Below are 288,358 nucleotides of genomic sequence, written 5' to 3' on the forward strand. Positions count from 1 at the left end.
TCTGCTCCAAATTCCTAATAAATCTGCAGTAAAATTTATTTTTTCTATTCTTTTTCAAATTATTTTGTCATTTAGATTATTACAGAATATTGAGCAGAGTTCCCTGTGCTATACAGTAGATCCTTGTTGGTTATCTATTTTAAATATAGCAATGTGTACATGTCAATTTCAAACTCCCAGTCTATCCCTCCCCCCACCTTCCTCCACTGATAACCAGAAGTTCATTCTCGAAGTCTGTGAGTCTTTTTCTCTTTTGTAGATAAATTCATTTGTATCACTTTTTTTTTTTTTAAAGATTCTGCATATAAATGAAAGCATATGACATCTTTCATGTGATTTGTCTTTCTCTGTCTGACTTACTTCACTTTTACTGTGGTGTGTGAGAGTGTGTGTATGTAATACTGCTAGATTTAGACTGGCTGGCAGAATGAAGTTATAAAAGTATCTGATGGCTTTCACAGAGCTCTAGGCCTCTGTGGAGATCCTCAGCAGACCTGGGAAGAGTGTAGCACCAGCACCACCTGCTTCCTCTATAATTAGTACAGGTCCCCTGTTAGTTTCTTTGATACAAAAAAAAAAAAAAAAAAAAAACTGTACCAAAATACTGTAAAAACTGGAACTCCTTTTACAACACGAAGAGAAAATTTCACTCTTAAGAGCTTTTGACTGAAAACAAGGAAGTAGATGATCTCCAAAGTCATTGCTGTAGAGTTACAGAAAAAATGTGAACACATTAAAGAAAGAAAGCAGAAGATACATCTGAGCTTTTGAATTTTCTAGCACTTTTGTTATTAGCAATAGTAAGGGAGAAACAGAGGGGGGCAGTGAACACTCAAGAGAGACAATCTAAAGTCTTAAAGAGGTGAAATTTATTTCTGTGACTTATTTATCCTGTGCCTCCATTCTTTGGACTCCCTTCTTGTCTAGTTGAAGCTTTGGCACTGCCTAGATCTTTCCATCTGCCTTCCTTTGCATCTTGTTATTCAACATGAAACTCGGGAGGCATAGCAGTATCAATAATCTGATAAACTGATCCAAGAAGGTAAGACTAAGCTGTCTGCTCTTCTTTTGACTGGAGTGTTTAATACGTTCTGTCCTAGGCTGTGTGCAAAGAGAGGGAACCGACTGTAATAACAACTTTGTATAACAGATGTTTCCTATAACTGACTCTTCAGATTAATCAATGGTCTTTGCAAACACATACTGTAAATACATACATTCCTCTATAAACACATACTTGGGGCACACTGACCACTCCAGAAACCCTGCTTTGATCAGCAGAGCTGTTTATTTACTGAAGATAAATTGTATTTGTCTGCCACCCTGTTTGTGTCAGATGTACTTGTTGTAATTACACAGATTAGTTAGAATGCTACATAAACTGATGAACTATTAATGTAATATACAAACAGTTATTTCTAGGAAGACACATTTGCATTATTTGAAAAAGAACTTTATTCATCCATTGCATGGAAATATTTGGGTCAAATTAGGTGTGAGGCAACTAATAATGATTGCAAGGAAAATTCATAAACATTTAACCACATTCTTCACTCAGTTTCACAAGTAACATTAGTGTATTAGTCCATTTAAAAGAAATATAAACTCAAAATTATTGGATGAAGCCTTGGGTGTGAATGTGGAAAACAACAATGAACTGCAATAATGAAACTGCGCAACTCAGATTGGGTCTTGAACCCACTGTCTTTTAATTGAAGTCACACACTGGTCTCAGGACTTAAGGAAGCTCAAGTTCTTTGTGTCTCATCACAGAAAGAATTCAGTGAGAGATAAAGTCATAGGTAAGAAGTAGATTTATTTAGAAAAATACACATTCCACAGACAGAATGTGGTCTGTCTCAAAAAGCAAGACAGACTTGGAAGAAACACACTCTGTAGACAGAGTGTGGGCCAGCTCAGAAGGTGAGCGGCCCCCAAATATGGGTGGTTACTTTTTATGGGCTGGATAATTTCATAGGCTAATGAGTTTTGGAGAAGAGGTAGGGATTTCCAGGAATTGGGCCACCACCCACTTTTTGGTCTTTCATTGTTAGCCTTGAAATTGTCACGGTGATGGGGGGTGTGTGTCATTTAGCACAGTGTAATATTACAATGAGTGTGTAATGAGTCTCAGTGGTCCACTGGAAGTAGAATCTCCTGCAATCTTGGACCTGGTTGGTTCTAACCAGTTTGTGTTGTATCCTCAATAGGTGTGTCAAACTTTTAAAAGCTGTGCTCTGCCTCTTCCCTTCTGTTTCAGTAAGAGGACACATACAAAAGAAGAAAAAAAGCCCTTAGTCTTGTATCAAGATATTGGTAAATGGATACATATTAATTTAAATAAAAAAAGTTTAGATTATGGATTTTAAGTAAGTCTACTCTCTATTATTTTTGAAACTGAACAGGACACTAGGGGTACCTCTTGGGTACAAATACTTTCCTTGTCTCATTTCTTGTTTGTAGGAAATAGTCTCTTTTAGCCTCTGAGAATTTTGCTGAGTTCCAAGGGGCAGATTCAAACAGCTTCTAATTAGGATAGTGAAGGGGTGCAAAAACAAAGGAGGAACAGTCAAGGAAAAAAAAAAGCAGAGTCCTGATTCCTTCTCAAGGAATATGCATAACACTATATCCTTGAATGTACCCAAAGTATATTTATAGGAACAGTATATCTTTTACTATATCCAAAGTATATCTATAGGAACTAATGCCTTTACCTGGGTGGAGGATAGTAATTACATGCTGAGACCCTAGACGGGCTGGAACCAGAAAATTGATGATTGAGATTTCTGGAACACCTCCCTGTTATTTCACCACCAACCAATCAGAAGAAAGTCATGTCCCATGCAGCTCTCACCTCAAAGTTTTCCTATACAAATTCTTCCCCTAAAACCATCAGAGTTCAGGTTTTTTGAGCACAAGCCACCCATGCTCCTTGCTTGACTTTGCAATAAACCTTTCTCTGCTCTAACCTCTGACATTTCAGTTTGTTTAGCCTCTCTGTGCGTCAGGTACACAAATTTGCCTTTGATAACAGATGCAACATTTGAGCGTTGTCTCCTAGCGAACCTGACCCCACAGTGTTGGAGGAGATGGGTAGCCAGGGAAGAAGGAACAAAGTTGCTCAGTGTCTGGAATGATTTTAGAAAGTCTTCTTTGACAGAGGGAGGGTATGAATTAAGCAGTCTTCACAATGGTCTGCATTTATTTCAACACTTCATTGTAGACAAATATTTCCTACATTTATCTTTTCTTCTTATATGAGTTTTTATTTGCCTCTCACTTGGCAAAATAAAGATATTTTTGAATTGTCAAACTGTTGGTTTTTATGAATGTAAATAGAGTTTTTTCCCCTTTAGTGTTCCCATCAATTTTGGTTTACTGTTGCGCAGAACATTTTCTCTGTTTTGGTCATTGAGGTGATAGTTCATCACTGTGTCTCACATTCACAATGAACAGAGAAATGGGATCCAGAAGTTTATTTCACTATACTCATAGTTATTTGGAAATTTTAAATTTCTTCACCTGGAAAATTTAATAAAAAATTTAGTGAAAAAGAATGTAGGAAGTATGTACTTAATGCTAACCACCAACTCCATTCAACTTGAATAGTTTCATTTCTTCAAAGTTTAGTCATAAGGCATCACTTTCAGTCTTTCTCTGATTAACACTGAAAAAAGAAACTGGTGCCGCTACTCCTTTCCCTCAACTTTCTAGGTAGATGTTTTGCAATTACAAGAAGTGTTTGTTTATGAAGTATTTAAGGGGTTGACTGTGATGCAAAGTAAGAATCCTTTATGAATGCTAGCAGACAGGAATCACTAAGACAATAATTGAGGGTGGAGAATCATGAGGGACTTTTATCAAAAGAAGAGTCTAAAGTTCTGAAAAGTGAGTGGAAAGAACTCCAGGCAGGAGAGAGAAATATAGCTCATAGTAGGAAAACTACCAGTGAAAAAGCAATTCCCTGATTGGTGACATTGCAATGAGGGAAGGGCAACTCTTAGCAGGCTTGCAAATAGCAATGACAGCCAAATTAGCATGTGCTGCACCAGGCTCACTTTCCTATATCATCTTCATTGTCATCAGCATGATCGTTGCTAGTATGTGCTAAGCACCTTATTTGATCTCATTTAATTTTTACAGCCTTATTTAGCAGGGGACTGGGACTTTGAGATGTTAAATAACCTTCCGGGACCACACTGCTATTTTTAGGAGAATGCAAATCTGTATGATTTCAAACCCATTCTCTTCAGTGCTATACTAATATGTCCTAAAGTACACAATTTAGAGATGTGGTATACCTTGGAATGAGCCAAACTCTAAAAGTTGGTTTAGACCTAGAAAGATTGTGAAAACCATCCCAGTAAGAGAAAACTGAATTCTATCTCAGAGAAATGGACTCCATAAGCTTCTTTGACTCCAATGCTAGACAGTCCTTTTGTACTGGGCAGAAACACTCTTTAATTGTCTCTCTGTTGCATTCCCATTGCCTCCTAAGTGCTCATGGTAATGGGGAGTAATCATCTGTTTATTGGTCAGTGTCCTTTAGTAAGTGAGAAGTTTCTGGAAAAAAAAACCACAAACTTGATGCCATGTTCATTTCCATAGCACCATCATAGTATCTGGTACACAACTGGTACTCAATAAACATTAACAAGAAAATGCATTGGTGAATATTTGTAGTTTTTGTGGTGGAGCAGGAGTCCCAGAATTGTATCCATGTGGAACTTCATTAGAAATCTTCTAGTTTAATTCCTTATGAAAAGTTCCTTGAGTAACGAAAGCTCTTGAACGTTAAGCTCATTCCTTCATGCAGTAGTTTAGGCTCATTTTCTTTTGTTGAAGTCAGTAAACATCAAGAATTGCTACTCATTGGTTTTCAGAGGAGCCTTCCCAAATATGAAGAAAGGACGCACAAATCTTAAATCCTTTGTATTTTTATTGCTGTGTCATCTGCATTAGGGCTTTCCTAGTGGCTTAGTGGTTAAAAAACCTACTGTCCAATGCAGGAGCCCCAGGAGATGCGGATTTGATCCCTGGGTCAGGAAGATCTCCTGGAGGAGGAAATGGCAATCCATCCCAGTATTCTTGTCTGGAGAATCCCATGGACAGAGGAGCCTGGTGGGCTACAGTCCACGGGGTCGCAAACAGTCGGACATGAGTGAGTGACTGAGCATGTGCACACACACATCTCCATTAGCTCTCTGAATGGTTTTTTAATGTCTCTACAAATCTTTCTGCCTGGATTAAGATCACAGAATGGGATTCGGAATGTCAGCAAATGCCCATTAGCACTGAGTCTCTTGAAAGTCCTTCCATATTTGCTATAATCTGAAAAAATACTCCTATATCTTCCATGAGGACAAATGCATATGTTGATATTATTTCAATGAAATAAATAGAAAAGAACAATTGTTCATTTTTTTTCAGGGAAAAACTGTTTTTTTATATGAAGATTTTAATATTAAAATAAATGGATTGACTTTGAGTTTAAAAAGAAATTTGTTAACCAACCCAATTCAGTATGCCCTCTCATTATTTCAATCAATAAAAGCAAGTCATAATCTTAAACATGTGTTTGCTCCTCTTTCTTTCTCTTTGGTCCCTTTCCTGCTTTTTTTTTTTTTTTGCAGATAACACACAATTAACTTATCTGATTGGCTACAACTATTCCTGCCTTGTTATCTTGCTATGAGTTACTAAGTAAGTTGCTACATTAAAAAAGCAAAATCTCAACCATTGCTGGCAGCATCTTGATTTACCAACACGGTTGCTGAACAACAACAAAAGGTGTTCAGGTAGGAAGTTTTAGAGACTTTAGGTTTTCCTGTTTACGTAGTTTAGACAACAGTTCTATCCTGACACATCGGCTTTTATTTTTGTGATGTACCAGCAGTTGATTTGAAGTAGTGGCATGCTATGAGCCTGAGTTCAAAGATATGGATTTGATCTTGTTTATCAAGCAATGAAAACAATAAAAATCCTGAGCCAATTTTGAGTTGAAATGAAAATGATTCTCCACACTTCACTTCTGCTTGGTTTTTGAAGCCCTTTATCTTGTAGACTTGTTACCTTTTCAGTTGTTAACCAGCATCTCTCTTAAGTCAGCAGCTTGGGCCAGAACCACGTTAATACCAAGTTTTGCTTACGGATACAAATTGTTCTTGAACAAACTGCGGGAACAAAGAGTTTGTTTAATCTGACACTCTGCTTGTGGTTTATAGGTGTTAGAAACATTTTCCCCAATAAGGGAACACCCAAAGTACATGTAAAAAACACTCTGGCAATTATATAATAAAAATGAATGGATAGATGATTTATCTGGGTAATTCTAGAATTTACAAACACTAGACCCTCCAAAAGCTTAAATCTAGTACCATTTTGAGTTGTATTTCCATGTGGCCTAAGTAGAGAATATTTTATGTGCTGCAGTGTTCCGGATCAAAATAGTGATATTCAGGCAATATCTGACATGATACTAAAAAAAAAACAAAAACAAAAAACACTGCCATGTAATTTGATCAAGTCCTGCAAGCAGCTTTTTAATACTTGGATTAAGTAAATTTGTTCTGCTATGAGTCATCCTTCCAGCAAGATGAATTAAACTGGTCAGTTAAAAGGAGGTAAGAGCTGTCTATAGGAGCAATTTGGTTCCTAAGGATAATTCTTAATGAATCATTAGGAGTACACAAGGAGGAAAAAAAAAAAAAACACAGAAAAGATTGACATCTGAATAGCCGAGTAGAAGAGGCTTTGATAGTAGCATTTTCTGTCATTTTGCTTCTGTCTGATTGAAGAGGCAATTCCATAATGATTTTAATCCACGTGCCCTGTAAGTGTTCCAGAGAAGCCTTACGTAATTGTAAAGAGGTCAGCCAGTGACGATAAGTGAAACGCACAGGTAAGACCCACTGCCATCAAAGTAGCTCAGGCCAGTATCCTGCTGATAAGCAGGAGCTCAGCTCTCACAACAAAAATCTATGTAATGTTTGAAAACAAGGAGGAATAAAATTAAAGTTATATAGCTCTTCTTCCACAGTGATGCAGCATGAGTTGTAATCCAGTCAATGAATTTGGGTAGAATGACCTGGCCAGTAAGGCTTCAAGCCAAGATGGAAAGAGAGAGACAACCATAGTCACAGAAAAATTACCTTCAAAGGAAAATATCTTTAGTGTAGCACCAAATACTTCAGAATGTTGGTCAATTATGTAAGCTAGAAGGATGTTTAATGAGGTGCTATCAATAAATAAAATATTTCCTAGGTTAATATTTTTAAAAGAAAAAACCAAAAATCCTGAGATGGTATAATTAAGAGAACCACTAATTTTACAAATATTTACAATTGCTTTAGAACAAAAAACATTCATATGTGAATTTGGAATTAATTATTGCAATTCACCAAATCTAGATGACATTATTTGGAAGGTTCATGCCAATTTCATAGATGTTAACTTGTGGGAAAAAAGTTAATCTTTTAAAAACTGTCCTTTGATTAGGAAGCACTTTTGTCCCCCCAGTTACTATAAATGTTTGTCTTTAATATTTGTGAACTATAGAATGGTACTGCTTAGAGAATATCATATTTCTTATTCTTGTCCTTAATTCAGAGAGGATGCCATATTAATTCATACAAATTACGATGTACCATGCCATGAAGTTGTAAGATAAGGGGCACTCAAGTTGTAAAAGCACATGACTCATATGCGCCAAATATTATGTCTTATTAAGAGTTGTCCCTCTCAGTCTGTGGATCACCCTATTGTCCCCTGAAATACTGTTGGGCTGCGTTTCCAGGAACTAGCAACAGGTCTAGAACTCCGAATTCTCAATTGACTTTAATGTTCTAAAGGTGATGGGGAAGAGTCAGAGTGGGACTTTGTCTCCCTGGTGCCTTCTTAATCTATCAAGGCTTAATGCTCTGTGAGAAGGAGTGGTCCCAGATACTTACCGCATGGGAGTAGTTCAGTATGTGGCTGGAAGGGAAAGTTATAATGAATCAGAGGCTATGGGTCTTCCAGTTGCCTTGCCGCTGGCCCCCATCATCTCATTCAGACAAGCGTGGGGACTCTTTGTTCACATGATGTTTCCCATGAATGGAGGGAAGGCCCCAAAGGTATGTGCCAAGGAAGACTAAATGTTTACCGATGGTAGGTATCTGAAGCCCTCAGAACATCAACTTTCGAAGACTTGCCTTAACAATCTGTAAGTAAACAGTATGCTACCCATCAGCACTACTGTGAGAACAGTTAATGCAGGTGACAAGGAAGACAATCTTAGTCCTAATCTTTTATTTCATGAAGGAAACTTCTCAGAAAAATAAGAAAGCAGATAGATGTTTTAGATGTCTGGATGTCTAGATGTCTTGGTACTTTTCAATTTGCTATAAAAATAAACATTTAGGGTGCTAATAACTGAATATATCAGATTACATATTTGTTTAGGTATAGTGGTTTTTTAATTAAAAAAAATGTTTTGCTTATTTTATTTTGGCTGGATTGAACCTTTGCTGCAGCATAGTCTCAGTAGTTGCTGCACATGGGCTTAGTTGCCCCAGGGCATGAGGGATCTTAGTTCGCTGACCAGGGATGGAACCCGTGTCTCTTGCATCAGAAGGTAGATTCTTAACCACTGGACCACCAGAGAAATCCAGGTTTAATGTTTTTGCCATTGAAATTAAATTAAAATGTGTTCTGCATTTTGGAAGGATGAAGGGACTAGAACTCTATATGTTGCTTCATTTCTGAAACGGTTAAAGCATTGCCCTGGATTCTAAAACCAGGACTGTGGCTTGGAAACAATCTTTGATATTATCTGAAAATCTTCAAAACAAAATGCAAGTGTGGCCGTATTTTTTTTTTTTTTTTTTCTAGCTGATCTGCCATATGCTTGTTTTAGGTGTCTGTCTGATCGCACTCAGATGTGGGTAAGTGGTGGGGAGGAAAAAATAATGTTTCTTAACTCTGAGGATAAAAAGACCTGAAATTAGATGCACTTCACATACTTTGGTAATCTGCCCCATATTCTGCGCCATGATGTGGGATATATATTGCTAATTCGGTGATTATTTCTTTCGGGGAAAACGAACTTTGAAAAAAGCACAGTTACAGATAAGTGACAACTTCTGTGCTCTATGAAGAGAACCTGATGATACTGCTTGGTGAAGATGTCAAGGGGATTTAATCAGTTATGGAGCCTACCCTTCAGAGCGATTGATTTTGGGAATCCCAAATCACATCATCTCTGGTCATTATTGACATATCAATCATCACTATGATGTTTTCTTTTTTTCTGCTGGAAGCAACCAAACTGGAAAGTACCATGTAAACATCAGCGAGCTAAGAAAAGCTTCTTGAACATTCATATGAAAGTCATTTTGAAGTAATTAAGACAAGAAGACCAAGTTCTAAGTATATCAGAGACTCCTATTTTATAATTTATTCCTTCTTAGCTAGAGCCTCAGAATGGCATTGTTGGGTTGAAGACTTCTAATACTCCTAATTTTAATAAATGCTGTCAGATCAATTTACAAAAAGTAATTCATGTTTCTTACCAGGATATATTAGAGTCAATATAATGTTTTAAATACTTGCTATTCAATGTGTGATCCAAGGACCAGCAGCCTTGGCATTACCTTAAAAGTTGTTAGAAGTGCAGAATCTTAGCCCTACTCAAGTCTGACTCAGTCAGAATCTGCATTGTATTAAGATCCCTGGGTGATTCACATATACTTGACTATTTGAAAATTTCCATTTTTAATCACTTGCAACCTGTGTTAAATTGACAGGGGTTGTATTGATGAAATATCTTCTCTGGAAGGAGAATTAAGAAATTGGTAACGGTAATTGACTCTTGGGTGGGACATTGTGGGACTGGCATAGAGAACTGAGATGGAAACTTGCTCATCACCATACAGTCTGATAAGCTTTGAACTTTTCCATGTGCATGTATTATCTAAATGAAGAATATTTAAGAACACCCTCTTACAAATTTAACGACTACTTTCCACCCACAAATCTCCAGGGACATGGTTGCCCAGTGGTTCCACGTTTATTCCTCACACACTCCTGCTGACTTTGTCATGTTAGTGGCCTCCAGTTTAACAGCATGATGGAAAAGAAAAACTTTCCAAGCCACACAACTTGCTTTTTGAGGATATGAAAATGTAATGATGTCAGCGGGGGTTTATCTGACAAGGGAAACCTCGACAGGGCAGACAGTGAGTCAGTGTCATGGGGGTACCTTTGAACTTTTTCTGTAACATCCCCATAGTCTGAACTGTGATCATCACCCCAGTGTTCATGTTGCAATAGTATACAATTCCCCCACAAGAGAAAATTGCACTTAAAGTGTTGTGACTGATTTAACTTCTTGAAATACAAGAATTCTTGGGTTTATTGTAAATCAGAGAGCTGGAAAGCTGGTTTGGAACATCTCAGTTTCAGAGTTCACACTGGATCTGCTGGCACCTGGATGCCTGCAGGTTTCAAGAAGAATGGGAGGCAGCTTCATCTTGGGAGGTTAGAAATGGACCATCCTCACTGCCCTCTTGGTGCCTGGAATCTTCTTGTGACAAGAATCCCCTTTTCCCTCAATGATCCATTGTATATAGTGCAATGTGTTTTTGGGAAATGTTTCATACAGGCTACAATGAAAATATATGGAAGTGTTAAACAGACTCTGAAGGTTAAAATAAATCAATCTTTTAAATCTAGTTTCTCCAGATTTTCTCACCTTGTGGGTCTAACTGGCTTTATAATAAGCATGGTAATTTAAAGTTCTCTGGCCCTTGAATACACCTACTCTCAGGACCACCAGCCTCCTAAAAAATGTTGCCCAGGTATTTTGGAGAACTTTTGGGAGGGTGGTGGTGGTTTTTACATATGCTCACAAGTAAACCAGGTGAGCCACCAAAAAGTATCCATTTCTTACTTTTCACTGACTTTGGCCCCTTCCTCTGAGCATCACCACTCTTTTCAGGAATTTCTTTCATTTTTTTTTTTGCAGACAGTAAGTCCAGAAGGCTTCCCTCATGGCTTAGTTGGTAAAGAATCTACCTGCAACGTAGGAGACCCCAATTCGATTGCTGGGTCAGGAAGATCCGCTGGAGAAGGGATAGGCTACCCACTCTAGTATTCTGGCCTGGAGAATTCAATGGACTATAGTCCATGGGGTCACAAAGAGTTGGACACAACTGAGTGACTTTCACTTTCACAGTAAGTCCCCTACATATGCACAAATTCTGTTCTGAGAGTGCATTCGTAAGTTCAATTTGTTTGTAAGTTCGACAAAGTTAGCCTGGGTACCCAACTAACACAATTGGCTATATAATTCTGTACTGTAATAAGTTTATAACATTTTTCACACAAACAATACATACATGGAAAACAAACACAAAAAATAAAACATTTTTAATCTTGGAGTATAGTACCTTTAAAAGTACAGTCATATAGTACAACAGTTGGCCTACAGGGACTGGCACACATGTTTGAATCTTTGAAAGTTTGCATCTTTGAAAGTTTGCAACTTGAAGGTTTGTAGGTAGGGAACTTACTGTATCTCCTTTCTCCTAGTGGGCATCTGTCTCCAGATGTATCTGGGACACTGGAGTCCTGGCAAGTGTGGGGAGTGGGAGGGGTTGAGGCTGCAGGGTTTTCTTCTGGATGGGAGCAAAGAACTTAGTCTTCTTTTGGTGTTATTCTCCCTTAGAGGCCCTGTGTCCCAGGGTTCTTGTGAAACAGCCCTTTTAGCTTGTCCTTACAGTTCCCTCTGTCTTGAGTTCATGGCCATTTCATTGTTATTGAACCTAGTTTCTCTAGCTCTTTCTATGTTCCAGGTACATTTTTGTCTTAGGATTTTATCTTCTGCCAATGGGTTTCTGCCTCCCAGAAACCCAAGTTTATGTTGGGGTTCCTGCTTTATCCTCAGTGGAAACTCTACGTTTCCTCATGAGAAACAATGGTTTATTACCAGGACCTTTCTGGGATTTGGCATCTAAATAAGAGGTTTCCATGGCCAAACAGATGCCACCTACTCCATTCTCTAGGAGCTTCTGGGATAGGGGGCCATCCAGCTGTTCAGTTCTGGGTTCCATGGGAAGGCCAGTTCTTCCTACTCTTCAGCCACTTCTCTTGCCCTCTCTAGCATGGAAGTGGCGATGTTCCATCCTGTGTGGGAGAGAACTGCCTCACTGCCTCACAGAGAAGCTCAGGGAGAAGAGATTGTGCTCCGTCCTCCGGGCCCATGGTGCTTCAGAGCTGCTGCTGTGTGTTCAGCTCAGTGGTGGGGATGTTTGGTGTTGGTGGGTGGATGCGTGGGTGCTGGGGTGGAGGTGAGGAACCAGAGGATGGGAGGAGAATGGGGGAGTACCTTTGCCCACAGCGCCCCTAAAATTCATAATGAGCTTTTCAAAGCATAAGTTTTATTTTTATACAGTATTATTTAATTTCCTCAAAGAGTGAAGGTGGTGGCAATAAAAGGGGACAGGCTGACATGGTGGGCATGGAGAATACATCTGACCCTGCTCTTCTGTCTTTGGGAATTTCTGTGAAAAGAAGGGGGTGCCTTACAAAGTGAGTCTGCAGCCAGTTTCAGGAGAGACCCACAAGCTGTGGTTTCCGGAACGACAGTGTGATCACAATTGATACCTGCATTGTAGTAATCACCACTTCAGTGGCCTTGCCTGTTCCTAGACATAGGGGGAGGGGTGGCGACAGGAAGCGGTATTGGTTCTTCCATCTAGATTTAGTCTTGCAGGTGAAGTTGAGAGTTAGGTAAGAGGTGCATGGCTAAACCACCCCCTAATCAAAAGAACTTGTGGGCAAATGCTGGGGAAGATGGCTGGAGGCTTTGTGTGCTTCCTCTCAGACCTGCCCTAGTTCACCACCTCCAGGTCTCGTCAAGGCTCAGCCTCATCTATCTCATGCATGTTTCTCTTCCACCGTTCCATGTCTAGCATGGATAGGAGATGCAGGCAATAAGAAGATGGGCTGCAGAGAGGGTTGTACCTCTGATCGCGGTCTAGCCCTGCATGCCTAGCTCAGGACTTGCAGAAGGACCAGCTGGAGAGCCTTGGTCACTTACTGTCTTCCTCCTTCAGATTATTTTATCTTTTCATCCACATGGTTGGAGTGTCCACACAAGCTGGGTGGGACTGTGTCAAGGCGGCTGTGTATGGTTGGGCAGTTTCTGCACTGTGAAAATGCAACCAGCTGAGAGAGAATGGGGCCTGGGCTCTATTAGCCCTGAACTAGGCCTGCCATGAAGCTGTGTCAGGCTGCAGGAAGGGATGTCTCCTGCATGGTGCCTGGTGGAGAGTCAGATGAAGGTGCTGTCACGAGTTAGTGGTGGCCCTGGGTGTAGGGTTTAATGGAAACTGTGAAGCGTTGAGTTTGGCAGCAACCTCCATTCTTGCTGCCACAACCAATCCTCTGATGCGCTTGAAGAGACTACCTCTAGGAATTCTGATGGTGGAAAGCTGAGGCCACGGACCACACACATGGCTCACGAGGGTAATCATTTAGCTTATACAAAATTGGCCCACACAATGTTTTAAACTATTTGAATTAACAGTCAATATTTATAATGCAAGAGATTTTGCATTCGGATTGGAATTCCTGCCTTCCCATGGCACAGCCAGGGGGCATGTGGTTGCAGGCAGTTAGGGTGTGACCATCCTCACCGTGCCCCGTGGGCTCTCCAGCACTGAGGATGAGACTTCACTGATGCTTATTATAGTACTTGTGCTCTGTTTCCTTGTAGTAGAATTAAGAGACAAGTGAAATCTACCCTGGGCTGTCTTTGAAAAGCGGGAACATTAAAGGTAGACTAAGAAGCCACTTTCAAAAAATTCTGTTGACATACTTTTTAGATACCTGCCAAGTCCCTCGGGCATTTGTGATTGCACCCTGCACTGTCATGTGAAATCATCTCATAAACACATAATAAAAGAATTGGAGAAGTTCCCCGAAAGCCCATGCTCCTTCACTGGGCTGTTACATTAAGCACCTAGGCCAACAGAAGCAGCTTGGCTTATCATGACTCCTCTTCAGTGGAGTTTAGGTTGGGAGGTGTGTTTGGGGGATTTACCTGTCGCTCTGATGGCAGTTGGATGGCATCACCGACCGGATGCACGTGAGTTTGAGCAAGCTCTGGGAGTTGCTGATGGACAGGGAAGCTTGGCATGCTGCAGTCCATGGAGTTGCAGAGTCAGACACAACTGAGTGACTGAACTGAGCTGACCCGTCCCTCTGCCCTCAGTGTTTGTCAGAATGGAGGGTTTTCACCCTCTTGCTGAGCTGCGGGGCTAGCTGATGAGTGGAACACACAAGTCCAGGTCAAGTGTCAGATAGAAAGATACTGTGGTCAGAAATATGGAATCTAAATGGTGGGGCGGGGAAGGACAGAGAAAATTCAAACACAGGCAAGACAAGCCAGGTGGCCACAAAAAAGTCAGGTATCTAGGTCAATGGTGTCAGATTTCATAAGCCAAGTCCCCTGATGGCCAAGTTCTGTTTGTAGGGAGGCGATGCTCAAAGGGCAGAGGGCTGAAGAGACCAGTTCTTAGCTGAGGGGACCACTGGGAATTTGACACCCGTGTTCATACCTTGTGTTGCCTCTACCCGACCCACACATGGCAGAAAAGTAGTGTGGTCCAAGGGTCAAGGGCAAAGACCCTGAAAACTGATTCCTTCCCTGCCAGGTAGGAATCCTAGCCTCTTAGCAATGCAAGTTCTGTGAGCTCCTTCCCCTCTTTGCCCTTTATTTCTCCTGTTTTATAATGAGGATAGGTACATATCTATTTTATAAGGTTACCTATAGAAGAGAATTGAGTTAATTCTTAGAAAGTGCTTAGAAGAGTGGCTGGCACATGTCAAATACCCAAGAAGTACTTATTACTACCAGCTTGCTGTCTTTCCCACCTACCTTAGGAAAATGCAATATTCAGAAACATGGTTATCAGCTTGGAGGAAGTCACGCTCTGAAAGAAATGAGAGCAGCGTATATTTAGAGTCACTCCATTCAGAAAGGAGATGTGAAGTTCTCCTGGAGAGTGAGAAGTTAGGAGATGGCTTCCTATTTGGGGCACTCTTCCTGCAGACACTTGTGCAAGGAGCCTGGTGGCAAAGCCTCTCCTTGATTTACAGGAGCTTTACCATGAAAGGGGCTCAAACGGTGGCGACATGGGTGGGAGAAGACTCAGCCCTCGCCCGCGGGAGGGCATGGCTCGGTTTGCCCTATGCAGAGCACAAGGATGCTGTGGTTTCAGCCTGGTTTGTGGGGGCACAGCCAGGTGAAGCTGCTTCAGACAGAGCTCAGTGTTGCTGTCTCCCTGCGGTTAGCATGAAGTGAGCAAAGACACAACTGCCTGTGCTTGGTGCTCAAGAGCTCGGGGTGCTGCTTTGAGCCCTGTGCGGCCCTTCTGGGGCTTTTAACTGTGGCCACAAGACGCTAGTGGCATCTTTTTCCAGATTTGTTTTGACGCTCACTCAAAAACAAGATTTCACTCTGTCCTTCTGACAAGAATCTGACAGGGAGTGTGCTTGTAGATTTGTTTAGCCTGGCGCAACAGACTCTCTGGTGATGCCTTGAGCAATGGAGGATGCTCTACGTCTATGCGGAGAAAACTTTGGAGGCAGAAGAAGCTGTTCCAACAGGCAATGTAAATTTGTTAGTAAGTCCAGTTTGCCAGCAAAGTAGAAGAGGAGACAGAATAAGGTGCAAAAGGTGTTGGATTTAGGAAGTCTTTTGTTTAGAGAAAAAAAAGGAGTAGGAATGGGGGAGGGGCCTGAAGGAGCCCAGATGGCGGGGGTTGCTGGGCTGATGTGCTTGGAGTTAGACTAGGCTCCCAGTGCTAAAAGGAGCTGACTGTAATAGAAGTCCTGGCTCTCATTAGTTTCCAGAGTCATTCGGCCTCTAGCAGATGTACCCTGATGTCAGGCAGCCTCCCTTCTCCAGAGCTGCAGGGGGCCACTTGAAGAGGAAAGTGAGCCTCCTTTTACACACACACACACACACACACACACACACAAATAATACTGAATACTGACAAGATGAAATAGGTTCTCTCCGCAGATCTAGAATATGGAGCATATAAGATTATAGGAGGGCTTCCTAGGTGGTGCAATGGTCCAGAATCCACCTGCCAATGCAGAAGGTCCAAGAGATGTGAATTCGATCCCTGGGTCTAGAAGATACCCTGGAGGAGGAAAATGGCAACCTAGTCAAGTATTTTTGCCTGGAGAGAGGAGCCTGGTGGGCTACTGTCCATGGGGTCGCCAAGAGTCAGACATGACTGAGCATGCATCCAAGCAAGATTATGGGAATATCTTTACTGTAAAAAGTTACTCTCCACTTGCTAGAATTTCTGTTAAAGGAGACATTCCTTGTCATTCATTAATCCGTTTCATATTTATTGAGTATCTAATATTTATTATCTCATATTAATAAGTATGAGAAATGTTGAGGGAAGCTGTGTAAAATTGAGTAGAAAAAGATGATAAGCATAGAGAGATAGAATCAGACTCTAAATAACATCCTAAGAAGTGTGGAATAACATCGCAGAGAAGGCGATGGCACCCCACTCCAGTACTCTTGCCTGGAAAATCCCATGTATGGAGGAGCCTGGTGGGCTGCAGTCCATGGGGTCGCTAAGAGTGGGACACGACTGAGCAACTTCACTTTCACTTTTCACTTTCATGCATTGGAGAAGGAAATGGCAACCCACTCCAGTGTTCTTGCCTGGAGAATCTCAGGGATGGGGGAGCCTGCTGGGCTGCCATCTATGGGGTCGCACAGAGTCGGACACGACTGAAGCAACTTAGCAAGCAAGTAAGGAGTCAGGGGGAAGGTTTTTCAGCAAAAATGAGATGTGCTTAAGTAAGGATTCAGGAAGATTATTTTGGGAATAATGTAGAGGCTGGTTTGAATGATGGAGGCTTTGGGAGAAGATATGAAAATAGGGGGTCAAATGAGTGCTATTTCTAGAGTCTAGAAGAATGATTTGGAGGGATTTTGAAATAGGGTGGTGAGTGGGCATTGAAAGGAAAGGAGAGATGTGAGAGATGTTTGTAAGAAGTGATAGGTAGCGGGAGGAGAATGAGTAGGGAAGGATGGAGCCCCAGTTCTGAGAATGGGAGTCATCCTTCTGGGAGATGGAAATTGGGGTAGTAGAGCTGAGGACCTGATTCAGTAGAAAGAGAATTGCAGTCAGGGTAGGTCAAAGGGGTCAAATTCTAAGTTCCTGTCACAGCCGTCAACTTCCCTGCTTCTTGGTGCCCTTCATCTGCCAACACTTCTTGTAATACGGAGCTTGTAGTTTCTCATTGTCAGCTGCAATCTGCCACTAGTATTGACCCATCCTGGGGACCACAGAAAAGCTACCTCAGCTGGACAGCTTTTCAAATAGTTTGGAGATGGCTCCTTTGTCCCTTACATTGGAAGCTTTTCTACTTAAGGCTAAAGCTATAGGGCTTTGAATTTCCTCCCTTCTGAGCATATGTATCAGTTCCTCTGCACAAATAAATGGTGCATGTATTCAAGTGTGTGGCTACAAACTCTACACAGAATTGCAGGTGAGGTCTAACCAGATCTGATCAGAGGAAAATCAGCATCTGCCTTCCTACCACTGATGCTCTGTGGACACCAGATTATTTGGGGGACTCATCACACAGCAAATTAGATTCAATTTACTTTGACTAAAAACCTTCTGCTTTTTATTTTTAAACACTGATAGGTCATACTTCCTCTATCTTGGGCTTGTGCAATTGGATGTTTGTACTCCAGTTGAGCAAACTAGGTAAGACAATGGCTTTGGGGGTTCTTACTGGGTTCCTAATCTATAATTTACAAGCTTGTGACTTTGGGAAAGTTATAGGATCTCTCTAGCTGTTATTTTCATTATGTATAAATGTCCATCTTAAGAGTACTTACTTCACAGTTATGAGACTAAGTAAGATATTGCCTGTAAAGCATTCATCACTGTGCCTGACTCACAGAAAATTTTCAATAATAATATTAGCCATTATTATCTATTGTTACCATTATTGATCTTCTAATTTTGTTATTGGCTCCTCTTTTTCTTATTAAACATGTATGTGTGTGGGTATGCTCAGTCACGTCCTACTCTTTGCAACTCTTTGGACTATAGCCTGCCGGGCTACTCTGTCCATGGGATTTTTCAGGCAAGGATACTGGAGTGGGTTGCCATGGCCTTCTCCAGGGGAGCTTCCTGACCCAGGGATCAAACTCACATCTCCTGTATTTTAGGCAGATTCTTCACCCACTGAGCCATCAAGGAAGCTTATAAGCATTATTTAACTCAAATTTCTTCAAACACTGTGCCAACCACAAGTATAATTCATATGAATTCTCTCTCTCTTTGATTTCTTTGTTGATGGTTTGTATCACAGAAGTGAGTAAGACAGACATGGTCAGTTTCTCCTGTATCTAACTAGTCCCAGTCCACTGAGGGAGAGGGAAAATGAATAATTCACGTTATGAATCTTCTGTGTTCACTAAACTCACTCCACCATCACACATTCACTTGTCATTCAGTCCTTATTTGTTTGCCTTGTTCCCAAGGATATCATGAAGATGTCACGGATAACCCTGTAAAATGCCACATTCTTATCCAGAGGAGAGCAACTAGGATAAGACTCAGATTCATCTCATAGGAGCGAGAGTTGGAGGACAGAGTATTATTTAGAGCCAAAAAAGAGGAGATAGTATAAATGTAGATACTGAAGAGGGTGACAGTTTGGTGGGTGAGTTGGATGAGGATGGAGAGAAGGTGGGCCTGGGTGGCATGAGCATCCAAGGAGGCCAGTCTTATGTTGGCAGGAAATGATCCTGGAAGTAGCTATTTCAGGCCATGCCAATACCTCCTTGACCTATAATTTGTAAGAAATGGTAGTCCCCTTTCATGTTTTTCCCATTAATTAATCTAAAATACCAATTTTTTGTAAAGAGAAGGGAATGGATCTTTGAAATAAGTGGACATGGACAGCTAGGCAAGAAAGAGGAAGCTATCCAATCAGGGGAAGAAAGAGAATAGAAACTATGGTTAAGTAGTGGACTTCCCCAGCTTCTCTGCCATCATTCATGTTAGATGTGTGGAAACCAATGGAAGTGGTGAAGGAGGCATTTTATGCTTCTACCATAGGTTAACAGTCATTCTGCTTCCTTTACCATCTTTTGCCCAGCTGATCCCTTCACTGAGATATCACTAGTGCAATATTTATTTTAGAAGAGAACAGCATCAGCCTCCCTTCCTTTTCATAGGAAATGCTATAACATTATTTTTTTAGACAGTTTTAAAATGGGTGATCCCTGGATTTTGTCATATAACTTACAGCAAAAGTGCAGTGATGTACATCAGAACCATTGTCTGGTAGAAAGGTTGGCTCAGCTGTTCATCATGGGACAGATGGCTTCTTAAAGGCTGGCTTTTCAAGACTGGTGTTTGGGTTGAATGTCCAGAGTCCTGAAATGGACAGCCTCCTTTGGGAGATTTAAAATCAAATGAACTCTTTAGTTTTGAATTAGATGAGGACTTGCAGGGGAGCACAGGTTCTATCATGGGAGAGGGCAGACGAAACACCAGGGCAGATGAAAAACCATGAGTTTCCAAGGAGGGAGAGTGAAGAGCCTTACTGCCTCAGGGTCCCGAGACCAGGACACATTATGTCACCTTTTAAGTGGACAATATCCTTGTACTATATGGTAGGATTACATTGGAAACCATCTTCTAACACCTTGACAACAGAATACAAGAGCATATGTTAGAGATGAATTTAATAGGGTTATGTGAAAATACCTGTACTTTATTTTTTTTTTTTTTAAATGTGGGCTCTGTTAAGATAAGTGAAAAGGTGATTAAAGCACATGAAACAAGGACTTAGAAGTTTTAGTTACTTGTAAATTTAAGTCATCAGTTTCTTTTGGTCATCACAGACTCCTGGCGTGTGTGTGTGTGTGTGTGTGTGTGTGTGTGAGTATGTGTGAGTGTGTGTGTGTGAGTATGAGTGTGAGTGTGTGTGTGTGTGTGTGTGTGCGCTCGCACATCCATACACAATGGGTTTGACACTCTGGGGTGGATTAAGAGGGATGCCATGGTGGTGTATCCAGAAGAGAGCAACCCAGATCAGAGACTTCAGAGACACCTCAGGAAAGCAATAGCTGGGGAACATGGTGACGTGGAAGGCAAAAGCGATACCAGATGGTTTGAAGATGGTTGGGCATTCACTAGAATTATGAGACCTGAAAGGCCCTCGGGGAGAAGAACTCCTGGAACATTCTGGCAGAATCCCATGCAGCCTCTGGTTTGAGTGTGGAGTTCCGCCCTTGCCTGCTCTGGAACCTGCACAATGAAAGAGCTCTGTTTACATTCATCTCTAGGTCATCTTCCTCCCCCAGGTCTGCTCAATCCTGATGATGATCGGAGTCTCACATGGCGGCAAATGCCAACCTGGGAGACCTTTGTGGGGGTTGCTCTCCCACTGTTTAGATGAGATAATGGGCCTCAGGAGGGGAATTCTGCCATTTCCTCCTTCACACTGTGCAAGAACATTATTACGGCAAGAAATTATAAGGAAATAAACAAGGAATTGCTACAGAGCCATTGTCTCTGCTTTTCATTTCTTTCCATTGCCATATAATGTTGCCTTGTCTAGTTCAATCTTTAATAAAAAGTGGATTAGTTGACTGCCTGCATCCTTGTCACAATATGTTATTTGTTTGAATCCTATTTGCGGATAGTCTTCCATTTCCTTCTCTAGAATAACTAGAACTACATATGAACCAACTAAATTGAAATTGTGAAATCTTTAGCTGGGTTTCCTCTCCACCTCCCAATCTTCTGTATCACCACCCCTACCCCCATAATCCTGAAGGCAAGGGTTCTGGGAATGGAACTGACAAGAAGCAGATTTAGGCAACGTGTCACTCTCCAGAAATAGAATACCATTCTCACTGGTAATTGAAATCGTCTTTGAATCACTCAGTTTTAGTGACCAGTCAAGATGTGATCTGCCTACACATTCTGCACAAGTGTATTCTAATGCAACTTAAAGTTGGCTATGCTTTTAGTCTTAGGTTCGGGAACATAGCAATAAAGAAAATTCACAACATCCCTGATTTCATGGAACTTAAACCTAGTGGAGTGATAGACAAACAAGAGTAAACATACAATTTATCAGTTGTTGATAAGCGCAATGGAAAAAAAAATTAAAGTGGGTTTGAGATGTATGGGGATGGTAGGTTATTTCTATTTTGTATTATGTGTTGAGGGAAGGCCTTACTGACAAAGTGTCATTTGAACAAAGGCCTGAAGGAAACTGGGACAAGCCATGAAGATATTTGGGAGAAAATCACTCCAGGCAGAGAGAAAAGCAAGTGCAAAGGCCCTGAGGTAGGCATGTGTCCTCTGTGTTCCAAAATAAACAATGCATACTTGTTGCTTATGAAGAGTGAGCTGCGGGGAGAATAGTGGGAAATGAGATCAGAGAGGCAGCAAGGGGTAAGATCCAGGTGAGGACCTGGATGAACCTCTGCACGACATGGGACTCTAATAGAAGGTTAGAGCAATGGGGTGACTTGAAGGCTCCCTCTCCTTGGCTTGGATATGTTGAGTCTGTGATGATGATAAGCAATCCAGGTGGTAATCAAGTCCACAGCAAACTTCTCTCTAGAAGTTTGGATTTCGGGGAAAGAAGATGGGAATAGAAATTTCAACTTTGGCCTCATAAAGTCTTGGAAAAGGATGAGTCTTCCAGGAATCGGCTGTGGATAGAGGAGGCTGAGTGCTGGGGCCTTCAACTCTTAGGGGCTGAATAGAAGAGGTGTGCGTGAGGTCCAGCAAAGATTCTCAGAAGAAGTAGCCAGTGAGGGGACCCAGAAGGGTTTCAAAGAGGCACAGCCACTGAAAAGAGCATTATTGTTCACTTTGTGGAAATATGGACGGACCTGGAGAAGGCAATGGCACCCCACTCCAGTACTCTTGCCTGGAAAATCCCATGGACGGAAGAGCCTGGTAGGCTCCAGTCCATGGGGTCGCTAAGAGTCAGACACGACTGAGCAACATCCCTTTCACTTTTCACTTTCTTGCATTGGAGAAGGAAATGGCGGCCCACTCCAGTGTTCTTGCCTGGAGAATCCCAGGGATGGGGGAGCCTAGTGGGCTGCCGTCTATGGGGTCGCACAGAGTCGGACACGACTGAAGTGACTTAGCAGCAGCAGCAGAGGTTGTCACACTGAGTGAAGTAAGTCAGACAGAGAAGGAGAAATACTGTATGACGTCTGTTATATGTGGAATCTAAAAGAAATGATACAAATGAACTTATTTACAAAACAGAAACGGGCTTGCAGACTTAGAGAACAGACTTATGGTTGCCAGAGGGGAAGGGATAGTTAGGGAGTTTGGGATGGACATGTACACACTGCTATGCTTAATGGATAACCAACATGGTCCTTCTGTATGGCACAGGGAACACTGCTCGATGTGGCAGCCTGGATAGGAGGGGACTTTGGGGGAGAATAGATACATGTGTGTGTGTGGCTGAGTCCCTTTGCTGTCCACCTGAAACTGTCACAACATTGTTAATGGCTATATATTAATAAAATAAAAAGCTAAAAAATACAACAAAACAAAATCACTTTCTTGAGATAAGTATCGCTGAATTAGATTCACTCATTTACACAAGTAAAGACTATCATTGTACATCAATCTCTACAAGACACATATTCTATTAATTAAGGACTATGCATAGACAACAGGATCGTGACTATACCAGCAGCTGAGACAACAGCCTTTTCTTTGACTGGTGAGACACACCTTGGGATTTTACGGAGCAAGAACTATTAATACAAACTGTATGAAGCCATGCTGCCCTGATTTGAGCTTTGGGAGAATTTTTAATGTATCTGCCTAGTGCAGATACTTCTCACAGGGACACATCATGACGTAAGTGCTTGTTTACTTTTGAAAATACTGTTTTGGTGTCTTCTGTTTTCAGAATCACTTCAGAATGCATTCCTTCTTACTTTGGATTTTGGCTCAGAAATTTAAGGTTTATTACAGAATATTCTTTGAATTAAGGAAGGAGGACTCCCTTTACAGTGTCCCTCATAGGCTGGTAGGGGCCATTTCTTCACTTACAATGACAATGTATACAACAAACACCATGTTTACATGGGTTGTTTGGAAGACTCATTGCCACTCCTGTGCCTTCATTTCTTTTCCTCTGTAAGTCTTGAAGGAGACCTCTCTTCATCACTTCCTTGTACATGCTCACTCCTTTGGAGAATTATCTTAACATCCTAAGAGAAGAGATTTAAAGAGAAGTTACAACTCTTAATAAATGAATTAGAAGTAATGATTATTAATAATATGGGCTTCAATACGTGGCAGGATTAAACAGTGAGTTTTTATTTTTTCCTTTGAGAAAATTGTTCTCTAGTGTGAATCCTGCCTTGCAACTTATTAATTTTGCCAATGGAAAGATATCAAAGATCTTAGAGACTTCATTTCCCCATCTAGTAAGATCTAATAATAGAGATGTCTTATTAGATTAATTAGATAACATTTGTAAAAGCAATTACACAGTTCTTGTTTAGTTGCTAAGTCATGTGTGACTCCTTTGTGACCCCCTGGACTGTAGCCCACCAGGCTCTTCTGTCCATGAAATTCTCCAGGCAAAAATACTGGAGTGGGTTGCCATTTCCTTCTCCGGCAATTACACAGAGTTTGGCACAAAACGGGCAAGGCAAAACATTATTTCCCTATTAATCAATAAAAAACAATATTCATCTTCTATTAAAGGAAAATTCTAATGCTAAATTAATCATGTTTACAGATTTGTAGACTTTTAGAACAGCAGATTATTTTGAGGCAGGGAATTATCCCGTTTTTTTTTTTTTTTAATATTAGGGATAGAATGATCTGTTTTTTGTCCACTTAAAATATCCAACTATGCTACATTTTAAATCACAGATGTTTATAAAATAAATTTAAGATATTATCACAATGTATTAATAGAAGGGGTTCAGTTCAGTTCAGTAGCTCAGTCGTGTCCGACTCTTTGCGACCCCATGAATCGCAGCATGCCAGGCATCCCTGTCCGTCACCAACTCCTGGAGTTCACTCAAACTCATGTCCATCGAGTCGATGATGCCACCCAGCCATCCCATCTTCTGTCGTCCCCTTCTCCTCCTGCCCCCAATCCCTCCCAGTATCAGGGTCTTTTCCAATGAGTCAACTCTTCGCATGAGGTGGCCAAAGTACTGGAGTTTCAGCTTTAGCATCAGTCTTTCCAAAGAACACCCAGGACTGATGGACTGGTTGGATCTCCTTGCAGTCCAAGGGACTCTCAAGAGTCTTCTCCAACACCACAGTTCAAAAGCATCAATTCTTTGGCGCTCAGCTTTCTTCACAGTCCAATTCTCACATCCATACATGACCACTGGAAAAACCACAGCCTTGACTAGATGGACCTTTGTTGGCAAAGTAATGTCTCTGTTTTTCAATATGCTATCTAGGTTGGTCATAACTTTCCTTCCAAGGAGTAAGTGTCTTTTAATTTCATGGCTGCAGTCATCATCTGTAGTGATTTTGGAGCCTAGAAAAATAAAGTCTGACACTGTTTCCACTGTTCCCCCATCTATTTCCCATGAAGTGATGGGACCAGATGCCATGATCTTAGTTTTCTGAATAGAAGGGGTACTAGCTAGCATAAGGCGAAAATGTAAAATTACATTTATTCAGTTTCCAGGTTTTTTTTTTTTTTTTAGGGGACTATTCAAGAATATAAGTTTCTTTACTTCAGAGCTGAGTTCCAAAAGTTTCTATTTGATTGTAGTCATTTTACTCATGAAAACATGAATTAGTTCGGCATCTGAACAGAGCCCTGCTGAGTGACACCCACATGGCTGTATCAGTCACTGCCAGGAAACATAGTGAATCATTTTCTTGAAGGAGCTTGTTCTTTAAAAATATAGATCTCCCACAGCTGAAGGGCAATCTTGGGCAAGTTAAGTGAAAAAGAACAGCTGCTTGCGATTGACCTTTCTCGTCCTACCCTCCACAGTACTTACTGACAGGTCTTCTTTGCAGAGAATATTATTTGTAACAGCTATTGCTGACTAGTGACTATTTACTTGGGGATTAAGGAATGAGTTGACCTGTGATTATTTGACACTCCATAGCATGGGGGAAAATTATAAGCTCTAGATATTTCAATCAGTCTTGGCTAGATTTATGGCTGAAATCAAGGGCCATAATTTTAAGTAACAGTGGAGAAAAGGCTGAGAGAGTCTAGAAATGTTTGGCATGGGTGCCTCGAAAATGCAAAGCGCTGAAGCAGCCATTGTATTTTGTTATAAACATAATAGAGGCGGTTGGAGTGTATCTTAAAGTCAGATACCTTGAAGACTGTGTCCCCTCCGGGTACATTTATATTTATAGGTCCTTTGCCCTCATGTACTCAGGTCCTGACTCATTTGTTTCTAAGAAATTCTCCTGTGACATTCTGACTTTAACACTGAAAGATTTATTTTTATCTCCTAGTGAATGGAACCCTTGATATTAAGGCTATCTGTTGGATGTACAGGTTTTGTTAAAAGAGACTCACATTTTATGCAGCATATGTGTGCATCACTAGAAACTACCTTTGGTGAGTTGGTGCAGAAAATCCAATGTCCACTTACACGCGTAAATCTACTTATTGGAGGAAATTGACTTTCTTCACTAACCACCCAGTGACGGTGTCCTCAATGATCTTATATTTAAGCAAAGCATTTTCTTAAGAATTTAGGAACCTTCCTTGAAAATAACCTCTCTATATAAAAATCTGTGAAAGAAGAAGTTAAATAAATGAGCTTGAGTTGAATAACTATAAAATCCAAAACAAAATATGGATCTTCTGAGTTGTATTTGACCACATGTGGATTCCTGGGACTTTGGTTTGGACCCCTTGTCATCATGACACTCTGCAGTGAAAGTCTCCTTTCTTTCCAGAGAGCAGACACCGAACTTGGCAGATGAAATGCCGGCTTTTAGTTCACCTGTGAATATTTTGCACGGGTCAGAATTATTTCTTATGCACTGCAACCACCAAGAGGCCGGCAGTAATAATAATAGTAATAAACATTACTCTGTAGTCTTAGTCACTCAGTTGTGTCTGATTCTTTGCCATCCCATGGGCTATAGCCTGCCAGGCTCCTCTGTCCATGGAATTCTCCAGGCAAGAATACTGGAGTGATCCAGGGGATCTTCCTGACCCAGGAATCAAACCAGGTCTCCTGCATTGCAGGCAGATTCTTTACCATCTGAGCCACCAGGGAAGCCCCTACTATGTAGTGAGGGCTTTCTGTCTACCAAGTACGGAGCTGAGCACTTTGTATGGCTTAAGTCATTTACTCTGTACAAGGACCTTGAGAGGCATGTTTGAGAATTAACCGTATTTTACAGAGAAACCAAGGCACCATGGGGTCACTTGCCCAAGGTCACACAGTAGCTATGAACCCAATCAACATGGCTCCTGAGTCTGCTCTCCTAACCACAAAGCCAGGCCACCTCTCCACAGGAGCAAAAAATAACACGTATCAAAATAATTACCCAAACTGGTCTTTTTCATATGTATTTTAAAATGTTTGCTAGTTCCAAACACGAATCTTGTAAACACAGGGCTGTTGGGTGACAACCTTTACTTCCCACTGTTTATAACAGCAAACAACATTTTAACCCGAAAAACCACACTCTAGTTTTTGCTCTACTTATCTTGAAAGATCTTCAAACAACATCACTGTGGTTAAAGTTCATTTTAAAAATGTGATCTATTTACTTGCACATGGATATCTGGAGCAAAAAAATTGATGACAGGATGAGAGTGTTAGTAACTAAGTCTTCAGAGATTTTTTTTCTTTTCCTTTCTTCCTTTTCTTTATTTGCTTAGTAAAAATGAGAATAGAGCATCTTACTGGAAAGGGAACCTCTTTCCTTTTCAAGCATCACATTTAGGTTTTTCAGGTCAAAGGCTCAATTCTCGTCGGAACGGTGCCCCGACTAGATTCTAGCAGGTGGTTCAATGTCCTCTCTTCAGATTCCAGGGTGGAGTGATGACAGGGAGGAGAGACGAAGGACCAGGACAGGGGAGGGTTGAAGAAGCTGACTTTGCAGAAGCACCCTGGCAATGAAGGAATGAACCACTGGACAGCTAGACAGACTGACAAGCTCTCTTTCTACTATTAGGGTGTCAGGTGACATTCATACTCTGAAGCTGGAGGTCAGAACAAGCTCCAGCTGTGGGGTGAGGGTGGGGGGAGGGAGGGCAGGTGCTCTCAACCCAAGGGGTCTGTGCACCAAGCAGGATTTGGGGAACGTGAAGAGATCTTTTTGGTCATCAGTGCATCAAGGTGCTCCCGGAATATAGTGAGCAGCAATTCAGAATGTCAGACGTTCTGCCATGCCAGAGTCGGTCCTGTGCTATTCAAAATGCCAGGAGTATTTCAGCTGGGGTGCACGCTGATAAAACTCCTTGCTAAATAAGAGAAATGCACAAAGTAATAAGAACCCTGCTGACTCCAGCTTTCCCTGAGGATCAGAATCCATCTTCAGGGGATTGATCTTCGAAGGCAGTCAGTCATCTATTGCCGGAGTTTTTTCTTCAGGAACGTGCCAGATAGAATCGTCTCTGCAAAAGTCAGTAATAGTTAGACATTCTGGCCAGAGTAAAAATGTTCCCCAAATCATCCTGACTTTGCAGGGAGTTCTTCTCCCATAATAGGAGGAAGTGATGGTGGAATCATTTTAGGGTCCTAGTTGTTGTTGGTAAGATAAGGTAAACCCTACTGCACATTATTCTAAGGAGCTGAAAATTATTTTGCTGGTTTAAAATGGGGGTTTTTTTTCCCTGAAATGTGGAACAGAATGTGTAGGATGAAATGCAGTCTAAAGAGATGGGCTTCTGGAACCCACCTCACATAGAATGGTGGTTGCTCAGATGACAGAAAAGGCAGGGATATCCCTCAATTGGCGGACTGCCCCCCATCCTGCCTGTGACAACCATGCACCCACTCACCCACCTCTCTCCACCTCTTTGTCTAGTTCTGATGTGTGCTGTTCCCACTAAATCCAGGGTGACACTGATTTATCCCATTCTCATCCTAAGTGGGGAAGAAAGCTGGTCTTTATGAGTGAAAGTAGGAGTGTAAGATGCTAAAAAGGAACCTGTGACATATGGGTTTCATTGTGAAGAGTAGACGTTTGTGGGATGTATGAGACAATTACTTGGAATATTGCCAACCACATATCCAAGTATTTTGGGCCTGTTTAAATAAAGAGACCCAAATAATTTTACAAAGAGGATGGTTAATTGTAAAGATATAATGATGTGATATTGTTAAGAGGGCTTCCCTGGTGGCTCAGTGGTAAAGAAACCATCTGCCAATGCAGGAGACACGTGGGTTCGATCCCTGGGTTGGGCAGATCCTCTGGGGAACCCACTCCAGTACTCATGTCTGGGAAATCCCACGGACAGAGGAGCCTGGTGGGCTACAGTCCATGGGGTCACAAAAGAGTAGGGCATGACTGAGCAACTAAGCAACAACAACAACGATGGTTAGAGATAAGGAAACATTTCAGTTCAGTTCAGTTGCTCAGTGGTGTCCAACTCTTTGCGACTCCATGGACTCCAGTACACCAGGCTTCCCTGTCCATCACCAACTCCCGGAGCTTGCTCAAACTCATGTCCATCAAGTCGGTGATGACATCCAACAATCTCATCCCCTGTCATCCTCTTCCTGCCTTCAATCTTTCCCAGCATGAGGATCTTTTCTGATGAGTCAGCTCTTCACATCAGGTGGCCAAAGTATTAGAGAATTCAGCTTTAGCATCAGTCCTTCCAATGAATATTCAGGACTGATTTCCTTTAGGACTGACTGGTTTGATCTCCTTGCAGTCCAAGGGACTCTCAAGAGTCTTCTCCAATACCACAGTTCAAAAGCATCAATTCTTCAGTGCTCAGCTTTAGATCACTTGCATCTTATCAAAGTGAAAGTGCTTTTATCAAAAACTCAGCTAACTCTCTGTAGTCCAATAAACCATTAGCAGAAGCCAAATATGGAGACTGCATGCTATTAAGTGTGTGAGGTTTCTGAGAAGGTTGTAGCAACCTGCCACATTCTGAAAGGTGGTCACCCCCAGCCTTCCGTAGCCCTAGCTGTTGGGGACCCGGCACTTGCCAGGTAGATGCACATTCAGCATGTGTGGTTGATGTGCGAGGTGATGGTGTGAGCTCTGAGCCCCAGCTCTTCCTCTCTTCCTTCCTTTATTCTGCTGTCTTGGTCCAGCCTCTCTGGGTTTGGTCCTCAATGTTCCTACCCTGAACAGTTTCTCTGATGGAACCCTTATCCCTTCTTTCAGAAACATGGTCACTGGATGAGTTACAGCAACAATGTGTACTGTGATGAGAGTTTGGTGAATAAATCAGCGCTTGGCTGGGGATCAGGGTCTCCTTTGTTCTCTTGCGCAGGGGGATTCTATTCCCCATGCTCTTCAATCATAGGCCAGGGTCATTCGATGGCTGGAATAATGCAGAACATGAATATAGCCACCCATCCAGCTTTTACTGCCATTTACCTCCAGCCTTCTGTGGTAGACTCAAGGCCTCAGAGTCCTGGTGGAGCAGCTCTATGGTATTATCCCTAATATTGGCAGGCCTATTGGTGGTACTAATCATATTACGCATATACTGGTAGTGCTAACATATCATGGTACCCGTGTACTGATAGTCACTTCTACTCTGCCTGAACTCACTGCCTTGCGGTATTGAGGGCTGGCCTTTTTGGCCTGATGCTGTTACCAGCTTAGCTTCCCGAGACCCTGGTCTAGCCTAGTCCAGCTTGTTCCCTCCTTCTCTTCCTCCACGCTTGTTTTATCCCACCAAGCCCTGAACCTGAATTCAACCACGTTAAGACAATCAAGAAAAACAGTAATGATGAACCTATTTACAGGGAAGAAATGGAGACGCAGACATAGAGAATGGACTTGCGGACACAGTGGGGGAAGGAGAGGGTGGGAGAAATTGAGAAAGTGGCATTGACATATGCATGTGTAGATATGTGTATCATGCGTAGAGTAGATAGCCAGTGGGAAGCTATTATATAACAGACAGCCCAGCCTGGTGCTGTCTGATGACTTAGAGGGGTGGGATGCGAGGGGGGAGGGAGGCTCACAAAGGAAGGGATATACATATATATATATATGCATATATATTTATATATTATATATATATAACAATGCAACATTTATAAAGCAATTATCCTCCAATAAAAATAAAATAAAATTATAATGACAATTTTAAAAAAGACTGTATTAGGATCTTTGGGTAATACTCACAGGGATCTTATAATCTGGATAACTTGAAATCAGGTCTTGAATAAAAGGATGCTTCAGAAGAATAGCAACTTCAATTGGCTCTAAGTTCTTGGAACCTAGGTCCTGAAACACTTTTATGAAGTTCTTAAAAAGAAAAAAAAAATAAGTTAATTAAATCTATGATCCTGATGATGCTAAAAATGATTTTATTTACTAAAGGAATCATCATAATTTCTACACGTTGAGACATTTCAGGAGAAATTCTATGACCATACACTCAAAATTGATGGAAATTTTCGTGGGTATAGGTTGTCTCTTTAATGAAAGAATCCAACCAACCTCTAAATAAATGTTCTCTAACTTTTGGTGGCTGGCAAATCTGTTAGCGTCCAGTACTTCATTTCCTCCTCGGAACACTTGGAGTAATGTTTGCATGGAAATCATTTCCGTATTTGCATTTTCAGGGATTTCTTCTTCCTTTTCCTCCCCATCCTCTTGTAATTCCCTTTCCTCACTCATAAAGTTGTCCTCAAGTTCAGGATATTCCTCAATGGGACTCATATCAGTAAAGGAAGAGGTCTGTGGAATTAAATAAAGAGAAGATGAAGTCTTTCCAGTAATAGAGATATTTAGAAAACACCAATTTCGTCCTGAACTTTTCATGCCTCGAGATGGTAATGCCTACTGGCATGCTGCAGTCCATGGGGTTGCAGAGAGCTGAACACGACTTAGCTACTGAGCAACAACCGCAGACTAGCTAAACAAAGTCTAAAGATAGAATTTGCTAGACAATAAGACAAGTCTTTCTTCCTTCTCCAACTCAGAAACAACAGCAAGAAGCAGCAAAAGTGGTTACCAACTGGGAAGGGTGGGGGAGGGTAAATTAGGAGTTTGTAATTAACATATACACATGAATATATCTATAAAATGGATAACCAATGTCCTACTGTATACTCAATACTTTGTAATAACCTATGAGGGAAGTGAATCTGAAAAATATATATGTATGTATAACTGAATCACTTTGCTGTATGCCTGAAATTAACACAGCATTGTAGATCAATTATACTTCAATAAAAAATAATAAAGTAAAAAGAATAAAAAGAAAAGAAGTAGAATATTCCGGCTGCACTGGAAATCATGTAAGAGTTTTAGACCAATTCTGCTGGTACTTGACAGAGGCCTTAGTGTGGGGTGAGTTTTATTTACTTTCATACATGCTTTTGCTTATCACTCTTTCAGATATACAGTGTGCACTTGTACTAAGTCCCCTCAGTCATGTTCCATTCTTGGTGACCCTATGGACTGCAGCCCACCAGGCTCCCCTGTCCATGGGCTTCTCCAGGCAAGAATACTGGGGTGAGCTGCCATTTCCTTCTCTAGGTGATCTCCATCCAGGGATAGAACCTGCATCTCTCCTGCAGGCAGGTTCTTTACCACTAATGCCACCTGGGAAGCCCCAGATACATTGTATTACTCAATAAAAGAATACTGAAATGAATTGTGTGACTTCTGTCAAACTTTTACACATGAATCTAGATTTTGGACAGGATTTGCTTTGGAAACTGCAGTCTAGAGGTTGTGGTGGGTTAATTTCTCAAGTTTGATAAATTCTGAGAAACTTTGGGGCCTTTGTTTGGATACTGGATGTTAAATTCAATGAGGCATTCAGAAAGTAAAATAGAAAACAGATTGAATACAGACAGATTGGGATTCATATTGCTGCTCTTTGAAACTTGGCCAAGAGCCATGAATTTAGATGCTGGCATTCTGAGCATGGGAAAGAGTAAATTGTTTCTGATATCAGAGAAGGCAATGGCACCCCACTCCAGTACTCTTGCTTGGAAAATCCCATGGACGGAGGAGCCTGTTAGGCTGCAGTCCATGGGGTCGCTAAGAGTGGGACACGACTGAGCAACTTCACTTTCACTTTTCACTTTCATGCATTGGAGAAGGGAATGGAAACCCACTCCAGTGTTCTTGCCTGGAGAATCCCAGGGACGGGGAGCCTGGTGGGCTGCCGTCTATGGGGTCGCACAGAGTCGGACACGACTGAAGTGACTTAGCATAGCATAGCATAGTTTCTTATGTATCAAAAGCCTGAAAAATATTGCCTACCTTTTGACCCAGTAATTACTGATCTAGGAACTGATTCTAAAGAAATATTCATGTGCACCAAGACTTTTGTATATGGATGTTCATTCTGTGTTACTTAACAGCAAAAATAGAAAACCTATGATTCCAACAACAGGGAATGATGATAGTATCGGTCTGTGATGGAATGCTGTGCTGCTGTGAGCATTTTAGCTTAGAATGATAGTGAAAATGACAGTGAGAAAACACTCATGGGATAAGTGCAAAAGGGAACAAAATACAAAAAATAAACACACCAGGGTCCTCATTTCCTTATATATCTAATACTTATTAATGAAAATGAAGAGAAACGGATAAAGAACTGACAGCAGTTACTACCTCTGATTGGTCAAACAGGTGACTACTTTTTACTTTATTTTGTACTTTTCAAGTTCTCTACAGTAGATTTGTATTTATAATATTTATTGTAATAAATGTGTGTGTGTGTTTCTAATGATGAGGTAATAGATATTCAATGATTTGCCATGAAAAAATGAGTGTTTTCAGAATGTTGACTGGCCCGATATCATAGAACACCTGAGGGCTGGTTCTCCTTTATTCTGAGGAAGGAAAAATGCTAATTTAGGCTTAAAATTAGAAGAGGGTGCCATTGCCTGTACATACTCAATTCAGTAGAAGCATTAAGTGCATAGATCATACAAGTTCTTTCCAAACAGCCACTGAAGCCCCATGTGTAAAAAGACTATACCAGGGCACAGAATTAAGCCTCTGGTCATTGTAAGCCCCTCTGAAGGATGTGTAGGGGTGGAGGGTGGTGCAATGGATATAGGTTGCATTTGGCCTAGTTCTGTGTGGTCACCTTGCTTTAGTTGAGTTTCTGTATCCTTTGCTAAATTAGAAATTTAATCTAATCTTGAAGTTCTTGGAACTGAACATATCTTTCTATCTACTCTTCCTTGTTTATCTGTCTACCTATCCAATTAGCTTCTTCTCCATTTTAAGCAACTGCAATATTGATTTACTTGGCAGAAATGTGAAACTGACTTTTTTGTCTCTACCTAGGAAGCTTGGGCGAAGTAGGCAATGGCACCCCACTCCAGCACTCTTGCTTGGAAAATCCCATGGATGGAGGAGCCTGGTAGGCTGCAGTCCATGGGGTCGCTAGGAGTCGGACACAACTGAGTGACTTCACTTTCACTTTTCACTTTCATGCATTGGAGTAAGAAATGGCAACCCACTCCAGTATTCTTGCCTGGAGAATCCCAGGGACGGGGAGCCTGGTGGGCTGCCGTCTATGGGGTCACACAGAGTTGGACACAACTGAAGCGACTTAGCAGCAGCAGCAGCAGCAGGAAGCTTGGGAATCATCACACTGGCTTCCCATCAATAATCCCCTGGAGAGACAGAACATTGAGTGTGGTGAAAAGAACAGTGTTGAGACATAGAATGTCTTGCTGATAGTATGAAGAATGAATGAATTTCTATTCAGACAGAAACTGTAGGTGAGCACATGATGAACTGGGATGGATGAGCAGGCGATACCAAAATTAAAGAGCAAGAACCTGGTCTCTCTTCATCATTTCTGGAACTAGAGAGGGCCCAAAGTCTCAAACCCTTGATATTGTCATCATGGGATAAATGGATTTTTTAAAATTTTAGCCAAAAAATAACAAATTAAACATCTGAATGAAGAATGTCATTCAAATGGCATTATGTCATTAGGTCTTATTAGGTCAGAGGATATTTTATAAGCATTTGCTAGTTTTGCTCTTTAAGGGGTTGGACAGAATAGATTTAGTGATTCGGTGGGAAGGGAGGGAGTGAAGGGAGGCCAAGATCAGAACCCAAGGAGCCAGCTCAGTCTCCTGGAGGGGCTGCCCGGTGTGCACGGGAGGAGGCGCTCTCCAACAGACTGCGATTGTGGATATGGATGGGTGAACAAAACCAGACATGCCGGTTTGGAGAAAAGCCAGGGCTTCTGAATGAGCAATTATTAGAGGCATCAAAACTCTGTGTGAGTCACATTATTGTCTAAGCAGCAGGCAGACTGTGGGGCTGGCAAGCACTTTGTCACACTCTCAGAGGCAGCCCTTGAGGACTCCCAGCAACATGTCCTTGGAATGGTGCCTGAGTGTGCATTTCTACCATTCAATCTGTTTAATTCCCCACATCTCAGAGGCAGAACAGAAGGTCAGTCCTCCAGACTAATGTCAACAAAGCATCAAAGAACAGAATGGGAGGATCATATAAGTTATTTGAACCCCAAGGCCTCAACCCACCTGTCAAGATGCTTTAACAAGACTCTCAAAACGTGGGCAGTTCAAGCTTCTAATTTACTAAATTACAATATCATAACCCTGAATCCCACAGGCCAGGATGAACAAACATCAACTTCTTTGATGTTTCACATTGACTAGTGCCTGCTCATGAGTGCTTGGCTCTCGAGCTTCTTTTAAACTACCCAAAGAAGCTGTGGATTTAAACAGGAGGTCTGTGCCACACTGAATAAACCAGCGTGTAAGGAAGAATACAGTGAGGAAGAATGAAACATCGGGGAGATTTCCAGTTGTTTATTTGGAAAGGAAAAATCGAGATCTGATTAAATGTCTTGGGAGTAAACACAGACCTGTTAACCTGTTAGAGGCATTGTTTCTGAGCAGGCTCATTTTAACTTCCTGGGATCAGGTTGCCCAGGAAACCAGAACACAGTCGGAAAGGGCACAGAGAGGCAGCAGGATAACTGGAGGCAGGATGGTGAGAGCTAGGAGGAGGCAAGAATCGGGGAGGCGGTGGCTCCTGTATGCCAAAAGCTCCTATGCTTCACTCCCAGCCAGGAGCAGGCTTGTGTGTGTGGCATGTGACAGACCTGCCCCCACCCTGGTTTCTTCGCTGCTGTGCAGTGGTTGTGGGAGAATTCTTGCACAGTGTCCTTGGACTTCAAAAGAGTTCTTAAGAGAAGTAACCCAGGGAGCTGCTTCCTGGGCGAGCTCCGGGGTCAAGGCCAGAAGGGATGCAGACTCTTACGGTGCTTGTGCTAGCTGGCCTGGGTGCTACCCATTCAGACAGCTGTCTGTTGCTATGGCAACCGTTCTAGCACAGGCTACCTTTTCCTGGTTTTTCTGGTGACTCAGTGTAGCCTCCGGGAGAAGGAAATGGCAACCCACTCCAGTATTCTTGCCTGGAGAATCCCAGAGACAGAGGAGCCTGGTGGGCTGCTGTCTATGGGGTCGCACAGAGTCGGACACGACTGACGAGACTTAGCAGCAGCAGTGCAGCCTCCGAATCTGCTATTACTTCTGCTACTTGAATGTCTGCTCTCCTCTTCTGCCTCAGAGACGGGAGTCCACCCCTTCCTTCTCTCTTCCTCTCTTTCTTCCCTTTTACCAACACTCATGGAGAACTTGTTATGTGCATTGCTGAGCACTTGCTACTTCAGAGGACGCAAAGAGGGGTAACAAGTTGTCTCCAGTGCACAGTAGAAATAACAGCAGTAGGAGTCACTAGATAAACCACCCCCTGCTTGCATTACTAGCCCTGCTTCCCTCCTGTGCTCCCTACAGTCTGTTCTATATGGGCATCCATTTTAAATGAATGACGCTGCTCCAGGGCCTTCTTATCTCATCTCTTGGCACAGCCAAAGCCAAGGTCCCTCCAGGGGCCTCAGAGTCCTCTCCTCATCACTGTCCTTTCCTGCTGCTCTCCTCCAGCTCAGTGCTCTGCAAGTGCTGACTTGCGGTTCTTTGGGATGCACCAGGCACGGCCCCACGTGAGGTCTTTTGCATCCACTGCAGTCTTCATTTAAATACTCTTCCTCCAGAGGTCTCTCTGCCTGGCTCTCTTGCTCACCTCTCTGGGCCTTTGCCTATAGGTCTTTGCACAGAGACACCTTCTGTGAAGGCCCTATTTAACACTGCAACTCCTTCCCAGACTCCTGCATTTTTCCCTATCTTCTTTTTCGTCTGTGGCATTCATCACCATTTGATTTAGCCTTCACTTTACTTGCTTTATCCCCAGGTCAAGGGTAGTTCCAAAGTCACCAAGGTGCTGGATAAGTAATTGAGTAAATGCCTGGGTGTGTGGCATGGTTCTGTCTTGCCAGAAGGGATCTGAATATAAATGGGGCCCAGGTGAGGGAGTGCTCAGTGTGTCGGGGGAGCTTCATGAATGAGCTGGTGTAGGAAATAGGCCTTGGATACTGGAGAGGCCTTGAGCCTTTCGAGATGAGCCGGCAGGTGCTCCAGGTGGAGGGAACAGCAAGAGCAAAGACACAGAGGGGGCAAAAAAAGAAGGCGCAGACCCCTCTTTGGATCAGTAAGGCCCCATGCTAATCTGTCTTTTATCCTGTGTTCCCTCCGTGTTCGGGCCATCATTCCCTCGTCCTCCCATTCTTTCTTGTATGGTGAAAGTGAAAGTGTTAGTCACCCAGTTGTGTCCTCTGTCCATGAGATCTTCCAGGCAAGAAGAGTGGGTAGCCATTTCCTTCTCCAGGGGACTTTCCTGACCTAGGAATTGAACCCAGGTCTCCTGCATTGCAGGGAAATTCTTTACAGTCTGAGCCACCAGGGAAGCCCTGTATGGGTATGGGCAACTGGACTTGTAACCCTTGCAGATCACAGGACTACACAAAGGGTATAATTTACAAAGCTAATAGTGAGCTAATTGTTCCACTCAATGAAATGTGTGTACTGAGCTCTATAGCAGTAATTCAGGTTCAGGAATGCAGGTTTGAGGATGCAGAACAAGACAGATGGCCCTTCCCTGACCACCGGGGGCCCAGAGCCCAGAATGGAAGCTGACCATGTAAAGCAGTTATCTGTGAGGGTTACTGTGAGGCGGGAAGCGCAGGGAGCTATGGGAACACAGGCAGGGTGCTGCCACCACTCCAAGTCAGGGAAGGTCTCCTAGAGGACAGACATTTCATAGAGATCTCAAGGTAGGTCATGATCCATGCCAGAGATGGGTGAAGGAGGCGCAATCCATACCGAAATGCAGAAACACCCCTGCGTGTGTGCGTGCTAAGTCATTTCAGTCGTGTCCAACTCTTTGCGACCCCATGGACTGTAGCCTGCCAGGCTCCTCTGTCTATGGGATTTCGCAGACAAAAATACTGGAGTGGCTTGCCATTTCCCCCTCCATGGGATCAACCCAGGGATCAAACCCGCAGCATCTCTGTCTCTTTTATTGGCAGGCAGGGTCTGTATCACTAGCGTCACCTGGGAAGCCCTGGGAAAGCGGCAAAAGCAGTTCCAAGTAAAGGCAGACGGCATCTGGCTTGTCATCCATGTGGGAAAATGTAAGCGGCCCTCCTATGGTCTAGGAAGACAGCATTCCCGAGTGGGAATAACAATAACTTGTTGCTGAGCTTTGCGTTGTTGAGTCAGTGTTAATGCTGCATTGACAGAGCACTGGGGTGAAAAGCCCTGAGCTGTCAGCTTCCTAGACAATAGTCCAGCCTCGCCCTGGTCCTGATAGAAGGGGAGGAGTTCCTCCTGGCCATCTGCCCAGGGCTGACATTTGGAGATGAGAGGGTCTATCTATGTCTTTTGGGATGTGAAAGCTATCACAGGAGCTTCCCATTTTTACTCAGAGAACCCAGCATATTTTTTGTATGAAAGGAAAAGAACTGCGGCTGGGATATCTGAGGAGTCTGGACGCATAGTATCCCTCTGCCCTCCGTATCCACAAAGAAGAACAGAGGAAAACGTTCCACCGTGAGGGCCACAGCTCCCCTCACAAGGTCTGATGCAGACTAAAAAGTCAGAGCAGTGGGTACCTCATAAATCAGTACCCTGTTCTGAGACTTTTCTATCCGCCCTGCCCCCCAACAAAGCCAGGGAATGTTAACCCTTTATAAATCTACGGTGGGATGTGAGGTTTTATTGGACATTAAGGCTTTCTGTCCTTGGAGGCAGGTGACACAAGGATTGCCTATGCACCTTAGGTGGCCAAGTTTGGGCCTGAAATCCTATCAAGTGTTACAAACCTGTGGTATATGTTCGAAGGTTGAACTTGTTACATAGAATTTCCACACGGTGTGACAAACAGCCTGGATGAATACCCAGTTCATTCTCATTTATCAGGATTAGCACTTCATGCAAAATAAAGACTGTCCCCGACAGAGCAATTTTGGTTCCACCGAGAAACTTTGAGCAAATTTTGGATTTTACTACCAAAGCATTTTTTTTGGAGTGTTGGCCCCAAGTTCTTAATCCAACTGAGTAAGGCCAAGTCTATCCAAGACCTAGTAAAGCAGTGTGTGAGGAAAAGTTCAGAATCTTCTGGGATCCCCTCCAGACCCCAGCACTAGTCCATTTCTGGAACACAATTACCTTTTCTGCAACAGGATGAGGCATTTCAATTGGCTGGAAGACGTGAGTCCCAATGGCTACGCTGAGGGCCCTGTAGACCCCTTCTGTACTGTCTGGATGGCAAGCAAAATAAAGCAGCATCTGCGTGTAGTCAAGCTGGGGTGGATCCTTCTCGCAGTTAGCAAACAACCTAAAGAAAAACTGTCACACAAAAAAGAATTTCAGCCAGAGAGAGAACGCAAACCATCGGGTAGAAAGTGGATGCATGAGCAATGAAGAATCTCTCCAGGGGTGTTGGAATAAGGTCATTTTCTGAGGACTGAATTACTAAAACTAACATGTAATGAATGGTATTAACTGAAAAGTAAGCTAAATATTAAAAAAAAAAAGTAGGGCTCTAAAAATTCTGATGTTCTAATGAGGTAGGTGAACCTGGAGCCTATTAGACAGAACGAAGTAAGTCAGAAAGAGGAAGACAATATCCATGTGTATGTGTATACACGTACATATATATATATATATATATATATATATATATATATATATATACAGGAGACACAGGAGATGAAGCTTTGATCCCTGGGTCAGGAAGATCCCCTGGAGTAGGAAATGGCAACCCACTCCACTATTCTTGCCTGGAGAATCCCATGGATAGAGGAGCCCTGTGAGCTACAGTACATGGGCTTGAAGAGACAGATAAGATGCGTGTGCTAATTAAAGTGGTGCATATTAGGTAGAAAAAGAGAGCAAGGACCCGTCTGTCCATCCTAGAGGAAGAGTGTGCTCGTCACTGAATACCAGCTTTTTCAGCAAGTCTCTCCCACAACCTGAATGACTGAGCTTCCAGTCAGTTCTAGACGCATTGTCTCATGCATTTGACAGCATGAAGAGTTGGTGCTTGGGGATCTAATATCATCCTCTGGGGCCCAGCAAAGCCCAGGCCAAACCTTGGGACATACAGGCCACACCTAAATACCTAGGGACTTCTGTTCCGGGAGGCGACTGGCTCTTCTCAAACATGTATGTTTAGTAACCTTTTAAAAATGTAGCCTCTAATTAAGTAGATGGTTCTGGATGTTTGTGGGAGACCCCCATTTCATTCCTGGGTCGGGAAGATACCCTGGAGAGAGGGTATACCCACTCCAGTATTCTTGGGCTTCCCTTGTGGCACAGCTGGGAAAGAATCTGCCTGCAATGTGGGAGACCTGGGTTTGACTCCTGGATTGGGAAGATCCTCTGGAGAAGGGAAAGGCTACCCACTCGAGTATTCTGGCCTGGGTTGCAAAGAGTTGGACACAACTGAGCGACTTTCACATTTTCTTTCTTTCTTTTCTGGATGCTTAGTAGATGGCCTAAGTTTCTTCATGTTTAGCAAGCTCCTGGGTGATTCCGAAACTGCTAGTTCTGACCTACATTTTGAGAAGCAAGTATCTAGATCTAGAGATAGCATGTCATTCTTTAAAAAAAGTTTTTTAATTGGAGTATAATTGCTTTACAACTTTGTGTTGTTTCTTCTGTACAATGTGAGTCAGCTGTATGCCCTCTCTCTTGAGCCTCCCTCTGACCCCTCCATCCCACTCCTCTAGGTCATCACAGAGCACCAAGCTGAGCTCCCTATACTACACAGCAGCTACCCACTAGCTATCTGTTTTACACATCATGTCATTCTTTATTACTAGCAATCCTTACAACTATTAGCAAATTCAATTAGACATCCATGACAAATTGGAAAAATAAATTCCTGATATTTGACAAATCTAATGCAAATTTAAATAAAAATAACTTTAATAGGAAAACACTAAAGTCTAAAGCATAGCACAAACTAAACTTCATAGCATAAAGTTATGCTATGAAGCAGAAAAGAATTTTTGAGGTCAATGGGCTCTGTAAGCTCAATCATTCAGTCCTACCTTAATCAAAAGTTCACTGAGTATTGCTGCAATCAGGCACAGAGCCAGGCTCAGATGGTCAAGCAGCCTTAGATTTTTCAAGAGTCATGATCCAGCTTTTGGGTTCCTTCAGGACCTTGTATTTATTTCCTCTTCCCACTTGTCACTGGAATTCCTCAGGGATTTCCAGCAGGACGTGGGGTAGAAGGGTGTTGACACCAATAGATAACCATGGCATTGTCCTTTCATGCTTATCTTCCATTTCTTTCATATGAATCCTTGACGTTTAGTATTATTTCCACTGAAATGCTCTTGAAAATGCTATGTAGGTGCAACACATTATTTCTATTAACAAAGAGGCTGAATATGATATATTGAAGGAAGATGTGAAAAAATAAAGTGAACTGATATGTGAACTCCTTCTCTAATTACACAGGCTTGATTTTAAATCAGTGAATGAGACATGTAAAAAAGGTAAGGCCTGCTATATTCTTAAGATCATTTAAAATGTTGTTATGGGAAGAATTCTAAGAAGGCTTTGAAGTTTCCCGCCCCCTGGAGTACATATATATATGTACATGTGAATACATATACATTGAATACATCAGGTCAGATCAGATCAGTCACTCAGTCGTGTCCGACTCTTTGTGACCCCATGAATCGCAGCACGCCAGGCCTCCCTGTCCATCACCAACTCCCGGAGTTCACTCAGACTCACGTCCATCGAGTCAGTGATGCCATCCAGCCATCTCATCCTCTGTTGTCCCCGCCTCCTCCTGCCCCCAATCCCTCCCAGCATCAGAGTCTTTTCCAATGAGTCAACTCTTCGCATGAGGTGGCCAAAGTACTGGAGTTTCAGCTTTAGCATATGTACATACATATGTACATACACATGAATACATAAGTACATTGAATACATATCTTGTATAACCCCTTCCCTTTGAGTGTGAGGGATTTTAAATTTGATGAGAAAGTCATTCCCAGGAGTAAAGGCAAGGAGATTCTGCAGACAATTAAGGTACTTAATCAATGGGTTTTGAGTTAATCAAAAGAGACCCCAAACTTGGGCCCTGATTTAATCATGTGAGGTGTTTTAAAAAGGACTGTTTTTAAGGAAGGTCTTAAGGCAGAGATTAGGGATTTGAAGCCAGTGAGATGCTCTCCTGTTGGTGAAGAAGCAAATCTCAAACTGTAAAAAGGCCATGTGGCAGGGAATAGGCAGCCTCTTGGAGTTGCAGTTCTCAGTCCTACAAGATAATTCTGCAGCAGCCAGTCCTGGAACCAATCAACCCTGTGTTTTGATGGTAGAACTACCTAGGCTTCCTAAAGGATTGGATGTGAGAGTTTGAAGAAAAAAAAAAGGAAAAGAACTGGGGATGACTCTAGGGTTTTGGGCTGACCAATAGAAAGGTCAGAATGTCCACTGACCAAGAGGGCGAGGGCTCTGGGTGAGGGCAGGGCAGCAGGGTGGGGAGATGGGGGTTCAGGGACGCAGACTCGGATGCGGGAAATTGGAAATGTCTGCTAGAACATCCAAGTGCAGAGGTCCAATAAGCAGCTCTGTTTAGGAGTCTCATGTTTGGGAGAGAGGTTTGGGGTTGAAATAGACTCTTGGGATTTGTCAGCAAATAGATAGTATTTCAAAACACAAGTCTGGCTTCAACAAACGATAACAGTCCAAGGTCCGCTACAGGGGGAAATGGAAGACTACTTCAGTATTTCTGAACCCCATAAACAGTAGGAAAAGGCAAAAGAAATGACACCAGAAAATGAACACCCCCGCCAGGTCGGTAGGTGTCCAACATGCTCCTGGGAAGAGAGGAGAAATAGCTTCAGAAAGAATGAAGAGGCTGGACCAAAGTGGAAATGACGCCCAGTTGTGGATGTGTTAGGTGGTGAAAAAAAAGTGATGCTCTAAAGTACGATATTGCATAGGAAACTGGAATGTCAGGTCAATTGTAAATTCCAAGGTAAACTGGAAGTGGTCAAACAGAGATGGCAAGAGTGAACATCGACATTTTAGGAGTCAGTGAACTAAAATGGATGGGAATGGATGGATTTAATTCAGATGATCATTATATATACTACTGTGGGCAAGAATCCCTTAGAAGAAATGGAGCTGCCCTCATAATCAACAAAAGAGTTCCTAATGTAGTACTTGGGTGCAATCTCAAAAATGACAGAATGATCTCGGTTCATTTCCAAGGCAAACCATTCAACATCACAGTAATCCAAGTCTATGCCCCAACCACTGATGCTGAAGAAGCTGAAGTTAACTGGATTCTATGAAGACCTATAAGACCTTCTAGAACTAACACCAAAAAAAGATGTCTTTTTTATCAGAGGGGATTGGAATACAAAAATAGAAAGTCAAGAGATACTTGGAGTAACAGGTAAGTTTGGCCTTGGAGTACAAAATGAAGTAGGCCAAAGGCTAACAGAGTTTTGCCAAAAGAATGCACTGGTCATAGCAAACACCCTCTTTCAACAACCCAAGAGACAGCTCTACACATGGACATCATCTGATGGGCAATACCAAAACCAGATTGATTACATTCTTTGTAGCTGAAGATGGAGAAGCTGTATACAGTCAGCAAAAACAAGATCTTGAGATCACTGTGGTGAGCCATCAACTTCAGTGAGATCATCAGCTTGTCATGTCGGAAGATGTGGAGAAGAGATTATGACCAAAAAATGTGTGAATCTGAGCATGATGAATTAAACTGCCTTTTCTCAGAATACTCCTGTAAATTTTTTACAACACTTGGTATTGTGTGGCCAGCTGGGAAGCCAGGACGTGGCTGAGCCTCATCAGTTATAAGGAAGTGCACTGTCACTGTGAGGAGACAATGATGTGACTGCAACACACACGTGTCTCAGGGATCCTTTTTTGGATGTAAAGAGACCTTTACATCCAGTGCCTGGGACTCATCAGAACTCATGGACAGTGACAATGACCTATCTCCAGGAGCCCTGCCAGTCCTGGATCATAGAGAATACAGGTGACAAGCAGGAGAGCTGGGTGTGGCCCTACACTTAAGCCCTCTTAAGAGCATGCAGAAGCCCTGGCAGGTGAAAGAACCTCCAGTTCAAGGTCCTACGGTGATTCCTGGCAGAATTGGAACATAGCCCAGGGTTCCTGACCCTTAGAGTTCCTATTTATGGGGTGTTTTCCCCCAATTTGGTCTTTACTATTCTAATAATGGCCAAAAAGTAAACTTATTATTTTGTTTTATGTTTTCCCTTTGTGCAACTTCTTTAGGATGTTAACCATTAAGGGTTGTTTCACCAGGTAGGGTTAGCATGGTTAGCTTCTGTTTAGTTGACACTTACATAGGGCCTACTGTGTGCTGATCACTGTTCTAAAAGGGCCACATATATGAACTCATGCTGTACAACAACCCCAGCAGCAAAGGATGAAAATAAAACCACGGCACAGAGAGGTTAGGTAACTCCATCAAGACCTCACAGCTTGTCAGCCATGGCATCTGTGCTTCTAGTCCCAGTTGAAGGGTGTTGAGATTTATGTAATGTTGAGCATCAAGTCTGTGGGACAGAGAGGCATGGAAAATTCCACTCCCTTCTGCCCTCTGGACACTACACACACACTCTCACACACATCTGTCAGCCATCCTTTGCCCCATTATTGTTCAGCTGCCAAGTCATGTGCGATTCTTTGCGACTCCATGGACTGCAGCATGTCAGGCTTCCTGTCCTTCACCAAGTTTGCTCAGACTCACTCTCCATTGAGTCAGTGATGCTCTTTAACCATCTCATCCTCTTTGCCACTTTTTCCTCCTGCCCACAATCTTTTCCAGCATCAGGGTCTTTTCTAATGAATCTTCCCCATAGAGCACATCTTTCTCAGACTTTGTGGTCCTGCCTCTACCCTCCCCCGCACACTTTGTTCCAGCAGTTTGGGCAGCAGCAGATGGGAGCCATACTCCTCCTTGGCACCCAGAGGCCTCTCTGGCTTCCCTGCCTTGCAGTCCTTAGGGCTGACCAGCATAGGCTGCCTCCTGCTTTCAGCAGCTCCATGAGCAACTGAAAGGCTCTGCTGTGATGGACATTTCTAACAACTTCTAGCAGAAAAGGAAAGTGCTTTGTACTTGACATCCTATTCAGACTACTGGCCTCTTCCCACGGAATGAAGAACCTATTTCTATATAGATATGCTTTCCAAAGCTTTACAGGAGAATTGAACTCAGTCCTCGGGTTATAAAACAATCAACAACAACCAAAACAAAAAGCTGCCCCACAACTGCCAGCCTCATGTTTTGAACTTTTTTGGTAACTGACCCCTTTCTTTCACCTGCTTTCCTGCTAGCATCTAGCAGAGATGCTTGAAATATGCATCCAATGGAAGAGAATTACTCATTTTCATGTTACAACAAGTTGTGCTCAATTTTGCATTGTAATTTTACACTAATGGCTGGCTGAATTGATTAATCAATAAACATAGCTTGCTGTCATGTCTAAATCTACCGTTCAATGTTTCTCATATCTTATCAAACTTCATTGTGTTGGATATAGTTTCATATTTTTAACATTTATACTGAAGTCAGAATAGTTTTCAGATTTTAAGATCTTATATACTATTGTGGCCTCAGGGATAGAAGTTAATGATAGAAGTTAACGGCCAAAGTGTTCATTTAGGATTTTCCATAACATGATATGAAAAGCCCAAATGAATTTTTTGGCCAACCCAATAATGATGATGATAGTTTTGATGATAATAATAATCTGATGGGTATGCAAACTCTTGGAATGTTACATGAGTTAGTCAAAATCAAAGAGAAATGAAAGAAGGCACATATGGGTAAAAGGCAGTTCTTATCCAAAGCTTTTACAATTGTAAGGACCTTTAGTGAAGAATATGCTCAGTAACAGCTGATTTGCTAGATGAGAAAAGTGAAGCCCAGAGAGCTTAAGGATATTGTCCAAGATCACACAGGGAGTTAACAGGAGGACTGTTTAAGATTTGACCCCTGCCTCCTCTCCAGACTTCTCTGTACTGCAGCCTCATACTCAGTTGCTTGGTCTTGTTTGACTCTTTGGGACCCCATGGACTGTAGCCCACCAGGCTCCTCTGTCCATGGAATTTTCCAGGCAAGAATACTGGAGTGGGTTGGGCATTTCCTTCTACAGGGGATCTTCCTGACCCAGTGATTGAACCCGAGTCTCTTGTGTCTCCTGCATTGGCAGGCAGATTCTTAGTCACTAGTGCCACCTGGATGAATATTAAACTCTACACTTTGGGAATACATTAAAGGAACAGGGGATGGGGATGGAGTCTAAGACTAATTACACAAGAAATTGATCAATGTTACTGTGATATGGTGCCACATACACATTTTAAAAAAGACCTCAGTAATTACCTCTATAAGATGCTCCTGCCTATTGAATGGCAGGGGTTCAAGAGGATTTTCTGGAATTTTGATATCTTCGTCTCCTGTAAACCACAGGCCAGCCTACACAAAAAACAAAAATAAGAATCATTAAAGTTATGCTGAGATATAATTGTTGCTTTCAGAGCCACAGAGGTTGAATTGATCTTTGCAAGATGTCTAGAGCAGAGGTCCACAAAGTAAGGTGCAGAAACCATGGGGGTGCTGAAGCAAATTCTAGAAATTCCATTCATGTGTATGAGATCTCATTCTTTTGTAATAATTTTTTAAAAAATTGATAATGTATAGAATGCATTAGTGCAGCAGTACACATGAATGATTTATAAATGAAAACCCACAGGCCAGGGCACCAGCTGCACTGTGACTATGCTGTAACTATTGGAGTGTGCAGTGAAGCTTGGAGGTCCTCACCCTGGATGTGGATGGCACAGCAGTATCATGGCTCAGACAATAAAGAATTCACCTGCAATCAGGAGACCTGGGTTCGATCCCTGGGTGGGGAAGATTCCCTGGAGGAGGGCATGGCAACCCACTCCAGTATTCTTGCCTGGAGAATCCTATGAACAGAGGAGCCCGGCAAGCTACAGTCCACGGGGTTGCAAAAAGTTGGACATGACTGAGCGACTAAGCACACTCTGCTGGTGTCTGTGTCCTCTGTCACACTGCACGTGTCCTGTCCATGTTTGTATATGTCTTGGAGCCTAGTGTCCTGCTGGGGCAGGTTGTTGGTGTTGGAAATCTTGGCTGAGTGACTGACTGACTCAAGAGCTCAAGGACCGATTTTGGAAAGACAGCACTTGTCCTCAGCCCATGTCTGACACTAATTACCAAATCCCTTGATTGCTGTCTGGGCATGCCTTGCCCCTCTCCCCCTTTCCCCCACCCCACTGCTCCCATGCTGGTGTAGAGCCCTGTTGCCTCCATCATGAGCTGCTCCAGCAGCCTTTGAGCTGTCTTCATTTCCAGTCTCTCTCTTTGTTTCAACTTAGACCATTCGACTATCAATTTTCCCTAAACATGATTCTTGTCATGTCAGCCTCTACTCAGAACCATTTCCTTTTCTTGCTGTTTTGCTCACATCATTCCTCCTCCAGGTGATTACCTGTCCACCAATGTCAACCTGCTTATCTCTCCAGACCCAGCTTAAATTACACCTCCTCAGAGAGGTCCTCTCATCTTTGTTCTCTCCTCTGAACTCCAGTTTGACTTGTTTATATCACACATTTGGGCATTCAGTATGTTTTGGGTTGCCTCATTCATATTTGCTATTGAACATCAGGTATTACTTCCTTGGGTTCAAAGAATGTGTCTTGCCAAGCTTCCATATGGCAAATACTTCCTTTTGTTTCTAGGTCTTGCTCCCTTGCTGTCTTCCACACTGACAACCTACCCTTGGCACTGCCTACTGCCAAGAACCATTGGCAGGTCTAATCTGACTCTGGCCTATGCTTTGTGCCTTCTTTCCTTCCGAGAATTACCTGTGCTGGGAGAGAAGGCTGGAGTGGTGCTGGGTAGCTTATAAGAGGATGCAGCCTCCAGAGGTGGAGACTGGGTTTTCATTTAGAACAGAAGAGTGCTGGGTGGGAGATTCTGGCCATGCATAAGCGTGTGAGGGAGAAGATCCAGGAGAAGCTAGGGTCCATCATGGGCTCAAGGTTTGAATGTAAGAGCTTTGCTTTGCCCAGTGGCTAAACTGTTGACAGTAAGTATCACTCCATGGGGGCTTCCCTGGTGGCTTAGATGGTAAAGGAACTGCCTGTAATGTGGGAGACCTGAGTTCAATCCCTGGGTCAGGAAGATCCCCTGGAGAAGGGCATGACAACCCACTTCAGTATTCTTGCTTGGAGAATTCCATGGACAGAGGAGCCTGGCGGGTTACAGTTCATGGGGTCAAAAAAAGTCAGACATGACTGAATAACTAACACTTTCGCCTTTACTTCACCACTCCATGGAGAATAGAGAGATGAGGAGCACAGTTAACATTCATGCTTTGGGACAGGATGGAGTGACAAAGCTCAGAATTACCTCCTGCCTAAAAAAATAAGAAAAATGAAATATATGTGTTTATATATATATATATATATATATATATATATATAACAATTATTTCAGACATTAAACAACAGGCAACACAGGATGGTGATTCCTGAAATAAGGAGAACAATGAGGAGCCCAACTATGGTTCAGTCTACAGAGCCAGGGGAGGCATCCAAATCGAACTGGGATGTCCTGCTGGGCTGAGAAGATAGACTTGGATTTGAGGGAAGGGCAGCTTCACTGGTAGCTCAGTTGGTAAAGAATCTGCCTGCAGTGTAGGAGACCTGGGTTCCATTCCTAGGTTGGGAAGATCCCCTGGAGAAGGAAATGGCAACCCATTCCAGTATTCTTGCCTGGAGAATTCCATGGGCACAGTAGCCTGGCAGGCTACAGTCCATGGGATTGCAGAGTCGGAGATGACTAGCCACTAACAACACTAACCACTATGATGACTATTAATAGAATTTTCAGGGAAAAACACTAGAGGTGCACAGAAAGAGAAGGTGAGCCCTAGAGATGTGCAGAAAGATCTCCTCAAGTCTTGGCTGAGAGCTGACTTGTGCAGATGTGTATGGAAAATACCAGAAGTGGGAGAAAGAATCACAGGAAGGGAGTAAGTTTAACAATTCCTAAAACTTACATAGGGCTGGGACTATATTACCACCAGGGAAAATGTGACCACCAGGCAGGGAAGGACCTTCTGATGCATAAGGTATTGAGTAGTGTCCCCAGGAGGATACTGCCTGAGTAGTGGGCCCAGAATGTTGTTATTTAGTGGTTCAGTTGTGTCTGACTCTTTTGTGACCCCATGGACTATATAGCCTGCCAGGCTACTCTGTTGATGGGATTCTCCAGGCAAGAATACTGGAGTGAGTAGCCATATCATCCTCCAGGGGATCTTCCCAACCCAGGGATCAAACCTGTGCCTCCTACATTGGCAGGCAGATTCTTTACTGCTGAGCCACCTGGGAAACCAGGGCCCAATTAGCCCTATGATAAAAGGCTGTTTTGGACCCACCCTTACCAATCTTAATGTAACCTTGAAAGGATAAAACTGATTGCACATAACATTATTGCATGCCCAATAATATTTAAAGGCATATAAAATTGGGTGCTCAGCCATATAAAATTTGTAACATGTGGCATTCCATACAAAGGCATTCAAAAAAGCCAGAAAATATAACCCATAGTCAGAAGAAACATCAATTAATAGGAACAAACACAGCAATACATAGATGATAGAATGAACAGACAAGGATGTTCATTTAGGTCTTCTAAATAAATATGCAGAGTACATCATAAGAAACGCTGGGCTGGAAGAAGCACAAGCTGGAATCAAGATCACGGGGAGAAATATCAATAACCTCAGATACGCAGATGACACCACCCTTATGGCAGAAAGTGAAGAGGAACTAAAAAGTCTCTTGATGAAGGTGAAAGAGGAGAGTGAAAAAGTTGGATTAAAGCTCAACATTCAGAAAACGAAGATCATGGCATCTGGTCCCATCTCTTCATGGGAAATAGATGGGGAAACAGTGTCAGACTTTATTTTGGGGGGATCCAAAATCACTGCAGATGGTGATTGCAAGCCATGAAATTAAAAGACGCTTGCTCCTTGGAAGAAAAGTTATGACCAACCTAGATAGCATATTCAAAAGCAGAGACATTATTTTGCCAACAAAGGTCCGTCTAGTCAAGGCTATGTTTTTCCTGTGGTCATGTATGGATGTGAGAGTTGGACTGTGAAGAAGGCTGAGCACCGAAGAATTGATGCCTTTGAACTGTGGTGTTGGAGAAGACTCTTGAGAGTCCCTTGGACTGCAAGGAGATCTAACCAGTCCATTCTGAAGATCAGCCCTGGGATTTCTTTGGAAGGAATGATGCTAAAGCTGAAACTCCAGTACTTTGGCCACCTCATGTGAAGAGCTGACTCATTGGAAAAGACTCTGATGCTGGGAGGGATTGGGGGCAGGAGGAGGCGGGGACAACAGAGGATGAGATGGCTGGACGGCATCACTGACTCGATGGATGTGAGTTGGGTGAACTCCGGGAGTTGGTGATGGACAGGGAGGCCTGGCGTGCTGCGATTCATGGGGTCGCAAAGAGTTGGACACGACTGAGTGACTGAACTGAAGTGAACTGAACTGAAATAAATTTCATTTGTTCAAGGAGATAGAGGGAAAAATTGCATATGATGAAGAGAGAAATGAAGGATATAAAAAAGATACAACTTAAACTTCAAGAAATAAAAGTATATTTCCAATGAAAACACACTGGATTGTATTAATCACAGATTTGGTGCTACAAAGGAAATGATCAGTGAATGGAAAAAATGGAGGAGTCGAATTGAATACAAAATAGAATTAGAGAGAAAATAATGAAAAAAATAAATAAAAGAATTCAGGATCAGCAACTTTGGGACACACATGTGATTGGATTTTGAAAATGGTAGTGGGGGGAGTATGAAAAAAAACTTCTGAAAAATTTCCAAATTTGACAAAAACTACAAACCCACAGATTCAAGAAGTTCAGTGAGCCCCAAACAAAATAAATGTGAAGAAAACCACACTGAGGGACACAATAATCAAATTGCTGAAAACCAGCAAGAAAGAGGAAATGTTAAAAGGATTCCTTTTCATCCCCAATTTCTCTACCATCAATTACGTATCCAGTTGTTTCAACACATAGGAATTTCCCCTGATTTTTAAAACCAAGAATTCATTCGGTCACATAAAAAAAAATATAATAGATGTATTTTAAAAATTAGGAAGCTGTTTCAAAGTATTTCACACAACAAGAGCGCCAGAGAAGAAAGAACCTAATTAGAGAACAACTTGTGCATGTTAAAAAGTTGCCCAAGAAAATTTTGCCGTGTGAAATGGTACACGTGAACTGTAGGGTTGGGTTTAAATTGATCAAGCAGGGTTTAGTCAACCACATCCTGCCCCGCTGGATAATCAGGGGATTTCTCCTTGAAATGTGGAAATGTCCCTTTGTACTCTCTTGCTAAAATATGGCCAAGGAATTTGAGGTTTACTTTTCCTTAGAATAAGTGCTGTGCTGTTTGGATCCTAGAACATCTGACTCATTAAACCTGTGATAACATGCATTCTTACTGAAAGAAGGTGAGTCGAGAGAGTTCGCCATCAAAGAATTCAGCGTGAGTGTGACTAGACACCCACACACGAGAGGCCAGCGTGTCACAGCTGCCTGAGGGCTGGGAGCAGAGGCAAGGCAGTTTCACGCTCGCGTGGCTCAGCCCAGGTACACAGTCAGAGCAGCTTCACAAACCCTGTGTCTCATTCCATTTTAGAAGCTGGGGAAGTCAACACATTCTCAGGTGGCAGTTGTGGTGAACGTGCAATTAGTCAAGAAAAGAAAAAAATAAAAAATAAAATAAAAAGCAGAGTAGAGAGTCTATCTCTCTCTCTTTTTTTCCCCCCAGGGAACTTCATTTCAGCAATGCAATTGTACTATTTTGCTATTCTAAGGTGACATTTTCCACAAATCATAACATATTGCTGAAGCAGCTGTTTTGGCAGTCCCATAAAAGAACTCTGTATTGCGGTGTGATCTGGCAAGTGCTGGGAATATGTAAGTCACATGGGGAATCAAGTAGGCCTCTCCAATGGCTTCTTTGTCGTGGGCTTTCTGAGGAGTGGGCACTGGGTAGGCCAGGGGCGAGGGAAGAGCTCAGAAATCAACTGCTCCCAGAACCCAGGTGGTGTTCTGATATGTGTATTTGAGTTTCTGTTTCATGCAGCAGTCAACTTTCTCTAAGAAATTCACACCTTTGGTGAAGGAGCTTTCTGGTTTTACTCAGCACTTGTTGGTACAAATTACCAACACCTATGTTCAACTCATGTTTATGCAAAAAGATGTTTAAATGGATATCCTGTGTTCACTGGCACATACTGCCAAGAGTGAAGGTTGGTACTTTCGTGACTGCGCGCTTGTTAAAATCCTAAGCCAACAAGTTTTGCTCTGCTGTTTGTGTTTTTACACAAAATCATCTTTAGAAGTTGTAAGTCCAGGTCCAGGACAGTGAAAGAATTCACAGATTGCTCTACTTGGGAAGTAAGTCAGCCCGGTCAGTTATGTGTCTTTGTTCATCAGCCTTGAAGAACCTCTTCAGTGTGCCAGTGCTGTCTCCGCTGGCTCAGCTGTCTGAGTGTGGGAATGTCAGGGTTGTCTATGAGCACGTCATCCATTAATTGAGGAAGAAAAGAGAAGCAGGAAGAGATGTGATCTTTCAGTGGTGAAATACACAGGAGATACAGGCACTGAGAGATTATCACCCTGATTCAAAATCAGCACCTTATGAACCTTTCGTGTCTACCAGCTTTGCGAAGTGGTGGGCACTAAGATAAATTTCTTTGCTGTTGTTCAGTTGCTCAGCCGTATCCCATTCTTTTGCAATCCCATAAACTGTAACCTGCTAGGCTCCTCTGTCCATGGGATTTCCAGGCAAGAATACTGGAGTGGGTTGCCATTTCCTTCTCCAGGGGATCTTCCTGATTCAGTGATTGAAGCCGGTGTCTCCTGCATTGGTAGGCAGATTCTTCGCCACTTTAGGGAAACCTTGAATTCCATTAGCAGACACAAATTAAGTCATTTACACCCTTCTTGGTTATGGTATTTCATTCTAACTCACTCTCTTCTTACTCAAACTTCTCAAAAGATGAATCGACTGTCTTATCGTCACTTCCTAAAGAACAATTTATTCCATCAATCCTCTGCAATCTAGATTCTGTACTCTCTTCAAATTGTTCTGGTGAGGGTCACAGTTATATCCTATCTGCAAATCCATTGGCCAGGTACCATGTTACTGGATTATCCATCACTTTACTCACTTCTCTCGGGTGATCTTATCCACTCATAACTTCAACATTTGCCTGACTTCTGCATCTGCCACATCAGGTGGGACATTTCTGCCTGCATTTCCCACAGGCATTTCAAAGTCAACTTGTCAAAAACCATCTCATCATTCAGCATGCTCATGATCAAAGGGGAAAAAAACCCAAAAACCTGCCCTTTCCCTGTCTGTGTTAGCTGTAACTGTTGTTGCGACTCGCAAAGTATTGGGTATTGGGCATTGGGCTGATTAAAATCTCTGCAGGCGAGTCTAATGAAAAGCCAAGGTTAAGAACTTGGGAAGAGGACAATGATGTTTGCTGTGATTTCTTTAAGAGCCCTTAGCTCTGCAAGCAGTTTGGACTTTTTCAGACCCTCCCTTTCCCAGGGGGTGAAGTGGGGGTAGGTGGGAGCAGACTTCTGCCTAGGACCTGGGCAGTGCCTGTGCTGCCTCTGGGAACCTAAACATGGGCCATAAGACCTGGCATGGTGAGATCAGGGAGTAATATACTTCTTAGGTCAAAAGTACTCTGATAGGATTAGTGCCGCCAGGGGCCAGGAGTGACCTGCTTATACTGTTCGTAAGTGACGGTGCCCAGCTGCTCCGCATCCAGGGCCTTGAACCTCTGCAGGGTCTCCAGAAGCTCCTCCTCCAGGGGGATGGGCCAAGGCAGCGCTACTACTAACAAGAATTTCCGCCAGTCCACGGACTCCGAGTTTGTTACCAACAAAGATGCTAACTCCTGCAACTAGAAGAAAACAGGAAATGCCATTGGGATATTTGTATGATTCTCTTGTGACATTCTACCTGCTTGCATTTCATAGTGACAGGTTCTGGCAAAGGAGGTAAAATTTTTAGCTTGGTTAATACGGTCAGAGCTGACTTGCTCCCTCAGGTCCTACGAAGCAATCCATGCAAGACAGAACCTAGAGAGTGTTTCCATTTTTGCTTCCTTGACATTTGTGGGTTTTGCTTACTGTTATACAAGGAACTGGATTTCCCAGGTGGCACTAGTGGTAAAGAAACCGCCTGCCAATACAGGAGACGCAAGAGATGTGGGTCTGATCCCTGGGTTGGGAAGATCCCCTGGAGGGCACGGCAACCCACTCCAGTATTCTTGCCTGGAGAATCCAATGGACAGAGGAGTCTCGAAGGCTGCAGTTCACGGGGTCACAAAGAGTCAGACACGATTGAAGTGACTTAGCACACACGTACGCACACAAGGAATTAATGTTTGTGACCATAGTACACTTCGTACCTTTCCAACAGAGGTGGAATAAAGATGATATGAATGTGGGAGGGTTCGACAGCTTGTAGGGAAATATTCTTTAACCGTCTTGTTTTCTTAAGGAGAAGAATATGATGAAAGCAAGCCTGAATCATCTACTGTTACTTGTTAGGATCACTCCATCTGGTAGTAATAGATACTAACTCATTGGCTGACCCTCACAGTCTGTAAAGTTTCACTGACTGTCAGCATCATCACTTGTTTTCAAATACTGTGCCTGAACATACTACATGTCTTAACTTGAAGTTCTTTCATTGGTTTATTCGAGTTTATTGGCTGCCTACAATGCGAGAGACCCGGGTTTGATTCCTGGATTGGGAAGATCCCCTGGAGAAGGCAATGGCAATCCACTCCAGTACTCTTGCCTGGAAAATCCCATGGATGGAGAAGCCTGGTAGGCTACAGTCCATGGGGTCACAAAGAGTCGGACACGACTGAGTGACTTCACTTTCTGCTAAATGTCAGATACCATGAATGGACTGGTTATTTTAAAACTATTGACTTATCAGTCAAAGAAGAGAATTCTCAAGGCTTGAAACCCAAACAAAATTGAAGCTTACTTCAGGTTGAGTGAGGTTCATCCAACTACTAGGAAAGTTGTTTGTTCCAAGGTTCAGGGTTACCAAATCCAGCAGAAGGTCAGCAAATGCTTTATTTCCTATTATACCTACAATACAAGGAGAAATATTTTTTGGTGTTATTATACGATCTGTTTCTTTTGCTAAAAATTGAATAAATAATGGATATTTGTATAATCATTTTATTCATTTTATTTAAAACTTCAACCTTTAGAGAAACATTAGACATTTTGAAAATACAAAAATATTAATCAATTTCCCGATCCTCTTTCATGGTTGTTTCTCGTCTAAGTCAACATGTCTTTTTTGGCTTAGTGATAACTCATTCCAGACTGGGTAAAATACTGAGACTTTATATTTTGGTTTGGAGTCTTCTTTGACCTTTTATTCAGAATAGGTTGAATTAAAAAATAGTTCATTATTCCTATTATTATTTATATTATTAAAATGAATACTATTATTATTTACAGTAATATTCCTGTTATTCCTGTTAGTTCCTAGTGTAGGCCACTAGAGTACAACACTTTGGCAAATATGGGATAAAGGTGTTTAAAACGCATGCATATCACCACTGTGATCAAAATAACACATTTATCCTCATTTTGCTTTCTTTAGATCAGAATATATTTGTTTGGGTTAAATTTAGGGATATTTGAATTACTAAATTACTGGGTTGAAAGTGCTAATTTAGTTATTTAATTGGCTCAAACATTCTGATATATTTTATAAAAGGTCACTAATATTTCGAAGGCTTTTGCTCTTAAACATGAATCTACTTTACTATGAGATATTTGTTTAGTCTGTTGCTTATTTCAAATTTCATGCACATGCATTAAAAAAGAAGTAGGAAAGCAAAAATAAGTGTATCTGCTTAAAATAATGTCTAACTCCCATAGCAGAGGTACCTTCTAGAGCCAGGAGACACTCCTACATGTATTAGGGTAACTGTCAGGTCCAGAGTATACAGCTATTCTTCTTTGTTTAGGAATAAAAAGAGTGAAATAGGTGTAGAGTCTCACATTTTTCTTCCTATATCTAAGTTTTTAGCATTTCTCAAGTCCAACATGAATTTTATTAATAATTTCCTCTAACCTTTGGGAAAATGTAGTAATCATTTTAAAATTTCAGTAGTTCATATAAAATACACAAGGTTCAGATCTGAAAGGTAATTTTCTGTGTAGCAAGAGTAGAATATTTCTTTCTTTGATGCAACTGGCCATTCAGCAGGTTGTTCAGAAACAGATTCTCTATCCTTTTTGACCAAACCTGAATATCCAATTTTATAGAAATGAGAATAACTTCCCCAGGTAGTGGAATTTTTGGTAAAATGAGCTTTGTATGATACTACATTGGTTTTCAGATAAGTTAGAAATAAATCATTCATCTTCCTTAAAATGAAACCAGAAATAAACTCAATTGAAACCATGAAGAGGCTCAAAGTATTTAAAATTTCTGGTAGATTTGTAAAATAGTTCCACTGTCTCTAATATCTATGGCACAAGCAAAGTGTTCTAAGAAAATACTTTCAGCTCACATAGAGATTATTTATCTGGGGACTTTAGTGTGAAATGCAAAAACTATTTTGATCTTTGGCCTTGTCTCTTAAATGATCAAGGCATATAATAATATGACTTTCACATATAATGCAGTAATAGAAATGGATAAGCTTACAAATTTTGTTTACAGATTTAAAAAAGAAAAAGTTCTTTCCAATTGGCCCTAAGTTACTTATCTAATGCAGCCATCCATTACAATTATCCAGAAAGAAACAGTTAATTGTAAGCCAGGCCTAAAGGCACTCTTGATCATAATTATTGTCCGGTTACCCTTAGCAATAACTCTCAGAAAGACGACATCAAGATAGTACCATTGCTTAGAAGTATACACTTCACCCAAAGAGTGTGAAAGAATGTGCGAATATAGGACTAGAATTGGAAGGTTTGGATTTTTGCTTTGTATGTCTGGATGATGCCAAATGCCTTTTGTGTTTGATGTGAAGACTGGTGACTTTTAAATTTCAGGTTTTTGAAAACAGTTCTTTTTGCTAGGATCAATGATGAGGTCGATATTTATCACATTACTAGTCACTTTCCCCAAGGCTTTCTGAGTTTGATGAGCAATCTGAGTTAGGTCTTGTGTCCTCAGTTGAGGATGGTGTTCTTGTATTCCATAAATGAATGGCTTTCCTAGGGTCAAAGTTGTTAATGTCTGGAGAATTCAACTGAATTATCAGGAGATCTGTCATGCTGTCAGCCTTGACCTTGGCATGCATTTGGGACCTGATGCGCTTCATCTGACTAAAGCCGCGTCCTGCCTCAGCTGAACTTGCAGGCAGGCTCAGCACGAGGTCAATGAGTGTCAGGATGTTTGGATACTTGTGTAAATAAACAGAATTCACAAAATCCCAGGTCAGTTTGCGAATGTTCTGAAATCTAGGAGAAAAAAAATGAAAACTGTGAGAGATGGAGACTCCTAAGTTTTACTCCAATATTTATAAATCAACTAGGCTACTTATGCTTACCTAGAGTAGATCTCCAATTTCAACATGCTCCATTCTGTGTCTACTTGGTCAATTTTCACCTTGGCTGCCTCTAATACTGGTTCATAATGTGCAATCAGGATGGCCACCTCTTTTTCTCCAAATTCTGCAATCAATATGCCAAAGAAAAAGTCACATATCTGACAGACATGTGTACAGACGATCAAAGAACAACAGAATCGGAGCCAGTATTCATGGGTTACCTTGATTTATTTTTGCCGGCCACAGTTTAAAGCTTCCAATCGTGGTTGCCTTCACCACATCTTGGTTGGCATCTCTGAAACAGCCTCGCAGCTTCTTGATAAGATGTGTTAAAACCATGTTTCTCACGTCAGAAATGTTTCCCTTTCCTCCTAGGCAGTTGCCATGAAAGTGTGTGACTGAATCCACCCCACGTTCTTTCGGCCCTGGTCTGGGAGGGGGAAAAAAAAATGCCCCAAGAGATGATTACATGCAAAAGCTTCTGGCAAATGGTTTCCCAAGTCCAGCTGTCTGGTTTTGATAGACTCTCAGATCATCCTGGACTCCTCACCTTGTCTGATAGATTTGGAGCATTTCCAGTGTTGACTCTAAGGTGGCAAATACATCAGCAATTGAGGAATTTCTGTTCTGACTGATGTGGGACAGTATGCTAAGGACATTGACGACATCCAACAAGAAGTGGACAAATTTGACGACGTCTGCCTGGAGGAGAGACTCCAGGAGTTCTTTGGCTTTCTGATGACTGCTGTCGCTTCTGCTTTCTTCTGCCTGTAATACAGGTTGGGAATAAAATAGTGGTTTATCTTTCTCAAAATTATCTCAAATTGCTCAATAAAAGTATTTTTTTTTTAAATTCTGAAAATCTGAAATAGTACCATATTTCAAAATTACTTACTGAATGCAGCTGCTGGACAATTGCTGGATATCCCTTGAGAAAGTTCTGGAGGGCAGCCTGCAATCCCTGAAGCCACCTCTGGCCGCTGACTTGAGAGGGCATTGCAGGTCGAAGGTGGAGGCCCTTGAAAGCAGTTAGCAGAGCACTTCTGTGAGCAGGAGAATCGTGATAGAAGCAGTACATGCTATGAAGAAGGTCTTTCACATGGTTGTAGAGGGGAACGTTCTGGAACACCGCCTGGTAAGATAGTTCGAGGTGATGGGCAAAGCAGTAAACAGGCAGCACACCTGGCTGGATTTCCCTTAAAAGCAGGGCCACCTCGCTGCTGTTTTCTCCCTCTGAACCCGGAGCTCCATCACTTCCGAAACCCACCAGTTTCTTTGCCCAGTCTTGGTTCGACAGCCGAAGTTGAAGATTTCTCTCTAGAGTTTTCTCGATGGCATGTTTTATCGCCCGGGGCTCCTTCTTCTCCACGGTCTGTACCCCGACGATTTGGCAGTGCACTCTCCCTGCGCGTGCAAACTGCACATATACGAGTTCAGCTTCCTCAACTGAACTGGCTGCAATCCCATCACTGAGGACGGAGAAGAACTGACTTTTTTCTAACTTCTCTCTTAGAGCTCTCCGTTCCACTTCAGCAATAAAGTACGTAAAAGTTCTGGCCGATTTACTGGTTCTGAACACCGGGCCAATATCAACTCCCTTCATATCGTCCAGCGAACACATCCAGAGGAAGTCTTTGAGGGGACGTCCGGTTTTGGCGATGGCGTGGCAGGACCGGAACAGGTTCTCCACCCTGCCGAGGGTCACCTTGCTCATGGTCCTCACCATCAGCTCCGTGGTTGCTCTGCTCCCTGGAGAACCACTCGTGGCTTCCATGAGGGACGCCTTGGCGTGAGGCTCGCTCAGATGATGCGCGTTGAGAAATTCAGTCCTGAAGTTATCCGTGCCATAAAAAAAACTCACCTGATTTCCCTTTGATGTCACTCCATGTTTACGACACAGGCCACAGAACATAAGATTTAGTATCTCATCGTATACAAGCCAAGGGTATTTTTTAAGCCAAATTTTCAAAAATTGATTGTTCTTCTTTGGGAGGTAATGGTCAAGCTTCCGAGGCCTTTTCTGCTTCTTGGTGAATCCACTCACATCGTCTGGAGGATCCCTGCCTTTAAAATAACTCCATGTTGTTATTTTAAGTAATTTCTGATGCCTACGGGCAATTTTAATTACTGTCCCCCTCTCCGAACTTATTATTTCTAGAACAATCCTAGGGAGGGCTTACCACTTACCAGGCATTTTGGGTAGTGCTCCAAGTGCTTTGTATCATTTACTTTTCATCACCCAGTATCCCTATTTTATATAGGTAAGAAAGTGGGTCAGTTACTAGTACTGATAGCCAGTTTGTGGATTAAAAAACCTAAGGCACAGAGAGGGTAATTAATTTGTCCAGTGTCACAGTGGCCATCCATGGTGGAGTTGGGGTTAGCTAGCAGGTGGTCTTACCTAGCCCCCCACTGTTACACACTACATATTACAGGTTTTTCCTGTGGGCGAAGGGTGCTATGGTCTCCTTCTCCCTAGAACCTGTTTCTCCAGGCAGGAGAGGGGCATGGTCTTTTGCTGTTATTGCGTTCTCTGGGTGAAAACACAAGAATCACAGGACACGTAGGGCCTTGCCTCTGCAGGGTTTGCTTTGGACACCTCTCCCCTCCCGCCTCAGCTCTACTTTCTTTGGCATTGGTTGGCTGCTACAAATAGGGGGTCCTAGTGGGAAGCTGTTGTATAGCGCAGGGAGCTCAGTTCAGTGCTCTGTGATGACCTAGAGGTGGGTTGAGTGAAGGGAGGGTAGGTGTGGAAGGGAGGCTCAAGAGGGAGGGGATATGTGTATACTTAGCTGACTCACCTTATTGTACAGCAGAAACCAACACAACACTGTAAAGCTATTATCCTCCAATTAAAAATAAATTTTAAAAATTTACTGATACTAAAAGAAGTTATACAGTTTAGATTTTACATTTAGATCTATAAAAAAGGGGGGGAGGGCATCCTTCCTAGATTATTTTGCAAAGGAGTTGTGCCTCATCTTTTTCTTTTCCCTTAAGGTCTAATTTCTGACACTCATTTATCTGCCAGAGAGAAGAATATGTATTTATCTGGACAGAAGGACAAAATAATTAAAATCACACAAAACTCCTAAAATACATTTCTTCCTAAAGGCAGAGAGCCTAGACCAACATCTCTCTCTCCTCCTACAACTTCTGTGAAACTCCTGGTCATGAGATTACATTGTCCTATTTCACAGCACAATGAAACTTGGAACATGTGCTTGTGTGACTTGATACTAAAATGACTCATGTTGACACACACACTCAGTGTTTGCTTCAGGTTAAGGCTTTAGGGTCCCAGGCTTTCCCTCCTCAATAGACAGAACCACCCTTCTTCTGTGCTTTGTCACGTGCCAGATGACTGCTAAGCACTAGGGAGATGTTCAAGAAAATAAATCTCCTTTCCTAATTGATCTTTTGGATCTCATGTCTCTTAACATCTTTAAATTGAAAACCTTTGTCAGTCTGCTTCTGTCTCCTACTTTATTGGCCTCTAATTTATATTTTGCCTTTTAACCAATCCTTTTGCAATTGTTGTTGTTAAAACAAATCCTTATTTATGTATTTATTTTTAGATCCTAAATTTTCCTGTTTTCATTTAAACCTAGTCTCCTTATAGCCGGGACCCACTGCCTCCACTATCTTTCGTGCAGGTTGGGTAACTTTCAAGCTTCCCACACTAGACCCTTAGCGCCATGCTGGCTGCCTGCTCTACCCACGAGAGAGTTGGTGAATACATGAACAGCTTCGTGAAAAAAGCAGACTCTGGCTGTTGAATGAAAAGACTAACTTTCACTACTAATTTAGCTAGTTTTCATATCATTAGCTTTCTGGCCAGATTTTCCAGAAATGCTGTCTTGAATTCTGAGCACACACTTTATCACTGGCCACATGTAATTCTCCGGCTTCATGAGACTACATTCCCCCTGAAGAGACACCTGGAACTGTGCCCACAGACTATTCTACCAGGTCCAAAGGCTTCTAGATTTACTACTGCATTTCTGTGATGTGACTCGAGCGAGTGGAAGGAGTTTCCAGGCTGAGTGCCACACTCCTTCTTGCCCTAATCTCTAGGACTTGCCACCTGCTTAGATATTCCTGTTAATAACATCAATCCTTTCTTTTACCTTTTCTAAGAAGCGTGAAAGTGTTGGTCGCTCAGTTGTCTCTGACTCTTTGCGACCCCATGGACTGTAGCCCACTAGGCTCCTCTGTCCGTGGAATTCTTCAGGAAAGAATACTGGAGTGGGTAGCCATTTCCTTCTCCACTTTTCTAAGAATTTTTCTGTATTTCTTGATTTGAGTAAATGTCAGACTAATTTACTTTTCAGATCAAAATAGGGAGCTTATTTCTCTGCAAAGTATGGTGTCATAGTTCTAGAATTTTCTCAGACACTAAGCCTGGGAAAACCCACACAACTGTCTAGTTTCTCCTTTCAGGGAATCACCAGGTGCCCTTACTCTTGCTTCTAGGTTAGCTGAGGCTTTCTAGGGAGACAGTAGTGTCTGCTGCTCTCAGATACAGTCATCCTCCCTCCAATCCAATCTCCACATCCTTTGGCTCTAAATGTTTTTGATAATTCTCTCCATTGTGGCCTCTGGGGGCAGCCTGAGGCTTCACGTGGGCTTTCCAGGTGTTGCACTGGTAAAAATTTGCCTGCCAGTGCAGGAACTGAGGGTTGGGAAGATCCCATGGAGGATAAAATGGCAACCCACTCCAGTATTCTTGCCTGGGAAATCCCTGGCGGGCTATGGCCCATGTGGTTGCAAAGAGCCGGACACGCCTGAGTGACTGATCACACAATCTTAAGATTTCACAGCCTGACCACAAGCTCTTTGTGGCCCTCATTTCCTGGCTTGTCTGTTGCCCATTCCCTAAATAGGTCATGCAACTTCAAAATCTCAGTGTTGATTCCATTTTCTCCTGTGCCTAGAAAACTCTGCCCCTGCTTCTCTTCCTGGAAGCTTCTGCCAGAAGTTTCCCATGGACTACATCCTTTGCTGACCCACACAGGAGAAACAACTACTTCCTCCTTGGATTCTTGTAAAAACCACGGAGCTGGGTGATGGAGCTCGGCCACTACAGCCTAGACTTCCTGAATTTGTGCCCCGTCTCTGAGACCAATCATTGACTCCCAGGGTCTCCAAGAGGGCGTTGAGAGGGACACTTGTCATTTTTTAAAACAAAGTTGCAGGCCTTGAAAAACTAAGCACTGCCTCTCTTGAAGAAGGAGTTGAGGGTACAGAATTTGCTGAATAGTGTTTCTCTGGATAGCCTCTGAGCAGAAATCAAAATAACTATGAACCAAATCTCTATAAGATATTACATCAAGTACTGATGAGCTTACAAAGAAAAGGAGTCCTTATGGCTTAAGTGGGGACACTGGAACATTGCTAAAGTGTTCTAGCTTCAACAGACTCCAAATTGCTTGCATTGGAGAAAGACTCTCTTTCTGATATGCTTAGCACTTGATGTTTGGACAGGATGTAACTACCCAGAGCTCACTCGGTACATAGCTGAATGTTTTTGGTTGGGAGGCTTACAGTCCCCAGGGAGCTGCATACCTCAGGGTTCAGTTCCACCTGGTGTTGTGAATTTTCATTTCTTTCTTTTCTTTTTTTTTTTTTTCTGGAATCGTTCTAAGATAACACTGTGTTCCTATGTGTTCTGTCACTTAGTCGTGTCTGATTCTGTGACCCAATGGACTGTAGCCTGCCAGGCTCCTCTGTCCATGAGATTCTCCAGGCAAGAAATCTGGAGTGGGTTGCCATACCCTTCTCCAGGGGATCTGGGGAATTGAACCTGTGTCTCCTGCGTCTCTTGCATTGCATATGTATTCTTTACCCGGTGAACCACCAGGAAATCTCTGAAGGTACCTCTTAGGGCATGTGCACCTTCAGGATACCGAGCTCACATTCTGCGTAATAATACGCAGAGTTTGTATCCATATTGCATAATGTTATATATTACATAAGAATATAACATTACTGTAATTATATTATTAAGTGATAATGGCTTATATCACACCTGAATTGCACATCCAGTGTGCCAGACACTTTTAAAGCACTTTATGAGCATTAATTACTTTAATGGTCATAACAGTGAAATACCCCATTTTTCAGATGAGGAAAGTGTGACAAAAAGAGGTTAAATAATTTGCTCAAGATCATATTACAGTCATTTGACATGAGGTGGAGTTGGAAAGAGCTGTCTGACTCTTCTTACCCACGGATGGGTCTTCTTCCTCATCCAGCCATGGGTAAGAAGTGAATTAACGTGAAGATGCTTGAGTAGGGGCTGACACACAGGGCTCGACACCATTCCAATATTGACTTCTGTCATAATTCAGAAAATATCCACAAAATCCATTCTGTGCTGGGAGTATGCTCATGGGAATGATCCCTGGGACAGGCAGTAGAAAGAAGGTCCTGAAGATTCAGGCTGTCTTACTGACTTAAGCTGCTCCTAAAACTTTAAGTATAGATCTTTGTTGGATCTTTGTTGGGTGGTAATAAAAATGTTAGCATGATAAGTCCTTTAATTACATTTTGCATAATTTTGTATGATTATCACATATAAGATCTTTTTTTTCTGGCATATTTGTGACAATCAACAAATGGTATTTTATGTCTAATTACTGCCTTTATCAAAGGAGATTTAGAAATATGACACGTGCCTAATTTGATGAGGAAAGCAGGGCTGAATAAAAGCATGACAGTATATTACACACTTTTAATTTTCTGTTATTTTCAGTAAGCACTATCTTAATGACTTAATTTTCATGTGGATAACCAGTACTCAGCAAAAACTCTTTAAGCTTTAGTTCTTTCTATTAATATTTTGATACTAGTTGTTCACAAGTATTTATTCAGTCACTTGTTTTAATGAAAGATTATCCATTTCACTCAATAATTTTATTTATGTAGCATAATTAAATGTAACAAAGTGTAACTTAATGACATTGATAGCCCTTGTAAATTTGCTAAAATACTCTTACGACGGGCCTAGTAACATAATGATTGTTACGTGCAAATATGTATGTTTTTTTCCTAGAAAAGATTCATCTATTCATCATATTTTAATATATTTCAGTGAGCTTGATGCTTGCATCTTAGATATCATAGGTTGCATTGGACTATGTGAAATAGTATAAGAAAATGCTCACATTTCTTGGCTTAGATATAACAGCAATTTTCAAGTTGAAGCAGGAAGTTTTGTAAGAGCCCACATTTGGAAAGTTACTACTTTCAGCCAGTTGCTCTGTATTTTCAAAATGGTTATCACTTCAATTAAGAGGGTCTTTTGAAATTGTAGATTTTTAGGGTAAGTGTCATGAGAGGTATCCTAAAAGATTTTCTAATTCTTGAAAGGAATACAACAAAAACTTCATGTAAAAAACAGATCGATGTATATCTATTAATAATCATTAATAACAATTAATGAAGAAGAAAGACTTAAGTCAGAGGGTGTTTTGGGTGTCAAAGGAACTGGGAGAAAGGGCGAGTGGTAATTAACTTCTAAGATGTCATCAGAGAACCTCTAATTCTGTGACTCTGGGATACAGGAAATAGAATGATTATTATTTTGTCTTACCTTTTATACATGAGCAAAATGACAACAATGAATATTATTTCTGTTGATAGACCACCCGAATCTGCTAAGTGTTTCACATGAACTTAAAAAGTGCCATATGCAACATATATTTTTTCAAATAGTATAACTGAGCTAATAACAAAGAAAGGGTTTAAACTTTTTGCTTATAGACCGTAACTCATTTTGAACCATCGAGATCTCCAAATCCCATGGTATTATATAGCTTTGTCAATTCTGTGTCAATTATAACTGTTGTTCTTAAATCTGGATAATTCTCCAGCACAGGTGGTGGAGGTGGTTCCACAGAAAGAGTTGGTCTCTGTATCTGTTTTCCTGCAGTTCACACAACTGGGGAAGGAGAAGCAGAGAAGTCCCTGACCTTTCCATGAGCATCTGTACTCAAGCCTCATAGCTCCATGGTTTCTGGTGACTGTTCCCCCAACTTTAAATATCCTCTGTATCCTTGCCATCTAGTCACTCTTTACTTCTTTCAGTTCCTCCCTCCAAGCTGTTTTTCTGCAGTTTCCCTGACCAACCTCTTTGCACACTGATTCTCCCTTGTTTGCATTCTTGAGCACTTTGTTTTTTGTTTTGTTTTGATCAAGTTCAGATTTTGTTTTGGAAAGAATCTAAATAGAAGTTTATATTTTCTTCTTCTTTGGATGCCTTTTCAAATCATGCTCTAAGTCCCTAGGGCAAGTGGTTTTCCTTTTACATCTACTTTTATACATATATATATATATATATATATATATATATATATATATATGAAGGAAATGGTAACCCACTCCAGTACTCTTGCCTGGAAAATCCCTTGGACAGAGAAGCCTGGTAGACTACAGTCCATGGGCTTGCAAAGAGACGGACACGACTGAGCGACTTCACTTTCATATATTATATATAACTATCTCCTTCTTCCTCTACCTCCCTTTCTTTCTTCTCCCTCCCTTCCTCTTCCTACCATACTTTGAGAACTGTTGTACCCTACCATACTCTGAAAATAGACAGTGTATCAGTTGATATCTTTTGGTCCAGTTTCTAGTGTTATTCTAAGACATACACATGTCAAGTTATAACTGATATTTGTAATTTATTTATTTTTTTACTTTTTGGCCACTCCTTGCGGCAGGAGTGGACCAGGGATTGAACCAGCGCCCCCTGTAGTGAAAGTGCAGAGTCTTAGCCACTGGACCACTAGGGAAGTCCCTGTAATTTATTTTTAAACTTTTAGTTGAAATGCAAACTCTTGATTTTGAGGTTGGAGCCAAGAATGTTTTACGGCTATTGTGATGAATGTAAAGTCTCTTCTGAAAGGGACTATGAGTGGTTGATAATTTTCCATCTACTCAAATGTCCCCCAAAACTTTAAATTTTGACCTGCTTCCAGTCACCCTCATTTAGAATTAAAGCAAATTATATTTCATATTTGAATTTTTATAGCTCTGTCTTATTTTATATATAAATAATAGTCTGGATAAAATAAAAAGCAAAAGCAACTTTGAAGAAGGAAATATGTAATAAAAAGACCTTGTAAGCCCACACAATGGCAAAGAGGCTGGAATCTGCCTCACTGAAGGAATTTCATGTGCTGGCTCTATAAAATTGAGTTTTTTTTTTTTTTTTCTTCTGTAGCTGCTGATGGCCATACTTTGGGGCCTTCTGCTCCCTACTCAAATGCTGCCAACCTGAGTTGCTGTGCCTTTATATCCTGGAGGTGTAGACCCACTCAAGCTGATTAGATGAGGTGACACTTCCCAGGGTAGGGGACTACCCAGGGATACAGTGGGTACATCTATTTCACCCACTGGGCTTAGCAAGGAAGTCTTTAGGCTTAAAGTAAAGCAATACTCTCTTGACTAATGAGATCTAATGTGGTTTTCTGGAAATACTGAACTTAAAAAAAAAAAAAAGTGAAGTACAACCATCATGAAAGTGAAACTGTGTTAGTAATGGACAAAGGTCAGCTGACTATTCTTAGGAAAAGCAAATGATTTTCTAGTAAGTAGGAGATTTTGGAAGACAAGCCTCTTTATGTGAGGCAACTTGGTTCAGTGAGAAGGGACAAGACCTTTGAACCTGAAGTATCCTGAGGGATATGTGACCATAGGCAAGTTCTCAACTGCTCTGCCACTCAGTATCCTGACCCATAAAACGGAGATGATGATCCTCCATGTTCTGTCTGAATTATGTGTGCTGTCAGTTGATGGCACTCACTGCTGAATATCTATAAGTAGAAACATCCAAAACTTAAAAAAAAAAAAAAAAAGCCTGTGTAGGTGCTAGAGTCATAATAATAAAAGGTGAAGGAAATCAAGAATTTGTGTGCAGAAAATAATGTGTCCACTTATATGTGAACAGATTAATTAATCAATTGATTAAGCAAGTATGTGTTCACAAAGGTTCTGCTCTTGGTCTACAAAACATTGCAGGAAAAGGCATACATAAATGGGAAGTTCTCTACTCCCTGGTCTCCCTCCCTAGACTAGTTGGGGAACATAGAAACATAGCTCATAATCCCAGTAAATTCCCAATGAAACTTAAACTTGAAGGATGCATCAAGGCTGCTTCTCAACTACCAGATGAAGTAATGCTCAAGTTTGCCAAATGGCTAGCCAGGGGCAGGGAGAGCAGGAGAGGAGAATTATCAGGGATGAGAGTCGCCATACCGCCAAAGTGTTAGACACTGTTTTGCTCTGTTTAATTCAGATCTATGTTGTATGAAGCAAATACTAGATAAACTAGAATGAAGCAAGGGCTCGTTTCAGCACCACATGACCACAGAAGGCTGTTTTACTTGTGGACAGGTGATTGCCTTCCTGGTTAACCTCAAACTTTTTTGTTTTTTTTTTGTCCTCTTTTCACAATAATCACTTTTCCTACCTTTGGGCGCTATATCTAAGAACTGATCCCGGAGGTTGTCCAGCTGCTCGATGGTCAGGGTGCCGTTTTCCTCCTTTTCCACAGGTGGAGGGCGTACCGGAGGAGGTGGATCTGGAAAGACTTTGATATCGCCATTAATGAAGAAGCCTTCTTGGTCTAAATAAAGTTCATTCTGAATTTTGGTTGATGTTTCAATGTGATAGCGAGCTACCCCAGTTAGTTTTTCCACACTGAAAATGGAAACATGAATAGGTTTATCCCCATTGAAAATACTATCAGATTAATAGTGTTTTCTTCTTAGACATACACAAAGAGTTAACACATTAGAAAATATAGCTAAGTTAGAAAATTCAGTCTGCATGTTTAAAAATTATAATTTATCCTCAAGTCCATTTGTACAAAGGCAGGGTAAAAATAAATAAATATAGATTAGAAGTAAAATATATGCTCATTACAGGGCTAATAGTCCCACATTTTATACAAAACTGAACAAAAAGAGATTCCATTAAAATGATTTTACTAGTATTAGGCAAGATTATGTCAAGAGATATATTTCATTCAAAATATAGACCAGAATAAGGTTATATGACAGAAAATCCTGTAAAATATGACTATTAGTATAACACATTTATTTGGAATGAGGACAAGTTGTGTGTAAAGTGAATTAAAGTTGATAATGGATTTCAAGAAAAGTGGCTTTTCTCCAACTTTATATCAAGGAGTTTGATGTGACCTAAGACCCATTTGACAGAATGGACTCTGACAAGATAGCCCGTTGAAATTGCTTTCCTATGTTTATGGAGAATAACGTTGTTGGTATTGTTTAGTTGTGTCTGACTCTTTTGTGACACAATGAACTGTAGCCCACCAGGTTCCTCTGTCCATGGGATTCTCCAGGCAAGAATACTGACATGGGTTGCCACTACCTTCTCCAGGGAATCTTTCTGACCTAGGCACTGAACCCACATCTCCTGCATTGCAGGCGGATTCTTTACCACTGAGTCACCTGGGAAACCTGGTGAATAGTAATTCCCAGCTAAATCACATAGTATAAGCAGTCACAGTTTGGAGCGACTGTGGTGCGGTGGAAAGAACCCTGGAAGCTGAGCTCTCATCGTACACCTTCTCCAGCCCTGGGTCCTTGAGTTAGTGATTTAAGCTCTCCAATTTCCTCATCTTTGCAAGGGAGCCCAAAACACATAACTCCATACCTTATGGTTATTAATGTGAAATCACATAGAGCATGGATTTAGGTTTTCCTAGGGATTATAGTTAGGAGAAGGCAATGGCACCCCACTCCAGTACTCTTGCCTGGAAAATCCCACGGATGGAGGAGGCTGGTAGGCTGCAGTCCATGGGGTCGCTAAGAGTCAGACATGACTGAATGACTTCACTTTCACTTTTCACTTTCATGCATTGGAGAAGGAAATGGAAACCCACTCCAGTGTTCTTGCCTGGAGAATCCCAGGGATGCCGGAGCCTGGTGGGCTACCGTCTATGGGGTCGCACAGAGTTGGACACGACTGAAGCGACTTAGCAGCAGCAGGGATTATAGTTCGGAGAAGGCAATGGCACCCCACTCCAGTACTCTTGCCTGGAAAATCCCATGGATGAAGGAGCCTGGTAGGCTGCAGTCCATGGGGTCGCTAAGAGTCCGACACGACTGAGTGACTTCACTTTCACTTTCACTTTCATGCATTGGAGAAGGAAATGGCAACCCACGCCAGTGTCCTTGCCTGGAGAATCCCAGGGACAGGGGAGCCTAGTGGGCTGCCGTCGCACAGAGTCAGACACGACTGAAGTGACAGCAGCAGCAGCAGAAGCAGCAGGGTTTATAGTTATGGGTCTAACTAAAGGATTCACGGGGTCTCAAAGAGTCGAACATGACTGAGCGACTGAACTGAACTGAAAGGCTACTTTAAAGGCCAGAGAAGTTTTATACAATAACTAAAATATCACTGTAATACAGAAAGAATCTTACATCTTGCAATAAAGATTGAACATGGCAGAAAAGTGCATATTTAATCTGCTTTTATATAACTCTGCTGCTGCTGCTGTGTCACTTCAGTTGTGTCTGACTCTGTGTGACCCCATAGACGGCAGCCCACCAGGCTCCCCTGTCCCTGGGATTCTCCAGGCAAGAACACTGGAGTGGGTTGCCATTTCCTTCTCCATTTATATAACTCAGGAACACCAAAATAAACCTCCCCCCCAACAACAACAACAAAAAATCATATTAGTCATTTTCTTTCAAAAGGCAATCTTGAATTTAATTCCAGTACACTGTATTTGTGAGGTATTTGTGAGTGCCCATATAGTAGGTATCATCTAGGTACTTTCTGCTTGATGGTGTTTGTGGGTGGGGCAGAGAAGGGGCACTGGGTTAGGAGGGACGCCAAGTGCATGCAGAGACCCAGCCAGAACCAGGGTATCAAAATAAGTGCGCCATCTAGTGGAAAGTTATGAAGAGTACCCTCAAAAGGAGGGTAGGGTAAGGAGAAATGCCCGAGAATGAAAAGTGGGATTTGAAGTTGAAAGAGATCTGATAGGTCTCCCTATTCATTTTTTCTTGCCACTTGAGGATTTTTGCAAGAACCAAAACCAAGAGCATAGCTGAACAGTACTAGGTTTTCATTTCTTGTGGCCATATTCAGGTATCAGAGAGAGACATACACACAGAATCCATCTGAGAAATAGGCATGTCAGATAAAAATAAGCATTTACACTTAGTAAATGTGCCACAAGGATGGGCGCTGTGAACCCTAAGAATGAAGAAGGTATGCTTTCATTTGTAAGTGGCAGGCAGAGATCAGGACTGTACATCACTGTTCTATGAGTTAAGCATGATGGCAATGAGGTGACCAGGCTGAGGGGTATGTCTGTGCGTGTGTGTGTGTGTGTGTGTGAGAGAGAGCTACTTAGATACAAACAATGAAGCTGAGGATTTTACAACAGAACTTTCACAATGAGGCAAGCACTGGAGAAAACAAACCATAACAACCATCTTCTAGCTGGCCCATGTTGCTTCTAAGAACACTTGCCGTTTGTATTCTATGTATGCTGTGACTTCCAACTTATCAGTAAATGTTTATTGCAAACTGTAGTATGGCCCAGAATCTAGCAGAAACCTCTAGAAGAGCCTGGTTGGAGTGTTTTCTTTTACAGATGAGGCTTGTGGGGTAGGAGGTGATTAGGCGTGCTGTAATTTGTGGACAAGGAGAGAGTTCCCATCTCTTGGTCTCCTGACTGTTGAGGGCGTTTCTCTCTGCTGAGCTGCTTTCTTACACCTTTCAGGGGAGAATTAAGAGGATGAGATGTTCTCTAAGGACCTGTACCTCCCCATAAAGAACAATGATCGGTCACAGGTCTGTTTCTGCTCTAGACTACAGTTCTGTTCCTCACTAGAAATGAGGATCTAGAAAGTCTTTAGAATCTAACAGAAAGGTAAATTGGCTGTCACAAGGCAATCAGCCTAACAGGGAAAGCATTCCTGTAAATGCCTTCTCCATCTCCTGCTCACTGGCCCTGACTAATAAGAAGCCTGGCATTAGAAAGATATGAAACATTATATCATGTCTAAAGAATAATTTTAAATTGCTTATATGCTTACCTTGTACACTAAGGTCCTCATGGAGCAGTGGGAAAACCAAACTATCATAAATAATGTGCAGTAGTGCCCTTTAATACATGACTTAACTGTGGTTAAGAAGCAACACAAGTGTATAGGTGATTTCCTAAAAGGTCAAAATTCTATTTATAAATGCAATTCACATTTGTAAACATCTTAACATTTTTTGGTCAATTTTGGTCTTCAGGCATTAGCAAAGTAAATACTCAAAATACTTAAAATGTCATGCAGTTCTTTACCTGGCCATTTCATTCAAGTACCTCTCACCGAGCCACTTTTCCATGAGTCTATATACATCAACCGCCTTTATTACTAACTCTTCCAGGAAAGCCAATGCTTTTACCTTTATCAGTTCAAGTCGGAACTGTGTAGCTATCTCTATTTAAAAAAGAGAAATAAAGATGTTTTTAATGTATTATATGGCATGAACTTTCTGATAAACCAAATTCAATTTTGAACCAATTATGCTTTAGTTTGTGGAAATTTTGGCACATCTTTGATATACCAAGATGGATAATTAATAACCTATCCACCTTGGAAACAAAATAGCATGTGGTAGAGTCATTTGACAGTTTACTTAAACCAAAATTGTAATTCAATTTTACATATAATTGCACTTTGTCATATACCATTTGATAAATTGGAATGGGAAAACAGAAATAGATAATTTCTGAATTTTAAAAAGGGGGAGGCTAACTACGTCTCTTGATCTCTCTTCTTAGAACCTTGGGGAGACGACACCATATTCTTCAGCAGAGGTGAGAGGAGGGTGAAGCCCGTGGTCCCAGGGCCTATTGATATTCTCGGCACACGGTGAGGTCTGTGATTTCCCTCTAAAATATATGTCCAGTCTTTCTTCTTTGCTTCTTCTATTGCCACGTTTTGACACTGATTTATATCTCACCTCCACTATGGCAACCACCTCCACCCTGCTTTCTCTAAGTTCCCTTCCCCACCTCAAATCCAAATCCACCAATCCCAGAGTGACCTGTCTCACCTGCACACATGCTTCTGAGCACTTTCTGCCCAGAATTCTTTACTAGCTCCCAGTTGCCATAAGGGAAACGGAACTTTCTGGGCAGCGCCTATGTGACCCTCCACCTCCCAGATCCAGAATGTGCCTCAGACTCCACAGCTACTCCCCATCGGTGGGTCGCATAGTTCCCCTCTCCAATCTGTGCCCCCATTGTCCCCTGCACACATTTCTCACATTCTTCTTGTTCAGCTCAAGCATGAATTCAACTGCATGGAAGTCTTTCTTGACTTCCTGCTTGTGCCCTTTGTCCTGTCCACCGAGCTCCAATATCACAACATATTGTAAGTGATCATTTGCAGTTCTGTTCCTATTTTTTTTCTTTTGATGCTTTGTGTTTGTGTATATATGTGTATATTTTTTTCACCTACTGTAGGACTGGCATACAGTAGAAACTCAGAAAACCTTTATTGTGTAAATACGTGAATTCAGCCACACTAGGAACCACGTACGCAATGAACTGAAGGATGACATATACTTAGCCACTGAAAGCAGATGTGGGAACAGGCAATGTGACAAGCATGTGTCTTGACTTCCTGTGTTCAACATCCTTCAGATTTTACTCTTGAAAATAATAAAGCAGGTGGTAGGATGATGAAGAGAGGGGAGAAAAGGAGAGAATCAAGGGATGGAAAGTATCTTTAGTAGCTAATCGTCATTGAGTAGTTAATGGGTCCCAGCGTATCCAACACTGCATTTTTACAGTTTTGACATCTAGTATATTGACCATGGCTTCTTTCCAATGAGGATACTTTGGTTCAATTTCTTGATCTTTTCAAATTCTGTTTTGAATTGTATTATAAGACACTTGGAAGAGCCAGGAGGAGTTTATGTTGTATAAAATTGTCGCTCTCCATAGAGGAGGCCCTTGAATGTTATTGATACGTCACTAACTCTTCCATGGGGTCTACTCCCAAGAGCTCCCTTTCAGGACTGGTTAACCTTTAGTCAGGGTTTACTTGCCTAATGAAATGCCTAAATTATTCTTATTATATTATAGAAGCATAACCTTAAGCCTTCTTTCAGCCTATAAGATCACACCAACTTTAAAACATTGCTTCTCTTTTTTGACTTTGAGATTTTAATTACTGCTGATTGCAGCCATGAAATTAAAAGATGCTTACTCCTTGGAAGGAAAGTTATGACCAACCTAGATAGCATATTCAAAAGCAGAGATATTACTTTGCCAACAAAGTCCGTCTAGTCAAGGCTATGGTTTTTCCAGTGGTCATGTATGGATGTAAGTGTTGGACTGTGAAGAAAGCTAAGCACCGAAGAATTGATGCTTTTGAACTTTGGTGTTGGAGAAGACTCTTCAGAGTCCCTTGGACTGCAAGGACATCCAACAAGTCCATCCTAAAGGAGATCAGTCCTGGGTGTTCATTGGAAGGACTGATGCTGAAGCTGAAACTCCAATACTTTGGCCACCTCATGCAAACAGTTGACTCATTGGAAAAGACCCTGATGCTGGGAGGGATTGGGGGCAGGAGGAGAAGGGGATGACAGAGGATGAGATGGCTGGATGGCATCACCGACTCAATGGACATGAGTTTGAGTGAACTCTGGGAGTTGGTGATGGACAGGGAGGCCTGGCGTGCTGCGATTCATGGGGTCGCAAAGAGTCAGACACGACTGAGCGACTGAACTGAACTGAACTGATGCTCTCCTAACCTCTTCCCAAATTCCCTTTTTGAGATCCCAGCAGACAATCATACAGTAGTCAGATCTAGTTTTCATATGGTTGCATGAAAACAGCCAAATGAGTGTTATGCCTTTCAGTCAGTTTGCTTGTTCCTCATAGACACAAAATCAGCCAAGGGCTGCTTGCCTACTGGTCTATTTTCTACTCAAAATATCATCTTAGTTCTTTCTAATTGCTACCTTCAAATTGCAGGGCAGCAAGATGCTCTTCCTTTATTCTGAGCTTCAGTTCGTTTTTCACTTCCACTTCCTCAGTCTCTTCTGCTGGCACTACTACAGGAGCAGCTTCTGCCATAGGTGGGGATTTACCTGAAAGGGTAATGAATTATGCTGAGTTATCTGCTAATGGGCAAGTATACACACAGGGTCTTGGATAAAATGCATACAAAGTGGAGTGTGTAGAGCTATACATGTCTAGTGATTTGGGAAGGAGAGACCCCGGGCCAGACAGTGTGAGTGATGAAACATTAATAATCCTTCCTTGAGAATTCTCCATGTGGTATCTGGCTGGATACATATAAAAACGCCCCATTCATGTAGCATCATGGAAAGATGAGATATGCGGCTAGTGCAGACATGATCACAGACTCCAAAGAGGGTTCAATTTAGAGTTTGGGGACAGAAATTAGCAAACCCCAAGATTGTGCTGGCCACCTGGAGAAACAACAGTCTTCAAAGGATATTTGCACTGACCAGTGTTCCCCAGGTCCTCATCAAGAAAGACCAGAGAACAGCCTCATGCAGATACAGTGGAAATGTAGCCTATGGTCAAGAATCTGTAATTCACTTCATTTAAAAAAAATTAATTTATTTATTTTAATTGGAGATTAATCACTTTACAATATTGTAGTGGTTTTTGCCATACATTCACATGAATCATCCATAGGTGTACATGTGTTCCCCATCCTGAACCCCCCTCCCACCTCCCTTCCCATCCCCTCCCTCAGGGTCATCCCAGTGCACCGGCCCTGAGCACCCTGTCTCATGCATCAAACCTGGACTGGTGATCTATTTCACATATGATAATATACATGTTTCAATGCTATTCTCTCAAATCATCCCACCCTCGCCTTCTCCCACAGAGTCCAAAAGACTGTACTTTACATCTGTGTCTTTTTTGCTGTCTCGCATATAGGGTCATCGTTACCATCTTTCTAAACTCCATATATATGTGTTAATATACGGTATTGGTATTTTTCTTTCTGGCTTACTTCACTCTGTATAGTAGGCTCCAGTTTCATTCACCTCTTTAGAACTGATTCAAATACATTCTTTTTAATTGCTGAGTAATATTCCATTGTGTGTATGTACCACAGCTTTCTTATCCATTCTCCTGCTGATAGACATCTAGGTTGCTTCCATGTCCTGGCTATTGTAAATATTAGTGCTGAAGTGAACATTGGAGTACACGTGTCTCTTTCAATTCTGGTTTCCTGGCTGTGTATGCTCAGCAGTGGGTTTGCTGGGTCATATGGCAGTTCTATTTCCAGTTTTTTAAGGAATCTCCACACTGTTCTGCATAGTGGCTGTACTAGTTTGCATTCCCACCAACAGTGTAATAGTGTTCCCTTTTATCCGCACGTTCTCCAGCATTTATTGTTTGTAGACTTTTTGATAGCAGCCATTCTGACTGGCATGAAATGGTACCTCATTGTGGTTTTGATTTGCATTTCTCTGATAATGAGTGATGTTGAGCATCTTTTCATGTGTTTGTTAGCCATCTGTATGTCTTCTTTGGAGAAATGTCTATTTAGTTCTTTGGCCCATTTTTTGATTGGGTCATTTATTTTTCTGGAATTGAGCTGCAGGAGCTGCTTGTATATTTTTGAGATTAATTCTTTGTCAGTTGCTTTGTTTGCTATTATTTTCTCCCATTCTGAAGGCTATCTTTTCACCTTGCTTATAGTTTCCTTTGTTGTACAAAAGCTTTTAAGTTTAATTATGTACCATTTGTTTATTTTTGCTTTGATTTCCATTACTCTGGGAGGTGGGTCATAGAGGATCCTTCTGTGATTTATGTCAGAGGGTGTTCTGCCTATGTTTTCCTCTAGGAGTTTTATAGTTTCTGGTCTTACGTTTAGATCTTTAATCCATTTTGAGTTTATTTTTGTGTATGGTGTTAGAAAGTGTTCTAGTTTCATTCTTTTACAAGTGGTTGACCAGTTTACCCAGCACCACTTGTTAAAGAGATTGTCTTTTCTCTATTGTATATTCTTGCCTCCTTTGTCAAAGATAAGGTGTCCATAGGTGTGTGGATTTATTTCTGGGCTTTCTATTTTGTTCCATTGATCTATATTTCTGTCTTTGTGCCAGTACCATACTGTCTTGATGACTGTAGCTCTGTAGTATAGTCTGAAGTCAGGCAGGTTGATTCCTCCAGTTCCATTCTTCTTTCTCAAGATTGCTTTGGCTATTCGAGGTTTTTTGTATTTCCATACAAACTGTGAAATTATTTGTTCTAGTTCTCTGAAAAATACCATTGGTAGCTTGATAGGGATTGCATTGAATCTATAGATTGCTTTGGGTAGTATACTCATTTTCACTATATTCATTCTTCTGATCCATGAACATGGTATATTTCTCCATCTATTTGTATCATCTTTGATTTCTTTCATCAGTGTTTTATAGTTTATCAGTTTATATATAGGTCTTTGTTTCTTTAGGTATAGTTATTCCTAAGTATTTTATGCTTTTTGTTGCAATGGTGAATGGAATTGTTTCCTTAATTTCTCTTTCTGTTTTCTCATTGTTAGTGTATAGGAATGAAAGGGATTTCTGAGTGTTAAATTTATATCCTGAAACTTTACTACATTCATTGATTAGCTCTAGAAATTTTTTGGTGGAGTCTTCAGGGTTCTCTATGTAGAGGATCATGCCATCTGCAAACAGTGAGAGTTTTACTTCTTATTTTCCAGTCTAGATTCCTTTTATTTCTTTTTCTGCTCTGATTGCTGTGGCTAAAACTTCCAAAACTGTGTTGAATAGTAGTGGTGAGAGTGGGCACCCTTGTCTTGTTCCTGATTTTAGGGGAAATGCTTTCAATTTTTCACCATTCAGGATAATGCTTGCCGTGGGTTTATCATATATGGCTTTTATTATGTTGAGGTACATTCCATCTATTCCTGCTTTCTGGAGGGTTTTTATCACAAATGCATGTTGAATTTTGTCAAAGGCTTTCTCTGCATCTATTGAGATGATCATATAATTTTTATCTTTCAATTTGTTAATGTGGTGTATCACATTGATTGATTTATGGATATTAAAGAATCCTTGCAACCCTGGGATAAAGCCCACTTGGTCATGATGTATGATCTTTTTAATATGTTGTTGGATTCTGTTTGCTAGAATTTTGTTAAGGATTTTTGCATCTATGTTCATCTATTGGCCTGTAGTTTGCTTTTTTGTGTGGCGTCTTTGTCTGGTTTTGGTATTAGGGTGATGGTGGCCTCATAGAATGAGTTTGGAAGTTTACCTTCCTCTGCAGTTTTCTGGAAGAGTTTGAGTAGGATAGATATTAGCTCTTCTCTAAATTTTTGGTAGAATTCAGCTGTGAAGCCGTCTGGACCTGGGTTTTTCTTTTCTGGAAGATTTCTGATTACAGTTTTGATTTCCATGTTGTGATGGGAAAATCTGTTAAGATTTTCTATTTCTTCCTGTTTCAGTTTTGGAAAGTTATACTTTTCTAAGAATTTGTCCATTTCCTCCAGGTTGTCCATTTTATTGGCATATAGTTGCTGATAGTAGTCTCTTATGATCCTTTGTATTTCTGTGTTGTCTGTTGTGATTTCTCCATTTTCATTTTTGATTTTGTTAATTTGATTCTTCTCCCTTTTTTCTTGATGAATCTGGCTAATGGTTTGTTTATTTTATTTATCTTCTCAAAGCTTTTAGCTTTGCTGATTTTTGGTATGGTCTTCTTTGTTTCTTTTTCATTTATTTCTGCTTTAATTTTTATGAGTTTTTTCCTTCTACTAACCCTGGGGTTCTTCATTTCTTCTTTTTCTAGTTGCGTTAGGTATAGGGTTAGGTTATTTATTTGATTTTTATCTTGTTTCTTGGGGTAAGCTTGTATTGCTATGAATGTTCCCCTTAGCACTGCTTTTGCTGAATCCCATAGGTGTTGGGTTGTTGTGTTTTCATTTTCATTAGTTTCTGTGCATATTTTGATTTCTTTTTTTTGATTTCTTCTGTGATTTGTTGGTTATTCAGAAGCATATTGTTTAGCCTCCATATGTTTGTATTTTTAATAGTTTTTTTCCTGTAGTTGACATCTAATCTTACCACAGTGTAATCAGAAAAGATGTCTGGAATGATTTCAATTTTTTTTAATTTACCAAGGCCTGATTTATGGCCCAGGATGTGATCTGTCCTGTAGAATGTTCCGTGTGCACTTTAGAAAAAGGTTAAATTCATTGTTTTGTGGTGAAATGTCCTATAGATATCAATTAGGTCTAACTGGTCCATTGTATCATTTAAACTTTGTGTTTCCGTGTTAATTTTCTGTTTAGTTGATCTATCCATAGGTGTGAGTGTGGTATTAAAGTCTCCTACTATTATTGTGTCACTGTAAATCTCCACTTTCATACTTGTTAGCATTTGCCTTACATATTGTGGTGCTTATATATATATATATTTATATATACATAGTCTATATATATATATATTTGTAATTGTTATATCTTCTTCTTGGATTGATCCTTTGATCATTATGTAGTGTCCTTCTTTGTCTCTCTTCACAGCCTTTATTTCAAAGTCTATTTTATCTGATATGAGTATTGCTACTTCTGCTTTCTTTTGGTCTCCATTTGTGTGAAATATCTTTTTCCAGCCCTTCACTTTCAGTCTGTATGTGTCCCTTGTTTTGAGGTAAGTCTCTTGTAGACAGCATATATAGGGGTCTTGTTTTTGTATCCATTCAGCCAGTCTTTGTCTTTTGGTTGGGGCATTCAACCCATTTACATTTAAGGTAATTATTGATAAGTATGATCCTGTTGCCATTTACTTTATTGTTTGGGGTTTGAGTTTATACACCTTTTCTGTCTTTCCTGTCTAGAGAAGATCTTTTAGCATTTGTTGAAGAGCTGGTTTGGTGGTGCTGAATTCCCAGCTTTTGCTTGTCTATAAAGCTTTTGATTTCTCTATCATATTTGAATGAGATCCTTTCTGGGTACAGTAATCTGGGTTGTAGATTTTTCTTTTCATCACTTTAAGTATGTCCTGCCATTCCCTCTGGCCTGAAGAGTTTCTTTAGAAAGATCAGCTGTTATCCTTATGGGAATCACCTTGTGTGTTATTTGTTGTTTTTTCCTTGCTGCTTTTAACATTTTTCTTTGTGTTTGATCTTAGTTAATTTGAGTAACATGTGTCTTGGGGTGTTTCGCCTTGGGTTTATCCTGTTTGGGACTCTCCGGGTTTCTTGGACTTGGGTGGCTATTTCCTTTCCCATTTTAGGGACGTTTTCACCTATTATCTCCTCAAATATTTTCTCATGGCTTTTCTTTTGTCTTCTTCTTCTGGGACTCCTATGATTCGAATGTTGGGGTGTTTGACATTATCCCAGAGGTCTCTGAGATTGTCCTCATTTCTTTTAATTCTTTCTTCTTTTTTCCTCTCTGTTTCATTTATTTCCCCCATTATACCTTCCACCTCACTTATCCTATCTTCTGCCTCAGTTATTCTACTGTTGGTTCCCTCCAGAGTGTTTTTGATCTCAGTTATTGCGTTATTCATTATTGATTGACTCTTTTATTTCTTTTAGGTCCTTGTTAAACATTTCTTGAATCTTCTCAATCCTTGTCTCCAGACTATCTGTAACTTCATTTTGTTTTCAAGATTTTGGATCATTTTTACTATCATTATTCTGAATTCTTTTCCAGGTAGACTCCCTATCTCCTCCTCTTTTGTTTGGTTTGGTGGGCATTTATCATGTTCCTTTACCTGCTAAATATTTCTCTGCCTTTTCATCTTGTTTAGATTGCTGTGTTTGGGGTGGCCTTTCTGTATGCTGGAAGTTTGTGGTTCCTCTTTATTATGGAGGTTCCTCCCTGTGGGTGGAGTTGGACGAGTGGCTTGTCAAGGTTTCCCAGTTAGGGAAGCTTGCATCACTGTTGTGGTGGGTGGAGCTGGATCTCTTCTCTCTGGAGTGCAATGAAGTGTCCAGTAGTGAGTTTTGAGGTGTCTATGGGTTTGGTGTGACTTTTGGCCACCTGTATTTTAATGCTTAGGGTAATGTTCCTGCGCTGTTGGAGAATTAGCTTGGTATGTCTTGCTCTGAAACTTGTTGACTCTTGAGTGGAGCTTGGTTTCAGTGTAGGTATGGAGGTTTTTGGATGAGCTCTTGTCAATTAATGTTCCCTGGAGTCAGGAGTATTCTGGTGTTCTCAAGTTTTGAATTTAAGCCTCCTGCCTCTGGTTTTCAGTCTTATTCTTACAGTAGTCTCGAGACTTCTCCATCCATACTGCACTGATGATAAACCATCTTCTTTTGAAGATAATGGGCTGCCTTTATGGGTGTCTGGTGTCCTCTGCCAGAGTTCAGAAGTTGTTTTGTGGAATTTTCTCAGCGTTCCAATGATCTTTCGATGAATTTGTGGGCGAGAAAGTGGTCTCCCTGTCCTATTCCTCCACCATCTTAGGACCACCCCCCCCCACTTCATTGTTTTTTAACTAGTACTTAAGTATGAGTAGTTCAGAGATAGTCTATGAGAATTAGAAAATAAGGATTTGCCAGTGTTTGCCTGAGAATGTACCCATAAGAAATGGCAGTGTGATTCTAGCTGCAAGCCCAGCTTATACAATTCTGCTGCATCACTTCAGTCGTGTCCGACTCTGTGTGACCCCAGAGACGGCAGCCCACCAGTCTCCCCTGTCCCTGGGATTCTCCAGGCAAGAACACTGGAGTGGGTTGCCATTTCCTTTGCCATATACAATTCTACTTAGTTCAATAAATCTTTCTTGAAGTTCTGATCTCAAGGGGTTCAAATTTTGGGAAGAAGACAAATATTAACAAAGAAATTGTAATTAGATGTGTTGCATCTTATTTGCAGTAGTGGATGTGAGTATAAGTTACAGATGAAAGAGCCCTTAATTTCTCTGGTTTTCTGTATTAGCATCTGTAAAATTAGGAAATTTGACCCAACTAACTATTCCATTAAAGTAAATTGAATCATTTTCTTCAAATGCTGATTATTTCCTTTATGTTCACCGTTTGAGACAAATGAGGGTCACAAGTTCTTAATTGTAGTGCTACTCTTTCCTCTGTTCCAGGGGCCATCACCTCACGCCTCCCTCATCCTCAAGGCTTTGTTGTAACTCCCACTGTAGATACCTGGATGGACTCCACCCAGGAAGCACTTCCTACTTCCTCAGATGGAGTGAGATGACTGTGCTCCCCAGGGACCTCTTTTTCCTCTTTTTCCTCTATCTTAAAGAATTTTAGGCAGGAAGAGGCCTCCAGGAGGTTAAGTTAAACCTGAGATCTGAATTAAACCTAAGGGCATGGCAACCCACTCCAGTATTCTTGCTTGGAGAATCCCATGACAGAGGAGCCTGGTGGGCTACAGTCCATATGGTCACAAAGAGTAGGGCATGACTGAGTGACTAACACTTCCTCACTTTCACTTCAAGCCTGAAATTTACACACACAGAACTAGCTTTTGGGCTTCACTGGTGGCTCAGCGGTAAAGAATCGCCTGCAATACAGGAGATGCAAGAGATGCTGGTTCCATCCCTGGGTCGGGAAGATCCCCTGGAGAAGGAAATGGCAATCCACTCCAATATTCTTGCCTGGAAAATTCCATGGACAGAGGAGCCTGGCAGCCTACAATGGTCCATGGGGTTACAAAAAGTTGGACACGACTGAGTGACTAAACTACCACCTGTTGCTTGTAACCCTCTCTTGATTAAGGCAGCTACTATCAGTCCCCTTGCACATACTTTTCAGATTGCACAGTGTCATCTTGGGGTTCTTTTCACATGTTTTAAACTGTCTTTGAGATTTATTTCACCCTGAATACACTTGGTTATGTGGATAAACAACTTAAAAGGGGCTGGCATGGAGAATGTTTGCCAACTAACATTCAAGCTTACAGACACCTGAGTCTCTAAATAAAACCTAATGAACAGCATTCTAGTAGCTCAGAGGCTCATGTGCCTGGTTAAGTGCTTATTTTCCACCAAGGAAGGTTAAGCATCCACGGTTCTGGATGCTAAAGCTGCGAATACCTTTTCCTTTTTTGTCCTCTTTTTTTTTCTTGGGTGGTGGTGGTGGTGGCAGAGGCTCCTTTTTCACTTTTTTATTTGCAGCCACCTGAGGAAGTTTTTCTTTTGTTTCTGCTGGCTGGTTTTCTTTTTCTTCTTCCATGAGCCTCTGGTGAATTTCAGCAGCCACCTGGTTGTATAAGAGCAATACTTCAGTACATGCAACATTTATGAAAGATGATAACTATTTGGATTGAGTCATCACCCAATGTCATTGAAACCTCCTTTTACTGAAACAACCATGCCATGTATTAAGTCTTTACAGAACACACTTTGATGTTTCACTTAAATGGGAACCTGTCTCTGTCCTGAGATGTGGCTTCCTGAGGCCATCTGTGTGGCAGCCACTCACTTTCTCAAGCCCTGCCTGCCATGTGTCTTTCTGTTTCCTCATTGCTGCCTCCAAACCTGGAAAGCTTCAGAGTCATGCAAGCATTTCTTTCTCAATCTCAGACCTATGGATTGAATGCTCACTATTTTTCCAAGTTATTTAACTTACATGCAGAGTTCAGTTCAGTTCAGTTCAGTGACTCAGTCGTGTCCGACTCTTTGCGACCCCATGAATCGCAGCACGCCAGGCCTCCCTGTCCATCACCAACTCCCGGAGTTCACTCAGACTCACATCCATTGAGTCAGTGAAGCCATCCAGCCATCTCATCCTCTGTTGTCCCTGCCTCCTCCTGCCCTCAATCCCTCCCAGCATCAGAGTCTTTTCCAATGATTCAACTCTTCACATGAGGTGGCCAAAGTACTGGAGTTTCAGCTTTAGCATCATTTCTTCCAAAGAAATCCCAGGGCTGATCTCCTTCAGAATGGACTGGTTGGATCTCCTCTCAGTCCAAGGGACTCTCAAGAGTCTTCTCCAACACCACAGTTCAAAAGCATCAATTCTTCGGCACTCAGCCTTCTTCACAGTCCAACTCTCACATCCATACATGACCACTGGAAAAACCATAGCCTTGACTAGACGGACCTTTGTTGGCAAAGTAATGTCTCTGCTTTTCAATATGCTATCAAAGGTTGGTCATAACTTTCCTTCCAAGGAGTAAGTGTCTTTTAATTTCATGGCTGCAGTCACCATCTGCAGTGATTTGGGAGCCCAGAAAAAATAAAGTCTGACACTGTTTCCACTGTTTCCCCATCTATTTGCCATGAAGTGATGGGACCAGATGCCATGATCTTCATTTTCTAAATGTTGAGCTTTAAGCCAACTTTTTCACTCTCCACTTTCACTTTCATCAAGAGGCTTTTTAGTTCCTCTTCCCTTTCTGCCATAAGGGTGGTGTCATTTGCATATTTGATGTTTTTGATATTTCTCCTGGCAGTCTTGATTCCAGCTTGTGTTTCTTCCAGTCCAGGATTGCTCATGATGTACTCTGCATATAAGTTAAATAAGCAGGGTGACAATATACAGCCTTGACATACTCCTTTTCCTATTTGGAACCAGTCTGTTGTTCCATGTCCAGTTCTAACTGTTGCTTCCTGACCTGCATACAGATTTCTCAAGAGGCAGGTCAGGTGGTCTGGTATTCCCATCTCTTTCAGAATAGAGTACATTACATGGAATGCCAGGCTGGATGAAGTACAAGCTGGAATCAAGATTGACGGGAGAAATATCAATAACCTCAGATATGTAGATGACACCACCCTTATAGCAGAAAGCAGAGAACTAAAGAGCCTCTTGATGAAAGTGAAAGAGGAGAGTGAAAAAGTTGGCTTAAAACTCAACATTCAAAAAACAATGATCATGGCATCCGGTCCCATCACTTCAAGGCAAATAGTGTGGAAACAACGGAAACAGTGACAGACTTTATTTTTTGGGCTCCAAAATCACTGCAGATGGTGACTATAGCCATGAAATTAAAAGACACTTGCTCTTTGGAGGAAAAGCTATGGCCAACCTATACAGCATATTAAAAAGCAGAGACATTACTTTGTTAATAAAGGTCCATCTAGTCAAAGCTATGGCTTTTCCAGTAGTCATGTATGGATGTGAGAGTTGGACTATAAAGAAAGCTGAGTTCTGAAAAATTGATGTTTTTGAACTGTGGTGTTGGAGAAGACTCTTGAGAGTCCCTTGGACTGCAAGGAGATCAAACCAGTCCATTCTAAAGGAAATCAGTCCTGAATATTCATTGGAAGGACTGATGCTGAAGCTGAAACTCCAATCCTCGGGCCACCTGATGCAAAGAACAGACTCACTGGAAAAGACCCTGATGCTGGGAAAGATTGAAAGTGGGAGGAGAAGGGGATGACAGAGGATGATATGGTTGGATGGCATCACCGACTTGATGGATGTGAGTTTGAGCAAGCTCTAAGAGTTGGTGATGGACAAGGAAGCCTGGCATCCTGCAGTCCATGGGATCGCAAAGAGTTGGACATGACTGAGTGACTGAACTGAATTGGACTGATTCTTCCAAGTTCCTGTTATCTCTTGGCTTTCAATCTGGGGCATTCCCCTAAATCAGTGTTTCTCAATCTTTTTTTTTTTTTTTTAACATTTTATTTAATTTTAATTTTATTTTATTTTTAAACTTTACAATATTGTATTAGTTTTGCCAAATATCGAAATGAATCCGCCACAGGTATACCTGTGTTCCCCATCCTGAACCCTCCTCCCTCCTCCCTCCTCATACCCTCCCTCTGGGTTGTCCCAGTGCACCAGCCCCAAGCATCCAGTATCGTGCATGGAACCTGGACTGGTGACTCGTTTCATACATGATATTATACCTGTTTCAATGCCATTCTCCCAAATCTCCCCACCTTCTCCCTCTCCCACAGAGTCCATAAGACTGATCTATACATCAGTGTCTCTTTTGCTGTCTCGTACACAGGGTTATTGTTACCATCTTTCTAAATTCCATATATATGCATTAGTATACTGTATTGGTGTTTTTCTTTCTGGCTTACTTCACTCTGTATAATAGGCTCCAGTTTCATCCACCTCATTAGAACTTATTCAAATGTATTCTTTTTAATGGCTGAGTAATACTCCATTGTGTATATGTACCACTGCTTTCTTATCCATTAATCTGCTGATGGGCATCTAGGTTGCTTCCATGTCCTGGCTATTATAAACAGTGCTGCGATGAACATTGGGGTACACGTATCTCTTTCCCTTCTGGTTTCCTCAGTGTGTATGCCCAGCTGTGGGATTGCTGGGTCATAAGGCAGTTCTATTTCCAGTTTTTTAAGGAATCTCCACACTGTTCTCCATAGTGGCTGTACTAGTTTGCATTCCCACTAACAGTGTAAGAGGGTTTCCTTTTCTCCACACCCTCTCCAGCATTTATTGCTTGTAGACTTTTGGATCTCAATCTTTTTTGTTTGTTTTTCATTACTGATTGTTTTTATGTCCATTTCTCCTAATTACATTCCCATCCATGAAACCTGAATACTGAAGAAGTGTACCTGCCCATGTACGTTATGTATGTCTGTGCTTTGTACATAAAGTTAGTGAGAATCTGTCTTGTTCTTCAGTCAAGTTTTGGGAGTCCATGTCCTGTATTAACTGGGCTCACCAACACTTGAATCCTGGGCTCCCATTCTATTCTAACACTAGACATCATCCCAGGAATGTACAGTGTTCATGGAGGATGACCTGTCCCCCAGCTAACCATATTGCTGGTTCTTAACTTTCTCTCCCTGGGAGACTTTGAGCTTCTCTCCATATCTGTACCCTCCTCCTTTCACTCTCACAGATTTCCTGATATAAGAGATTAACTGTGTGGTCACAACACAACACCTGATGAATGGGGTGGGGTGAGCTGCTGCTGGGACCCTCCCTCTCCCTGTTCTGTGGGCCTCAGTAAAACCTTGTCTTGGGGCTTGTGCAGCTGTGGCTGTGCCTGCAGTTAGAAAGATCGAAACTTTCAAACCATATTATCTTCCGGATATATGCCCAGGAGTGAGATTGAATTTGAAAAAGTATATGTGTTAGTAGCTCAGTTATGTCTGACTCTTTGTGACCCCATGAACTATAGGCTGCCAGGCTCCTCTGTTCATGGAATTCTTCAGGCAAGAATACTGGAGTGGGTAGTAGTGAAAGTCACTCAGTCGTGTCTGACTCTTGCGACCCCATGGACTGTAGCCTGCAAAGTTCCTCTGTCCATGGGATTCTCCAGGCAAGAATACTGGAGTGGGTTGCCATTTCCTTCTTCAGGGGATCTTTCTCATCCAGAACTCAAACCCAGGTCTCCTGTACTGCAGGCAGAGTATATATATATATATATATATATATATATATATATATATATATATAACTTTGCTGCACACCTGAAACTAACACAATGTTGTTAATCAACTATGATCCAAGGTAAAATAAAAATTAAAAATAAAATAAATTACAAAAGAAAGACTAGACCTGCTAAAATTTGTCCAATGGCTACTGGAGAGGTGAAGGGCATTTATGGGTATCAAACTGAGAAATGAAAGCTGAGACAAGGTTTTCAAAGTTTTCTTTCTCCCTTTCACACACACATGGTGTGTGCCCCACACACCATGGGGGTGGTAGGAACAAATGGTTGAAAACTTAAAATCTCAGTAAGGCAACTGGTGAGGAAATGGACATCCACGGAATTTGTTTATAAAGTTCTTACTGTGTCCAAGTCTGATGATATTTCTGGGGAGAATTGGGTTAGGGTCCTGGAGGAGAAAGGGGAAGTTGGATAGAGGTGAACAGAAAGATGAAAAAGGCACAATCTACTGTTTAAGGGCAGGTGGCTGCAACCAGCGCACTAAGCGTGGCTGAGAGGAGCTACCCCACGTCCGAGGTCAGGGGCAGAAGCCGGGAGGACCCCATGCCCGAAGGGCGGCGGCCAAGAGGAGTTACCCCACGTCTGAGGTCAGGGGCAGTGGCCGAGAGTGCCAGGCTGCGACGGCGCAGGAACGGTCGAGAGGAGCTACCCCTGAGGTCAGGGGCGGGGCTGAGAGGAGCTACCCCACGCTCCAGGCCAGGGGCGGCGGCCAGGAGGACCAACCCCACATCCAAGGAGCCATGGCTGCGCGGGTGCAGGAGGGCCTAGAGGAGCTATCCCACATTGAAGGTCAGGAAGGGCGGCGGTGAGGAGATACCCCTCGTTCAAGGTAAGGAGCAGTGGCTGCGCTTTGCTGGAGCAGCCATGAAGAGATACCCCACGCCCAAGGTAAGAAAAACCCAAGTAAGACAGTAGGAGTTCCAAGAGGGCACCAGAGGGCAGACACACTGAAACCATACTCACAGAAAACTAGTCAATCTAATCACACTAGGACCACAGCCTTGTCTAACTCAATGAAACTAAGCCATGCCTGTGGGGCAGCCCAAGATGGGCAGGTCATGGTGGAGAGATCTGACAGAATGTGGTCCACTGGAGAAGGGAATGGCAAACCACTTCAGTATTCGTGCCTTGATAACCCCATGAACAGTATGAAAAGGCAAAATGATAGGATACTGAAAAGGGACTCCCCAGGTCAGTAGGTGCCCAATATGCTACTGGAGATCAGTGGAGAAATAACTCCAGAAAGAATGCAGGGATGGAGTCAAAGCAAAAAGAATACCCAGCTGTGGATGTGACTGGTGATAGAAGCAAGGTCCGATGCTGTAAAGAGCAATATTGTATAGGAACCTGGAATGTCAGGTCCATGAATTAAGGCAAATTAAAAGTGGTCAAACAAGAGATGGCAAGAGTGAATGTCGACATTCTAGGAATCAGCGAACTAAAATGGACTGGAAAGGGTGAATTTAACTCAGATGACCATTATATCTACTACTGCAGGCAGGAATCCCTCAGAAGAAATGGAGTAGCCATCATGGTCAACAAAAGAGTCTGAAATGCAGTACTTGGATGCAATCTCAAAAATGACAGAATGATCTCTGTTTGTTTCCAAGGCAAACCATTCAATATCACAGTAATCCAAGTCTATGCCCCAACCAGTAATGCTGAAGAAGCTGAAATTGAATGGTTCTATGAAGACCTACAAGACCTTTTAGAACTAACACCCAAAAAAGATGTCCTTTTCATTATAGGGGACTGGAATGCAAAAGTAGGAAGTCAACAAACACCTGGAGTAACAGGCAAATTTGGCCTTGGAATATGGAATGAAGCAGGGCAAAGACTAATAGAGTTTTGCCAAGAAAATGCACTGGTCATAGCAAACACCCTCTTCCAACAACACAAGAGAAGACTCTATACATGGACATCACCAGATGGTCAACACCGAAATCAGATTGATTATATTCTTTGCAGCCAAAGATGGAGAAGTTCTATACAGTCAGCAAAAACAAGACCAGGAGCTGACTGTGGCTCAGATCATGAACTCCTTATTGCCAATTCAGACTTAGATTGAAGAAAGTAGGGAAAACCACTAGACCATTCAGGTATGACCTAAATCAAATCCCTTATGATTATACAGTGGAAGTAAGAAATAGATTTAAGGGCCTAGATCTGATAGATACAGTGCCTGATGAACTATGGAATGAGGTTCATGACATTGTATAGGAGACAGGGATCAAGACCATTCCCATGGAAAAGAAATGCAAAAAAGTAAAATGGCTGTCTAGGGAGGCCTTACAAATAGCTGTGAAAAGAAGAGAAGTGAAAAGCAAAGGAGAAAAGAAAAGATATAAGCATCTGAATGCAGAGTTCCAAAGAATAGCAAGAAGAGATAGGAAAGCCTTCTTCAGTGATCAATGCAAAGAAATAGAGGAAAACAAAATGGGAAAGACTAGAGATCTCTTCAAGAAAATTAGAGATACCAAGGGAACATTTCATGCAAAGATGGGCTCGATAAAGGACAGAAATGGTACGGACCTAACAGAAGCAGAAGATATTAAGAAGAGGTGGCAAGAATACACAGAAGAACTGTACAAAAAAGATCTTCACGACCCAGATAATCACGATGGTGTGATCACTGACCTAGAGCCAGACATCCTGGAATGTGAAGTCAAGTGGGCCTTAGAAAGCATCACTACGAACAAAGCTAGAGGAGGTAATGGAATTCCAGTTGAGCTATTCCAAATCCTGAAAGATGATGCTGTGAAAGTGCTGCACTCAATATGCCAGCAAATTTGGGAAACTCAGCAATGGCCACAGGACTAGAAAAGGTCAGTTTTCATTCCAATCCCAAAGAGAGGCAATGCCAAAGAATGCTCAAACTACCGCACAATTTCACTCATCTCACACGCTAGTGAAGTAATGCTCAAAATTCTCCAAGCCAGGCTTCAGCAATATGTGAACCATGAACTTCCTGATGCTCAAGCTGGTTTTAGAAAAGGCAGAGGCACCAGAGATCAAATTGCCAACATCTGCTGGATCATGGAAAAAGCAAGAGAGTTCCAGAAAAACACCTATTTCTGCTTTATTGACTATGCCAAAGCCTTTGACTGTGTGGATCACAATAAACTGTGGAAAATTCTGAAAGAGATAGGAATACCAGACCACCTGATCTGCCTCTTGAGAAATTTGTATGCAGGTCAGGAAGCAACAGTTAGAACTGGACATGGAACAACAGACTGGTTCCAAATAGGAAAAGGAGTTCGTCAAGGCTGTATATTGTCACCCTATTTATTTAACTTATATGCAGAGTACATCATGAGCAACCCTGGACTGGAAGAAACACAAGCTGGAATCAAGATTTCCAGGAGAAATATCAATAACCTCAGATATGCAGATGACACCACCCTTATGGCAGAAAGTGAAGAGGAACTCAAAAGCCTCTTGATGAAAGTGAAAGTGGAGAGTGAAAAAGTTGCCTTAAGGCTCAACATTCAGAAAACAAAGATCATGGCATCCGGTCCCGTCACTTCATGGGAAATAGATGGGGAAACAGTGGAAACAGTGTCAGACTTTATTTTTGGGGGCTCCAAAATCACTGCAGATGGTAACTGCAGCCATGAAATTAAAAGACACTTACTCCTTGGAAGGAAAGTTATGACCAACCTAGATAGCATATTCAAAAGCAGAGACATTACTTGCCAACAAAGGTTTGTCTAGTTAAGGCTATGATTTTTCCTGTGGTCGTGTATGGATGTGAGAGTTGGACTGTGAAGAAGGCTGAGTGCCAAAGAATTGATGCTTTTGAACTGTGGTGTTGGAGAAGACTCTTGAGAGTCCCTTGGACTGCGAGGAGATCCAACCAGTCCTTTCTGAAGGAGATCAGCCCTGGGTTTCTTTGGAAAGAATGATGCTAAAGCTGAAACTCCAGTACTTTGGCCACCTCATGTGAAGAGTTGACTCATTGGAAAAGACTCTGATGCTGGGAGGGATTGGGGGCAGGAGGAGGTGGGGACAACAGAGGATGAGATGGCTGGATGGCATCACTGACTCGATGGATGTGAGTCTGGGTGAACCCCGGGAGTTGGTGATAGACAGGGAGGCCTGGCGTGCTGTGATTCATGGGGTCGCAAAGAGTCGGACACGACTGAGTGACTGAACTGAACTGAATGTTTACCTTCAAAGAAGTTTGCTGTCTTGTGGGCAACACAGACCAGCCAATTCCTGCGCTCTCCAGATCCCTGCTGCAGAGTCCCACCACGCTTCACAACTGTGGATCGGCATGTAACTGTCCTCAACTGTTCTGTATGTTAGTCACTTAGTTGTGTCTGACTCTTTGCGACCCCATAACTGTAGCCTGCCAGGCTTCTCTGTCCATGGGATTTTCCAGGCAAGAATACTGGAGTGGGTTGCCATTTACTTCTCCAGGGAATCGTCCCGACCCAGGGATCGAAACTGGGTCTCCCACATTGCAGGCAGACTCTTTACCATCTAAGCCTCCAGGGAAGCCGTCAACTGTTCTATGGCTGTTAATTCTCATCTCCACTCTTGAAATGGGCTGAGAGTTTCCAAGAGCTAAGTCAGCCCTGCGTCTTTGTTTTATCCATAGCTTTTAGCATCTGTGTTAATACTCATAGAAGATGCTCAGGAAAGGCTTACTGATTGACAGGATTTCTTTTAAAACAACCATATGCTACAGAATATATCCACAGCTTCTGGCGCAGTGGTCAAGAATCCATATGCTAATGCAGGAGCTATAAGAGATGCAGGTTCTATCCCTGGATCAGGAAGATCCCTTGGAATAGGAAAAGGCAACTCGCTCCAGCATTCTTGCCTGGAAAATTCCATAGACAGAGAAGCCTGGTGTGCTACAGTCCATGGAGTCATGAAGAGTTGGGCATGACTGAGTGACTGAGCACACACACACACCCACAGCTCTTTCGGTATTAGCGGAACCTCGAAGGGATGCAGAAAGGTTTCACAGAGCAAGGCAGTTTTTTTTTGGTGTGTGTGCATGTGTTTTTTTTAATCAGATGCTCTTTTGATAAAAATGAATTTCATGATATATACTGTACTTTCAAATTCTTGGTAAAACTGTTAACATTCTCCCCTAAATTGCAAGCAATTCATTTTTGAATCCGTTCTTGCAAGGCACAATAAGTTAGTAATTTCCTTTAAAATTGGATTTTTCTCCTCTGTAAACAGCCTTGTGATAATGGTGACGGTGATTATCATTATCTGCATTTTTCCAGTCCACTTCCCTCAAATACCTCTGGGTCTCTTTCAAAAATTAACATAATTCACAGTATACCTAGTAATCTAGCTTGTAAGGCTGAAGAAACTCTAGAAATAATGCTTTGACATAGTGGGCGTTAAACATGACTAGTTTCTTTGAAATCATTGCATACCTGCTAATTAGAAGAAAGTTCTGCTAAAAATTAACATAACATACTAAGTGGATAGCTCTCAGTAAAGCTGCTGTGTACAGAAAAAGCCCAGGCTAAAGTGCTGTTATTTCAATTGCCCCGATCTCAGCTGGTCCTGTTCTCCCTGTATCACTTTATTGAATCAAGCCTTTCTTATTTGAAACTCAAAGTTCTCTTGTGTGTGTTAGTTGCTCAGTTGTGTCTGACTTGTTGTGACCCCATGGACTGTAGGGGTCCAGACTCCTCCATCCATGGAATTCTCCAGGCAAGAATACTGGAGTGCATAGCCATTCCCTTCTCTAGGGGATCTTCCCAACCCAGGGATCGAACCTAGGTCTTCCGCATTGCAGGTGGATTCTTTACTGTCTGAGCCAGCAGGGAAAGTTCTCTTACGGTCATTTAATGTCAAAATCATTTGGAAGTCTACTAGAAATATAAAGGGCTTCCCTAATAACTCAGTTGGTAAAGAATCCACCTGCAATGCAGGAGACCCCAGTTCGATTCCTGGGTCAGAAAGGTCCACTGGAGAAGGGATAGGCTACCCACTCCAGTATTCTTGGCTTCCCTTGTAGCTCAGCTGGTAAAGAATCTGCCTGCAATGCGGGAGACCTGGGTTAAGTCATAAAATCAGGATTCAAATGTAATTATTGGGAATATTAATTACTGAACAATCCTTCCTCCTATGCTTTCTGTATGGTTTTCAAAAATCTGCAAGCAAAGTAGTACAGTTTTAAACAAATATCTTAACATAATGATCTATTATATTTAGTTTCCAAAAAACTTTCATATTCATTATTTCATTGGATCTTTTCAATCATTCAAGAAAGGCTAGGTAGAATGTCTCCCATGTTACAGATAAGGAACTGAAGACTCAGAGAGGTTAAGTGATTTTCCTGAGATCACACAGCTTAACCAAGAGGTGTGGCCAGGGCTCTTGGTGCTGTATGATACTAAGAATCTAATATTTTAAAACTTATTTTCCTAGATAATTTTAGTGGGATGCATAAGACTTATAAATTATATTTATGTTCAATTAAATGAAGAATAATAATTAATCAACTTCTCTTTTTAGAACTTCTAGATCTGGTTTCCTACTCTCTGGTGCTTGGTGGTTGTGGTCTTTGCAGGCTACAGCTCATTGCCACTGCCATCAGTGTCACTAGCATAGCAGCCGAAGCATCTCAAGAATGTACTGAGGACTCAATATTGTGTTAGATGTGGGCATTATGCTAGGTGTAGCAGACACAGAAAGTTTTAGAATTGTTAAGTATTCAGGAAAACATTAATGAGATAAAAATTATAAACAATAACCTAGACAATAAGAGTCAAGAGTAGGAGAGACAATAACTTCTACCAGGATTGGAAGAGCATATAATCACAGAAGGTTTGGGCTTCGGGAAACAGACAACTGATTGGTTGGTAATGAAGGTAATACTAAGACTTAAAGAAAGTGTAGGCTGAATTCCTGACTTAAAAAATCTGGCCCTACTGGGTCCCATTCTTAAATGGCAAATTTGGCCTCTCTGTTTCTCTTATTTCTTTTAGGAAAAAAAAAAAAAAGAAAACTTCTGGGAGATATAAATGTATATTGTGAACATTGTGTAAACTTTATATTCATAGCATATTACCAACTTTGGAATTCAATGAATGGGTGTTACTAAAAGAAAATGTGATAACCAGCATTGCTTACCATGTGAGATATCGCCAAAGAAGACTGCTGCCACGTATCCATCACCATCTTCTCATCAGCCTCAAAGTTTAACTCTACACTTTCCAGCGTGTAATCGATCTTGCCCTTCAGGATGCTTTTTGTTTTTGGTTTGGATAAAGCTGACTCTGGAGAAATGGATCTTCGAGGAACCAGGGGAATTCTTGGGAAAATCAACAAAAAAGAAATATAAAGACTTTAACAGAATTCTAATTTTGTGGCCAAGCAACTCGGTAAATTCTGTTCTCTTGTTCTAAGAAGAACCCTTTAGATGGAGAAAAGACTATGAAAGGCTGTATTCAAGTTTTTATGATCCAGAGACTCTTATTAACAAGAGGACTAGAGACAAGCAATGCTAAAACATAATCTTTAGGACTAATTCTTGGTAATTATGAGGAAGGCAATTTTATGAAGAAATTCAATTTTGGAATTTATCTGGGATATAAACTTCTGACAAGGAATAAATCAGTCATGAAAAAGCAAATCAAATAGATTTGAGCATCACTTCTTTAATATGACTAGCACTTGGCTTCCGGAAATGAACAGTTAAAAGCGGGATATATTATAATAGATGTGAGGTCTGCAAGGGGTGTCTCACCGAGGTTTGAGAGCTCCAGCATCCCTCCCCCCACCTTGAGAATGGATGATGAACTGTTTTGCAAAGTGCTGTGAGAACACAGAGTTAAGCTTTCCCCCTGCTCTCAACCATATTGCTGCTGCCCCTGTGTAGAGATTTTAGAGCTGCCCCTGGGAATATCCAATCCCTGAAGGATCCCAGGATCTCAGAGGCCAACTGCAGGCAGTGATCCACAGATCAGAATGCTTACTGTGACTGGGATCCTGCTCAGTGATAGAACATAGGAAGGGCTTTCAGCGTGGGCAGAAAGGAGCTCTCAGGATGCCTTGGCTAAAACTTGAGAAGAGCAAGCATTTAGCTTGGCAGACTCAAGTTGCTGGGGAATGGAGCAGTGATGCAGAAAGCTGGCTGTGAATTTTTGCAAATCACTGGCTTGGTCATGTTTTGAAGCATCAGATGAGGTTTTCTGAAGCTGGCTCTTTGATTATCACAATGTTTGGAATTTTGACAGTACACAGTACCTATGGAGGCCATGTGTTTATGACTCAGTACCCACCTACCCACAAGGCCAGCTGACACTTCAATAATCAAGTAATGCTCAGTCTCAGTCACTGAGACATATTAGATTCATGTGCCTAATCAGTTAAGGTAAAGGTTGTGTGATTATCTCTAGACATTTAAGATGGGGCAACAGGCATTTCTGAACACCTTGCTTTGGAGGACTGCAGTGGCAGCATATCATTTGAAAAAGGAATCTGGGTTTAGAATTCATCTACTGAGAAAAATTCTGGTCTAGCCAGTTCTCTCACTATCAGTAGATATTTCAGTAGATATTAACTGGGGCATGTCCCTTGACTTTCTGAGGCTCCATTCCTCTTGGAAGAATACAAATATAATAATAATAATATTATTATTATTTTTATACATTATTTGTTATTAGTTAATACCATTATTGTTACTATTAGGTTGTTGGAGGAATAAAATAGACAAACTATGGGAAAATGCTTGATGTTGTGCTCATTTCCCTACACATGTTAAAGAGACTGGTTGACTGGTTGGTTGGCCGGTTGACACATCCATTGGCTGAGAGTTCCAGGAGATACTTACAGCAGTGACTTGAGGTTGAGATTGGTGTAGAGTAGTTTTGCAGAAAATAATAACTGGCTGTTCTTTTGCTCATCTCATTCTACTAACCAACATTAACAGCTTCCCCATTATGCCTGCCCTGCTATTTTGTGCTAAGAACAAAACGCACTGCTACTGGGGACACTGAAACTTGGCCTCTCTTGATGACTCTTGATGGTTCATATCTCTTTGGAAATTTTCTTATTGTTTTTAATTGCAATGTTCTCTTTCAGCACTGGCTGAGTTAAAACATTGATCTTGTATTTGAGTCAAAAAGAGGGTACAGACTTTCCTTTTTGTGTTTTCTTGTTTACGCATGGTCCTGACAGGGACATGATGGGACTAGATGGAAGAAGCCTACAGAGAAATGGGCCTCAGATCACTGTGGAATCCTGTTGTGCTCAGGCCATTTCAAATTCTTGATGGTATAAGGGAGGGTAAAACAAGAGGTACTCACAATTACAACAGTGTATGTGAGGAAGAATAGTTCGTTGTCATATTATGCAATAAAGATAAGAGTTACCACTTATTGAGAGTCACTGGGACTAGGTTCAAGTTTTCTGACTCTCAGACATGGTGCTCTATGTTCTGAGGATTTCATTTTCTGCAGTTTTCATAACCACCCTACTCTTACAGATAATGAAACCAAGGCTTAAGAGAGTTGGGGGTGACTTTTCCAAATAAATTGTTTTAATTTACTTACATATAACTAGTAATTGGCTAAAAATGTAATCTTCATTCTACCCTTACCACCAAGTTTATTTTCATGCTGGTGGGAATCTGATGTTAGATCACTAAGAAGTTTCAGTCTCACAAAGACATAACCACATAAGTTTGAGTCTTTACTGTTTCTCAGTTTCCTATACTGTAAAAGAAGACACATAATGCCTTGCAGTTTCATTTACATGATATCACACACAGACACACCCATGCACACAGAACAGCATGGGACCTTTCATAAAAGTGGTAGAGGGTCATGATCCCTTACCAGAAAGCCTTCTGGTCAAAAGTGTTTCAGAATTCAGAATTTGTATATACTATATATTCCCTACTATCCCCAGCAGTTTGGTGGAAGCACTCTATTACAAAACACACTATATCTCTGCAGCAAAAATGAGTAATCAATGAGTAGATAAGTAGAATGAATAATGCATATCAATAGTCTTTGTCAAAGTTAGAAAAGAAATTCAGTTTTCAGACTTTTTTTTTTGGATTTTGGATTAGCAGATACAGGAGTGTGGTTTTATAATGGTATTCAATTTAAAATCACAAAGCTTTATGTTCAGACTAATTACAGTGCGACATGATAGTCTACCTTACCTAAGCTGGCTTTCCAAAATATCTTTACTATCCAGTTGGACCAGTGGGACTCGAGTGAATCTCTTAGTGTCATCCATTGGAATTTTACACTCCATGGCCCTGTAATAATCTTGCAGGAGTCTCTTCGTATCTTGGAAACGGTTCAGTTCTGCCTTTAATAGCAAATATGAATGTTAAAACCCAAGACAGAACAAGATAATCTGCACATATTTTCCATATAAGCTCTGTAAACACTATTTAAAAACAGTAGGTTGAAATCAGCTTTCTAGAAACTAAGAGAAGTGGTTTTAAGTGTTTAAGATTTCATAAAAATTAAAGAAAGTTGGTGAGTTTGCATTCTCTGTACTTATTGAATGAGTCCACTTAACTAGATGACATTTCCATGTCTCTTAATAATGTTACAAAAGATAGTATGATGTCTGAAGTAGCACATATTAGTCATTATTTTGACATTAGGAATTCTTTGTGCCTTATATTCAACCAACCAATACATTAACAAACATTTGAGTGTGTTTCATCATACATAACACATTAGTTGACTTGGTAAATACTAAAAGTACACAGAAAATACATAATATAAATACATATACTGCTATAAAAGAACTGGAACACAAAATAAGAGTAGGTATTGGTCCTGTAGAACCATGAAACGTAGCTGCGGAGAACTAACAAATGGTGAGGTGAAGTGATAACGAATAGTCTTTTTCTCACAATTTCCATTCCTGCTCAACATGAACAGAAGGGAGGTCACTCCTCCAAGCTCAAAACGAAATGCCTCTGCTAACTTTGCCAGTAGACATCTTGGGGGACAGGGAATGGAGAAGCACAGAGGAACATCAGTTATTCCTGAGTGACTCCCTCCCAGCAGGTCGCCTCTGTTTGTGGTAATTGTGACATGGATGTGCAGTGAGATCCTGCACCTTGTCAATTACACAAACAGACCATGAGTTTTCCAACCTGCTCTCCTACCAGATGTCAGACCAGTGGGCATATCGGTGCTTCTCTCTGGTAGTGTAACCATGACCTTCAGTCTTTGCTTTTATTAGTAGGGCTACTTAAACCAGTTCAGTTCAGTTCAGTTGCTCAGTCAGGTCCGACTATTTGTGACCCTGTGGACTGCAGCAAGCCAGGCTTCCCTGACCATCACCAATTCCCAGAGCTTGCCTAAACTCATATCCATCAAGTCAGTGAGGCCATCCAACCATCTCATTCTCTGTCATCCCCTTCTCCTTCTGCTTTCACTTTTTCCCAGCATCAGGGTCTTTTCCAATAAGTCAGTTCTTTGCATCATGTGGCCAAGTATTGGAGCTTCAGCTTCAGCATCAGTCCTTCCAATGAATATTCAGGACTGATTTCCATTAGGATTGACTGGTTTGATCTCCTTGCTATCCAAGGGACTCTCAAGATGGAAGCTCTTATGCAGATGTATTCCACAACAGCTAGTTAATTATAGAAAGCATCTTTTTTAAAAAGAACAAAACTCACCTGGTGTTCAAAGCCCTTTGCTGAACCTAACTCAGGATATTTATAGGGGCTTCCCTGGTGGCTCAGATGGTAGAGTCTGCCTGCTATGTGGGAGACTCTGGTTTGATCCCTGGGTGGGGAAGATCCCGTGGAGAAGGGAATGGCTACCCACTCCAGTATTTTTGCCTGGAGAGTCCCATGGACAGAGGAGCATGGCAGAATATTTATAAAGGGGTCCCTATATTCAGCAACCAAGTAATGTTGTCATATATGTAATAAAACATCAAGGAACAGTCTTGTACTGCCATACTGAGTTTGGAAAAAATAAATGTCTGCTTTGCATTGTAGTCAACAACAAAAGACAAGGATAGTTTCAATAGATTTGTTTTTGATACAGGAAAGGAGGGGCCAATCTGATCCTAAAAAGTTGCTCTCTGCAGTATTAAACTTTTCTAGCTAAATAACTGAAATAGGAAAAAATTCCTTTGGTTAATTCTATACTGTAAATAAAATTACCATTTATATATTATCTTAAGATATCATAAGATATGAAGAAAACCTGTGACCAACCCAGACAGCATATTAAAAAGCAGAGACATTACTTTGCTGACAAGGGTCCATCTAGTCAAAGCTATGGTTTTTCCAGAGGTCATGTATGGATGTGAGAATTGGACTATAAAGAAAGCTGAGTGCCAAAGAATTGATGCTTATAATGTGTGGTGTTGGAGAAGACTCTTGAGAGTCCCTTGGACTGCAAGGACATCCAACCAGTCCATCCTAAAGGAAATCAGTCCTGAATATTCATTGGAAGGACTGGTGCTGAAACTGAAACTCCAGTACTTCAGCCACTTGTTTCGAAGAACTGACTCATTGGAAAAGACCCTGATGCTGGGAAAGATTGGAGGCAGGAGGAGAAGGGGATGACAGAGAATGAGATGGTTGGATGGCATCACTGACTCGATGGACGTGAGTTTGAGCAAGCTCCAGGATTTGTTGATGGACAGGGAAACCTGGTATGCTGCAGTCCACAGAGTCACAAAGAGTTGGACATGACTGAGCAACTGAACTGAACTGAACTGATACTCAAGAGAATCTTCATGATACCACATTTCCAGTGTGTGGCATGCAAATGTATTAATAAACCCAATTTGTACAAATTGGATATTGACAAATAAATTTGGGGAACTGAAGTATTGTGAGGCTATACAAATTGTTAGTTATCAAACTATAAGCATTATGGTTTAATAATGCTTACCAAATTAGCATTATTTGTTAAATATATTTAGAAATCAGGAAATTATTTCCTCTGTAACTTAGAGAACTGACCTCTTTAGTTATGATTAAGATTAGTAGGTCCTATTTTATATAATTGGTATTTCAGACAGTGCTGGTATCCATGCCTCAGACTAACCCTGTTATATTATTTTATATAAAATATTAATTTATTTTGGGGGGACATAATTTGACTAATTATACAGCTAACTATGAATAAGATGCCATTGTACATCCACAATACCCATATAAGCAGAATTAAGATTATTTTCACACTTGTGATAGCTAGTAAATCATTCTTTCTCATTGTTTCTGTCTTCATAGAATCTCAGTTTTGAAAGCGAACTTAGAAATCATCTTGCATAGCATTTTCTAAAATTTGTCTTGTACAAACCTTGTCTTCAATTCAGTTTAGTTGCTCAGTTGTGTCCGACTCTTTGCAACCCTGTGTACTGCAGCAAGCCAGGCTTCCGTGTCCATCACCAACTCCCGGAGCTTGCTCAAACTCATGTCCATCAAGTTGGTGATGTCATTTAACGATTTCATCCTCTGTCATCCCCTTCTCCTCCTGCCTCCAATCTTTCCCAGCATCAGGGTCTTTTCCAATGAGTCAGTTCTTCGAAACAAGTGGCTGAAGTACTGGAGTTTCAGTTTCAGCACCAGTCCTTCCAGTGAATATTCAGGACTGATTTCCTTTAGGATGGACTGGTTGGATGTCCTTGCAGTCCAAGGGACTCTCAAGAGTCTTCTCCAACACCACAGTTCAAAAGCATCAATTCTTTGGCACTCAGCTTTCTTTATAGTCCAACTCTCACATCCATACATGACTACTGGAAAAACCATAGCTTTGACTAGACAGACCTTTGTCAGCAAAGTAATGTCTCGGCTTTTTAATAGGCTGTCTAGTTTGGTCATAGCTTTTCTTCAAAGCAGCAAGTGTCTTTTAGTTTCATGGCCATAGTTACCATGTGCAGTGATTTTGGAGCCCCCCGGCCCCCAAATAAAGTTTCTCATTGTTTCCATTGTTTCCCCATCTATTTGACATGTCAATCTTATCTTATAGACTGTTAATGAGCGCCACTTTGGGGATAAAACAAAGAAAAACTTTGCAACATCAGTTTCAGAAATCCTGGGTTGGCACACTCAAAGAGTTTCTATATTGCAGAGCATCTTGATAATAATAATATGTCAATATTTTTGTTAATGTCCCAGCAAGAAGGAATGGTAGAGTACATAGCCCTTCCCAAAGTCTTTTGACTCAAGTCCTTGTTTTGTGAAACATCTTGTAGGAGTAGTGTTCTACAGAATCCACCTTGGGAAACACTTATCTAGCCATAAACCCTTGAAAACTTTCACAAAGATTTTCCTCCCCTTCACAAATATGCACAAGATTCTGCTCATGGGCTCCTGGACCAGCAGCTCAAGGGCCTGCAAAGTCTGTTATTTGATGGACAGTTCCAATCATTAGGCTCTTTTTTCACTTACTGAACTGAAATCTACTACTCTTCTGTAGTTTACAGCTTTGTTTTTTCCCTTTTTATAGGATTCTGTCAATCCATGCAGAACAAGGCCTTTTCTGTTCTATTGGCTAACCTTTAACTATGGAAACACTGATGACAAACCAGTGGTCAGAGGTACTGGCCCAGGAGTTAGACTCCCTGAGTCCAAATCCCAGTTCTCTCTTGACTGGCGTGTGGCATTGGTCAAATTACTTCATCTATGTTTGCCTCGGTTTCCTCCTCTGTGAAATGAGCATTAAGATAGAATGTACAGCCTAGGGTTCCTGTGAGGGTTTAATGTATTGCACAGGAAGAATCCTTAGAACCATATCTGGCACATACAGATTAAGAATTTAATACATATTAGCCTTTATTTGCTCTCCTTTCCTTTACCCTCTTTTCCCCCACCTCTAGTTGGTTTTAGATGTAGATTCTGTATCTCAGGGAGAGTCTGAAAGGCAGGTATTGTGGGGTATAAGAGTTATGCCATTTTCACAAGAGGTGCATAATTGCTTGGACTTCTGGGAATGATTTACAAAAATTCTCTAATCCCTTTCCCTTCACTATTGGATTTCTGTTATTTCTACTCTAAGCTTTTGACACACCTTTACCAACATTCAATGTCCGTTTACTCAAAGTGGTGCCCCAGGGGCGTCACCCCAGCGGGTTTAGGCTGCTGGGTGTCTCGCCTTCATATGCAGCACAACCCATGTCTTGCGGCTCTCTCCTGCATCCCAGAGCCGGCAATCAGGGAGGCAGCTCCTGTCTCTTAGGTTTCTGCTTCCAGCGGTCCATGATTGTCTCTTGGAGTGCTGGAAGTCCTCGCCTTCAAAGTCACTTGTTGAACAAGGATTTACTGAACACCTCCTGTGCACAGCTCTGGCGAGCCTCAGCTAACTATCCTCTTTTCTGGAAATAACTTCTGTAAACTAACAAGTTCAAGACCTGTAAGGTACCCTTTTCCACTGTATCCTCACTGCTGTTTCTTAGGAAAGAATACTCCTGTAGACACAGCTTGATTACCAAGATACCCTTCATATTCCCCTCAGTGTGAACAGATTATAAACAGGTTTCTCCCTAACTCCAGGCTCCTGATCTTCCTTGTCTGAGAGTATTTACTTTAGGAAACTTGTCTTTGTAAGCCTATTCTCTGTCACTTTGAGATGTAAATCTCTTCAGATCTTTCCTCAGGTTCTAGGAACCAGAACTGTCTCTGTCAAGGACCTGGGAACCACCTCTTTGAGATGGCATCATATGAAGTGAAAGAAGCAGCCCTAGGTCCCTGTCCTCTGGGAGGAGAGGAGCCTGACTTAGGAAGACATCCTGCTCCAAGCTGTAAAACTACTTGCATCAAGAAGAGAGGAGAAAGTTTACTTTTCCTTTAAGTGAGGCCAGTCGAGAAACACAAGTTGCCCATGACACCCCACTCCGCTCCAGCTCTTAGAAACACTCCAGCCCTTCTTCTTGGGAGAGCTGGGTCTCCAGACTTGGTAATGGCATCCCACTCCAGTACTCTTGCCTGGAAAATCCCATGGATGGAGGAGCCTGGAAGGCTGAAGTCCATGGGGTCGTTGAGGGTCGGACACGACTGAGCGACTTCACTTTCACTTTTCACTTTCATGCACTGGAGAAGGAAATGGCAACCCAGTCCAGTGTTCTTGCCTGGAGAATCCCAGGGATGGGGAGCCTGGTGGGCTGCTGTCTATGGGGTTGCACAGAGTTGGACATGACTGAAGTGACTTAGCAGCTCTCCCCTATTGTTGACTAATTTCTTGGGATGAAATCAACGTGTGCCTCATTAGCTGGTCCAGCACGATTCATTATTTAAATGGATGCAAAAGCAAGTTAATCAGGTTGTTCTGATGAATGGTCTGTGTTGCCAATCTGAACATAAATGTTTTTCAGGAATCAAGTGCCAGCTGAGACTGATCCTGCCCATGTTCTGTGGCAAGGCTTCGGGTATCTGCTGCGGGGGGCTGGTGAGGTAATGACCCAGGACAGACACCATCTCTGCTATCCCCTCCACAGCTCCAGGCCACCTGGAAACAACTGGTGAGGTGTCGCTTGAGATGTTCCCAGTTCTGGTGTTTGCTTGAAATGGTTTATTTCAGCTGAATTCCTTGGCAAGTTGGGGCTCAAGCCTGGGTTGGGTGCTCTGAGTGAAATGAGCTCCAAATGGCCCCTTACATTCCCAGAAGGGTGGTTAATAGGAGGGCTGTAGCCATAGAGGGCAGAGTCTGTGTCATTCTGACCAGCCACTCTTACCTGCATCAGTGAGAAGAAATGGTTCATGGCAATTCCCGTCGAGTCCTGCAACCAGCTCTCGTTAATGATGTCCAGACGCTCCTGCTCTGCTTCTTCCTTGCGGGCATCGCAAATGTCCCACAGGCGGTCCCGTAAATCCTGAACACAGAGAAGCAATGCTGTGAGGCTTCAGAATCGCAGCTTGGATGACCTCCGTGTAATGAAACTAAAATCCTTTGCCTGTCTTAAAAATGTGCCTGAAGAAGATTTAGATCTAATGCATTCATGTATTTTATCCTTTTGCTCAACAAATCTTTATTTTGCTTCTACTCTGTCAGGTCCTCACTTTCTAAGACCCCCCTCAGCATACCCTGTGCCCATATTCAAACCCGCTGCAGTTCACTTTCTTCATGGGGGGCTATGGTTTCTGTATTCTAATCCTTCCTCACAAGACTTCTTTGGTTGAAAAAAGACCTCTCAGGGAATTTTGGAGGAAATGGTGTATTGTTGATGGAAGAAATCTGCAGCTCTGTGCAATCCAAGGACATACATAGGCTTGTTAATGAATCATGGGTGAAACATGTCATTCATCAAGAAATGGTGTTTGAACTTAATCTGAAGATAAGCTTTGTACTACAGAGTTAGCAGTAAAATAAAATCTTTTGAAGATCCCATCTCTGCCATTTACTAGGTCCGGAACAATAGTGATGATACCTTTCTGTGTGTGTCACTGCATCAGAATAGAAGTCAGTGAACTTATATTGACTCAATGAATGCCTCCCAACAAACTTAGGTACTCTTATTATCTTCCTTTTGCAGGTGAGGATCTGAGTCAGCCACAGAGAGGTTTTTTTCCTAAAGTCACCCTATGAGCAAGTGGTGGAGTCAGGATATGAGCCTGTGGGCTTGAGTAAGATGTACCACTAGATTAGGGCTCAGTTACTTGACCTGTGAAATGGGGATATTGTTTACCCTTTGGATGTGCTATAGTCAGCCTAAGCCTATAAATCACTTTGATCCCTGGGTTGTGGAGATTCCTGGGGGAGGGTATGGCAACTAACTCCAGTATTCTTGCCTGGAGAATTCCATGGACAGAGGAGTCTGGAGGGCTACAGCCCATGGAGTCTCAAAGAGTTGGATACAACTGAAGTGACTTAGCTTGCATAAAGCACTTAGCACAGTATTCAGCACACAATAATTTCTCAATTATAAACACTATCATAGAAATTCATAAAAATAAAACATCTGTTTAATAAAAATCCCATTAATAAAATATATGTAGCCCAATAAAACTTGACAGTTTTCATAACATTAATAATTTATTGAATGTTAACGGTGCATTGGGCATTGTGTTTAGTGCCTGACATTGATTACCTCATTCATCCCCACAATAACCAAGAGAGAAGTTCCTGATGAGAAATTGTATGCCCAGAGTGATTAAATCACTTGCCAATGGTTTCAACGTGGTGAAGTCAGGAATTCAAGAGCAAGAAGTTTTATTCCAGTATCTACAGAGAGTTTTATTTCTGTGATGCTGTGTTTATGGAACACTTAGCGTTTTGGTTTGTTATCTTGTGGGGGCTTCATGTGAAATGAAAAGATCAATGCCATTTTTATAGCTGTGTGCTCATGGCAGAAGAATACACTATTATTTAGAGCTGATCTGGGTGTCTCTGGGGTCTTTCCACAAATGCTATGTTGGACAGTCAGTGAGGACTGGCTTGTACTCCCCACACATTTATACATTTTTAAAAAGACAGCAGAGGAAGCAGGGGACTTGTTTCTAGCTCTCATTCTGTTTCTGACTCATTTGGAGGTCTTAGCAAGTACTGTTATCTCTGTAGTTTGGTTTTCTAATGGTAAGGTGAGGATAACACGATAGCAGAGCCTCATCATTAACTTCTCAGGATTGAAATGAAATAAGCCAAGAACAAGGACTGTTACCCCAAATAAAGAGGTTAACTACTGGCAAATAGGATTATGGTTTTGTCATTTAAAATTTTTGTTTAAGTATCTAATTTGTGTACAATAAACAAACAGTACTTCAGGAATTAGGGGGAAAATGCTCATAAGATATTTTAAGTCCCCAAACCTTCTCATTCTATTAGCAATCATCTTATTAATCTGGGGCAAGAGTTGATAGGAGGGCCAGCTTTGTGAATAAGTAGGAAACAGGAAAAGGCAGATATGTTTTAGGATTAAGAACAGGTGCTTCAGTACTGGGGCATTTGTTAATTCAATACCTGCTTGATAGAACCTACCAGCACCCTGCTCATCCAAGTTACCGTCATGCCTTCACTTAACTTCAATGGCTCCCCAGTTGGTTTCCCAGTGGCTCTTAAACACACCAAGCATCCTCCTCCTCTAGTGCCTTTGCTTTTCTCTCTGCCTAATACACTCTTCCTCCCCAGATCTGCCTGGCTCATTCACTCTCTCCTTTCCTGAGTGTGCTCAAATATCACCTTCTCAGAGTGGGCCTTTATACAATCACTGGATACCAAATAGTACATCAGTGTTTTTTCCTCCAAGCTCTTTGTCCTTCACCTAGCTCTTACCAGTGATATACTCGCTGTACGTGTATGTGTTTATTGCTTATTCTTTGCATTCTGGCCCCCAGAATGTAAACATCCTGACGTCACAGGCTTTTTTTCCACTGTTCAATCCCTAGCCCCTGGAACAGTGCTGAGGCCCTGGTAGATGTTCAATAAATATTAACAGAGCAGATGCATGGGCCATGGGGTAGAGCTTGGCAATTTGTTGTTGTTATTGTACAAATAAACATTGAGACTATAATCAGATTTGACCACTAGTAGCCTATATTTAGGGCTTTTCCTGGTGGCCCAGATGGTAAAGAATCTTCCTGCAATGTAGGAGACTCAGTTTGATTCCTAGGTTGGGAAGATCCTCTGGAGAAGGGAATGGCAACCCACTCCAGTATTCTTGCCTGGGAAAGCCCATGGACAGAGGAGCCTGGTGGGCTTCAGTTGTGGCAAGGGAAAGAATTCCCCTGACAGGAAAAGGCAAGAGACAGGAAATGTAAGAAACCAAAATCAGGCTTCTTACACATCAGAGGATCTTTTCTAAAGCATCAGGGTAATATATATACATACATACTTAAATGTATACTCCATTTATGAATTTATGAAAATCTGCCTGTCGACCAAGTACCAGGCACTGTGCTTGCTGGAGATACAAAAATGTATAAGATTGGTAGCTTCCCTAAAGGGATCTATTCAATAGAGGCAACACTTCAGGCTTTCTGGAATGTTCCTTCATTCCCCTTCTCATTGACATCAACCAACGATTTAATTGCCTCCAAGACAGGCACATACTTAATACCAGACTTGGTGTTAATACCATACATTCACATGCTTACATGACCTGACAAAGTGCTTAAGAGCGTACAAAATAAATAGAGGCTGGAATGATCTTAGATCCCTGGCCTTGACTCCTCCTTCCAGAAGCATGGACCATTGGATTCTCACTCTGAACTCAAAGTGCTGAAGAGCCATTGCTCTTGAAAGTCAGCAGGTTGATGTTCAAACCATTTCCCTCCTCATCGTCACACCTCATGAAAATAAGGAGGGGATAAATGAGGCTTTTGCAGCGGGAGGTTTGAGAGTGTGGAGACCTGGGCCCCGTGAGTCACAGATTCCCTTACATTCACTCTTTGGTGCAGCTCAGCCTTTGTTTCCTCATCATCCCACAGGTCGTCAGGAAGGGAGTTGAAATCCGCCTGCCACTGAGACACGAAGTCTTGCTTGTGGTCTGGACGCCTCAGAAACTGCTGGAAGCCTGTTCTGTAAGGCATTGGGGGAAGGAGACAGAGCTTACATGTCCTCGCTGTAAACTACATGACTGGAACGGTGGGAACTTTACTTACCTAATATCATATAAGTAAGCAAGTACGGCATGCTGGCCTTCTCTCAACTGCCTGAGTACTGTTTTGATGGAATTTATATAGGAATTTTCTATCAGTTTCCAGTATGGTACTAAAAATGATGGTATTTCCTGTTAAATGACAAAGCATAAAAATCATAATTTCAAAGGGCAAAATGCTTCTGTGCAATTGAGCCAAAGGGCACTACTAAGTGGGAGATCAAGATGCAACTGCACTGGGACTTCCCTGGTGGTCCACACTCCCAATGCAGGGAACCTGGGTTTGATCCCTGGTCAGGGACCTAGATTTCACATGTGGTAACTAAAAGATCCAGCATGCAGCAACTGAGAGCCAGCACAGTCAAATAAATAGTGCACTGGGACGACCCAGAGGGATGGTATGGGGAGGGAGGAGGGAGGAGGGTTCAGGATGGGGAGCACATGTATACCTGTGATGGATTCATTTTGATATTTGGCAAAACAAATACAATTATGTAAAGTTTAAAAATAAAATAAAATTTAAAAAAATAATAAAAAAAATAAAAACTCTGTAAACAATTAAAAAAAACAAATAAATAAATATTTTTTAAAAGATGCAACTGTGGCTACTTAAATGATCCCTGTGCAACTTCTAGCTCCTCCCCCAGTTAATTCCTATTTCAAACCATTCTTCATGTCTCAGCTCAGACATGTTTGTTTCCAGAAATCCTTCCCCAAACCCACAAGTGTATAGGGTCATCCTTCATCCCCTGAAGTTCAGATGTCCCACTTGAGCACCCTGTACTTCTCCCTTTAGAGCACTGATGGCATTAGTTGTAACTGCTTATGTTATTTGTCTATATTCACCTCTAAAATGGCAATCTCATAAAACCAGGAAGAATGGTTATCTTACTCACTGCTGAACAGTTTTTCCTATAATTAGCACAGCATCTGGGGCATGTTAGGTGCTCAAGAAATATTTATCGAATGAATGGATTGAATGATCACAGACATCTTATCTTGCCTAAGTTGGAGAACATCTATGGACTCATGTCACAATGATTGGTAAGTTATACCTCTGAATTCCCCCTTGAGGTTTCACATTTGCTTTAAAGTGCACCATGAAACTCATAAAGTTTCTTTTATGTTATCTTTAATGAGGCAAATCAACCATCAAAACCAAGAGATAATGAAACAAGAAATAAAATTGAAGATATTTATTATATTTAATACAAACTTTGTATAGTAGTTATTCCCTTATTGGCTGTGCATTTGTTAGTCAGGGAACACACACATGGGCCTTGGAGGTCATTTGGGCTAATTTCCTCTCCAACTGAGAGATGACAAGAGATCCAGGGATAGATTATCCAGTCTTCCTGTGGACCTGATTGATTTCAAAGCAACCCCCCTCCAGGGTCACACTTGTGCTGGTGGAAAGTTCTTCCTGTATTATTCGCCTTTCTGTAGTTTCTACTTATAAGCCCTAGCTGTGCCTTTCAGAGGACAGGCTGCATTCATACTGTCTTCCCTGTGACAGCCTGTTAAATATTTAAAGATGTGAGAGGGGAGATGTAGGCTTCATTCAGGATGAAACTTGCTTAATTTTGTATTCCTGGCATCTGATAGAGCATTTGCAAATAACAGGTACTTAACAAACGTTGATAATTGAGTAGACTTAATTAAACCCAATTTATCATCAGTTAAATTTTTAAGAGCCTGGATGGCTCAATCTAGTTCTATTTAATTTAATTTTATTAATATTTTATTGGGGCTTTCCTGGTGGCTCAGGCGGCAAAGAATCTGCATGTAATGCAGGAGACCGGGGTACAACTTCTCGGTCAGGAAGATCCCCTGGAGATCTTGGGGATGGCTACCCACTCCAGGATTCTTGCCTGGAGAATCCCATGGGCAGAGAAGCCTGGAGGGGTACAGTCCATGGAGTTGCAGAGTCAGACATGATTGAGCGACTAACACTTTCAATATTTTATTGGAGTATAGCTGATTTACAATATTGTGTTAGTTTCACATGTACAGCAAAGTGATTCAGTTATATGTATATGTATCTTCATTCTTTTTTAGATTCTTTTTTCAAATAGGTTATCACAGAATATTGAGTAGAGTTCCCTGTGCTACACAGTAGGCCCTTTATGGTTATCTATCTTATATATAATAGTGTGTGTGTGTTCAACTCAAACTTCTGATTAATCTCTCCCTCCATGTATGATTCTGTGTTCAACCATACCTTAGTATTTCATTTATCTAAATTAAACATTTACAGTTCTTTCAATGCTTCTCTCATATCATTTTAACACCTTTCTCCTACATAGATTCCCTTCTGGTTTCCAGTTTTGTAAAAATAATCTCTCTTAAAAGATATGGTATCCAGAGTGGTGCTTAAGACCATTTTACATAAGTCCACTACTAAACCTCAGAATTCCCAGGTGACTCAGGGGTAAAGAATCCACCTACCGATACAGGAGATGTGGGTTCTATCTCTGGGTCGGGAAGATCCCCTGGAGGAAGAAATGGCATCCCACTCCAGTATTCTTGCCTGGAAAATCCCATGGACAGAGGAGCCCGGCAGGCTATAGTCCATAGGGTCACAAAAGAGTCGGACATGACTGAGCATGCACCCACGCATGCACACACCAAAACTCCCTCCTAGTGACTTCAAGACATTAACACTCAGTGCGTGGAGAGTTACCACCCAGGAATGGACCTCATTGAACTAATATCCTGCTCACTGCTCTCATTTATCTACAAAAACTTCATAAGAAATTGTCAAATACTATTTTGAATTCAAAATATACTATGTTTATGATCCTTCCCTGACCCACCAACCCAACCTTGCTATCAGAGAAAAGGAAAGGGCCAGTTCAGCAGGACTCAGGCTTAGTGAACCTATCTGAGCTTTGTGTGGTTATTTTGTATGTTATAGATGCTCAGAAGGCATATGTTTAATAATTTTCTTTTACATTTTGTCAGGGATTAATCTTTGGATCACTGGTCTTGGGCTTTCCTTGTGGCTCAGACGATAAAGAATCTGCCTGCAATGTGGGAAGACATGCTATTAAATCTCATCTGCCTTTAATTAAATATTTAGGCCTTTGTCCACATCTGATCTTCCATATTATACTGTATCTTCTGTGGATTTCTGTGAGTTATTGATAATGTCTATCTGTAGTTTCTTTAATTCTCTGGGATGTGATTTTTCTGGGTCTAGGGACTTGAGGTTATGTGCCGTGACTAGATGCTAAGACCTGTCCTTTCCAATTAAATAATCTTCTCTTCATTGACTGAAGCATAATAGGAAATTGGGTAGCCAAGGCAAGTATCCCCCAAGCTTGAGAAGCTAGAAAACAAAGACCCCTCACTCCACTGCCTCCTTGGTTTTCTCCACACCTTCCTTGTGTCTGGCAAAGGGGGAAGGACCCAGGTTTCCCTCGAACTTGGTTGCTGCCTCCCCCTGCAAGAGCCAGATGTGGAAGCAATAACTATCTCTGTGTCTTTCCACATGCCTATTGAAGTACATCTGGGGTCCCTGGAAGGCCTGGAACTAGGTTTACCTGATAAAGTGTAGGAAGAACATATATATATATATATATATATATATATATATATATATATATATAATTGATTATGCACATATATATCTATTTTATTGATTATATGAAACTCAAATTTTTTAACTGGGCATCTGTCTTTCTTCTCTGTTTGCAGGTAAGCTCTGCAGCTCACATGTGAGAAGCTTAGAATGGAAAAGGAGCAGAGGAGAGCATGTGGCCTGCTTTGTTTCCAGGTTCTAGGCTACTTCTGGTCACAGCAAAAGGAGTACTCTCCATGGTGTCACTTAGGTAACTAGAGGTCTGGGCTGTATATCCTTCTGTCGTCCCTACAGACTGACTCCCCATCCTTCACGCTTCACCCTGCTTGGTGCCCTGGGAGGCCAACTCACGTAAATTACTTCAGGAACCTCCCTTACCTTCCTCCCTTGCCTTCCTCCTCCCAGGCAGGGACTACGAAAACAGAAAGGACATGAGGTCTGGTTAAGTGTTTCCCTGCTCCTCTCTGCTGGTCGCTGCAGGGGGCTGCATCCTCTGGGAAGGCCACAGCCCTGGCAGGTGGTTCTCTCTGTGCACAGGTCTTCTTGAGGTCTTCACCTGTGCTCCCTGTCCTCACCTTCTCAGGCCCAGGAGCGATAATAGCTCCCATTGGGGGTAACAATCTAACTCTTGTAGATTTCCTTATTTATTGACTACACACACACACACACACACACACACACATGAGCTTCCCTGGTAGCTCAGTTGATAAAGAATCCATCTGCAATGCAGGAAACCCCAGTTCGATTCCTGGGTCAGGAAGATGTCCTGAAGAAGGGACAAGGTACTCCAGAATTCTTGGGCTTCCCTGAAGAAGGGACAGGGTACTCCAGAATTCTTGGGCTTCTCTGGTGGCTCAACTGGTAAAGAATTTGCCTGCATTGTGGGAGACCTGGGTTCGATCCTTGGTTTGGGAAGATCCCCTGGAGAAGGGAATGGCTACCCACTCCAGTATTCTGGCCTGCAGAATTCCATGGACTGTATAGTCCATGGGGTTGCAAAGAGTCATACATGACTTTCACTTTTTCTTTCATACACACACACACACACACACATCCATATATATATATATATATATACATACACACACAAACATATATATGGGCTTTCTGGTGGCTCAATGGGTAAAAAATCCACCTGTGATACAGGCAATGAGGGTTCGATCCTTGGGTCAGGAAGATCCCCTGGAGTAGGGCATGGCAAGCCACTCCAGTAGTCTTGTTTGGAAAATTCCATGGACAGAGGAGCCTGGTGGGCAGCAACCCATAAGGTCATGAAAGAGTCAGATATGATTGCAGTGACATAGCACTTATGATTGAAGTGCATAGCATGACATAGCACTTATATATATATGTAAGTGCTATGTTGCTTCAATCATATCCGACTCTTTATATATATATATATATATATAAATATAAATATAAATATAAATCAGCCTTTGTTCAGCTGCCTTTAAATCATCATCTGCTTTCTGCCAGGATCCTGACTAGAAGATCTCATACAAGGGAAGCTTGCATCTTATCTCAATGTAAATGTTTATTTTGTACTCCTTTTAGTTCCCTCTTGTCCTCTATGAATTTATTTCTCTCAAGGGCATCAGGGTTTGGAGTTAAGGATTAGATTTCACTATTTTTGTCTCTCACTGTCCAACTCCCGCCCAATAATATCATTTTAATTTTATCTCCGTCCCATCAACCACTTCTGTATACTGCTGCTATGACAGTTTTTGAATATATTTAGTTTTCAAAGTAGCTACTATTTGGCTGAGTGATATTAATTATACACATCTATATTAATATCATATAAAGTTTTAATCTTCTAATATTTCCTGTTCTAATCTCCCCGTCAATGCTAATTAATTAACTCTTCAGAGCTCTATAAAGAATCTCTAACACAGTTGTCACTGTATTTGACTCTGTATTGAATGCAGTGAATTATTTTACATCCTTCTACCCTCCTCCAAAGGGTTTATCATTTAATTGGGGAGATAAAGAAGATGTTTCCCTAGGAATGCTCAATAATAACTGCAACTCATGGCTGGGTCTCAAGTATCTGGCATAGATCGTCAGGGCTGAGAGCTCATAAGAGTCGAAAACCATGGAGGACTGAAATAAAGAAGACAGGGACTAAGTTGTTCAAAAAGTCTTAAAAGAAAGGCCATTCTGTGTAATTTTCCTAAGATGACTTATCTATTTAAGCAGCCCATCTACTCAGTGTTCTGTATGGAAAGGAAATCCCCAAAAGAGGGGATATATGTAAACACATAGCTGATTCACTTTTCTATACAGCAGAAAACAATATAGCATTGCATAACAACTATACTCCAGTAAAGTTGCCAAGGTGACAACTGGGCCTTGCAGCTGTCAGAGAATGAAGAACCAATTTAAGCTTCAGGGCTCAGCTGGACATCCCCTTGCCGGATTTATTAAGGAGGTCAGGCCAGGTAGCTCCCTACTCATTTATGAGTTGAGTTAGCTTCAAAATTTTCCTTCTATTTCTGAAAATTCAGGGGTTAAACTTCATATGAAAGCCTTATGATGTGGGTATGAGAGCTGGGTTGGAGGGCTGTAATTTTCTGGGTCTGTGTTCTGGGGAAGCTGTCTTTCCAGAAAATTGCATCTCTGCTCCTCCTTGGGGAGAAAATTGGTCCTCACAGAGACCATTTACTCTCCTGATTGCATCACTCACCAGCCGCTCAAAGCATGACTCAGAAACTTGAGGGTGCAGAGAAAAACATGAAATGTGGTTCAATGAGTATTCTCAAATGATCATCTCTGCTTTTTTGATAAATACATATATTATCAGCCAAGAAAGGCCTTTTGGATGGTGCAATGTGAATCTTACCATAAAGAGGAGAAAGAAGAAATTCTACTAGTTTGAGTCTAAACTGCCATACCTCAGGAATTGGTTCATTTACATACACCCACTCTTCTGATCCGGGCTTCGATGGGGCTGGCACTACTGGGACCGGTGAAACATCTGTAGACTCGGCAGGTGATTTCTTGAGTGGAATCTTCCCTCCTAGCGATTTTCCTCTAGGAGAACCTTCAACATGTATATTAAATCATGAAATTTCAAGGCTATGGATGGGGACAGATTCTGGTGGAGGATTAAATTTATGATTGCCATGAGCTTCATGCAATTCATTAATTGCTCTTTAAGCAACTTTGGGCAGATTTATCAAATCAAAAACAAAAAATCTCATTCTCTACAGCCCCTAAATGTATCAATGATACCAACAGCAGGTTTTTTTTTTTTTTTTTAAAGCAATACTATACTTCTCTTGTCCAATTAGCTGTGGAAAGCAACTTGATACTTCATTTTCATCTCTGTCCTTGCTTCTACAATGAACACATGGTTTTTATAAAGTTTAGACTCCAGAGAAAAGTGCAATTTACTATTGCAAAAAACTGGCAAATTGAACTATCACCCTGAAAAAGAAAGAGGGTAGTCACAACAGGAGCAGTGTTCTTGTTTACTGAAACCCAGGAGAAATTGCCGGGAGAAAGGATGCTGTTATGAGTCGGCTGGAGTCAATGAGGGGTGCAGGGGAGGAGAAGAGGTATTGTAGCTCTTGAATAGTTCCATATTCCCTGGATCAGACAGAGGGTTTCTAATCAGGGAAACTATATTTCTTACTACAGTCAGGTTGTATGGATGAAGGCAACCTCTGTGCCAAAAGCCTGGCTGAATTAAGGCATAAGGTGGTGGGGAGAGGGGAGGGAAGGAGAGAGGAGAGGAAGAGTGAGAAGGGAAAGAGAGGGGAAGGAAGAGAAGGAGGAAGAAAAGGAGGTTGGAGGAGCAGAAAGAGAGGCCTCATTTCAGCTCAGAATCCAGAAAGGGCATGCGCTATCTGAGAATATCAAGGGGGAATTCAGGCCAGTGAAGTGGTACCCATGTGGTCTGAAAGATCTTGTGACTGAAGAAACTACCTTAACTCAGAAAGCACCTATATTTCCTTAAAGGATCAAAGTTATAATTTAGGAATTCATTCAGTTTAAATTTCACTTACTTTCAGATATGTTGTTAAGATTTTAGATGCAGTTTATAAATGCCTATAGAATTTGCAGCACTTTCTTTCCCCAAAATATATTTCTTTAGTGAATATTATTTAATGATATGCTGTTTAGGAAAGTAAATACATCTTCCATTTTTATAATAGTTAAAAATATATGGATTATAAGTAGAGGAGAAATTGTCAATTATGTACTGTGGACAGTTCAGTGCTAAAAACAGTACTGCTATCTACAAGTTTAAAGTTGTATCTAGATTTTATTTTAAATTAGAAAAATTTAAGAACATCTTTATTCAGGTAATAACCAAAAATGTTCATAATTTGAGAAATGTTTCTATATGGTAATTTTTTAATTCTCTGACCTGAGTTTCTGGTAAAATATGTGATAACACTACTACTTTAAGATGAATTTTTCTAAGGAGAATTTCTAAGGATAACTTTGTAATTATGAGATTGGAATGAGTTTCTTTTTCTTATTTTCTTACATATCATGATCATTCAGTGAAAACTACGACAGCCAGGAAGTATTTTTGAACCACTGTGCTTTGATCTTGTTTAAATTTTATCTAATTGTTTTAAACAATCAAAATGCTAAGAGGAAAAGATGTGAATGAATTAAAATGTATCTATTGGCATAGAGAGTGAAAATAGATATCACATTTGAACAAAATCTATCAACATCTCGAGTTTACAAAAGGCAGTCCTTTTAAAGTATTACTCATGTGACCATGTGAAGTTTTCCATTTCTAAGATGTTTGCTTTCATTGGAGGTTGAATTATTGAGTCCTCAGGGCAGCCATTCTTCTTGCATGAGAAGTTTGAAGGGTAATCTGTTCTTAGCACATGGTAAAGGCAGATTTTAGCAGTTTTTAGTCCAGTTATTAGAATCTAACTGTATCATGCAGAAGCCCATGGAGTGAGAACAAGTAGATAAAATGAGGTATAAAAGAAAAACAAAATTTTACAACATGAACATGGGATTTGTTTAATGATTTTATCTGTGAATAAATAGTCGAAGTTGAAACAGCAGAGCAACAGATTTGAGCAATGATAATAACATACTAGGAGCTCAGGAAAGGTAAGAAAAAAACTTCATCAATTGAAGAAAGGAATTTAAGAAAACTGGAACACTTTTACATTAAGTTGGCACTATTCAGTGAATTAAGATTGTAGGAAGGAGGATAAGATGTAAAAAGTCTGATTTTTCTTTAAAAGAAAGGCATTTTTATTACCTTTCAGTCTTAAAACATGCCCTAGTAGAATCAGATTTAATTAAGAACCTCACTGGGTAGAAACTAGAAGATTGGTTAACAGTGACAGCTTCCTTATTGTTTTTGCTTCAGCAAGAAAACATTTCGTTGTTAACATATGGTGCTAATAGTTGCCTGGGCTGCAAACATTGGCAAATGAAGTAGAGACTCAGGATGCCTTGGATAAATGAAAATTTTAGCTCTGAAGCAACGTGGCCAGGAAGAGAAGGGTGTCAGTGTTAGGTAAGGAGCCAGATATGGGGCATGAACCAGCTTATTCTCTAAATCACTACTGAGAAGCTATTTTGGAAGAGTTTTCTCTCCTTGGTGTCCTAGAATTCATGTTGTTTCTCTGTGTGGAGCTCAGTTCAGTTCAGTTTAGTCGCTCAGTCGTGTCTGACTCTGAGACCCCATGGACTGTAGCACACCAGGCTTCCCTGTCCATCATCAACTCCTGGAGCTTACTCAAACTCATGTCCATTGCATTGGTGATGCAATCCAACCATCTCATCCTGTCATCCCCTTCTCCTCCTGCCTCCAATCTTTCCCAGCATCAGGGTCTTTTCCAATGAGTCAGTTCTTCGCATTAGGTGGCCAAAGTATTGGAGTTTCAGCTTCGGCATCAATCCTTCCAATGAATATTCAGGACTGATTTGCTTTAGGATGGACTGGTAGGGTGTCCTTGCAGTCCAAGGGACTCTCAAGAATCTTCTCCAACACCGCAGTTCAAAAGCATCAATTCTTTGGCACTTAGTTTTCTTTGTAGTCCAACTCTCACATCCACACATGACTACTAGAAAAACCATAGCCTTGACTAGATGGACCTTTGTCGGCAAAGTAATGTCTCTGCTTTTTAATAGGCTGTCTAGGTTGGTTATAGCTTTTCGTCCAAGCAGCAAGCGTCTTTTAATTTCATGGCCGTAGTTACCACGTACAGTGACTTTGGAGTCCCCCCAAAAATAAAGTCTCTCACTGTTTCCACTGTTTCCCCATCTATTTGCCATGAAGTGATGGGACCAGACGCCATGATCTTAGTTTTCTGCATGTTGAGCTTTAAGCCAACTTTTTCACTCTCCTCTTTGACTTTCATCAAGAGGTTCTTTAGTTCTTCTTCGCTTTCTGCCATAAGAAGGGTGTCATCCACATATCTGAGGTTACTGATAATTCTCCTGGCAATCTTGATTCCACTTTGTGCTTCATCCAGCCCAGCATTTCTCATGATGTACTCTGCATATAGGTTAAATAAGCAGGGTGACAATATTCAGCCTTGACGTACTCCTTTCCCCATTTGCAACCAGTCTGTTGTTCCATGTCCAGTTCTAACTGTTGCTTCTTGACCTGCATACAGATTTCTCAGGAGGCAGTTAAGGTGGTCTGGTATTCCCATCTCTTTCAGAATTTTCCACACAGTCAAATGCTTTGGCATAGTCAATAAATCAGAAATAGATGTTTTTCTGTAACTCTCTTGCTTTTTCAATGATCCAGCGGATGTTGGCAATTTGATCTCTAGTTCCTCTGCCTTCTCTAAATCCAGCTTGAACATCTGGAAGTTCAGGGTTCACATACTGTTGAAACCTGGCTTGGAGAATTTTCAGCATTACTTTGCTAGTGTGTGGGATGAGTGCAACTGTGTGGTAGTTCAAAAATTCTTTGGTATTGCCTTTCTTTGGGATTGTAATGAAAACTGACCACTGGTCCTGTGGCCACTGCTGAGTTTTCCAGATTTGCTGAATATTGTGTGGGGCTGGAGATGTGAAATGTAGACTACTATAAAGTAATGAGGACTGGTTATTTGGGATCACATATAGGACCTGATTTTAGTATAATTATAATCAGTGATAAACACTGGGAACTCCTTAAGTCAACTTTGCAAAGGATTCGCCTTTCTGCCCAATGTCTTTGATAACCTGATCTGGAATCAATAATTATATCCCACATTTATTTAGTCCCATGTACTCTGAGCTGGATCCTGGTTTTTTTTTTGTATATTTACTTATTCCCTGCAATAGCCACAGGGAAGTACTTTTATGACCTCATTTTACACACGAGGGAACTGAGACAAGCCAAGGTCAAGTTGTCTGTCCTTAGTCACTTGGATGCCACTTAGATGGTAAACAGGCAGAGCTAGAATCTCAGTCCAGGCAGGCCCACTCCAGGGTCCATGCATTTGACTATCATATTTGATTGCCTTTACTGTTTATTGAAGTAATTCATGTTCAGAAGTGTTCATTAGTTTGATATTTAGAAATCTGCAAGTTTTAGAGTTGTCATTTTAATACTATTTACTTGACTTATAAATTGATTTTAAGACTGTTCTATTTGCATTATAATTGTTACAATTTAATTTTTCTGCTTGTAGTGAAAAATCTATTAAAAGTTCAGCCTGAGAAATCAATTCATTGAAAGGCTAGATAATAGAGTATAGATAATATTATTTAATTCATTTAAATTAGATGATGGTGTTAAGGAAAAATCCAAGGAAGTTCTGACCCTGTGGAGAGTTAATATGGAGTGTAGATTGCATTCACCAAAGTGTGAAGAGACTGACTTTCTCTTCTCTCAGATTAATGATTCCTAACAAAATATTACCTTATTTATTTTGACTCTCAATTTCCTCATCTTTGAAGGAAATGATCATTGCTACTTCACAGGTGGTTATGAGGATTTAGTGAGATTATACATAAAAATGATCTTGCATAGTGCCTGGCATATGGTAGGCATTCTACAAGAGGTAGTTTGTTGTTATTTTATTATTATGAATTATATTGTAAAAGGAGAATGTTGAATTTTGCCATCTGAACCATGATTGTAAATTGATCATCAACTTTCTAATGTGTGGCATCAACTTTCAGATAAAACCTAACATGTTTTGCATTTATTCTAAAATCTATTAAGGTTTTGTATGTAGTAACACATACTGTTCCCTGTTTAAGGTCCAAGGTCATTAAAACAGAGTATTTTAGAAATTAATCCTAGAAAAGCTTAGGGCTTTTTACTTCTGTGTCAAAGTATTGTTAAACACATGTTGTTTTTAAAATTGTAATCCACCTTAAACATTTTGGGAACCAGGACGTATTATATATAATACATTAGAAATAACAGAAGGTTTCTTATATTCCAATGGCTAAAATTGAGCAATCAGTCTTTGGCATCAACATGGTAGTTCTTCAACTTTAGTGAGCACCAGAATTCCCTAGAGGGCTTTTTAAAATACAAATTGCTTGGCCCCTCCAGGAGTTTCATATTCAGTAGGTCTGGGGTGGGACCAAGTATCTGTTTTTCTAAAAAGTTCCTAGGTGATGCAGATGCTACTGATCTAGGGCTGAACTTAAAGAACCACGGTGTTAATAGATGATCTAGGGATTTCAATTCCATTTCACTTTCATCTTTTTTTCCCTCTGTTCTTACATGTCCTTAAAATGAAATGTCATTAATGTTTATAACATTGACAAAATATTTACAGCTAAGTGGCTTGGCAGCACCTAAACTATGAGTTAAATCAGAAGGCTAGCACTGGAACAGTCCCAGTACTAATACATGTATTAGTACTAATACAGGTCGACAGAACTAAAGAGGACGAGATTTCCAAGCATTTATTTATAGAACTCTAGTCCCAACGGGGGCTTCCCCGGTGGCTCAGATGGTAAAGAATCTGCCTGCAATACCGGAGACCCAGGTTCAGTCCCTGGGTCGGGAAGATCCCCTGGAGAAGGAAATGGCAACCCATTCCAGTATTCTTGCCTGGAGAATCCTTTGGACAAAGGAGCTTGGTGGGCTACAGTCTATGGGGTCTCAAAGAGGCAGACATGACTGAGCAACACTTTCACTTTTTAGTCCCAGAGGATACTCCTCCGAGAGAGTTCTGCAGTCACAATGTTTTGAGATATTACATAGTGTGCCTGCCACTGCCTTAGAGATAGATGATCACAGGACATACATATCTATATCATCTATCTCCGTGGAGAGTAAATATATTTTAATTTGGTGTAACACAGCATTTTTCTGAAACTGGTTGATTAAGGAAAACTCTTCAATTAGCCCTTATGTAATGCCTCCTAGGTAAGGTCACAGAGTAGATAAGTCCTTATTTTATGAAGGAATAAAATAGGGCCATGGCAGATGGTTGAAGATAATAAATTCTTTAAGAATACCATAAATACAATTGCAAATGGCATTTCAGTGTCAAGAGTAGCAGGGAGAAGGGTAGGGATTGATCTGATACGCAGGGAAAAATAAAGATGAGTTAAAGATGCCAACGACAGGAAACAAGGATAAATTTGAAGGAAGGAAAAAGGAGGTGGCTCCTCAAGCCACGCTTTCAATATAATTAATTGGTATCAAATAGCTTCTGAAGTAAACAGTTAACCAATTAATAGCATTCAGCTCCCAAAGGTATTAGTTCCAAATATAAAGAATTAAAATTACTAAGACTTCCTCTTAATGAAGTAAATCCTGTTATACATGCCAAAACAACAGTACTTCTATGTAGAAGAAAGACTTCTAAATCTTGATCAAGAGTTCATCTATTTCAAATATTATTCAATACAGTAGAAACTATGTTTATGGAAATAGAAACAGACTAGTAAAATAAAAGAAAAAAGAGTTCTTGAATTTACTTAAACTGAGCTAACTGCATGATTTAAATGGATGTATATTTTGCTGGGTGAAGTTGTATTTGCTTATGGTTTGTTTGAGTATACTTTTACCTAGATGCTCTCAAAGCATGTGCATTATTAGGTCTAACAATGATTTGGACAGGACTGGAAAAGGTAAGTTTTCATTTTAATTCCAAAGAGCAATGTCAAAGAATGTTCAAGCTACCGTACAGTTGTGCTCATCTCACACACTAGCAAGGTAATGCTCAAGATCCTTCAATCTAGGCTTTAGCAGTATGTGAACAGAGAACTTCCAGATGTACAAGCTGAGTTTAGAAAAGGCAGAGGAACCAGAGATCAATTGCCAACTTTTGTTAGATCATAGAGAAAACAAAGAAATACCAGAAAAAACATCTACTGCTTCATTGACTACACTAAAGCCTTTGACTGTGTGGATCACAACAAACTGTGGAAAATTATTAAAGGGATCTGAAAACCGGAGCACCTTACCTGTTTCCAGAGAAACCTGTATACAGGTCAAGAAGCAACAGTTAGAACCAGACATGTAACAAAGGATTGATTCAAAATTTGGAAAGAAGTATGTCAAGGTTGTATAATGTCACCCTGCTTATTTATCTTATATGCAGAGTACATCATGCGAAATTCTGGGCTGGATGAATTACAAGCTAGAATCAAGATTGCCAGGAGAATTATCAACAACCTCAGATATGCAGATGATACCACTCTAATGGCAGAAAGCAAAGAGGAGCTAAAGAATATTTTGATGAGGGAGAAAGAGGAGAATGAAAAAGCTAGCTTAAAACTCAACATTTAAAAAACTAGGATACTGGCATCTGGTCCTATCACTTTATAGCAAATAGAAGGAAAAAAGTGGAAACAGTGACAGATTTTATTTTCTTGGGCTCCAAGATGCCTGTCGATGGTGACTGCAGCCGTGAAATTAAGAGATTCTTGCTCCTTGGAAGGAAAGTTATGACAAACCTAGACAGCATATTAAAGAGCAGAGACATCACTTCACCAACAGCTGACAAAAGTCTGTATAGTCAAAGCCATGGCTTTTCTAGTAGTCATGTATGGATGTGAGAGTTGGACCATCAGGAAGGCTGACGACCTAAAAATTTATGCTTTCAAATTGTGGTGCTGGAGAAGACACTTGAGAGTCGCTTGGATTGCAAGGAGATCAAACCAGTCAATCCTAAAGTAAATTGACCCTGAATATTCATTGGAAGGACTGATGCTGAAGCTGAGGCTCCAATACTTTGGCCACTTGGTGTGAAGAGCCCACTCATTGGAAAAGACCCTGATGCTGGCGAAGAATGAGGGCAGGAAGAGAAGGGGATGACAGAGGATAAGATGGTTAGATAGCATCACTGACTCAATGGACATGAGTTTGAGCAAACCCTGGGAGGTAGTGAAGGACAGGGAAGCCTCGTGTGCTGCAGTCCTTGGGATCACAAAAAGTTGGACATGACTGAGCGACTGAAAAACCACAACAATGCATAAGTATATTTGATTTCTATTTTTGATGATTCTGTGCAGATCCTTCATTTGCTTTTGCTGATCACAATGAGAAAGTAAGGGATTCATAATGTAAATGTGGAAACTATTCTTCTATTTGTAAACAGGTGAGAGAAAGCATATAAATTATAGCCAAAACTCTAGCTAAATTTTTAATCTCACCAATGTTGACTCACAATGACTAGTTACATAAACCTATCAGGTTATATAATCAGAAAAGGGTGAGATGCTTTGAGAATCATGGATATGCATTTTTGAATGCCAAAATAGAGATCCTTTTAAGCCATCATTTTGTGAACATTGTACATTCTTGGGCTGCTATTGCATTGGCAATCTCTAATGAAAAAGTAAGCAGTGGTACATCATGACAACCCCCTGAGCATGTACTCCGCAGAAGTCAACTGGGTGTGTCCATAACTGCATTCCAATCTTTGATTTGTTGCTGTAGCAGCTCCAGGGCTTTTCTGGTGGCTCAGTGGTAAAGAATTCACCTGCCAATGCAGGAGATGTGGGTTCGATCCCTAGGCTGAGAAGATTCCCTGAAGAAGAAAATGGTAACTCCCTCCAGTGGTTTTGCCTGAGAAATTCCATGGACAAAGAAGCCTGTTGGGTTATAGACCATGGAGTTGCAAAGAGTCAGACACAACTTAAAGACTGAGCAGACACGCATGTAGCAGCTTCAACACTATTGTTGTTTAGTCTCTAAGTCACAATTGACTCTTTTGCAACAACACGGACTGTAGTCCACCAATCTTCTCTTAGGATTTCCCAGGCAAGAATACTGGAGTGGGTTGCCATTTTCTTTTCCACAGGATCGTCCCAACCCAGGGATCAAACCTGTGTCTCCTGTGTTGGCAGGAGGATTCTTTATCACTAAGCCACCTGGGAAGCCCAGTGGCTTCAACATACAATGCAACTAAATATGCTTTTAAGAGCCTGGCATTTCTTCTGCCAACTATCAATTATTTACAAAATTGTATCCCCCTTATTTCACAGAAACAGTTAAGATAGAAAATAAATGAAACTAGATCAGGAAAAATACAACCTAAATTAGGAGGTCAAAGCAGGGAGAGGAATTAGAAAGCAGACTCCAGGATATAGGTCCTTGCTTAGAAACTAAAATCTTAGATGCTAAGTTGGTTCTGAATTTCTAGACAGCCAATATAGAAAAGGCAGTGCTATCATTTAGAGGTACTAATTATTTAGCCATGTAGAGGAAGAAAAAAATTTCAGTCCCTTTCTTCTGAATGAAATTTCCCACCTAGGATTTTACACAGAGGCCACTGAATGATGTAATGGGCATACTATCCCTTCAGAAAATGAAATACCAGGTTATTATTAGTATAATGAAAGTTTCATCTCCACTGCTGTTGTGTTGAGGACTTTAATCAAAGAACTTATCAGTGAAAGCAATTTCATGGAAGCTTTCCAAGAAAATATGGTTCAGCATGTAGTTTTCTGATGGCATAATTTAGCCCAAGGATAACACTTATAATATCTATGATGATTGAATATTCTGTATCTTAGATATCAGAGAAGGCAATGGCACCCAACTCCAGTACTCTTGCATATTCTCTAAATTATTCCTCACAAGCATCACTTTCCTCAGCAGGACCTTTGCTGAGCCAGGCTACAGAAAGACTGAGGTTTTCTTTGGCAAGAGTTTATGATTTACAAATGCCTGAAAGAAGGGCCCAATGTACATTACTACATAAATATCACTATTTTCACTGAGAGTTATAAAATGCAGAATTCTATTTAATCATATTTATCTTAATCTGTACCTTTTCTTTTGAGTGAAGTTTCACTTTTCTTCCCTTTTCCTTCCTGAAGAGGTTCTCGATTACCATGCGGGGGTTCTAAACAAAATTTAACACATAAATATCATTTGTGATTTTTTCTGATAGCTGGTTTATGATTTGTAAGCAGTCAAATGTGATTTCTCAAAACAGCTATATTTGTGAACTGCCTAAAATGGCTAAGACCTTTACTGTGAGTTAAAATTAATCTGAAGTTAGACTATGGATTGAAAATTCTTGAATGACAACACTAATAGGACTATTCTATTTTGTGACATTGAGAAGTTGAGTCCTAAGTTTAACATCAGCATTTGGTAGTGAATTTGATTGTTGTTGTTCAGTTGCTAAGTCATGTCTGACTCTTTTGTCAGACATGGACTGCAGCACGGCAGGCTTCCCCATCCCTCACCATTTCCCAGAGTTTGTCCAAATTCATGTTCATTCTGTTGGTGATGTCATACAACCATCTCATCCTCTGTCACCCTCTTCTCCTTCTGCCTTCAATCTTTCCCAGCATCAGGGTGTTTTCCAATGAATCAGCTCTTGCCATCAGGTGGCCAAAGTATTGGAGCTTCAACTTCAGCATCAATCCTTCCAATGAGTATTCAGGGTTGATTTCCTTTAAGATTGACTGGTTTGATCTCCTTGCTGTTCAAGGGACTCTCAACAGTCTTGTCCAGCACCACAGTTCAAAAGCATCAATTCTTCGGTGCTCTGTCTTCTTTATGGTCCACCTCTCACAACAGTATGTGACCACTGGAAAGACTATAGACTTAACCATACAGACTTTTGTCAGCAAAGTGATGTCTTTGCTTTTTAACACACTGTCTAGGTTTGTCAGTGAGTTTGATTATAAACTCTTTAATGCAACATACATGCAGAGTTTTAAAAGTTAGTCACAAGTACATTGGAAGCAGATGGCTCTATTAGTATTTGGAGATAGTTCACTGAAATGATTGTTATACAACAAGATGACTGGATCTATAATAAGAATGATGCCAAAACACTTTGAAGGAGAGTTAAATAAACCATTGTTTTGATATGGCACATTCTTGACCTCATACTTGGTTGCCTGTGACTTTCACCTTCCATTGTGCCTTGACTGTAACTTGTAATACAAAGGATTGTTTGGGAATATATACATTGGATTGCCTGGAATCTAATTAAAAGACATGCTGGAAAGGGGGAAATGGGAAACTGATGACCTGGAGGTCAATGAGATTTCCCAAATAATAATTTGGTCTTTGAAAAAATCACTACATCCCACATAATTCACCAAACAGGTTCAGTCATCTTTCTCCGTTTGCCCTACGTTACAGTTTGTCCCCCTTGTCATAAGGATGCACATATGGGGCAATTTAAATGTCTGTGATAGAGTTTGTCTGACCTATTCTTTGTATTTAGAAGTGACAGTTATAAGAATGTGTAAATGCATAACATATCACTTATGTTTAAATATCTCACCTCCAAAAACAAGATTCCATAGAAATAAGACAACCTCTTTTGTTAATCTCTATAAAAGGACTTTTAAACATCCAAATAGTTAAATAGTTAAACACCAAACTCATTCATAAATAAATAAATACAAAGGTTTGAATTTTTTTTTTTTAGAGGTAAGGTTAATAAAAAAAAGCCTAGATAACCTCTTAGTACCTTTAATAACAATACTCTGGGTAACCAACATTTTAGCTCCAAACTTTAGCAGAAGGCAATAGAAAAGGGGGTGAAAATAGGGACACCTGAGATGCTGAACTTACAAAATATTGTGAGCAAGTCTAGTTTCTTCTGGGAGTAGCATGAATTCTGCCTCTTTGAAAAACTTATTTCCAAAATGTATTCTGAAATCTCCAAATATACTCTTAGCAGCATGGATAGCACTACCATGCTTTGTCACACTCAGAACTTTAGTTTTAAATTACATTCTGACATTTGGTGGTGGACTTGATAATAAACCCTTTAATGGAACAAAATTGTCAAGTGTTAAAAATTTAATCTCAAGTGTACTTGAAGAAGATAAAAAATTCAGAACTGTAAAAAATTAATAAATAGAAATCACAATTAAACAGAGTTGAGAAACCAAAAGGGGGAGATCTTTGGCCCTAAGAGGATAGTATTACCCAACAGGAGGAAGAAAGATTCCTCTTCTTTCCTGACACGGATTCAGCCAATGAAAAGCCATTGACTCATGGGGTACTATGGACCTTCCAACTTCCTTTTCCCTCTATAGAAGCATTCTCCTTCCCTAGTCATATGAGGACTTATATAGGGCTTGCCATAGTTGCAGACCCTGCATTATCATTCCCTGCTAATTCTGAATAAACCCACCTTCACTGGAGAAATATCTGACACTCTATTCATTTCAGGTCAACAAACCCATATACAGTGTAGAACTGTCAGTTCAGTTCAGTCCAGTCGCTCAGACATGTCCGACTCTTTGGGACTCCATGGACTGCAGTACGCCAGGCTTCCCTGTCCATCACCAACTCCCAGAACTTACTCAAACTCATGTCCATTGAGTTGGTGATGCCATCCAACCATCTCATCCTCTATCATCCCCTTCTCCTCCTGCCTTCAGTCTTTTCCAGCATGAAGGTCTTTTCCAATGAGTCAGCACCAAAGTATTGGAGTTTCAGCTTCAGCATCAGTCCTTCCAACGAATATTCAGGACTGATTTTCTTTAGGATGGACTGGTTCTATCTCTTTGCAGTCCAAGGGACTCTCAAGAGTCTTCTCCAACCACAGTTCAAAAGCAACAATTTTTCTGCACTCAGCTTTCTTTATAGTTTAACTCTCACATCCATACATGTCTACTGGAAAAACCATAGCTTTGACTAGACAGACCTTTGTTGGCAAAGTAATGTCTCTGTTTTTTAAAATGCTGTCTAGGTTGGTCATAGCTTTTCTTCCAAGGAGCAAGTGTCTTTTAATTTCTTGGTTGCAGTCACCATCTGCAGTGATTTTGGAGCCCCCCCAAAATAGTCTCTCACTATTGTAGAAATGTATTTGAGCAAAATGACCTTTAGTACTCAGTGTACAATGCTTCCTTCTTTACCCCATTTCTAACTTGTTTTTTTTTTTTTTTTAGTAAATAATTTCTCTTTTCTTCTCAACTTTTAAAGAAAATTGTAATTGGATGTTTGCTTTGGGCTTGTTCAGAAGTCTCTGGCTTTCAGTTCTGAAAATGTGTTCTTTGAAAACCACTAAATAATTTAATATAAATATAAATAAACCTGCTGGGAACTTCCCTCCATAAAACCGCTTATCCTAGATTCCCCGAGCTGTAAGGGCAGTGTGACCTGTGCTGTGGCACCATCAGCATCTATTAGCACTGAGATCTCCTCACAGTGATGCCTTGAGGTTGGAAGACAGTAATTAGGCCTCTGGGGGTGAACGCTTCTGTGCATTTTATTTTATTTATTTTTTAAAATTTATTTCTTTTAATTGCAGGCTAATTACTTTACAATATTGTAGTGGTTTTTGCCATACACTGACATGAATCAGCCATGCATTTTAAAAGCTCAGGCAGTAGCCCTGCCCTTGCGGGAAGAATGAGACAGATACATACAACCACTCTTTGAAGCAACAACAGCTTTATTATTCCTCCAAATGCACAGTATTCAACTATACAATTTTAAATTCACAAGCAAACTTAAGAAACTTAGAAGACTGCTACAGATTGGTTTCAGGGAATGGCTCCAGTACATAGAGACTCCTGGTCATGAGGCTGAGGTGAAGAAAGGGAGGGAAGGCCATGGTCTTGGGTTTGAGGCCTGGGTGGACAATGCCAGGCCCCACTGAGCCTCTGTGGAAATTGTCTTCCCCAGTTAAATAGCATTTTTAAGGTTTCCACTAGTCCTCCAGACCTCTGCTTTGTTTTTTAAAGGGAAATACTATGTATGTTTAATTAAAGGCTTTGTGCTTCATTGTTCATATAATAAAAATATTTTTGTGTATCTTGTCTTTAGTTAAGTCCCATTTTGTGGAATATAATGGTCTTTAGCAGACCATCATAAATGTTATTAAAGTTTTCAAATTTATTTGTTTAATATAAGTAAACTTAATTTTGAAAAATCAGACCCATCTCTGATCTCCATGAAGAAGAAAGATTATAGTCTTTAGAAATGCAATCATGACACAATAACAAGCAAACCTAGGTGGACTTGGTAACTGCACAGCTGACCACTTACGAAGCCAAAACCAGAAAATAAGTCACGTTTGTTTCATATACACAGCACTAAGTTGATCCTGTCACGCTCCCAGTATCATACATCCCAACAGTTGAGCATTTCACTTTTGTCATTATATATTCTACCATTTCATGGTCCATAGTGCTTAAGGATACAGAAAGAACTTAAGCTAAAAAATATCTCTCTATAAACTATCCATGTATGCTATATGTTGTAAAGATACAAGTTTACTGAGATGTCGGGAGCTTGTTTCTAGCCTTTTATAATTGCATAGCACAAAAGAATAACAGTTACATATGTATTCTAGCCTCTAATGGATGCTGTTGATTTGTTCCCTTATTCTTGTGGGCAACTGGTTATGTTCTCATTTTGGTAAGGAGGTCTCAGTGTCCATAAACTCAGCTCTACCACTCCAACAAACAGAAGTCTGTCCCCTTGATCTGCTCTATGCTCCTTATGGTTATTCTCTCTGTGCCTCCCCTTCTCTTGTCTGTGGTCTTATTCTAATCAGTAGATCTGGGCATGAGGATGCCCACACGGAGGGATCCCACGTGGTCAGGTACCTGCACTTTGGGACAGCTGTGCTCTCAGCTACTGCTGCCTCTCCACTTCATCTGAGCAGACAGCTTCCTTTCACATGACTGATGCTGTTCAAAGCCTGACTCTGCTGCTGCTGCTAAGTTGCTTCAGTCGTGTCCGACTCTGTGCGACCCCATAGGCTGCAGCTCACCAGGCTCCCCTGTCCCTGGGATTCTCCAGGCAAGAACACTGGAGTGGGTTGCCATTTCCTTCTCCAGTGCATGAAAGTGAACGCTACTGATAGATAAATGGACTGGTACTATTATTTACAATTGCTTTCTAAGTGAAAATGAGAAACCTGTAGACAGGGTTAGCAATCACTGTCAGTCACCTGATGCTTGCTTTCCTTTCGCAGCAGGAGTTTTGGACCGCTCCTGTGGAAGGTGGACTTCTTTCTCTTTCTCTGGTTCCGGAGGGGGAGGAGGAGGAGGAGGAGGAGGAGGGGATGTCTTCTCAGTCAGGGAAACTTCTTCTTTTCTCTCAGCTTCCTTTTCTTCTAATTTCTTTTTCACTTCAAACAGGATGATAAGAATGGATCTTTATTAGCAACTCCAGACACCTACTATTTCACATAAACTAAGATAAACCTAACTTAATATAAAATTGCTCTCACTGAATTAAGGCTAAATTCATGTTTTAAATTATCCAGTCCTTAAAGCTGACATTTGACGTCATCTCTGTCTGGTTAGAAATACCATTTCCCCTGCCTCTGATGGAGATGGTGATGACGTGTGTGTGTGTGTGTGTGTGTGTGTGTGTATCTATAGCAGGTAGAAGACTTGCTGATAGGGTGCCAACTTTAAAACTAACAATCTAGAATTAGCTAATCTACTGGGATAGGAAACTAAAGAATTACGTCAAATTTCCTAGTGGATAAACGAGGTGAAAAAAGCCTAAAGAGAAGGTGAAGGGCAATATGACAGAAGAGGTGAGGATTGGGAGGACATAGAAGGGAACAGAAAAGCATGCGGCACCAACTTCTAGGGGTAAATACATATAAAGCATTTAGAATGGTGCTCAGTACTCAAATAAGGCTTAATAAAATTCATCCATTCATGCACTAGCTAGTTATTAAATCTCAGTTGTGCCCTGAAGGAAAGGAAGCCTTATAACAATAAGATAAAACTATGCCAATACTGTGGGGTTCCCAGGTGGCACTGGTGGTAAAGAACCCATCTGCCAATGTAGGAGACATAAAAGACACAGGTTCAATCCCTGGGTAGGGAAGCTCCCCTGGAGGAGGGCATGGCTACCCACTCAGTGTTCTTGCCAGGAGAATCCCATGGACAGAGGAGCGTGGTAAGCTATGGTCCATAGGTTCGCAAAGAGCTGGACACGACTGAAGGGACTGAGTATGCATGCGAGCCAATACCATCAATAGGTAAAACTATAGCAATACTGTAAATAATAGTAATACAAACAATGCTAGGCACAGTTGTGGCTGCCAGAGATACAAAAGTAAAACAAAAGAGAAAAATCACTGCCTTGTGAAGCTTGCAAACAATAAACATGAATAAAGTAAGTCACATAAGAAGCTGGAAGGTGGTAAGTGCTCTAGAGAAAGTACGTAGAGCAGAGGGAAGGGCGTCAAGTGCTGTGGGGCAGCTTTTACAGTTTGTTTAAATGGCGTGCTTTGCAGGGTAGACCCACTGAGGAGGTGGCTATTGAGCAAAGACTTGAAGACACTGAGGGAGTGTGCGTTCCAGGCAGAGGAGACAGCTCTGGGGTGTTTCTGGATTGTCTAGGCTCCTATAATTGTTAGGGCCCTTTGCCCTTCCGGATTCAGGCTCACCTTACCCAGTGTGCCCTTCCCACCCTCCCTGACTTCCCAGGGCTCCACCCTGGAAATGGCCACAACTTTACCCCTGTACCAATGGCAGTGGATACCTGCACCCTTGTATGGCTATTTCTCCCATTGCCCTCAGATCGTTCTTTTCACCTTGGCAAGATAAGGAGGATTTGTTTTATTGGATTTTTTTTCAACCTGGAAATTAATGTCTTTTCTGATTATGAAAGTAATATATAATTATTGCCTTTAAAATTCAACAATGTAGACAAATAAGCTGAAAGAGAAATTTCTTGTTAATTCTCTTTGTCCTCCTTCTTCCCTCCTCATCAAAGACTGTATTATTGTTAAAGAGAAAACCATAAGCCCAAAATGGCATCACTTGTGCTAAATAAATAAAGTCCATGATACCAAACCTATACTACCTGCCTCAGTTGCAGTTTCTACCTTCCTCGTAATTTTAATCAATCAGTTTGGAATTTTCTGGTTGGCACCAATGAGATGATCTGTCATTTGGCCCTCTCTATATCACCTCCCCTCTTTATCAAAGAAGAAGAGTCAATCTGTATGGCAAAGACCCCTGCAGTTCCCTTCACCCAAAAGATGTCCTGGCCCAAAGTAACCATTTTTTTTCCCCTTTTGCTAAAGACTTCCCTGTTCCACCCTCGTGTCCCTCGTGTCTATGAAAACTTCTACTTTTTACTTCCCTTCAGAATGTTAGATGGGACACTGTTTGGTCAGGAATAGTTGAATAAAGCAAGTTAGAGCTTCAGATTTCCTGGGTTGAAGTTTATTTTTTTATTAGCATATACTGTCACTATTTTCTGTGCTGCTGCTGCTGCTGCTGCTAAGTTGCTTCAGTCATGTCTGACTCTGTGCGACCCCATAGACGGCAGCCCGTTAGGCTCCTCGTCCCTGGGGTGCTCCAGGCAAGAATACTGGAGTGGGTTGCCATTTCCTTCTCCAATGCATGAAAGTGAAAAGTGAAAGTGAAGTCTCTCAGTCGTGCCTGACTCTTAGCAACCCCATGGAATGCAGGCTACCATGGACGGAATTCTTTTCCGTCCATGGGATTTTCCAAGCAAGAGTACTGGAGTGGGTTGCCATTGGCTTTTAATAATTGTTGCTGTTGTTTTAATTGCTTAGTCATGTCTGACTCTTTTGTGACCCCATGGACTGCAGCCCATCAGGCTCCTCTGTCCATGGTATTTGCCAAGCAGGAATACTGGAGGGGGTTGCCTCCAGAAAATCTTCCCAACCCAGGGATAGAACCCATGGCTCCTGCATAGACAGATTCTTTACCACTGAGCCACCTGGACAGCTCAAATTTAATAATAGATATACTTCTAAAAACAAAAAAGGGAAAATTTAAATATAACCTGATTTTTCCCACTTAACAGTATATTATGCTTATTTTAAAACAGCAGACTGTTCATAGAAGTACCATATCCTTTTATTTTTTGTTTTTAACTTAATTAGGATGTTTAGTAACATGGACTAGGTAAATATTTATTATTTTAATGACAAAATATTTGTTAAAAATAATGAACGGATTGGAATGTAAATCTTAAATAAGTGGCAGTGGATTCTGTTCATGTAATAAGTGACTGGAATATAAAATCTTTAGGAGAATGTTGAAGTGATTCTGATAGCTGGAAAAAACACTGATTCAAATTTCTAGATGTTTGAAGCTACAGTTCAGTTCAGTTCAGTCGCTCAGTCATGTCTGACTCTTTGTAACCCCATTGACTGCAGCACGCCAGGCCTCCCTGTCCATCACCAACTCCTGGAGCCTACTCAAACTCATGTCCATTGAGTAGGTGATGCCATCCAACAATCTAATCCTCTGTTGTCCCCTTCTCCTCTCGCCTTCAATCTTTCCCAGAATCAGAGTCTTTTCCAATGAGTCAGTTCTTCGCATAAGGTGGCCAAAGGAATAGAGTTTCAGCTTCAGCATCTGTCCTTCCAATGAATATTCAGGACTGATTTCCTTTAGGACAGACTGGTTCTATCTCCTTGCAGTCCAAGGGACTCTCAAGAGTCTTCTCCAACACCACAGTTCAAAACCATTAATTCTTCAGTGCTCAGCTTTCTTTATAGTCCAACTGTCACATCCATATATGATGACTGGAAAAACCATAGCCTTGACTAGACAGGCCTTTGTTGGCAAAGTACTGTCTCTGCTTCTTAATATGCTGTCGAGCTTGGTCATAACTTTTCTTCCAAGGAGTAAGCGTCTTTTAATTTCATGGCTGCAGTCACAGTCTGCAGTGATTTTTGAGCCCCCCCAAAACAGTCTGTTTCCCACCCCAAAATAAAAACTGTTTCTACTGGTTCCCCATCTATTTGCCATGAAGTGATTGGACCAGATGCCATGATCTTAGTTTTCTGAATGTTGAGCTTTAAGCCAACTTTTTCACTCTCCTCTTTCACTTTCATCAAAAGGCCCTTTAGTTTTTCTTTGCTTTCTGCCATAAGGTTGGTGTAATCTGCATATCTGAGGTTATTGATATTTCTTCCGGCAATCTTGATTCCATTTTGTGCCTTATCCAGCCCAGCATTTTGCATGATGTACTCTGCATATAAGTTAAATAAGCAGGGTGACAATATACAGCCTTGATGTACTCCTTTCCCCATTTGCAACCAGTCTGTTGTTCCATGTCCAGTTCAAACTGTTGCTTCCTAACCTGCATACAGATTTCTCAAGAGGCAGGTAAGGTGGTCTGGTATTCCCATATCTTTCAGAATTTTCCACAGTTTGTTGTGATCCACACACTCAAAGACTTTGGCATAGTCAATAAAGCAGAAATAGATGTTTTTCTGGAACTCTCTTGCTTTTTCAATAATCTAGCAGATGTTGGCAATTTGATCTCTGGTTCCTCTGACTTTTCTTTTTTGTGTGTGTTTTATTATTTTATTTTATTTTTTAACTTTACAATATTGTATTGGTTTTGCCATATATCAAAATGAATCCGCCAGTGGTATACATGTGCTCCCCATCCTGAACCTTCCTCCCTCCTCCCTCCCTATACCATCCCTCTGGGTCATCCCAGTGCACCAGCCCCAAGCATCGAGTATCATGCATCGAACCTGGACTGGCGACTCGTTTCATATATGATATTATACATGTTTCAATGCCATTCTCCCAAAGCATCCCACCCTCTCCCTCTCCCACAGAGTCCAAAAGACTGTTCTATACATCAACGTCTCTTTTCCTCTGACTTTTCTAAAACCAGCTTGAACATCTGGAAGTTCATGGCTTACGTACTGTTGAAGCCTGGCTTGGAGAATTTTGAGCATTATTTTACTAGCATGTGAGATGAGTGCAATTGTGCGGTAGTTTGAGCATTCTTTGGCATTGCCTTTCTTTGGGATTGGAATGAAAACTGACCTTTTCCAGTTCTGTGGCCACTGCTGAGTTTTCCAAATTTGCTGGCATATTGAGTGCAGCACTTTCACAGCATCATCTTTTAAGATTTGAAAGAGCTCAACTGGAATTGCATCACCTCCACTAGCTTTATTCATAGTGATGCTTTCTAAGTCCCACTTGACTTCACATTCCAGGATGTCTGGCTCTAGGTGAGTGATCACACCATTGTGATTATCTTGGTTGTGAAGATCTTTTTGGTATAGTTCTTCTGTGTATTCTTGTCACCTCTTCTTAATATCTTCTGTTTCTGTTAGGTCCATACCATTTCTGTCCTTTATTGAGCCCATCTTTGCATGAAATGTCCCTTGGTATCTCTTATTTTCTTGAACAGATCTCTAGTCTTTCCCATTCTATTGTTTTCATCTATTTCTTTGCACTGACCACCGAAGAAGGCTTTCTTATCTCTCCTTGCTATTCTTTGGAACTCTGCCTTCAAATGGGTATATCTTTCCTTTTCTCCTTTGCTTTTTGCTTCTATTCTTTTCACAGCTATTTGTAAGGCCTCCTCAGACAGCCATTTTGCTTCTTTGCATTTCTTTTTCTTGGGGATGGTCTTGATCCCTGTCTCCTGTACAATGTCACGAACCTCTGTCCATAGTTCATCAGGCACTCTATCAGATCTAATCCCTTGAATCTATTTCTCACTTCCATTGTATAATTGTAAGGGATTTAATTTAGGTCATACCTGAATGGTCTATTTGTTTTCCCTACTTTCTTCAATTTAAGTCTGAATTTTGCAATAAGGAGTTCATGATCTGAGCCACAGTCAGCTCCCGGTCTTGTTTTTGCTGACTATATAGAGCTTCTTCATCTTTGGCTGCAAAGAATATAATCAATCTGATTTCAGCATTGACCATCTGGTGATGTCCACATGTAGAGTTTTCTCTTGTGTTGTTGGAAGAGGGTGTTTGCTATGACCAGTGTGTTCTCTTGGCAAAACTCTGTTAGCCTTTTCCCTGCTTCATTCTGTACTCCAAGGCCAAAGTTGCCTGTTATTCCAGATGTTTCTTGAGTTCCTACTTTAGCATTCTAGTTCCCTATAATGAAAAGGACATCTTTTTTGGGTGTTAGTTCTAGAAGGTCTTGTAGGTCTTCAGAGAACTGTTCAACTTCAGCTTCTTCAGCATTACTGGTTAGGGCATAGACTTGGATTACTGTGATATTAAATGGTTTGCCTTGGAAATGAAGAGAGACCATTTTGTCATTTTTGAGATGGCATCCAAGTACTGCATTTCTGAACCTTTTATTGACTATGATGGCTACTCCATTTCTTCTAAGGGATTCTTGCCACAGTAGTAGAGATAATGGTCATCTGATTAAATTTACCCAATCCAGTCCATTTTAGTTCGTTGATTCCTAAAATGTCGACATTCACTCTTGCCATCTCCTGTTTGACCACTTCCAATTTCCCTTGATTCATGGACATAACATTCCCAGTTCCCATGCAATATTGCTCTTTACAGCATCAGACCTTGCTTCCATCACCAGTCACATCCACAACTGGGTGTTATTTTTGCTTTGGCTCTATCTCTTCATTCTTTCTGGAGTTATTTCTCCACTGATCTCCAGTAGCATATTGGGCATGTACTGACCTGGGGAGTTCATCTTTCAGTGTCCTATCTTTTTGCCTTTTCATATTGTTCATGGGGTTCTCAAGGCAAGGATACTGAAGTGGTTCACCATTCCCTTCTCTGTGGACCACTTTTTGTCAGAACTCTCCATCATGACCCGTTCATCTTAGGTGGCCCTACAAGGCATGGCTCTTTGTTTCACTGAGTTAGACAAGACTGTGGTCCATGTGATTAATTGGTTAGTTTTCTGTTATTGTGGTTTTCAGTCTGTCTGCCCTTTGATGGAGAAGGATATGAGGCTTATGGAGGCTTCCACATGGGAGAGACTGACTGAGGGGAAACTGGGTCTTGTTCTGATGGGCCATGCTCAGTAAATCATTAATCCAATTTTCTGTTGATGGGTGGAGCTGTGTTCTCTCCCTGCTATTTACCTGAGGCCAAACTATGGTGGAGGTAATGAAGATAATGGTGACTTCCTTCAAAAGATCCCATGCATGTACTGCTATGAAAGTGAAGAGGAACTCAAAAGCCTCTTGATGAAAGTGAAAGAGGAGAGTGAAAAAGTTGGCTTAAAGCTCAACATTCAGAAAACGAAGATCATTGCATCCGGTCCCATCACTTCATGGGAAATAGATGGGGAAACAGTGGAAACAGTGTCAGACTTTATTTTTGGGGGGCTCCAAAATCACTGCAGATGGTGACTGCAGCCATGAAATTAAAAGACGCTTACTCCTTGGAAGGAAAGTTATGACCAACCTAGAAAGCATATTAAAAAGCAGAGACATTCCTTTGCCAATAAAGGTTCGTCTAGTCAAGGCTATGGTTTTTCCTGTGGTCATGTATGGATGTGAGAGTTGGACTGTGAAGAAGGCTGAGCACCGAAGAATTAATGCTTTTGAACTGTGGTGTTGGAGAAGACTCTTGAGAGTCCCTTGGACTGCAAGGAGATCCAACAAGTCCATTCTGAAGGAGATTAGCCCTGGGATTTCTTTGGAGGGAATGATGCTGAAGCTGAAACTCCAGTACTTTGGCCACCTCATGCGAAGAGTTGACTCATTGGAAAAGACTCTGATGCTGGGAGGGATTGGGGGCAGGAGGAGAAGGGGACGACAGAGGCTGAGATGGCTGGATGGCATCACTGACTCAATGGACATGAGCTTGAGTGAACTCCGGGAGTTGGTGATGGACAGGGAGGCCTGGCGTGTTGCGATTCATGGGGTCACAAAGAGTCGGACACGACTGAGTGACTGAACTGAACTGAACTTATGTACTGCTACACTCACTGCCCCCAACCCAGCATCAGGCCACCACTGACCCACGCCTCTGCTGGAGACTCCTGGACACTCCCAGGCAAGTCTGGGTCAGACTTGTTGAAGCTACAACCTAGACTCAATTTCATTTTGCTTTTCAATCTCAACTCTAGAGGTTACCTTCCTCCACTCAGCCTAATTTCTGACTGTCAAAATAACATGTTAAGCCTTTTATATAATATATTTGTTTTGTGTGAAAGTTTCACATGGATGTTTTGGGGGAGTGGACATTTAGATGTGGAAGCTTGTCTTTCTAAGTGTGAACTCCTGGGTTCCCAAGGTGATCGCGGCTTACACTTAGGCACTATTTCAGTGTCAGTTCACTGATAAATCATAGTAGTTAGGTCACAAATTTGGGGATGGGAGAAAGTATTCTACCAAGACAGTTTTAGAACCTTTGTGATATTGATAATTTTGACTATTTTTTATTATACCAAGAAATTACAGTTGTCAGTGAAGTCAAGTATGATTGATAAACAAAAGGGTAACATTTCATTTCTTCCTAAGCTCACCAAAACCACACATTACATTTTTGTTACATAAACTCAAAATTATAAAAGAATTGTAATTACCTTTATTCTCTTTTTTCATTATTTCAGTCATAAACATTTCCTTTACTTTTTGGCACAATGACTGTTTATCTACTTCAGCATTGATTTTTATCAAAATGTTTTCTGGCTCTGTAAACCACTGCTCCAATGAAGGCCAGTTGTCCAGGAAGCCTACAATTCTGCAAAACCCAAATATTATATGAATATAATATCATGAATTATATGAATATCACATACTGAATATGTGAATATCACATACTGAATATATCATATATATCACACATCACATATGAATATCACATACTGATTGAAATGTTGAAGTAATATTAAGCATGATTTATCTAATGTACATGATGAAAAAACCAGCTGCCAATATATCTGAAAAAAGCAACTTTAAGAAGTCTACAGGCAATGAAATACATCCACTTTAAAGAAGACATCATTTAATGCCAACTAGCCATATGTTTTGAGGTATAGGAAAGAGTAAGAGAAGATTTGGAAATTCTACCATTTCAGGAAACTTTTGATGTGGGTTTAGTTTTCTAAATGAAGTTCTAAGGAAACATCACCTGTACTTATAGTAGACTGAGTACCCTTCTCCTGGCAGCTATAGCCTGAGCCACATAGGTTATCTACTTTTTCATAGATAGAGAAGTTCAAGAGAGCCTTGAGTAAGTGTCGATGGTGGTGGTGGTTTAGTCAGTCACTAAGTCATGTCTGACTCTTGTGAGTCTACCAGACTCCTCTGTCCGTGGGAATTTGCTTTACTCAAACATACTCTTGGAATGAGTTTGGTCCTCTGAGAGTAGATAGGCTTCATGAATCAAATTCCTCTTTGTTGCCTCAACTCATGTTTTCAGAGTTCTCAAGTTTTCAAAACATTGTTTAATTTTGTCTAATTTTTCTTCTCCAATGAGCAAACTGCATACAACCAAAAGAATGCTTATTAAGCATCATTTAATTTTAGTTTTAGAACTACACTCTATAATCTGATGCCTAGATCTTTCAAATTCCAAGATCTTCATTGGCATTTGTTGAAAGAGAGCTGAATTAGGATTCCCTCTAATGAACTTGTAAGTTCATGTAGTCATAAAGGGAAATGTTGCTTGATTTAATTCTTTTTTTCTGTGACTATGATGACTTATACTCTGAATATAAAAGCTAGCACACAAATATTTCACTCAATATCAAAGCTACTTAGTTTTGTTTTACCTGTAAAACAGTGAACGCTAGGAAATACATTTTCCCCCTAGATCTGATGATTCTAAAGTGACTAGTTGCTAGTTTGTTCACAGGGCAAGAAACAAGAAGACAATGAGTTTTAAACTAACCTGTGCTGTATTTGATCTCTTAAATTCTGGTCCTCATCTGTATCTTTGTTTTTAGCAGCTACACGCTGATTGATATCTTCAAGAGGAGTTTCACTTGAAAATGCTTCAGCTATGATATTGAAATTACTTAATTAGACAATCTGCTACACCAATCAAAGTTGCAGTAGCACTACCAAAATATACTGATACAAAAAAGCCAAATGAATATGGTCTTCCTCTTTGGCTGAATATTAATTAAAATGTTTAACAAAATACTGAAAAAGTAAAGTATAGTTTTGAGGTCAGAATTCAAATTTCCCTTAGAAATTAGGAGAAGGAGGTAAAATACAACATTTAAGAGGAGCTCTAGTTTCAAGGTAGAACATCTTGGGATTGATCATGAAGAGAAGGTACTGAAAAATGATGGTTTGTCATAAATAACAAACAAGGAAATCAACACCATGATGTAAAAATTAAGAATGAAGTAACGGGGTAGCCATAAAGTCAAATATGCATGTTATTTGTCAATATTATATTAGAACACAATAATTTATCTTTCTAGACTTTATGATTTTTCCCTGTAGAAGAGACAGAAAGGAACATACCACAGGAGACTGAAGCCAAAACCAATTTCAACTCCTCTGATTGAGTCCTAGCAAGGATTAAGGAACAATGTCCAGAATACTTATGAATTTAGAATAAATGGAAAATCATAAAGAGGGAAAGAAAGCCTTGAACTAGGTTAAAAGGAATTAGATTACTCAGTTAATGCAAGAGAACACTGAAGAGCAAATTAATAGCACTCAAAAAGGTGAAGGTCCCTCATAGGATACAGCAATCAATTGTCCTCCATCTATATTCATGATACAAAAAGAGGAAATTAGTTCACAAAACAGAATATGCTTTTAGGTTATTCAGAAAACCCAAAGATGCTGACGACAATGAGTGATGGAAGAAGACTGTGGGAACTATCATGAACCATCCATGGTCACTAGCTCATTGTTGTCAAGGACTTCAGAACATGTATCAGCATTCTTCTCTTCCCAAACTGCACCCAGGCTTTGGACCCTTCCTCTTCTCTCCACGTCACTAACATGGCCATATCTTGGATTTTTTGATCACCTCGAAGGGCTCCACCTCTGGAATGGCCCCATCTCTACAATATTAATGATCTATACCCTTATCTATACACTTATTGTCCTGCCAGCACTCCTCTATAGTTGATGAGTCTCTATGACCCATCCCCCTAAATTTGTACATCGTTTTCCCCAAATTGACAAGCACTATACTGACTTGATTTTATTATTTTAGCAAACCTGAGTTGCACGGTTGAACATTTCAACTTCTCTCCCTCATCTGACAACTTCAGTTTATATCTTTCTGCTGCACCAGCCTTAGATGATATCCATCTTTCTTTTTGACTTGTAACCTCACTGACTCTCTGGCTCAAAAATCAGCTGAGCTCTTTCATATAAGTGTACCCTTTCCTAAAACAGGGTGGGAGGGAGACAGAGACAGAGATGAGAAAGAGACAGGGAGGGAGAGAGAAAAGGAATACAATAACAATAATGATAAAAATATCCTGTTTCCATTGTTCTTTCCTTTTGTTCAGAGACAAGTTTCTTGAGAGGTATCTATATTCACACTCTCCACCTCCTCACCCCCATTCACATTCCGTTCCATAGCAATCCATCCTTCCCTGTCCCCCACTCCATTGAAACAGCTCTCCTTCTGGTTATCAAAGACATCAACCCAATGGAAATGTTTGTCTTTGTCTTACTTGATTTATAGGTAAAATTTAGCACACAGTTCTTAAATGTTTTTACACATACAGTCAGCCCTCCATATCGGTGGAGTCAAAAAACCACAGATTGAAAATATCTGGAAAACTAATTCCAGAAAGGGCCCAAAAGCAAAACTTGATTCTTCCAGGTGTAGCAACTATATAGCAGTCACATTGTATTAGGTATTATAAGTAATCTAGAGATGATTTAAAGTATACAGGAGGATGTGCATAGGTTATATGCAAATCTCATATAATTTTATATAAGAGACTTGTGCATCCTTGGATTTTGGTCGCTCAGTTGTGTCTGTTTGCGACAGAGGACTGTAGCCTGCCAGACTCCTCTGTCCATGAGAATTCTCCAGGCAGGAATACTGGAGTGGGTTGCCATGCCCTCCTCTTGGTATCCAAATGGGTTCTGGAATTAATCCCCTGTGAATACTAAGGGAAGACTGTAGTACATTATTTTATATCCACAACAAAACTTGTAAAGTAGGATTGTGATTCTAAAATTGGCCCCAAATGGCATAGTTTATAAATGAAAGACCATTGATTCCAGTTATCTCACTCCAAGTTCTGAATTTCTTTTTAAATTTTCAAACTGCTTATTGAACTATACCTTCCAAAAGAATGCATACGTGAATATACAGCTCAGTGGCTTCCCAAACTGAAAATAGCATAAATAGCACCTAGATCAAGAATCTTGAAAGCAAGTTGGATTGCTTTGAGTTGTGGGCTCTGTTCTGCCAATAAACAGCCATGGATTGGCAGTATCTTCACCAATCCTCAGATATCCTTGAACAAGAATAGGAAGTTAGCTGAACACCCATCACTACTGTCAGTATAGTCCCTACTTCCTTGTATGGAGAGAAGTAAATTCTCCCTTTTGGAATTTGATGGACAGCATTCAGTGTAAAGCACTGTGCTCAAGAGCTGAAGTAGTATCTAATGGTTTTGTCCTTTTATTTAAATAAACAGTGAAAGGAAGATCTCAAAATTATACCAACTCAAAATAAGGAAGAGTCAAGTGCTCATGCTTTAAATGTCCACCTATAAATATAGGAGGAAATGATTCCCTAAGTCTCTCTTAGCCACAAATGTCATTATATTAGTTGTAACAGCAAACATATTGTACATATACAGTGTACAATAACATCATCTAATTCTTTAATTAATGAGGGAATCAGCAAGATATTACAACTAGTTCAAATGAAAATCTGAATAAGAGACATAGTCACAGACAGGAATGATAAAATAGATGGTAATAGATGAAAAAACTGGTTACTATGTATAGAACAATGTCATACTTGAAATTATCTTTTTCAGCATATAGAAATTAACTATCTTAATTGAATAAAATTCATTGTATGTCCATGGACAAGAATCATTTGAATAACCATCAATTTCTACAATTTATGGTTATAGAAGAGATGAGTTAAGCCAGTGAAAGGTACAGAATCCTATGAAACCAAATAGTCCAAGGGGTCCCATAGACAATACTCACTCTTCTAGTGAAAGAATATCCAATAATCTTGTGTTCATTTCAAAGTCTTCCACTGTTTTTCCCGATGTGTTTCCTGATGTCCTGCCACTCTTGTTCCTGATGCATGTAGCAGATTCGCTCGGTTGTGTCCGACTCTTTGCAACACCATGGACTGTAGCCTATCAGGCTCCTCCGTCCATGGGATTTTCCAGGCAAGAGTGCTGGAGTGGATTGCCATTTCCTTCTCCAACTAGATTCTATACTAAGTGTTTAACATTTATCTCACTTAATATATGTGAGACAATAAGAAATGTATATTTGGTTTTTGTCTCCTGACACAGAGCTTTGAAAACCCTTGTAATTTCCTATAGCGGTAAAAGGAGGGTTTTTATATTATTATTATTATTCATAATTAGCCTCTTTCAACCTTATCTGAGTTTATGCCAAAGAGGTGACTCTTGGGATGGTGGAGCCCTTCTGCCTGAGCAACCAGCTGACCACAGAGTAGAAATTTCAGTCCTAACCCCAGGTCTCTAGGGATGGGAAGAGGCTAGAGGCTGATCACCAATGCTCAGTTATACAGTCAGTCATACCTACATAATGGAACTCCCACAAAAACTCTAAAGAAGGGGTTCAGAGAGCTTGTGGGTTGGTGAATGCATCCATGTGCCAGGAGTGTGTCACATACCAGACTCCACAGGGGAAGGGCCTGAGCTTGGAATTCTTCCAGACTCTGCCCTGTGTACCCCTTCAACTGGCTGTTCATTTGTATCTTCTACGTCAGTCTTTACAACGAAACAGTAATAGTAAGTAGAGTGCTTCCCTGAGTTCTGTGAGTCATTACAGGTAATTATAGACAATCTATCAGACCTGAGGAGGGGTCATGGAAACCCCTAATTTATAGTCAAGTCAGACAGAAGCGTGGGTAACCTGGGGAGCCACTGCACTGAGGCAGACATCTGAAGTGGGAAGAAGTCTTGTGGGACTGAGCCAACTGTGAAAATCTGTGATAACTCTGGGAAGTTACTGCCAGGATTGAATTAAATTCTAGGACACCCAATTGGTGTTTATTAAGAACTGAAGAACTGGGTGGTAGGGAAAACCCATACACCTTTGGTGTCAGAAGTGTTGTGAGCAATGAAACAGTTTCCCTTTAATTATCCAGTAATAATGCAATGAGCCATTCTATTATATATATTGTGAGATGGAGGTTTAGAAGAAAGAAAGAATTAGCTTTCCAAAGCTCAAATGCCTAAATAACTTGCAAAGCTAGGAATGTATGCTCTTACTCATAACTACTTAATTTATGGAATAAAGTGATATTTTCATCTTGAAAGACTATTTGACCTCATGATGTAAGGACTTCAGTCAACTGATAACTGCTCCTCAGTTAATACACAATCCAAGGGAAGGATGTTAGCAATCTTTGCTTGTAGCCCCAATGTGGTTCATGAACTTCACTAGAGTAACACATCAAGATATACTAAGTAGCCATGAGAAGCTCCTTCATTCATGCAAGTCTCAAAGAGGGCACCTCAGGGCCAGGGGAGCGGCCAAGTTGATGGAAGGGTTGAATGAGATGCTTTCGGTCACCATGGAATTCTCTACTAGCTTCAGGTTTGGGCTAGAGTGCTGAATACAGACAGAGCAGGAGGCAACTAAGCTGTGCTAGGTAATTCTTTGGAAGTCAGAAATGGATTCTTTATTATCCACTTACAATTGTAAATGGGAATATTCACCATTTCAAAGAAAAGTAAAGAACTCTGAATTACATAAAAGGACATTTTTAGAAAGGTGTCCAGCTTACCCATGATGTCATTCATGCGATTCAGTGAGGAATTATCTGAAATGTCTAATAACATGACAAAATCAAATGCAGAAGGGGGAAGAGGCACTTCTTTGGAAGCTGTAGGGTCAACAGCTAATGTGGATGTGCGTGATTTCTTTCCCTCCAGTTCTATGAGGTTTCTGTTGTAGCCTGTGAGTGCTTCCTCCAGAAGCTTTGCTTGGTTTAATGTCATTGGAAAGCCATCCAGGATCCAGCCTTTATACATAGGTATCTGACTAAATTAAAGAAAGGACAAATAATTAATAGTTTGATAGATACAAGTCCCTTTAGAAATAATAACACAATGAATCTTGACTTTATCTTTCTTTCAACTTCACATTAACCTCTTTCTGCATAAATTTTACTTCTTTACAGCCAAAATTGGGCTTCCTGGTGGCGCTGATGGTAAAGAATCTGCCTGCCAATGCAGGAGCCACAGGAGACTTGGGTTCCATCCCTGGGTTGGGAAGGTCACCTGGAGGATGGCATGGCAACCTACTCCAGTATTCTTGCCTGGAGAATCCCATGGACAGAGGAGCCTGGTGGGCTACAGTCCATAGGGTCGCACAGAGTTGGGCATGACTGGAGTGACTTAGCACGCACACACAGCCAAAATTAGGCTTCCTATTGTACCACAAACACTGCCTTGCTCAAAATCCTTCTGTGGATCCCTGCTGCCCTCCAAATCCATTCCAGAAGCCACAACGTGGTATTTAAAATGAACTAGCCACAACTTGCTCCCCTTTAACTTCTCTCTCACAGTTTTGAACCATTCACTTTGAACACACCAATCTCCTCGCTGTTACGTGCATATAAATAGTACTTTCTAGCTGCGTTCATAGGCTGTTCCTCTTTAGAACATCAATTTCCTCATTTATACAGCAGGATAACATAACATACCTCACAGGATGCTGGTGAGGACGAACTGAAATAACACATTTTAAGAACTCAGCACAGAATTTAGCATATGGTGGAAACTCACATCGCCAACCTGGAAGGTTCTTCCTACCCCACCCAATCCAGCATGGAGTCATAAGAGCCTGATCTGAACTCCTTTAGATTCTCATTCACTTCCTCACACAATTGGTTAACTCTTACATTTCTTGACTTAGAAAAATTCAAGTGTGTCTTCTTTATCTCAACTAAATTCTAAGTTGCTGAAATGTAAGGATCATTTCTTCAGTTTTTGCATTCAATGTCATATCCTTTAAAGACAATAGGTGCTCCAAAAACTATTATTTTAGTTCTTTAAATTGGAACACAACTTCAACTTTGCTCTTGCAAAATCCTTAAATTATGTACAATTAAGACTTTGACTTTTGGGTGAAAAATTGTAATTTCATTTCTTTCTCCATTAAAACTCATTTAAATACTTAGAATTCCCTTTCTAAAGGTTTGGAAGTGTGTTTTGGTGCCTGTGTATGATCCTTCTGACAGTGTGGCAAGGAAGGAATGGGAAAACTCAGGTTCAGAGAGGTTTAATTAATTACTTGTTCAAAGTCACAAAAGTGCAACTGATCCCAAATCTAGTGATCTTTCCATAGTATTAAGCTGCCTTCAGGTCACTGCTTCTATTACTCCTATTAGGCTATGAAGGGCAAGGAAAGCCTGCATTTTGCTTTTATGACTTTTTTAGAACATGGCAAACATTCTGCAGAGAATGGGATTGTTAATTCATTGGCCTCAGTCTGAGAAGAAACTTCTTGAGCACTTTACCAGATCTGAGGAACCTTCTCCCACCTCCTGTCTCAGGAGCTACTTCAAGGGGAGGAGGAGGCCAAGGCATGCTTGTCAGACTGTAGTATGAGGACACTAGACAACAGGGAATGAGGAGACTTCCGCTTTGGCTACGCCACTAACCTGTCATGTGACTGGACTGCCCAGCTGAACTGCCACGTGCCTTCCTTTCCTTATCGAAGAAGGATGCACTTGGACTAAATGGAAGGCTCTCAGGCTGATGGCAATTCTCTGAACATGTCTCAGGTGCAGAGAGGATGGTGGTAGTGGGAAGGTAGCAGAGTTCTGAGGGTGGGGTGTAGACACTCCAACTCCATGGAAACCAAAGCTAAGATCCATTTTAGAGCTGATGCTCTTCATTTGCAATTTTCTTTGAATGATGAATGCCATGGCTAAGACATGTTTTATTCCAGTTTTTGAAAAATGCTACAATTGTTAGAATGAGATCCCTTTCAGCTTTGGGAATAGCATCCCTGTGGCCAAGTTTCTTCAAAAAAGCAATCAGTCCAAGATATATCGCCACTGAGAGGCAACTTAAACCTTGAATGAAGCCTCTTAAGGAAACTCAAAAGGGAGAGTCCATTGCAGACGCCCAGGAAAAATTCTCCAAAGCCTCCTGTCTTCATTCTCTTGGTCATAATGTTTCCCAAGCAGCACAACCCCCAACCCCTCACCCACTCGATGCTCTGCAAAGGTCTTTCACACGAGCCTTTTTTCTTTTAGCATCCTGCTCTGCCTCATTTCTTTATTGCATGAATTAATTAACCGAGCCGCTATGGCTTTTTAAAATTTCTCTCTTTTCTCAATTGTAAAGGAGGGCTGATGAGAACCTTTTTTTTCTTAGAAAGGAGGAATCACAAAATTATAGCCTATTTAAATTTTTTTCTTTACCCTATCACATATCACCTCTGTGCTATGCATATGCTATTCCTTGCCGGTGCAACCTCTACTTTCTCCTTGCCTTCCTACCCTGCGCTGCCCGGCCTTTGGACCCCTGGGGTCACTCTCTCCTCCAGAAACACAAAATGAGGAAACACTTTGACCCAAGGCCATATAGTGAGGGTTTCTCCTCTCCCAAACCTGTCCCGTGGCTTTTCCAATTGTCTAATTTCTCCTTGAATTCCCCATACAGAATAGAACTTGGGACTTCCCTGGTGGTCCAGTGGTTGAGAATCTGCCTCCCAATGCAGGACACACGGGTTCCATCCCTGGTCAGGGAACTAAGATCTCACATACCCTGGGGTAACTAAGACTAAGAATCACAAGGAAGACCCAGCACAACCAAAAAAAAAGAGAATAGAACCTAACTTGAATTCCCATCTGGGTGAGTGAAGTCAAGTTTGAAAAAGGGAGGAAAGTGAAATACAGGCATGAAAATCACAAAATACATCTTTTTCTTTCTGTATGTATTCATTAGATATTAAAAATTAAAATGACTTCTATATTATTCTTTATAAAGCTCTACCTGCTAATATATTAAAAGACATAAGAAAGAAATTGTGGTACATTGATACATACTTAATGGCATTTACCATGATGCTGACTAGCAATATATCAGATATGCTCTTTCCTTTCTTCAGCAGCTTTTCTGATTTTGCACCAAGCTGAGCACGCACAGTGAGCTGTGAAAATAAACAAGGGATGGTAGGGAAGAGCTCATTTAAAAGCCAGATTCTAAATATCTGGAGGGGAAAAAAAATTAAATGGTCATGTCCTCTGGTGAAGACACTGATCCTTTAGTACAATTCTGGAATCCAGCAAGCAGTTAAGGAAAATGTATATACAGATGTGGGAGCTCCTCCTCTAGCTCCTTCCTTTTCAAGATCTTCCTCTTTAATTCTTAGTTGCTCTGGTGTCCCCAGATTTCATCCTCTAATATGTTAAATCAAAGAGATTGGGGCTTTCGGCTTGAGTTCTAGTCACTCATGCCACGAAGAGGGAGCATGCCTTCTGGGGTGACCTGTGTAAGCCTGACTTTTGCCCACTGAAGTTCTCTTCTATCAATGGTCAAATCTGATATATTTCTTCCTTTTCCCTTGTAGTTTATTATAAGATGTTAAATATAGTTCTCTATTTTACACAGTAAATCTTTGTTGTTTACTTTATATACAGTAGCATACATCTGTTAATCCCATACTCCCACACTATCCTTCTCCTATCTTCCTCTCTGGTAACCATAAGTTTGTTTTCTAAGTCTGCAAGTTGTTTCTGTTTTATAAATAAATTCATTTGATAGAATATAATATTTGTCTTTCTCTGACTTACCTCACCTGTTATGATAATCTCTAGATCTTTCCATGTTGTTGCAAATGGCATTATTCCATTCTTTTCTATGGCTGAATAATACCGTTTGCTTTTCTGATGCCTGATTTTGGCCCTCGGATAGTTAGCCTTTCTATTTTTTCCAGCATTTATATTGTTAGATGAACAGAACATCCCAAGCGTCTATCCTGAACTCGGCCACTAGAGTGAGCATTTTATGAGTCAAATGATACTATGTGCTAGTGTGCTCAATTCTTTGCAATCGCATGGACTGTAGCCCACCAGGCTCCTCTGTCCATGGGATTTCCCAGGCAAGAATACTGGAATGGGTTGCCGTTTCCTATTCCAGGAAAACTTCCCAACCTAGGGACTGAAATCGAGTCTCTTGTGTCTCCTGCATTGCAGGCAGATTCTTTACCTACTGAGCCATTGGGGAAGTCTCTATTTAAACCCTGCAAAGACTCCCCTGGACTCTCAACGTCCTCATCATGGCCTCCATGACCCTAGCTGACCTGATTCCTCTCCCTTCCTGCTCACCTCTCTAACCTCCTCCCTTCTCTTCCCCTACCTTGCTGCTCAAGCACCTTTCTGCCTCAAGGCCATCACTCAGCTCTTCTGGTGACCTGAAATGGTTCCCCAGAGCCAGTGGCTGATTCTGTCAATCGTCTTTCAATCTGTTTAAACCTCACTCTCTCAAAGCCATCTCCCTGACTCTACTTTTTCTTTTCAGGTGACATCATCAGCATCTGCTGGTTCATATAAACTCATTTACATACGAGTTTATGGTCCCTCTCTTTTAGACTGTAAACTCCTTAAAGTTTGGGAGCCCTGTCACTTTTGCTCACTGATATACACTCCCACCTCAGATTATAAGACATGGAACAAAGTATGCCCTTAGCACTGAATTGAATGTGGAACACAGGAGATTTGTAATTCAATAAATGTAAATATAAAAATATATTTAGTATTTATGCTAATTTATATTCCAAAAATACAGAGAAAAAATTATGAGTTCCTTTTGATCATTTTCTCTAAACTCATTTTTCTCCCTATATGTCATCATGTTTATAGCTTGGTGTATATTCTTCCAAAACTTTTTCTATCTTAAAGCAGTTTTGAAATCTAAAATATTACAAAATTGATTTCCTTAGGGGGGGAAACAATAAATTAAAAAATAAACTTTTATTTATTTACCTTAATTATATTTTATAAAATCCCACTTGATTAATCTGACCATTCTATTTGACCATTATATTTCCATATATAGTAAAGCAATCCTATATATGGAAATATTAGTTTTCATTAAAAGCAATAGTTGGCAAATTGTTGTAAACATTTTTTCAGGGGTTAATGAAAAATTTTTCAGAGTCACCAATAGGTCTAAGGATAAATTCTGGAAAAAATTTAAAGGTAAAGAGATTGTGAAAGAAATAAAAATAATAAGTGGTAAAGAAAAACACATCAATATAAATTTGGTATAAGTCTAAAATTTTTAAAAGCATGTGTTTACTTTCTTACCAGGAGCAACTGAAAGCAATTTCCACTGCTTTAGATGCAAACTATATTAAAGATATAAAAAATATCAAATAAACTCAGGTTTAATATTTCATCATCAGGTTTAAGCCAAAGAGGAGCATATTGCTATTTCATATGAAAATGAAAATGCTACGAAAAGGCTATGAATCACAACACATTTCAATATGCTAGTAGCCAAAATTAGATTATAGTACTTACTTCAGAGAAACTATCACTCGCTACGACTTCTTCAGCTTTTGCTGCTTTTCTAGCATCGGTATCTAGCAATGGAAAAAGTGATGAGAATATACTCCGGTACTGACAACTAACAGCCATGTTAGTATTTGACCATCTGTGGTTTTGGACCTACGGGTTATTGGATTTAGCTGTGTCTGAGATACGCAGAGGAAGGAAGTAAAAGCAGCAGCCCAGCATGGCATTTACCTTCATTTCACAACATTAAATCCTGGCCACTGTGTGGCTCCGTGTTTTCTATTTGTTTTCTTCCAGTGTGGCTCACTCATAACAATATCATTAGAAATACTTTAGTACAGTTTCTCTTCTTGGAAAACGAGCCAAAAATATAATTAGTTAACTATATCTTTACTTTCCTGTATTCTTCCCTGGAGAATCCCACAGATAGAGGAGCCTGGCAGGCCACAGTCCATGAGGTCGCAAAGAGCTGGACACGACTAAGTGATTTTCACGTTCACATTACTTTCCTGGGTTGTCAAATTATAGGTAATAAACATGTCTGAAGGTGGAAAATTCTAGAAGTCAGAGATTTTTTAGTTCAATTCTATGTAAAAAATTAGTTTTCAGAGTCTTTTTATAATTTACTGGACTTTCATAATCAGATCAGATCAGATCAGTCGCTCAGTCGTGTCCGACTCTTTGCGACCCCATGTATCGCAGCACGCCAGGTCTCCCTGTCCATCATCAACTCCCGGAGTTCACTCAAACTCACGTCCTTCGAGTCAGTGATACCATCCAGCCATCTCATCCTCTGTCGTCCCCTTCTGCTCTTGCCCCCAATCCCTCCCAGCATCAGAGTCTTTTCCAATGAGTCAACTCTTCGCATGAGGTGGCCAAAGTACTGGAGTTTCAGCTTTAGCATCATTCCTTCCAAAGAACACCCAGGGCTGATCTCCTTCCGAATGGACTGGTTGGATCTCCTTGCAGTCCAAGGGACTCTCAAGAGTCTTCTCCAACACCACAGTTCAAAAGCATCAATTCTTCGGTGCTCAGCCTTCTTCACAGTCCAACTCTCACATCCATACATGACCACAGGAAAAACCATAGCCTTGACTAGACGAACCTTTGTTGGCAAAGTAATGTCTCTGCTTTTGAATATGCTATCTAGGTTGGCCATAACTTTCCTTCCAAGGAGTAAGCGTCTTTTAATTTCATGGATTTTCATAATAGAATGTCATAAAATACTTAACAATAGTTTAAAAATCAATTAGAATTATCCTGTAAGAAACAAATAACTGAAACAAGGGACAGCTTATATTTTTTTAAAAGACAGGAAACTTGGCCTCTCTGGCAGAATTGCCTGCTCATAATAAACATGCATGTTGTCCAAGGTTGATGGCTATTATGGTGATGGTACTGTGCTTAGCTGCTCAGTCATGTCTGACTCTTTGTCACCCCATGGACTGTAGACAACTAGGCTCCTCTGTCCATGGGATTCTCCAGGCAAGAATACTGGAGTGGGTTGCCATTTCCTTCTCCAATGGTGATGGTACAGAGGGAACCAAATTTTATGCAATGATTAAATATGGCAAAGCCTTAACTAGCACAAATAGAAAACATATTCAAGATTTAAAATTGTTTTCCTTCAGTGGTTTTACCAAGGATCTGTAGGACTGAAGCCCAGATCCCAAGGAAGATAATGTTTTGTTGGGTTTGAGAAGCTTGGTTCTATTTGCTTTGCACAAGGCTGAGAATAAATGTTAACTTTTATAATATCTGAGGAACCACTGTTGAGTGGGTGGATGAGACAGAGCCACAGCCTCCCTCACCACAGTGAACAAAAGCGGCTGCGAGCAGACAGCACAGTGGTACACGCCCACCTGCGGAGGTGAGAAGAAACAGTAACTGCTGTCTCCCTGCAGAGCCAGGAAGAGTGACGATGATTTGGCCTGGCTGTTTTCAAAACCACAACAAAACTGAGCAACTACTTGAAGGGATGTGAGAAGATTCCTTTGAAATTGTCGTCTCTTATCGCCAGCGGCAGACAGTGGCTAGGGACAGCTGTGTTGATCTTGTCCTGTCTGTCTTGTGACCACTTAGACAATTGTGTAACCCTCCCCATCTCTCCTCTCTTGTCCTGAAAGCTGGTTTGTGCTCACATCCATGTGCTCCTACTATTAGTCTCACTTATGTAAATGATGGATGATTTGTTTTGATATCTTACTTACCAAGTCTGGTTTTATCTTCTTTTTTTGGTAGTGCTTCAGCTAAAGATCCATCTTGCATGTCCTTTGGGGAGGAAGTACATGCCTGCACACATGGAGAGATTTTAACATTGTCAGATTTTAATAACATTCTTGATTTTACTTCTGTAAGTAAGGTTTACAACCATGGACTCATTAATCTAAAACATTAATGATATTAGGAAGAACTGAATGAGTTCTGGAAATGAATACAATTTGATGATAATTGTACTTAGAGAAACACATAGTAACCTGTGGTATAATCTGTCTATCAGCTGGTCTTCAGTTTCTATGTAAAATACACAACTGCCATTTGGAAAGGATAATGGGAGCTGAGAAAGAGGTAGAGTTTGTGGAAAACCACCTTAGAAAGATCAGACCTAGAGGGTCAGTTATAGCCATAATGAAAATAAAGAAAAAATATGTACATTATCTATTACCTCATCAATTAGAATACAGAGTACCACAACACAGAAAAAGAGGCAGCCCACAATGAAGAAAAACCCTCCCAGTTATTTTCAGAATCATGGTTAAATGCTATTTTCCTTGCAGCTCATGCAAATGACCTGGATTAGAGTCTCTGTTAATTTATTCAATTTCAGAGACAGCATAAGGTAGGGAAAAGAACAGTGGATTTAGAATCTGGGATTCCTCAAAGCCTAACCATCAACAAGCCTCTGATGCCAAATGAATCAATTCATGCTTAGAACTGCTACTATTTCCCTTTAAAAGAGCAGCTTAGACTATATCTGGTGCTGGAGAAGACTCTTGAGACTCCCTTGGACAGCAAGGAGTTCAAATCAGTTAATCCTAAAGGAAATCAAGTCTGAATATTCACTGAAAGGACTGATGCTGAAGCTGAAGCTCCAATAGTTTGGCCACCTGATGGCAAAGAGCCAACTCATTGGAAAAGACCCTGATGCTGGGAAAGATTGAAGGCAGGAGGAGAAGGGGACAACAGAGGATGAGATGGTTGGATGGCATCATCAACTCAATGGATTTGAGTTAGAGCAAACTCTGGGAGATGGTGAAGGACAGGGAAGCCTGGCATGCTGCAGTTCATGGTGTCACAAAGAGTCAGACATGACTTAGCAAATGAACAATAACAAGACCACATCATAATTCTCAACGTGGGGCCATACTCTCCAAGTTCCTGCCCTAGACTCTTTACGTAATAAGCAAGATGCAACACTGATGGAAACAGTAATGCAAGTAAACCATAAGAAAACTTGCCCTACCAGCCACCCCCCAAAACTGAGATGTATTAGTCTAATCAGAGGTCTGCAAACGACGATCCCTGGACCAAAATAGGCTGGTTGTTTATACACAGTCCATAAGCATCACTCCAGGGAATAGCACTGCAAGGCGTCCCCCTCGCCATCTGTCTGCTCCTCTCCAACACCTTCCTTGGCTGCTGCCCAGGACCCGCACTGGGCTGCATCTACAAGACGGGGACTTGCTGCTGGCCACTGCCAAACTTTCAGTAGTGGAATTCTACCCTGAGAGCTGATCACTTCGTGAACTTTCCCAAAACGCCGACGTCTCACCCCTCCCCCAAGCCCTTACAGTTGAGCCTTCCACCCCCTTACCTTACAAATGGACATGAATTTGAGCAAACTCCAGGAAATAGTAGAGGACAGAGGAACCTGGCATGTTGTAGTCCACGGTGTTGCAAAGAGTTGGACACGACTTAGCGACTGAATGAACCCCCTTACCAACCAGTGGCTCTTTCTTCAGGAGAATGCCTGAGCTGATGGTAACTGAGCTCAAGTCTAGCCCACCATACTGGATGGCCCACCTAGGTAATGATATGTGTGTGTTTGTGTGTATGTATTAGGACAGTAGGGATGGGGGTTGAAATTTTCTCTCTTGTTATGTAAGTATCCATGTAATATATCCTTGATGTTGCCTCTGGGCCCATAAGACTTAAAATATTTACCGTCTGGACCTTTACAGAAAACTCTGCCAATCTCTAGTCTAGAGGATGTCTTAGATGCCATCCAGCTGGAAATCTCTAATGTATGAGGCACAGAGAAGAAAACTAAAGCCACACTTGCCTGGTTTTCCTCACCACTCTCTTGCCTAACTGGTAAAGCCTTTTCTTCAGGTGCTTTCTGAAGTCCGTGGGCCCCGCTGACACTTTCTTTGTCATGAAATGCTTGGATAGCTTCTTGAACAAGAGTGTCAATAGAAAGTACCTGAATAGGAAAGCCTAAAATACAAAAGATTATTTTATGAATAGCTTTTCATTTAGGAAATTGAATCTTTGTTCTTCAGTGCTGGCTTCAAACTTAGAACATTCTCTTTAGGGTCTCCTAGAAATGTTTTTTGGATCAAGATTTTTTTTTTAACACTGTGGTAAAATTCACCTGGGGCTTCTCTGGTGGCTCAGTGGTAAAGAGTCTGCCTGCCGATGCAGCAGATTCAGGAGGTGTGGATTCAATTTTTGAGTTGGAAAGATCCCCTGGAGAAGGAAATGGCAACCCACTCCAGTAATCTTGCCTGGAAAATCCTATGGACAGAGAAAACTGGCAGGCTACAGTCCATGGGATCGCAAAAGAGGTGGACACAACTTGGCAACTAAACAACAACAAAAATTTACACGACGTAAAATAATCCCATTTTAACCCGTCTAAAAGATACAATTCAATATTACGGTCATTTACAATGTTGTTCAATCATTGTATCTTTTTTCCAGAAATTCTGATCATCCCAAAGGAAACCCTGCATCAATTAAGCAGTCACTTCCTATCTCCCTACCCTTGACCCCAAGAACAAATTGCTTTCTGTCTGGAGATTTGCCTTTTCTAGACATTTTATATCCAAGGAATCAAACAATATGTGGTCTTTTGTATCTGACTTCTTTCACTTAGTATGATGTTTTCAAAGTCCATCCATATTGTAGCACATAAGAGCACTTTACTCCTTTTATGACTGAGTAGTATTCCATAGTATGGATATAACACATTTTGTTAATGATTCATTGGTGATGAACATTTGGGTTGTTTCCACCTTTTCTCTATCATTAATAATGCTGCTATGAATATCCTGTACATGGGATTTTTTTTTTGGGGGGGGGATAACCTGTTTTCAGCTCTTTAGAGTATATACCAGTGGTGGAATTGCTGTGGTCATATAGTAATTATTTAACTTATTGAGGAATCACCAACTATTTTTCCATAGTGGTTACAACATTTTACGTTCTCAAAAGCAATGTATGAGAGTTCCAACTTCTCTATATCCTCACCAACACATATTTTCCATTTCCTAAAAAATTATACTCTTTGGGTGTGGACTGGTATCTCATTGAACTTTTGTCAGGCTTTAAACAGATCTATTTAACATCTCAATATGACCTACCAGTCAATACAGACTGATCTTAGTAAAAATTTTGAATTTTCTAGTAAAAACAGTAATCATTGTTCAGCTGCTCAGTCATGTCTGACTCTTTGCGACCCCATGGACTGCAGCACACCAGGCTTCCCTGTCCTTCACTGTCGACTGGAGCTTGCTCACACTCATGTCCATTGAGTCGATGATGCCATCCAACCACCTCATCCTCTGTCTTTCTCTTCTCCTCCCACCTCCAATCTTTCCCAGCATCAGGGTCTTTTCCAATGAGTCAGCTCTTTGCATCAGGTGGCCAAACTATTGGAGCTTCAGCTTCAGCATCAGTCCTTCCAATGAATATCCAGGACTGATTTCTATTAGGATTGACTGGTTTGATCTCCCTGCAGTCCAAGGGACTCTCAAGAGTCTTTTCCAACACCACAGTTCAAAAGCATCAATTCTTCTGCACTCAGTTTTCTTTATGGTCCACCTCTCATATCCATACATGACTACTGGAAAAACCATAGCATTGACTATACAGACCTCTATTGGCAAAGTGATATCTCTGCTTCTTTAATATGCTGTCTATGTTTGTCATAGCTTTTCTTTCAAGGAGCAAGTGTCTTTAAATTTTAAGGCTGAAGTCACCATCTGCAGTGATTTTGGAGCCCAAGAAAATAAAGTCTGTCACTATTTCCATTGTTTCCCCATCTATTTGCCATTAAGTGATGGGACCAGATGCCATGATCTTAGTTTTTTGAATGTTGAGCTTTAAGCTATGTTTTTCACTCTCCTCTTTCACTTTCATCAAGAGGTTCTTTAGCTCCTCTTTGCTTTCTACCATGAGTGGTGTCATCTGCATATCTGAGGTTATTGATATTTCTCCCAGCAATCTTGATTCCAGCTTGTGCTTCATCCAGCCCAGCATTTCTCATGATGTACTCTGCATATAAGTTAAATAAGCAGGGTGACAATATACAGCCTTGACATACCCTTTTCCCAATTTGGAACCAGTTCATTGTTCCATGTCTGGTTCTAACTGTTGCTTCTTGACCTGCAAACAGATTTCTCAGGAGGCAGGAGGCAGGTAAGGTGGTCTGGTATTCCACACCTTCTTTCAGAATTTTCCACAGTTTGTTGTGATCCACACAGTCAAAGAAGCAGAAGTAAATGTTTTTCTGGAATTCTCTTTCTTTTTCTATGATCCAATGGATATTGCCAATTTGATCTTGGAAAATTTTGAGCATTACTTTGCTAGCATGTGAAATGAGTGCAATTGTGAGGTAGTTTGAACATTCTTTGGCACTGCCTTTCTTTGGGATTGGAACTGAAAACTGATCTTTTCCAGTCCTGTGCCCACTGCTGAGTTTTCCGAATTTGTTGGCATATTCTATTTAATTAGCTTTTCTTTGATAATACTCACTTATTAACAACAGTAATAGGTAAGTATTATCAAAGAAAAAATATTAAATAGATGGAAATCTGTGATTTCACTTCTAATTGAAAGAACTTCTAGAGAAAAAGCCAAAAGTTCATGAAAGGGAAATAACTCAATTGATGTGAAGGATGAAAACATTTATAATTTTAAGTCTATATCTTTTCTATTTGTAACAAGTTGTTATTTTCATATTTCATCTATTGGAAAATTAAGTAAACTCTATGATGAAAGGTTTAAGATATTATTTCCCTTTATACTATACATCATCCTTATATAGCAAGCTCATAGATCCAGGTTTCCTTGGGACAGTTCTGATTCATGACTCTATACTCTTAAAAGTGTCTGCTTTGGACAATAAGTTATGTGATCACTTTATTACAATATTCTTAATGCTAGAACTTCCCAATGTATTAGCAGATTTTCATGTATGTTTTCTACAGACGAGCCATTTGCAGCTATATTCACTGTAAATAGAAATCAATAAAGGGGAAAAAAAAGAAAATAAATTTTACTTTTCTCTAGAGCCTTTAGAGCAGTAGTTTTTCCACTAAAGGTTTTCCCCAACAAGCATCCTTTTATAGCAAATGAAGGTAACTCAGGTACTGTAGATTCAACTTGAGGAGGAAGAGAACTTTCAATTAGTCTGTGAATCACATGGCCCAATATGCAATTGTTGGAGGGTGGTAAGTTTTCAACCATTTCTTCTGGTAAGGCCCATTCTCCAACCATGTTCTGTAAAAATAATAATAAAACAAAACAGAAATATTCTTAAAAGTGGAATTTAAGCATGTAGGAAACTGAAAGTAAATACAGATGATAAGAAACAAAAGCGAATCAGTACTTTAAATAGTTATATTACATAAATAAATAATAACATAATACTTTCATATTAGTGAAAAATAAGCTTCCCATATAGAAATAAAAAATAAATTCTAAAATACTTAACACTTTATGAAAGTAGACATATTGACTTGAGACAAATTGTAATGCAAGTTGAATATTAAGACACTTAAATTGATGTTATCAGTAGATAGATAAAAGACAGTAAGAGTTATTTGGCTACTGTATGCAAATACTAAACTTATTTTTAAATATTTTAAAGATACATAAAAGAGAATTTTCATGACCAATATGTTGTCTTCTGAGTTTCCTATATTTGTCTTCCAGTTTCTTTAAGTTTCTGGCTTAAATGATCAAACAATTAGAGGAAAAGTAAAACAGACAAAACAACAACTATACAGTTCACATTCTCTGACTTCTGTGCACCAAAACCAGAAATAAATTTTATTTTTAATAATTAAACATTGCCTTTCTGAATGATTCTTAATGAAAAATTAAAACTGTAAACATTTGTAAATAACAGATTGATAAAAATATTAAAATGACAGATTTATTTTAAAATATGAGACGAGTGCACCAGCCCCAAACTTCCTATATCCTGCATCGAACCTGGACTGGTGATTTGTTTCTTGTATGATATTATACATGTTTCAGGATGGGGAACACATGTACACTTGTGGCGGATGCATGTTGATGTATGGCAAAACCAATACAATATTGTAAAGTAAAAGATAATAATAATAATAATAATAATAAAAATGCAAAAAAACAACACAACAACAAAAAATATGAGATGAAATCAAGCTGTAGTTAGAGGAAAACTCATAGTCCCTTAGCTTAAAATGCTTTGATCTAAAATAAAAGGAAGTGGAAATAGAACTGCCTTATGATCCAGCAACCCCACTGCTGGGCATACACACTGAGGAAACCAGAAGGGAAAGAGACACGTGTACCCCAATGTTCATCGCAGCACTGTTTATAATAGCCAAGACATGGAAGCAACCTAGATGTCCATCAGCAGATTAATGGATAAGAAAGCTGTGGTACATATACACAATGGAGTATTACTCAACCATTAAAAAGAATACATTTGAATCAGTTCTAATGAGGTGGATGAAACTGGAGCCTATTATACAGAGTGAAGTAAGCCAGAAGGAAAAACATAAATACAGTATACTAACGCATATATATGGAATTTAGAAAGATGGTAACAATAACCCCGTGTATGAGACAGCAAAAGAGACACTGATGTATAGAACAGTCTTATGGACTCTGTGGGAGAGGGAGAGGGTGGGAAGATTTGGGAGAATGGCAATGAAACATGTAAAATATCATGTAGGAAACGAGTTGCCAGTCCAGGTTCGATGCACGATGCTGGATGCTTGGGGCTGGTGCACTGGGACGGCCCAGAGGGATGGTATGGGGAGGGAGGAGGGAGGAGGGTTCGGGATAGGGAACACATGTATACCTGTGGCGGATTCATTTTGATATTTGGCAAAACTAATACAATTATGTAAAGTTTAAAAATAAAATAAAATTAGAAAAAAAATAAAAATAAAATTGCTTGAAGAATAGAAAAAAAAATAAAATAAAATAAAAGGAAGGAAAATAAATGAACTAAGGTTGAAAATAGGAAAAAAATTTTTTTAAATAACCAGAAAAGTACATGGAGGAAGAAAATCATGATAATGGAGATTGATAAATTAGAGAGCAATACTATTCAGATATTTTTATTGATATAATTCTAGAACTTATTCATATTAATCATAATGAAATTGCTACCAGTTATGCACAAAGGTGAAGTATAGCAAGTATCAATTTTGTAACATAGGAAAGGCGGTAACAACAGATTTTAAGGAGACTTAAAAATCCTTAAGAAAATATTACATATAACTCTACTATGATAAATTTGAATTTATTAATGTGTGGTAAAATGATATTTTAAGAAAGTACAGATGATTAAAATTAATTTAAAAGGAATATTTGTAAATATGAAAGGCATGAAAGAAAGAAAAACATTATTGAAGAACTGTATCTAGGAAACTTGATGACACTGCTAACAGAAAAAAAAAATTTTTTTCATTTCTTAAACAGAAATTTAAATGTTATTTAAAAGTCTTCTGAAATATGGAAGAAGAAGATAGCTTTCCGGTTTGCTTGGTGAGACTAATGTAACACTGATACTAAAAAGGTATCAAAGATCATTGACAAAAACAGCATCCAAAAAAGAAAATAACAAACCAATCTCATTTGCAAATATACTGCAAGAATCATGAATAAAATACTGACAAAAACCAGCCTATATTAAGACAAAACAATTATATTAATTGACATTTACTACACATTCAGTATATCCCATATACTGCTGTTTTCATGAATTATTTCTAATGATTCTCACATAACTCTTACATAAGTATAATTATCTTGCCAATGTTGCAGAAGAAAACCCTGAGAATTATAGAAACTAAGTTATATTTGTCTATGTGTGTGTGTGCTCATATACTCAGTCATATCTGACTCTGTGACCCCATGGACTGTAGCCCACCAGGATCCTTGTCCATGGGATTTTTCTAGGCAAAAGTACTGCAGTGGGTTGCCATTCCCTTCTTCAGGGGATTTTCCTGACTCAGGGATCAAACCTGAGTCTCACGTCTCCTGAATTAGCAGGTAGGTTCTTTACCTATAGTGCCACCTGGGAAGTTCATAGTCACAATAAATAGTAATGGCAGAGCTTAGTAAGGACTCAGGCAGACTGACTGCAGAACATGTGCTCAAAACCTTTATACTATATGACTGAATACAAGTTACTTCATGAATATAAGGAAGGTTAAAAATGAGAAAACCTATCATATATCACATTAATAGGTTAAAATACAAGCATATGATCATTTTGACCAAGAAGCATCTGATAAATTCAAAATTCATTTCTGATGAGAAAAAAAATTAAACAAATTTCTTAGTATGCTACAAACTGAAGATGAGTGGCCTAACATTTTTTACATATCTTACCAATATGTAACGATGAGCCAAAGTGAACAACACATTTTTCTATTAAAGGTAGGAATAAGGAAAAGATGTTCATCATTTACATTAATAGTCACATTATTCTGGAAGTTCTAGCCAATGCAAATAAGATAAAGAAAGAAGTAGAAAATTAACATATCTACAAAACACATTCACAGACACAGAGAACAGACTTGTGGTTGCCAAGGGGGAGGCAAGGGAGGGAGGGAAGAACTGGCAGTTTAGGGTTAGCAGATTTAGCAGATGCAAACTAGTATATACAGGATGGATAACTAATAAGGTCCTATTGTACAGCACAGGAAACTCTAATCAATAGCCTGTGATAAAGCATAATGGAAAAGAATATGAAAAGGAATGCACATATATTTATAACTGAAGCATTTTGCTGGACAGCAGAAGTTAACACATCATTGTAAATATCAACAAAATTTTAAAAAAGAAAAGAAAAAGTAGTAGCGCTCCTAGAATTAGCAGCTGAGTTCCTGGTGCAGAGGTAGCTGGTACAACCTGAATTTCCAGTGCTCTGTGCTGGTGACAGTCTTCTCATCAGATCTTGCTGTGATGGTTTTGGTAATTTTCCTTGGAAGTTTAACCTTGAGCATGGTTCTTGAATTTAACCTACTGAGTCACTGAACTACCTAACATATTTTGGATATTTTTTCTGCTTACTTAGCATAAGTCAACTTTTTAAATTGCAGTTAGAAACTTTGACAAAAATAATTGGAATTGATGAGAAATATATAACCTAAGCAGTCTCGCATTTCTACTGACGAGTGTAAGAAAAATGACTTGAATAAAGAGAAATTCAAAAAAGTCCAAAATTATAAGCCACTTAATTCTTCTCCAAAGTAATCTGATTTAATGTAATGAAACAAAAGTGTTAGTGCTATTTATTTATTTTTCCTTAAGGATATCACAAATGGTTGTAAAGTTGAAGCATAAAAAGAACTGTACAGATAAAAATATGTACTTAAAAAGGAAAGAAATGTGGGTTTGTTGCCTAATCAGAGATATTAAAGCACTTATTAATAACTTATGAGGACTTCCTAGGTGGCGCAGTGGTAAAGAATCCACTTGCTAATGCAAGAGATGAAAGAGATGTGGTTCAATCCCTGGTTCGGGAAGATCCCCTGGAGGAGGCATGGCAACCCACTCCAATATTCTTGCCTGGGAAATTCCATGGACAGAGGAGCCTCGTGGGCTACAAGTCCATGTGGTTATAAACAGTCAAACATGACTGAATGAGTACTCAGTGCTTTGTACTCTTGTCAATTCCTTCATCTTTGTATGATAACAATATCTATTTCACAGGGCTGTTATAAAGGTTGAGTGAAAGGCCTGTGTGACCACTGACTTTGAATGCTTGACTATTAATAGAAGTTCTCCTGTTGCTGCTTGAAGCACACATGGTAATACCCTTAAGGGAGACAGCAGCCACATTTTTGCCCAACAAGAAGTGCACTGTAATCAGAAAGGCATGCGTCCTCACAAAGGGGTCAGAATAAAGCCCTCTTCCCTCACTGGTTAGTTGTAGAATGTGGTCAGACACAATGGGATAGAATGTTTACCATGAAGAGAACTGAAGGCTTAGGTCAGGCAGAGGACTGAAGCCTGACCAGTGGAGATGGACAGATTGAGGATTTGGTAGAACATATTTTACAGCATCACCTTAAAAATACAGTTGTGAAATTCCTAATAAGACTAAAGATAAAGGGTAAGTAAAGGGAGATGTGTCAGGTTGGACTAAGAACATGATGAAAGAAAAGGAAAACTGAAAAAAGAGGGAAATTAGGCCAGAATAAAGATGACTAGTTCAAGGACAATGGCTAAGAGCTAAAGAGACTTTGTTTTTGAAGGTTCTTTTTTTTTTATTCCCAATTCCCAGAACCATGCTGGAACCTAATAGGCACTCAATACTTATTGAATGAATGAGTGAATCAATCAATTGTAGGCTCAATATATGTGAACGAAATAAATGAGTGAATACATGGATATGGCCTCTTATTAATTTTGATTAAATACAAGAATGACTTAGTTCTCCAAATAAGATAGACACAAGCCAACCTAAAATCTAGGATAAGATCAGCAAGAGCCACCCTCACAGATGGAAGTTAACAAGAATCCACAATGCATGAAACTAGCTAACCCTGGAAGCGTGTGTGGAAGCAACAGCTTGTAGTATGATTTCCAAAGAGCTTCTCCGTTAAACCAAGGCATCCTTTTTCATGGCAGCAGGAAGCATCTCAGTTAAAATGTACTAAATTATAAAGAATTTATAAAGTGGGACTTTGTACAAAGTTCTGCCAGAGATTTTTACAGGGTGCTGAGGCGGGGTAAGGAGCAGCCTGACTGAATGAATAGGTAAGGTCTGCTCTAAGGCAAGCTATTATGATCTGGTTAGTTTCATTTTCCTAACTGGATATTTGTCTTGGGTCTCACAGATTACGTTGACTCAGGGTATTCCACGTGACTGGCAGATAATAAAAGTAAGCTGCAGAAATTCTAGCTCTGTTTGTGGCAATTAACTTCCAAGCCTTTCATCTGAGGCCTGGCCTGTTCCAGTTCTGCCTAGCTTCCAGTCAGAAAGCTAGCTTTCTGATGTCTGGCTTCATCTCCATTCTCTAGTCTGGTTCTTACTCAATCTCACCTTTGATCATTGGCCTGCTCAAAGGACTTGGCTTGATCCCACCTTTGTCTCTTCCTGTTTCTGACTGCTTCAGGTAAATTATCTTGACCACCTTTGTTCCAGCTCAGAACTCAATGAGCCCTGGAGCTAGTTCTCATGGCTGACCTTCTGTTCAGGTCTGTCCTGTCTCCTACCAGAGGGAATCAGATATCACAGAAGCACATCTATTATTATGGCAACATGGAAAGTCTAGTAGCTGCATTCCGGTTACTGTGCTTGGAGGATCTGGCACTCAGTAAGACACCAAATTCCACAGGGAAGTACTAAGGTACAACCTGGTAGCTTTTTGGAGCCTCTGACCTTTGCCTTGCTGTCCCAGACTTTCTCCTCCAACCACCCCCAAACCCTGAGGGAATCTGGAGGAACTGCTTATGTTTGTAATTCAGACTTTAAAGTTTCTTATAACCACCCCCAGTTCTCAGAAGAAGAAAGGGTCGTTGGGTATTCTGCCAGATGGGAAATTCAGCTCATGTAGACTGGCAACCCTACAGGGCTTGACAACTGTGTGGGACCTATTTGAGAGGCAGGTTCCTATCAAAGATGGGAAAGATTGGTGGAAAAATGGATGTTGTGCTCTTTTGCCTCTAACAAGGAGGAAGAAAAGAGGTCCAGTTAGGTGATGGGTAGCTCAATCCTGACCTCTCTTCCAAGAGCTGTCATGTAACGGGCTCTGTATCAAGATCCAGTTCCAAGAAGAACTCAGAACAACCTGAAAAGATGAGCTGGCTGAGTGAGACTGGCAGCCTTTCTAAGGTCACCTGACCCCCAGTCAGGTCAGAGTGTGGTCAGATGTCTGGCTACGACTTCCTGCCAGACAGACTGGCCCTTGACTTCCAGATGAGGCAGGGGCATGGTGCTGGGCAGCTCTCACTGACTGATGTTGGCATGGGTGCACCTCCAGGGAGAAGGTATGCCACCACATCCCTCTAAGCTAGATTGCTCAGTCTGGACCACATCTTATCTGTGGCCAGGAAGTGCAAGTGTCACCCATGGTAACAAAGGAAAAGCAGATGTTATCACAGCTTCACCTGCTCTGCTCAGCTGAAGACTGTTCTGGCTAGAAGCAGCACTGTGAATAGCCAGTGCCTTCCTATCAATTGATCCCATGGTTAATTCTGGCTCATTAGGAAATTTGAAGAACTGGTTCTGATCCTATAATGGCTTTCACTCAGAAGCCTGCTCACTTCTGTCCCAGAGGCAGTCTTCCCCAGTCTTCTCCAATATTATACTATGGAAACAGACATGTTCACTTCTAGCCTGTCACAAAAGAAGACCCAGGATAACAACATCCATGTACCATCCTTATGGTTATTTTTGGAGGAAAATTCAGACAAGATCGAGTGCGTTTAGGGTGATATGGCTGTAGATGGGAGGGAAGGAGGAAAATTCAAATTGGCTATGGTCAGTCACCAACAAAGTGACAAAGACCACTGTCAAAGCCTACAAGCCCACATGACACCTCCCTATGCAATCCAATAACTCTAGCTTCTGACAAGTTTAGAAATTCAGCAAGCTCAGCAGCTGTGAGCCACAACAGGCTTCTTTTTCCAAAATTCTGAGCTACCAATTACTTGTAAGTCATGCAGTTGGAATCACTGGGCTGATACTTTGTCTTCAGGTTTGATTACCAGGGGTAACTGAGATGAAGCCACTCTAAGAGATCTCCTGTTCCAGACACATTTCAGTTTTACTGAAATGCAAGGACAAATCAGAGGTGAACAGCAGGCAGGAGATTCTGCTTAGCAGTCTGACTCCACATACGCAAAGTGACCCACTGAGATCATGGGAAAGAATACCTTATTTGCCCCGAAATGACAGGCTCCCACTACTGTTTCATTCTGTGTCCTGGCAAGCCAGATGGCCCTCCAAGGCATTGAATGTGACACCCTGGGAGTTGCAGCAGCTGTGTAGCTAGCCTAGCACTTTTCAAAGCTCAGTTGCCTGAGTCTAAAACAAAATAAGAATAAAGTTACTTCATTTCTCCTGATGTCCAAGTGCCCTTGGGACAGCATCACAATGGACTTTGTATCAGATCTGTCTTTGTGCTACAAACAATTCTGGTGGTGGTGACTACCCTCATGAAAACAGTAATCTTCATTCCTTAGATGCTCAAACTATGCTCTGTTCATCATCAGAGAGGTGGCAGTCTCCCTCCAGATCACTTTTTAACTAAAATCTATGGTCTTGCAGACCATAGAACTTTTCCAGAGGCCTCTACATTGGAATTCGCCCATCTCTTGCCATTGACCAGCCAGGGACAGTCAGACAGGCTTGGTTAGAATTTCTCAAATGTCACAAAGCATGGAGACACTATGACTTGCTCTAATCTTGTCACTGCAAAATTCACACGGTTTTTCCAAACAGCATACCTTCTCTCATAATAATGACCACTGTCACTCTATTTTCATGTTTCACTACTAAACATTGATATCTCAAAGAGGTGTGAAAGTGCTAGTCGCTTAGGTGTGTCTGACTGTTTGTGACTCCATGGACTGTAGCCTGCTAGGCTCTTCTGTCCATGGGGTTTCCCAGGCATGAATACTAGAGTGGGTTGCCATTCCCTTCTATAGGGAATCTTCCTGACCCAGATCAAACTCAGGTCTTCTGCACTGTAAGCAGATTCTTTACCATCTGAGCCACCAAAGAGGTATACAACACTCCAAAATAGCTTAGGAATAGCATTGACCAATGAATGAAAGGCTACTGTAGGGTCAGTGTACTCAAGGATATGGCTGACAGACCCTGGTACTGGATAGGAGTGGTGGAGTAAGGCATCATTTGGATGGAAGTTTCTCTAGTCCTCAGCCCAACATATCTGCCCAACACCAAAAGTCAAAGACTTTCTTGGATCCATTAAAGTTTTTTGAGGTTACTAACCCCACTGTGTTCTGGCTATATTTATCTACCAGATCCCTAGAGCTATCTCTAAAATACTTGATGGGAAGTCTGAGCAGTTGATTGAAGAGAAGTTGGACTTGTGGTACAGAAGTTGGATCCTATAGTTGTCAAAGTAGGCAAAGGATGAACAAGAAAATCAGGAAGCCGAGGGAAGATTTTCACCACCTTGTCTTGGCTGGTTCTAGATGAGAAGGAGCCAGGGGCAGAATTAGATTCTCCCTATTTTATGTGATCCAGAGCAAATAACAATGAATGGTGAACTTCATATCAGTCACCCAGGGCTCTTCTTTCTGGCTATGTCCTTCTTATACCTTTTTCCATCCTACTTCTATATAGGTACCAATTCTTTAATTTTGCAAATCATTTCCCTATTCTGGTCTAATGCCTTGATCTTGTTACCTGAATTCAACTGCTCCTACACCATGGTTTTCCAATGAACTTAGTTTGTCTTCAACTCTAGTAATTTGAAGCTAAATACTCTGCCAGTGGTAGCTCAGATGGTAAAGCATCTGCCTACAATGTGGGAGACCCAGGTTAAATCCCTGGGTTGGGAAGATCCTCTGGAGAAGGAAATGACAACCCACTCTAGTATTCTTGCCTGGAAAATCCCATGGACTGAGGAGCCTGGTAGGCTACAGTCCATGGGGTTGCAAAGAGTTGGACACGACTGAGTGACTTCACTTTCTTTTCACTCTACCAGTGACCCAGGCTCCCCTTCCATTACATAATACACATACCCCACAGGCACAGTGCCAGACTTCTGGCCAAGCCTATTCCAGTCATCTGAAGTTCTTGGCCCACAATAGTGGGGGTTAGCCTTCTTGGGGCTAAGCCATCTATAGGTATACTTTTGAAAACTAATACAATGATTTTTTGCTTTGTGAGTTAGTATCAGTACACTTGATGGCCATTAATGAGTATTCTAGGGCATAATGGTGATTCTACCAGGACACAGCTACATGATGAAGCCTAGTCTACAAAGCCTTACCATTTGAGGAGAAATTTAGAGAGTTGGGCTTTCTTGATAGCTCATTTGGTAAAGAATCTGCCTGCAATGCAGGAGACCCAGTTTTGATTCCTGGGTCAGGAAGATCCACTGGAGAAAGGAAAGGCTACCCACCCCAGTATTCTAGCCTGGAGAATTCCACAGTCTGTACAGTACATGGGGTTGCAAGGAGTTGGACACAACTGAGCAACTTACACTTCACTTAGGTAGTTGGAGGCAAAAATTTAAGCAAAGACAAAAGAACATTACAGCTATGAAATGCATACGGCAAACATGAGAACATTCTGTTCAGTAACAAGCTTCCTTCTTGGCTCCTATTTTAGAGGTGGATCATGATTCTGGTTATCTACTTTGGGAAATGTTTGTATTTTAGCAAGTTCCTCTGATGCATCCATTCTTGTCTTCAGCACACATGATAATATGGGGCATCAGGTACAAAGGCTGGCAGAATTGTTAGAGCACAATGCCCTGGCAGAAAATCTCCCCTCCCATCATATAAGCAACTATTTACTCTACCTACTTAACAGTCACATATATTCTTGCATGTTTGAAACTAAAAGATAAAACCATCATAATTTCATAGTCAGAAGGTAAGTCATTAAGACTTCTTTCCCAGAAGGGCACAAAAGAGGCCATGAAACAATTTCATTTGAAACCAGGGATTCTTTTTTTTTTTTTTTTTTAGTTTTGCCAAATATCAAAATGAATCCACCACAGGTATACACGTGTTCCCCATCCTGAACCCTCCTCCCTCCTCCCTCCCCATACCATCCCTCTGGGTTGTCCCAGTGCACTAGCCCCAAGCATCCAGTATCATGCATCGAACCTGGACTGGCAACTCGTTTCTTACATGATATTTTACATGTTTCAATGCCATTCTCCCAAATCTTCCCACCCTCTCCCTCTCCCACAGAGAAACCAGGGATTCTTTACTTAACTAGTAAGTTTGCGCTTTGAGACATTTTATAAGTGTCTTGAATAAACACATATGTAATGGACTGAATTCTGTCTCTCCAAAATTCATATGTTGTGTCTCTCCACTGTAATGGTATTTGGAGGTGGGGCCTTTGGGTGGCAGTTAGATTTAGATGAGGTTAAAGAGGAGAGTGCAAAAGTTGGCTTAAAACTCAACATTCAGAAAACTAAGATCATGGCATCTGGTCCCATCACTTCATGGGAAATAGATGGGGAAACAGTGGAAACAGTGTCAGACTTTATTTTGGGGGGCTCCAAAATCACTGCAAATGGTGATTGCAGCCATGAAATCAAAAGACGCTTACTCCTTGGAAAGTTATGACCAACCGAGATAGCATATTGAAAAGCAGAGACATTATTCTGCCAACAAAGGTCTGTCTAGTCAAGGCTATGGTTTTTCCAGTGGTCACGTATGGATGTGAGAGTTGGACTGTGAAGAAAGCTGAGCGCTGAAGATTTGATGCTTTTGAAGTGTGGTGTTTGAGAAGGCTCTTGAGAGTGCCTTGGACTGCAAGGAGATCCAACCAGTCCATTCTAAAGGAGATCAGTTCTGGGTGATCATTGGAGGGACTGATGCTGAAGCTGAAACTCCAATAATTTGGCCACCTCATGCGAAGAGTTAACTCATTGGAAAAGACTCTGATGCTGGGAGGGATTGGGGGCAGGAGGAGAAGGGGACAACAGAGGATGAGATGGCTGGATAGCATCACTGACTCGATGGACATGAGTTTGGGTGAACTCCGGGAGTTGGTGATGGACAGGGAGGCCTGGTGTGCTGCGATTCATGGGGTCACAAAGAGTTGGACACGACTGAGCAACTGAACTGAACTGATAAGGGTGGAGGCTCTGTGACAGGATTAGGGTCCTTTGAAGAAGAAGAAGAAGAGAGATCAAAGTTCTCTTTATGTCTCCTCTATGTGAGGACATGACAAGAAGGTGGCCGTCAGAAATTCAGAAAGAGCGTTCTCACCAGGAAATCAAATCAGCTGGAATTTTGGTCTTGGATTTCCCAGAACTATGAGAAATAAATCCCTGTTGTTGAAGCCACCAAGTCTACAGTATTTTCTTTTGGTAGCCTGAGCTAATACAATGCATATCTTTAAACATACACACTCAAACAACACAGCAACCACAATTAAAAAAAAAAGACCTCTTCAATGACCTTAAGACTCATCTACTAAAATCTATCACTTTACTTCAGTCAGTTATCCAGCAACACCTCCTGAGTAACACAGGCTTCAAACTGATATTCAGCTCACAGGAACAAATTCACTCAGTTGGGTTCTACTCTTTGTGACCCCAAGGACCATACAGTTCATGGAATTCTCCAGGCCAGAATATTGGAGTGGGTAGCCTTTCCCTTCTCTAGGGGGTCTTCCCAACCGAAGGATTGAATCCCGGTTTCCCACATTGCAAGTGGATTCTTTACCAGCTGAGCCACAAGGGAAGCCCAAGAGCACTGGAGTGGGTAGCCTATCCCTTTTCCAGCGGATCTTCCCAACCCAGGAATTGAACTGGGCTCTCCTGTATTGCAGGAGGATTCTTTACCAACTGAGCTATCAGGGAAGCCTGATTAAATACTAAACCATAAAAATTTGGGTTGTTCACTGGGAAGTCAGAGAGCCACACAAGAGCTAGGCTGGAGAGTCCGCTGTCAAATGCCAAATCTAAAGAGCCACTGGATAAACAACAAAGGCTGGAGTTGGAGAGTAAGAAGAAGTTAGTATTTGGATAGTGCCTTTGGGCCAGATAAGTCAGATGAAACTTATATAGGAAGACAGACCTCCCCATGGCTCATTTAGTCCCACAACCCTATTTCCAAGTGGGAAAAAAAAATCCAGTGATAATAAGTTCTATTGTATAAATAAATTTGGGGATATATCTGCAGTAGTGACAAGAATATGAATGTTAAACCCTAACATATACAGCTACATCTTAAAGTCTAGTTAATGTAAATCATGAGTCAAAGTGTTGCTGATAAAAACATTCATTACAACACACATTGTAGGGTTAACCTAACAACTACAGCAAACTCAAGAGATCATTAAATAGCAATTTTCATTGAAAACAAAAATAACAGCAATGAAAAACTATGACCAGCATCAGACAACACGGATGATGTGCTGGACACAAAATATCCTCCTTCCAAATTGTAGGAATTCCAATTACACCTTGCTCTTGGGCATGCACAGTAGAGCCCTCAAATTGCCAAGTGCTTTGTGGTAGGGACTTCTTAGAAATATCTGCATCAGCAGGAAACCATGGCCATGAGCTAAATTTAGTTTGAATACCTAGTTATAGTAACTCAAACTCATTCAGTAGCTAATTGCTAATAAGCAGCTTATGTTAAAATGAAATACTATGGACCTGTGAGTCCTTTGCCTGTAAGAAGCATGGAAGGGATTTGCATTTGGGGGAGTTTGGGGTTTACCAACAGGAGTCCACCGAATAACTGAGAACCAGTGGCTGCTGTGTGAGGGCCGTGCTGTCAACTGAACTGGAGCAGTTGCGCTCTTGGCTTAGCCTGTTGTTCATGGTCCATAGGATTTTGGACTCCTCCCCACTTTCCATTAAACAACTGTTTCTTATGCTGTAGTGGTTGCTTGGGAATCCCAGTAGGGTATGGCTCTATGAGGAGGCTTCTGCCTCCCTCTTAGGAGAGATAAATTATATTTTTGGCCACACCATTCCTGGTCCAGAGTTCTCTCACATGTAGCCATTCTAAGAAGAGAGTATGATGATTGGGAAATAATGTGAGGAAAAAGGAGTCAAATTTTTGGTGGCTATATATGACATGGACATGAGCAAAAAATTGTTCTTATGTTAGTTTCTAGGTTCAATATTTACATTTTTTAAAAAACATGATAGCTTTCTCTAACCAAGTTTTAAAAGTATGATCTCAAAACCAGGAAGCATCAGTTCTATACAGATGGTAGATACTGGTGTTCAGTTGCTAGCTGTGTCTGATTCTTTGAAACCTCATGGACTATAGCATGCCAGACTTCCCTGTCCTTCACAATCTCCCAGAGTTTGCTCAAACTCATGTCCATTGAGTTGGTGATGCCATCCAACCATCTCATCCTCTGTCACCCCCTTCCCCTCCTGCACTCCATCTTTCCCAGACTCAAGGTCTTTTCCAATAAGTTGGCTCTTCAAATTAGGTGGCCAAGGTATTGGATGGATGGATGGTGGATTATAGGCACTAATAAAATATGCTAAGAATGTAAACTTTTTGAAGATCAATTTTTAAGCTATGCATTTGGCTGAAGGATTAAAAATTCTGAGCAAAGTTAGCACTTCGCTAAAACTGTTCCATGTTTATTAAGCCACATGTGTTGATCCCCTGTCTCTTGTGAAAGGCTATTTAAGCCAGAGGATAAGATGGTTGGATGGCATCACTGACTTGATGGACATGAGTTTGAGCAAGCTCTGGGAGTTGGTGATGGACAGGGAAGCCTGGAGTGCTGCAGTCCATGGGGTCACAAAGAGTCAGACATGACTGAGCAGCTGAACTGAACTGAACTGATTTAAGCCAGATAATGTATTTTCAAAGTTGAGACATTTATTTTTTACTTAAATGCAAAACATTTAACAAGTATCTGAAGAAATGAAAGTTCTAATAATAGGGAATAATAAAGGACTGTTTACAATACATCCGTTAACACCCGTATATGGTATAGTTTCTATCACAAAGTCAAAAGGAACACAGTATATAAACACGTATCAGATATTCTAAGGTAATATTCACTTCCAGGACAACAGCAAAATCCAGAAACAAAATACATTGCATTATCAGACGTTCACATACTCCTAAAAAATGTTTATAATTTGCTGCAAAAGAAATGTACCAGCTGCTTCAGGATGTGGCTAAGACAAGCATGTTCCTGTGGTAACAATTTCCCAAACAAGAAAAAAAGTTAAAAAGACAAGTTTTTGCTAAGCTGCAGACTACCAGGTCTCTTGATTTATGAAAGCAACAAGATAGATCTGGTTAAGAAATAATTCAGAAAGAAGTATTTCATGAGTCAGCAAAATCTGTCAAATAAAATGACTTTGAATCTACAATGGAAATAAATACCTTCACATAGGTTGAGAATGTCAAAGAATTTTCTTAGGGAGCATTGTATTTTAGGTTGACATACTAGATCTAGAATATTCTGCTGCTGCTAAGTCACTTCAGTCATGTCCGACTCTGTGCGACCCCATAGACGGCAGCCCACCAGGCTCCCCCGTCCCTGGGATTCTCAAGCCAAGAACACTGGAGTGGGTTGCCATTTCCTTCACCAATGCATGAAAGCGAAAAGCGAAAGTGAAGTCGCTCAGTCGTGTCTGACCCTCAGCGACCCCATGGACTGCAGCCTTCCAGGCTCCTCCGTCCATGGGATTTTCCAGGCAAGAGTACTGGAGTGGGGTGCCAAAATTCTATGACCATGCAAATAAATATGAACATATATCCTATGAGGTTCTGGTCAATCCTTAATAAGCAATTATTTTAGTGAGATGTATATATAGACTTACCCAATTAAAATATGATATACATTTAGTTTCTCATAATAACAACAAAGTCTCTCTCTTTATAAAACGCTTATCTTCTTTTAATATTTTCATATTAGTGTTATTTTACACTTTGCCCTGTTTATTGTCACTCATTCATTTTATTTGTGCCTTCTTTCAATAAACATTGAGTATTTGCTAAATATCAGGAAATGATTGGGTCAAATTATCTTTTTTTTTCATATTGTACTTACTACCCTTCTAAAACTCATTCAATCATATTTCTCCAGAACTTCTATCCCATAGCTATTTGTTTCACATCTTTCCTGCTAAAGGTGAGATGAAGTGGGATAGGGAGGGCAGGGTGGTCAGGAAAGAAATTAGTACATATTATGTGCTTTCACGGAGAAGGCAATGGTACCCTACTCCAGTGTTCTTGCCTGGAGAATCCCAGGGACGGGGGACCCTGGTGGGCTTCCGTCTATGGGGTGGCACAGAGTCGGACACGACTGAAGTGACTTAGCAGCAGCAGCAGCATGCATTCAACATGTATTGTACTTGGCTAAGTGTTTAACACATATTATCTTAAACAAGTTTCGCAACAACACAATAAGGTAGTCATATTGGTATCCCCATTTAATATATCAGATATGAAATCAAGACTCTTAGCACTTAAGGCCTCATAGTTAGCAGTTGGCAGTGCCAGGAATGAGATCTCAGTCTGGTTTATCCCAATGGTCTTTCAGCAGCTCTTTTAAGAAGCACAGCTGGCACCCATATTAAAATAATAAAAAAAAAAAAACTGAATCAAATTATTGAATAAAAATGCATCTATGTCACTCAAAAACTCAGATCTTCTCCCCTCTTATTTTCCTCTAAAAGCAATATGCTATGTAGATAAATTACTAGGAAAACACATTTAACCAGGGGTTTTGAAGCAAAGGTAGATAGCTCACACAAAGAAAACTGCTAATGAATAAATTAAAAACTTCAAACTTCTGAAATCCACCTATTGCATTATGCTTAGTTTTATTTCAGACCACTCTCCAATATTACTGGAAGTAATAGATAATGGATTATGAATAGGCTAGGCATTTAAGTTATTACTATAAATACAAATTAAACTAAGGGAACACAAAACACCCCATTTTATTTAATAGAGATGAAGAGAAATAATATCACAAAATTAATGCTAAAGCAATGGCATTTATTATGTTGCATGCTCTTTAATTATTCCACATTGATAGGTACCTTATATTCTTCATAATCATTGTTATCTAGCAAGTTCCTTTTCTCCAGTTCTATAAGGTGTTCTGCAGAGAGCTTAGTTGGTAAATGTCTAAGAGAGGCTTGCTCATATATGGGTTTTCCATGAAAAAACAGTTCCTTCCAATCATGCATCAACTTATATGGGATCAGGCTACAGCAACAAAGGAAAAAAAAAAAAGGTTGAGATAAATCAATGGTTAGTTAAATACACATCTTAAATCTTAGCCTTTCTATTACCATGTTCATTTCCCAGGGTCTGCTATTTGAGGCCAGAGGTTCCACTTACTATGACATTCCTAACAGCCAGTAAAATGGCTGAAACTTAGTAGTATGAATTAATGAATGTTACCTAAAGCCAAACTTGCTTTGACTGTGCACTAAAAGCACACTATATCTAAAAATAATGACCACTAATCATAAAACTTAGGTTCTTTGATTTCCAGCTGTGATACTAAATGGCTGTACAAGCTTTGAATATCATTTAACTGTTCCAATATCAGTGTCCTCTTTTGCAAAATAGACTAAATACTTTCCAAGGCCCCTTTAATATGATAACTAGTTTGCATATTTGCAAGTAATTGTAACAGAAAAATCCAAGGTATGGTGGCTTTTATTGTCACTGAACATCTGGTAACCTTTGCAATTATTTTTCAGTACTTTTTCTATTTAAGTCAGATGAATGACTTGGAGGTAGTCAGGACAGAGTAATCAAAAAATAGTTCCAAGAGGAACAAAATGTGCAAAAGAAGGAAAGAGCCTAACATAACTCAGATGCATTTCTCTAAAAATAGTGGGACTAGAGCTTGAAATTACAACCTAAAAAGCTGTATTTCATCGTGAGACATGCTACAACATGCATAAACCTTGAAGACATCATACTAAAATGAAATAAGCCAGATACAAAAGGACAAATATGATTTTACTAATATGTGGTACCTAAAATAGACAGATTCATAGAAACGGAGAACAGAACAGAGGTTACAAGGGGCTGGAGGGAAGGGGAATGGGGAGTTATTATGTAATGGGTACATCACTTCAATTTGGGATGATGAAAAAGTTCTGGAGATGGATGATGGGAATGGTTGCACAACAGTGTGACTGTACCCAATGCTAGTGAACTTTGAAAGGGTTGGAAGTCACTTAAAAAAGGTTAAAATGGTAAATTTTATGTTATGTATTTTTATCCACAACAGTAGTTTTTCATTAAATGCAAACCTCAAATATATTTTGTTTTCCATTAATAAAATATTTATATTTATTAGAGATTACAGAGATATGAAGTTTTTAAACTAATATACTCAGGCACAGAAAAATTCTAACATAAGAATTATTAAAATGGCATGGGCTCCTGCGTTGAAGGAAATGATTAACAACTTATATATTGTCAAAAACTTAATGTGGCAATTACTGAATCAATATTCTCTTATCTGAATATTGATAATTTTGTTAAGTCTTAACAAAAGTCAGTTCATGTAAGAAGTCTTATACCAAGAATATCCCTGTGCTCTTGGAAAAAAAAAATGTTGATAACATCTTGTTTAGGAAAGTACAGAGAGAATAACGTTATCTTGACAGTTAGTAGTAGAGACTGAAAAGATCTTAACATATATGTGTAAACACTGTATTGACTTGCAAGTACAAGACACTTAAAAGCAAATGACCCCTTCAAAGTTTGATATTAATGCTCTTGGAATTTTAAAATTTTGTGTATTTTTCATTAAAATAAAAATGACTTCATATAATCAATGTTCTCTCAATATTAATTTTCACAAAGTAGGATTTAGAGAGTAACAGAAGTCAGACTAGTATACGACTCTACAAAATATTATGATAGTCAAAAACAATGCACACAGGAAGTCCTCACCTTACTAGTTAAGTTTGTGCTCTGTAAGGGGATTTTTAGGTCACCTATTTGACACAGAAATAATCCTTCTATGGGTGAAAAGAAAACTCAACGTTGCCCCTAGGACAGGTGATTACCGTCTAGCTCCTTTCATGCTAGCCCCCAGCCAGCATGGATGAGACTATCTCCACAGCCTCACCCAACAGAGGCGTTCACGGAGCAGGTATGTGAGAAACCCGCTTCTCACAGTCTCCTTTCCAGTCTCTACCACGGGTGGCATTCTCTGACTGGCAGCTGTGTGATTCTCTCCTGATGTGATCACAAGGTGTTCTCTCTATATGCATCTTTTCTATTTCTTATAAGGACACCAGGCATCTTTAATCAGGGCCCCACCTTCCATGGGTATGACCTGATCTTAAATAATCAGTGAAGACTATCTCCAAACAATGTTACACTCTGGGATATGGGGCGGGTAGAATTTTTAATATAGCTTTCTGGGGCAGGGGAACAATTCAACCCATATATAAGCACTTCTATATTGCTTTTTAGACACAAAATTTCAAAGTAAAGGCCCCTTAAAAACTTATGCTATTAATAACTCTGGAAATTTCATTTTATATATTTCGTTTTTACATTCAGTTTGAACTCTCCCTGGTTTTTGGTATGATGCACGGCTTTTCTTTTTATTGAAGTATGCACATTTTTGGATCATGCTATGACACTCTGGACCGTGAATAAGCCTTCTGTTCTAGCTGTTTTTTTCTGACATTGCTTGAGCAAGGGAAGGAGAAGGGGCCATCATGTTACTGACCAGTGTGGACAAAAGTCCCCATGTGGACTTCCTCATCACCTGAGGGAAGGGCATCTTTGTTGCTGATGAAGGAGGTGGCAGTTCTGTCCCCTCACAGGGTCTCTACCACAGTGGGGGTGGCCTTGTGACCACCGGGCGATGGTGAACGTCCTGAACCTCCCTTGGCTCCTCTAACATGACCTTCATGGGGAGGGAGCAGTGGTCAGTCGTGCCTGGTAGGGGTGGAAGTCCATGCTTCCTACCTGGCCTCTGGGATTGTACCCTGGTGGGGGTGATGGGGTCCCTTGTTACAGTCTTGTGAGGGTGGAAGACAGGCTCCCTCCTTGCCTTTGCTGGCCGAGGTGGAAGTGGGACTACATTTTTCTTGCATGTGATAGTTGGAAAAGACTGGTTATCGTCTGAAAGTTTTTCATCTTGCTAGGCTGCTCCTTAACTGACTAGAGACAGCAGGTTCTTGTTGGGTCTATGTTTTGTCTACACCATTAGTATCTCTGTTTCCAGAATATTCAGTTCCAATCTGGGATGTGTGAGGCAAAAAGAGAAAGAACTGAGGAAGCTCGTTACAGAGTCCTGAGGTCATCAGCCAGTCCCACTTCTTCCTTCCATCTTCAGAGCCTTCTTATGCTTGTTTCATTCACAATGTCCAGGGTTTTTCACTGTACTTAGTGGGAGAAATAGGGAAAGGGGCATCCACTCCATTTTCCCACAGTAGAACAAGATTTCTGTTTATGTTTTAATTTTGAATTATGAGCTTTTACTTAGGGAAACCAAGCTGTACTTCTCCCACTCTGAATTATCTTTTTATGTTTTTATATTTAACTCTCCTATATTCTATTTTTTATTCTATTACTCTGTTTTTATCTTATTACTCTATTTTTATCATCATAATGCATTGCATCACCTTTCAATTTTTAGTCTTACTTTTCTTTTCTCAATCTTGTACCATTATAGTTTTATTTTCAAATGTCTTCATCATTATGTTATTGCATTTAGTAGTTTTTATACAGCATTATGTCAGAAACATACTTTTGAACTGTGGTGTTAGAGAAGACTCTTGAGAGTCCCTTGGACTGTGGGGAGATCAAATCAGTCAATCGTAAAGGAAATCGGTCCTGAATATTCATTGGAAGGACCAATGCTGATGCTCAAATACTTTGGCCACATGATGCGAAGAACCGACTCATTGGAAAAGACCCTGATGTTGGGAAAGATTGAAGCCAGGAGGAGAAGCAGACAACAGAGGATGAGATGGTTGGATGGCATCACCGACTCAATGGACATGAGTTTGAGAAAGTTCCCAGAGTTGGTGATGGACCGGGAAGCCTGGCGTGCTGCAGTCCATGGCGTCACGAAGAGTCAGATAAGGAGCAACTGAACTGAACTGATGTCAGAAACATGGCTGTCAGGGTGAGAGCAGTGGAGAAAGTTCCTGTCAAGTCCAGAGGTGATGGGATTATCTCCCCATCTTCTATTGACCCTGAATATCATGGGGCCTTCATTCTTTTCACTGTGGGTTTTCAAGAAGATCTCAGTTTGGATAACATCAAAAGTGTACAGACTTAAGTGGAGTGCCTTATCCTTTTGGTTTTGCTGAGATCTGCCATGATATCACTCCCCTTCAGCTTCCAGCAAAGGACATCACAAGAAATTGGTCTCTGAAGCCAGATGCCATATTTGCGTAAAAGCTGTTGCTGAGATCATTCTCCACAGATCCACTACACTACTCATTGTATCTTAGCTGGGGCCACAAGAGAAAACCATTACTCTAAACTGAGAACTAAGAAGAGTGATGTATTCGGTAAAGAGCTAGAAATGGAAATTAGACATCATATGACAAACCGTATTGCTCTTTTTGCTTTTTCCACTTGGAAGCACAGATAAAATTTGCAGCTCAGTTGCATGAATTGGCATATCTACTGACACCTCTATAACTATGTTTCAATGTATTCCTTGTTTTTAACTTTCTACTTTATCTGGCAGTGCTGAATGGCTTGCACGATCTCAGTTCGCCAAGCAGGGATTTAATCCAGGCCACGTCAGTGAAAGCCCAGAATCCTAACCACTAGACAACCAGGAAGTCCTATCCTTTTGTTCTGATTTTGGCATACAGTGTATTCTTAATATTTTCTGTACTGTTAAATGTTTCTTTACAATAGGTTGACTCATTTTAGAAAGAATGTGCAATGAAAAGTGATTTTGATTAGTAAAACAAAAAACTTTAATTCCAGTCTTCTAGGAAGATCCTAATATTTTAAATAAATTATTATAGTCATCTTTATAAATTATAGATAATTTAGACACAAGGTTTAAATGTTAAAAGACATAAATACAAATTAAATCAGGCTAGTAAGTGGGTGAAATAAGTCTGTAATCAAGGTATTCTGGACCCCACTTCTTAGTCTTTCAAGAATAATCACTGTCTCTCTTTACTCATCAGTTTAGTGCCACAATCTTACTCTTTTCTCATTTTCTTTGGTGTCTCTATTGTATTAACTATAAAAAAAAAAAAAAAACACTTACTTATTTGTCAGCAATCGATAGTCTGCCACCTTAGTGGACAAATCAAGTATCTGATCCAAAATTTCTGCACATATCGAGTAATGCTTTTCGTAACGAGCTTGAGCTCTTTCTATGGCGATCTGCTCATGAATTTCCTTATCTCTGAGGGCTTGTTCTTCAAAATCAATCTTGGCTTGTCTGGCTAAAGCCTGAGAAGGAAAAGACATAGATTTTAAAGATTTGATTTTGTATTGGGGTACAGCCAATTAACAAACAATGTTGTGACAGTTTCAGATGAACAGCAAAGGGATTCAGTCATACATATACATGTATCCATTTTCCCCCAAACTCCTCTCCCATAAATCACCATAACTGGACAGAGATTCAGTAAAAATAATGTCATAATTTCAATAGCTAAAAAAAAAAAAAATCTCTAAATAGAATGAAATCTCCTTTTATATCAGGAAAATGATAAATCATAAGAGAGCACTTTCTCCTTAATACATTAAGTACTAAATATCATGGTAAAGACAATTTATTAGAAATAGTTCACCCTTAGCTTATATTATCAGCAAAACCTAGTGCAGAGAAAAGTATTCTGCATGGATTAATGATAAATTAGATCTGAAGTATTTAAGAAGTCCTGAGTTCATGGGCTGCAAAGAGAGTTGGGGGTCACAGAGAAACAGGCAAGTTGTGCAGGGCACCAGGTATAGTGGCCCCTTCGTGCCCATCTCAGAAGACAAATTAATCTAACATATCTACTCTGCCCTATGTCTTTTAGCATGAGACTTCTGGAATACTGACTTATACTTAGAAAATATTTTGGAAATTCCCTGATTATACTGGCTTGAGAATATCATACATTTGCCAACAAATGTTAAATGTGCTTAGACAATGAAGCCTTCTGCTGTTACAGCCTTAATAAATTGATAAATTCATAAAGACATGTATTTATATAGAAAGTAAGAAAATATTTAAATGGTTTGGCATCACTCTCTGCTTGGTTTGCATTCTTATTTTGTTTAGGGAACCCTTTCCTTATACCAAGTAAAAGGCCAAACTTGGCACAACCAAATGTTTTCAAATAGTTATACCAACTCCTTGAGAAATTCAATCATGTGCTGACATGCTCCAGAAACAAGACCTGCCTCCCAGTGTAACCTACCTCCCAAGGTAACCCAATGAATGTACAGTGGTGGTTAATGTGGGCCTAGAGGAGCTGTGGTTGAATTCAAGCCTCAGTTTGTACAGGGATCAAGTCCTAGCTGCGGGCATGGCATGAGTGCTCAGCTGCTGGATTGTAGCTCCCCAGGCTTCTCTGTCCCTGGGATTTTCCAGGCCAGAATATTGGGGTGGTGTGTCATTTCCTACTCCAAGTGATCTTCTCAACCCAGGAACCAAACCCACGCCTTCAGTGTCTCCTGCATTGGCAGGCAGATTCTTTACCACTGCACCGCCTGGGAAGCCCCACTAGCTACGGGACCTGGGCCAAACTGAAAGCTCCTACATCTCCATTTCTCTACTGTGAGGCCGGGATGGTATAAAGACTTGGCATGAACAGAAATTAACTGTGAGAGCAAATACCTTAGTCACAAGGGGCGAAATACATGACAATGGGCTGCTGCTGTCCACTGAATCAAAGGGGAGCTTCATTTGTTTTGCTGTTGCTGCTTTATTTTGTTAGTTTGCTTTATTTTTGCTGGGAAAGGAGTTAGCTTAGGTGACCTCTAAGGTAGATTCTGAACATTTGGCAGTTCAGGAATTACACTAGTACTTGTTATTGTTGCTGTATTGCTTCATAGGCCCTGTTGTCATGGAGAAAGCACCTGGTTTAAGCGTAAGTATGCTTACGGCATGCTTCTCAAAGTGTGGAGGGAAGAGCAATCCAAGAGTCTAGGAGAAGTCAGGTGAGACTTTATGGAGCGAGCCAGTGAAATGGGTTGTGAGGTGGGTTTATTGATACTACAAAGAGCCTGGAAGGCATGTGGAATATTTAGGATGCTATGGAACTCAAACCTCAGGAGCCCAGGAATTCCTTCTGCAGGAACAAAGCAGCTTCCTCTCAGTTCTCCTCCCTCCCTTCCTCTCTCCTCACTCTCTCTTTCCTTCCAGGCCTTTCTTCCTTCTTTTTTAGCCTCAGAGTCTGCTATTTCTACCCCTTTCTCCTCCCCCATGCTAAACCCACCACAATTTCCGGTCCCATCACAGCAAAGTGGGTTGCAGCCCTAAATAAAGAAGGAAAAGGAGAAAGGAAATCTGTGGGAGGCAGTAAATCTCAGTGGTGATGAGCCTAGACTCTGAGAGCCACTGTGCTCTGGCTTCTCCACCAAGCTGTGCAACTTTGAGCTTTCTAAGTTTCATTTTCCTGACGTGTGATATGTAGACACGAGCAGTGTCCACTGCCAATGACGCTGTGAGAATGATAATGCATGAGATGAACACAACTCAGTGCTGGACTCAAAGTGAATACTCACAAGTGGTAAACATTACTGCAATGAATTATTGATAATAATAGCAGGTGGCACTGAAATTTGAAACCAGGAACCGTTTTAATTAAAATAGAATTGATGCCCAGTTGCCTTCAAAAAAGAGATCAGCATATTTAACTTAAAAGCAAAACCAACTCCTGATGGTCAGAAACATGAAATTCTCTCTCTCTTTCTTCCTTTCCTCCCCACTCCCTACTTAGGCACCATGCACTCCTACTGCAAGAGGTAATACATTCAAACTGTGAAAACAAGTTATCTCAGAGAGAAGGGTGCTGGGGAGGCAGATACCTCAGCTTTGGGAAAAAGTAATCATGTAAGAGAAAGGGATGTGAATTTTTTTTTTTCAGGGGATTCAGAGCCTCACAATTCTGACCACCGAGGCTCTGGGAGACCAAGTGTCTCAATCATCTGAAGTGAGTTCAAGTCAGGTAAGGAGAGAACAGGTCATGCTGCTTACCACAGTGAGAGCAGTCCTGCTCCAAGAGACTAGGGCTTTGCTATTCTGCACAGAATTAACTAGGCTTGTGAAAAAAAATATATTTAGTAAATAGGCACTTATTTCTCATGTAAGCAAATGCCACAGAATCCATTCAAGTTTACTCTTGTCAAAGAAGAGAAATGAAACAATCCTCCAGATAATTCACGTCTTGAAGACACTTGAGATTATGCAGGTCTAATACAGGGGGTATGGCTCCCTGCCCTCCTCCTAACGTTTCGGCTATATCTGTTCTACAAAGGCAAAAGCACTGGTCAGTTTCCTGACTCTGGGGAATAAAATAAAAATTGCCTAATTTTGACACAAGCTGCAATTCATTTTCATGAAATATCACAGTGGAAATCATGATCAGCATGGTTTATAAAGCAAATTTATATTGATTTATACATAAAGCATTGCCTTCCTATTTTCTGTAAGCTTTTCTCTTCTGCACAGCCTGGTTTTATGAATAGTTTATGACAGTAAAGACAAGCTATCTAAAATGCTTCCCATATAAGTTTTATACTTCTTCAATCAAATCTGGATTAATGGATTGTATAAATTTGAAACAACCTCAATAGGAAAAAGATAAGAGTGATCCATATAAATCCCTTGATAATATAAATCTATTTTGGTTATTAAAACTGTAATACATATAAAAATAAGGAAGATGCTAATATATCAAATAACTAAAAGATTAGATACTTTGACTTTCAGAGCTATAGAGGACCTCAACACAATGATACACGTTGGCCAAGAGCATACCTGGCACCCATATCTTGGCTCTGTAACCATTCTCAACTACATTGAACCAGGGTCCCCAGTAAAAATGGCTTGTTCTAGTTCTGAGGAAAAAAGACTACAATATGGGCCTGGGAAATCTTGTTTTACCAGAAAGCAAGGTATTGCTTATTAAAGACTCATGGTATCTTATAAAAAGGAGGCAGCTTGAAAATGCTCCCATTTCCTGAGAAGAGTATCCATCTAGAATAATGAACACTAATAACATCCCAGTAAACTTAGTGGATTTTAAAGAAAAAGAAAGTCCTTTATGCATCTGAAAAACAACAGTAATGACTCAAGGAGATGAAACTTAGATTATCTGGTTTTTCTTTTTTTTTTGGACAGCAACACTCAATACCTGAAGAAAATGGAATAAAGTGTTTAAGATAGTTAAAGGTAGAAAATGTGAACTAAGGATTTTAAACAGGGCAAAACTGACTCGTATAAAAGGCACATATTGTTATCAATACACAAGCACTCAGGGAATAGTGTTCCCATGAGCAGTTCTTGAAGAATCTACTGGAGACCTTCAGACAACCAAAAAGATCAGAGAGACGTGGACACACGGACTGGTGGTGAGTGTGAAATATTTGAAGAATCAAGACTGAAGGGACAGAGCATAGTATGTGGATGTGCACTGTTGGTGTAGCTGTACAAAAGTAAAAACAGGGAGATAGTAGAGAGATCATATAAAAAAACTGACTCGTGAAATGATTGGCACCTAAATGGAGACCTGTTTACCTTGACGCGGTAGAAAGGATCAAAAGAAACCTTAGAAGGATTGCTAAGGGAGGTATTGTTTACCGCTTCTCGATCAAGAGCATCCTGGAAGTCTTTAAGCCGTCTTTCCTCATATTGTTTTTCTCTGAAAATTCTGTTTTGCCACAAAACTTCCTTTTCGTGCCGAACATGCATGAGCTGCACAGCGATCCTGCGTTCCTGCTGGGACTGTCGCATCAGCCGGTTGATCAACTGCTCCTCCCGATAAGCCTCCTGGAAACACCATTGCAAGAGCCAGTCATTTGTCAAGGCCATGTCCACTTTTGCTCAGCCCACTGAGCTGAGAAGCTTACACATACATTATGTGTAAAAGGCATAGTATTCACCTGCATCAGTTTTTGCCATTTGATTTCAAGTCAAACATGGCAAAAAATTCAAGCTATAAAAATGAAAATTTCCACCAAGGGTTATATAATTTTGGTATCCAGAAGCATATGGTCTTGCAACTCAGTCATCTTAAATGATGATTACTTCCTTTAAAATCTGATCAAAAATAATTTAGGTAATTGTTTTCAAGGTTTTATAAACAAAGGCTAACTCTCAAATTTTAAGTATGTTTTCAGAAACTTGGAATTGTGCTCTATGCACTCAATATAAATATTAGTGATAAAGACAAATGCAGACATTGTCTGGCTGAGAATGGCAGATCTGATAAGTTCCTGGCAGGGCCATCTCAATTTCTACGTGATAGGATGGGGAGACTGGAGAAGAGGCTAAGAGGAAATGACCTACAGTTTACCTTAGAAAACCCGAGAGTGGTTGTAACCTGAGAGAGAAACTAGATGCACTCGTCCCTTGGCTATTTTAAGAGAAAGAAGGGGAACAAGCATTAACAGTGGAAGAAGCATTAAACTGGCAATCGGAGGCCTTGGTCACTGCAGCTCCACCTCTACCATTGATTGGCTGTGTGGCCTTGGGCAAGTACCTTGGATTTTCAGGGAGTATTTCTTGACAGGTGAAATGAGGGGTTTGGGTAGAAGATGGTCTCCAAGGCATCTTTAAGTTCTCTCAGTCTGTCTAAACAGAGACACCATGTGGAAGGAGGAGGTAATTAAACTTCTCCAGGGAGAAGACTTGGAAGAACATCTACATGTCAGTTGTCTATTTAACACTAGATGGTAAAGAATCTGCCTGTAAAGCAGGAGACCTGGGTTCAATCCCTGGGTTGGGAAGATCCCCTGGAGAAGGGAATGGCAACCTACTCCAGTATTCTTGTCTGGAGAATTCCATGGACAGAGGAGCCTGGTGGGTGCAATCCATGGGATCACAAAGAGTCAGACACAACTGAGCAACTAACTCTTTCACTTTCAATCCAGTTGTTTAGGAATAAAATCTGGCATCACTAACGACAGTGTTTCAGATTAAGGGAGAAATACTATATATATTTTCAGAATCAAGATACAAACAACAACACTCTATGGAAAGTAGCAAAACTTGAACTTGGGAACTATATAAAAATGTAGATTAAATAAAAGTTCAATTGAAAATAAACATAAATTTTTTTTTCTATTAGTAACATATCAAATAAAAAATAAAATCATGAACAACTTTGAAACCTGTTTCATCTAGTTATAACATTCTAGAAGTTTTAACGTTAATAATTTGTTGCCTGTGTTGCCAGTGGAAGTCAGGCAGAATGTAAAAACGACTATAGGTTCTTCATCTTTCTTCATCCATAGCCTTGCAGTGCTATCCTGCAGATATTCCCATCAAAAAGCAGAATCTATTTCGCCACTTCTTAAATAGGTAAGGGGTGGCCTCTGACTTGAACTGGCCAATGGGACATTAGTGAACACAAAATAAAATGAAACAAAACACTTGGGGCCTGAATTAATTCTCCTGTGACCTCTGCAACTGTTACCATATTTTCTGCTCAGTTAAAAAATGAGAAACCATAGATGGAGAGATACCAGCCTTCTCAGTTGGAACTGATGAAACTCTCCCAAGTCAGTCAGCCTCAGCCAGCCTCTGAGACAGGACAAGTAAGACCAGCAAAGGCATACAGCTGATCCCTGCCCAAGTTATCTACCACATTTGGGGGTGGTTTGTGATGGCACAGTCAAAGCCATATTTATTAAAAGTATAGCCTTGATTTATTATTCCAAGTGAATTCTATACTTAATGTGGAGTATTAATGTGGAATATATTTGGCTGTGTTTATATGGCAAGGCAATTTGGTTGTTGAGATGAGAGCTGGTCATTCTGATCCTTATAAAAACTGGGCTGGTTAGATAGGTCTTGGCTATTGCTTAGATGACAACATATTGTGATTGAAAAGGAAAGCAAAATTACTGTTGAATGGCTGAGTCAATGTTACATATATAAAGCTTCAGTATGAAGAACCGTCAACTGTATTAGGACTTGTACTAAACAGTTGAGTGGAAAAGATTTTTTTGTTCCATTGTACAAGTAGTTCATGTTTTATGTATAGACTTTTCCTCAAAATTTCATTAGAATTTGGGACACATTTTCTCACAGAAAGAAAATATGTTATGCTTAGGTGTTCAGGGAAGCCTATAGATGTGTGTTTAACCCATAATGTACATGAAATAGTCTATATCTGCAATGAATAAAATAGAAAATAATAGAAGTCACATTTCTCTTTTAACTATATATAATTATATTTGGGGAAGATTTATACATATACACAATCCAAAACATGCTCAGTTTGATTGTCACGACCTCTGCCTTTCCCATGAGTTGGAGCTAGGAGCTAACTCTGGTGCATATCATTGCTTTAATTCTCTAAATATGTCCGAGTAGCTCTCTTGGAGGACAGTGGCTTCACCAAACACAGAGAAGAAGCAGCACAGAGATGGAGTTCCTTTAGTGGAAATATTAGTCAGAGAACCAACTTTATTCAGTGTCCCTTAGGTTGCTAGATCCCTGAACAGATCTCTAGCTAGAGACTGAAAAAATCGAAGCTGTGAACATTCTGGTAGAAAGTGACGGAAGCCAGAAAGCATTTATTCACCCAGTTTTCTAAGTAATATCTCTAAGTAACATTTTCTAAGTAAATGTCAGTCCTGAATTACAAGCAAAAAAGTAGAAAGAAAAAACCTAGCAGCCAACACACTGCTGTTTTATAATATAAATGAAAATGTGTTCAAAATCTCACTGCTCGTTAATGAAATGTGAAATAGGTAGTTATTTTAAAAGCTACTTTTTAATCATCGAATTTTCATAACCTGTAATTCATCTAATGAAAAGAGTGACTATCAAGCTGGCTGAGCAAAAATATTAATAAATGTGAATTCAAAGTAAGAAATTACCTTTCAGCACAAAGAGATGGCAGAGTTATTCTTTGAATTTTTCACTGAAAAAGGAGTGACTTATCAGAGTGACTCTGATACTGGATAAACAGTATTACTTCTTCATATGTCTAAGAAGCCTGGATTTCTCTTCAGTTAACAGAACACCACTGAGTAGACCAGATAGATGTAATTAGGTGAATAAAAGAAGTGCCTTCAAATGGCCCTTCATATTTCAGACACACAGATTTGTCCTACTTACATTCACAACCTGAATCACCTTCCTCTCCGTCTGTTCTTACCATCTTCTGTATCATAGCTAACGACTCCTCCATGCACTCGGCTGCCCACGCCAGACACCTGGCTGCTCATGCCACTTTTCACTTCTCCATGTCTAAGCAGTCAGTTTTTCTCATTGATTTTACTTTTCAAATAGCTCCTGAAGCCACTCCTTTCCATCACTACTGCTACTACTCTAAATGTAAACTGGAATAATTCCTTACCTGGATTACAGAAACAGCTATAACTTGGTCATCCTCCTGTCATCTATTTTTAAAAGTGAAGCCAGACTGACCTTCCTAAATGTCAGTCTAGCCTGTCACTCTTGTTCCCCTTTGCACTCAGGATCAGATCAGATCAGATCAGTCGCTCAGTCGTGTCCGACTCTTTGCAACCCCATGTCCCTCACCAACTCCCCGGAGTGCACTCAGACTCACATCCATCGAGTCAGTGATGCCATCCAGCCATCTCATCCTCTGTCGTCCCCTTCTCCTCTTGCCCCCAATCCCTCCCAGCATCAGAGTCTTTTCCAATGAGTCAACTCTTCGCATGAGGTGGCCAAAGGACTGGAGTTTCAGCTTTAGCATCATTCCTTCCAAAGAAATCCCAGGGCTGATCTCCTTCAGAATGGACTGGTTGGATCTCCTTGCAGTGCAAGGGACTCTCAAGAGTCTTCTCCAACACCACAGTTCAAAAGCATCAATTCTTCGGCGCTCAGCCTTCTTCACAGTCCAACTCTCACATCCATACATGACCACTGGAAAAACCATAGCCTTGACTAGACGAACCTTTGTTGGCAAAGTAATGTCTCTGCTTTTGAATATGCTATCTAGGTTGGTCATAACTTTCCTTCCAAGGAGTAAGAGTCTTTCAATTTCATGGCTGCAGTCACCATCTGCAGTGATTTTGGAGCCCAGAAAAATAAAGTCTGACACTGTTTCCAGTTTCCCCATCTATTTCCCATGAAGTGGTGGGACCGGATGCCATCATCTTCATTTTCTGAACGTTGAGCTTCAAGCCAACTTTTTCACTCTCCACTTTCACTTTCATCAATAGGCTTTTGAGTTCCTCTTCACTTTCTGCCATAAGGGTGGTGTCATCTGCATATCTGAGGTTATTGATATTTCTCCTGGCAATCTTGATTCCAGCTTGTGTTTCTTCCAGTCCAGCGTTTCTCATGATGCACTCTGCATATAAGTTAAATAAACAGGTTGACAATATACAGCCTTGACGAACTCCTTTTCCTATTTGGAACCAGTCTGTTGTTCCATGTCCAGTTCTAACTGTTGCTTCCTGACCTGCATACAAATTTCTCAAGAGGCAGATCAGGTGGTCTGGTATTCCCATCTCTTGAAGAATTTTCCACAGTTTATTGTGATCCACACAGTCCCTCTTTACAGCTTATAAGGCCTCTGATGGCTTGGCCTCTGGGGACTCCTGCCAGATAACATTTAATTTGCTAAAAGCCCTGAGCCATCTATGCAATATTCTCTCTGAAGACACACTTTACCTTCCACATCTCTACCTCTGCTGGAAACTAACTCCTCACCCTATACCCAGAACCACTCCCATCTTCAGTTGTCTAACTTCAACCCTCCCTCATGCTTCAGTGCTCTCCTACTCTAGAAATGGTCTCTGAGGCAGGCCAGAGCTGGACTTTCCTCTCCTCACTTTCATTGCACCTCCACACTCCAATGTAGTTGGTTGTTTACAGATCCCCCCCAAACAGCAAGCTCTGTGAGAGCAGGTTTCCTGTTATTCTTGTTCACTGTTGTATCCTAGGCCTAGGACAAGTTCCAGAGCATAGAAGAGATCCAGTAAATATGTGTTCAATATAAGAGTTGATCAGTGATTCTCAATCCATAGCTGAATCAAATCACCTGGAGGGCCTATTAACACAGATGATGGGCCCCAAGCCAGAGAGCTGTGATTCGAGTTTCTGACTCAGAAGGTCTGAGGTGGGACCTAATTATTCACGTTCCTAAAAGTTTCCTGGTGATGCTGATGCTGCTGGTCCAAGGGCCACACTTTGAGGGCCACTGGAGTAGATCAAACTGACAGGTCTAACGAATTTTCCATGTTTTCATTTAAGTGCTCCCTTTTTGATAGTATCAATTAATATAGAAAAAAAACTTGAAAAAATTCAGTATCCTTTCATGATAAAAATTCTCAACAAATTAGGTAAGGAATGTAACTCAACATAATAAAGGTCATATATGATAAGCTCACAGTTAACATCATACCTAAAATATGATGCTAAAAGCTTTTAGGTTTTCACCATTCCTCAAACATAAAAAATAAGACAAGACGTCCACTCTCACCATTTCTACTGGTACTGGAAATCCTAGCCAAGGAAATTGGAAAGAAAAAGAAAAAACAGGCATCTAAATCATAAAGGAAAAAGTAAAATGTCTCTGTTTGCAGATGACATGCTTTTTACATACAGAAAACTCTAGACTTTCACACAAAAAAATGTTAGAACCAAAAAACAAATTCAGTAAAACTGCAGGACACACAAAATAAACATATGAAAATAATTCTTGTTCCTACACACTAACAAAGAATTATCTGAAATGGAAATAAGAAACCAATCCCATTTACAATAGCATAAAAGTTAAAAAAAAATATGTAAGAATAGATTCAACCAAGGAGGCAAAAGATCTATACACTGAAAACTAAAAAACATTAATAAGAAGAGCTGAGGAAGATATGAATAAATGAAAAAGATGTTCATGGATTTGAAGAACTAATAACATTGAAATGTCCATAATACCTAAAGTGATCTACAGATGCAATGCAATTCCTAACCAAATTCCAATAGCATTTTCACAGAAATACAAAAACAATCCTAACATTCATTTGGAGCCAGAAAAGACTCCAAAGAGCCAAACCAGTTTGGAGTAAGAAGAATATCAAGCTTCCTGATTTCAAAATAAATTACAAAGCTTCAGTACTCAAAATAGTATGGTATTGAAATAAAAACAGAACTATAGGAAAATGGAATAGAATAAAGAGCCCAGAAATAAATCCACATATGTGCAGTCAATTGACTTTCAGTAAGGGTGCCAAGGCTACACAATGGAGGAATGTTATAGATGTCTCTATAACACATGGTTCTGGAAAAACTGGATATCCACATGCAATAGAATGGTACTATACCCTCGTCTCATACCACGTATAAAAATCAATTCAAAACGGATTAGAGACTTACACATAAGATCAAAAACTATAAAACTAACAGAAGCAAATGTAGGGAAAAACACATCTTGACATTGGTCTAGGCAATTAATTTTTTAATCTGACCCTAAAAGCACAGGCAACAAAAGTACAAATAGATAGGGAAGAGTACTATTTGCAAACCATACATGTTGGCTAATATCCAAAATATACAAGGAACTCAAACAACTCGATAGCCAAAAACCAAACGCCCGGATTTAGAAATGGTCAAAGGACCTGAAAAGACATTTCTCTAAAGAAGACAAACAAATGGCCAACAGGTATATGGAAAGGTGATCAACACTCCTAATCATCAGAAAATGCAAATCAAAACCATCTGTTAGAGTAAGTTCAGTTTAGTTGCCACGTAGTGTCTAACTCTTTGCGACCCAAAGGACTGCAGCACACCAGGCTTCCCTGTCCATTACCAACACCTAGAGCTTGCTCAAATTCATGTCCATTGAGTCAGTGATGCCATCCAACCATCTCATCCTCTGTCATCCCCTTCTCCTCCTGCCTTCAATCTTTCCCAGCATCAGGGTCTTTTCCAAGGAGTCAGTTCTTCGCACCAGATGGCCAAAGTATTGGAGTTTCAGCTTCAGTATAAGTCCTTCCAATGAATATTCAGCACTGATTTCCTTTAGGATGGACTGGTTGGATTTCCTTGCAGTCCAAGGGACTCTCAAGAGTCTTCTCCAACACCACGGTTCAAAAGCATCAATTCTTCTCTGTTCTGTGTTCTATATAGCCCAACTCTCACATCCATACATGACTACTAGAAAAACCACAGCTTTGACAAGACAAACCTCTGTCAGTAAAGTAATGTTTCTGCTTTTTAATATGCTATCTATATTTATCATAGCTTTTCTTCCAAGGAGCAAGGGTCTTTTAATATCATGGCTGTAGTCACCATCTGCAGTGATCTTGGAGCCCAAGAAAATAAAGGCTGTCACTGTTTCCATTGTTTCCTCATCTATTTGCCATGAAGTGATGGGACCAGATGTCATGATCTTAGTTTTCTGAATGTTGAGTTTTAAGCCAGCATTTTCACTCTCCTCTTTCACTTTCACCAAGAGGCTTTTCAGTTCCTCTTCACATTCTGCCATAAGGATGGTGTCATCTGCGTATCTGAGGTTACTGATTTTTCTCATGGAAATCTTGATTCCAGCTTATGCCTCATCCAACCCAGCATTTTGCATGATGTACTCTGCATATAAGTTAAATAAGCAGGGTGACAATATACGGCCTTGAGATACTCCTTTCCCAGTTTGGAACCAGTCTGTTGTTCCATATCTGGTTCTAACTGTTGCTTCTTGACCTGCAAACAGATTTCTCAGGAGGCAGGTAAGGTGGTCCGGTATCATCATCTCTGGAAGAATCTTCCACAGTTTGTTGTGATCTACACAATCAAAGACTTTGGCATAATCAATAAAACAGAAGTACATGTTTTCTGGAATTCTCTCGCTTCTTCAATGATCCAACAGATGTTGGCAATTTGATCTATGCTTCCTCTGTCTTTTGTAAATCCAGCTTTAACATATGGAAGTTCACGGTTCACATACTTTTGACTCCCGGCTTGGATAATTTTCAGCATTACTTTGCTAGCATGTGAGATGAGTGCAACTATGCAGTAGTTTGAAAATTCTTCGGCATTGCCTTTCTTTGGGATTGGAATGAAAACTGACCTTTTCCAGTCCTGTGGCCACTGCTGAGTTTTCCTAATTTGCTGGCATATTGAGTGCAGCACTTTCACAGCATCAACTTTTAGGATTTGAAATAGCTCAACTGGAATGCCATCATCTCCACCAGCTTTGTTCGTAGTCATGTTTCCTAAGGCCCACTTGACTTCACATTCCAGGATGTCTGGCTCTAGGTGAGTGATCACACCATAGTGGTTATCTGGGTCACGAAGATCTTTTTTGTATAGTTCTTCTGTGTATTGTTGCCACCTCTTCCTAATATCTTCTGCTTTTGTTAGGTCCATACCATTTCTGTCCAATTTTATTGTGTCCATCTTTGCATGAAACGTTCCCTTGGTATCTCTAATTTTCTTGAAGGGATCTCTAGTCTTTCTCATTCTATTGTTTTCCTCTATTTCTTTGCATTGATCACTTAGGAAGGCTTTCTTATGTCTCCTTTCTATTCTTTGGAACTCTGCATTCAAATGGATATATCTTTCCTTTCTTCCTTTGCCTTTAGCTTCTCTTCTTTTCTCAGCTATTTGTAATGCCTCCTCAGACAACTATTTTGCCTTTTTGCATTTCTTTTTCTTGGGGATGGTCTTGATCACTGCCTCCTGTACAATGTCATGAACTTCTGTCCATAGTTCTTCAAGCACTCTATCAGATCTAATCCCTTGAATCTATTTCTCACTTCCACTGTATAATCATAAGGGATTTGATTTAGGCCATACTTGAATGGTTTAGTGATTTTTCCCTACTTTTTTCAGTTTAAGTCTGAATTTGGCAATAAGGAGTTCATGATCTGAACCATAGTCAGCTCCCGGCCTTGTTTTTGCTGACTGTGTACAGCTTCTCCATTTTTGGCTGCAAAGAATATAATCAATCTGATTTTTGTATTGAACATCTGGTGATGTCCATGTGTAGAGTCTTCCCCTGTGTTGTTGGAAGAGGGTGTTAGCTATGACCAGTGCTTTCCCTTGGCAAAACTCTGTTAGCCTTTTCCCTGCTTCATTATGTACTCCAAGGCCAATTTTGCCTGTTACTCTAGGTATCTCTTGACTTCCTACTTTGGCATTCCATTCCCCCATGATGAAAAGGACATCTTTTTGGGGTGTTAGTTCTAGAAGGTCTTGTAGGTCTTCATAGAACCGTTCAACTTCAGCTTCTTCTGGTTGGGCCATAGACTTGCATTAATGTGATGCTGAATGGTTTGCCTTGGAAATGAACAGAGATCACGCTGTCTGAGTTTGCACCCAAGTACTCTTTTTTTAACTATGAGGGCTACTCCATTTCTTCTAAGGGATTCTTGCCCACAGTAGTAGGTATAATGGTCATGTGTATTAAATTCGCCCATTCCAGTCTGTTTGAGTTCACTGATGCTTAAAATGTTGATGGTCACTCTTGTCATCTCTTGCTTGAACACTTCTAATGTATCTTGATTTATGGACCTAACATTCCAGTTTCCTATGCAATATTGTTCTTTACAGCATTGGACTTTACTTTCGTCATCAGTCATATCCACAACTGGGCACTGTTGCAAATTTCTGTTAGAATCAGTTCAGTTCAGTCGCTCAGTCATGTCCGATTGTTTGCGATCCCATGAATCGCAGCACTCCAGGCCTCCCTGTCCATCACCAACTCCTGGAGTTCCCTCAGACTCACGTCCATCGAGTCAGTGATGCCATCCAGCCATCTCATCCTCTGTCGTCCCCTTCTCCTCCTGCCCCCAATCCCTCCCAGCATTAGAGTCTTTTCCAATGAGTCAACTCTTTGCATGAGGTTGCCAAAGTACTGGAGTCTCAGCTTTAGCATCATTCCTTCCAAAGAAATCCCAGGGCTGATTTCCTTCAGAATGGACTGGTTGGATCTCCTTGCAGTCCATGGGACTCCCAAGAGTCTTCTCCAACACCACAGTTCAAAAGCATCAATTCTTTGGCACTCAGCCTTCTTCACAGTCCAACTCTCACATCCATACATGACCACTGGAAAAACCATAGCCTTGACCAGACGGACCCTTGTTGGCAAAGTAATATCTCTGCCTTTCAATATGCTATCTAGGTTGGTCATAACTTTCCTTCCAAGGAGTAAGCGTCTTTTAATTTCATGGCTGCAGTCACCATCTGCAGTGATTTTGGAGCCCCCCAAAATAAAGTCTGATACTGTTTCCAATAGCTATTATCAAAAAACATAAAACAAAAATGAGATAAGTGTTGGCAAGGATGTGATGAAAATGGAACCCTTGTAAACTGTTGCTGGGATGTAAGCTGGTATAGCCACTGTGGAAAATAGTATAGTGCTTCCTTTAAAAATTAAAAATAGAATTACCATATGACCCTGAAATCCTACTTCTGGGTATATATCCAATGGAAATGAAAGGGGATGAAATCAGTATCTCAAAGAGATGTTTGCAACCCTATGTGCACTGCAGCACTATTCACAACGGCCATGATACAGAAACAATCTAAGTGTCCATTGGTGGATGAATGGACACTTAAGTGAGTATAGATATGCATGTCACATTTTCTTTATATATACAAATATTTTATATATATATACACACACACATAAATATATATATATGTATATATTTATATCTAGAATGAGCTTTCTAGGTGGCGCTAGTGGTAAAGAACCTACCTGCCAATGCAGGAGGCATAAGAGATGTGGATTCAATCCCTAGGTTGGTAAGATCCCCTGGAGGAGGACACGACAACCCACTGTGGGCTATGGTCCATAGGGTCACAATGAGTCAGACACAAATGAAGTGACTTAGTACACATGCATGCATATATAGAATATGATCAATCTTAAAAAAGAAGAAAATCTTATCATTTGTGATAATATGTTTAAACCTGGAGAACATTACACCAAGAAAAATAAGCCAGACATAGCGAGACAAATATTACATAATCTTACTAAATGTGGAATCTAAAAAAGTTGAACTTGAACAAAAGCAGATCTTAAGTATTTTCACCAAACACACACACACAAATGGTAACTTTTTTTTTTTGTTAAGGTGATGGGTCTGCTAATTAGTTTGATTATGGTAATCATTTCACAATGCATACATATATCAAAACATCAATTATATACTTTAAATATATACAATTTTTATTTGTCAATTATACCTCAGTAAACCTGGGACAAAAAGTTCTCTTTTTCCTCTAAAAGTAACAACAGATATACATGGTTGCCATAACTTTTAGATTCCTATTTTGTCAGTATTTTTTATTGTGGTAAAATATATGCAATATAAAATTTACCATTTCAACCATTTTCAAGTGTACAATTCAGTGTACAATTAAGTAAATTCAAAACGCTGCATAAGCATCACCAGATTTTAGATTCTTTGCTAAGTGTTCTATGTAGTTTTTTTCCTGAGTGTATTTGCTGCCATGGTGTGAAGATGAAATGCTGATTCAGAGTAGCACATAGCACATACAGAAGATATACATAAGTGTATAAAAGACTGTATTTTGTAAAAATTTCCAGGACTTTTATTTAATCAATATCTTACCTCTTGGGCTTCATGAGCTATTAACTGATCCATTAAGAGTCTCCGCCGTCTTTTCTCCCTTTGCTCTCGTGCAAAAGCATCTTCTTCAAGGCGTTTTTGGATTTTTCTAATGTAGTCATCATCTGAATAAGTGTTTAACAAATCAGTGGTCGTCTGGCCTGCTGTATCTAGAGAAGTCTTGGATGCACTAAGAATAATAGTTTTTATTTAGATTTGAAAGTACAACTCAATCACACACCACTACTTGTGACTATAGAGGAAGACCTCAGGGGATGGCTCCCTTGGGTGCTCTGTTCATTTATTAATACAAGCATTAAAGCAAATATTAGAACTTCAGTGTTCAATTTAAAATATAACTTATAATGTTATTCAAAAGACAGGGAAACATTATTATGGTATTCAGGGATTAAACAGTCATCAATTCACATATAGACAGAAGTGTTTTTATGAAAGCACAGTTAATTCATGTTTAACAAAGTAATAATCACACATGTTCTTTCCTAATCTGAGTACATACAGTTTTATTAAATCAAAGATCAAACCCATTTACATAGTTGAATCAAAATTCTTAAATTATAATTAGTTCTACTTAATAATCACATATTTATGGCACAGATCATATTTTATTATAGTTCATTATTTCTATATTTGCTGCTTCCAGCTGAACTCTGGGCACAGAAGAAAAGTATACTATTTTTACTTTTCTATGTACCCATGCCTCACAGTACTGACATGTAGATGATGTTTGCTAAATTTCAAATCATATGCTAAGAAGCACTATACAAGTATAATACAATTTCAAAAAAATTACACACTGAAATTCTGGTTATTTTATCAGCAGGTGCTCAACCTTTGATTGTATTCTGTCAACTGAGAGTTGTTCAGCAGAAACTGTGTAGCTAGCAAAGCCTCAGGAAGATCAAAGACAAATTTTAACTTTATTTACTAAGATTTAGTATAATTCTTATGAATATTAATTAATGAAATTAATATGAATTTATGAAAGTGTAGCATAACTTTTTTAGAGCCTTCATCAAAATTCTTATTATATTTTTACTTAAATGTGATGTTTAAGAGTCTGCCTTACACTGAGCATGGGTTAATAGGTCTCCCTCAACATTGTGTTTGGCTGCTATCAATATACTTAAGATATTGATTCTCCTTTGTTCACCAATCAGTCTATCCAACCATACATATACCCATCTTCTGTCTTATGCCAATCAAGGCCTGAAGAAAGTTACATGATATTTTCTTGAATAAATATTCATTTTATGTGATGTGGGTTTCTTGAGGGCAATAATTATGTTTACTTTATATCTGTTTGCCAAGCCTCCACAGAGTTAGTAATTGTATGAGTGTGAATTATTAGTGATAGGAACCTTGGTTAAATTCATGTGTGTGTTAAAAAGCAGTTGTTAGAAGGAAACTAACGTAAATCTATGACTCGAAATGTCAAGTTACAGCAGCCAACAGCCTCAGAAAAGAAACAAAGAACAAAAAAGCAGGTGGCATTTACTATTTGTTTTAAAAAATAAAGAGTATATGTGAGGGAAAAGCAGCAATGGTTGTTCTTGCATTGCTCTCACTGAGCATTCATTTCATCCTTTAACAAAAGAAACGGCAGACTTTGAAGTGACATCCATGAGAAAGTGTTTTGGGAGCAGGCTTTGAAAGAGGCAGCTGCAGAAATTGCTCCTTAGGTCACCCTAAAAGATGATTTTAGTGCTTTTTGCCATCAAGTAGTGTGAAATTTCTGGAAGAGTCCAGAACATGCTTGATTCTAAGCTAAGGATTCAGAATAACTAAAGAAGTAGTGGTCAATAACAGGGATTAAGAAAGGCCATATTGTACCATAGCTTTTTTGTTTCTTTAAAAGTTTGCTCTAGGCCAGTACCTCCTAGCATTTTTTTTATCTGGGGGTCCATCAGAGGAAATGCCCTTTGTGAAGTGTACTGGAAGGGATCTGGAGTCACAGCTGGGGCTGCTCACATTCAGAGGTGACCGATCCAGGGACTCCAGGGACCCCAGGCCCTATCCTTCTGCTCTGAGAAGTAAGCATGTCCATACCTCATGGGCCCTGGTGGTAAATCTCTGGCAAGACCAAGTGGGGGTTTCTGCAGAGAAAGGACTTGAGATAAACACTGCCATTTCCCTCCCTTTTCCTTCAAAGCAGAGCCCCAGTTTTATTCAGGGAAACAACATACTCAGATGAAGACTACAATTCCCAGTCTCCCATTCTGCTAGATTATGGCCATGTAACTGAATTCTGGCCATAAGGTGTATACAGAAATGTTACGTGGGCATTCTGGGAAGGCTGGTATAAAGAACTATTTTAGATTAGAGATACCCACTTTATGCCTGGGGCTTCCTAGGTGGTGCTAGTGGTAAAGAACCCACCTGCCAATGCAAGAAACATAATGAGATATGGGTTCAATCCCTGGGTCAGAAAGATCTCCTGGAGGAGGACATGGCCACCCTATCCAGTATTCTTGCCTGGAGAATCCCATGGACAGAGGAGCCTGGCGGGGTGCAGTCCATGGGGTTGCAAAGAGTCAGACGTGACTGAAGCAAATTAGCATGCACTTTTTGCCTGTCCTCCTTCCTGATATTGGAACATGGGCCAAATGGCCAGGGGCCTAGAAGCTATCTTACATTGTGAATGTGAGTCTAAAGACAAAAGCCACATTTCAGGACAGTGGAACGAAAGGGAAGATTCAGTCCTTGATAACCTTGGGGCAACAACACATACCCTTGGCTGCTTACATTCTGATTTCTGTTACAAGAGAGAGAAAAATGCTGCTGCTGCTGCTGCTTCAGTCGTGTCTGACTCTGTGTGACCCCATAGACGGCAGCTCACCAGACTCCCCTGTCCCTGGGATTTTCCAGGCAAGAACACTGGAGTGGGTTGCCATTTCCTTCTCCAATGCATGAAAGTGAAAAGTGAAAGTGAAGTCGCTCAGTCGTGTCCGACTCTTAGTGACCCCATGGACTGCAGCCCACCAGGCTCTTCCGTCCATGGGATTTTCCAGGCAAGAGTACTGGAGTGGGTGCCATTGCCTTCTCCGGAGAGAAGAATACACCCATCTAATTCAACCCCTCTGGTTTCCAGGTTTCAAAGCTACCTTAGAGGTCTAAATTCAGAACAGGCTGGGAAAGCAGTGAAGATTAGAGTGAATGTTTGTGCGGGTGTGATCTTTCAAATATTTAACCACTGACATGGTGATGACACTAATTAATCCAAATAGATGCTGATGTAGGGAGTGGAAGATGTTGGCATATTGGTGTTAATCCTGGTTTGTTAACTGTGTGGAGATCAAGGGGTCCCAAGAAAAGAGTAGAAGGTAGAGCTACAGAGAATGCCATTCACTAAAAGTATTTCAATATTTTAAGATGGTCATTTTGGTAGACACCATCTGTTTGTCACTCCCGAGCATGAGACTGGTGAGATGAGTGAAAGAATTGAAAGAAATGGAGTGATTTCATGGGCCAAGGTCAGGGAGGGTGTGGAGGGGTTCAGATGGCAGCTGCAGGGGAGAGTAGGCTTGGGCTGTGGTTATTTTAGGAGTCAGGGAAGCACAGATAAACATGAGCAGGGCTTAGAGTAGGGCATCAGGAGTTTCTGCAGAAGGAAGGAGGAAAGGCAGTTAACACATACATTCCGCATTCTGCTTCATTTTCATTCACACCCGACTTCCTCACCATTTCTTCTTTCAGCTTAGTCTTATTCCACTTCATTTGACTCTATTCCCTTTCTTCAGAAATATTAATATGGAACTGAAGTATATAATTTGTGTCTATTTTTCTTCCTTAACGGAGATTTATTTCCTATTCTATAAAATGTAAATGAGTAGACTTTGGATAGTTTCCATGAAAAAATGCAGAAGAATTCAAGCTGCTTCTATATGTGCAGTCCCTCGTTAGTTGTTTTCTGTGAGTCAGTGACCCCTGATAGGAAACAAAAGTGGAGAAGATCTTTATCTTTAGGCAAAAGAAGCCCATTAACCAGGCGCTTTCTGTAAAGAACCCACTGAAACTCTTAGTGATATTTTGTTGACACTCATTCAGCAGTTCTTTATTGCTGGTCCCTGTGCTGAATGCTGAGGATGCAAGGTGAGAGCAGCTAGAGTCTAACAAAGGCAGTGCGGTGAAAAATGTAAACGGATAGTAACTTGGAAAAATGTTAGTGAATGTTTAAATAGTATGTGTGATAAGTATAGCATAGAAAAAAAAATTAACCTCACAAACCATAATAGCTACTTGCCTTCTTGATATTTACAAAATCGTTAATGAACAACTAATCTGAATTTTATCTCATTTATCTTCCTTAATATACTCTCTCAATGAAGACTTTACAAAGTAAAAACATCCTTGGAATAGCTATTTCAGGTAAACTGCTTCTAAATATTCAAAAGTTAAAGTAAAATGAACTTTTTTAAATAAAAATCAAATTTTTGATTATTAAAATAATTTTAACTCACCTTTCTTTTGCCTGGAGATCCTTTTTTATTAATGCTTCAAACTTCTTAATTTCATTGGCCACATCCTTTAAAGAAAATTCATCAATTTTTTACCTCTAAATATATTGAAACTTTTTCATTTATCACTTTCATTCAAATTTATTAAAAGTGATGTGTACTAATAATTCAAGCTAGTTAGGATTTCTATATATTCTAGAATATTCTTCTATTCCAATTTGTTACTTTTAGTGTAGGCTAAAGTTACCTAAAAGAAGGTGAAAATTGCCTAATCTGAATTATTCAGTTCACAATTCTAGCTCTGACAGTACATCAAAAGGCATTTAATAGGAAAAAAGATTATCAAAAAGTTAGGATGTGCACTTTTAATTACAATTATTTTAAATGAGAATAACTCCGGGAGTTGGTGATGGACAGGAAGGCCTGGCATGCTGCAGTTCATGGGGTTGCAAAGAGTCGGACACGACTGAGCAACTGAACTGAACTGAAGCATTTTTAGGATATAAATATTTCTTCAAAAATTATCTTGGGTGTTTTAAACATTTCTTTTGTACTCCTATATGTACTATTAATTTGCTGTTGGAAAGTTAATTTTAGCTGATCTGCCTACTGCAAATCCTTTTTCATAAACTTTAATCAACTCAAGGAAACATAAGAATTAAATATTTTTACTAAAATGGGGTCAGAAAAAAGCCTCTGTGGGTAACATTTTTAGACTCTGACTATAGGATTTTAATATTAAAAATTAAGTGTGAGTTAAAATAAAATGCAATGGATTTAGACTTCAGAGTGATCTGCCAATCTTTGCTTTATCAGCGTTGTGAACTTGGGTAAAACATGCCAATTTTCTGAGCCTCAGTTTCCTTATCCAAAAAAATGGGGAAAGCAATACCCTACTTAGAGAGTTGTTTACAAATTCAAGACAATGAGAAGTGGCCAACCCACAGCCTGACATACAGCAGATGATGAATAAATGGTAGCTATTATCTTAAGTTAAAGGGGAGAATATCACTAACAATCATTATAGCAGCGTGAAGTATAGATTACAGGAATTAGTATCAAAATGTACAGATAGTACTGCTCCCCCATGAAATATAATGAGATCGTATCCTATATGGATGACTGATAAGTCTAAGTAATAAGATATATTTATCAATAGTATATCTTAAATCTAAATATAATGAGAGCAAGCAAATTGCTTAACATTTCTAGGATTCATAGAAAGACAGTGCAACATGGGGAGGAAGTATCCAGGAAAAGCAAATAGTAGCAATGGCACATACATGGTATTTTGGGTACCTAGACTGGCCCCTGTTGTATACATGGGTGTCATGACCCATCACAACAGCACCCACTCTGGCACAGTTTGCTAGTGATCACAGAATCCACCACATAAGAGTCCACACAGGTATTCTCATTTAACAGCAGTTTGTCATCCATATCCTAAATCTATATTCTCTGTTTCTAAACAAATAATGGACTAAGATGGATTGGACATGCATGCAGTGCAGGTGTTTTAAGTGAGAAGGGACAATGCCAGACGTAATTTGAAAAGGAAATAGGAAGTTCAGGGAAGTTTCTCTCTTAGGGAAAGATCATCCTTTCATTAAGATAAACACAACACAATGTTAAAGGATTATCTCTTACCTCTGCCTCTTTTTTCTTTTTCATTAATTTTTGGGCATCAAGGGTTTTCAGAGTACGATTTGATGTGGGTTTAGGAATCTGTATGATAGCTGCTTGGATTTTGGCCATGATTTCATTTTGTCGTCTTCTGCTCAAGCGTTGCTAAATATTCCATATACATAAGTTTAGTTATTCAGTTTATCAGAATAATATGCAATGTAATACACTCACAGGTACACAGATATGTAAATTTTCCATTCAAATTTTCTAAACTCAGCATTAACTGACGGACTAGGTAACATTAGGAAGGAAGTATCAAAATAACTAATTTTGAAAAGTATGATATTGAAACACAATTTGGGAGTCCCTAAATTATGCAGATGGAATGTGTCTATTTTCATTATGGGTGGTGATACTAAAAGGCTAATAAAGGCATCCCCAATATGAAAAATGAATGTAATTCTTTCCCAGTTCCACCTTCATGACCTGCCTAATCATGGAAAGAAAAAATTCAATCTGGGACATGTGTCTAGGATGGCTCCCAACATCACTTAATTATTAGAGAAATGCAAATCAAAACTACAATGAAATATCACCTCACAACAGTCAGAAGGGCCATAACCAAAAAGTTTCAAAACAATAAATGCTGGAGAGGGTGTGGAGAAAAGGAAACCTTCTTACACTGTTGGTGGGAATGTAAATTGGCACAGCCACTATGGAGAACAATATGGAGGTTCCTCAAAATACTAAAATAGGACTACCATATGACGCAGCAATCTACTGCTGGGCATGATCCAGAGAAAACCACGCACTCCAATGTTCACTGCAGCACTATTTACAACAGCCAGTACATGGAAGCAACCAAAATGTCCATCAACAAAGGAATGGATAAAGAAGATGTGTTATGTATCAATATATACAATGAAATATTACTCAGTCATAAGAAAAGAACAAAATTGTGTCATCTGCAGAGATTTAAATGGATCTGGAGACTGTCATACATAGTGAAGTAAGTCAGAAAGAAAAAAATGTTATGCATTAATGCATATATGTGGAATCTCGAAAAATGGTAAAGATGATCTTATTTGCAAAGCAGAAATAGACGCACGGATGTTGAGAACAAACATATGAATGAATTGAGAGACTGCAATTGACATATATACACCACTATGAACCTACTGTATAGCACACAGAATTCTACTTGGTGCTTTGTGGTGACCTAAATGGGAAGGAAACCCACTCTGCTGTACAGCAGAAACTGATACAGCAGTGTAAAGCAACTATACTTCAATTAAAAATAATAATCAAAGGACATTTAATGAGTATTTTCAACGCTCAAAGCATTGTACTAGGCAAATTTTTTTAATTGGAGGAACCAAAAATCTTATGAGGTCATATGACAGGTAAATAATGAAAGTCAATAATATCAGCAAGAGGTGGTTAACACCAAAGAGTGAGAATTACCTGTGCCCTAGGAGTTCCCCAGAAAGAGTCTATGTGTACTGGGAAGGTTGCAGAATAGATGGAGGGAAGTTTAGGGGAAGACAGGAAAGGAGAACAGTGAGCTTGGGTACAAGAGAGGGAAGAGCAGAAATAAATGAGTCCTATTCAATGACACGGAGAAGGCAATGGCACCCCACTCCAGTACTCTTGCCTGGAAAATCCCATGGACAGAGGAGCCTGGTAGGCTGTAGTCCATGGGGTCGCTAAGAGTCGGGCACGACTGAGTGACTTCCCTTTCACTTTTCACTTTCATGCATTGGAGAAGGAAATGGCAACCCACTCCAGTATTCTTGCCTGGAGAATCCCAGGGACACAGGAGCCTAGTGGGCTGCTGTCTATGGGGTTGCAGAGTCGGACACAACTGAAGCGACTTAGCAGCAGCAGCAGCAGCATTCAATGACAGGCTGCCAGTGGAATAACAGAAGAAAGACAATGCTGAGGGTTATGAAAAGATACAGAAAGACAGGTTGAGACTGTTCAGTGAAAAAATTTGAATGCTAGTCAAATCAAGGGGCAAGATATTTGTAGAATAGCTTCCCAGGTGGCTCAGATGGTAAAGAATCTGCCTACAATGCAGGAGATCCAGGTTCAATTCCTGGGTTGAGAAGCTCCTCTGGAGAAGGAAATGGCAATGCACTCCAGTATTCTTGCCTGGAGAATTCTACGGATAGAAGAGCTTAGCAGGCTACAGTCCATGGGGTTGCAGAGTTGGATACAACTGAGCAACTAACAAAACACAACATATTTGTAGAATAGCAGGTTTCTGAGAAGAAGCAGCCAACAAAAGTGGAATTGAGGGTAGATTCTCCTAGCAGTTGATTAAACTCTAGGAGACAAGCCTGAAGATCAGAGATTCATTCATAAGTTGCAGCAGGAGATCTGAGTGGATACGACAGGGGTATAGAAGAAAAAGAGCAGGCCTAAGATGCACAAGGAACTAGGAGCAAACAGAAATTGATAAGTTACTGGCGATTAGTGGATAGGATCGAGGGAGGCATCAACAATGAATAAATGGAAAGAAAAGATAAAACCTGAATAGGGACAGTAACATAATCAGGGACATACATGCTTTAAGGGGCTTCTTTGAAAATGCAACATCTTTGCCGTGTCTCTTCAGAAAGCTTTATATTCTGATATGTTTATAATTTTTCTTTATGTACTTACATCTCGAAAAGCCTCGCTTTTCATGTTTTGAACTTTTGTGCTCATCAGGGGCTGTACAGTTGGCATTTCCACTCCAGTCGGAACACCTTTCTTTTTCCTCTGGAGAGCAATGTACAGCTGATATAAGAGTTTCGTGGCAGCCCCAGGCTTCTCTGTGATGATATTGTGGGCCACATTCTGATCAAATTGCACACCCAAAAGGTGAAGTGTGGGCTCCAAGCGAGAAAAATTGTTAAGTTTGGCACTGGAAATCCTAGGCATTAAAATATTTCACATAATAAGACATTGAGTTAAAAGCAAACAACAAATATCAGAGGATTTTCATAACCAAATACCATGTTCTTTTAAATGTATCAGTCCTTGCAAAAACCACTTAATCCTCTAGACAGATTGAGATTTTGTCTATTGCCCTAGCTCCATGCATTTATTTCTCTTGATTGGCTAAACTAAAACTGATTACTTTCGTATACTCTTCTACTTAAATAGATACTAGAATTTCTACAGGAAGTCAGTACAAAAACATACCTAAATGTCTTCTTCGAAATGGAAAAACTTAACTGTAGTTTTGGAAAATATTTTACTCAGAAGACAAAACTTCACTTTAAATATCCATTTCTTAAATTGGTATCACATGAAAATAACCTTATTTTCAGTGATGACTGAAAGTGATGTCTCTCACCTTTATCCTCTCAGGCATTATCAGAAATCGTTACACAATATTAGCCATACAACTAGATGAGTCATGAGGTCATCACTGTATAGTTTATATTACTTCTTCAAAAATCACTAAAGACTTTCTAAAATATATGTATTGTTGAATCATCTATTATCAAATGAGGCTCACATTTTAGAAGAACTCATTAATTCATTATTAATTTACTCTCCCAACTATACCAATAACTTATTTAATTTAATAAATGTTTATAAAATTATTAAGGTCTTACAAAGATGAATAAGACACCCTGTCCTTTAGCAGTTCATAGCAGGAAAACAAGTGTAGTAAGTAGTGATAAATTAATGCAACTGTTGTAATAAAGGTCTCAAATAACCAAGGGCCATCAATAAGCCTATGGATACAGCAGCAGAATAAAAGCAAAAAGATGTTAGATGCATTTTCAACTTTTGTGCCTCTCGTATGTTCAAACTGGATGCAAATGTCAATTTTATCCACTGGCACATTTTCTCTTTACTTTAACTTTCAAACATCAGTGACATTCTTTGATAGAAAAAAATATACTGAATATACTTGAATATAAGTCAAAGTCCCATCTTCTCCCTGAAAAAAGAGGATACCTTAGAACAGAGGGAGTTGGCAGAATTTCTAATATTATAGGGTTACTCACTCAATAACTTTATTTTAGACTATAAAACTATTTGGGGAAGATACGATGGCCTCTGCTGAATTTTCAGAAGCTGAAAGAGATCACTTAGCACTTAAACTTTTAAAATTTTATGTTTAATTGGAGGATAATAACTTTACAATATTGTGATGGTATCTGCCACACATCAACAAGAATCAGCCATAGGTATACATGTGTCCTTTCCCTCTAAAACCTCCCCCCACCTCCCTCTGCATCCCAGCCCTCTAGGTTGTCACAAATCATCGGCTTTGGGTTCCCTGTGTCGTACAGCAGATTCTTACTGGCTATCTACTTTACATATGGTAATGTATATACTTCAATGCTACTTTTTCAGATTATCCCACCTTCTCTCTCCTCCACTATGTCCAAAAGTCTGTTCTCTATGTCTGCATCTCCATTGCTGCTCTGTAGATAGGTTCATCAGTATCTTTCTAGATTCTGTGCGTGCGCACGTGTGTGTGTGTGTGTATGTGTGTGTCTGTTAGTTGCTGGGACTGTAGGCCACCAGGCTTCTCTGTCCATGGAACTCTCCAGGCGAGAATACTGGAGTAGGTTTCCATTCCCTTCTCCAGGTCTAGATTCCACATATATGCATTAATATACGACATTTGCCTTTTTCTTTCTGCCTTACTTCACTTTGTATCCCTGGTGAAGGAACTAGCAACCCACTCCAGTATTCTTGCTTACAGAATACCACGGAGAGAGGAGCCTGGAGGGGTACAGTCCAAGGGATCCCAAGAGTCAGACACAACTTAGCAACTAAACCACCATTTTGTTTAACAGGCTCTAGGGTCATCCACCTCATTAGAATCGACTCAAATGCATTCCTTTCTATAGCTGAGTAATATTCCATTATATATATGTATCACAATTTATTTATCCATTCAACTGTCAAGAGACATCTAGGTTGCTTGCATGTCCTAGCTATTGTAAATAGCACTTAACACAAACTTTATATACTGTCATACTGTTTCTAGTATATTATTTCTCAAGAGATCTCAAGCAGTGATTCTAAACTTTTTAAATCATATATACTATCCTTTGGAAATATGATGAGAGCTATGAAACCTTTTCCCCAGAAAAGAAAACACACATCCATGCATATACACAAAATGTGTAGGCAATTTTGGGGTATTTGTAAATCTTTTAAAAATCTAGCCTAAAAGTGCCTACTAACTGTAAAGGAGGCGGGGTGGGGAAAATAAAGGAATGATTTATAAATATAAATAAAGAAGCCAGTGCCATAGAAAGGCCAAGGCAACAAACGTATTGACAGAAGACACTGAATTCCTTTTCCAGTCATGTGGTATAACTCAGTGTCCTATTTCCTCTATTTGGTCAAGTATATTTAGCATGGCATGCCACATTGGCCAAACTTTAAATAAAGTATTTTAAATCGATAAAAGATAAAACAGATCTTAGAAGGAATGAGAAGAGATAAGGAATGCTACAAGGCAATCTTATCAACAACAAAAGTAAAACATTTTTTTAGGTCTTCTCATGTCATGTCCAGTGTCGCAATTTGTTTTCCCACAAATGACCTACAGTTTGAGATAACAAACATTGACCTAAAATGATTAGGGTACTATATAGACCATGCTTTGAAGAGTGTGATTGTGAGAGAGGATGGTCAGGTCAATGACTTGCGTTCACATTCCTTGGATGGGCACCTGACGCCCACTTTTGATCTTTCACCCCAGTTCATCTTTTCATGTCCTGCTTATCTCAGGAGTTTGTATGTTTTCTCCACTACACTTACGTGCAAAGATATGGCCAGAGGGACACCTTTTTGAGGTTTTGCCTTTGACATACCCTTAGGCTTCAGAGATCAGAGGAACCATAATTTGGGAAGGAAAATCCAAAAGCAAACACCATTCATTTCCAAATTTTATCAAAATTTAGCCCTGTGCCCAATGAAAGTAAAGCACACTACCCTTCCTCTTACTTGTTTTACACAACCTCCAGAATGCAGTGTAGCCCGCTAATACTAGGGTTCAGTGACACGGTAGGCTTCAAAATGGCTTTTATGGTCTGGCCGAAGTGTCCAGGTGTAATAGTACTTCTTTCTGGAAGCTTTTAATAATATATATTCTAAATATTCAACCAAAATTTTGGGAATATAACTGGTATGTAAATGGATGGAAGTCCACTCTTGTTATAATGTATGCTCAATCAGTATACCATGATAATCAACAGTTGTTTTTAAACCTAGAGAAACCACTGGGACATTTTTGCTCTGGAGACAGAGCATATGATGTAAATGATGACCCTTGAGGGGATAAAGAATGTGTTCTGGGAAAAGCCTTCTCCCTCTCTACCTGCAGTCCTTATCTGCCAAGGGATTACTTGTCTCTTCTCCTCCTTGACACCTTGTACGGGAATACAACTCAAAAGGTCATTAGAACAGGGATATCCATGCTCCTTTACTTTTTATTTTTTTAACTAATCTGCTCATTTCTCACCCTCTGAGTTGGACTACATATATCCTAAAACAGAATTCTTTCAGAGTTAGATGAGTTATTCTTAGGATGAAGTAATTTCCAAAGCAAGTTAACTTCAAGTTATGTGCAATGCAGATTTAGTTTACTGTTTACATTTTAAACTAAAGAAAATAAAAATATTACACAAAAATCCCCAAATCATGAGCTCTGGCACTAGACAGCTGTTTAAAAATTAGGCTTTACAAAGAAGGGTCCTTTTCCCCACTGAATAATACAAAGCTCAGATGCATGGATTTACTGATTTTTGTTTTCTTTAGAATATCATGTGCCCTAGAAAAACAGTGGGTTGTCCTAGGAACTAAAGGTTGATAGTATTTGGTTGTTAAGACAAATAGATCCATCTCCCCATGTTAAGAAATATGATGATGCTCAGTGGAACAGAAAGTTCATCCTTTGCAGTAAGTGAAGGGCAGGGCTGCAACACAGGATGATACTCAGGACATATACCTATGCAGAGGCAGGAAAAGGTGTGAAATCTACCCTGGGGTCAGCTTGCCAAGCCCAGGACCTTGGCATGAGGCAGCTTCATCCAAAATGGGGCTTTTTGTTCTTTGCACAAAGGCTATCCTATTCACTAAGACCTTTTTGCACAAGGGCTTTCCTATTCACTAAGACCTGTGTCTTTTTGATTACCTCCATCCATATGGGTCCCTATTTCTATTTCATGCAAAGGCCTTCCATGGTCTTGCTAACAAGAGCCAACTCAGTACACATGAAATACTGCATGCATGATCTGATTAGTATGGTTCTTTTAAGTTTTCCATACCTAATTCAGAACCAGATACACTTTCAGAAGTCAGTCATTTTTATTCAATTAGAGAAACATGATGGTGTGCCTGCAGTGGGTCAGGGACAATGCCTGGAGCACAAAGAATAAACATACTCTGCAACTTTGAGCATCTTTGCAAAGTAGTTAAGACACAAACATTCATATATTCACTCATCATATATGGTTTGGGCTCCTTCAGGTGGTAGTAACTCTGATAAGAACTGACATATAAATAAAACATATACCTTAAAGTAATAAAAAAGGGATGTCTGAAGTGTTGTTGAAACAAACAGAAAAAAAAAAAAAACAAAGAGGAAAAGGAAATTAAATCTGCTGGGGAGAAAACAAAGAGTTTAGAAAAGGGTGGATTTTTAGCTGAATTGAATAAGAGTTTCTTAGGGTGAAAGTGAGCAAAGAATGATATCTAAAGATTCAAGGCATAACAAAAGCACATGACACATTTGTGGGCCAAAGTTGCTTACATTAGAGCTGCAGACTGGTGGAAAATATGACTGGAAACAGTGGATGAGGGTCACAAGGGAAGCATTTTGTAAGAGAAGCCTTGAGAAAGAGAAACTGGAATACCTAAAGCTTTTTTTTTTTGAATACCTAAAGCTTTTTAAGCTGATGGAGGAAACCCCACCTAAAGATGTGGGTGTAGAGTTCTATCTGCCTATGGAGAAGTTCAAACAAGGGGCTTAATGCAGGACTTATAAGAATATGCAGCCATTCATTAATTCAAAAAACATCTACTGAAAGCTAAACATGTGCCAGGCCCTTTTAGCCCTAGCGATGCAAAGAAAAATAATTCATAGTACAACTACAAAATCCTCTGAAGGTACAATGTGCAACTGAAAGAGATACAAACAAAGAAACTGACAACAAAGTGACCAATATTATAACAACTGTACAAGATAAGTTTATAACTTTCATGAAGGGATAATAAGCAATGACACCAAAAATGGATTGGAAACCTGGTTACATAGAGATCATCACAAATCAATCTGTGCATATGAGAACTCGTGAGAAAGCAAAAAAGAGAAAAGAAAGGAATGTACACTGACTTACCTACCCTGGAAATCTTATACCTTAGAGGCTGATCCTGGCTTCTATTGGAAGGGAGGAGATTCAGGTAGAAGCAGAGTGGGCACAGGGCTAGAAGATCAAGAAGAGGAGGCAACTTGGTTTAAGCAGTGAAGGACAGTGTATACCTTGCTCTTGAGGAAGAGATGTGAGACATGAAGAGTAGGATATGCACTAGAATGTTACCTAGTACCCTAGAAGCTTAAGAAATTGTCAGGGATTAGCACAAGAGGCTAACTTGGTCTAAAAATATATTTACAATCCATGGCTTCTCTTGAATTACACTATCATTATCTGCACAACTAGCATAATCTGGATTGTGAAAGAATGACTCACCTCTAGAATGGAGGTACTAGATTTCTTTTCCTTAAACTTTTGCAATGTAGGTAATGCTCAATGGAGGTCTACCACCCCAAGGAACCAAAAACTAAGAAATACTTGAGTGGGAAATATCAGGTTAAAACACTATGGATATGGAGCAGGATGTCACGAATGGCTGAGTAAGGACCTCCAAAAATCTATTCCTCAAAAAGACAATAATAAAACTGACAGAATTAACTTCTTCATAACAATAATAAAACTGACAAAATTAACTTCTTCATAACTCTAGAAATTAGCCAAAGGCATGTAACAATATAAAGAAAATTTATTCAAGAAAAAAACCTTAATCTCAGTAAGAACAGAGAGCTTTTAGTCATTTTAACTTGCCCTATTCCCATTTCCTTCTTCCCAGCTCTTGAAAATCAGTAGCCTTGCAGTAAAATCCAGCAGCCTAACAGCCATCTGAGAAGACAGACAGGTTTGAAACTCCTCAAGAAGTTCTATCCTCAGAACACTGTCATTATTTAACATAATTTAGAGCTCAATCACTGCCTTAGGTAGCTGTGATCTTTAACAGTTGCCACTGATTGCTTTTTGCTAATACCCTGGGAATAGGGTTTTCCAAATGGCAACCCACTCCAGTATTCTTGCCTGGAGAATCCCATGGACAGAGGAGCCTGGCAGGCTACTGTCCATGGGCTCACAGAGTCGGACACAACTTAGTGACTGAACCACCACCACCACCTAAGGCAGTAATACCACTGGTGCAAACAAGAGCTGCCCAAAAACTTAAAAGGAAGATATAAGAATGAAATATCCACTGGGAGGAGAAGGCAATGGCACCCCACTCCAGTACTTTTGCCTGGAAAATCCCATGGACAGAGGAGCCTGGTGGGCTGCAGTTCATGGGGTCGCTAGAGTCGGACACGACTGAGCGACTTCACTTTCACTTTTCACTTTCATGCATTGGAGAAGGAAATGGCAACCCTCTCCAGTGTTCTTGCCTGGAGAATCCCAGGGACAGGGAAGCCTGGTGGGCTGCCGTCTCTGGGGTCGCACAGAGTTGGACACGACTGAAGCAACTTAGCAGCAGCTGCAGCATCCACTGGGAACTTTGAAAAGCTCTGATACATTCCTGGGGATCAGAAGGACCATATGTGCCGAGGTCCAGACCCGGCTGATCCAGGGTATTCAAAGCGGGGACGGTGTCGGCGAGGATCAGGATACAATAGCTTCAATTAGATATTAATTAGAGATATAAAGAGTACTAGAATAAGGATAGCTCAGTAGGAAAATTCAGTGGAGAAAAGAGGCTGAGTAGCTTGGTTTACGCGGGAGACCAATAAAACTTCAAGACAAGAAGTTTGCACCACTTACGTAGGCCGCAGGCATCCTTCCGTTCTCCCGAAGGACAGGAGACACTGAGGCCTCCCCAGTCGGATATTAGAAGCCCAGGCATAATTAGTAAGCATGGCGGGTTCCGCGCTCCAGATGGAGACTCAGCCAGAGTTTGAGAGAGAGAGTGACATGGGGAGACCAGTCTTTCGAGGAACTGATCCCAATTCTTTATTTTCCATGGTCTACTTTTATACACTGAGATGTTATGCAAAAGTCACGCGGGGTCAGCAGTCCTGACTTTTATCAAAGTCAGGTGCTTCATACAAATGTATACAGAGGTCTTAGGGGTGTTACATCATCTTCTGGCCAGGGGGCCTGCTGACAATTTATGACCCTCTCCTTGTGACAGCGGTCAGTCAACCAGGACACTTATTTCTCCAGGGGTGATTATTCTTAAAACAGACGCCACCTTCCAAAGGTACCAGATAAAGTTACATTCCTATAGGGTGAGGGTGTAGTGGGTTTTAATTCAGGAAAGAATTTGCTTAGCCTAAGGTCTAACGTGATTAATATCAAAGGTTAATACTTATTTCTTCTATATATTCATTAATGTGTATAAGGGCAGGGGATGTGGAGACTTAGCAACAAACACTGGCTCAACAAATGAAAAACCCTTCACCAATACAATTTCTAATCAGCCCACTATACTTATACTAATGGTTTTCTAACTTTTCTAAGGAACCTATTTTTAGAAGGTTTAAAGCATCTCATGCCTCTCACGGTTGGGAGGCTGTGAGCAATCACATGTGGCTGGACAAGCCTGTCAGGCAGGCTAGAGAACCTTCAGAGGAGTTTGTAGGTTAAAACACTCTTGTCACGCCCAGGAGTTTTTATTAACTGGAGCTCTAAGTTAACTCCTTCTCCAAAAGAGGTGGTGGGGGACAGCCCCCCGTAAAGTCAGAGGTGTAGGTGAGAGCACAAAGTAGTAAAGTAGGCAGGCTCTGGTTATGGGGGTAGATGCTCGAGGATTTCCAGGGGGACTCCTGAGGCTCGATCCCGCCTTTGCGTATGTCGAGCCTCCTTCCTCATGACCTTTGCCACGGGCAGAGTGCCTCCGGCCGGCTCCCCACACACATGCATGTGTAGGAATGTTTGGATACCCAGGAAAGATAGGAGGAGGCCCAAATCTCTCACTTTTGGCTGACCTTAAGCTCCTGTACAAGCAGGAAGTAAAGGTTAAGGCAGAGTTGTAAACTGTGAAAGCACTGAAGATATACCTCAACAAACTCAGCATCAAACAAGGAAGATTTATCAATTCAAGATATTTTAAAATATCTCCATTTATTTGCTGAGCTCTGTTCACTAAGCTAACCAAACAGAGTCTTCAGGTGCTAAACACAACAGGGAATACAGATTTTCCAAAATAGTCCAAGAGAGTCATTAAACAAACAAAAAGTAGCAGCAGAGCAACAACAAACAGCAACAACAACAAACCCTGGGAAGGTGGAATAATCTGCGTTACCTCACTGTATTATTTTAGATGTCTGTTTTCAACAATTATGAGACATATAGAGAAATAGGAAACACTGTTCATACCTAGGGGGAAAAGGTCAGTAGAAACTCTCTGAGGAAGCCCAGATGTTTAAATTATTAGATAAAGACCTTAAGTTGGCTATTATAAGTGTTAAAAACTAAAATAATTCAGTTTTAAAAAATTATAAAAGAAAGTATGAGAATAACATCTCAACAAAAATAGAGTATCAATAAGGAAATAGAAATTATAAAAATGAGAACCCAGTGGAATTCTAAAATTAAAAAGGATAATAACTGAGATGTAAAAAGTCACTAGAATAGCTCAACAGGACATTTGAGTTGGCAGAAGAAGGAAGCAGTAAACTCAAAGATAGATCAATTGAAACTATTCACAGGGGTAACAAAAAGGAAAAAGAATGAAAAATGAACAGAATCCCCAAACACATAAACTCATTCTAATCATGAGAGAAAATTTCAGACTAATTCCAACTGAGGAGCAATATCAAAATACTTGACCAGTTTTTAATTTTTCAAAACTGTAAAGATTATCAAAAACAAGGAAAGTCTGAGAAAATGATATCCTGATAAGATATTGGAACAAAAAAGACATTAGATAAGAATCATAACAAATCTTTGATAAAAAATGTACCATACCAATATAAGATGACAACAGGAGGGAAAACTGGATGTGAACAACATGGGAAATCTCTGTACTATCTTTGCAACTTTTCTGTAAACCTAAAATTGTTCTAAAATAAAAAGTTTAGTTTTTAAAATCAACAAAGCTCCCGAGACCTATGAGATACCATCAAGTACACCAACATACACATAATAGGAGTCCCAAAAAGAGAAGAGAGATGAAAAGAAATGAGGAGAAAGAACTTTTGGAGAAACGAGGAGCAAAAGTTTCACAAATCTGATTAAACGCAGGAGTGCAGGATTATGGAAGCCATTAAAATGGAGCCCATCTAGAGATGAGGTCTTGCAACAGCCTGTAACTTTTTCTCCTTTGTACGCCTGGGAAAATGACGTATGTATACGTGAGGAAGCGGCAAGTTTCATACCGATGGTGTGCTTGCCTGGTTTAGGTTTGGAAGGAATCTTGTGATAAATGGTTCCTTAATGTTAACTTTGGAGGCTAAATCCATCCAAGTGCCAAAGGAATTGACCTTTTATAAAATAAAGAATAATCTCACTAACCTGCTTTCTGAAAAGTCTGCAAAATCATCCTGAAGTGCAAACTTGTGCAAAACTTCTCCAATTAGATAGCCATTGGAAAATGCCTTTGCAAATGACTTGGGACCTGATTTTTAAAACACAGAGATAAAAAAGTAAATATAATGCTTTACACAGAGCTTATATATTTTCAGTATGTACATACAGAGTAAAATCCCGTAATTTAACTTGAACTCAGAATGCCATCAAAATAGTTCTGAAAATATCTTTCAATAATCAGAGGAAAATACTGAATTTTAACAGTAGATATCTTATAAAGATCCCTGAATAAATGTGGGTCAGTAATTGATAACATATGATATTTTGAAAGAAAAGACAACTTCTGATCAAACCAAACCAAACACAACCAACAAAATATATAACCTTAGATCTAAAAACAAATCTTCAGTGTATTTTATAAAATTATACTCTAATACTTCCATTATCAACACAACTTGTGGATGATTTCATATTCTTGACCAAGTGAGGTACAATCCAACTTCTTTAAACCTCAAAACTTAATTTTAACCTTTATGCAATGGAAATTTTACAAAAATCACCTGCACCTTCTTAAATAAAGCCTACTGAACATAATCGATTTTCCTTGGGCTTCCCTGGTGCCTCAGTGGTAAAGAATCCACCAGCCAATGCAGGAGACATGGATTCAATCCCTGATCCAGGAAGCCCACATATCTCGGAGCAACTAAGCCCATGCACCAAACTACTGAGCTCGTGCTCCAGAGCCTGGAGCTGCAACTACTGAGCCTATTGGCCTCAACTACAGAAGCCTGTGTGTCCTAGAGCCTGTACTCTGCAATAAGAGAAGCCACTTCATTGAGATGCCTGCCCACCACAACTAGAGTAGCCCCCGCTCACCACAACTAGAGAAAAGCCTGTGAATCAACGAAGATCCAGTACAGCCCAAATGGGGTCGCACAGAGTCTATCAGCAGCAGCATATTATAAACAAGATTTACATTGGTGGTTCTGTGGTTTACTCCAGTATAGCTGGTGTCCTGTACAATGATGGAGGTGGCCCAGAGGAAGACAGGTTTTAGAGCTAGAGATATCTATGCTGAAATCTTGTCCCTGCCTTTAACTAGCTGTGCAACCTCTGACAAGCTGCTTAACCTTCCTGAATTTCTGTCCCATCCTATCTATATCTATCTTGGTGAGCTGTTTTAAGATTAGAGGCAATATATGAGAATTTCTTGGTATCATGCCTGCCACAAAGTATGCACATAATGATGAGGGAAGGAAAAAATATTAAGTGTAAAACAGAATTTGCTTTCTTTAAAAATGTCCTTAGTTTGGGGTCACTTATATTTTTCTTATGAAGGATATAGGGGTGCTTGGTATTCAAGAATGATATTCAAAGTTGATACATAATACATTATCATAGGACAAAGCCATCATCTCTCAAAGGATTTCAAAACCCTCCAAAAATCTTCAGTGTGTTTCTATCAGAGTCCTTTAGGCAACTGCAATATTAAATATCTATTAAATGTATACATTATCACAGTATCACAAACTCATTCATATGGAATTATCCTCTTTTATCTATTTGACTATTAACAAGGTGGCTAGCTGCAAAAGAAGTTAGAATGATTTCACGATTCGTAGAGCTGGTGCTTGGTGTGTGATTGCACAGAGGTGAGGGGAGACCTTACTCAGAAGACTTTACATCATCATAAGGCTCCTGCATATCTGACACCAGCCCACAATTTTGCCCAAAGCTTCCCTAGTATCTGCTCTCAAAGTATTTTATGCTTTAATAATACCCTAGTTCTTAGGTAAAATCAATATAAAGTAGCTTAAAAAGATGTCAACAATTCTCATTGATTCTGTTTACTCAGGGTGAGCTCCTGAACTATCTAGCATTAGAATCTTTTGACTCTGCCTTCCAGCATCATGGGGCTTCCCTAGTGGCTCAGTTGGTAAAGAGTCTGCCTGCAATGCAGGAGACTTAGGTTCGATCCCTGGTCAGGAAGATCCCCTGGAGAAGAGAATGGCAACCCACTCCAGTACTCTTGCCTGGAGAATTCCATGGACAGAGGACCTGGCTGGCTACAGTTCATGGGATTGCAAAGAGTCAGATGTGACTGTACAACTAACATTCCTTTCCTTTTCCAGCATCATACACCAGTAGTCTTTGCAGCAACTGAAATCCAAAGAGCTCCTTCTGCCCCTAAAGGCAGAGGTGTGCCTTGTCCTCCCACTGAGTCACGGTTGCTTTCCCCTTCCCTCAGGACCCACCACTGCTGACCTCCAAAGCTGTTCCCTGCTTTTCGGTTGCCACCACTGTCCTTGCTGTGCCATCTGGGCTGCTCTGGCTGTGCCTTGCACCGCTTCTGTCTGTTGTTTTCTCTGTTCGGCTTCTTTCCCTTTTTTCTCCCTCTAGCCTGTCCCTATTCTTAGTTTTCTGAAGTGCCACTGTCAAACTATGGAATCCTATTAAAAATCTAAAGACTACTACTTTGCATTCAGGAGCTGCTGCTATATCTGGTGATTTCGTTCTCCTACTCTCTCTGGATTTTGCATTTTTGCCTGTTGCTCCTGTTGACAGAAGACCTGAAATCTAATCTGTGAATAACTGGGGAATAACTGTATCCTAATCCATCACACTCAACTTATCAGGCAAATGGTCTGTAGCAAACTCATAGCTACAAAAAGGTCAGGAGAAAAATAAAATCATAATCTACTTCCTTTGAAATGGCAGGACTTCTTAATAAGACTATTCTGATATGGATAAAATAGAGGCATTTTGGCTATAAAGGTCAAAGAAGAATAGCAAACACATTATTTCACTGTCAAGTAGGCTACTATAAATAAGTTTGAAAATCTGTTTTGCAGCTCTGTGTGCATTAGACACTTTCAGTTTTTCTTTTTTCTTTTTTTCCTGTGCTACAGGAATACAGAAGAAAACAATCAGAGAAAAGCTATAGGAAGCAGCAAAAACAACAGAGAGAAAACACATAGAAAAAAATGGAGAGAAAAAAGAATACGTGCAAGAAATTAGATGAAGAAAAAGCAGATAATCTAGGAATATATAGATTAAAAAGTATGAGAAGGAAGATAAGAAGCCAGAGAGAGAAAGCGAAATGGAGAGAGGTTAGGGGAGAAAAACAGTAAGGAAAAAAGAAAACACAAAGGAAAGATTTTTTTTTCTTTTTGCTTTATCAAATTTTCCTTTCCAGTAAATGTTCCGGAATACCACAACTAATGATGGACACCTCTGTAAGTTAATTTGCACTCATCACTGGAATTACCTAGGGGAAATAAAAGGTGGATTGACTCCAGGATAAGCAACAATGAAGAACGTGGGAAAGAAATGAACCACAGGAGCTCAGTAACAGTCTTCTCTCTGGGCTCTGAAATGATCTACATCTGGAAAAATGTTGTTCAGTAACAACTCAGCCACACCTCCAGTCTTCCAAGCCACAGGTCTGATCCCATTCACTAAAGCTTTCAGTTGCAGAAATCTTTGATGTGAGCTTTTGTGAATTTTCTGGGACGGAGGGCAAAGGGTCTATGTGCTTTTCACCTGAGCCAGCTGGAGAAAAGACAAAAGATAAGCCTTCTACATTCCATACAGTAATGCGGTCAGCACAGGCTCTGGAGAGAGAAATATTCTCTGGTTTGACTCTTGGACCATTTATAAGACCCTGGACTTTGGATAGTTACACAGCCTCAGTTTCTTCTCTTTAAAAGAGGGAGAGTGATGGGTTCTACCTCCTGACAGTTGGTTTAATTAAATGAGATAATTGATTAAATGAGATAATGTAAAGTGCTTAGCATAATTCACAGCCTATAGTAAGTGCTCAGTGATCACTTTTATTATTATTGAAAGTGTTAGCTGCTCAGTCACATCCAATTCTTTGCGACCCAATGGACTGTAGCCCGCTAGGCTCTTCTGTTCATGGAATTTTCCAGGCAAGAATACTGGAGTGGGTAGCCATTCCCTTCTCCAGGGGATCTTCCCAACTCAGGGATCAAACCTGGGTTTGTAGTGGAGGCAGATTCTTTATCATCTGAGCCACCAGGTGCTGCTTCCTAATTTAAGACAACATGTTATATCAATTACACAATTCATAAGCTCAGTAATATCCTCAATGACAATAGTATGGGGCTTCCCACGTGGTGTTAGTGGTAAAGCACCTGCCTGCCAATAAAGGAGATGCCAGAGCCAAGGCTTTAAAGCCTGGGTCAGAAAGATCCCCTGGAGGAGGGCATGGCAACCCACTCCTGTATTCTTGCCTGGAGAATCGCACGGACAGAGGAGACTGGTGGCCTACAGTCTATAGGGTAACAAAGAGTTGGACATGACTGAAGTGACTTAGCAGGCATGCATGCACTCACACATGCAATGACTATAGTACAAAGATCCTTATTTAAAGATAACTTAAAACTTAGATAGCAAATATTTGACCCTGTCCTTAAAGTCAGATACAGACCTACTCTTGGGTCCATATAAACGATAACACTCTCCCCGGTCTGGGGAAGCACATATAATCAAATGTAGTTGATTTTTACAGCAAACCATTAAAGGGAAGGAAATAATGACTGAACATAGCCTCACAGCATTTGTGGTCAAGTTTTGCTACCAAATAACTAAAGAGATTTGGGGATGTGGGGGTCGTAGATGAGGGCCTATAGACCTACATATTCTATCAAGTGGCCTTTGTTCCTCCTTTACTAGAAGAGCAAAGACCTAGCTCAGGTTATCAGCAACATTTAAAAAACCAAACAAATTTACTTTCATTTGAGAGACAGAAAAGCTGCTGCTGGTGGCTGGGCACTGGTCTGACCCCATTAGGCCCTGGTATTCCTAGAAGCTGGGCCAGCACTCATGGCTAGACTTTGGCCTTCTCCTGCTGGCCATAATCAATTTCACAGCACACCAAGACGAGACAAGATTACTCAGTGACCCTGATGGACTAAGACAAAAACAAAATCCCTCTATAAACATGTCTGAACTCGGAGTGAAATAGTATTGCCCAAAACACAAAAAATGACCAAATGTCACCCCCCTATTCTGACTAATGTGAGTGGTTGCTACTGTTTTTCCCTCCTTGCTTTGTTATCCCCACTTCCATTAACAGAATAGGTTATTCTGGTGTCCTTTTCTGCAAGATGAATTGGTGCTGTGGCTTATAAAATCATCAGAATGCAATGTCTGTTAGCATGTGACAATTCCTAAGAAGTTGCTTAAAGTAATAAAGCGGAGCCTCTGAAATCACAAAAGTGAGGATCAAAGTACCTAGGATGACCTTCCCGAGATGAACAAATCCATCGAGTTCAGCTAAAAACAATACCCTATTTTTGCCTCACTCATGCATCCTCATATAATAAAATATTTACTAGGTGCCTATTATGTGGCAGGCATCATAATAGGTATTCTTCTAAAGTGAGAGACACAAAAGTTGTTGAAATAATATTATCTACTTCCAGATGTTCAAGCTGGTTTTAGAAAAGGCAGAGGAACCAGAGATCAAATTGCCAACATCCACTGGATCATGGAAAAAGCAAGAGAGTTCCAGAAAGACATCTATTTCTGCTTTATTGACTATGCCAAAGCCTTTGACTGTGTGGATCACAATAAACTGTGGAAAATTCTTCAAGAGATGGGAATACCAGACCACCTGACCTGCCTCTTGAGAAACCTATATGCAGATCAGGAAGCAACAGTTAGAACTAGACATGGAACAACAGACTGGGTCAAAATAGGAAAAGGAGTACGTCAAGGCCGTATATTGTCACCCTGCTTATTTAACTTATATGCAGAGTACATCATGAGAAATGCTGGGCTGGAAGAAGCACAGCTGGAATCAAGATTGCCAGGAGAAATATCAATAACTTCAGAGACGCAGATGACACCATCCTTATGGCAGAAAGTGAAGAGGAACTAAAAAGCCTCTTGATGAAAGTGAAAGGGGAGAGTGAAAAAGTTGGCTTAAGGCTCAATATTCAGAAAACGAAGATCATGGCATCTGGTCCCATCACTTCATGGGAAATAGATGGGGAAACAGTGGAAACAGTATCAGACTTTATTTTTGGGGGCTCCAAAATCACTGCAGATGGTGACTGCAGCCATGAAATTAAAAATAGCATATTGAAAAGCAGAGACATTACTTTGCCAACAAAGGTCCGTCTAGTCAAGGCTATGGTTTTTCCAGTGGTCATGCATGTATGGATGTGAGAGTTGGACTGTGAAGAAAGCTGAGCACCGAAGAATTGATGCTTTTGAACTGTGATGTTGGAAAAGACTCTTGAGAGTCCCTTGGACTGCAAGGAGATCCAACCAGTCCATTCTGAAGGAGATCAGCCCTGGGATTTCTCTGGAAGGAATGATGCTAAAGCTGAAACTCCAGTACTTTGGCCACCTCATGCGAAGAGTTGACTCATTGGAAAAGACTCTGATGTTGGGAGGGACTGGGGGCAAGAGGAGAAGGGACAACAGAGGATGAGATGGCTGGATGGCATCACTGACTCGATGGATGTGAGTCTGAGTGAACTCCGGGAGTTGGTGATGGACAGGGAGGCCTGGCGTGCTGCGATTCATGGGGTCTCAAAGAGTTGGACACAACTGAGCGACTGAACTGAACTGAACTGAGACCTAGATAGATGATAGGCACTGTGGTAGATATTTTCCACTTGTAATATCAATTGATACCTCCCAAATATACAGTAATTATTATTATTACCTCTCAGGGTATAAAATTGTGACTAAAGATTACTGTTTCTAGTTCGGATACTAGAAAATCAGGACTTTGGAGATACTAAATTTTTCAACTCAGTTTTCTATTTATTGATTCTTTGTTACTTGTGATAACGATGTCTGAGACTATTGAAACAAAAATACCCACAATAAAGTATCTACAATTTTCAATATGACCCCACCCAGAATCCAAAAGAATATGGACTGCTGTATATCAATTTTTACAATGAATCGGATGTATACAGTACATGGAATTTGAATGCTCTACATTTGTGGAGAATGTTTAATTATGACATTCTGATGCCAACTTCCTCTTACAGTGAATTCATAAACATTTTGTAAAACAGAGGCAATGGTTAGGCTTGAAAATAACTGAGAGTCTGTAAAGACTTTTACAGCAAATCTCTTAGTAACATTATTCTATATTGCTTATTTTTTATTACAAAAATAATTGCTTGAATTATTTTCTATTGAACAACTTTTGGTATTTTAAGACATTTCATTAACATACGTCTAAGCATTATTTTCCAGGACAAATGGTCTAGTTAAACTTAACTCACTGGAGATCCTTAGCTTTAGTAACATAGATCTGAATCTTCATATGCTGAGACTAATCAAACCTCTGGTGACTCCCAGAAACCTCATTAAGTGGAGGGAGACTGTTCTTAACTGAGGATCATTGGAATTTATTTTCTTTACTGCTGATATTCAGGGTCATCCAGGCAACACAAAATTCAATATGAGATGCTTTATCCAAATTGATTTCTACTTTTCAAAATAATCCAGAAATCAATCAGCTTTACCTGCCTCTCTAATGACTAAACCATTATTGAGTCTCACCGAGGCAGCAATGCATGCACTTGGCATTCTCATTCTGTTTGCTTTGTCTCAGGAAGCAACATGTGGACTGAACTACTTCTAAACAAATACTAATAACTCCACCACTGCCATTTAACCATTTAACCATCTGGTTGAATTTCTGTACTTCTTGTGACTTCAACTGAACAATAATCCTCCTTAAAAGGAGCTCAAATGAATATCTTTGGGAGGGTTAATTTTTAAATAGTAAATTCCCTAAGCATAAAATCAAATGTATAATACATCTTAAGAGCACTAGTCAAAGATCTAGCTCTAAATTCTAGTTCTAGGACTTACTAGATGGATGACTTAGAACAAATTACCAAGCTTTCTCAGCCTCTTTTACACATCTGTTCAATGGAGACAATGTGTCTTAGGACTTTTTAAAATCTCAAATATGAAAGCCTATGTAAAAGGCTTAGCACAGGGTCTGGCGTAAGAATCTAAGTGCTCAACAAAGATTAACTTTTATTATTATTATTATTTCATGTATAAATTTCATTTGAGAAAATAACTCTTAGGTACTCCCCTGTCCCAGCAATACTTCAAGATGCTTACTATATTTCATCTAAAGTGTTAAGCCTCTTTTTCTCCTACATTGTCATGTGACATTTGATCTTTTTTTGATTTTGCATTTGTAAGGCTATACTGAATTTTACTTTCAAATTATGAAGGGAATACAAGCAAAACATCAAATAACACAGATGTATAAAGAAAAGCTAGCAATCATCTCCTTTCCAGGGTAAGCAATACCAATACACTGGCTTATATGCTTCCACATCTCTCTCTATGCTTACACAAAGATTAAGAGTCATGTATATGTCAACAGTCCAGTATATGCCTCTCCACACTTTTCTCTCACATATCCTCGTGCAAAATGGTATTATATTGGTTCCAGTAAGTTTTAATTTTGTTTTTCACTTGACAAAATTACATGAGCACATTTTAGGTTAAAAGAGTAACTAACTCATTTGCTCTAACCACTGCATGATAAACCATAGCATAAATACAGCATCATTTACCCAAGTGTTCTATTATTGAAGCAAATTTATATTGTCTCCATTTCTTTTCTTTTTGCCCCTACAATCCATGTGGCAATAAACATCCTTGTTCAAATGTCCTTACACATTGGTGATTTTATTTTTGTATGATATTTTTTAAAAAGTAAGATTTAGCATTTACTGTGTGTCAGGGACTGTTTTAAATGCTGTGCATTTATTATCTCATTTAATCTTAACACTACTTGATGAAGTATTATTATTTTGAGTATTATAAAATTTAGGTATTGCTCACAAGCACTGGCTAGTAAGTGTGAATAAGTGATTTTAACCTAAACAGTCTGGCCTCCAAATCCTTGCTCTTAACAGGACGCTTATCCAGAACTTGCCCAATTATTTTCCCCAGAAGTTGCATCCACTATGGTCCTTCCAAGAGAGTTCCTATAAACTGTTTTAAGTTTTCCATTGTACACCACAGAATGGCTTATCTAATGACAGAAATCAACTGGCAGCATGCTTCTTAGGCGCACAGATCCTATCTTGTCTGTTTCCAAACACAGTTGAGTGCGTTCCCTATAGTCTGAAAAGCCTTTTACAACATGGATTTAGGTAATCTCAGGAATTGTCTCTTTCTCCTTTGACTCCTCTTAGCAGTTGGGATCAAGAAATGAATATGTATTGCTAGTGAATGGGATGCAGAATATATTAGCTGTCTCTGCTAACAACTTCCAGCTTTACACTTGGGGAAAGCAGACATCGGAAATTTTCCATTTATAGTTTATGCTATTTAAATTCTTTAAAAATCTTCAGTCTTGGGACTTCCCTGGTGGTCCAGTGGTAAAAACTCAGCACGTCTACTGCAGGGGGTAGGGGTTCAATCCCTGGTCAAAAAACTCAGTTTCTGCATGCCTCTAGGTGGGGCCAAAAAATAAATAAAATCTCCAGTCTTTTAATCTTCAGGGAATGAAGTAATTCTTCCTCCTCCTTTCAAAACCAAAACTCCTCAAACTGATTATAATTAAGAATGGCATATTACTGTTTTTAGATTTCTTGTAAATTTTATTTACTTTTCTCAAAAGTGTTTGAATATGCAACAGAGTCTTGTGGACTTGAGCAAAGAATATGGCTTTTATTAATCAAGTAAATGAACCAAAGTAAACTCAGCAATCTGTAACTGCTTTTCTTAATAAGAGTATACCTTAAGGTCATGATACTACATTTTGGCTCCTACGGTGAGAAAGAAATAAGAAAAGAAAAATGCTAACACCATCCTGAGATAAGCATCATATTTTAGATAAGGAACAGTCAGAGACACGTGGGATGATCATGGACTCCTGGGGAAAAAAACTTACTGTGTGGGTGGCAGTTTGGCAAAGAAAAAGTCTGGGTTTATGCCTCAAGAAAGGCAACTGGAGTGAATGATGGTTGCTCAGTTCGTGTCTGACTCTGCGACCCCCGGGACTGTAGCCCACCAGGCTCCTCTGTCCATGGAAGTCTCCAGGCAAGAATACTGGAGTGGGTTGCCATTCCTTTCTCCAAAGGCTACTGCAAATGCTCCAAATTGAAAGATCCTAGTGCTGATAACAAACACTTAGCAGCTGCAGAAACACTACTGGTTGAGCAAATGCTGTGGATGACTTAAGACTGAGTTGGCATTATTGCCCCTCTGGAAGCAAGTTGACATTATGCAAGAATGCTTCTGGGAAAAACAGATTGAAATGATTTGGCCTGCAAACCTCTTGCTTTGAGCAAAACCATACCAGTTGGAAAATGAACTCTTGATTAAGAAACAAGAAAAAGAAGTTGAATGGGGTATAGTGCTATTCTGGAATTACTTGGTTGTTACAAAAGTTGTCAGCATGTAAAACTGCGTCTGTGGTTGTGGGATTTAGGAAATTTGGATGACAACTTTATGGCTGGGATAAATTCAGGTTAGTGAAGAAGTCAGCTTTGGGAAGAGTGAAAAGTGGTCAGAAGTAGTGAATGTGCACATACTGAGTTAAAACTGCTGAAATTTGTAAATGTTAATATATTCTGCATTAACTCATTTCACACACAGCCCTTTATACTGGAGGGAACACACTGCGAGAAGGTATTCTAACTTGTCCAGGGGCACACAACTAATAGGGCGGTAGCTGGCTTTCAGGATTCACATTTCGCTGGTTTGCCAGCACACCACGCTTCTGAGAGTGTGAAAGGAGCAATGTCAGGGCTAAAGAGTCCAGAAAGTTCTTCTCTCTACTGGAGCAAGGGCGCCGTCCCTATAGCCTCAGAATCGTGGTAGGTCAGAACCCGCGGGGCTGGGACCACCGTGATGATGGGTAACTCAGAGCCGAGCTGGGGAGTGGAGAAGCCAGGCTCCGCGGTGGCTGAAGTCAGCCAGAGCGGCAGCTAGCCTACCCCGCCAGACTCCATCAGCTCGCCGCGTCCCAGGCTCCGCGCCCCGTTCGCCCCCGGTCCGCTCGCCCCAGGCTGTCACTCACTCACGGTCTGGGACACCTTCAGTTCCTGGTTGAGCCACTGGCACAGGATCTCCGACATGGTTAGGCCTGTGCCTCCCACCGCACGCAGGTGCCAGGAACGCGCGGGAAACCTAGCCCGCCTGTCTGCCCGCGTCCTCCGGTTGCCAAGGGCGACCCGTTGCTAAGGAAGCGTATTCAGGCCGGAGCTAGGGGAAAGGCTGGGAGAAGAGGGGTGCCAGAGCTCAGCCCGGGAGGACAGAAAATCGTGGCTTGCCCCCTGCTGGTAGGTAAGACCGAGATGTGCGCAGGGGCGGTGGGCTTCAGCGGGCTTGGGGAAAGCGGTGGAGCGCTATTAACACAACAGCCAGGAGATGTTAGCAGGGTTGGTGTGTGGAGGAGGAGAGGCAAGGGAGACTCTGTAAAGAAAGAATCTTGATTGAAGGGGAATTTTTCTTCTTCCTGTTTGCCTCCTAAAGAAACTTATGGAAGCCCCTGCTCCAGTGACCTCAGTTTTGTCTTTAACTTACAAACTGCCAGTTTTAATTGCTGTATTATATGCAGCCATGAAATTAAAAGACGCTTACTTCTTGGAAGGAAAGTTATGACCAACCTAGATAGCATATTCAAAAGCAGAGATATTACTTTGCCAACAAAAGTCCTCCTAGTCAAGGCTATGGTTTTTCCAGTGGTCATGTATGGATGTGAGAGTTGGACTATGAAGAAAGCTGAGCGCCAAAGAATTGATGCTTTTGAACTGTGGTGTTGGAGAAGACTCTTGAGAGTCCCTTGGACTGCAGGAGATCCAACCAGTCCATTCTGAAGGAGATCAGTCCTGGGTGTTCATTGGAAGGACTGATGCTGAAGCTGAAACTCCAATACTTTGGCCACCTCATGCGAAGAGTTGACTCATTGGAAAAGACTGGAGGCAGGAGGAGAAGGGGACAAGAGAGGATGAGAGGCTGGATGGCATCACTGACTCGATGGACATGAGTTTGAGTGAACTCCGGGAGTTGGTGATGGACAGGGAGGCCTGGCATGCTGCGATTCATGGGGTCACAAAGAGGTGGACAGGACTGAGCAACTGAACTGAACTGAACTGAACTGATGGGCTACCCAGACAGGGACTGAATAGGGCTTATACAACTTTTAGTCCCAGACCTGGTAGAGGTCCTGACCTGTAGCAAGCTTTCTATACTTTTTATTGGTGGTGGTGACAGAACTAACATTTAGGGTAATTCATATCTTTATATTGTTTCGAGAGGTGAGTGTTTAATGAACTTCTTTTCTGGTCAGTTTTTTTTTTTTTTTTCCTTTCAGGTATTATTTTAAATTGTATTTTGGGAAAGACTCTCACTTTGACCAAATCTGAGTCAGAGTCCTCTGAGCCCTCTTCTCCCTGAGGTCCTACCTTGAACTCTGTCCTTGGCTCCTTTGTCAAGTTTTGGCAAAAAATCTGCTGGGTGAGTTTAGTGAAAATCCTCCACCCTCCATATCTGATCTAGTTCCCTGTCCCTCACCCTTGATACCTGATCATTCTGGCCTGTTTTCAGCAAATATCCTGTCTAGTCAGTTTCGTCTTTAACTCTGATGTTTCTTTGTAGTAGTTTTCCATCCAAAGACCTCAAATGCACTCCTTGGCTGTAAATCCCCACTTTTCCTTATTATATTCAGAATTGAGCCCTATCTCTATCCACTATTGCAAAACCCCATTGCAGTAGTCCCCTCAATAAAGTCTTTCTTATAGTCTTTAGCAACAGTAAGAAACATTCTCCTTTAATAATTTCTAAAAGTTTAGATGGAATAATGGAAAAATTACTTACATATATAATGTGCTTAGTCACTCAGTTGAGTCTGACTCTTTTTGACCCCCATGAACTGTAGCCCACGAAGCTCCTCTGTCCATGGGGATTCTCCAGGCAAGAATACTGGAGTGGGTTGCCATGCCCTTCTCTAGGGGATCTTGCCAACCCAGGGATTGAACCCAGGTCTCCTGCATTGCAGGCAGATTCGTTACTTTCTGAGTCACCAGGGATGCCAGTATATATAATAGTATACATATATATATATGTGTGTGTGTGTGTGTGCACATATGTGTGTGTGTCTCACAAAGATAAGTAATTTCCCCCCAAAAGCTTGAATTCATCAAATTATTTTAAACTGTAAGAATGATGACAGTAATGTCCTAATAAGTGAAATTCTCTTAAAATTAATCTGAAATTGATCTGTGTGTCCTGATTGGATAAAAGTTAGTACCATTTCTCTGCTGGCTTTACTTAACATTGAAATCTCTCACCCGATGAGAGTTATGCCTGACTCTTTTTGACCACCATGAACTGTAGCCCACGAAGCTCCTCTGTCCATAATTACAATGGGAATAACTACAATGGGAATTCTGAGGGAGATTTATTGCCAACAGAATTGGAGCCTGATACACTTGATATGCATCATATTACAGTTATCCAAATTCAAAAGGTTGTATTCTAAATAGCCTGTTTAGCTTGGGGGATGTATCTAATAAACCTTTAAACATTAGAAATATGTCATCCCTGAAAATGCTTCTAAAAGATGAATACCTGCCTAGAAATGACCTCCAAGACACTCCTGTGGCTAGTCATCCCAGTTGTACATTTAAACTGAAGACTAGTGTTACACATTAAGAAGTTCCAAGCTTTAATTTCAGTCTGTAGAGCCTGGGGGATAGAAACTATTGTTTTCTAGATTGCTGAGAAAATTGCTTGTGGGGAAGGATGTAAATGAAGGCACATCAAATTCCACAGCTGCACCAGAATAAAATGTCTGACCTCATAAGGTGTCCATCAGTTCAGTTAAGTTCAGTTGCTCAGTCGTGTCTGACTCTTTGTGACCCCATGAATCGCAGTATGCCAGGCCTCCCTGTCCATCACCAACTCCCAGAGTTCACTCAAACTCATGTCCATCGAGTCGGTGATGCCATCCAGCCATCTCATCCTCTGTCGTCCCCTTCTCCTCCTGCCCCCAGTCCCTCCCAAAGCATCAGGGTCTTTTCCAATGAATCAACTCTTCTCATGAGGTGGCCAAAGTATTGGAGTTTCAGCTTCAGCATCAGTCCTTCCAATGAACACCCAGGACTGATCTCCTTTAGGATGCACTGGTTGGATCTCCTGCAGTCTTAGGGACTCTCAAGAGTCTTCTCCAACACCACAGTTCAAAAGCATCAAGTCTTCGGCACTCAGCTTTCTTCACAGTCCAACTCTCACATCCATACATGACCACTGGAAAAACCATAGCCTTGACTAGACGGACCTTTGTTGGCAAAGTGATATCTCTGCTTTTGAATATGCTATCTAGGTTGGTCATAACTTTCCTTCTAAGGAGTAAGCATCTTTTAATTTCGTGGCTGCAATCACCATCTGCAGTGATTTTGGAGCCAAAAAAAATTAAGTCTGATACTCGTTCCACTGTTTCCCCATCTATTTCCCATGAAATGATGGAACCAGATGCCATGATCTTCGTTTTCTGAATGTTGAGCTTTAAGCCAACTTTTTCACTCTCCTCTTTCACTTTCATCAAGAGGTTTTTTAGTTCCTTTTCACTTTCTGCCATAAGGGTGGTGTCATCTGCATCTCTGAGGTTATTGATATTTCTCCCGGCAATCTTGATTCCAGCTTGTGCTTCTTCCAGCCCAGCGTTTCTCATGATGTACTCTGCATAGAAGTTAAATAAGCAGGGTGATAATATACAGCCTTGACGAACTCCTTTTCCTATTTGGAACCAGTCTGTTGTTCCATGTCCAGTTCTAATTGTTGCTTCCTGACCTGCATACAGGTTTCTCAGATATATGCTATTATTCCCACATCAGAGCAAATATTTCTGTACCATCTAGAGGAGCTGTTTGTTTATTGCTTATTGTTTTGTTTCAGTTATTTGTAGTGTTTGTCTTTGGAACTCAGCTCCAAACAACATAATTTGCCAATGCAATATTTTGGAAAAGAAGTTTACATACAGAAATTAGATAAATGAAGAAGAGATACAAAATTAAGGCAAAGTTTTTTCTTTTCACCAAAAAAAGCATGTTTCGATTCCTAAAGTATCCAACTTGAAAATGATCTGACATTAAAATATTAATGAAAAAAATTTGATCTATTATTGAAACACATGCATTTTACTGTGTGTTTTTTCTCGAAATTGCTAGCTTAGTTAGTATTCCAATTTTACCATTCAATCAATTGAATTTCCATTGAAATCCTAACTCTGGATAAGGTTTGTAGCACTGCTTATGTTGTTATTTTCACTAATATGATTTATGACTTGGTTTCTGCGTGTATAATCAGTTGGGAGAGGAGATGATTTTTAAAAATGGACAATTTCCCATCTGTTCTTGAGATGGCACCCTGATTGTTTTTTAATTGAAAACTTTAGGGTATCTGGAGCTTGCATTTAATTGCAACTATTACAGCCAGTTTAAAACTTAATTTAAAATTTATTTTTTAAAGCATTCTTTATAAATCCTTATTTCTCCTTTGTAAATAGTGAAGTATGGATTATAAAGAGTTATTTTGACACCCCAAGTTGGGTTGAAAAGTGCTGCTGTGTACTGAAATGAAATACACCTTATTTTTTTTTAAAAAAAGAAGTGTAGTATTTTTTCAGAATAGAATTTTACACTATCAATAAAGCCCAAGCTTTGAAACCAGACACACCTGGCCCCAGTGAAGAGCTGACTCATTGAAAAAGATCCTGATGCTGGGAAAGATTGAAGGCAGGAGGAGAAGGGGACGACAGAGGACGCGATGGTTGGATGGCGTCACTGACTCGATGGACATGAGTTTGAGCAAGCTCCCAGAGGTGGTGAAGGATAGGGAAGCCTGGTGTCGTGCTGCGGTCCATGGGTTGCAAAGAGTCGGACATGACTGAGCGACTGAACAACACCACCTGGCCCCAGATAACTGCTCATGATCTGATGGGCTCTTTGACTTTGGAAAAACTACTAACCCCTGAGGCTCATTTCCTTATCTGTAGAACAAGGGCATTAATATTTGTTTGACAGACTTGTGAGAATTAAATGAGAAATTGCACATATTAATGTCTGGCTTATGGTAGATGCTAAGCATTTCTTTCCTTTTCTCCTAAAGCTATATAAATTTCTCCATTATATGGCTAGTTGGCTTAGTTTTAAATAGTTTGGACATGTTTATAGCATTTCAAGAAGTTTTTGAGACATTTGTTTCCTAAATCTGCTTTGATTTTATTAATGACTAATTCAATGTTTATATATACATAAGTACATACATACTGAAGGATTTTTAGAAAATCTTATGTGGTCTTCTATGTGTGTGTTGCATGCATTTCTTCATTTCTCTCTCATCACCTTAAGATCATTCTCTCATTCCTTCTGCTCAGCCTGTTTTACAATGCCTTTGCTCATTTTATATTAATTAATTCAACAAATATTTTCCCAGTGTCCACAATAAGCAGCCAAGCTAGATTTCCCTGTCCCTTCCCCTCTAGTCACTCTCTGCAACCAGTCAAGCTCATATTCCTTCTCTATTTTTCAACTCAGACACTTCCCATTAATTTAACTAGAGCATCATTTACAGACTGTGCGTTTTGACTTCTTAAAACGCAATTTCTAAGATGGATCTAAACATAATTTCTAAGATGGATCATGCTAGAATTCTTTATAAATGAAACAGTGAAGAATAAAACAGAATAGAAAATATCAGAGGGCATTTCATGAAGGAGGGTTAATGTGAAATGAGGGTGGAAACATTTTTGGAGTCACTGTCCTGGAGGATAAAGACCCCACTGGAGGCTATTTACAATACAGCCTGAATGCAAACTTAACTGTGAGCCACAAATTCCCTTTGCACAGCTTGCACACATTTCTTCACTAGATCCCACTTTTCTCATCTCTGCATCTTCTTTTGGCAAAAAAAAAAAAAAGAGCAACTTTCTATCTCAGCCAATCCTTAATTGAGGACCCAACTCATCAGTTACCACCTTCACAAAACCTCCTACTCTCTCCATCTCCCTAATTCCTTCTCTCTTCTGAAAGCTCCAAATAAGTGCTTTCCTTTCAACTTCCATCCAAGACACATACCTCTTACCAACTACCCACAGCTTGGCCAACGACTCAGTTTGGCAATATCTTCTACAAGTCTTTCTCAACACATTTTCAAACAAGTATTGATTTAGGTTCATATTATTTGTGTCAAATAGCAGTCATGCTGTTAAAGTTTAATTCTGTTTCAAAATTCTTTAAGTCTTTTCTATTGAAGCAGATATAACCTTTTATTTAATGTGTCATATTTTCCAGGCCCACATGATTTGTCTTATATATCGATTGGCTTTCTTAAGCAAACATTTAAAATTCAATCTTAAAGAGCAATCAGATTTGAAACAAAATCAAATTACAAAGAAAACAACATGAGACAAAAAACTAGGTATCTTACGAGAAAAAGTGAGTCATATGTTCTAAGACTGAGATAAACCTAAGTTCATTTATCAGAATTCTTGCTTTAATTTCTTACATATTGAAGTTTTCAGAAAAGCCAAACCACCCTTTAGTATCTTAAATTTAGGGCTGTGAATTTCTGTTTTACTTTTTCCTTACTCAGAAAAAAGTTAAATATTACTAGAAAACCTTTTTAGTTTTGCTGAATGTGATCAAATAAATATACATTTCTCCATATAGTTATCCAGTAAATATACATTATACATGCTGCTGCTGCTAGTCACTTTAGTCGTGTCCGACTCTGTGTGACCCCATAGATGGCAGCCCATCAGGCTCCCCCGTCTCTGGGATTCTCCAGGCAAGAACACTGGAGTGGGTTGCCATTTCCTTCTCCAATGCATGAAAGTGAAAAGTGAAAGTGAAGTCGTTCAGTCGTGTCCAACTCTAGTGACCCCATGGACTGCACCCTACCAGGCTCCTCTGTCCATGGGATTTTCTAGGCAAAAGTACTGGAGTGGGGTGCCATTGCCTTCTCTGAAAGAAGACATACGGATGGGCAAAAAGCACATGAAAACATGCTCAACATCATTAAATATTAGAGAAATGTAAATCAAAACTACAATGAGGTATTGCCCCACACCAGTCAGAATGGCCATCATTAAAACATCTACAAATAATAATTCTGGAAAGGGTGTGGAGAAAAGGCAACCCTCTTACACTGCTAGTAGGAATGTAAATTGGCCCAATGATTATGGAGAACAGTATGGAGGTTCCTTGAAAAACTAGATATAGATATAGCATATAATCCAGCTATCCCGTTCCAGGCATATATACAGAGAAAGCCATAATTTGAAAATATAGGCATCCTGTTGTTCATTGGAGTATTGTTGACAGTAGCCAAAACATGGAAGCAACCTAAATATACATCAACAGGGGAGTGGATATTGATGTGATATATACAATGGAATACTACTCAGCCATAAAAAGAATGAAGTAATGCCATTTGCAGCAACATGAATGGACTTAAGGATTGTCACATTGAGTGAAGTAAGTTGGACAAAGCCAAATGTCATATGATATCGCTTATATGTAGGATCTTAAAAAAATGGTACAAATGAACTAATTTACACAACAGAGGCCTGAGTCAAAGACGTAGAAAACAAACTTATAGCTGACAGTGGGGAAAAGAAGGGAAGAATAATCTGAAGATTGGAATTGACATATATACACTGCTGCTGCTGCTGCTAAGTTGCTTCAGTCGTGTCTGACTCTGTGCAACCCCATAGATGGCAGCCCACCAGGCTCCCCCGTCCCTGGGATTCTCCAGGCAAGAACACTGGAGTGGGTTTCCATTTGTTTCTCCAGTGCATGAAAATGAAGTGTCAAAGTGAAGTTGCTCAGTCGTATCTGACTCTTAGTGACCCCATGGACTGCAGCCTACCAGGCTTCTCCGCCCGTGGGATTTTCCAGACAAGAGTACTGGGGTGGGTTGCCATTGCCTTCTCCAATATATATATATATATACACTACTATATATAAAATAGATGACTAATAAGGACCTACTGTGGGTTTCCCTGGTGGCTCAGAGGTAAAGAATCCGCTTGCCAATGCAGGAGACACAGATTTCATCCCTGGGTCAGGAACATCCCTGGAGGAGGAAATGGCAACCCACTCCAGTATTCTTACCTGGGAGATGTCATGGACAGAGGAGCCTAGTGGGCTACAGTCCATGGACCTGTGAAGAGTCAGACACAATTTAGTGACTAGAACAACAGCAACACAAAGGACCTACTGTATAGCACAGGGGACTCGACTCTATATTCTGTAATGAGCCATATGGGACATGAATCAAAAAAATGTAGCTATATGGATAACTGACTCACTTTGCTGTACACCTGAAAGTAACACAACATTGTCAATCAACTATACTCCAATAAAATTATATATACACAAATATATTTAATCTTATTTGTCATACCCCTAATAATAAAAGCAAAAACTGGCAGAACTAAAGGGAAATCAAAATTATATAAAATTAAAATGAAAAGTATATACAATTATAGTTGAGACTTTAAAACTTTACCCTTAACAATTGCTGAAGCAGAAAAAATTTTCTTTAAGGATATAGAAACCTTGAAAAACACCATATCAATCAAATTAATATAACTGATATTTATAAAACAATTTGAAAGGAAGCATTCATTGAAGGCTGATTACATAGTAATACAACTAGAAATAGGGGTGGTATAGATTAGGTTGACTCTAATGACTTCAAAAATCACATGGAGAAAATTACTTTTAGTTTTTCTTCCCACTGTGAATCTATATTGTCATCATGATGCATTAGGTTCTCTACAGTTGAGCTCTCATTGTTTTTTCAAACTACATCTAATCACATTTTTTATTGGTACCTTTTCAAATAAGTTATCAAGAATTTCATAATCATTTTCCTAGATTACTAGAGAAAAGTTTATTGAATTATGTAATATTTTTATATCAAAGGAAATAGTGATGTTAATTCTATAGGAAATATGGGATTTTCAATAGAATATAGAAGGAAAGAAATATGATAGCAGAATTTCAGTCATATGTGCACTTCACAAAATAAAATATAACTATATTATAGTTACTTCCCTATTAATTATTTGTTTATTTTTATCTTGTTTTATCTTTGTTTGCTTTTGGTTTTGTGGAGGGAACTTATCTGAATTGACAGAGAAATAACATAAAACTAAATTTCTTTGTAATGGTTTATAAAACCAGAATGACAATTCCCTTTCATTTAGCAAGAATGAAGGAAGGATGTGTGATCTATGCTCCAAGTGTGATTGCAATTTCCAGACTCTTGCATGAGAAACGCTGGGCTGGAAGAAGCACAAGGGAATCAAGATTGCTGGGAGAAATATCAATAACCTCAGATATGCAGATGACACCACCCTTATGGCAGAAAGTGAAGCGGAACTCAAAAGCCTCTTGATGAAAGTGAAAGAGGAGAGTGAAAAAGTTGGCTTAAAGCTTAACATTCAGAAAACGAAGATCATAGCATCTGGTCCCATCACTTCATGGGAAATAGATGTGGAAACAGTGGAAACAGTATCAGACTTTATTTTTTTGGGCTCCCAAATCACTGCAGATGGTGATTGAAGCCATGAAATTAAAAGACGCTTACTCCTTGGAAGGAAAGTTATGACAAACCTAGATAGCATATTAAAAAGCAGAGATATCATTTTGCCAACAAAGGTCCGTCTAGTCAAGGCTATGGTTTTTCCTGTGGTCATGTATGGATGTGAGAGTTGGACTGTGAAGAAAGCTGAGCACCGAAGAATTGATGCTTCTGAACTGTGGTGTTGGAGAAGACTCTTGAGAGTCCCTTGGACTGCAAGGAGATCCAACCAGTACATTCTGAAGGACATCAGCCCTGGGATTTCTTTGGAAGGAATGATGCTAAAGCTGAAACTCCAGTCCTTTGGCCACCTCATGCGACGAGTTGACTCATTGGAAAAGACTCTGATGCTGGGAGGGATTGGGGGCAGGAGGAGAAGGGGACGACAGAGGATGAGATGGCTGGATGGCATCACCGACTCGATGGACGTGAGTTTGAGTGAACTCCGGGAGTTGGTGATGGACAGGGAGGCCTGGCTGCTGCAATTGATGAGGTTGCAAAGAGTGGACATGACTGAGCAACTGAACTGAACTGAATATTTTAAAAGCATATTTGGAAAACAATGTAATGTTGCCAATTTTCTTTTTTGTTTTTTTCAAGTAAGAACCTAAATACAAATACCGCATCTTTTCTGGCCATTATTTCACATGAGAAAGAATATTTTACAAAAAAGAAATAGAAATCAGAAAATTTGAGAATGAAGAACCATACTTTAAATTGAATAGACTTTATGAAAATCCCACAGTATGTCATCAGAGACTTGTGAATGTCTTTATAATTTGGACCTACTGTTGCCAAAACTCTGTTCCAGAACCTGACACTTAGGTACCTCTTGAACATGGATCCCTAATCTCCATGGTGTTTGCAACCTTTCCACGTTGGAATGTTCAAGACCTGTGAGATGGGGTGTGTGTATGTACACGTTAATGGAAAATTATCTGTGGATACTTTTTTCAAGCCTTAGCCAGTTTCTTTTTGTTTTTCCTTTTTGGAGTATTAAGTATCTTTCTATGTCTTCCAAAAGAATAAATACAGGGTTAAATGTTAGGTGGGAGATATTTTTAAGGCTACCTGAAGACTACAAGGTTTCATAGAATTTGAAGGTCTTCTATAGAGTTTATTGACACCACAGCCACAAACTCTGCTGGAGAATTCCACATTGTAGGAGACAATTGCCTATAGCAAGTCAAATCCCCAAGGAGAAAACAATGGCTTTCAGATTATGCACCCCTTGGGAGACAACTGAATTCTTATAGTACTAAACTGGAGGCTAAATCATGCTATTTTGAATTGCATCAGGAAGTCCAATCCTAAGTAAGACCTGTACTTGCTCTGGCTATTAGCAATTTCCATGCCATATTCTTACGTATGTGTTCTAAGCATGTGATTAAACTGTCAAATCCTCCAGAAGTCTGAGAACTCTGGCAAGAGTCAGACCAAAGGGATCCAGACATTTAAATGAAGCATGAAATTAACTTCAATTTTCTTACTTTAGTTATCATCTACGGTATTTCAGCGAGTTAATACAAGGTCTTCAAAAACTTCATTTATTCCAAACCACTTATCGGTGAGGAAGTCAATAGTGATGAAATTATAATGCAAATGCATCCATATTTGTTAAGCAATTGATTTTTTATGCCTAATTAGTTTCTGAAAAGTGGAACTCAGTGTTCAAGTACTTAATTTGATATATCTACCAGATGGATCTCTTTTATATTAAATTCCTACTGGTTACCAAATAATAGCTATTAAAGATACTTAGGGTATCTCCAAAGACAAAGCAGGATTTTAACAGCATCAGGAAATTAATGATTGTAATGTATGCTAGAAATGTGATGAAGTGGTGACCAATAATTATATTAAGTTCCACTGCTTTGAAAATAGCATTATTTCATTAGTCAAGGTTGAATTTTTATTCTGACACAAGGTTCATGAGGACAAGTCTAGTGCATATGAATTTAAGTAATTTGGCAGTCAAAATGGAGATATTCTGTATCAGAAAGTCACATCCAAAGAATGGATTCTATCTTTGATTCTTCATGCTAGCTCCTAGCAATTTCCATATTATATTCTTGGATATGTGTTTACATACATATATATATTTATATATGTGTGTATAAAACCTTGCATAAAAAGTGGAAAGATAAGAAAACACTGTGCTTATTTCTAGTACAGGTTGAAAATGCATTAGTATCTGGAAGCAAAGAATAGACTGAAATTATGTAAAAAGATTGTGAAAATATAAGTTCAATGTTCCATCATATAACTCTAAAAACTGCTTTTATTTGAGTATTTGAAATTTTTAGAAATCAGGAGCCCTCTATTAACCCAAAGGCCATTGGAAACTTGAGGGATCACATCTTATATCTTATTCCACTTACACTGTAGGTTTATGTGAATGTCTTGAAAGAGATTAGCAGAAAACAAGATTCAGGAAGTTGTTGATGAGCTGAATATAATGAAAGGGGTATTAAACCTGGAAATGGAAGGCAGAACTAATGAAAGAAAGAAGGAAAAGTACAGACAAACTTTTATCCCTTGCAAGGTTTACATATGATTAAGTCTGGGGTCAAGAGATGCTATATAAGGGAAAAATCAAACAAATTCTGAATAAAATATAATATTGTGCTTAGTTGCTCAGTTGTGTCCAACTCCCTGTGGCCGCATGGACTGTAGCCCACCAGGCTCCTCTGTCTATGGAATTTTCCAGCCAAGAATACTGGAGCTGGTTGCCATTTCCTCCTCCAGGGGATCGTCCCAACCCAAGAGATGCAAGAACCTGCATCTCTTGCATCTCCTGCATTGGCAGGCAGATTCTTTACCACTAGCACAATCTAGGAAGCCCAAAATATAATATTGGGACTCCCAGAATTGGTATCCACTTTGAACAATCATGAATGACAGCATGATGTGAGGGGAGGGTAAGGAGCCAAAAGAACCTTCTGTTAGGGAATAGGCAGAAAAACTCAAAGATGAATGATGTAATATATGTCTTTCTCGTTATAGACAAGTTTGCAACATGTGGCAAGAGAGGGAAAACTCAAGAACCGAATGGAGAAAAAGCTGTTTTTTTTAAAATTAACCCAATTACAATTTGATGTTGACTTGGTATTTTTCTCAGATGACTCATGTTATGGAAATAGCTAATAAGGGAGAAGGCCAAAGATGAAAAATCTGATATGGTGATTTTCTTTTGCTAAAAATATCAATCATGTAATTATTATCAACAAAAAATGCTAAGTAATTGAATTTTTTATGTAATATGAATCCTTGCAACTCTTCACTGTTTCTTTGTGAATGTACCAACTGACCATGCATTCCTCTCCAAACTTACAAACTTATTGGCAACACAGAACCCAGAGATAAGTTTAACCAAATTTAGCATTCCAAAGCTTCCGCAAAATGGAAGAACAGAATCTGAATCCTTGACGTAAATTCAGTTGCCTCAGAGTACTCCCTCACGGCTAAAAGATTTCACCTACCACCTCAGAGAAATGCTGAGAAAACTAACTTGATTTTTGAATATTTTTCATCTTTCAGAGATTTGGTGATACGGGCAAAGTCATCCAACAACAAACAAATGGACAACCAAAAAACTCCCAAGCTTTAGGACAATTGTATGTATCAGACTTTCATTTATACAACCTGTGTGGTGCTAGAACCGAAATAAAAAAATAACATAAAAACAAATGAAAGGCACTAAAACATGATATAATCCAACTATAGGACATTTTGGAATAGGCAAAACTATGGAGACAGTATAAAGATCAGTGGTTGCCAGGGTTTGAGGGGAGGGAAAGATGAATAAGTGGAGCACAGAGGATTTTGGAGGCAGTGAAAATACTGATACTATGATGGTGGATACACAACATTATGCATTTATCAAAACTCCTTCTCAGGTGGCGCTAGGGTAAAGAACCCACCTGTGCATGCAGGAGACTACAGAGATTCAGTTTTGATCCCTGGTTAGGGAAGATCCCCTGGACGAGGAAATGGCACTCCAGTCCAGTATTCTTGCATGGAAAATTCCATGGGCAGAGGAGCTTGGTGGGTTACAGTCCATGGGGCCTCAAAGAGTCAGACATGAGTGAGTGCGAGACTGAGCAGATGTGAGAACAGAGATAATACAATGCAAAAAATGAACCCTAATGTAAACTAGGAACTGTGGGTGATTAAAAACAAACAAAACCACAAACAAAATAAACTCTTTTCCCACAAAATATGTACTTGGAAAGTAACCAGTCCATGTCCACATGCTTTGTTGCTCAGTTGTGTCCGACTCTTTGCGACCCCATGTACTGTAGCCTGCCAGGCTCCTCTGTCCATGGGGATTTTCCAGGCAAAAATACTGGAGTGGGTTGCCATGCCCTCCTCCAGGGGATCTTCCCAATCAAGGGATCGAATCCAGGTCTTCTGCATTGCAGATGGAGTCTTTACCATCTGAGCCAATCAATGCATCGGAAACAAAATCACAACACAAATTACAAAATATTTGAAACGGAGTAGCACTTAAAGAACTACATATAAAAAACTATAGGATGTAACTAAAATAATATTTACCAGAAAATTTGTTGCCTAAAATAAATATCTTAGAAAATATAAAGTTTGGAAATCAATGAGTCTAGGCCTTTCTCAAGAAATTGGAGATTAGAAATAAGTTATTTTTTAAAAAAAGAACAAACTAATGTGATAGGATAAAAATTATTTTTAAAAATAGATTTGATCAAATCAGAAGTGTGCATATCTATAAAAAGGTCTCTGTGACTGTGAATTATTATAGTTATTTAAGTGTAAGGAGGTAATGGAAACATATTTGATCTACTTAAGGTCTAGAGATCTGTTTTCCAGTTCTTTTCATAGAAAAGACTAGATATTGTTTCACTTATGGTTCACTTTGCTCTTCTGGACCTTAATTATTTAATTAATATGAAATGAAGAATTTTGAGAAAAAGTCACGCCTAGCTCTTCTGGGATTCTGCTTTTCCAGGACCTTTGTGGAGGCAATACTCTGCCTAATATAATATTCAGTATATATAGTGTTGTTATCATGTGAACCACTAGTGTCTGCTCGGGAGCCTGGAAACGGAAACAGTGAGTTATGTTACGCAGTACACAACATTCTTATTATGGCCAGTAGTAGCAGTGGTTGTGGTGGTAATGGTAGCAGTGTAAAATTTATAGTAAAGATGACTCGCTGGCTACTATTATTTCCTTTGTGTGGTCACAATTAGTTCATAACTAAATTCTCAGCACTAACATCAAACTCTCCCCTCTTTACATTTTCAGTAAAATGTAAAAGTCTCTTCCAAGACACGTTATATTAATAGAAGTTCCAAATTGCTCCTAAGTGCTCCGAGGACAAAGTGACTGTCAATTGTCTTGTTAAATCAGTGTCATGTTCACTTACTTAAGGAGATTCTGATCTGAAAAAATAATAAGGCAGGCTGTTTCATTTCTCTTACAAGAAGAATAAAAATTTTTTTCAAAGTTAGAGAAAATTTCACAGTGCTTTTTTGCTCACAATGTAGAGAATCTTCCTTCACTATTTCTTGCTCCTTCCCTTTTGCCATGCTGTAAAAAGGATGAATTGGCAGTTGGGAACAGGACACCAGGGAACCTACTTTTTCTCCCCTCCATTCTCTTGTAAACCAATGTCTGTTCTCTGTAAACCAGTGGTTCTCAAAGTGTGGTCAGAGACCCTTCCAGGGCATCAGAATGATTTTCCTAGTAATTCTAAGTAAGACGTTACTTTCCTCTTTCCTGTTCTTTCTCCCATGAGTGTACAGTGGAGTCTTCCTTAGCTGTATGACATGCAATGTGGTGTCCCAAGTGCTGCAGTGGTGAAGAATCCGCCTGCCAATTCAGGAGAGCTGGGCTCAATCCCTGGGTCTGGAAGATCCCTTGGATTAGGAAATGACAAACAGCTCCACTAGTCTTGCCTGGGAAATTCCATAGTCAGAGGAGCTTGGCAAGCTACAATCCGTGGGGCCGAAAAGAGTCAGACACGTCTGAGCAACTGAGCACATGACAAGTGATGTCACAACAGTCTGAATATGGAAGCAGACGGGAGAATATTGCTTTCTTCTATCAAACTAGAGGTTAAAAACATTTACATAAATACAAAATAATGCCATTCTTCCTATAAAATATTTCTGGTTTTGATCACATATTTTTCATAAACATTATTTTTGTTAATATGTCAAGGGTTTTGTTATATATTAATGTATTATACATAATTTTAATGTATTTATTTATATTCTTATATAAATAATTATGCTTCAATTAAACTAATATAATTTATGTATATATTTATTATATATAATGCATTTAATATATTTTGATGCATGTTCATAACTAATGTATATTATGTGAATACTTTAAATTTGCATTTTAATTTCAAAGGTAGTAAATATTGATAGATACTAATCCACATGAGCAAAACTTCTTTATAAAGTTTAAGAGTTCCTGAGATCAAAAATTTGACAACTACTGCAGTAAGTATTTCCTTTGGTAGCAAAGAGGAAAAATAGAAAGCAAATGAATCTAAAATCCAGAGAAAAGGATGAGAGGCACTTAAATGCTCAACTAACCCCAAAGAAGAAGATAAAGCACTTGGAAAATCTCCCCCAACCTCCATAATGGTTTAGACTCAATGTAAGTAACAAATAAACTCTTTAATTCAAAATCATGTATGAAGGACTTCCCTGGTGGTCCAGTGATTAAGACTCCACACTTCCACTGCAAGGGGCATGGGTTTGGGGAACTAGGATCCCACATGCCAGGTGGATGAAACGACACTGAATATTCATTAGAACGACTGATACTGAAACTCCAATACTTTGGCCACCTGAGGCAAAGAGTCGACTCATTTGAAAGGACCCTGATGCTGGGAAAGATAGAGGGCAGGAAAAGAAGGGGACAACAGAGGATGAGATGGTTGGATGGCATCACCGACTCAGTGGACATGAGTTTGAGCAAACTCCGGGAGATGGTAAAGGACATGGAAACCTGTTGTGCTGCAGTCCATGGGGTCACAAAGAGTCAGACTGAGTGACTGAACAACAACAATAACATTAGCCTGGGGTGAATAAAATGAAGGGAGAGTTAAGTAAGGATAAATGGTAAAGTGATCAAGCTAGACTCTAGACTTTCAATGCCGTATAATGTATTCTTACTGCTTATCTTAAAAGATGATATTTGCTTAGTGCCCCATGCATCTATGTATCTTAAATGTCTGGGTTGTCATATATGTGGTATCTGTGTATATGGTTTAAAGATTACTGTTCAAAACATGTTGCCCTGTCCTTCAGTCCTGGATGGAATGGTAGTATAGGTTCAGAGCGGGCATCTGCAGTCAGGCTTGGGAGGTTGAATCCTAGTCTTTCAAGTTACTTAATTTCTTTGTCTATAATATGGGGTTAATAACAACAGCAGCTCTGCCATGGGGTTGCCGTCATAAGGATAATATTTGTGACTATTTGATAAATGTTTAGCACAGTGCCTGGACCACAGTGGGTTCCCTATACTTGTTGGGTTAGCAAATAAAACCAGAGCTGGCCAGGTTAAACGCCAGGAAAAAGCAAGGGCCTAGGCTGTGACGCAAACATAACATGACGTGGGGGGTGGGGGTCGGGGTGGCCGGGAAGGGGAGGATGGGCGGCGGTGCAGATCAGAATGAGTTGCTAAGTAGGGAAAACAGACAGCAGCCTTTGGGGTTAGAATGACTGGGTGTGGACAGACCCAACAGCAAGTCATCAAAGCCCAAGGAACAAAAGAGGCTTTGCATGACAGAGATATGCTCAGTTGTTTCAGTCGTGCCTGTCTCTTTGTGACTCTACAGACTGTAGCCTGTCAGACTCCTCTGTCCATGGGATTCTCCTGGCAAGAATACTGGAGTGGGTTGCCATCCTCTCCTCCAGGGGATCTCCCTGACCCAGGGATGTAACCCAAGTCTCCTGTGTCTCCAGCCTTGCAGATGGATTATTTGCCACTGAGCCACTGGGGAAGCCCAAATGAGAGGAAAGGGGCTGGGGGAAAAAGTGTTGCTCCCAATATACTCTCATGAGAAATGTTTCACAGAGATTGAGCTTGGTGTGAAGGACTGCAGGGGAAGAGACACAACCCTCTGAACCCAAACATCTACTCTTCCAATTGTAAAAAATTGCCACCACTTCTTGATGGCATTATATTCAAATCATGCACATCACACCATTTTCTGTTACTATATCATTTCCAAATTCTGTCCCAATGTGCTGAAAAATGTATTTGAAATATTCTGAAGTCCAAAGAAGAGACTTTTTAAAAAGTCATGCCACATTTCTTTTGCAGGGAAATTTTAATTAAATTTGAAAAAAGGAAACTTTTATTTACTCTGGCATTTATATTAATCCGTTCTAGTTTCATTAAGTAATCCAAATGCTTTTGAAAACACCCTTATTGTTTAATACAATAGTTAAATTTTAATTAAGTGTGCTATTTATTTAACTACTCTTGTTCAAAAATAGGGTCTTGCCAACATATATTAAATGTATAATTCTCAGTTTGGTGCATATAGTTATTTACATATCGTTTCAAACAATGACTTGTAACCACTGTGTATTCAGAAGTAAATAATAGACTTCATATTTTAATATCAGACACAATTTAGTTTCCTATAATTAAAAATGTCACAATAGCTGAACTCCAGATTTGCAATGGAAATTCTTTTGTTTCTGTGAAACTTTAGATAGTTGGGGTAGGAGAAATTATTCTCTAAGCACAAAGTGCCTATCACTTTTCCACTCAAATACAAGATCAAGTCACCATGTTGTAGCCACGCGTTCCGGGAAACAAAATTCACTCAGAAGGACAATGCAGATAGTGCAGTGCAGTTTATTACACCGTCAGGCCCAAGGCAGAGTCTCCTCTTAGCCAAGGACCTGGACCAGTTTTTTTTTTTTTATTTAAATTTATTTATTTTAATTAGAGGCTTGTGAAAACCTTATACACGCTAAGCGTACGTGCCCAAACCCACCTACCCAAATTCTTTGCAACTAGTCTGAACAAAGGAAAAGAAAGATACAATCAAAGTTAACCCATGATTAGTATGCCTTAAACCCATGATTTGTATGCCTTAAGAATAGGTAGTTAACAGTGGACAATTATCAATAGGCCTGTGGTCATACCCCAATAAGCATAATAGAATTTATTATTCTATTCAGTTACACCAATAATTAGTGTATTCTTTTAGGCGATGGGAGAGCCTAGGTACGAGCCCTGAGACTCTTCCATCCAGGGGAGTCTGGTTTTCCAGTTGGTATGTCATTTTCATAGATACTGGGCATATCGCTCAAAGTCCATAGTCTGGCCCAAGATGGAGTCCTGATTTCAAGATGGAGCTTGTTCTGTCTGTTTCCTCCTGCAACCGTCTTTAAGCTTATCATGTAACTCCAGAATAGCAGTGGTAAACTTTTAGAGAAAGATTAAGTTTCTAGTATGCACACTTCCAGTAGTAAGGATCCTGTAAATGTACAGGTAATGATTATAATGGGCACTCTTTTTCTAGGAACAAAGTGGAGGAGCACGGTCTTTCAGAAGTTTCAAGACAAGTTCTTCTCAGTGGTATTATATGAAGAAATGCTGAGGCTTTGTATGCGATACTAGGAAGTGGCTTGTCTTCCTTCTATTCCTCTTTAAGAACAATGTGAAATAAATATCCTATATTAATGCATATATGTGGAATATGAAAATACTTAGTATAGATGATCTTATTTACAAAGGGAAATAGACACACAAATGTAGAGAATAAACGTATGGATACCAAAGGGAGAAGGGTGGGGTCGGATGAATTGGGAGATGAGGACAGGCAAATATGCATTATTAATACTATGTATAAAAGATAACTAATAACCTACTGTTTGGGTAGGGAACTCTACTCAGTGCTCTGTGGTGACCTAAATGGGAAGGAAATTCAGGAGAAAGGAGGTGTATACATAGAGCCAATTCACTTTGCTGTACAATAGAAACTAACACAATATTGTAAAGCAACTAAACTCCAATGAAAATTAAAATACGTAAATAAAACAATTGTGTCTCTGTTCAGGAATTCAAAAGCCCCAAACTCTGTTTGTCCAACAATTAAATATTGTTCAACAATTAAATTTTGAAAGTAGACTATAAAGAACAGTAGGAAAAGTTAAATATGTATATTTGTTTTTGTTGGGAGATTCATTTGAATTGAATACTTGTACTTTTAAAGTGACATCTCTGCTGAGAATTTGTGAAGTATTTTGTATGTGTAAATTTTTCAGCAACCTCTGGATTGAAACATAAGAAATGCAAGGATTATGTGAGTTATGGGCATGCCCCTGATTCTTTTAAGAGAAAACTTTTCTAGAGAGTTCAATAATGAATTTGTAACATCTGAGGATAGTTAGTTTCTTTTTTAAAAGAATCTTTGAAAAAGATTTCTGAGGTGAATAAGTGTTTTCCATTTCCTTCTATCCATTGGTTGCTCTTTTACTTGTCTCCTCGCCTTGCCTGAGGGGTATTCATTCATTTATTCAACAAACATTTTATAGGGTGCCTAATCTATGGCTCTGTTTTGGGACTGGTTGACAGTATTGAACTTTACCTAGGCCTGGAAAATAGGATTCCCCCTGACAATAGTGAGGATCATTGAGAAGATTTGCATGTAGGCAGTGAGACCTAAAGAGTAAAATTCTTGTCTTCAGGTTCAGTAGCAGTGAAACCCAAAAGTGAGTTCTTCTGCTGAGTTTATGATTAACTTCTCTATCCAAAACATTATTTCCTTTCTTGTCGCATTCCTATTCCCCTCAAGATTGACAAATATCAAAGAAAAGAGGGGATAGAAATTGAGAAGGGCCCCATGGAGCCTTCCTAGGACACAATACCTTTGTGTCTTACATTTCATGTTTGTAGAAAGAAGTATTAGTCTCCTAAGCCTTACTTGACTTCCAAAGATCAGACTTAAGCAGTTACTAATTAGGGAAGTGAGGAAATGCAGAAACAATAGGCAAGCAGTCAAGCCAGGAAAGAAATGATTGATTAAGCAATAGTTCGGCAGTAGAACTTCCCTAATGGCTCAGACGGTAAAGAATCTGCCTGCAATGTCAGAGACCTGAGTTTGATCCCTGGGTTGGGAAGATCCCCTGAAGAAGGGAATGGCAACGCACTCCAGTATTCTTGCCTGGAGAATCCCATGGACAGAGGAACCTGGCAGGCTACAATCCATGGGGTCACAAAGAGTCAGACACAACTGAGCATTAACACACAGCAATAAAACAGAATCCTAATTCCTCAAGGGGTATATGAAAGATGTCTGATGCAATCTTTGAGTTGCTCTGCAGAAACTAAGATCCTCCCCCACCACCACCCAGGTGGAGGATGGTGACTACATGTTGACCATAAGTATGTAGACTCCAGATTGGAACCAGAAGTTTGATGATTAAGATTCCTGAAATATCACCCTGTTACCTCTTAACCTCACCACCAGCCAATCAGAAGTCCACCAACTGCAACCCTCATCCAAAATGTTGCCTATAAAAAGCCTTTCCTAAAAGTCACTGGGAAGTTCAGGTGTTTGAGCTTGACCTTCCCATTCCTCCTTGCTTGATGTCTTGAAATAAACACTGTAACTTCCTTCATCACAACCATGTCAATAGACTGGCTCTTCTGAGTGGGGGGCAAGCAGACCCAAGTTTGGTTCAGTAACAGTAGTTCAAAGCCAAGGCTTTTGACTTGCAAGGGTCTACTATATACATATATATGTATATATATATATATACACACACACATATATACATATATGTATATACACATATATATACATTTATTTTATATGCACACACATGCATATGTATATATACACACATATATACATATGTATACATATGCAATTCAGTTCAGTTTAGTCACACAGGTATGTCCGACTCTTTGCAACCCCATGGACTGCAGCATGCATCTTCCCTGTCTATCACCAACTCCCAGACCTTGCTCAAACTCATGTCTGTTGAGTCAGTGATGCCATCCAACCATCTCATCCTCTGTTGTCCCCTTCTCCTCCTGCCTTCAATCTTTCCCAGCATCAAGGTCTTTTTCAATGCATCAGTTTTTCACATCAGGTAGCCAAAGTATTGGAACTTCAGCTTCAGCACCAGTCCTTCCAATGAATATTCAGGATTGATTTCCTTTAGGATTGACTGGTTTGATCTCCTTGCAGTCCAATGGACTCTCAAGAATCTTGTCCAACACCACAGTTCAAAAGCATCAATTCTTCAGTGTTCAGCTTTCTTTATGGTCCAATACATACGCAATATATGAGTATATATATGTATATGCATATATATATACATGTGCACATATGTATGTATATGGCTTTCCTGGTGGCTCAGATGGTAAAGAATCAACCTGCTATGCAGGAAATCTGGGTTCAATCCCTGGGTTGGGAAGATCCCCTGGAAAAGGGAATGGCTATCCACTCCAATATTCTTGCCTGGAGAATTCCATGGACAAAGGAGCCTGGTGAGCTACAGTCCATGGAGTCACAAAGAGTTGAACACAACTGAGCAAATAACACACACATGTGTATATATACACTTACGCATATATATGTGTATATATGTATAATGTGTACATATGTGTGTGTGTGTAGCTTCCCTAGTGGCTCAGACAGTAAACAATCCATCTGCCATGCAGGAGACCCCAGTTTGATTCCTAGGTTGGGAAGATCCCCTGGAGGAGGGCATAGCAACCCACTCCAGTATTCTTGCCTGGAGAATCCCCATGGACAAAGGAGCCTGGCGAACTATAGTCCATGGGGTCATGAAGAATCGGACATGATAGAGCAACTAAGCACAGAACACATATATGTGTATGTGTGTGAGTATATATATATATGTGTGTGTGTGTGTGTGTTTATATCTCAGATCCTTGCAAGTCAAAAGTCTTGACTTTGAACTACATATAGATGTATGTGCAATATTGTACCTTGGCCACAGATAGTAGATTGGAAAGAAGATAGGTGAGATGCCAGACAATCTTGCCACTACAGACCAGAAAGAGGCCTTCCTAGCTTGGTGGCTTAAAGGGGATGAATAAGGGAACACAAGCAGGATAGTCCCGGTATCCTGCCCCTCTTTCTCATGCCTGGGGTTGAGTCACTGTGTGTGAGTAAGGTAAATGATAAAATTGTTGCATGGGTTTGGGAATTTGTGATCTGAAAGTATCTCACTTCTTTTGTGAGGCCCACAAAAATTCCAAACTTCTCAGAGTTAGCCTCCTTCTACTCCAATCTGTTCCCTCACACCCAAGCATGCTGCAGCAGCCATAGAAGAAAAATGGAAGCATAAAATGTCCAGGAAGAGAGTGTTGAGACCCTACCTACAATATACACAGCCCAAAAAAGAGCAGAAAAATGAACAAAATTTCTCCCCAACTTCTGTGAGTTGGAAGCAGGTGGCTGAGAGTGAGCTGCAGTGGGGAGTGGTCTCCTGAAGTTGAGGAAAACACAGTTCTTCTCAGACTGGTTCCTGGAGAGCAGAAGGGAAGGAGCTGTTACAGCATATGTACTGAGACTCACTGGAGGAGACCAGCTGAGACAGATGCTGATGAGCATGCACCAGAAACCTCACTCCCAGTGATAGCAGGAAAGCACATGCATGACAGCAGAGGAGTCATTTATGGGAGAAGAGGGCCAAAGGGGACCAAAGGAGGCTGACCTGACTTCACTGAGTTTATACCTGAAATAATAGAGGCAAAATCTATTTGAATTGACCAGACTAGGTTTTCTATGGTCAGATAAAATACAGTCTTAGAGGTCAAGCTGAATTTGTGGTCTGAAATATCACACTAGTTCCATTATTTTATAGTATTAATTACTCAGTATTAATAAGTAGTGAAACCACTCAGCAGTAGAGTACTATTTCTCTGATTCTGTATTTTGTTTCCTAGAATCTGGCAGAACACCACTGGTACTGATGTTCATCTCTTTAATTTGGGGCATTCAATAAACCTCTTCTCTGGCTGTTAGTCTTTTTGTGTCTTTATCATCAACATTCCCTTTGAGTATCCTTTCATGTCAACCAGAAGTTGACCTGTGTTCACTAGTCATAGAGAATAAAAAGTTCAATCATTGCACCAGTATTTCACCGTACAGCTCCAAGCTTACATTGATTTTATGTAAATGGCACTTTCTTGTGTTGTGCAATGTGAATTTCATCATTCATAGGGGGCCACTCTTTAATGACCTGGTTATATTCCCTTCTACCAAGTATGTTTCTATGCATACTTCAAACTTTTTGTAAACACATTTTAAATCCTCACTTAATAATTGTAGTACATACACCATAATAGCTCCAGAAACAATGAAGCAGCTGGCCTGAAGCAGAAATAATCCTCAGTTGTGGAGGTATTGGTGGTGAAAGTAAAGTCTGATGCTCTAAACTAATACAATTATGTAAAGTTTAAAAAAAAAAAAAAAACAACATTATTGTATAGGAACCTAGAATGTTAGGTCCATGAATCAAAGTAAATTGGAAGTGGTCAAACAGGAGATGGCAAGAGTGAACATCAACATTTTAGGAATCAGTGAACTAAAATGGACTGGAATGGGCAAATTTAATTCAGATGGCCATTATATCTACTACTCTGGGCAAAAATCCCTTAGAAGAAATGGAGTAGCCCTCATTGTTAAGAAAAGAGCATGAAATGCAGTACTTGGGTGCAATCTCATAAATGACAGAATGATCTTGATTCATTTCCAAGGCAAAACCATTCAACATCAAGCAATCCAAGTTTATGCCCCAACCACAGATGCCAAAAAAGCTGAAGTTGAATGATTCTGTGAAGGCTTACAAGACTTAAAACTAACACCAGAAAAAAAAAAAAAAAAAAGATGCCCTTTTCATCACAGGGAATTGGAATGAAAAAGTAGGAAATCAAGATACTTGGAGTAACAGGCAAGTTTGGCCTTGGAGTACAAATGAAGCAGGACAAAGGCTAACAGAGCTTTGCCAAAGAACACACTTATCATAGCAAACACTCTCTTTCAACTACTCAAGAGACAGCTGTATACATGGACATCACCAGATGGTCAATACCGAAATCAGATTGATTCTATTCTTTGCAACCGAAGATGGAGAAGCTCTATACAGTTGGAAAAAACAACATCTGGAGCTGACTGTGGCTCAGATCATGAGCTTCTTATTGCAAAATTGGGGCTTAAATTGAAGAAAGTAGGCCATTAAGGTATGACCTAAATCAAATCCCTTATGATTATACAGTGGAAGTGATGAATAGATTCAAGGGATTAGATCTGAAAGAGTGCCTGAAGAACTATGGATGGAAGTTCATAACATTGTACAGGAGTCATTGACCAAAACCGTCCCAAGAAAAAGAAATTCAAAAAGGCAAAGTAGTTGTCTGAGGAGGCTTTACAAATAGCTGAGGAAAGAAGAGAAGTTGAAAGGCAAGGGAGAAAAGGAAAGATATCTCACTGAATGCAGAGTTCCAGAGAATAGCAAAGAGAGATAAGGAAGGTCTTCTTTAATGAACAATGCAAAGAAATAGAGGAAACAATAGAATGGGAAAAACTAGAGATCTCTTCAAGAAAATTGGAGATACCAAGAGAATATTTCATGCAAGGATGGGCATGATAAAGCACAGAAATGTTAAAGACCTAAAAGAAGCAGAAGAGATTAATAAGAGGTGGCAAGAATACACAGAACAACTATACAAAAAGGAACTTAATGATCCAATAATTATGATGGTGTGGTCACTCATCTAGAGCCAGACATCCTGGAATGTGAAGTAAAATGGGCCAGAGAAAATATTACCATATACAAAACTAGTGGGGATGATGGAATTCCAGCTGTGGTATTTAAAATTCTAAAAGATGATGATAAAGTGCTGCACTCAATATGTCAGCAAATTTGGAAAACTCAGCAGTGGCCAGCCACATGACTAGAAAATGCAAGTTTTCGGGGGGCGGTCCTAAGATGGTGGAGGAATAGGATGGGGATACCACTTTCTCCCCAACAAATTCATAAAAAAAAAAACAAAAAACATTTGAACGTTGAGTGAATTCCACAAAACAGCTTCTGAATGCCAGCAGAGGACATCAGGCACGCAGAAAAGCAGCCCATTGTCTTTGAAAGGAGGTAGGAAAAAATATAAAAGATAAAAAGAGAGACAAAAGAGGTAGGGACAGAGATCCATCCCGAGAAGGGAGTCTTAAAAAGAGAGAAGTTTCCATACACCAGGAAACACTCTCACTGACGAGTCTGTGGTGAGCCTTGGAACCACAGAGGGCAACATAACAGGGAGGAAAAATAAACAAATAATTAACCCACAGATTACGTGCCCAACGGTAACTCCCAGTGGAGAAGCAGTGCAGATGCCCGCATCCACCACTAGCAAGTGGTGGCTTGGCAGGGAGGCATAGGCTGCATTGCTAGAGTAAGGACTGGGCCTGAATGCCCCAAGGCCAATCTGAGGGAACTAACTTGAGATAACAAACCAGACTGTGGGATAGCTACCCAGTGAAAAGCACTAACCTAAGACACCGCCAGGCCCACTCACAGAACAAAGGACTGACTAGAGCTAGCTGGCTGAAGATCGGCCCATCCCCCACCGGAGGCAGGCAGGTGAGGGCATCCAGAGCCGGAAGGGGACAATTGTGGCCCCAGAGAGGCATCATCTATCAAACTGCAAGCAGGCTTCATTGCTAACCAAGACTTCTTGGGATTCTGGATGGTCGACATCCACCTGAGAGGGTGCACCAGCTGTACACCCAGAAAACCAAGCAGCAGGGACGGGAGAGGTGATAAGTCGCAGTGGCCACACTCGCCAAACACCTGGTCACCTGAGCTGCTCAGACCTGGGAAGGGCACAGAACGCAGGCCCAACCGAGTCTGCGCCTCTGAGGACTACCAGAGTACCTGAACCTGAGCGGCTTAGACCTGGGAAGTGCATGAAACCCAGGGCTGACCTCAGACAGTTCCCGGCAGAGCAACCTAGATCCTGAGCAGTGTAGACAGGGAAGGCACACACGCCGTGAGTGGGCACAAACCCAGTGTGGCCGAGACACTGTGACCACACGCCAGTGTTATTTGTTTGCAGCGTCCCTCCCTCCCCACAGCACGACTGAACAAGTGAGCCTAAAAAAGTGTCCACCACCGCCCCCTTGCGTCAGGGCAGAAATTAGACACTGAAGAGACCAGCAAACGGAAGAAGCTAAAACAGAGAGAACCACCTTGGAAGTGACAGATGGAGAATTCTTGAGGCTACTGTAAGAATAAGACTGAAAACCAGAGGCAGGAGGCTTAAGTCCAAATCCTGAGAACACCAGAGAACTCCTGACTCCAGGGAACATAAATCAACAGGAGCTCATCGAATGCTTCCATACTTACACTGAAACCAAGCACCACCCAAGGGCCAAAAAGTTTCAGAGCAAGACATACCATGCAATTTCTCCAGCAACACAGGAACACAGCCCTGAGCTTCAATATACAGGCTGCCCAAAGTCACTCTAAACCCATTGGCATCTCACAATTCATTACTGGACACTTCATTGCACTTCAGAGAGACGAAATCCAGCTCAACCCACCAGAACACCGACACCAGCTTCCCTAACCAGGAAACCTTGACAAGCCACTCGTCCAACCCCACCCACAGTGAGGAAACTCCAGAATAAAGAGAACTCCACAAACTGCCAGAATACAGAAAGGACACCCCAAACTCAGCAATATAAACAAGATGAAGAGGCAGAGAAATATCCAGCAGGTAAAGGAACAGGATAAATGCCCACCAAACCAAACAAAAGAGGAAGAGATAGGGATTCTACCTGATAAAGAATTCCAAATAATGATAGTGAAATTGATCCAAAATCTTGAAAACAAAATGGAGTTACAGATAAATAGCCTGGAGACAAGGATTGAGAAGATGCAAGAAAGTTTTAACAAGGACCTAGAAGAAATAAAAAGAGTCAATATATAATGAATAATGCAATAAATGAGATCAAAAACACTCTGGAGGGAACCAACAGTAGAATAATGGAGGCAGAAGATAAGATAAGTGAGGTAGAAGATAGAATGGTAGAAATAAATGAAACAGAGAGGAAAAAAAGAAAAACGAATTAAAAGAAATGAGGACAATCTCAGAGACCTCTGGGACAATGTTAAATGCCCCAACATTCGAATCATAGGAGTCCCAGAAGAAGAAGACAAAAAGAAAAACCATGAGAAAATACTTGAGGAGATAATAGTTGAAAACTTCCATAAAATGGGGAAGGAAATAATCACCCAAGTCCAAGAAACCCAGAGAGTCCCAAACAGGATAAACTCAAGGTGAAACATCCCAAGACACATATTAATCAAATTAATAAAGATCAAATACAAAGAACAAATATTAAAAGCAGCAAGGGAAAAACAACAAATAACACACAAGGGGATTCCCATAAGGATAACAGCTGATCTTTCAATAGAAACTCTTCAGGCCAGGAGGGAATGGCAGGACATACTTAAAATGATGAAAGAAAATAACCTACAGCCCAGATTACTGTACCCAGCAAGGATCTCATTCAAATATGATGGAGAAATCAAAAGTTTTACAGACAAGCAAAAGCTGAGAGAGTTCAACACCACCAAACCAGCTCGCCAACAAATGCTAAAGGATCTTCTCTAGACAGGAAACACAGAAAGGGTGTATAAACCCAAACCCAAAACAATAGAGTAAATGGCAACGGGATCATACTTATCAATAATTACCTTAAATGTAAATGGGTTGAATGCCCCAACCAAAAGACAAAGACTGGCTGAATGGATACAAAAACAAGACCCCTATATATGTTGGCTACAAGAGACCCACCTTAAAACAAGGGACACATACAGACTGAAAGTGAAGGGCTGGAAAAAGATATTCCATGCAAATAGAGACCAAAAGAAAGCAGGAGTAGCAATACTCATATCAGATAAAGTAGACTTTAAAACAAAGGCTGTGAAAAGAGACAAAGATGGTTACTACGTAATGATCAAAGGAGCAATCCAAGAAGAAGATATAACAATTATAAATACATATGCACCCAACATAGGAGCACTGCAATATGTAAGGCAAATGCTAACAAGTACGAAAGGGGAAATTAACAATAACACAATAATAATGGGAGACTTTAATACCCCACTCACACCTATGGATAGATCAACTAAACAGAAAATGAACAAGGAAACACAAACTTTGAATGATACAATAGACCAGTTAGACCTAATTGATACCTATAGGATATTTCACCCCTAGTGAAGGTGAAAACAATGAATTTCACCTTTTTCTCAAGCGCACACAGAAACTTCTCCAGGATAGATCACATCCTGGGCCATAAATCAAGCCTTGGCAAATTAAAAAAAAATTGAAGTCATTCTAAGCGTCTTTACAATGCAGTAAGATTAGATCTCAATTACAGGAGAAAAACTATTAAAAATTCCAACATATGGAGGCTGAACAACCCGCTGCTGAATAACCAACAAATCACAGAAGAAATCAAAAAAGAAATCAAAATATGCATAGAAATGAATGAAAATGAAAACACAACAACTCAAAACCTGTGGGACACTGTAAAAGCAATGCTAAGGGGAAGGTTCATAGCAATACAGGCATACCTCAAGAAACAAGAAAAAAGTCAAATAAATAACCTAACTCTACACCTAAAGCAACTAGAAAAGGGAGAAATGAAGAACCCCAGTGTTAGTAGAAGGAAAGAAATCTTAAAAATTAGGGCAGAAATAAATGCAAAAGAAACAAAAAAGACCATAGCAAAAATCAACAAAGCTAAAAGCTGGTTCTTTGAGAGGATAAATAAAATTGACAAACCATTAGCCAGACTCATCAAGAAACAAAGGGAGAAAAATCAAATCAATAAAATTAGAAATGAAAATGGAGAGATTACAACAGACAACGCAGAAATACAAAGGCTCTTAAGAGACTGCTGCTGCTGTTGCTAAGTCACTTCAGTCATGTCCGACTCTATGCCACCCCAGAGATGGCAGCCCACCAGGCTCCCCTCTCCCTGGGATTCTCCAGGCAAGAACACTGGAGTGGGTTGCCATTTCCTTCTCTAATGCATGAAAGTGAAAAGTGAAAGTGAAGTTGCTCAATCGTGTCTGACTCTTAGCGACCCCATGGACTGCAGCCCACCAAGCTCCTCCGTCCATGGGATTTTCCAGGCAAGAGTACTGGAGTGGGGTGCCATATATGCCAATAAAATGGACAACTTGGAAGAAATGGAGAAATTCTTAGAAAAGTACAACTTTCCAAAACCGAACCAGGAAGAAATAGAAAATCTTAACAGATGCATCACAAGCACAGAAATTGAAACTCTAATCAGAAATCTTTCAGCAAACAAAAGCCCAGGTCCAGACGGCTTCACAGCTGAATTCTACCAAAAATTTAGAGAAGAGCTAACACTTATCCTACTCAAACTCTTCCAGAAAATTGCAGAGGAAGGTAAACTTCCAAACTCATTCTATGAGGCCACCATCACCCTAATACCAAAACTTGACAAAGAAGCCACAGAAAAAGAAAACTACAGGCCAATATCACTGATGAACATAGATGCAAAAATCCTTAACAAAATTCTAGCAATCAGAATCCAACAACACATTAAAAAGATCATACACCATGACCAAGTGGGCTTTATCCCAAGGATGCAAGGATTCTTCAATATCCACAAATCAGTTAATGTAATACACCACATTAACAAATTGAAAAATAAAAGCCATATGATTATCTCAATAGATGCAGAGAAAGCCTTTGACAAATTCAACATCCATTTATGATAAAAAAAAAAAAAAACCCTCCAGAAAGTAGGAATAGAAGGAACATACCTCAACATAATAAAAGCTATATATGACAAACCCACAGAAAACATTATCCTCAATGGTGAAAAATTGAAAGCATTTCCTCTAAAGTCAGGAACAAGACAAGGGTGCCAACTCTGACCACTACTATTCAATGTAGTTTTGGAAGTTTTGGCCACAGCAATCAGAGCAGAAAAAGAAATTAAAGGAATCCAAATTGGAAAAGAAGAAGTAAAACTCTCACTGTTTGCAGATGACATGATCCTCTACATAGAAAACCCTAAAGACTCCACCAGAAAATTACTAGAACTAATCAATGAATAGAGTAAAGTTGCAGGATATAAAATCAACACACAGAAATCCCTTGCATTCCTATCACTAATGAGAAAATAGAAAGAGAAATTAAGGAAACAATTCCATTCACCATTGTAACGAAAAGAATAAAATACTTAGGAATATATCTACCTGAAGAAACAAAATGCCTATATATAGAAAACTATAAAACACTGGTGAAAGAAATCAAAGAGGACACTAATGGATGGAGAAATATACCGTGTTCATGGATCGGAAGAATCAATAGAGTTAAAATGAGTATACTACCCAAAGCAATTTATAGATTCAGTGCAATCCCTATCAAGCTAACAACAGTATTTTTCACAGAGCTAGAACAAATAATTTCACAATTTGGATGGAAATACAAAAAACCTCGAATAGCCAAAGCGATCTTGAGAAAGAAGAATGGAACTGGAGGAATCAACCTGCCTGACTTCAGGCTCTACTACAAAGCCACAGTCATCAAGACAGTATGGTACTGGCACAAAGACAGAAATATAGATCAATGGAACCAAATAGAAAGCCCAGAGATAAATCCACACACCTATGGACACCTTATCTTTGACAAAGGAGGCAAGAATATACAATGGAGAAAAGACAATCTCTTTAACAAATGGTGCTGGGAAAACTGGTCAACCACTTGTAAAAGACTGAAACTCGAACACTTTCTAATGCCATACACAAAAATAAACTCAAAATGGATTAAAGATCTAAACGTAAGACCAGAAACTATAAAACTCCTAGAGGAGAACATAGGCAAAACACTCTCTGACATAAATCACAGCAGGATCCTCTATGACCCACCTCCCAGAATATTGGACATAAAAGAAAAAAATAAACAAATTGGACCTAATTAAAATTAAAAGCTTTTGCACAACAAAGGAAACGATAAGCAAAGTGAAAAGACAGCCTGCAGAATGGGAGAAAATAATAGCAAATGAAGCAACTGACAAACAACTAATCTCAAGAATATACAAGCAACTCCTGCAGCTCAATTCCAGTAAAATAAACTACCCAATCAAAAAATAGGCCAAAGAACTAAACAGACGTTTCTCCAAAGAAGACATACAGATGGCTGACAAACACATGAAAAGATGCTCAACATCACTCATTATCAGAGAAATGCAAATCAAAACCACAATGGCGTACCATTTCACGCCAGTCAGAATGTCTGCGATCCACGAGTCTACAAGCAATATAAATGCTGGAGAGGGTGTGGAGAAAAGGGAACCCTCTTACACTGTTGGTGGGAATGCAAACTAGTACAGCCACTATGGAGAACAGTGTGGAGGCTCCTTAAAAAACTGGAAATAAAACTGCCTTATGACCCAGCAATCCCACTCCTGGGCATACACACTGAGGAAACCAGAATTGAAAGAGACACGTGTACCCCAATGTTCATAGCAGCACTGTTTATAATAGCCAGGACATGAAAGCAACCTAGATGTCCATCAGCAGACGAATGGATAAGAAAGCAGTGGTACATATACACAATGGAGTATTACTCAGCCATTAAAAAGAATGCATTTGAATCAGTTCTAATGAGGTGGATGAAACTGGAGCCTATTATACAGAGTGAAGTAAGCCAGAAGGAAAAACACCAATACAGTATACTAATGCATATATATGGAATTTAGAAAGATGGTAACAATAATCCTGTATGCGAGACAGCAAAAGAGACACAGATGTATAGAACAGTCTTTTGGACTCTGGGAGAGGGTGAGGGTGTAATGATTTGGGGGAATGACATTGAAACATGTATATTATCATCAGTTCAGTTCAGTCGCTCAGTCGTGTCCAACTCTGCAACGCCATGAACTGCAACACACCAGGTCTTTCTGTCTACCACCAATTCCTGGAGTTCACTTAAACTCACATCCATCGAGTCAGTGATGCCATCCAGCCATCTCATCCTCTGTCGTCCCCTTCTCCTCCTGCCCCCAATCCCTCCCAGCATCAGTGTCTTTTCCAATGAGTCAACTCTTCGCATGAGGTGGCCAAAGTATTGGAGTTTCAGCTTTAGCGTCATTCCTTCCAAAGAACACCCAGGACCAATCTCCTTTAGGATGGACTGGTGTCTTCTCCAACACCACAGTTCAAAAGCATCAATTCTTCGGCGCCCAGCTTTCTTCACAGTCCAACTCTCAGATCCATACATGACCACTGGAAAAACCATAACCTTGACTAGACGGACCTTTGTTGGCAAAGTAATGTCTCTGCTTTTCAATATGCTATCTAGGTTGGTCATAATTTTCCTTCCAAGGAGTAAGCGTCTTTAATTTCATAGCTGCAGTCACCATCTGCAGTGATTTTGGAGTCCCCCAAAATAAAGTCTGACACTGTTTCCACTGTTTCCCCATCTATTTCCATGAAGTGATGGGACCAGATGCCATAATCTTCATCTTCTGAATGTTGAGCTTTAAGTCAACTTTTTCACTCTCCTATTTCACTTTCATCAAGAGGCTTTTTAGTTCCTCTTCACTTTCTGCCATCAGGGTGGTGTCATCTGCATATCTGAGGTTATTGATATTTCTCCCAGCAATCTTTATCATATGTGAAATGAATTGCCAGTTCAGATTTGATGCATGATACAGGATGCTAGGGCCTGGTGCATTGGGATGACCCAGAGGGATTGGGTGGAGAGGGAAGTGGGAGGGGGTTCAGGATGGGGAACACATGTACACCTGTGGCGGATTCATGTCAATGTATGACAAAACCAATACAATATTGTAAAGTAATTAGCCTCCAATTAAAACAAGTAAATTTATATTTAAAAATTTTATTCAAAAATAAATAAGTAAAAAATAAAAAATCAGTTGAACCTAAAAAAAAAAAAAAAAGTCAGTTTTCATTCCAATCCCAAAGAAGGGCAATGCCAAAGAATATTCAAACTACCATAAAATTGTGCTCATTTCTCATGCTATTAATAGTAAAGTTATGCTCAAAATCCTTCAATCAAGGCTTTAACAGTGTATGAACTGAGAAGTTCCAGATGTACAAGCTGGATTTAGCAAAGGCAGAGGAACCAGAGATCAAATTGCCAACATATATTGGATCATGGATAAAGCAAAGGATTTCCAGAAAAACATCTACTCTGTTTCAGTGACTATGCCAAAGTTTTTGACTGTGTGGATCACAGCAAACTGTGGAAAATTCTTACAGAGATGGGAATAAAGTGAAAGTGAAGTCTCTCAGTCGTGTCTGACTCTTTGCGACCCCATGGACTGTAGCCTACCAGGCGCCTCCCTCCATGGGATTCTTCAGGCAAGAGTACTGAAGTGGGTTGCCATTTCCTTCTCCAGGGGATCTTCCCAACCCAGGGATCGAACACGAGTCTCCCTCATTCCAGGCAGACACTTTAACCCCTCAGCAAAGAGCTGGGAATACTAAACCCTAAACCACCTTACTTGTCTACTGAGAAACCTGTATGAGGGCCAAGAAGCAGCAATTAGAACCGGACATGGAACAATAGACTGATTCCATTGGCAAAGGAATATGGCAGGGCAGTATATTGTCACCTACTAATTTAACTTCTATGCAGAGTAGATCATGTGAAATGCTGAGCTGTTTGTATCACAATCTGGAATCAAGACTGCCCTGAGAAATATCAACAACCTCAGATATGAAGATGATATCACTCTAATGGCAAAAAGTGAAGAGGAACTAAAGAGCCTTTTGATGAAGGTGAAAGAGGAGAGTGAAAAAGCTGGCTTAAAACTTAACATTCAAAAAGCGAAGATCATGGCATCTTGTTCCATCACTTCATGGCAAATAAAAAGGGAAAAATTGGAAGCAGTGACAGATTTTATTTCTTCGGGCTCCAAAATAACTGCAGATGGTGACTGCAGCCATGAAATTAAAAGACACTTGCTCCTTTGAGGGAAAGCTATGAAAAACTTAGACAGTATATTAAAAAGCAGAGACATCACTTTTGCCAACAAAGGTCCACATAATCAAAACTATGATTTTTCTCCAGTAGTCATGTATGGATGTGAGAGTTGTTCCATAAAGAAGGCTGAGTGTCAAAGAACTGATGCTTTCAAACTGGGGTGCTGGAGAAGACTCGAGAAGATCAAGCCAGTCAATCCTAAAGGAATCAGTCCTGAATACTCATTGGAAGGACTGATGCTGAACCTGAAGCTCCAGTATTTTGGCAACCTGATGCAAAGAGCTGACTCCTTGGAAAAGCCACTGATGCTGGAAAAGATTGAAGGCAAAAGAAGGAGGGTGGTAGAGAGTGAAATGTTTAGAAAACATCACAGACTCAATGGACATGAATTGGACGAATTCCAGGGGATACTGGAGGACAGAGCTTCAGTCCATGGGGTTCACAAAGAGTCAGACATGACTTAGTGACTGAACAACAACTGCAATGCCATAATTTACATAATTTATTTATTTTTAATAAAAGTATTATGCTTACAAGATATTGCTATTAAAAACATAAACAGGTAAACATTCTCATGTATGATTATTTCTTCATACTTGAGTTGTTGCTTTAGGATAAATTCTCAGAAATAAGTCAAAGGGTATAGTTAAAAATTGTTTTCCAGGAATATTGTTTGGATTTGCTCTTCCATTAACTGAGTATGACAATGGCTTTTTCACAGTAACTTTGCCAGCATGAGAAGTCTCATTTATCAAATGGAAAATTGGCAGAGGTTAACATAGTGAGTGAACTGGTGGTTTAGACGCTAAGTCATGTCTGACTCTTGTGACCCCATGGACTGTAGCCTGCCAGGTTTCTCTGTCCAATGAATTCTCCCAGGCCAGAATACTGGAGTGGGTTGCCATTTCCTTCTTCAGGGGAGTGAACTGGAGGGAGTAAAATTTTGTACATTTCAGGAGAGCAATTTGTCATTGTCTTTCTGAAATGATGCATGCAAGGACACTAGAAAAATTCACATTTTAATTAGTTACACCAATCACAAAAGCTTTTCCTAAGAAAAAATAGATAGCATGTGTAAAATGAGCATTTAAAATGTTAGTTGTGGTGTTGCAAAATAGTGGGGTAAAAGCAACGTACATAGGAATTATTGAAAAAATGTGGAATAACTGCTAAAGATAAAACTATGTATAAAACTACTAAAGATGTAGAAAAACAATGATGATGAGGTACTAAGCAAAATAATCATGTATCAGTAAAATAAAATTTTTGAATTTTTGAAAACCATATGTTGATTTTATTTTTAAGTATGGAAAGAGATACTAAATGTTAATAATGTGAGGTGTTTTTTGTTTGTTTTGTTTCTCTTATTATGTTCTTTTTTATATCTTTCTAGAATGATGCTTTCCCTGATGCTGGGAAGGACTGAGGTAAAAGGAGAAGGGGGAGGCAGAGGATGAGATGGTTAGATAGCATCACTAACTCAATGAACATTAATTTGAACAAATTCCCAGAGATAGCAGAGGACAGATAAGCCTAGTGTATTGCAGTCATTGGGTTCACAAAGAGTTGGACATGACTTAGCAACTGAACAACATTAAAAACATCTTTGTAGAATATATATTTTAAAGAAAGGATGTATCAGATAAAATCCTTATTTCTAAGTCTATAAAATTATAATCATTGGTTCAAAAAGTTGCCAAAATTTATTATAACTAATATTAGCATTTAAATGCTCTTATTTTCAATATCAATCAAAGCCATTGTTATCAGCTTTGTTTTTATTCTCAGGAAAATGGATTTTCTTTCTTAATTCTACTAATATGTTGAATTATTTTGTATCATGCCTTTAACTGCAATTATGAGTGAATGTAATACTTTATATTTCACCTAATTAGTTTCATAAAACCACACAATATTCCCATATGTGAGTATTTCCATATGTTTTACCATTAATAAACATTAATTTACTTTTTAAAATTGAAAATTTTAAGATTTTTAAATACATTAAACTCTGTTGCTCTTGGCAGTCCATCTAATTAGGGAACGAGTCTCTGCCAGCTCTATTTCCCAATATTTCCATCCCAGTCAAATCAAATTCTTGCTAAGTCAATCTACCCCTCTGGTGCTCCAGATGTGGTCTGTTAACCAGTGACGTGGTCATCTCCAGGAAGCTTTTGAAAATGCAAAATCTTCAGCCCCATTCAAGACCCATTCAAGTTTTCCAAATAATCTGTATGTACGTTAATATTTGAGAAGCACTGGGCCAGAAATGATGGAGAATAAATTCTTTCAATCTTCCTCCAGTTTTTTTTTTGTTTGTTTTTGTTTGTTGGATGCTATTTAAACCTAACATTGGTGGTAAAAACAACTATTATAGTACTTTTCTGCCCAGCTTGAAACAAATTTTTGTTTTTTTGACTGACTGGGGTAAAGTGTGGCTACATAATTTCAAACCAAACAAATCAAGACAAAGCTGAAGTTTTCCTGGAAAATAAAAAGGTGGGAAAAAAATCACAGACAATTGCTTAAGTATGCCTGTCAAGACTAGATATATTTTTCAAGTGAAAAGATTTCTTCTTTCTTTATCAGTCCAAAACATAGATTCCGGTACAAGCAATGACTACATCACAATTTATGGATGACATTGTCTGCTTCTAGGACTTCTTTCTGGGGAAAATGGGTTCTATCAAAGCTATGCTTTTAAAAGACATGAATATTTCAATCTTATATTTCAACCAAAAACAAAACTAAAACATAAAAATAACATGACACTACTGACCACTTATACTAAACACATCTGGTGGAAAATAATATCCCTGGTGTAAAAGACCACATGGAAAAAATTTCTCCTGGAAATCAATGTTAATAAAGCAATCTTTTCAATCTTTCTAAGAATTTCACTACCTTTTATACCTGTAAACAGAGTAGCAGGGAGAAAAATGACCATTTTCTTCCAATGAGCCCAGTGGAAATAATTACTCAATCTATGAGGAGTACGTAGCTAAAAATTCTCTGAAACAAATGCTTCTATGATTGTTGTATCTTTTCTGAGAGGGGTTCTTGTGAGCATTCTAGAAGGTGGGTTTTAGATTGCTGATTGATATCAATAACCTCAGATATGCAGCTGACACCACCCTTATGGCAGAAAGAGAAGAGGAACTAAAGACCCTCTTGAAGAAGGTGAAAGAGGAGAGTGAAAAAGCTGGCTTAAAACCCAACATTCAAAAAAACAAAGATCAGGGCATCTGGTCCCATCACTTCATGGCAAATGGATGAGGAAAAAATGGAAACAGTGATAGATTTTATTTTTGTGGGCTCCAAAATCACTGCGGATGGTGACTGCAGCCATGAAATTAAAAGCACCTTGATCCTTGGAAGAAAAACTGTGATGAATCTAGACAGCATATTAAAAAGCAGAGACATTACTTTGCTGACAAAAGTCCGTCTAGTAAAGGTTATGATTTTTCCAGTTGTCTTGTATGGATGTGAGAGTTGGACCATAAAGAAAACTGAGCACTGAAGAATTGATGCTTTTGAACTGTGGTGTTGAAGAAGACTCTTGAGAGTCCCTTGGGCAGCAAGGAGATCAAACAAATGAATCCTAAAGGAAATCAGTCCTGAATATTCATTGGAAGGACTGATGCTGAAGCTGAAACTTCAATACTTTGGCCACCTGATGTGAAGTACTGACTCTTTAGAAAAGACCCTGATGTTGGGAAAGATTGAAGGCAGGAGGAGAAGGGAATGACAGAGAATGAGATGGTTGGGTGGCATCAACGGACATGAGTTTGAGGAAGCTCTGAGAGTTAGTGATCAACAGGGAAGCCAGGTGTGCTGCAGTCCAAGGGGTTGCAATGAGTCGGACAGGACTGAGTGACTGAACTGAAGTCCTTGACCAATATTTAGCAGGTTAAGATGTCATAAATTATTTGATATTTCTTTTTTCAAAAGGTAAGATCTAATGTGCCTCTCTTTGCAGCTGGCATGACCTTGCAACCAACAGAACTCAGGGAAGTGACACTTCAAGACTCACTGAAGTCCAGGACTAGATCAAAATAAACCATGTAACTTCTGCCTTGTCTCTGGGAACCCAGGCTGTCCAGATGCTTCCCAATGGGCCTCCCCTCTTGAAAGTCAGCTTCTACACAGCAAGAAGCCCAGGTTATCACAGAGGCCTTGTTCCACTGTACTTAGTGACAGTCCCAGGTGGAAATCTTGTGGATGAGTCATTTTGACATTGGTTGCCATTAAGCATTCAGAAGGAATACTTTGGCCACCTGATGTGAAGAACAGACTCATTTGAAAAGACCCTGATGCTGGGAAAGATTGAAGGCAGGAGGAGAAGGAGATGAGAAGGACATTGTTGCTGTTGCTAAGACTGGACTGTAGAAGGAAGGTAACAACTTTGGGCACCTGGACCAATGAAAAAGCTAGGTACAGACTCTAAAGAAGATTACCTAAAAGATAAGCAAAGACTGATGAATGAGAGAATAAAAGTGCTGTTGCCTACTTTTGCAGAAGACTTTTTAAAATAGATATTGTTCTGTAGTTTGTTCCAGGGAATGTGTTTTCCCAAGAATATTAACATTTATTTTTGTGCAAACAAGCCAACTCTTTTCAACTACTAAGTTACATTGGCTTATAATGCATAGAAAAGGAATTTCTAATTTGAAATTAAAGTTTGTTGCTTAAGTGACAGGTTAGTTTTAGGTTACAGCTTGGTCTTCTTGAATTAAACTGTAACTGAATGAAATGTTAAAGACTCCAATCATTTCATACCATTTTTAACCAGGGAAAGCGTCACTCAGTCACATCCAATGGACTATAGACCACCAGGCTCTTCTGTCCATGGAGCTCTCCTGGCAAGAATAATGGAGTGGGTAGCCATTCTGTTTTCCAAGGGGTCTTCCTGATTGAGGGATTGAACCCAGGTCTATTGCATTGCAGGCAGATTCTTTACCATCTGAGCCACCAGGGAATCCCAAAATAGATGGTGCCAAATAGCTAACAGATAACCAATCAATAGTATTCACCTCCCAATGGTATTAATTTCAAATAGAAAGAATTAAAATTACTAAGGGAAATCAAATCATCAACTTTACTCTGAGCTGAACTCTGCCTGACATCAGAGTATAAGAATCCCCCATAGAGCTGGAAAATCCAACTTGGGCTTAAGGACCAAGTGACAGTCTTTTCTGTCTAGTTCCCTAGGTCTCCTTTTAATCCTAAAGTAATGCAAGCTGTCCAGGGCCCAAGTGATGTTTAAAAAGAGCAGAGAGAAAGAATGATGACTAGGCCCTTAAGATAACTTATCATCCTGTCTCCTGTAAGCAAGAAAGTAGAGAGAACCAGAATGAGAGCAAGATTCAGGGCCATACCAACTTACATTATCTGAGCACACGTAAGCTGGAAGCTACACCGTATAGTCACTCAACAGTGGCCATGCCAACTGGGAAAAGTGGCTCAGTGGTATTAGCAACTCCAGTTATTATCACCTGTACCTCCCCATAGTCTCAGCAGAGTGGCAAGAAGAAAATAGGATAAAAGAGGCTTTCTCAATTTTATTCATGTGGAGAAAGTTCTTTTTATTCCTCTTAAACTTGTGAAGCAAGAATCAGTATATGTATTGATCCCCCTCCTTCTCATCATCTGATAAAAGAAGTTAATAAAATCTAAATGGAATAACTGTGAAAATTAGGGAGTTGACATCTAGGACTATTTAAACTTCAGACATAGTTTCTTTGATTAAAATATTGATCCAATAATAAAAATCAAATAATATTTTTTGAAAATAAGCATATAAAATGAGTAATTTTTTTTATCATAGATGGTTAACTATACCAATCATATAATGGAATATGATGTCCCAGTATTCACAGATTTGTCTGTTTTTACTTCTCAATATTTTCAACTTTGCAATTAAGTATATTTAAAGGTCCATCTAGTCAAGGCTATGGTTTTTCCAGTGGTCATGTATGGATGTGAGAGTTGGACTGTGAAGAAAGCTGAGCGCTGAAGAATTGATGCTTTTGAACTGTGGTGTTGGAGAAGACTCTTGAGAGTCCCTTGGACTGCAAGGAGATCCAACCAGTCCATTCTAAAGGAGATCAATCCTGGGTGTTCTCTGGAAGGACTGATGCTAAAGCTGAAACTCCAATACTTTGGCCAACTCATGTGAAGAGTTGACTCATTGGGAAAGACCCTGATGCTGGGAGGGATTTGGGACAGAAGGAGAAGGGGACAACAGAGGATGAGATGGCTGGATGACATCACCGACTCGATGGACATGAGTTTGGGTGAACTCCAGGAGTTGGCGATGGACAGGGAGGCCTGGCATGCTGCAATTCATGGGGTCACAAAGAGTCAGACGTGACTGAGCGACTGAACTGAACTGAACTGAATGTTCAGTTTTGTCACACTCATTAATCCTTTACTTTTTACTTCATAACATTTATACAAGCATATAAGATCACAATGGGATGAAGGACAAGGAAAGTTTAGTCTCATAAATTTGACTAATGTCTTTGATTTCTTTCAAAATTCTTTTTCCTGTTTTATATATAAAACACAAGGTAAGCTTCTTGGTTACCCCATGTCTGAGTCTCTCCTCATCAAGATGAGAAGAAAAACGCTTATCACTCCAAAATATTTATTGAAGATGTATTGTAATATTTTAAATAGCCCCTCTGAGGCAGTGTCAGGATGTTGAAAAGATGGATAGTTTGTCTTGGAACCTAAGCTGTTAGTTAGCAAGGTTATGCAAACAAGAGTATACTGCTCTCAAAATTCCACCCAGGGAAATACAAGGCAGAATTTCTTCCTTGTTATATAGTTTAATAAAATTTTCTTATGGTGAAGCATGTCTATGATATTTTACAATCAGCATGCATTTACTTTATTTACCCACTTACTGATTTCCATCTGTTTATTCATCCATTCTACATTTAAGAAGAATTTAAAGTCGTTTACAGTAAAAAACAAAAAAAAAAAAAGGGAGAATCCATACAGTGGTAAGAAGCTTCATATTTAGTTAAAAGTTGAAAAAATCACATGGACGTTGGGTGAAACTGAATTACCGCTGGATAGAATCAATGAAGCTCTCTGAATATCTACAGTCTGGTCCATATTGTAATAGTAGATGACCTTGCTCTTTCATCTCACTGAGAAAACGGAAACAATAGGAAGATAACTTCCGGTTCCTCCCCAGACCATGAATTATATCTGAACCTGTTTTCTGCTTTCCTTTGTGTTTCCATGGGCGACCATTCCCTCTCATCTCAGGGCAATTGCTGTTCTAGGGTCCTGGATGCCATGCATTCCTTTCATCTAGTGAAGGACTTGGTCCTGCAATTATCACACTCTCCTGCATCTTCTATTATTTGTTCCTTACTATAGGATCACCCTATTACATACAAATGCACTGTTGTAACTCCCATTAAAAAAAAAACAAAACAAAACAAAAACTCTTGATCCCACATTTCTCTTCCTTCCACTGCCATATGGCTTTGCTGCCCATACAGCAAAAGTTATTGAGAATTCTGTCTTTACAGGGATTTGAGGCAACTATTAAATAATACCTTGTTTCCTGTTCTAGTTGAGATCCAAATTAAGAGAGAAGCAGGATTTAGAGAAATTGAGACTGATGACAAAATGAATATGGGAGAACACAGCTTAGGTCCTCTAGTTATAGGCTATTTCTCTACCTCATTAGGCTGACACCCAGTCACTGGGTGGGACAAGTGTATGCCGCTCTGGCAAGGGCTGCCCCATTTACCTCAAGAGGGCAGAGAAGAACCAGTGTGTTCTGCAGATCAGAAGCTGCAGAGAGGGGGAAAGTAATATGGTGCCTCATCTGTGTTCTTTCCACAGTTGAGCATCAGATCAGCTCCTCATTTTCTGGGAAGGAGTGATGAGGCAGAGAGACCAGGAATGTGATTCTAGAGGAGACCTCTTTCTAGAGTCAAGAAGCAAAAGGAAGGAGGTTCCTTCCTAAATGCACCATGACCTCTTCTTTCAATGTTTCTTGAGTCTAAGACAATTGGCTTTCACTCCACTGGTCACCAACACTCATATTATCCAGTCCCCAGTGAGTGCCAACTTGTCAGTAACAGCCAGGTACAGATGGGGCACAGCTGCTGTGACATCATATATATGTGTTGTGTTGAGGCATGGGAGGACCTGCAGCAGCCTCTGCCTGCTTCCCCTTAGTTCCAATAAGGTGTGGAACAGATTCAGAAAGTTCTCCTGTGGGACCTCTGTGGGGCAGGGAGAAAGAGGGAAGAGAGAATGTAGAAAGTGATTCAGAATTAAATCAGGGTGGTTGGAATGGCACGGGGTGGGGAGGGGAGGCTCAGGGAGGGTCGAGGGAGTTAGAGAAGTATGGAGAGATAGTAAGGCTAGGGAGTAGAGAGGCCAAAGTCTAGTGCAGCTGAATATCTGAAGTTCAAGGGAGGAAGATGGGAAGCACAGGCAGTAGGGACTTAGTTTCCCAGAAGCAATTGTCATCACAATTCTATCTTATGCTGAGAGCAGAATATGAGCCAAAGAGACTTGAGCAGCATCTCTAGCAGGGACAGATGCCAGAGCCCAAGGACCAACTAGAAACAGCAGAGAAGAGACACTTTCTTTGGAGCAGACAATTGATGGTTCTCTCTGTACCTAGACTCCATCTCGTGAAAATGCAGAATGGTCTCTTCTTGAAAGAGGCAGCAATAGTCTTCATAATGAGTCTAAACCTTGAATGAAATTCACAAGGGCTTTAAATATTCATTTAAAAAAATGACTTTAGCAGAAACTCAGATCAGATCAGTCACTCAGTCGTGTCCGACTCTTTGCGACCCCATGAGTCGCAGCACGCCAGGCCTCCCTGTTTATCACCAGCTCCCGGAGTTCACTGAGACTCACGTCCATCGAGTCAATGATGCCATCCAGCCATCTCATCCTCTGTCGTCCCCTTCTCCTCCTGCCCCCAACCCCTCCCAGCATCAGAGTCTTTTCCAGTGAGTCAACTCTTTGCATGAGGTGGCCAAAGTACTGGAGTTTCAGCTTCAGCATCATTCCTTCCAAAGAAATCCCAGGGCTGATCTCCTTCAGAATGGACGGGTTGGATCTCCTTGCAGTCCAAGGGACTCTCAAGAGTCTTCTCCAATACCACAGTTCAAAAGCATCAATTCTTCGGCTCTCAGCCTTCTTCACAGTCCAACTCTCACATTCATACATGACCACAGGAAAACCATAGCTTTGACTAGACGAACCTTTGTTGGCAAATTAATGTCTCTGCTTTTGAATATGCTATCTAGGTTGGTCATAACCTTCCTTCCAAGGAGTAAGCGTCTTTTAATTTCATGGCTGCAGTCACCATCTGCAGTGATTTTGGAGCCCCCAAAAATAAAGTCAGCCACATTCCACTGTTTCCCCATCTATTTCCCATGAAGTGATGGGACCAGATGCCATGATCTTTGTTTTCTGAATGTTGAGCTTTAAGCCAACTTTTTCACTCTCCACTTTCACTTTCATCAAGAGGCTTTTGAGTTCCTCTTCACTTTATGCCATCAGGGTGGTGTCATCTGCATTTCTAAGGTTATTGATATTTCTCCCAGCAATCTTGATTCCAGCTTGTATTTCTTCCAGCCCAGCATTTCTCATGATGTACTCTGCATATAAGTTAAATAAACAGGGTGACAATATACAGCCTTGACGAACTCCTTTTCCTATTTAGAACCAGTCTGTTGTTCCATGTCCAGTTCTAACTGTTGCTTCCTGACCTGCATACAAATTTCTCAAGAGGCAGATCAGGTGGTCTGGTATTCCCATCTCTTGAAGAATTTTCCACAGTTTATGGTGATCCACACAGTCAAAGGCTTTGGCATAGTCAATAAAGCAGAAATAGGTGTTTTTCTGGAACTCTCTTGTTTTTTCCATGATCCAGTGGATGTTAGCAATTTGATCTCTGGTTCCTCTGCCTTTTCTAAAACCAGCTTGAACATCAGGAAGTTCACGGTTCACATATTGCTGAAGCCTGGCTTGGAGAATTTTGAGCATTACTTTACTAGCGTGTGAGATGAGTGCAATTGTGCAGTAGTTTGAGCATTCTTTGGCATTTCCTTTATCGGGGATTGGAATGAAAACTGACCTTTTCCAGTCCTGTGGCCACTGCTGAGTTTTCCAAATTTGCTGGCATATTGAATGCAGCACTTTAACAGCATCATCTTTCAGGATTTGGAATAGCTCAACTGGAATTCCATCACCTCCACTAGCTTTGTTCATACTGATGCTTTCGAAGGCCCTCTTGACTTCACATTCCAGGATGTCTGGCTCTAGGTCAGTGATCACACCATCGTGATTATCTGGGTCGTGAAGATCTTTTTTGTACAGTTCTTCTGTGTATTCTTGCCATCTCTTCTTAATATCTTCTGCTTCTGTTAGGTCCATACCATTTCTGTCCTTTATTGAGCTCATCTTTTCATGAAATGTTTCTTTGGTATCTCTGATTTTTTTGAAGAGATCCCTAGTCTTTCCCATTCTATTGTTTTCCTCTATTTCTTTGCATTGATCGCTGAAGAAGGCTTTTTTATCTCTTCTTGCTATTCTTTGGAACTCTGCATTCAGATGCTTATATCTTTCCTTTTCTCCTTTGCTTTTTGCTTCTCTTCTTTTCACAGCTATTTGTAAGGCCTCCCCAGACAGCCATTTTGCTTTTTTGCATTTCTTTTCTATGGGAATGTTCTTGATCCCTGTCTCCTGTACAATGTCACGAACCTCATTCCATAGTTCATCAGGCACTCTATCTATCAGATCTAGGCCCTTAAATCTATTTCTCACTTCCACTGTATAATCATAAGAGATTTGATTTAGGTCATACCTGAATGGTCTAGTGATTTTCCCTACTTTCTTCAATTTAAGTCTGAATTTGGCAATAAGGAGTTCATGATCTGAGCCACAGTCAGCTCCTGGTCTTGTTTTTGCTGACTGTATGGAGCTTCTCCATCTTTGGATGCGAAGAATATAATCAATCTGATTTCAGTGTTGACCATCTGGTGACGTCCATTTATAGAGTCTTCTCTTGTGTTGTGGGAAGAGGGTGTTTGTTATGACCAGTGCATTTTCTTGGCAAAACTCTATTAGTCTTTGTCCTGCTTCATTCTGTATTCCAAGGCCAAATTTGCCTGTTACTCCAGGTGTTTTTTGACTTCCTACTTTTGCATTCCAGTCCCCTATAATGAAAAGGACATCTTTTTTGGGTGTTAGTTCTAAAAGGTCTTGTAGGTCTTCATAGAACCGTTCAACTTCAGCTTCTTCAGCGTTACTGGTTGGGGCATAGACTTGGATTACTGTGACATTGAATGGTTTGCCTTGGAAATGAACAGAGATCATTCTGTCGTTTTTGAGATTGCATCCAAGTACTGCATTTCAGACTCTTTTGTTGACCATGATGGCCACTCCATTTCTTCTGAGGGATTCCTGCCCGCAGTAGTAGATATAATGGTCATCTGAGTTAAATTCACCCATTCCAGTCCATTTCAGTTCTCTGATTCCTAGAATGTCGACATTCACTCTTGCCATCTCTTGTTTGACCATTTCCAATTTGCCTTGATTCATGGACCTGACATTCCAGGTTCCTATGCAATATTGCTCTTTACAGCATCGGACCTTGCTTCTATCACCAGTCACATCCACAGCTGGGTATTGTTTTTGCTTTGGCTCCATCCCTTCATTCTTTCTGGAGTTATTTCTCCACTGATCTCCAGTAGCATATTGGGCACCTACTGACCTGGGGAGTTTCTCTTTCAGTATCCTATCATTTTGCCTTTTCATACTGTTCAGAGACTGAATCACCTCAAATTATCAGATTAAAGTTTGTTCAACTATTATGGAATAATAGGTACCAAACTTCCCAGGTGGCACAGTGGTAAAAATCCACCTGCCAACGTAGGAGGGGCAAGAGACATGGGTTCCATCCTTGGGTTGGGAATATCCCTTGGAAGAGAAATTGGCAACTTGCTCCAGTATTATTTCCTGGAAAATTCCATAAATAGAGGAGCCTGGTGGGCTGCAGCCCACGGGGTTGTAAAGAGTTGGACAGGACTGAGCATTCACTCACACAAGAGCAAGTCAGCTCATTTATAAGATGTAAAACTACTCTTCTGTACATTTTGTAGAAATACATTCTGAGGCCTCTGTAACTGTATCTATCTCCTAGGTGAACAATGAGCTTAAATTATGCTTCTTTTTGTCAAGTTTTGTTTCAGAAAATAATAATGTCACTTGATAACCATGCTGCTTCATTTTAATATTGACAGCTGAGAAGTTGTAGCAGCTCAAACATAAACACAGGTTTAATTAATGATGAAAAGCAAAGGAAATACAACTTTTAGCAGAAAATGACTCATGCCTGAAAGCGTGGGACCGTGAAAGTGTTCCATCAGTGACAGTGTTAGTCTAGTGACATCAGCTCTTTATTTAGGAATCTCACAAGAGAAGAGAAGGATTTTGACATGAATTTAGACTCATCTTCATTATGATTGAGAGGATGAACTTCTTCTTGAACCTGGACAGATATTCTGGATTTATACTGCATGGGAACAACTAATAAGAACTTAGAGTATTCCTGCTGTTTGGGGAGGAGTGTTGATTTCCTCGTGAATAATCCTACTGCATTGCCCAGGAGAGGCCCTGGGAAAAATTGGACTATATCACCACAGGAGATGGGTTAAAAACAAAGGCATTGCCCTGAGGGACCTTGAACTAGTTAGAAGGCAAGGAATTCCCAGAGGCATAACTTATAACAAGGTGGTATGATTGTTAATTACTGGCAATTGCAGCACAAAAAAGTGGGGAAAAGATTTACACAATTAAGAAACCATTTTTATAACAGTGAGTCAGAGCTAGAGTTACAGAATGAACTCAAAATATAGGCGGCAGGGTACTGAACATGCGAAAATAAAGAAGATTTCCATTTACAGTTATCTTAAATGTAGATGCTAACTCACTTGTTTTTGCATATGACTACCTATAAAACAAAATTTTTAAAATGCAAGTAATGATGTAGTAGAATGCAAAAACAATTCAATTACATAAATTCATGCTGTTCCCTGATATTTACAATACAAATGATAATCTCTAAAAATATTTTGCCTATGTGTCTCCAACTCAGAGTTCTTTGGTATCTGATGAAATACATACCATGTTGTTATGTTAACTGCTACAAGTGAGCAAATACTAGTTAAGTCATACTGTGGGGAAACATATTTTTCTTTCTCTTTTAAGGAAACAACTGTATTTGCCCCATCTTTGATTACTCATAGTCCCACCTTTGCTTGTAGGATTAAACTATCCATTTGATCTTTCAGCTTCCTAACTCTTCCTTGAAAACCTTTTTTGTGCTTTGGTTTTTCATGCGCACTCATCAAACTGCTCTATTCTTCAACATGTCTATGACTTGATTCTGCTCATAGCATGTTCAAAGAAGGAACATCTTTACCTGGAAGAGGGGGCATTTGTCTTCAGTAATCATATCATTCACATTTGTCAATAGGGCTTACCTCTCATGTGAGTGAAGTTGTTGAGTGGCATCTTGATTCACAGAAAGTGTGCCATAGAGGGTGATTTGAATTCCTCTCCTGGATTCCTATCACAAATTAGAGGTGGAAGCATCATGCTTGCTGATGTTTGCACAGAAAATTTGAGGGAAAGGGGAATATAGCCAATGATATTACCTGTGTTTTGTTTGTTTGTTTTGTTTTTGGTGAAGCATCACAATTTTTTATTAAAAATTTTTCCAGTATTTGGCATGCTGCATTTATTTTTTTCTGTAGATGATTCTTACAGTATAATTTCTTTGTAATGTTGTATTATTCTCTGCTATACAATGAAGTGAATCAGCTATATGTATACATATATACGCACCCTATTTTTTCTAATGCAGAGTTAGGGGCTGAGATGGGAGAAAGCCAAAGGTCTAAGAAGATGGGGCAAATGAAATTCAGCTTGTCTGCATTTCTGGTTTATAGGACTTCTCAGAATGTACCTTGGAATTGATTTAGACTTTCTGTAACAAATTTTAAATTGGAAACAAGATACACTAGGACTTGGGGAATGAATTTCAGAAAGTATTAGAACGTACATTTTTAGAGCCAGGTTTAAATCCTGACTCTGCCATTAACTGGCTCTGACTTTGGGCAAAGGTATTATTTGATTTTGAGAAATCACTCTAGAGAGAATGAAGAGATTGAGCCAAAGCAAAAACAATACCCATCTGTGGATATGACTGGTGATGGAAGCAAAGTCTGGTGCTGTAAAGAATATTATTGCATAGGAACCTGGAATGTTAGGTCCATGACTCAAGGCAAATTGGAAGTGGTCAAACAGGAGATGGCAAGAGATAACACTGACATTTTAGGAATCAGTGAACTAAAATCGACCAGAATGGGTGATTTTAATTCAGATGTCCATTATATCTACTACTGTGGGAAAGAATCCCTTAGAAGAAATGGAGTAGCCCTCAAAGTCAATGAAAGAGTCTGAAATGCAGTTCTTGGGTGCAGCCTCAAAAATGACATAATGATCTCTGTTCGTTTCCATGGAAAACCATTCAATATCACAGTAATCCAAGTCTATGCCCCAAGGACTAATACCAAAGAAGCTCAAGTTGAGTGGTTCTATGAGGACTTACAAGACCTTCTAGAATTAACAACCAAAAAAGATGTCCTTTTTATCATAGGGGACTGGAATGCAAAAGTAGGAAGTCAAGAAACACCTGGAAGCAAAGAAGAACTAAAGAGCTTCTTGATAAAAGTGAAAGAGGAGAATGAAAAAGCTGGCTTAAAACTCAACATTCAAAAAACAAAGATCATGCATCTGGTCCCATTATTTTGTGGCAAATAGATGAGGAAGCAATGGAAACAGAGAGTCTATTTTCTTGGGCTCCAAAATCACTGCGGATGGTGACTGCCACCATGAAATTAAAAGACGTTTGCTCCTTGGAAGAAAAGTTATGATGAACCTAGACAGCATATTAAAAAGCAGAGACATGACTTTGCCAACAAAGGTCCATCTAGTTAAAGCTATTTTTTTTTTTTTCCAGTAGTCATGTATGGATGTGAGAGTTGGACTATAAAGAAAGATGAGCACCAAAGCTTTGATGTTTTTGAACTGTGGTGTTGGAGATGACTCTTGAGAGTCCCTTGGACTGTGAGGAGATCCAACCAGTCCATCCTAAAGGAAATCAGCCCTGACTATTCATTAATTATGGAAAATAATCAATTCTTCATATTGTAAAAGTCAGTTGGATTAGGTTTCTTGTGGGACAAATTCCTCTTAATAGATATATTAGCTCTATGAAATGGGAATTGAAATATCTATATCAAAGGTTTTGAGAAAAGAATATGAGATATAAGTGTAATATTTCACACAGTGGGTGTCATGTGCTTAGTAAATGTCACCATTGTTATAAGTAACATCAGTATTATTATTATCTCAGTATTTTCTAGGCATAGAAAATGTTTTCCTTCCTTTCTTCTAGGTTCTTTGACTGACCAATTACAGGCATACCTTGGTGATATGCAGGTTCTGTTCCAGACTACCCCCACTAAAGTAAATATTGTAATAAAGTGAGTCACACAAATTGTTTGGTTTCCCAATGCATATAAAAGTTATATTTACCCTATACTGTAATCTATTAAATGTGCAATAATATTATGTCTGAAAAAAAATAGTGTATATACCTTAACTAGGGCTTCTCTGGTGGCTCAGAGGTTAAAGCATCTGCCTGCAATGTGGGAGACCTGGGTTCAATCCCTGGGTTGGGAAGATCCCCTGGAGAAGGAAATGGCAACCCACTCTAGTATTCTTGCCTGGAGAGTCCCATGGGAGGAGGAGCCTAGTGAGTTACAGTCCATGGGGTCGCAGAGAGTCGGACATGACTGAGCGACTTCACTTTCTTTCTTTCTATATCTTAATTAAGTATACTTTATTGTTAAAAAATGCCAACCATTATCTGAACCTTGGGCAAGTCATAATCTTTCTGTTGGTGGAGGGTCTTGCCTCAATGTTGATAGATACTGACTAATGAGGGAGGTGGCTACTAAAGACTGAAGTGGTTGTGGCAATTTTTTAACATAAGACAACAATGAATTTCCTGCATTGATTGATTCTTCTTTTTAATGAATGATATCTCTGTAGGATGCAATACAGTTTGATAGCATTTTACCCACATTAGAACTTCTGTCAGAATTGGAATCAGTCATCTCAAACTCTGCTGCTGCTTCATGAGCTAAGTTTATGTAATATTCTAAGTCCATTTTTTGCCATTTCAACAATTATCACAGCACCTTCACTAGAAGTAGATTTCATCTCATGAAATCGCTTTCTTTGTTCATCTATAAGATGTAACTCCTCATCCATTGAAAATTTATCATGAGATTATAGCCATTCAGTCACATCTTCAGAACTTCTAGTTCTGCTGCTTTTACCATATGTATATTATTTCCTCTACTGAAGTCTTGAACTCCTCAAAGTCATCCATGAGGGTTAGAATCAAATTATTCCAAACTCTTGTTAATGTTGATATTTTTACCTATTCCCATGAATCATGGATGTTCTTAATGGCATCAAGAATGGTGAATCCTTTTCAAAAGGTTTTCAATTGCCTTTGCCCAGATCCATTGGAGAAGTCACTATGGCAGGTCAGTTCAGTTCAGTTCAGTTCAGTCGCTCAGTAGTTTCCAACTCTTTGTGACCCCATGAATCGCAGCACACCAGGCCTCCCTGTCCATCACCAACTTCCGGAGTTTACCCAAACTCATGTCCATCGAGTCAGTGATGCCATCCAGCCATCTCATCCTCTGTCGTCCCCTTGTCCTCTTGCCCCCAATCCCTCCCAGCATCAGGGTCTTTTCCAATGAGTCAACTCTTCGCATGAGGTGGCCAAAGGATTGGAGTTTCAGCTTCAGCATCAGTCCTTCCAATGAACACCCAGGACTGATCTCCTTTAGAACGGACTGGTTGGATCTCCTTGCAGTCCAAGGGACTCTCAAGAGTCTTCTCCAACACCACACTTCAAAAGCATCAATTCTTCGGTGCTCAGCTTTCTTCACAGTCCAACTCTCACATCCATACATGACCACTGGAAAAACCATAGCCTTGACTAGATGGACCTTTGTTGGCAAAGTAATGTCTCTGCTTTTGAATATGCTATCTAGGTTGGTCATAACTTTCCTTTCAAGGAGTAAGTGTCTTAATTTCATGGCTGCAATCACCATCTGCAGTGATTTTGGAGCCCCCCAAAATAAAGTCTGACACTGTTTCCACTGTCCCATCTATTTCCCATGAAGTGATGGCAGATAAGGTCTTAGAAAATGTATTTTTTTTTTTTTAAGAAAATGTATTTTTTGAAAAATAAAACTTGAAAGTCTAAATGACTCCTTGATCCATGGGCTTCAGAAAGGGTTTTGTGTCAGCAGGCATGAAAACAACATGAATCTTATTGTATATCTCTATCAGAGCTCTTGAGTGACCAGATGCACTGTCAATGAGCAGTAATATTTTGAAAGGAAGCCTTTTTTCTGAGCAGTAGCTTTCAATAATGGGTTTAAAACATTCAGCAAATTATGTTGTAAACAGATGAGCTGTCATCCAGGCTTTGTCATTCCATTTATAGAACACAGATAGCAGATTTAGCATAATTCTTAAAGGCCCTATGACTTTTAGAATGCTAAAAATAAGCAATGGCTTCAGCTTAAAGTCACCAGCTGCATTGGCCCCTAACCAGAGAGTTAGCCTGTCCTTTGAAGCTTAATTTTTTTCTCTTGTTGTTAAAGTTCCAGATGGCGTCTTCTTCCAGTATAACACTGTTTCATCTGCATTGAAAATCTGTTGTTAGAGTATTGTTCTTCGTTAGTGATCTTGGCTAGATCTGCTGGATAACTTGTTGTAGTTTCTACATCAGTACTTGTAGCTTCACCTTGGATTTTTATATTATGGAGATTCTTTCCTTCAACCCCAGGAACCAATCTCTGCTAGCATTAAACTTTTCTTCTGCAGCTGCCTCGTCTTCATCAGTCTTCATAAAATTGAAGAGAGGACCTTGCTCTGGACTAGGCTTTGGTTTAAGAGATATTGTAGCTGATTTGATCTTCTCTTCAGATAATATCAGTGTATCAGCAATAAGACTGTTTCCTTTCTTGTCAATCACATGTTCACTGGAGTAGCACTTTTAATTTTCCTCAAGAACGTTTCCTTTCCATCCACAACTTGACTAAGCATATGGTACAAGATGCCTAGCACTCAGCCTGTCTCAGTTTTCAGCATGCCTTCCTCTTTGCACTTTATCATTTCTAGCTTTTGATTTAAAGTGAGAGACATACAACTTGTCCTTTTACTTAAACACCTAGAGGTCATTATAGGGTTATTAACTGGACTGATTTCAATATTGCTCTGTCTCAAGGAATAGGGAGGCCTGAAGAGAGGTAAACAGATGGGGAACTGGCTGGTCAGTGAAACAGTAAGAATACACATAATGCTTATTATTTGCCATCGTTTATGTGTACATTTCATGACACCCCAAAACAATTACAATAGCAACTTCAAATAGTAAACAAGCCCAGGTTGGTTCCTGGGGTTGATTAATCACAGATCATCTCAAAAATTATAATAATTATGAAAAAATTTGAAATAGTGTGAGAATAACCAAACTATGACACAACGATAAGAAGTGAGTAAATGCTGTTGGAATAATAGTGTCATAGACTTGCTGGATATAGGGTTGCCATAAATATTCAGTCTGTAAAGACAAGCCAATAGTTGCAAAATGCAATAAAGCAAAGAACCACAGAATGAGGTATGCTGCTGCTGCTGCTGCTGCTGCTAAGTCACTTCAGTCTTGTCCGACTCTGTGCGACTCCATAGACGGAAGCCCACCAGGCTCCCACGTCCCTGGGATTCTCGAGGCAAGAACACTGGAGTGGGTTGCCATTTCTGTGTCCAATGCAGGAAAGTGAAAAGTGAAAGTGAAGTCACTCAGTCGTGTCCGACTCTTAGTGACCCCATGAACTGCAGCCTATCAGGCTCTTCCATCCATGGGATTTCCCAGGCAAGAGTACTGGAGTGGGTTGCCATTGCCTTCTCCCAGAATGAGGTATGCCTGTGATTAAATTTCCATAAGACAGATTAACAGGAGAAAAACAAATTTAATTCTGTATATATGGTAGTCTTACCAAAAAAATATGAGACTCAAAGAAGTAAACAAAGTAGGCAAGTTTTATACCTTTAAAACAATAAATTTGTGAAAATTTGGCAGGACAAATAAGTTTGGACTTGGGGTAGTAAATTTGTTAAGGAGTAACAGGCTTTGTGCAGCCTTAAATTCCCTATTTTTTATGATAAGGATGACTTTAACCCTTCTGGTGCAGGGAGGCTACCTTTCACATGAGAGAGTTACTTCTTGTTTTCAGGGGGATAGAAGAGGGTCATAATGTTCTTCTTGAACCAGCTGTTTCTTAAGTAACTAATTAAAAAGAGACACAGATATATAGAACAGTCTTTTGGACTCTGTGGGAGAGGGCGAGGGTGGGATGCTTTGGGAGAATGGCATTGAAACATGTATAATATCATATGTGAAATGAATCACCAGTCCAGGTTCGATGCATGATACAGGATGCTTGGGGCTGGTGCACTGGGATGACCCAGAGGGATGGTATGGGGAGGGAGGTGGGAGGGGGTTTCAGGATGGGGAACATGTGTACACCCTTGGCGGATTCATGCTGATGTATGGCAAAACCAATACAATATGGTAAAGTAATTAGCCTCCAATTAAAATAAATTTATATTACACACAAAAAAATAATACTCACTATACCAAAATGGCACATTTGGGGGTGGCATAAAGTAAGAAATTTCAAAGCAGAGAGGCTAAAAGACTTGCCAAAAGTCACCTAATGAGCAAAAAATAAGGCAGAAAACAGACTCAAATTCCTAGCCTCCTACAGGACTTTATGTTTTTCCCTCATTGTGAGGCTTCCTGTATTAGCAAAGTATTTTATTAAGTTACTATCACCATCAAAGACCTTACGTTTTTTTTTTTTTAAGAGGTGACCTTTATTCAATTTAAAGCTTACTTGGCATCATCAATAAATGTTTCATTCAAAAGGAATGAGCAGAATCACTTTTGTATTTTAGGGAACAAGCCCAGAGGTAAACATATTTATTGAAAACATAAGAATGAATTTCCCCCAAAACAGAGTGACACATGAACAAGCCATATAAATAAACTCATTTTTATATATTTATTTTTAAATTGCTTTTTATTGGAGTATAGTTGCTTTACAATGTTTTGTTAACTTCTACTGCACAGCAAAATGAATCAACCGTACATATACATATAGCCTAAGGACCCTAAATCTTACAGAGTTTCTTCTCTAAAATAATGACACACCAGCCAGTATTTGATTTAGCTGCTCCCTCCTTATAAGGCATTTGTTTTACTTTTCTAATACTCACATTTATCTTCATGTTTGCTCCTAAAATAGCGGCAACACAAAATAAAACTCCCAAAACTCCATTTTAAGAGCTGGAAAAATTGAAAGCAAAAAAGAGTAAGGGCTGTATATTTTGTTTTTCCAGATAATAAATATTTTGTCTTCCTGGATGTCAACTCAATTCTTTTTTCATTTCACTGTTTTCTTACAATGAGAAAAGAGAAAGTATAGAGTTTGACCCCAAGGAGGGAGCATAGAAAATAGGAAGAGGTCATTCAGAGAACATTAGGGAAGAAGCCACCCCCATTTTCACCCCATTTACTCCAATTTCCTAACATCTTCACAAATTGAAACAGCAGATAATTTTATTGTTCCTGGTGATGTCATGGATGTCTGGAAAAACTTATTCCGCATGAGTTTTTGTTCATAATAGACTGAGCTACTTTGATTTTTATGTTTTGCCCTGACCTTTTGATTTCAGGACAAGACTGGTTGTTAACTCTCACAGCATTTCCTAGCAGAGTTATGCTCTGCAAAGAAATGAAGCTTTCTTTGTCAACTCTGTGTCATTGTGCAGTGGAAATCATGAAATGTGGTATTATTCTTTAGTAGAGTCATCTCCCAAAGAAGTAATGTTCTCCCATTAAAAATTTAAAAATTACTTTAGAGACTTAGGGCATTGGAATTGCCTGAGAGTTAGACAAGCTGGAAAAATACTGTTTCTCTAAGATTACCAAGAGCTTTCTCACTTAAATAAAATAATGTATCCTCATCACAGTTTCCTGCAATTTCAGATTCAGGGTGGGGGAACCAACACAGAAAATGACTCACTAGTGCCCCATGCTGAGTAAATTATGGGAAGAATAAAATCTTCCTATAGAGCTGATCACATCCATTGATATTTGCAGTAGTTTGAATGATTGATTCCTGCAAATAACTCCATCTCAGATAACGGGTAAAGGTAATTTCAGTATTGCTATTTCCCTTACCAGTCTAGACATGGTTATGTGATGACACTGAAGCTGATGAGGCAGGAGGAAAGTCAGGGGGATGTGAGGGAAGGGATTTTCTGGGATGAATGAGATTGTATTTTAGGCCGAGTTCCCTAAGGAAGATCCTGAGATGTGGATTCTTATGAAATGTATGTACTGACCACACATACCTGGAGAGCAAGAACAAAGGAAGCAGAATGAGAGGTAGAAAACAGTTGAGCAAGAATGTGTTCTCAGTCAGCAAAGGGCTTCAGTTTCATCCAGTGGGAAAACCTGGAGCAAAACTGGATCCAAGGAGTTGATTTCACCTTGAGGTGAAGGGTGAAGGGAAATGAGTTCAAAGAGGTAGAGAGGAGTCACGTCATGGAAGGCTTTGAGTGCTAAGCGAAAGAGCTTGTGTGCGACTCTACTGATGAGAATCCAGAAAAAGTTTTAAATGGGTCAGATACAGCTATGAAATAAGCCCATTGTTGCAGATAGGAGAATGAATTAAAGAGGACATGACCAGAGTTAGGTAGATACATAAGAAATTTTATTGCCCAGATTTTAACTGATGTGAGACTGACTTATGACATAGCATGAAGAGTAATGAGAGAAAGAAAGATTTGAGGCACAACTTGGAAGTGAAATCAGCAACACATGGAGATTGACTAGAGCAGGGTTAAGTGAAAAAGAGGAGTAACAAGTAACATCCCAAGCTTCCTAGCTAGTGACTTCTGTGGCCCCTGATGAGACAATACTCAATAAAAGATAAAAATGACAAGCAGAGATGAGTTCAGTTTGGGAAGCCCAGTGTTTATGATATCTGTAGGGACATTTAACATTTTACCATGGAAATCTGAAGATTCATGAGGATAAACTTGGGCTGAAGATGCTATGCAGTTGCCATCAGAGTATTCACTGTAAGGGGCAAGCAAAACCAAAGGAGAGTCCAGAAGAGGTGGTTTGACTATTGCAGGCAAATAATGCTGTCCCTAAAAATGTCCATCTTGTAATCCCTGTAACCTGTGAATACGTTTCCTCTCATGGCAAATGAGACTTTGTGGACATGATTAGGATAAGGATCTTGAGATGGATTATCTGGATCATCTGGGCAAGCCCACTATAAACACAAAGACTCTTATAAGAGGAATGATGGAAGATCAGAGTCAGGGGAGTAGAGAGGTCTGAGAGAGAGATTGGAAAACCCTATGCTGCTGCCTTTGATGGTGGAATATAGGGAAACCAGCCAAGGAAGGCAGGCAGTCACTAGAAGCTGAGTAGGGCAAGAAACCAAACTCTCCCCTCAGATCCACCAGAGAGAATAGCCCTGTTTGTGCAGCAATTTGAACCTATTAGGACTGATTTTGGATTTCTGACCACAGTAACAGTAGGACAATAGCTTTGTGCTGAATTATGCCACTGTGTTTGTCAGAGAAGCAAATGGAGACTATTACAGATAACAGTGGCTTTGTGAGTCAGTTGACATCTATAGACTACAGTTAATTCTGTATGAAATAGCTACTCTGTGTCAATCCATAGCCTTTAGAAACCAACAAATGAGTGGACAAGAAAGAAACAGAAACAAATAATTGTAAATACAGTGTGAGAGGGGCTGAGATAAATGGATCTTCACAAGGGAATCATGATGTCAGAAATGGTGGTGGGGTCAATTCTCCCAAGGTTAAGGAAGGGTCCATCAAGGTGGTGTAGCTTAGTGATCCCTGCAAAATTTCCCTGCAAGGGATCCCTGCAAAAATTCTAAGATGATCTCTGAGATTCCTCAAAAAGGCAAAAGTCTGAGATCATGGAACTGTTTTTCAATAGAGTGGTTAACTGCAAGACATCTTGGGACATAGGCAACCATTCTGGATTGAAATGATTGATTTCCTCAATTGTTTCTTCTCAGTTTCTTTGACTCCACATGGTCCTTTGGGATGGTGATATTTGATATAGACTGTCATTCTTAAAAACACAAACAATTAGAATATATTATACTTATTTTTCTATTGAAGATAATTGCTTTATACTTTTTGTGTTAGTTTGTAGAATTTATTATACTTCTATCTTTAGTTATTGGTTTTAAAAAATTTATCAGTGTATTAGTTTCCTACCAAAGAAACTGAATGTTTCAAAACAACAGTAATTTATTATCTCACAATTCTAAAGGCCAGACATCCAAAATCAAGGTGTTGGCAGGGCTGTGCTCCCTCTGATGGCCCTAGTGAACAATCCTTCTTTGCTTTCTCCAGCTTCTGGTACTTGGGGGTAACCTGCAGCATTCCTGGGCTTCTTGACCCACAATTTCAGTTTCATCACCAACTTCTTCCTGTGTATCTTCATGTTTTCATTCCTCTGTGTGGTGTTTGTCTCTGTGTCCAAATTTCTCTCTTAATAAGTACAGCAGTCATATGGGATTAGAGCCCACTTTAATGACCTTTTATTGAAACTTGATTGCTTCTAGGACTATATTGATGCTCCAGTGGTTAGAACTCCAAGCTCGCACTCAGAGTTGGATTTGATCCTGGGTCAGAGAACTAAGGTCCCAGTTCTCCAGTGGTTAGAACTCCAAGCTCCCACTCAGAGTTGGATTTGACCCTGGGTTGGGGAACTAAGGTCCCATATGCCACATGATGCAATCAAAAATAAATAAATAAATAAATAAATAAAATTTAATTACTTCTGTAAAGACCCTATCTCTAAATTAGGCATGTTTTTGAGAAAGTAAGGGTAAGGATTCAAACATAATTTTGGGGAGGGAACACAATTCAACTCAAAACAATTCAACTCATAACAATTGATGGCTTCAGTACATTTATACTTATGAATGGATTAGAAAGAGCTGGAATATTAACAAGCTGTTTGTCTTTTCCTTGGCAGATCAGAAAGTTTAGAGTAGAAATTTGGTGATACTAAATAAGAGTTGATGCTTTTGAAGTGTGGTGTTGGAGAAGACTCTTGAGGGTCCCTTGGACTGCAAGGAGATCCAACCAGTCCCTTCTAAAGGAGATCAGCCCTGGGTGTCCTTTGGAAGGAATGATGCTAAAGCTGAAACTCCAGTACTTTGGTCACCTCATGCGAAGAGTTGACTCATTGGAAAAGACTCTGATGCTGGGAGGGATTGGGGGCAGGAGGAGAAGGGGACAACAGAGGATGAGATGGTTGGATGGCATCACCACTCGATGGACGTGAGTTCGAATGAACTCCAGGAGATGGTGATGGACAGGGAGGCGTGGCGTGCTGCGATTCATGGAGTTGCAAAGAGTCGTACACGACTGAGCGAATGAACTGAACTGAACTAAAATAAGAGTAAGAACAAGAAGACAAAAGTTGGGAAAAGATATTCAAATTGTAACAAAATAATCATGTTTTATGTTTAAACATATTATTTCCTATTTAAATTTTAACAATTTTTAAACTTTTAGAAAATGGTTTTTGATACTACCCAAGATATTTTTAAGTATGAATTGTTTCATAAGGTAATTGGAATATGAAATCAAACTAAAAGAAATAACTGATGGATGCAGAATTTTTTTTTTTCCACATAAGGAAGTAAAAAACTTTATCCTGATGCCAGCAAGTTAGAGGAGGAAAAAGGGAAGAGATGATTGGTAACAGGAAGCTACTCTGATGCTTTACCTTCTGCAGTTTCTCCCACAAAAATTCAGAGAGGAGGAAGCTAAACTTTTAGGGAATGCATTTTTTCATCAAGAAGCTCTTAAAGAGGGTGCCAGTATGACAGTTCAGTTCAGTAGCTCAGTCGTGTCTGACTCTTTGCGACCCCATCAATTGCAGCACGCCAGGCCTCCCTGTCCATTACCAACTCCCAGAGTTCACTCAAACTCAGGTCCATCGAGTTGGTGATGCCATTCACCATCTCATCCTCTGTCGTCCCCTTCTCCTCCTGCCCCCAATACCTCCCAGCATCAGAGTCATTTCCAATGAGTCAACTCTTCGCATGAGCTGGCCAAAGTACTGGAATTTCAGCTTTAGCATCATTCCTTCCAAAGAAATCCCAGGGCTGATCTCCTTTAGAATGGACTGGTTGGATGTCCTTGCAGTCCAAGGGACTCCCAAGAGTCTTCTCCAACACCACACTTCAAAAGCATCAATTCTTCAGTGCTCAGCCTTCTTCATAGTCCAACTCTCACATTCATACATGACCACTGGAAAAACCATTGCCCTGACTAGACGGACCTTTGTTGGAAAAGTAATGTCTCTGCTTTTGAATATGCTATCTAGGTTGGTCATAACTTTCCTTCCAGAGTAAGCATCTTTTAATTTCATGGCTGCAATCACCATCTGCAGTGATTTTGGAGCCCCCAAAAATAAAGTCTGACATTGTTTCCACTGTTTCCCCATCTATTTCCATGAAGTGATGGGACCAGATGCCATAATCTTCGTCTTCTGAATGTTGAGCTTTAAGCCAACTTTTTCACTCTCCACTTTCACTTTCATCAAGAGGCTTTTTAGTTCCTTTTCACTTTCTGCCATAAGGGTGGTGTCATCTGCATATCTGATGATATTTCTCCCAGCAATCTTGATTCCAGCTTGTGCTTCTTCCAGTCCAGCATTTCTCATGATGTACTCTGCATATAAGTTAAATAAGCAGGGTGACAATATACAGCCTTGATGTACTCCTTTTCCTATTTGGAACCAGTCTGTTGTTCCATGTCCAGTTCTAACTGTTGCTTCCTGACCTGCATACAGGTTTCTCAAGAGGCAGGTCAGGTGGTCTGGCATTCCCATCTCTTGAAGAATTTTCCACAGTTTATTGTGATCCACAGAGTCAAAGGCTTTGGCATAGTCAATAAAGCAGAAATAGCTGTTTTTCTGGAACTCTCTTGCTTTTTCCATGATCCAGTAGATGTTGGAAATTTGATCTCTGGTTCCTCTGCCTTTTCTAAAACCAGCTTGAACATCTGGAAGTTCACGGTTCATGTATTGCTGAAGCCTGGCTTGGAGAATTTTGAGCATTACTTTACTAGCATGTGAGATGAATGCAATTGTGTGGTAGTTGGAGCATTCTTTGGCATTGCCTTTCTTTGGGATTGGAATGAAAACTGACCTTTTCCAGTCCTGTGGCCACTGCTGAGTTTTCCAAATTTGCTGGCCTATTGAGTGCAGCACTTTCACAGCATCATCTTCCAGGATTTGGAATAGCTCAACTGGAATTCCATCACCTCCACTAGCTTTGTTCATACTGATGCTTTCTAAGGCCCACTTGACTTCACATTCCAGGATGTCTGGGTCTAGGTCAGTGATCACACCATCGTGATTATCTGGGTTGTGAAGATCTTTTTTGTACAGTTCTTCTGTGTATTCTTGCCACCTCTTCTTAATATCTTCTGCTTCTGTTAGGTCCATACCATTTCTGTCCTTTATCGAGCCCATCTTTGTATGAAACCTTCTGTTTTTATCTCTAATTTTCTTGAAGAGATCTCTAGTCTTTTCCATTCTGTTGTTTTCCTCTACACTTTGCATTGATCGCTGAGGAAGGCTTTCTTATCTCTTCTTGCTATTCTTTGGAATTCGGCATTCAAATGCTTATATCTTTCTTTTACTCCTTTGCTTTTCGCTTCTCTTCTTTTCACAGCTATTTGTAAGGCCTCCCCAGACAGCCATTTTGCTTTTTTGCATTTCTTTTCCATGGGGATGGTCTTGATCCCTGTCTCCTATAGTATGTCACGAACCCCCGTCCATAGTTCATCAGGCATTCTATCTATCAGATCTAGTCCCTTAAATCTATTTCTCACTTCCACTATATAATCATAAGGGATTTGATTTAGGTCATACTTGAATGGTGTAATGGTTTTCCCTACTTTCTTCAATTTAAGTCTGAATTTGGCAATAGAGAAATCATGAATTGAGCCACAGTCAGCTCCCAGTCTTTTTTTTCCCCAGTCTTGTTTTTGCTGACTGTATAGTGCTTCTCCATCTTTGGCTGCAAAGAACTTAATCAATCTGATTTTGGTGTTGATCATCTGGTGATGTCCATGTGTAGAGTCTTCTCTTGTGTTGTTGGAAGAGGGTATTTGCTATGACTAGTGCGTTGTCCTGGCAAAACTCTATTAGCCTTTGCCCTGCTTCATTCCGTATTCCAAGGCCAAATTTGCCTGTTACCTCAGGTGTTTCTTGACTTCCTACTTTTGCATTCCAGTCGCCTATAATGAAAAGGACATCTTTTGGGGGTGTTAGTTCTAAAAGGTCTTGTAGGTCTTCATAGAACCATTCAATTTCAGCTTCTTCAGTGTTACTGGTCGGGGCATAGGCTTGGATTACCGTGATATTGAATGGTTTGCCTTGGAAACGAACATAGATCATTCTGTCGTTTTTGAGACTGCATCCAAGTACTGCATTTTGGACTCTTTTGTTGACCATGACAGCTACTCCATTTCTTCTAAGGGATTCCTGCCCATAATAGTAGATATAATGGTCATCTGAGTCAAATTCACCCATTCCAGTCCAATTTAGTTCGCTGGTTTCTAGAATGTTGACGTTGACTCTTGCCATCTCCTGTTTGACCACTTTCAATTTGCCTTGATTCATGATCCTAACATCCTAGGTTCCTATGCAATATTGCTCTTTACAGCGTCAGACCTTGCTTCTATCACTAGTCACATCCACAGCTGGGTATTGTTTTTGCTTTGGCTCCATCCCTTCATTCTTTCTGGAGTTATTTTTCCACTGATCTCCAGTAGCATATTGGGTACCTACTGACTTGGGGAGTTTCTCTTTCAGTATCCTATCATTTTGCCTTTTGATACTGTTCAAGGGTTTCTCAAGGCAAGAATACTGAAGTGGTTTGCCATTCCCTTCTCCAGTGAACTACATTCTGTCAGATCTCTCCACCATGACCCGCCCGTCTTGGGCCAGTATGACACTGGGGAGTAAATTGCCCATAGTCACAACTGCAGGGAACTTCAACGAAACTTCCAAGTTGGACTGCTTCTCAGGCACGAGACCATCCTGCATCATCAGAG

At 40.1% G+C, this 288,358-nt stretch overlaps 1 protein-coding gene across 3 annotated transcripts; it reads right to left on the reverse strand.

The window, feature by feature from the left end:
* Window positions 1-23,044: 23,044 nt before the first annotated feature.
* Window positions 23,045-225,372, reverse strand: SPEF2 (sperm flagellar 2). Of its 3 annotated transcripts, XM_061393749.1 has the most exons (36): window positions 225,291-225,372; window positions 214,220-214,322; window positions 204,114-204,366; window positions 201,468-201,608; window positions 199,824-199,888; window positions 195,346-195,532; window positions 183,425-183,613; window positions 178,892-179,079; window positions 173,700-173,868; window positions 157,038-157,257; window positions 153,815-153,969; window positions 151,743-151,824; window positions 149,539-149,600; window positions 147,061-147,164; window positions 143,785-144,041; window positions 138,733-138,841; window positions 137,423-137,580; window positions 129,085-129,264; window positions 123,973-124,047; window positions 113,686-113,834; window positions 107,213-107,340; window positions 106,991-107,129; window positions 103,351-103,488; window positions 96,851-97,002; window positions 93,811-93,991; window positions 82,409-82,574; window positions 74,366-74,494; window positions 71,691-71,829; window positions 67,824-68,053; window positions 54,808-54,914; window positions 53,525-53,707; window positions 46,038-46,130; window positions 38,792-38,971; window positions 30,708-30,947; window positions 30,390-30,512; window positions 23,045-23,314 (listed from the first exon to the last, which is right to left on the reverse strand). In XM_061393749.1, exons 1-36 carry the CDS (start codon window positions 225,346-225,348, stop codon window positions 23,225-23,227), a joined length of 5,322 nt encoding a protein of 1,773 aa, XP_061249733.1. In that variant the 5' UTR covers window positions 225,349-225,372; the 3' UTR covers window positions 23,045-23,224. The 3 variants fall into 3 exon arrangements, with proteins under 3 accessions (XP_061249733.1, XP_061249731.1, XP_061249732.1); XM_061393747.1 differs by lacking the exons at window positions 23,045-23,314; window positions 30,390-30,512; window positions 30,708-30,947; ... (13 more) ...; window positions 214,220-214,322; window positions 225,291-225,372 and adding exons at window positions 54,932-57,257; window positions 57,347-57,470; window positions 57,568-57,776; window positions 57,897-58,114; window positions 58,242-59,410 and having other exon boundaries at window positions 151,743-152,381; XM_061393748.1 differs by lacking the exons at window positions 23,045-23,314; window positions 30,390-30,512; window positions 30,708-30,947; ... (14 more) ...; window positions 214,220-214,322; window positions 225,291-225,372 and adding exons at window positions 54,932-57,257; window positions 57,347-57,470; window positions 57,568-57,776; window positions 57,897-58,114; window positions 58,242-59,410 and having other exon boundaries at window positions 151,743-152,381.
* Window positions 225,373-288,358: the final 62,986 nt, after the last annotated feature.

The sequence above is a fragment of the Bos javanicus genome, chromosome 20 (assembly GCF_032452875.1).
Source record: "Bos javanicus breed banteng chromosome 20, ARS-OSU_banteng_1.0, whole genome shotgun sequence".
NCBI lineage: Eukaryota > Metazoa > Chordata > Mammalia > Artiodactyla > Bovidae > Bos > Bos javanicus.

What these genes read in the sequence shown, in the direction of transcription:
- SPEF2 (XM_061393749.1), bottom strand. Translation starts at nt 225,348, where the DNA reads ATGTCGGAGATCCTGTGCCAGTGGCTCAACCAGGAACTGAAGGTGTCC. An exon ending in ATTTCTTCTCACTGATGCAG is followed by an intron (nt 97,003 to 103,350) that starts GTAAGAGTGGCT and finishes TTGCTATTAAAG; the next exon opens with GCAGAACTGAACCGTTTCCA. An exon ending in TACTTGAATGAAATGGCCAG is followed by an intron (nt 68,054 to 71,690) that starts GTAAAGAACTGC and finishes TTCCATTTTCAG; the next exon opens with TGTGGAAAAACTAACTGGGG.